Source organism: Apteryx mantelli, chromosome 14 (assembly GCF_036417845.1).
Source record: "Apteryx mantelli isolate bAptMan1 chromosome 14, bAptMan1.hap1, whole genome shotgun sequence".
NCBI lineage: Eukaryota > Metazoa > Chordata > Aves > Apterygiformes > Apterygidae > Apteryx > Apteryx mantelli.
Window position 1 is genome coordinate 3,684,207 of NC_089991.1, and position 226,123 is coordinate 3,910,329.

General features: G+C 46.6%; 5 protein-coding genes across 8 annotated transcripts; 2 read left to right on the forward strand and 3 right to left on the reverse strand.

Moving 5' to 3' along the window:
- Positions 1-5,699: 5,699 nt before the first annotated feature.
- On the reverse strand, positions 5,700-14,485 carry SKP1 (S-phase kinase associated protein 1). Its single transcript, XM_067304737.1, has 6 exons — positions 14,403-14,485; positions 11,529-11,625; positions 8,887-8,960; positions 7,692-7,835; positions 6,850-6,990; positions 5,700-5,974 (listed from the first exon to the last, which is right to left on the reverse strand). Exons 2-6 carry the CDS (start codon positions 11,623-11,625, stop codon positions 5,939-5,941), a joined length of 492 nt encoding a protein of 163 aa, XP_067160838.1. The 5' UTR covers positions 14,403-14,485; the 3' UTR covers positions 5,700-5,938.
- Positions 14,486-26,782: 12,297 nt separating this feature from the next.
- Positions 26,783-44,242, reverse strand: PPP2CA (protein phosphatase 2 catalytic subunit alpha). Its single transcript, XM_067305142.1, has 7 exons — positions 43,888-44,242; positions 31,056-31,265; positions 30,183-30,356; positions 29,926-30,015; positions 29,317-29,478; positions 28,347-28,465; positions 26,783-27,523 (listed from the first exon to the last, which is right to left on the reverse strand). The coding sequence occupies exons 1-7, from the start codon at positions 43,987-43,989 to the stop codon at positions 27,451-27,453; spliced, it is 930 nt and encodes a 309-aa protein (XP_067161243.1). The 5' UTR covers positions 43,990-44,242; the 3' UTR covers positions 26,783-27,450.
- A 26,249-nt stretch (positions 44,243-70,491) lies between these two features.
- CDKL3 (cyclin dependent kinase like 3) lies at positions 70,492-88,755 on the reverse strand. Its single transcript, XM_067304620.1, is given in 13 exon segments — positions 70,492-70,864; positions 70,964-71,061; positions 71,425-71,532; positions 71,535-71,583; positions 72,263-72,353; positions 73,079-73,407; positions 75,955-76,108; positions 79,038-79,126; positions 82,328-82,467; positions 83,911-84,023; positions 85,417-85,595; positions 86,350-86,544; positions 88,591-88,755. Coding segments are annotated over 13 exon segments (1,779 nt in total). The 3' UTR covers positions 70,492-70,795.
- A 4,697-nt stretch (positions 88,756-93,452) lies between these two features.
- UBE2B (ubiquitin conjugating enzyme E2 B) lies at positions 93,453-102,263 on the forward strand. Its single transcript, XM_067304687.1, has 6 exons — positions 93,453-93,598; positions 97,241-97,321; positions 98,037-98,062; positions 99,112-99,201; positions 100,699-100,787; positions 101,594-102,263. Exons 1-6 carry the CDS (start codon positions 93,555-93,557, stop codon positions 101,720-101,722), a joined length of 459 nt encoding a protein of 152 aa, XP_067160788.1. The 5' UTR covers positions 93,453-93,554; the 3' UTR covers positions 101,723-102,263.
- A 5,755-nt stretch (positions 102,264-108,018) lies between these two features.
- On the forward strand, positions 108,019-222,417 carry JADE2 (jade family PHD finger 2). Of its 4 annotated transcripts, XM_067304733.1 has the most exons (14): positions 108,021-108,097; positions 109,341-110,040; positions 111,737-111,801; positions 161,725-161,782; positions 164,445-164,530; positions 171,909-172,066; positions 189,167-189,336; positions 197,211-197,422; positions 201,141-201,308; positions 201,832-201,948; positions 207,223-207,684; positions 212,486-212,603; positions 217,169-217,297; positions 220,835-222,417. In XM_067304733.1, the coding sequence occupies exons 2-14, from the start codon at positions 110,034-110,036 to the stop codon at positions 221,707-221,709; spliced, it is 2,625 nt and encodes an 874-aa protein (XP_067160834.1). In that variant the 5' UTR covers positions 108,021-108,097; positions 109,341-110,033; the 3' UTR covers positions 221,710-222,417. The 4 variants fall into 4 exon arrangements, with proteins under 4 accessions (XP_067160837.1, XP_067160834.1, XP_067160836.1 ...); XM_067304736.1 differs by lacking the exon at positions 207,223-207,684 and having other exon boundaries at positions 108,019-108,097; XM_067304735.1 differs by lacking the exon at positions 217,169-217,297 and having other exon boundaries at positions 108,022-108,097.
- The last annotated feature ends 3,706 nt before the right edge of the window (positions 222,418-226,123 follow it).

Here is a 226,123-nt window from a genome sequence, read left to right on the forward strand (position 1 = left end):
GGCAGAGGAGAACGGAGAGCGCTAAGCAGCCGGCGGAAGCAGCCTGCACTGGCCGCCAGCAGGTCTAACTGCTCCTCGCTCCCCGCGTCGGTCAGGTGCGGGGTCCTCCCCTGCTCTTAGGAATTTTTCACTGCAGATTCGGGTAGCCAGAATCCTTCTAAAACAGCCTGTGCAAAGAAAGACTCAAAAACCAATTCGCTACTAAAGCCTCGGGCGGCCTCTCTGCGACAAGCCACGCGCCGGCACGCGCGAGGAGCACTTAGGGCAGGCGCGGAGCCCACCCAGCGCCCGGCGGGTTTCCTCAAGGCACTGCCACGCTCTGTCTCAAAAGAGCATTTTTACTGAGCGAATCCGGGGCGGAGGACAGGCCGTAGGATGAGCTTTACCGTGGTCCTCAGCTCTCCCCTTCCGTAGGGGTAGTTTGGAAGCAGAACAGCACACTACCCTGCTCTTTGCTTCAAGCATCAATCGCTACTTCTCCTGAGCAAGATCAAAACAGTTTTAATGATTGGTGTGTAACTTAAAAAGAAAAACAAAAACAATCTAGCTTTTTCTGAAAGATCCTCCTTCCACCCCGTGATGATGCCAAATGTTCATATATTCTCTCCAGCTTGAAAACATTTACCAGTTTCTGGTATTTTATTTATATTTTGAGCTTGATAAACAAAAATAACACTGTGGACAGATTCTGATCTCCATTATCTGATGTAAATCCTAAATTAATCCAAAACTATTGGATTTATCCCAGATTTACACACTTGTCACAGAGATCACGCTCTAGTCCTCTGCATATTTTTTCCTGCTTAAAAGAAATACATTCTAGATTGCTGAAGAGAAAAACAACACACGGAGGGAGAGAGGGGTCTATTTTTTTCTACTTTACAGAATAGGATTGAGTACTGAATACAAATAATGTAGTAATATTATTGTAGAACTGCAAAAAATTTAAGATGACCTTTATAATGTACAAAATATTTTTATATTTTTTTCTTAACGCAAAAAACACAAACCCTAATTTTTTACATTGGACTAAACATAACTTTTTAAACAAGTTTATGCATCAAAGACCAGAATTAAAAAAAAAAAAAAAAGATTACTCTGTAGAGCAGCTTTGGGTTTATTCCCTTTAGGTATTTTTGCTTATAGTAGCATAGATTTTTTAATTCTAGTTTTAGTTTAGAAGATCTAAACCTGTCGCTTTATTCCTCTCCTGTGTAAATGTAACTTCAGAAGCACTGAATGAAAGCTACGTGCGCAAATCCGAAAGAGTCCATTTAACCCTTAGAGCAGTAGCATTATCTGAACAGACTGCTAACTGTACACTTAACGTCATACACTTACTGCACTCAGAGGGTTAATTATGTAGCACTAGATCAATATGCAATCTGCTAGTATTTAAATTATTTTAGCAAGTTTAGACAACAGCATGGTCTAGTGCCAAACGGAGGAACTCAGCAGACTTCCCAGATCTGACAGACTCTATGACTTGATCAAGAAAAAAAATTTGCTTAAAAAAAAAGAAAAAAGTCTCAGCTCACCATTTTTCGCTTTGAGACCCTCTGAGGTAAGGTGCTGTGTAAGTGTCAACTACTGTAAAAACCACAGATAGCAAAGCAGCAATAATGTCCATTAGTGGTGCAGCGTAACTCAAAAACTGTTTAAAACAGGAATAACTTACACCTTCTTCTTGGTATTTTGTGGTTGCATGAAACAAATACAACTTAGCAGCAAAGCAAAGGTGGGTATAAAAGAAAAAGCAGATGCGTTTAAATAACATCACAGGAGGTTTGGGGGAAAGTCCTGCACAGCAGAAACTGCACCCCTCGACCAAGGGCCAAGCAGTACTAGCGTAACAGAACGGCCGGCATTCCCTTCATTCATTGGGACTTTCATCCATTTAGTTAAGAGCTATTCCCAGCCCCTCTGCGGCGGTCGGGATGCCTGCTCGGCTCGGGGCACACCGACCTGGAAAAGGCCCCGCTGTACTGCAGCCTCCTCTCATCGTTTTTATTCCATCCAACTGCTGCAAGATTTTGTTGGTAAAACCTCCTTCCCCCCACCCCGTTCCGGGGCAGTTCCAGCCACGCGGGGCCCGATGCTGCTCCTGGACGGGGCTCGTACCGGCACAGCAGCGTTGTTCTGACCTACGCTCTGCTCCGTACGGACGGGTTTATAGCCAGGCTTTATCCTGTGCTTTCAGCTACCACACTGTAAACTCGGAAGCCCACTTGGTGTCGTATAGCATGTTCCGTTTATACTGGTGTATCTTAGAGAATTTAATCTTTTTTTTCCAAAACACGCAAGAAAGAGACCTTTAAGCTGACCGTTTCCAAGAGAACATAGTGAGCAAGACATGCTTTTGGTTAATAACCCATGCCAAAACAGAGAAAGTTACTCTTATTAATACCAAAAAAGCATCTTTAGAAATGCTATATGAAGTGTTACTATTTTGTGTTAATACTTTTCTTTTTTTAATAGAAGGAAAACTTTGCCCTTAAGTTTTTATCACAACAAGATTTTTTTTTTTTTTTAGTTTTACAGCATTTTCAACTCTTTAGAATTACACATTTGAATTCCTGAAACCAGTTTGAATGTAGAAGTCATGGAAATACCACTTCATTAAACCAAGTAAAACCACTGTATGTATGTAGCAAGGATAAATGTTTTGCAGATGTACTTTCATTTGTCCAATGACTATCCATCATTTGTTGTAATTTTTTTTACTTCATCGAGTTTGTATTTTTTGGCTTTTATGTTCAAAATATGTTTATAGCTTTATAAATAAAGTAATTGCCAGACTGGCTATTCAAAATAGGCCACTGGAAGTTATAATCCTATAACATTGTCAAATAATTATTTCATAGAATTAAAGACTCCTGCATTTTTTCAGTTTTACATGTATAAATACTTTTTAGAATAATCACCTATAGCCGCCAATAGGCAAGACTGAAACAGTAAACCAAGACTAAGGAAAATATCTTCTATGCACAATCATCACTATTGACAGCCCTCCCCCGCCCCCCCCACCTAATCACTTGTGCCTTAATCATGCTGTGATTTGAAGAAAGTTAAGGCAGCAGCACACAAGTTAAATGGCGACATAAAACTTTCAACAAAATGGGAGACTGGGCAGTCACTCTCCCCCCTTGAAGAATTTCCAAGCACACAGCTAGCGTCGACTGCAGAAGCAGACAACCACCGAGTTTAGCTAGAAGCGAGGGAGAACGCACGCAGCAGCCGCGCTGCGCAGCCCAGCTCTCCCACCGCACCTTTGCGAAGAGGGTTGTTCTCTACAGCCTAGGGCTAATGCTGCTAGAACGGAGATGACGACTGAAGGTCCAGCTTATCCAGTATCTTCTGAGATAGAAGAGATAAGATTTGTTTTTCTTTTTAAAACCCACATACATTTCATGCAGCTACAGGATTTGAGGCTGGTATTCTGTCTCAGACAGTGTCTGCTGGGAATTTTCATTAGAGGAAATATGTTGTATGCAGTCATAATTACTAGGACAAATAAGAATATTAAAATTTGTCACAGCTATGTAATCCTTTGACTATTTTAAAATCCTCTCTTCAGTTTACTAAGTGCAAAGACCAGCCATTTCTTCTGCGTGCTACTACGCTATGCTACCACAGTTGCAGCAGTTTAGCTTGAAGTACTAACAGCACCAGGCACTTGGCATGATTCTGGAGCTTGAGCAGAAGCCGTAAGCTCCACCATTGAGGCAAGTGATTACAAGCGGCCATTTTTTAGGCAAGCTGTTCTAATAACAAGTCCTACCACAGTTGCAAGGTCATAGATGTGTTTGATTCGCATACAGGAAACAAAGCAGCAAGGTAATGCGAGAAGCATTCACATTTCTCTCTTTCTCCTCCTACAGCATAGCACTTATGTGAGGCAGCAGATGCTAACAGGAACATGGATACTAGTTCAATGATTAGCACTTAAAGGAATTATATGTGGGCTTCTACCACTGAGCACAATTACAATATATTCTTCTGCGTTAGAAAGAGAGCACAGCATATCCTGAAACATTAACTTTACATGCAGATAGATGAACAAATTTCTCACCTACCCATGAGTAAGAATTCAGGGTACATTAAGTACAACGAATATAACTACAGAAAGAGTTGTCATCATAAATTTTTCCTCTAGTGGTACTTCTAAAATAAGTATTTTTTTTATTTTATTTTTTTTTTACATAAGAGGCTTCATCGTATAGCCACATCTGTAGCACTGGAGTATTTTACGTCCACTGACGATACTAACAGCAGCACAAACGCAAGCCCAGCAACCTCATGAATAAGCAGATGTGACAGGCAGCTGCATCCAACACATGGTTCCGAGTGTTGCTTCAGAAGAGTTAGGAATGCTTTCACTAATGGTTACAATCAAAACAAGCTGATTACCTAAAAGCTGGAAAGCCAACAAAAAAGAATAATATCCATCTGGATTGCTTGTTACTTAGCTCCAGACTTAGTTTGAGAAGTTGCCCACTGTGGCCAAGTAGTGGCTTGCACAAGAGTTATTTAATAAAATCTTTACATCCATTTTATTTCAATTAACTGCTGCCTCAGTGCTATTATATGTACCATCAGTAACAAATGACAGTAAGGTTGTCTAGTTACAAATAACTAGAACCATTTGCAAACAAAAGTTTAAAAGCCCTTTATTAATTCCAAAGTGAAACACTGATATTTAAAGTGAGATAAGTATGTTTATTAAGGTTCATTCTACTCTAAGGTTTATACAGAGAATGGAATGCAATACAAGCTAAGAGCACACCTCAAAGATCTACCACACAACCATCCCCTACTCCCTATAAGGGAACTGTAAAAAAAAATAAAATAAAAATAATAATCAGAAAACCAGTTACTATTTAACTAGTTGCAAGTGGCTTTGTCCAAAGAAGTCAAGCTCAATATTGCATTAGCTTCGTATGCAATAATTAAGTCTCTACAAGCTGAAGTATCACATACAGAGGCAAAAGATTTCCTGTGGACACATGAAACCATGTTTTAAAGAGCTACATCACAAGGGTTGTTTAAAATTGCCTAAAAACAGCCACTAATGGCATGCACAGGTCAATAATATTAACTTTGGTAATGTCAGTCATATTTTTGGTCAAGCCTGGATTCCACTGTTAACATTAAAGAGTGTAAAGCACAAGCCTGTCCTGTGCACAAAGCAATGCACTTTTCATCTGCTACCAGCTAGAGGCAGGTCTTCAAGACATGGTTGAAATATTCCAATTTAACTGTCAGGAGCTTGCTCAGGTCTAGATCATATTTTTTTGCTAGTCTATCAGGCAAGACTAACAGGACAAGAAAGTGGTCAAAGATTTCCCTCCCCCCCTCCCTTTTTTTTTTTTTTTTTAATGCAGAAAAAGAACCATCATGAGAGCTATATAGCTTTAAGTAATACTATTTTTCTTATATAATGTTTTTGGAAGAAATCCAGCAACTTTTCTACTTTGACTAGTTCCCCGAGACACTTCCTAGTTTTGCTTTGCCTTTTTTTATTTTTTAAACTATCAATACCCTGTGAATAAAAATGTTTTGTTCTGTTTGAGGACAAAAATTGCAGGTGGTATTATTTACAATGGTAGGGTCTGAATGCTTAACATTGTAACTAGACTTGAACAGTTAAAAAGTGTAATGAAAATGACAACCTTAAGTGCTACTTTCCATACAGAATCCACACTTAATTGAGTTTTATTCATTGCAGAGTAAAGTAAAAAGACATCCAATTACACTAGTAAAAACTCAGAGGATTTAAATTTGTACTCAAAAAACACTACACATGCAAAGGGAACAAGATCCTGCTAACACAACTTCATTTGCTGCTGCATTTGTCTAATATTAACAATTATGAACAGAGCAGTGCAACTAGTATTTGGAACAATCCTTACAGTGTTCGAGTGTCAGGCACAATACTTCACTTCTCTTCACACCACTGGTTCTCTTTACGTACCTGAAACATATTACATTTTACCTGTTAATATGCTGCAGTAAAATTTAAAAGTTAGCTGTAAATTCCCATAAGCATTCAGGATTACTTATTGCAAGAAGGAACCTGCTCCTAAGTTAGTGCCATTTTTCATTCAGGGTTTGTAATTAAAAGTCAGAAATCAAAGCAGACTTCCAAACTGACTTGTTTTATCAATATAAATGGAAAAATTTATGCCTCATGCCTACAGTTGATAACTTAATTGTTAGTTTGAGTAAAGCAAATAGACCAGCTTAAAAATTGTTAATTTCATGACATATCGTTTGAGACAAACCAAAGCCTGCAATTCACCGCCTTTTCAACCAAGGCATCTTGTGCTGACCTTCCCCAACTTTGCCATTTTGTATTTGTTTCCTTGTTCAAGTTCTAGGATCAATGAGTTCAGGACTTAAAGAAGAGAATCTGAGCACCTCATCTTTGTAGCCACGTACCACAGTGCATCCTTAGCATTGTTACTAGGGCTCCAAAAACAGCAGCCTAAGGCTGCCAGGAACAATCCTTATTTCTTCTTGCAAGACACACATCTGAGCTAAGAAATCAACGTGCTTGTTTTGACTTCCCTCAGGTAATGTGCTGCAAGCACAGTAGACGCTGTAAGATCTTCCACTAGTTACAACTGAGCTATGAGAGTTAATACATTAGTCTACTTAAATTGCTAACAGCATGTTGGTTGCATCACACATTAAATTATTGTGAAGCACCAGACATTAATTCAGCATGAAAATTAAGACCCTAGTTCTATCTGGAAAGAATGAGAGATGTTTCACTATTGAATGCTGGAACTATTTCTTCACTATGTGAACCAGCTAAATTATAATTAAATACAGATGATCAAGTACCTGTGCTTCTTCCTCTTCAGTGAAGTCATTCTTAATATTGAACGTCTTGCGAATTTCTTCTGGAGTCTTCCCCTTGATCATGTTTGCAACTGTCTTGCATGTGACATCAAGCAAACCTTTGATGTCCAAGTAATTTGCAGCCTGGAGAAAGAAGAAGAAAAAAAAAAAAAAGACTTTCCAAATTTAAAGGCTTCATAGCAATGTTGGATATATTCCCCAAAGTTATGCTTACACTGAAACTGTAGAATGCTGTAAACTGTGAGCAGACTATCTCCACTTTGATAAATTTCTCACTATAACTTTGAAATAAAAGGTACCTAAAGCTTCTTGCCAAACAGAAAATGAGTTATTTGTATCGTGAAAGACCCCCTTTTAGAAAGGGATTTCAGAGTCCTGCAAACACCCAAGATCTTAAGTGCTGTCAACTAGCTAAGTAATATACAGTCACAGTACTACAGAATGTGGACATTTTAAAAATCAAAGCAAGACTTTTAAATTTATATTCAGATCTCCATTAAAGAACTCAGTTTCAAGTAAAAGTAGTGCCCAACTAAGACTTAAAAGCCAGAAGAGGAGGGGAGGGGAAAAAAACGACAGCTGCAGGGTCCCAGGTTCAGAAAAGTATGACAATTGGTAGGTAATGCTAAGCATTAATGTATACTTGTTTAAGTCAACAGACATTACAACATCTTCGACAATTTCACTCCGAACTGTCAAACGGAAGTTATCAAAACTACTTGCCCCCTACATCCTCCTGATAAGAAACCGTTCAAAGAGTATTAACGACTAAAGTGCACAAGCGGAGGGCAGATATAGTCTTTATGCCTCTTGAACATACTTACCAGGATAAGTTCAAAAAGCGTTCCTTGGTCTACTTTCAGAAATTCTTGATCCCACACAGGGATGTCATCTGTTCTTTTTTCTTTGTTCTCATCATCCTCAGGAGGAGGTGGATCATCTTTGTGATGGGTGCACCACTGAATCACCTAATTGTGATTTTGATATTTAAAGTTTCATCCAAGAGATTCTACCATTAACACCCAAATACAGCTTCATTTTTAGAAAAACTACACCTTTTTCTCTAGCTTAATATTACAGAAGTGATGTACTAGCATGCTCCATTATCTTTTTTTTTTTTTGGTCTTAGGAGAGTCAAGTCCCAATACTGGAATGCAACAGCCTTTAAGAATCCCATTTGAGACAGCAGCTAGTTAAATACTTCGGATCTTAAAGGTAGCTGCTGGTGTGAAGATCCTGTGCTAGCACACATAAGACCGTACAAATGAAGCTTAAACCTCATTCTGAAGTGTTGAAACTGTTTGCAGAACAAGAAACAAGTAATTCTTGTTAAGCAGAATATTACATGTGGGAAGAGCACAGAGTGGTACCAGTCATCAGCAAGACACGTTCACCCCAGCACAAAGGTCACCTGACAAAACTTTGTACATTTCCAAGTTACTTAAATTGTATTTATTTTTACATTGTCTCATCATCCTGATAATTAAAAGGAGAAAGGATCAGCTCCAAGTAAAATCCTGTTCCATTCTGCCTAACCAAGCCATGACTTCAGAAGTTGAGTTATTTATGCACATTTTCACTAGGAAATAATTCCTAACCCTGTACTTACCCCAATTCATTTCAGCATTTACCTTGGCTCAAAGCTTTCTCCTACAGAGCAAAAAGCATCTCAGAAGAGAACAATATACTTGTTCTTGCTTTTCTCATTTGACCAAACAACAATCATGGTCTATTATTAAATTTAACACAACCAAGCATGTGCTGTCTCTTAAGCACTGTAACTGCAGCACAAGCATGGCACCTGCACAGTATATTTAGTGCCAGTGACTTTCACCACTGTCTGTCCCTTGATCTTTTCTCCTAATATTCAGACCTCATGAACAGCCACCTCAATTCACAGAATCCAATTAAAATTGGTGCTTTAATACCATGAAATACTAATATGCCTTAACAGTAACTCTGACATTTGTATGGCAGTAATGGAAACGTGGAACTAAGCTACCACTTTCAGCATCTTACCTTTTTTAAAATAGCGGCATTAACATTTGGAAGAGGGACTGGGTCATCATCACCTTCATCATCCATTCCCAAATCTGAAAAATGGAAAGATGATTAAGGAACTGACAGGCTAAACCATTTACTTTCTCCAAGCTGGGCTGCTTCACTAATGCTGCACCACAGTGAGCGACTATACTGAGACCAAATGGATTATAGCAAAGGATCTCTTGACCGGTGAAGTCAGAATCTTTAAGAAAGCCTACATGAGTGTAGTGCCATGGCTGCATTACACATACTAGGCTATACCAAGTTTAGACTAAGTAGCTAATAAAGCTACTCAATTAAATAAGATGCTGATATACTTTGAGTATCAATCTGTTAAGAAGTCGGTTGCTTGTTAAAGTAGAACTTGCTAGTTTCATGTTCTGGGAATGGAATACGTTGAAGAACTAGAAGGCAAATATTTATATATTTTTACCACTTTCAAGAGTTCAAGCCACAAGTTAAAACCAAGTGTTCCAAATGAGACCTCCCATTCAATTTATTATTAAATAAGCACTTAGAGCCACTGTGTTAAAAACAATGTTTTGTCCTCTGCAGAAGCAGTAAGTACTGTAGCCATAAAGATGCCAATTATCTGGCCTCTAAAGCATCTGTACTGAGTATTACCAGCCACATGAGTTTGCATGCTAAGGCAGCAAAACAGTGAAAAAAAAGCACTTAGAAAGCAAAGCTTTGATAACTTCCGTTTTAAAAGCCCATCAGCATGCTCAAGACAAAAGTTGAATAAACTTTGTCAGTTTGCCCTCTTGACATGATTGAGAAGTCAAAGTCAAAACTTGAAAGGAGAAACAAACTTAAAAACTAAGATTTAGATTCAAAACACAGAATAAATAGCACAGCAGCTATCCTGGAGCAGGAACACACAAGTTTTTTCACATAAGTGCTAGTCATTGGATAACATCCTAACTGTCCTAGATTAGCAAGCTGTATCAGTTATGAAACTGAATAACTACACAACAGACCTGCACTCATTATACACAGATGAGCCAATCTTACATCACCAGGGAACGTAATTCTTAAAAACAACTGTCACATGATCACGACCGATCATATTTGTGCACAACAATTAAAAGGGCATTGACTTGCCTAAATACAGAAGTACACTACTGTTGTCATTAGGGGAATATTAATTAGTATTACTTTTTGTTTGGAATAACTAATTTCAAAGGCTCAAAGATTAAAATACTGACATTAAAGGGTACCGCATACATCACTGATTACTGGAAACTTCAAATGGATACTTTGAATGTAGTTGCAGACACCAGTGTAAGAAGTGGCGGTCTGGGGAAATAATTCAAGCAATGCCTCAGCTTTAGTCAACTATATGCTCAATTCTTCCCCACCCCCTCCAAAAGAGCAATTTCATCTTTTATCAGAAAACTGAGTTTATTGGTGATGTCATGATGCTTGATGCAAATCCACCTTTCAACTCTGCCCCTTTTGGCTGTTGCATCCAATATAAAAAACAATGTTTATTTGTTAACTGATGATGCATAACCAGCCGTACCCCAAAGTACGTTATCTGTACTAGTACATTGGCTCTTGCTCACACCAGTAGAAGGCCAGTCGAGACACAGGTCACACTGCTCTTTTGGTTCCTGGCTTACAACATCTTACCACGTGCAACCTCCCTTTCATGGACACCTGCGTGCCACTAAACACTACCAGGGCCACAGCTTCTCCAAGAGAAAACCAAAAGGAGCTATACCCTGTAATGTATTCCAACTGATTGCTCTGCTTCCTGTTCATATTACCTGTATTTTACTGGTTATGTTCAACAGCATCTTAATAATCAAGGTCTTAAGTGCTGGTACAGAATGAAAATATTAGATTGATGGAGTACTTCAACCTTATTTTTATTATTATTCTAATGTATCAGGTCTCCCAATCAGCCTCAAAGATTTACACTTTAGTACATCTACAGGAAGATTTTTTTGTAAGTTAATGCATGAATACACACAAAAACTGAACAAACAGTAAACAATGAGGATTTGCACTAGACAGATTAGACACAGTTTGCTCTGTATCCCAGCCATCTGGCGGATTTCCCCTCCCCCGCCACAAGTTCTTTTGTCTCAAATTTATGTCAGTGAGAGATCAGCACTAAGTATTTACCCCAAATTTAACTGCTTCCATAAATTCACAATACTGGTTTCACTTCAGTTCCTTATTGATTGCATTAGTTTATGACTCCCCATTCCACTTAAGATATTTAAACAATAGGACTGGTTTGTATTTTTAAATAAGTGTTAGTATATACTAGATGCTCAGTTTGCTTAACTTTCACAGAATTGAAGCAGGCTGTAAGCAAAACAATGGGGATTTACATTTTACTAGCCTCCCTATAATTGCACTTATCAAGGCAAATGAACTTTAAGCTTTTTATGAGAGAGCACATTCACTCAAAATATAGTCTAAGCTACAACAGCAATTGTTCCAACTGTTTTGATGTGAGATAGTAAGCTATTTCATAAGCCTCAGAATTCAATTCAGCGCAGTATTAGTTTGTCGTCTTTTGTCAGAATTCCTGCCCGAGAGGCCTCCCAAATACACTGCTACCTCAGCAGGAGCTAGTGATCCTCACGGCTTCACACTCTTACCTTCCAGCATAGTCTTTATAGTTACAGACTGCTTTGCAATTTCAACATCAACTTCAAAAATTTCTCCATCTGAACTCTGCAGTTTAATTGAAGGCATCTGCAAGAGAAGGACAGTTATTTTCACACAATGTTCTGCAGGCACATTACAATGCAAAGTTTATCTGCCTCAAAGTTGCAAGTTACCTTTATTATTTATATTGCTTCTTACTTACAGCAAATAGTCCACTGTCACCCACGCATGCTCAGACTATTCACTGTTTGGATCAACAGGGCTAAATTCACTAATCCTGATGTTTAAGAAATTAATAGAAAAAACACCCATTAAAAAAAAACTCTCAAATTTAAAAGCATAAGAGAGCCATAAAACTGATTAGCGTCAATAACGCTTATATTTTTGCGGTCCAACACTAGAGCTATCCTTCTCTTGAATTAAGATGACACAAATACTTCCAAAACACTGCTTGTTTTCAAATCCAAACAATTGGTACTCATCATAACTACTCAGCTGAAGTCAGATCCAAAAAGCAGTTTTCAAATTCTAGGTCCTGGAACCAAATCACAGAATACTTGATGTTGGAAGGGATCGCTAGAGATGGGCTAGACCCCCTATGCCCCCACTCAAAGCAGGATCAACTGACCAGTTATTCAGGATCGAACAATTCTCCTTCAGAAAAGTGTTTGACTTTCTGAAGAGATTAAAAACAAAAAAACACCAGAAAAACTCACACAATATACCACTATGAGGAAAGCTTTCAGCACTTTATACTACTCATACAAAGTAGGAAATTACATCAACACCTTGTTGGTATTAAGAAATATTAAGATGAGTAAGTATTTTAACAAAGTTTTTGGAACAAACTGTGATAAGAGCTACAACACAAAGAGCAGCAGACTTTAAAGATTATGCCATCAGTAAAACAGTAATTAAGTTTTACTGAAATGCATCTTCCCAGATATTCAACAACTCAAAAACAGAACTAATGGACTTGATACAGTAGTCACTAGGTTACAGCTTCTGCCTGAAGCTACACATAGAAGCCTAATTGGGTATCACCACACTTGAATCAACTGTGGATATAAAGGGTGTACGACGAACAAGAGTGGTTGCAAAAAATTTTATAAATCAGATTAGACAGACTACTAGGATACATGTTATAATGCATTCTGCTACCATTCAAAATACTTCTTAGCAGCAGAGCATTGCAGTAGTTTAGTTTTTTTGCAAGTTACTTGTTTAAAAAAAATCTCTAAAACATACATTTATAGATATAGCCTACAAGTCACTTTGCAGGGACAAAGAATTATCATTTTCACATGTTCTTCCCCTGCCAAGCTGAAGATCTATACATGCTAGTTCCTTAAAGTGGTAACCTGAACTACTGAAACTGAAGTAAGCTGCATCCCTTCCAGCTAACTCACATTATCCCCTTTTGAGTGCCTTCTGCAGCTCCTCAATACTGCTGAGCTGGACGGTACTGCAACAAACCAAGGCCAATGGAGGCCAGCCAACATACGTTATTAAGCAGCTCACACCAGCTTGAAGTCCTCATTGCTTTAATTTCCATTTGGCAGAGCCAGTAGCTAGCTAATGTTTATACAGCAATGTAACCTTATATGACAGTGCTACTTCTAATTAAGATGTGTGTTTTGAAGGAACACAGTCACGATTGTTCCAGATATATATATGTATGTATATATATACACACACACACATATATATAAATATATATGTATTATATATATGTACACACACAAATAAAATTAGGATTAAAACAGAGTCCTGAGTTTGCAGCTTGAAGAATGCTCTGAAAAAGAAATTTAAGTGCACATTTCAGATTTAACATATCTGTTCTTGCAGTGGCAGACTGAGAGCACTCAAGAACAAATCTAGCTTGATATACCAGCTTTCTTGTGCAGCATTATGTAATCCTAGACGCCACAAGCACAACTGAGCCAGTAAGACAGGGATGCTATCTTAGCAAGTTTAACCCCTACATGAATATTTGCATTAAGACCCTTGTTAGGAACCTGAATCAGGTAGAATGATGCTAATCTATTGCTTTTTTTACTGATAAAGGTAAGGCTGTATCTAAATTTTGTTATTTCTTCCCACAGAGCTCAGACTCCTGGAAGAAAACAGTCCTTTTTAGTGAACTGCAATACAACTCTGGAAACAGACAGGCCATGGATAGCAACACAATAAGGTGACTAAGCAGACCAGTCCCCAAAGCTGTATCTGACAACATCAAAGCACGTTGGGAGTTGGTCAAAAAGACAAACCCCAATTACAACGGTAATTTGCATGCACAAGCCTGAAACGCAGAGCTCGGCCGTCTACCACAGCGCTACTGGGCAACTTTATGCCTTGCAAAGCTATTCAGGATGCGTGCCCGGTCCTTCCCCCTCCACCCCTCCGTGCCACGGGGTGAAAGGCCGCATCTATCGACTAAAGCCACACGGGAGACGCTCCGCTCGCATTTTAGCTGCGAAAACGAGCCTCCTCTTGCCACGAGGCGGGCCCGGGGCGCCCGGAGGTGCCCGAGAGGCCGCAGGTGAGGAGGAAGGGGGCACCTGCGCGGCCGGGGAGGGGGCAGGCCCGGAGGCGCCGCTCCCCCGCACAACCCCCCTCTTCCTTGAAGGCTCCCGGGCCCCCCAGCCCCGGGGCGGGGGGAAGGGGAGGGCTCACGGCACGGCACGGCCCCGCGGCGGCCCCCGGGAGCACCGCGACCGCGGCCGCCTCCGCCCTCGCCAGGCCAGGCCGGGCCGGGCCCAGGCGGCTCCCCTCAGGGCGGGGAAACCCCCACCGCCGCCCCGAGCCGCCGCAGCCGCCCCGAGCCGCCGGGGCCGGCCGCCCCCCGCGCCCGCAGGCCTCACCGTGAGGCGGCGGCGTCCGGCTCCGCACTGAGCGAGACCTGGCGGCGGCAGCGGCAGCGCTCAGGGCCCGACTGCGGCGGCTGCTTTATATAGCGGGGGAGGGGTGCGGGAGGGAGGGGGCGAAGGACCCGCCTCCCGCTGCCTCGCAACTGCCGGGCTGCCCGCGCCGATCGCCTGAGCAAAAATCCCCCGCTCTTGCCCCCGTACCGCGGAGAGAGGGGTCACGAATAAAAACGGGCCCGAAACGCTTACTTCCGAGCGGGGAGGACCCAGTCGGAGCAGAAACAAGGCGGCGGGAAGCGAGTGCGGGCGTCTGGGTCTTTCAGGCGGGCGGCGGCGCGCCGGCAGCCTCACAATAGGCCGCGGGGGCCTCGCGCGGGCGCAAAGGCCGCGGCGCCCCTCCCCCCGGTGGGGCCGCCCCCGCGCCCCTGAGGGGCCGCCGCGCCCCGGCCCGGCCCCCGCTCGGCACCGGCGCGGCCCTGCCGGGACAGCGGGGCGAAGCGGCCTTTGGTCGGCGCAAAACCCGCCAGCGGGGGGGGGGTGGGGTGGTCTCGGAGCCGCAGCCCATCGCTAAAGCCTGCCCTCCCCCCCCCCCCCCCCCCGCGGCAAACACCCACCCAGGAGCCTTCGGGCACCATTTTCGTGTGCTGGACTTAAAAACAGTGACTCGGGGTGATCCTGAATCGTCCTAACCTCCCCCCCCTCTTGGGCTATTTTCCTTCTACTGGAGTTTCGTAATCAGAAGGTTGAAAAAACGCAGGGTATAAACACCTCAGCGGGGGTAATTTGAAGTCATGAATTATGTAAGGTTAGCTCTGGTATTCATGATAGCATTTCACCCGTAAAAGCCAAGAAATACGATCTTCGGTGGCTACTTAGTGAAGCAGCCCAAGGCCTTTTAGCTAAAAAAAAAAAAAAAAAAAAAAAAATGCACAGCAAGCCACGGAGCCCGTTAAAGGATCTGCAGCGACTGAAGCTGTGCAGAAAGAGGGCTAAGAGCTAGGAGCCACGTCAAAGCAGCACAGCCAGCGCTGCACTAGCACAACGCTCACCCTGAGCTGCGCACCCCTGCCCAGGTAAGACTTTTCTAAAGGGCAAGGGAGGAGTGTGTGCCAGACAGTCACAGACATCAGGTTTTGAGAAGAGAGATCTGAAGCTTTTCCACTCCGCAGGGAAGGCAGACGGGAGGACCTGGCTAAGGTAACTGTATTGGTTATACTGGGCACAGCACTGTGCTGTCTCACACCATATTAATGCTGCACCATGCCTCAGCTGTCCGTGGCAAAGTGGCTTTTAAGTAGTCAAGATACTTACGTGGTTAAACCTATGTTTGGGACAGTTTGCTTTACTCCAAATCTTTATTGACATTCTTAGAACATGAGTATGCTTTTGCAGCACTGCAGTGTATACATATCCAGTCTGCCTGTAAGCAGATTGGTATCTCCAGGGCAGTGTTGCACTGCGGAGCACAAATATACCCTAAGTCACAGCTTGCCAGGCTACATGCCACGCTTTAATTAAATAACAGCAATAGCCACCAGAAAACACCTAAACTAATAAACTAAAGAATTTTCCGGGAATTTAGAAACTCTCAGTTCGAGAGCTTGCTTTGCTCATTTTGGAGTGTGGACTTGAGTCCACCGCCCAGGGTAGCAGCCCAGCCACTAAGATACTGAGTCTTCTTTCCTTTCTTCGAGGTGTGCAGCTTTGTATAAATTAACAAGGGATTTAACCTTTAGTTTTCTACATTCACCAGTGACAAAACCAGCAAGAATGCAAATATTAGAAGTATTTAATGCAAAACCAGGAGCAGGTTCACTTTACACAGAGCACCCTGGTAGTGTTCCTTGAAGCCTGCTGGCTAGGGCTGCCTCTCCAGAGATGGGACTCAGGAGCAGGGATTCTCAACCAGGAAGAACCTCTTAGAGCTCAGATGACAATGGGGCTATTCTACATTGTGTCATATCATTTAAATAGGGTTTTTGATAAATTCCAAAGAACTATTAGAGAAGACTGCCTATTTTGAGAAACTTGTATTACAGGCTTCAGGATGCTGAGCAGCTCATTAGTTATGGGGCACTTGAAGATGACTCTGAGCAACCTGATCTAACTTTCAAGATGGATCTAAATTCAGAGTTAGCCCTGCTTTGAGCAAGGGCTTGGTCCAGAGAACCTCCAGTGGTCCCTTTTGACCTAAATTATTCTATGCTTCTGTGAAACACACTTCTTACCAGCTGACTGAGCATCTGAAAATGTCTGGTGATATTTATATAGGAGACTTTTGATACTAGCAAAGGCTCCTTGAGATCCTGGTGTTAGTGACTAGACAAACTGTTAACAATTCATTAGGACCTAATTATCCAAAACCAGGAAGCCTCCAATCTAAACCCCATGTGACCTTTTGATTATACCATCATATTTACCTCTTTCCTCTTCAGTCACTCCATCTTGTACAGCAATGCTGAGAACTACATTCACTTCATTAAAAATAACACTACCTTTATTTCCCTTGCATGTTCTTCTTTATTTAGATTAAAACTACTTGGCTAAGAGGATCAGATGACAGGAGGTGGTCTGTGGGCAACATATCTGCAAAAGCAATACTCCTAAATGCCTTTTCCTGATGCTGCCAAAGATCAAGGTTTCTGATTTGGCTTGTGATCAGTAACTACAAGCTCACTCTCAGACTGGGAATCGACTCAGCAGAGAATGGTTTTTGCTCTCTACTTAAGAGAAATCTAAGTAAATCTAGGAGCAGGCAGAAACCTAAATTCCATGCTTACTTACAGTCTATGAGTTACAAATTTAGAGTGACACGGGTGACGAGCTTTATATTTGATATGGTTGTTCTAATTCAACAGCAAAACTCAAAATCCACTGTGGACAGTATTTTCTCTGTTACATCTTTAGAAGTTAACAAAAACAACACTGTAAAAGTGGCATAAGATTGTCATAGATATATTATAATCACACTGACAGCTGCCTCCCACTGTGCCCTACATATCTCATGATGAATCTCCCAAGCTAGTCTAGATGCTTGTTATCTTTGCCATGAAAAAGAAGCTGCTGCAGAGCTGATAGCCAAAGTCAATATTAATAACACAAAAAGACCCATCCTTCACTAAAGCTGCAAGGCAAAGAACAAGATTTTTCAGAAGATGGGTTACCAATTTCAGTTGTTACATGCATAGGTAATCTTCCCAATGCAAATAATCCTGAACCTAATATTTGCCATTCTGAGCCATAGATAATCTTGCTCCATATCAGCCACAGATAGCTTAAAATTAAGGGCCTTTTACCACAGAGAATCCAGAGGAGGAAGGGTGATGAGGGAAGCTTAACTCTAATGCAAATACCTGAAAAGACTGGAGCAACCAAGATGAGCATAAGCTTGATTTAACACTTATCAGATCCAGAAGAGCACTGACCTACATACTTGCAGCATCACTGGGCTGCAGGCAGAAGCCAGCTGAATAGCTGCACAGCTGTAGGGGGAAGGGAATTTTCACCAACACATTGAACATGGCATTAGAGACTGAGTGCAGCCTCGTGGGGAGAGCACTGGATTTGCTCCCAAAAGCTGGATTCTATTCCTGGCTATTTCTCTTGCCTCTTAGGTAGAAGACTGTGCCCCCAACTCCATTTTTACAGGCAGAGAAACTGTGTTTTTGTTGGCAATCCACAGTCTATGGAGATCACACATTGTAAAAAGATTGAATATTTTTTAATATTGAAAGTATGCCACAGGATTGTCAAAGCCTGAGAACCAAGCTTGAAAGATCTCAGCCTTGTTCCATCGATAACAAGCTCATGAAATCCTGAACTGAAGATAAGGCAGGCCTGCAAGGACTGAACTCAAGGGTCCCGAGAGCACAGTTGTTCTAGCATAGATAGCTAGGTGTAATTTGCTAGAAAGCAAGGGAGAAGGTCTGACTGTTGAAGCTAAACATGAACCTAATCTACACACAGGGGAGATGGAACTTGCAGCAAAAATGCTCCCTTTTCAAGAATGAAAAAGGGGAATGTTTTTGAAAACAAGCAGGCATATCAACAAGGCAAGAAAAAAAGAGAACTGACTGGTTCACTGTAAAAACAGAAAACATCACCATTATTTATCTGAGATATATGGTAGAAAGAGATTGCTGAGGCCCAGAGACGCATACCACTGTTTAAAGCAACCTTGCAACAACATAGTAAAACAAAAAATTCGTGCCCCCACTACAATTCTAGAACACTCTAGAAGTGTTTCCACTGCATCAAAACCTGTATTACAGTACATCTTAAGAAGAATGCAATGCTTTTCATCCAAATTGTACCAGAGCAGTGCAAGACATTGGATATGGAGGGAGATGGAGTCCACTTTTTAGATGAGAGTCTGATCTGACAATGATAGACAAAATTCATAATAACTAAATCATGTCAAGCAGACATCAACTGTTTTCTTCTTTATCAGCTTCTGTTTCTCCACCACCACTTATATTCTCCCCCTTGTATACTACAGGGATTCAAGATGTAGAAGACTGTATATAAGTATAGAAAAATAAAGATAGAAGGCAATTGGTGAAATACAGAAACAAACCTATATTAAAGATACCTGCAGCATCTTGCTAACCTCATACTCACTGCACCTTCAGATACTTAAACATACTGATTTTGGTTCCATTTTTGCCCTAGCATCCATTGAAATAATTTGGACTGCACAGAATGAGTCAAACTCATATCCTGTAGTAGTTATGGCTGCAATAAGTACTGAGGAAGATGCTACTGTGTTAAAGTTATCTGCTCCAAGCGTCCATTTAGCAATAGGGTACCGGAATTACACGGAGTAGCATAGAAGTGTAGCAATTATATCTGTATCTAAGCCCTGCTGGCCCCAGAGCAGCTCCCCAATTCTTTTAAGTCACAGCATACTTTTGACAGAGGGGCAAATGCAGCATTTGTGACTTTCCCAGGCTCAACCTGTATTAACAGACCTTCCCACTACCTCTCCCCTAGCTTTTCTGCAGAGAGGAAACATTATGACCTTCCTCAATACCCCCAAGAAGGGCACAGGGAAGGAGCACCAAGGCAGAAGAGCAGCTGCCTGATATGAAGTTCAGCCACGAGATGGTGCCAGGCCTCATTCCCGACGGAGGAGGATTTGGCAAAGGTGCAGGAAGGAGCATTAGAAACCCCGGCAGCTCCAGCCACCCTGCTCTCCCCCTCGCCTGTACCACTGATGGAAGCGCCTTTGTCAGCACCTGGATTGCAGTCACCCCTCTGCAGTGCTCTGGCAGGTCTGGAGTGTCGCTTCAAAGAGGGCACACTGCATTTCAGAGGAACTCCCGCTACTAAAATCCATGCCTTGTTTCTGGGTTCTCATTTCTGATGCAGTGATTTTTTGAGTCATCTTTGAGATGGAATAGCACACGAACATAACGAACATAAGGGGCTGTCAGTAAGAAACTGCTGCAAACACAGGGAAGTCTTCCATGAAGAAATGCTAGAATATTGCCACTATTCATTCTATGAACTGAGTAAAAATACAGACAGACTTGCTTTATATGAACTTGAGAATTACTCTAATTGGCAATTTATAAAATTGTGAATATTCTTGATAACCTATTGTGATATTAATGAAATTAGGTTGGCTTTCTAGGGTTACATGGCACTGTTGTTCAGCCTGAGAACTGCTCAAAGTTTGAAAAGCAAGATTCTGGGCTGATATAGATGCCATGGACAATAAATAGCAGACACTTTGGTATTTCAAAGTCATCAGGAATAAACATGCTGTCAGGCTAATTCACAACATTTTTAAAAGGGGCTCCAGTGAAAGTGTCAGTCCAGAACCCAAAGCTGAAATTTTGAGGTGACTGAACTAAAGGTAGAAAAGTAAATACAGAAGCTTAGAAACAGGCAAAACACAGACTCCATCCTCAGCCTTTTTTTGAAATGGGGAAGTAACAAAGACAGAATCCAACACAAGTGAGGCGCCTTCTTTAAAGCTTTAAAAGCAGCAGGCTATATTCCCATTCCCTGGGGGCAAACACAGTGGGGGAAAGGGAGGAAGCTGATGGCAAACGAGCTCAAGCACAGACTGGCTACCACAGCAGCCCTTCATACAGCACTCTTCCAGCCCCCCACCAGTCACCACTGCTTGCAACCAGCAGCAGCTCCAGACTAGGCACCTTCGTGAAGTACCTTGTGAACCACAGTCTGGAAACCTTTTGTGTTTCTCATAGCAGAACACGTTATCAATTGAGTAACCAGGTTCCAAGTTTTTGAGAATTTATGCTATTCCCCAAGTCAGAGTATTATATATGGGAGCACAGAATAGTGGGAGCACTAGCTGTTCCAAGGAGAATCCTTGGAGCAAAACTACTTACCTTCCCAGACCAGAGACTTCACAAGTACTTTGAGGAAAGTATCTGAACATGAGGAAAAACTTTTTCACTGTGAGGGTGACAGAGCACTGGAACAGGTTGCCCCGAGAGGTTGTGGAGTCTCCATCCTTGGAGATATTTAAAAGCTGTCTGGACACGGTGCTGGGCAACATGCTCTAGGTGACCCTGCTTGAGCAGAGGGGTTGGACTAGATGATCTCCAGAGGTCCCTTCCAACCTCAGCGATTCTGTGATTCTGTGATTGAGCGCTTAGAAAATGCTGACAGCATTCAAATTACAGCAATGAGATTCCCTCTGCAAAAACCACACTTAATGTATACTTTAGGTATTATTTTTAAAGAGAAGGCAAATTCTAGTGTCTGGAGTTGTTTCTTCCACTATCAGACTTCCTTTAAAGTTAGCATAGAATTTTTTAAAAAGTAAATGAAATGGGATAAACGGAAAGCTACAAGACCTCCTAAAAAAATCCAAGGTCTCCAAAGAAATAAAAAGAAACTGAAGGACTTGAGCTTCCTTAGCAAAGATGCTGTTCTTTCCTTTAGACAGGGAATTCAAAAGGGCCCATGTACAATGTGCAAATAACTTCCAAGAAATTAATCATGAACAAACTCAGAGAACTTCAACTGTCAAATGAACAAAGGTACAAAGCATACTAAAAAAAAAAGTAAACAGAAGAGAACATGTCAGTGTCCATTCTTACATTGACAGCTCCAGTAAATAATTTTTTTTGATGGAAAACTTTAAGTTTTTTCTTCCCCCCCAACTGCCTGAAAAATAAAGGCAGTTGGGAGCCATGCCAATGCCTTTCAGCCCAATTGATCATGAGATTACCAGTTTAAACAGTACATTCCCATTTGACAGTTCAGCACTTTGTATTTAAATGCATAATCCAGAAGACACTTTATATAAAAACAGTTCAGTTTGAGGAAAGTCAGATGAGGAAGACATGTGCAAAAGTAAGTGACAGGACCAAATAGCAAAGGTTTAATTTGATTTATAAAACCTTATGCAATGACACAGATATCTGCAAAAATCTATACTTACCTCATCAAAAGCACTTGCCCGCAAGTTTTCATCAGGGATATTCACCTCTAATTGTGCTGCTGCTCCTTTCTGACAAGTTACAAAGCAGCATAAATTGGCATGATGCAATCACTGGCAAAATCAGCAAAAATGGACTGAAATTGATATGAAGTTACTGGGACTTTTTTTCCCCCCCCGTTTTGGTTTTGCAAAACAAAACCCCCCCAAAAAGTCTTGACAGCTTCACAGTTTGATTAGCAAGCTAATAGAATAAGACTGCATGTTAATTCAAGTGTACTATAACCCAGTAAGATGTTGTTTTATCACAGAAGTGTTGGAGGGAAGAGACCTCAGGAGGTCATTTAGCCCAATCTCTCACCTGAAATAGCACCAATACTGGCTCAGCTGTGGCTTTGTCTAGCCCAGTTTTGAAGACTTCAAGGACAGATGTTTCATGACCTCTCTATTTAACCTGTTGCAGTGCTACAGTACTCTCCTATTCTAAAAGCTAACTAACAGCCAATTTTATTTTATTTATTTTCCCCTATGTTGGCTAATTACGCATATATAAGATTTGGGTACTATGTGATAAGGCCATCAGTTTAATCTTCATCCAAAAGCAGTTCCATTTACCATACAATAATTACGAGATCAGGAGCTGTAGTTCAACCCATCTGAAATAATGATGCTTTTAAGCTATAGTACAGGTTTTTAAAGGCTGAAACATGAAGCACTGCTTAGTTTAAAACCAGAAGTGTTGTTTCAGCCTTTTCTTCCTGAATATATGCCAAAGAACTCTGCTCCCTTGCTCAAGAGAGCAACTTGCCTTCATTCTCATCCAAAAGGAGTACAGCCAAATGAATTAGAGCACCAAAATAACATTTTAAAAAACCACAGTAGGCCAAGTCATGAACTGCTTACTCTGCAGGGCTTTTTTTTTTTTTAAAAGCATATTCACATGTACTGAAAGATACTTCTACACAGTCCACTGTAATTTTTACTTAACACTTAATCTGCTTCCAAACAATTTTCTCCTGAAACTTGCAGAGAACCAATATTCTATGTAATGATCACTTTAGCAAACAGCCCACACATTCCACGAGACTTTATAATTCATTGCTTGCAAGCATTTTGTTCCAAAATCTAAGCTCATGTAAGCCAGGCATACGGTTGCAAAATACATGGAATGCTAAAAAGACATTTCTGTGATGTAGGTTTGCTTCAACCTATGCAGGCCTAACATATAAGTCTAATTACATAGCTGTACAGTCATATAAAAACAAGTATATCATTGCTAAGCAGTTACACAGACTGTAGGTCTGTGCAAGACACCTGCAATATTTTAGAGATGGTAATTTAAAAGCTGTATTTGTACAGACTGGAAAAAAGCAAACTAACATGTATCTTGAGATTCCATGAGTACTTAGCATATAGATAAAGCAATAAGCAATTAAAGAGTAAATGATAAGGAGTGTGACAGGTGTATAAGGAACTAGTTAGTGAGAGTGGAACCATACCTTCAATTAATTAATTTGGAGCAGCAGTTAATCTGAAATTTATCATTTTATCACACTTGCCTCTTTTTACAGATCATTTTTCCAGAATGAGCAAGTACATTTATCCTGCAGCCCTGTCCTGCTCCTTACATCCCTGTTTCCCCTCCACCACCATCTAGTCTTTTATTTCCTTACTATTAACACTCAAAACACGTTACTGTTACAGGAAGAGTTGTGGCCTATTTACTGAACTATGATGAAAATGCCAAAAATAAAAAACACCCGTGTATTAGTTTTATTTTTGTATTTTACATGACGAAACCCTTTGCTTTTATGATTGAGGCTGAATTTCTAATTGCCAGAGCAATTAGTCCCATGGTCTTACCACACAATTACTTTATGAAACTAGTTTTCAGCGTTTCAAAATTTACTATTTTTTAAAAGTACCAAGTTTTTTAAAAACTTGGAAGCATAGACTAGCAGATATCAGCAACTGTCAGAAGTCATATATACCTGCCTAACATTTTCAGATGGACTTTGACAGTAACCAGACTGAAATATAGTCAGATGAAATGCGAAAGCTTTCATCAGCAATATGTACACTCATCACCTTCTTCCCAAGGCAGAATTTATCCTGTTATCAGACAGACATGGAGTAACAAGTTAACTAGCTCTGTTCATTTTCACCTGCCTGCGCGTCAAGAATCCTTCCAGAAGTATTGTTAGACCTAGAATAGGTAATGCTGCCAAAACATTCACAGCAATGACAACTTGTGTGCAAATGTCAGCAGCTGGAAGCAATCTGATACTAGCATGAACTGACAAACATATGCATTGATTTACCTTGCAGAAAATGTATAGCTACATATGCAGCACTCCTTGTCGGTCACTGATGGAACATGTGCTGTTGCAACAGCCAACCCAGTTCTCACGAGCTCTGCAGAACAGGTTATACTAAGGCAGCTTACTTCAATTCGGTGGCAGCCAAGCAAGTCAGGGCTGCTGGCCAGAACACAATGAGAAGATAGGAGGCAGGTGAAGGAGGCAACAGCTCATAGTCTTACAACAGACAGAAGAAAAAGGTGTAGAAAAATGCAGAGGAGGGAAAAAAAAGGCAAATACATACATCTCAAATCCTTTCCAATTTTCTTTCCAAGAATGGAAATTATTGAATGTTTTTCTATAGAGGGGGTGTACGTACTAATATTTTGTTGTTTTTAACTTAAATGACCCCTTAATTCAGAAGGGCTGGCCTCCACAAGTAAAGGGCATTTACTTCAGTCTGACATGCAGATTTAGGTACGTGTCCAAATCACAGGACATCAAGTGTGATTTAAGTAAAATGCAATATGGAAGGCTCAAAAACCTCCCCTGCCTATCCAATAACAAAATTTATTGATTATATCCAAATTCTGAGAAACAAGGAAATTGGAAGTGTTTATAGTGGTTTGTAGAAAAGTACCCAGTTTCATGGAAAGCTGCTTTCTGATAAATCCAAATGTTAGCCCTCCTCATTCAAAACTGGAATTACCTCTAATTTTCGTTTTGTTAAAAAAAACAAAACACTATTGAACTGCCAAAATACTGGCTTTCTAGCTACTCCTATTCACCTTTAATAGAATTTACTATTCTTTGTAGTGAAGAAAACTAATCAAAACACCAACAAAGGATCTCTAGGAGAGAAGTACAAACTCTACACATGCTGGTTTCTCTGCAGTGGATCACATCAATTTAAAGGGGACGAAGCTTTGCTGATGGGTACTTCTAATTAATCTGGTACCAAGAAACAAGACAGTGATTATTTCTACTTGAAGGAATATACTACTACCCAAAGTCTCTTTTTACTCTTGAATAAGAAGAAACCTGTTCCTTCACCATTTTCTAAACATGTTTTTGGATGGTTAGGACTGCTGGTCACCAATCTCCATCTGAGTAAAAATTTGTTCAGTGTAGTATTCTCCATGAAATCTTCAAGCAGCCAATCAGACCATAATTACATGAAAAAGAAAAGTGCAAAAACTGGACTGACTTTCAATACAATTTCCACCAACTTCGCTAACAATTGCTTGCATTGAGCATAGAAATATAACAAATTAACTGTTTACATGTTTAGATGCTGACCCACTGGAAAAGATGAGTCAAACCTATTGAAGTAACAAGGAAAACAGAAGATAGGGCAAAGTCACTACTCTTGAAGGAGTGGTGTCAATTGAGGCACAAAGTTCTATCCACAAAAATATTTACGCATACAGAAACTGGCAAGCAAAAGCAAAGCAGAGTTAGAGACTGAACTATTCTCTACAGCAAAGGAAATTTTTTTTTGACAGTGATCAAAGCAAGGTTCCTGATCTACTAAAAAAAGGACATCTCAAATGCACCTATTTTTAGTATGCACTTCTTCCTGTAAGAGATCAAGCTTTAGAAGACCAAAGTGCTCTGCAGAAATAATTTGGAACCCAACCTACAGGGCAAGTCAGAATTTTGCTGAAGAGAAAAGTAACCACTCAAGACTTTCAGAAAAGGAATGAGGAAGTGACACTTAGAAAAATGAAGTGACTTCATTACAAATTAGAGAATGAAGCAGTTCCTTCAGCAGAAAAGCAAGAAAGCCCCCAGAACTGTGTCCGTGCCTGCAATTAGGCCTCCATGTTTTCAAACTATAGGTTAGACACATACAAAATAACTCTACCTTAGAATTAAGCACTGTAAGCAAAACAAAAAAAACATCCTCCAGTTTTGTTGCAAAGTCTACATTGTGCCCAACTAGTTAAAGTCTTGAAAGGAAAACAATATATCAAGAGCCTTCCATCAAAATGACAGGCAGTGAATCTTGAAGATATACCCAATAAAATAGAAGTTTAAAGTATAAACCTTAAAGAGGCATACTTTTTGAATTTCTACACCGTTTTAAATAAAATAATCAAATCTGGATTCAAATCATAAAACAAGTAGGTAGGCAGAAAGGAAATTTTAAACAGAAATTAACATAAAACACTAAAACACATCATTATTTTTCAAAATGGAAGCTTGGGCAATACATGTACTATTGAGTTTCAAGTTATTCCTTTAATAGTTAGAAAACTGGTTTTATTCTTAGTTTTTCAGAAAATGATTTTTAAGTATTAGCACCTACATTGGAAATAACTCAAACTTAGTTTTACACTTGCAAAAAAGCCTCGATAATCAATGAAGCTATCCTATATTCTTCTATTTTTGAATATTCCAGTAGAGCACCAAGAGGGAAAACAAAGCAACATTTCAGTAATAAACAAGCTCTGTCCTCACCTTACTGATACCAAATGACCAGATAGTTCCCTGGGACAGAATTCAGAAAGTCAGAGGTTTTTCAGCATACTTCAATCACCCCATTTTTAGTTATTTAAGGTGGAAATTGATGGGTTTATAAAACTCAAGTGAAGTGCTAGTTTATTAAACCAGAGCTGACCTAAGATGCAATTAGAATTTGACATGTTTCCATACTTAGTTCACAAGTTTATTATGAAAAACACTGCAGCTCTCTCCTGCAGTAACATTGTTTTACAGAAAAAAACAGTTCTGTTCAAAGTAATTCACTATGCTTGGACATTACAAAGGACAAATGGTAGGGCAAAGAGTGGGAAAGGGAACTGAGTGCAGACGAAAAAAAAATCAATACAATTAAATTAAACAGTATTCCCTGAAAATAAAACAAACAAACAGTTTCAGAACAAATATGAGGCCTTGGTACTTATTTTAAAAATGTTCTTTAAGCTTCAATGATTGTTTGCTGCTATCCTTATCTACAGTCATGCTGAATAAAGCTATAGCTAAATGGAAAGTTAAATGTATTCACGAGGTGTTAATGTCTACATCTTATTATTTGCAGTCTCTCAGAGAAAGCAAAAGTAACTACAAATAGCGCTATGCCAGAAACTGGTTTCTTGACCAACAATGTTGCTTCAGCATGCAATGAACTGGTTCATTCTAAAGTGGTCACAGTTGTTGACGACAAGAGGCTTTGTATTTGAATATGGCACGTCTTTTGGTCCATGTGAAAACAAGTTTGAATGTTAAATATTTTCTGACACTTTGGAGTTACTGTTGCTCTTCCCATTTTCTTTAGGTCAACATATGGTTCATGGCAATACTGTACAGGTCTAAAATCTCTTTACAGGAAGTAGTCTGGGGTGCGACGAGTAACATGCGGTTCACCTCTACGTGGTGCTGGATCAAACTGCAAACTGAAAAAAGTGCACACATTAATGAAACTGTAACAGTCCTGTTTACATTCAGATATATTTTATATGTGAATCATAGTAGCAGTGGTCTTAAAATGTGTAAGTCAAAGTTTTTTCAAAGAAAATTTTCTAGAACAAGCGTTCAACTTCTTCCACTTCTCCTGCTAGTAGGTATTTATGATCCCCATATTTTAAACTAGTTTTATGATTTCTACCAAAGAACTATGGACTGGAAAGAAATTAATCTTGGCTTTAAGACTCAGATGAAGTGGACAGATGTTACTATCCATTTAGAAAGTTAAAGTCTCCAGTAGTTGTCAAAGGGGGCAATTTACACAGTGCCCTTGTTTATTACCAAGTCTCTAAAACTCCTGTTGAAGTCATTAACTAGAAGCCCTACCTTCAAAAACAAACAAAAACACAAAAAAACTAAACAACAACCACCACCACACACACCCATATCCCAACATATGGGAAGAATTCCAAGAGTCTCTTGCCCTAGACTGGCATTATCTCAGATATGACGGGGTTCTCCTACTTACAAATTAATCTTCAGATGTCTACAGAATTTCACTAAGCTCCAGTTATATAGAACAAAATAAGGAGTCTCACTTGAATTCAACAGACAAGATTTCAACAACAGTTCCACATATTTGATGGTCTGTAACATTTTAGATGTGACTAACCTGACAATTCTATACTTATTTCACCTCCAGAAAGTATACAGGGAAAAAACACACCTCAACACAATAATTAAATAGTAGCTTGCTAAAACAGCTGTCTTAAAATCACGTGCAGCATGAATCTCATCTTTAAATATACTTACAAGGAGTATTTTAGAGTATCATCAAGTTCCATAATTGCAGCCTGATTGCCACAACGGTAACAATAGTTTGGAGCACTGAAAATTGTTACTACATTCCGATCATGGCACCAGTTGTACCCCTGGAGAGAGAGAGAGAGAGAGCGCGCGCATGCACACGCACAGAAAAATAAAATAAGAAAAGATATTTATGATAGCCAAACTGTTATACCACATGCAATGACCTGACTACTAAAACTGATTTTTTATGTGCAAAACCCTTACTGATATTTGTAGCCCCATTAAAAAAAAAAAAACCCACACACAACACCACCACCACACAAGTCTTCATTTATTGAAATGGAAAAGGGAAGGGGGGGGGGAGTTTTGGCCTGTGCATGTTTCTTCTTACTAGTAAGCATAAGCTAAGCACATTCAAAAAGACAAGGTTTTTTGTTGCACTGGTGTTAAAAAAAGCAATTCTGAAGTACACAACCCATTTTGAATCTTAAGCTGTGTCATCAAAACCAGAACCCAGATATACATTTAAAAATAGTAACTGCCAGAGGTAACTGGAGCCTAAGGACAAAAAGTACATATCTAAAGTAAAAAGGATAAACGTGTTTAAGGAACACATATTTGTGTGTATTTTCCTAACAAGAGACTCAACATAAATGTTTAAAAACCCTTTTATCTACACAAAAATGTAACACCAGATCTGCTAATAAACTCTGTTTTGTGATGTCACTGTAGCTTTGGGAAAGAAGGCAAAAAAACAAACCAAAAAAACACCAAACCACACTGCTCCAGTGCCAAATTGAGAAGCTCCTATAGTAGCACATCAATAGTTCCAAAAATAGAGTTTCTGGAAGATTCTCAGCTGTATCATCAGATGTTGTCACAGAAGCCTATATGCAGATCTCAGATATACCGAATATGGTATTAATGCACCAACTATACAACCAAGAGTTTGACAGATAGCTACACTACTTACCTCCATTACCAACTGATGAGCTCTTGAAACCAACGTAAGGCCATTAGCATGGTTAAAGGTTTCTGAAATATCTTGTCCAAATGTATAACCTGCACCTCGAGGAGAAATTCCCCAGCCACCACGATCATCTGGATCTGACCATAGCAAGTCACACATTGGACCCTGTAAGAATTTAAGTTATTTCAGAAATTGCAGGTGAAAATAATCAAAAACCACACATACACACATCCCTCCGAACAACTTACTGCAGTGTCTCTTTAAGACAAAAAAAAGAAAATGCCTATCAACTACAACAGCTATTGCAGATAACTCCTGAAATACTACTAAGAAGTTAATCTGAATAAAGAATCTGCATAGAAGCAGTTCTCACCTCCGAGATCCTTAAGTGATACTTGAGATTTTAGGCATATTAATGAGATGTTTCTTACTTTAGGCAAAAACATGCCCCTCAAATTTTCTCCAGAAAACTAATACAGGAAGAGAGGCACTTTCATACTGCTAAGCTGTTTTGAATTTCATTTTCAACCTGCGTGTGCATTAAGATATACATTAAGATGTATGCTGAGTCATGAGTCCTACCACAAGTTTAGATAATGTATTTTTCAGTACCTCATGGGGAACTTCCTGCAAGCGATCAAGTGCTCTGATGTGATCCAGTGTATCTATCGATGGAGAGAGACCACCATGTAGACAGAAAATCTGAAAGAGAGATATATGAAATTTATCCCATTTGTTTACCCTATTTATTTTAGCTCACAAACAATTAAGACTGCAAGAGGTTACTTTAAAGTTGAGAGCTGACAGAATACAGTATTAATAGCTCCCTTTACAACTAGTAACATTTAAACTTTCAAACTTCAACATACCTGGCCATCCACCAAGGCAGTTAGAGGAAGGTAATCAAAAAGGTCTGTAAAGTATTTCCAAACGTTTGCATTTCCATATTTCCTTAAACATTCATCATAGAAGCCATATACTTGTGTGATTTGCCTGCTTTCATGGTTCCCTCGAAGAATTGTGATACGTTCACGGTAACGGACCTAAACGTAACAATTTATTTTAGAGGCACCAAAATAGGCATGCCTTCCCCCCCCACCACAAAAAAAAACAATTTGCTTTTTCTCCCCTTTGCTAAAGCAGTGAAAAAAATGTTTTTAAAAATGAAGTTTCAACTACAGTGTTTGAGAAAAACAGGGTAATACATTTAAACCTTAAGTTGCCATATACTTTGAGATGAATTACAAGCTTTTTCCACATATATATACACACACATGTAGTGTGTATACAGTATAAAGCTAGTTTTCAGAAGTCTAAACAATTCCCTACCTTTATAATATTTCAGCTCTTTTAACCCACATGCCTTACGCTTGTCTTTCCAAGCATAACATCTCCACCCACTACAATCACTCAGTATTCTTTGTTCAATAATGCAAGATCCGTAAGTTTGTGTTTAAGAAATTATTTAGAGATAACAGCTTTTTCAAAGATTGCTACTTAGGCTAGAATAAGTAAAGAAATGTACAGGCACATACACACAGAGCATTTGTTTTAGAAAGTTATATACGCTTGCACCTGAAAGTTAGGTTTTTCAGAAAGATCTCGGAAAAGTAACATAGCTAGCATTTCATTTTTTTTATACCTATAAAACAAGCACAGTTCATTCTTAACAGAGATTAAGCATACTTAGTGTAGTAGTTTTAAACGTCATTTAGAATTGTACAGTTGAGAAAAAAAGTTACCTTAAGAGCTACAAGCAATGTGACTGTTTCAACTGAATAATAGCCTCTGTCAACATAGTCCCCCATAAACAAATAATTTGTGTCTGGTGATTTGCCTCCAATTCTGAAAAGTTCCATGAGGTCGTGAAATTGTCCATGGACATCTCCACAGACTGTGACCGGACATCGCACTTCTTGTACATTAGATTCTTTTGTCAAAATTTCTTTAGCCTAAAAAGCAAAAAAACAAGAACAGTTCTAAATGAAGCACAAGCTAGAACGTAACTAACATTCAGTGGTATCAGCAATTGTAGAACAGGTGGATTCTCTGCAAAAGCCTTTTGGAACAAGTTTTGAGTTTAAGTACGTGCGAGAAACTGGGTTGTGCCTTTATAAGCTAAAAGGACACCTGCTGGCAATACAGATTTTGTCTTTTTTTTTTTTGAAACTGCCTACATAAAAGTTGCAGACAAAGGCAATTTGATGAAGAAGCACAAGTTAAATATAGCATCAAAAAGGTAATTAAAATAATGCAAGAACCCGTTAATCATATCTATCACATTGCCAGTTGTTAGTTTGTTCTCAGAACAGACACAAATGCATACCAAAGTAAATTTCTAAATCAAGAGGATATCAGAAATATAAATAGAAACAAGTTCAGAAGTTACTCTCTACAAAGATTTCCAGGCCTTTTAATCACCAACTTCCCTACCCAAGAAGAATCTTTTCTTTTTTTAAACCTTATTACCAGAATGACAACAGAATACACAAAACTACAATCAGTTTTATAATCCAAGATGGCTACAAGGCTCCCAGAAACAGCACCAAATACCACCTATGCATAAGCCATGCTGAATCCAAAATATTCTAAAGTATACACCAGTATTATAGACTGACAGAAGAGCCATGTGAATAAGCCACATTCATTTTTAGGGTCAATTTTCTTGATACTTTCTCAAACCTAACCTGACAACTAAAGCAATATAGTACCTTGTGGTTTTATTTTGCTAAGCTAAGCACGAACTATTTTGAAAGCACTGCAGAACAAATTCATAATCATTTAAGGAGCATTAGATTTTAGAACTCAGGAAAGAAACATTTGAAGTTAAAAATCTAAACAGTATATTAAATACTGGGTATTGGAATGAACCATGCTAATAAACATGCTGCTGTGTCCAAGTTTCCATTCTATCCACAAAGCCATCAGCTGGACAGTGGCTGACCCCCCCCCCCAAGGTCTCACTGTTCCTAGGCCTTATCCAGGCTAACAACCACAGTAACCATTTCAAACAAGAAGAGTGCCAGCAACACATGCTTTAATGATGGAGATGCATGAAATTCAACAAGATTCATTCAATGCTGGGGGGAAGGAAAAAAAAAAATCATGGTAAGTACCCTGTACAGCACAGAGCTTTACATATTAAAGCATGAGTAACAGTTAAATCATTTTGCAGACATATTTACATCAAAAGTCAATCTCAGATGACAGTTTCCACTCATGCTGTGCCTAGTACTAAAGATAGGTCACTGCTGGCTTGTGGTAGACACTAAAAACGTAGATTTATTTTAAGATAGTCTGACTTAAGTTCATTTTAATGCAGTGACACTCACCGGATGTTTTGAAGGTGTTATAACATCCTCAGCATTATTAGCACTCCTCTAATACACATTCAGAAGTATTACCCATCTGAATCCACGAAAGCTTTTATAATGGTCCTTTTGACAGAGAAAGTTACAGATACCTATAGCACTTCAATATGAAAAAACTGTTTTCTTTAATTAGAATGCTTTCTACTCCCATATTTTCTTGCCACACTGGAAGCACTGCACAAAGAACACAGCATTTGTTTTTCTTTGAAGGTATGCAACTTTCATGTTGATAGAGATTAGAATGGCATAGTTTTCAGCATTAAAGTTGTCACTTCCTCAGCTTTTGAAATATTAAATCACTTGGATATCTTACGCATATGGTCATATGCTTAAGTCAGACAACTATTCGGATGGAAAAAGACTGTTCCAGGTCAACTTGCAAATATCAATCTATTTAAATCCTACAACATAAGAATGCTAGTGTAACAATTTAAATATTTTCATGTTCTGAAACAAGTTTCATGAAATACTGTCTTATGAACTGCTTAGCCCATTTACAGTCCTGCCACGTCCCACAGCATTAACAATGGCTTACACTGAATTGCTTAAGCAGTAAACTTGCCTCTTCAAAAGAGCGTTACAACATCTGAAAGCGGAAAAAAATAACACCCCTGAAAACAAGCCACCAAGCGGTTCATAAAGCATAGCCCAAGTTTCTGCACTAAATCAGTTCCTGTAAAAGGGTAAAGGAACAGCCTGTGTTAATACACTGCTTAGCTACTAGTAACTAGCAAAAAGTGGATAAGACAATAGTACAGGTAATACCATAATTCCCCAACTCTAAATCTACACAATACCAATATTAATACTAATGTTATTGAATTACCTGTGACACTGACCTTGTACAGGATCATACACCACCCTGTGCAACCTTACCTGGTTCTACTCCCTCTCTACCCATCCTTTCCCCGAGAGCCAGGATGATGCTGCTTGCATAGCCACTTCACCCAACTCCCTTCCTGTCAGTTCCCCTTCCAAAATGGACAGGACTCCCTGCCAGCAGCTCCCCTCCACTTCCCTACGGAAAGGAAGTATAGCATTTCAGCAGCCCTCAACAGAAGACAAAGTACTCCTTGATCAGATCATCCAAAGAGGGAGAATTAGGGAGAAGACATAGACACCTGATTCCTTGTACCTCAAACTCAGTGACCTATTGCCAAGAAGGATAACAGCGCAATACTTCACAAAATTTTGACATCAGCATGTTGAAACATTCAAGTTGCATCGTCTATCACTAGACAAACAATTATGCAATTCTGAAACTTGTTTTTTTTTGAACACTTACCACTGCTTTCATTTCTCAGTCATTTTTCACTTCTTAACATTTCTGAATGTTAAAATGGCACTGAATTTCTGTACTGGTTAATATCTTCTAATCTTGTAAGTGACCCACACCAAAGTTTAATTTATCATGGTATTCTACAAATTAGAAATGTTGAATGAAACTAAATAAGAACTTGACATCAACAGCATACACTTTACATTACAACTACAAAACTCTACCTCCAAAGCAGCACAACAATTTTTCAGGACTACCTAGTCTCCTATTTCAAAACCAAGCAACTAACCAAGCAATCTGTGAAAATAATCTCTTATTTCATATTATGAATTATACAGAAAAAACGTGCACCTAGAAGACGCTTACAATTTCACAAGAGAAAAGCATCAGAACCAAGTAAAATGTTGTCATAAATAATCATTGCCAAGGTGGAAAGCCATGCATTTTACTCAATGCAATCTGAAAGTTCAAGCATTAAGCATGTATCAAATACACTTCAGCTTAGCTGTAGTACCTGAAGTTCATTCACACTTAGTATCTGAGACATCTGCTTACTGAGCCATTTTTCTGAGAAAAAAGCAACTTCATACAATCCCAAACCAACCCAAGACATAAGAACAAAACCAATGGTTTAAACGGACAAGAAAACAGTAAGTCTTCACCTTACTAGAATCCAAGTATTATTGGATGAAAATAAAATCTAGGATTAAAACGTTCCTGGACTGCTGCATATTTTATAAATGGTAGGATGAACAGTAAAGCACTCTTGTTGATTTCATTTGCCAAGCACATTTTCTATGCAAAAAACCCTATTCTTAAAATACAAAGATTATCTTCATTATTTTAAGGCAATGCAGGATCCAAGACTAACTAAACTCTAACTTTTATAATAAACAGGTACGTAGAAGATTGTTTTTTTTAAAGTATTATGACCATTAAAACTGCTACCATACGATTCTCATCTCTGCACAGTTTTATTTAATAAAAGGCAAGAGTTGTATGCGTGCAGAGCTATCTCCTATTTCCCTTGTTCTCAGCCTCAATTTTTAGCTAGCATGCCACAGATTTTAAGGCTCACAGCCGAGTGCCTTAAGGGCTGTAATCCAGCCATGACACTGTCATTCTCAACTCACTGCATGTTGAGGTCAAGCAAGTTTGCCTCATAAGCAGAGTACATCAACCTTGCATCAAAGAATTTGTTTCTGGAAAAATCCCCTAAATTCACCTGTGCCTCAGTTCCTTTGTATTGCCAGAACATACCAGATACCGCCTGATTATTCCTACTCCTTCCTGTAGGCATTATTTTGGCTTTGTAGAGACGTAAAACAGTGCTTGAAGCTGCTGCATAACGCTAAATCAATGCTATAAAACACTTAATGTGGGGTTACCAGTAACTCAGGAAAGAAAATATAATCATTATTTTAGTTAGACAACATAGCTCCAAATTCAGAGTTACAATCTGTAATGTGCTGTTCTTAGAAGACCAGAATTCACACCTGCAAACTGCCATGCTATCTAATAAAGTATGTTCTGAGAGTCATCATACTGCAACTACGAAAAAAAATCAGGTATTTGTAGTTACCATATTTTGTCCGGATCGAAGACTTCAACCACACCCATAATTTCCTGTCGTTGAGGTGCACAGGATATGACTAAAGCCACAATGATCAGCTAATTGGGATGAAGACTGGTGTTAGCAGGTCAAAAATCATGGCCTGGAAGACATTCCAATTCCAAGGAAAAGGTCATCCCATTACACTCAGCAAGTCTTCTGTAAAGTGAATGCATTTATGTTTGCTTCAATTTAAAAGTTTTATTTTCTCACTTGAGAGGGAAGGAAAACAAGTTCAGACCAAAGACAGTCTCACTGCTTTTAAAGCAATAGGTATTTTCCTTGACCTTATGACCTTTTAAATCAAAGAAGTAGAGAAATCAGGCCTCTAATATCACCCTTCTGAGAAGATGTTAAGACAGAGGTCAGATCACGTATGGCATAAAAAAGGAAACTGACTTACATTGAACATCAGAATCTTCTAAGGAATTAGAGGTGAATGAGAATGTGTATGCAGGAATAAAATTAACATTCAAAAAGCTCCACATCAGCATTTAACTACTTACTATTCTAAAGGAAACAAAAACAGGATTTCCACCCAAACAGAAGGAGCAACAGCAGCAAAAAACTTTTACCAGGGCTGAACTAGAAGATATCCTGATCTGCTTTCTCCCTGCTTTTGTGAGTAATGCCTATGCCTCCATTTCTAAATGTTCACTACTATCAATACTGAAAATTTAGAACTCAGTGAAGCAAAACAAAGCACGTCTGATCAATGCGTCACAATATAGCTGCTGAGAATGCATGTGTCATAATGTGGTCACTATGTATTTGTAGCCCTTAATTTTCTTAAATAGTGTTGGTAAGGATATAAGAATTGATTGAAATATGGGGTGTAGATGATAAAGAGAAAACAGAAATCAAGACTGGAGTAAGACAGAATACCAAAGCAACAAAGTGAACTAACAAAAGAAGTCAACATTTTATTTCAATTCAAAATGTAAGTACAGTAGCCTATAGATACATCAATGACTATTTTTCAGCACAACTAGGACAACTCCCAAAAATGCATAATATCCAATCAGATTCCTATATCATAACACACAACTAAGTCCCTTCAGCAATGCTCCATAACTTAGCAACAGTATTAACTCTCTCACCTTTTTTTTTTTTTTAAAGCAATTTCTATTTTTGTAAGAGGAAAGACCAATTAAACACAAGATGTTGCCCAAACCAGAAGATCAATCCTAGTGCCAGTGCTGCACATAAGATTAGATGAGACAACTGCCTTTTTTTTCCTGTGAATTCTAGAAGCTCTACAAGAAAGTAAACGGGCAGTGAACTTTGCTTTCAAATACACAAGAATAGAGTTATTTGGAGTCAGACTTGGGAGAAGAAAAGGGAATTGCTATTTAAGTATCAATAGCTGATCAGACCAGACGGAAAAAGAGGGATAGAAGTGGGCTCCTCTGAAGGAACTCAATGCCATCGTTATTTTGAACCACACAAGAGATCCCAGTGCCTTCAACTTTGAATTAAAAGAAAAAAAAAAAAGTCTAGCAAATCTTTCTGAAATTTGTGGAGGTGCAAAATAGCTCAGGAAAGAGAGGTGCCTTTCTCTCTACATGGGAGTTCTAAGAATCATAGCAACAGTGACAACACATGAAGCCAACCCTTTATACAGAGATGGTCTTCAGTCCTCTCTGTAGCAGCAAGCTGTATTTGTTTAATGTCATTCAAGTTCTTTACTTAAAATAAATAAAACTAGGTAGTAGTGCAGCTAAAACTATTCCAAAACCAGCTGTGCCCTAGCTCTTTGTTACCTTTCCCTGTAGAAGGTTACCATCACAGGTTTAAGGCTAATGGATCAAAAAAATAATTTGTGGTAACTACTAAAGATGGTCAGCTACGTCCTATAGGGGCTTTATACTCGTCAAACACAGCATTAGCAGTAACAAGGGTTTTAGGGTTCAGCTTCATGAAGTTGTACTCATGGGACAGTAAGTTCAGAAGGTCGTCTTTTGCTCAAAGCTCAAATAACTCCAAACACAGCTAAGCACGTTTATGTTATATGCACAACCAGGATACTGACTGGAAGGCTGGAGGGTAGGCATGTGTGTCAAATACAGAAGTGTACAAGCATGTAATGCAATAAATTGGAATTTTATATATTGGTAAATATATTGGTATTTTATATATACACACAACTGAAATACTGGAGATCTGATTACTGAGCAGTTGAGCTCCAGTATTTATCTTTGGTCAGGAATACCCTACCTGTTTTTCCAGCTTAACATACTATCTAAAGAAAAGAAACACAGCAACAACTGTGTTATTGAATATAGGTGTAGTGGTCAAGAGTTCCTAAGTGAGGACAAAAATTCAATCATTGCTCCTTCAATTTTTAGCACAGCTGCTTTATGAGACCTCCTTAACTCTTGCCAGTCAAAGCCAGACAGGTTATGTTATTACACTGCTTAAGGTAACACAGATGACTAATCAAAAATGGCTAGGGAGCAATCACAGAAGCAGCTCTGCCACCAGATCCAAGTAGGCAATAGCTTCACCACAGGTAGATCTGGAAGAGGACATCAGTCTACAGTCTCATCCATGTTTTTAGACTTAAACTGTTAGAAGCCCAAACAAGTGGGAGTTTGCCCTGACTTAAGAATGCTTATTTGTGTTATCTTAAGCTACACCTGAAATGACTTTTAAAACAAGACCAAAAGATCTGCATCTTTCACTTCCATTTTATCATAATTGATGTGATGATGATAATAAAAAAATCCAACCTTACCAATACCAGCACAACTCAGTTTTATAGAATTTTACAGAACTGAAAACGAAGGAAAGGTGCTGAAGCTACAAGAGTTGGCATACACAAGAACAAATGCTCATGCCCAAATCCAAGCGTTAAAGGTATAACCAGGACTAGGTGAGAAGGCTTGGAAGGTTGACGCTTCCAATGCCTTTTGTATACAAAGGCTATTTCAGTTTTATGTTACCAATTGTCACAAGAAACGGAACACAGTGGGTGAAAGGATCTTTTTTTATGTAGAAGTGTTCCACAATGACTAAATATATACAGTTATTAAAATGACACAAAAAGCTATTCACAAGACACCAATAACTCCTTAGAGACGCAAGGTGTAATCACATGCATCACCAACAGCTTAATCCCCAAGGATATTCAATGAGGCAGTAGCAAAGGAGCCCTAAACCATTTTCTGATCTCCCATAACCCTTGGACCAACTAAAGAGAGCCCTCCTGCCATTGGCAGTAGTTCAATATTCCCTTTGTAGGTAACCCAGAAGCCAATCCGACAGCAAAGATGAGCTGTATGCATCCATATAACTATCTACAGAGTCCACTGCACAGGAACTCCTGCTAGCTAGCAGTTCCACTGGGGCAGATTTTCTAATATACAGCAAGTTCAGACAGGGATATCCATTTTTACAGTTATCTTGGACAGTCAGAAACAGTTATACGTAAAAATCAAAATGTGAATGTAAAGACTAACTAAAGGAAAAGCTCTTGCTAACTGAACTGGGGGCAGTTTAGCATGTTTACTTGTGGCCAAAATAAGTAGCTAAGAAAGGTAACTCCCCCAACAGCAGAGTAGACAGAAGGGAACATGTGCCTCCATGTGAAAAAGAGGTGGGGAAGGGATCCAGGGCAGTAATATATTAACACAGAGGAGTGAGCTTCACAAAACTTGTCAGTCCAATGCATCATGGGAACTGAATCTTTGATCGCAGATTCCTCTTTCGACCCAAAACAAAGTTTCTTCAGGAACATATTGTCCTCCTAGAACTAAAGCTCTTAATATAAGCTGAAAGAGTTCAAGCAATTCATAGAGCTGTAGTAGACACATGCATGTTTGGTTTGTTCTCATCTACAATTAGTTTCAGAAAATCTAACTTGAAAGATCTGGTGTTGAGAAACAAAGCTGAAGGCTCTGCAACGGGGAAAAAATATAATAAAATAAATTGGGAAAAATACACCATTAACAAGGCATGTACTAGAGATCAGTATAGCCCAGAAACACTTTTATATTATGAAAATTAGTATTGATGACAAAACCAACAGTCTATGTAACCAAGAACATTGTTACTGATCAAAAGCTGCAGGAGGCAAGGTTTGAATCAAGTCTTCTGGAAGTCTTTAACAGTATCAGCCCTTCACTCAGTTTAACCTTTTTAGAGAGCAATAGTGTCTATTCAGAAGTTTTTTTGCTAGTAATTCAAGTACACAGGAAAAAAAGAAAAAAAATACTTCTACACAGCATACACAGGCAGCTCGTCTTCTTTTTCCAAAAACTAAATGTTATATTCAGACCACTTAATTACAGACTAGTATTTCAAGGGGAGAGACTGATACCTCTCCCTCCACCTATACTAGGTAGCTTCCGAAATAACCAGTGGATATTCCATCCACAAATTCAACTCATTCCTTTGTGCATCTTTAGAGTGCCATCCCACCTTCCCGAACAATGCAACACACCCACCTCTTCTGTGATAAGGGGCATTTATAAATGTTAGAGAGGAGACAAGATCATTTCCCTCAACCCTCACAAAGTAAAAGAAAGAAGAGAACAGTACTCCAAAACAGCATTCTTTCCCCTTCTCTAAATGACCAATGGAAAAAAATCTCACCCGGCAATAAAGATTTCCTTTCTCTTCTGTACACAACAGCCGTTAAAGAATTCAGCAATAAGCATTAGCAGAACCAACACTACTGTCATGCTATTACTTATCAGCAGGCTATATGGTGCAAATCTGGAATACTTATTCATCAAAACTTACACTAACCAAGTAATTAAAGCACACACAATTTGTTACTGAGGTAACATAAAATATACAGCACATATTAAGCTTAGAATAACTTAATACAGACTTCTGTGTGGCAGTTAAATGTTTTATGAAAGTAGATAGTATTCATGGTTACAAATTATTGCTAGGTTTAGAAGACATTTCTGCCAAGTTAACATTGCCACTATTACCTAGGTAACCAAGCAAAACATGAAATACATTAGGAAAGTAACTGGGATGCATAAGTGGCCACACTTAGTTATTATGCTACATTATACAGCATTTGTAAATAGCTGTTAAGTTCTTTAGATATCAACACTGAAATACAACAGAGCCCTTAGGCTTATTCTTATTAGATAGGCACCAGTCCACATGCATAAAGTCCCAGCAGATCCTGAAATACCAGTCTCATGAAGATCATCCAATAAAGGAGGGTGGGTGGGTGGGGGGGAACACCTCACACAAGGATTTTTAACTAGTCCAAGCTACAGTTTAGTGCAATGAAAATGACAATTTATAGCTAGTAGGGTTTTTATCTGTCCCTTGGAATAGTAACAATACTTGACATTATCCTTAACACATCAAGCTATTTACAGAAAAACATAACCTTTGGGTGTGATTCATCCAACTACTTCAGACAATCAAAGCATGAACCGTAATTCAGCAGTTTCTGAGACTCAGGGCTGGAAGAGTGGGAACGTTTTAAAAAACCTGCTGTCTCCAAGCAGAAATGCAAAGAATTCTACTGCCTCACTTTCAAGAATACAGCTTCCCACTTTAAGTGGGTAGGGAAGACTTAATGGCAAGCATGTACTTCTGGAGCCTACTTTCTATTCCTTGCGTCTTCAGTCACTTAGGAACTCAGCTACTATTAGGTAGGAAGTCCCAGGAGAGCTACCTGTAGTTATCAAAAGCCTATCTTCTTTCCCTAACATAGAAAGTCATGTGGCTGTACTCTGCAAAGTACTAACTGCAAAGTAGTAGGAGATTGGGAATTTCAGCTCAAGCCCAATGTCATGGTACCCAAAGAAATAGTACTTTTGGTTTGGAGCTGGCTCAAATCCACCCACCTCGAGGTAAAGTGAGCTTGCTTCTACCTGAAAAATATAATTTAGATATACCTCATACACCCTTGTGATCTCTCATCTTAGAGGACGACAGCAGTTGGACAGGTAACTTTCTGTAACCTTTCCTTTTATCCACATATATAATTCCCACAAATCTAGTCACTTTAACAGTTGTTGCTTTTGTTCAGCCTAACCAAAGACACTGCTGATTCTTCATAGTCTAAGCATCTGTCTTGTGATCCCTTGAGTCCATCAGAAATACTTCAGATTAGACCCTTTTTCCTACCCCGCATCAAGAATTTATCTTCGTGATGAGCATTACTTATTTTCCAGAAATATGTTTCACTTCCATTCTTCATGGGGGGGGCGGGATCAGCCTGCTGCCTTTGATGAACAGGACTATAGTTTCTTTTGTTGGGAGTTTCAAACAGTATGTCTTTCCTCATCTTCCCAAAGCCCCCAGTAAACTGAAAGCTTTCTGCAGATGCCTCATGCTTCTGCAAGTTATCATACAACCTTACAAAAAATACCCACTAAATCAGTGTTCAGGAAGCTGTATCAGCATCTGTTTATAACTGATGGTAAATGGAATACTTACCTCTTGAAAAAAAAATATAAGGAAGAAACTGGACCACTACCATCAAGAGGAAAGTGAAAAATAAGTAGGCATCTAAATTGCTACTTACTTTCAACACAATTTAAAATACAAAAGCTGTTTCTAAGGGTTACAATTTTAAGCAGCTGGAATATTAGCCAGCTAAGATTTGGACTCAAGTAAGAACCTGCCTGCTCAAAAACACTAAGTTTCTTAATAAATTTACGGATTGTTTTCTGGAAATAATTTGCTTCTGAAACAGCATGCTACAATATTTGAAGATGCAATGCCAAATTTTAAATATTTTCATTACTTCTCATAGTTGGTTCACAGGCTTCTTTAGAACCGAGTACATCAATGACTTCCCATATTCCTTAAATTTCTAGTTCCCAAACAATCCACAAATATTACTTCCTTCTATCTAGAAATATATGAACATATAAAACCTCCAGTAACTGAAAACAGTCTTCAGCTATTAATTTTTAATTATATTCAGGATTAAAATTCAATTGGAAAATGCAGTTTGATGCTACTAGAACAAATTTTCCCTTTAATTTCCATTCCTAGAATGAAACCTATTTTTACTCAAAGCTGTATTAAGTGTTTCCACATATCTAGAAGACCTACTTATTCACACTGGTCCAAGAATGTGGCCTGGCAGTAATCAGAAAAGCAATGTTGGAAGAGATAGGTAATGTCTTTTATTAGAGCAGAGGGTATTACTGGAGAAACAAACAGACTTTCATACATGGGAATCCCTCCTTCAGGTCCACAGTCAAATTTATCAGGCACAACACACTATGAAAGCTATTTTAAAGAAACATCAAATATATGTTAATATCAGGTGCTGACAACTGTTTTCAGTAAGAGAAAAAGCAATTAAAAGGGCATCTACCATAACAGTTTAATCAATTTATAAAAGTTTACACAAGCAAGTACTTCATTTACCCACTTTGTCAAAAGATGATTTATCCTGGGCTGATCTAAAGACCTTTCTAAATTATAAACACACCAGTGAACACAGTACTCTAACATCCAAGTCTCAATGTTTTTATCAGTCACCACAAAAGTAAATAGCTACATGTGATCTGAACTGTCTATTCTGTTTTTCATGCAACCCAGAATTTTCTTCAGAGAAACCACGTCCCAAAGCTAATCTACCCTTCAACTACAGTTATAAATAAGCCTGTGCTTATTTATATTAAAAATCGAAGTCCTGTGTTAACGCTTCCCTGTAATTTTAAAGCGATGACCATGAGCTTTATTTTCATTGTAATAATCTACGCTTCTGGGACCGTTCGGAAATGCTGAAGCGTGTCACGGGAGCCGGCTGCGCCGATCCGCCCGCGAGCCCTCCCGCACCACGGAGCTGCGGAGGGGAAGCCGCGGCGGGGAAGCCGCGGCCCAGCGCTCGCAGCGCGGCCCGGCCGCGGCGCCGGTTCGCGCCGGTTTCCCGCGCGGGTGGCGGGATGGCGGCGGCGCTCGGGGGTCTCTCGCCCAGAATCCCGGCGGCGGCGGCGCCATTTTAGGAGGCGATGAAAAGGCGGGAGGCGGAGCCAGCCGCCGAGCGCAGCGAGAGGGGGCCCGGAGCCGCCCGCCGAGCGCCCCTGCCCGCTCTGTCTCCGCCGGAGGGTCGCGCCCGTCAGGTGCACGGAGCCGCCCGCAGGCCCCGGCCCGCCGCCCCGCTGCCCGAGCGCCCGCGGGTCCCCCCACCTACCCGGCGGAGGAGCGACACCCCCGCGCGGCAGCGCCCACCGCGGCCCCCCAGCCAGCCCTGCCCGCCCAGGCGCCCCCCGGCGCCGGGCCCCGCCTTGGCGCAGAGGTTCGCCCCCTTCCCTTCCCCCGCAGCCCCCGGCGGCAAGCGGCGTCGCCCCCTCCGGCGTCGCCACCGCGCTCACCTTCTCACAGAGGCTCTTCACCTGCCCCTCGGAGAGCTGCTTGCACTCGTTGAGCTGCTCCACCCACTGGTCGAGCTCCTTGGTGAAGACCTTCTCCTCCATCCCGCAAGCCCGCTCGCTCGCCCCCTCCTCCTCCTCCTCCTCCTCCTCGCCGCCTCCTGACGCACCGCCCCGGGGGTCCCCGCGACTCGCTCCAAACAGCGCCGGCGGCTACAACCCGGCAGGACGCGCAGAGGGTGCGGCAGCGGCCCGAAGCGCTGCGAGTCCCGCGGCCGGAGCGGGGCTCTCCGCAGCAGCAGCTCTGTCGCTCGCTCCCTCGCACCAGACCGTGTAATGGCCGCCGCTCCTGACGTCACCGCCTCGGCTTCCACTCCGGGGAGGGGGAGGGAGACGCCAGGGGAGACAAGAGCCCATGCGCAGCGGCCGGGCGGGACTGCGCATGCGCGCTGCCGGCGGCCGGCTAGGACCCGCCAGACCGGCAGAACGGCGACGGCGCCGAGGCGCATCTGCGCCTGCGCAGCTCCGCGCGGCACAAAACAACGGGGGGGGGGGGGGGGGGAGGTGCGGTCGCTCTGCGAGCAAAGGAGGGAGCGCGGGCGGGGGGCTGTCGGCGCATGCGCGGGAGCGGGCGGCGGGGAAGGGACTTTCCCGCCCGCCCTTTGTGTGAGGTGCGGCGGCGGCTCGCGCCTCCTGTGGCGGCTCTCGGCTCCGCTCGGAGCCGCCCGGGCCGGTGGCGGAGCGGGAGAGACCCGCGGTGCCTGCCCGTGCCCGCCTCGCCGCCTCCTCAGCGAGGCTCCCCCCAGGGGGGAGGGGAGGCCAGGCCGGTTGGCGGCTCGTCCCGGAGGAGAGGCGTTGCGTGTCTGTGACCGGTTTTTTGTTTGGTTTTTTTTTTTGCTCTTCACAGAGTTTCTCCGCGCTTCCCTGTGAAGCCCTGAGCACAAGTGCTGTGTCGCTCCGGGAGCGAAAAAGTGGAGAGCGCTTGCTGGTGTTAGGTACTTAAAGATGAATCTTTTCAGTTCAAAAATAAACGTTAAATAGTAGGTCAGATTGGCCACCCTTCAGTGCTTTGATAGGAAAGGCATAGCTGAAGCTGTGTTGCATTTCTTCCCTTTAGAACAGCTCATGCTTAAGAGTTCTGGGAAAATTAATGACCGTTTCTTAGAGAGACAAGTGAGGTAGAGTGTAAGATTTCAGCAAAATACAAGAAACTAGTGCTGGACCTTAAGGTTAGTTTTCTTAGTGTATGTGGGCACCTTTTATGTAAAGGAAAGACAGCAGTAAGATAAATCAGAGACAAGTAAAATGCTTTTAAAAAGGAATGAAAGAAACAAGTTCTGTGATCAGTGATAAATTATACATTGTGATGTCACATCTTTAATATCAGCAGTACCAATTATTACAAGGCTGCTCCAAAATAACTCCCATAAGGCATAAAAAGGTCGGTACACAAATTTGGTCTTCACCTGATTGAATGGGTCAAAGTTTGGACAAAATGTACCCTGTTGAAATTGTCAGGCTGACAAGGCCTGTTTCCAGTTAATAAGTGTTAAGTGTCTCAGTCAGAGATTGCCTAATACAGAGCCTGAACTGTTAAATTCTTAGCCTGCTATTGAAGCAAATTAACAATTAAATAGTGAGCAAAGGGGAAAGAATGTTTGTTTCCGTATGTCAGCCTCAGTTTCTTCTTGTCAGAATTTTCTCACAGACAGGGTTCGCAAACAAGTCAAAGACGAACTTGGGTGTTCTGTTTACTAATGCTGGCAAAAACATTTTACAAAATATTCTGGCATTTTTCCATAGGTTTGCATCTTCAAATGTTCTTAGTTTTGTACTTAGATTAAGTTGTAAAATGAAAAATGTTGTTCCTTGAAAAATGATATGTTGCAAGAATTTACTTTGTAGCACATCTTTTGTTAATATCCAAAAAATAATATTGAGCAAATAAATGCAAAAAAAAAAATCAATAATGCCATTTCCTGTGTAACTTGCCAAGTTAAAATTTATTTTCTCTAATAACTGTTGGCCTTCTGGAATGGTAAAATGTCTTAATGCTATATTTTGCATGTATATTTAGCTCTATATTTTCCACTGAGATCAGTGGAATTCTTGGTGAAACTTCAGTAGCATGTATCTCTGTATTCCTCTTGGTGACCATCTTGCAATAAGCTATGCTTCTGCCTACAAAGATCCTTTCCCTGCAGCTTTTTGTGCCAGCTATAGCTCTTGCACTGTCTGTGAGTGTGATTGATCAATGTGGTGGATAGTTGATCTAGCCTAAAAAGCAGGTGTACTCAGTACCAATTTTAGCACTCAGAAAAAAGGGGGGTGGGGGGAGAAAAGGTGGGAGGGGGTTAGGGCTGCATTGCCAGGAGCAGGCTTTGCTTCTGGAATAGGAAAGATGAGTGAGAGAGGAGAAATGAAACCTCAGCAGCAGGAAACTTAACCTGGCTTGTTTGCTTATGAAACTACAACCAAAGTCCTGTGAGGTTTTATCTGATAGGTGTGGGGAAAGCACAGGTAATGCGTAGATTAGGCAGGGCTCCTTACCGATTGCAGTAATGGTCGCTGCTGTCCTTTTAAAGGAAATGTGATGGTTCCCACCCCTACCTTCATTTCACAGTACTCCAGTATTAGAGTGCTCACCTAAGAAATGAACTTTTTTGGTTTGAAAAGATTCAAAAGTCATAGCTCTTAACTACTAGAATAAATGCTGCTTTAGAAGGAGTGGGGGACCATCATCACTCCCTGCTTGCAGCTGAAACCATGCCATTGAGCAGAAGAGAATTCAAGAGTCAACAGAGGAACAGTCAGGATTCAGTAACTTGGTTAAGTGGACACTCACACAGGAGGAGGAAATTTTGGTTCCCATCTCCATCCCAAACAATTACCTCTATTTTATCCTCATACTGTTTCAAATAAAATCTGTAAACTGTACTTGGATCAGAAGTCAGATCTCGTAACTTCCCCTACTTCAGAGCCATAATCAATAGTTAGAGAATCGTGGTTCCTTTCTTTCTCGGTTAGTTATCTGAACCTTCAAAGGAAGGTGAAATAGTAATGATAAAAGAATACTTGTTGTGTTGCATAAGTTGGGGATTTGTCAGTATGTCGGATATACAATAAAATTAAACCATAAGTTTTGAGATGACAATAATAACAAAAAGTATTTAGTATGTGAGTATATGCCAGGCTTTTGTGAGAGTGATACGTAACTAAGGAGATCTGGGTGTGGTTGCCATGATGAGTCAAGTATAGTCCTTCCTGCTGTACACAATCCTAACACTTGAGTCAGTGACAGGTGTTTCATATTTATGGCATTCTTTAAAAAGGTTAACTATTCAAGCTGATTACACTTACATTTCAAGTTAGGAATCAAGTTAGTAGGTTATTCAGCTTCTTTGCCGTACCAGCCTTAATGCTAACTAACTCTGTAGTGTTCTGAATGAATCTGAAACTCATTCACTGTGTATTAGCACTTGCAATAATTTTATCAGTTATGGCAGTAATGCTAACATTTCCCATGGAGTAAAAGAGATATCAGCATTTAAACTATGCAGGTTTATATTTTCAGGCATCATATGACTAAGTAAATGCAGTGTTGAATAACCTCTGTAGAGTAAGGAATGCTTAAATTGGTTTTCTTATACTTATGTCTGTAAATATCTTACTAGTTCTAAATTATCTATCAATGCATGTCTAAAGTGCCTGTTGCTATGGCATTTCAATGCTAAATACGGAATTAGAAAGCTATACTGAATCACTGTAATTCTGAGTCGCTTCCTTTTGATGTAGGACTACCATTTTTAATTACTACATTCTTCTGTAAGCAAAGAATATAAACATTCATGCTTTGGTGTAGAAATCAGCTACCTCTGTGGGAAAAGGGGCATTTCCTGATTGGGTTAAGCCAGAATTATCCATTATGTGATTTCTTGCATATTCTGGTACTGGCCACTGATGGAGACAAGATATTGTGCATTTTGTATCTCAGTCCCATTCAGATAGGGAAATCTTGTGGTCTTTAGCAGATCTTTAGCAAAACTATTGCAAAAGATGGGACCTAGATGAGAAGCTATTTACATCAGGTATTTGTCATCATGGGCAAATATTATTTCTGTATATTTGATTCTTTCTAGCAGAGTCCAGATAGTGCATGACAGAATTTGACTATCAGTAATATCAGCAGAGGCCTACTTAGTTTAAAAGTTGCATTAAACAGTGTCTGTAAAGGGGTGAATCCCATCATTAATTACCTCACATACCACAAAACATGTAATTTGAAATTTGCTGGCTCATAGTAAGATATACCTATTCACTACAGTTTTGTAGGGAAAGTAGAAAGTCAACAGTCTTATCAAAAGAAGATGTTGTAAAGTAACTGAAAATTACATTTTCAAACTGGCAGGTACAAATACTTTATGGTCAAGAATCTTAAAAGAGTAGGAAAAGAGTGCTTATTCATCAATATTAGGTTTTTATTATTTTGAAAAGCTGGAGAAATTCCAGAGGATTGGCAGACTGGCAGTGTATTTCCAATACTGAAAAAGATAAAAGCAATGGATAAAGGGATGCTACTTTCACATCAACAGCAAATAAAAAAACGAAGTTGGTAGTTATTTGGGAATCATTTTTTTTAAAACCTGGCTTGGTTTCTGTTTAAACTCAATTTCTGTTAACCTCAGTTACTCTAACTTACTATCATACAATTGCTTACCTATAGGCATTGTAGCAGAAATGAAGCAAATGAATTCACAGATAAATTCTGTGATGGTTTTGCATAGTTTGAGGACATCTGGTACGAAGCTCTCAAACCAGAAGGATAAGGCTAGGATCATGGTGAAGTAGAAAGGCAGTGTGAAATGGGAGTATGTAAGTGAAAAACAGTAGAGAATCCTCTTGAGAAATTAGTGTTTTATATCTGTGAGAATCATTTGGGTATACTGTTTATATAATTTGCATTAACACTGTTTTAGCATGTTTCCTTTTTGCTATATTTACACATGGATTAAATATCTAGTGGTTTCCTGGAAGATTGGTCTTATCAAACATACCTCCATATCTTAGTGCATATATGGTATATCTGGCTATTTTTAAGGCATTTCACCACATGACACTTTGACTCTTAAATCAATTGTATGGAATTATTAGAAGATGCATGCTGGATGAAAAATTGCTTCATTGACTTATTTCAGGATGCTTAATAAGGAAATATTAATGAGAATTTTCTCTACCAAGTTCTTTGAGAGATTACTTACTGGTTCAATGGTATTTAGTATTTTTAGTGACTTAAATAATGATTGAAAATCTTTACTAGTAAAGTCTATAGAAAACACAAAATTGGTGAGACTGTAAAAATTAAGGAGAAGCAGTCTGAGCGATCGGAAGTATCTGACTAAATTGCTTGGCTTTCAAACAAAACACACTTCAATATAGTTACATTCCAGATAATACCTCTGGGAATCAAAGTTCTTAGCTGATATTTACAGGATGATAGAAACTATTTTAGAAAACAGGGAATCAGAGGAGGAGGTAGAATTCATCACACAGAGGTTATGTTGAGATGATTATCTGTGCAGTGCTGTGGCAAAGACCTGATGTGTTTCTTGGCAGAGGAGTATCAAGTAGGAGTAAGGATCTGATCTTGTTGTTTCACACAGCGTGGGTAATACCTCCTGCCCAGTAATGGTATTCCCACTTTAAAAAGTATTTCAACATACTTTTTAAAAAGAAAAAAGGAAGCGGGGGGGAGGGGGGTCTGCAAAAATAACCCAAAGGCTGAAAGACAGATCGTAAAGTCTTAAATTTAACCCAGAATTCACCTTGCTTAGTTTATCAAAGAGAAGGTTTAGAAATGACTTGATGATCGCCTATGTGTACTTACATATGGACATGGTTCTCTGATAGGGCTTTCAGAGCCTGCCGTCAAAGGCATAGCAAGATCCAGCACCTGAAGTTGAAGTCAAAAGAAATTCAGCTGTCATTTCATATCTGTAAGGAAATTAAAACTGGAATTGGCTGTTTGAGGTAGTAGACTCTATGTTTGTGTACGTCTGTAACCCTGTGAATCTCCTCTTTTCCTCCCCCCCTCCATTTCTTGGGGTCTTTGTGGGGAAAGGATTGCTTTCATTATCCTAAATACGTTTATTGACAATGATTGAAATCAGGTCTTCTGTTTCAGAGTTTTGCTTACAGAATCAGGAAGAAAATTGTCCTTCATGCACAACTGACTGTATTCTGTTGTGGGTACTTCTTCAGTTCCTTTATGTTGGTCACAGATGAAAAAATACATCTTTGATGTCTGCTCTCAGGTGCTTTCTTAGGTACCTCACAAGAGTATTTTCATCGATTACTGTAATCACTATATTTGGAGGGCATCTAAACAGGCACTTTGGGGTTCATTTGGTGCTTTGTGCCTTCTACTCTAGTAGGGTCCTCTTCCTTTTCCTAAGTAGTAAGGGACTTGCTTTTTAAGGGACTTACTTCCAGAATACCTGAATTCCTTGCAATTTCAGGAGCATTCAGACACAGCTATCATATTTGTATTTCTTTTTCTCTTCCTTTGACGCAGTGCTTAGTCTCTTGAGAACTGAAATCAATTCTCAAAAGTCTTCAGTTAAGACTTTTGGCCTAGCATAGAAATACCTGCAGGCAATTTCCTGATCCATAATATGCAGGAGGTCAACTAGATGATCTAATGATCCTTTCTGGTTTTATATTTTGTGAAGCTACTGATAATCGTAATAAACAGAAATGTCATGGGGAGCCTCAGCTATAAATTCTATACTTTTTTTTTTCCCCTCTGGATTGACTCTGTGGACTGTGCTAGAAATTAATTTATTCCACAACTATGGACCTGATGGCTAAAAAGCAGTGAATTTGTTGTCAAAAATGTTCTAGCCATAGTAAAGAAAAACATGGGCCTGCTAAGATGATGAGAACTATCAAACTTTAGGAAAAAAAGACTGCATAATCAAGCAAGGAGTATTAAAGCAGGATTTTGCTTTACTTGGAAGCATCAGAGAGAGATGACTGAAGGAAGCAGACCAGTGTGCCATTACTTACACAAACGGTTTGGTAGGGAGCTGAACAAACCTTACAGAATGTGCTGCTGTGGAAATGTCGGGATTATTTTTCCAGCATATTGGTGATGTTGGACTAAAATTTAAGATGATCAGGCATTTAGGAGGTAGTTGTATTTATTTTTAACAATGTGGCCATTATTATCTCTCCATGAGAATGCAGATAAAATTCAAAGCTATGTAAAACCAAAGCTAAAAAGATGCAGTCCTATGAGAATGCCAAATGTAAAAATAACTGATTCTTCAAGTAAATATTAGGAGCAAAATCTTCAACATAAATGTTGTGTCCTCCTAGTGGAAGGAAGCCTCACTTTGAGACTTGCTGAGAACCCACATTTTCTTTCAAATCTTTTAAGTTTTTCAGCAGAAAATATTTTATATCACATACTTCTGTTGCTCTGTCTTACTCTTTGCCCCGTGTTTTCCTCATTGTACAGAAGTGGCATGTTACCTGCAACGCGTGCTCCTGGATTGTTTGTGCTGTGCTTCAGCCGCGTGTTACACAGTCAGATGCAGGCAGTTACATGCCAGCGTCTGCATTAGCCTGGCGCTTTGTGCTGCTGTAAGCCTGTGCATCCAGCTTGGTGCTGCCTCTTGTCGGCAGGAGCACAGGTGAAACAGGTATATCACTGCGCACCTGAGCCTGCGTGAGAAACCTTGAGGCTCGCTGACTGGTGGTGTCATGCTCAAATCAGCATGCATTACACATCACAAGTACTGTCGTTGGAAAAGGTTTCCTATTGTTCAGACTTTCATTTCCAGAAGTTACTTTTAAGCACTCAGGCACAAAATAAATCCTTAATAGATACAAGCAGTTGTCATGGAAATAATATGCTACAGGATTTTTTTTATTATAAGTAGCACACACTTGGCACATCCCACATGCCTTGTACAGACATTTCCAACATAACATTCCCTGCGTTAGGCTTGGGATCTATCTTTGCTTTTCCTGCCCATACTCTAGGGAGACACCACTGTTTCTGGCTTTCAAATGGTTGGCTTTAGGAATCCAAAAAATGCAATGCTTGTAAGAGGTGTTTTTTCAAGAAGTAACATCTTAGCAAGGGGCTGTGCTGCTCACTGCTGCTCAGTCTCAAACAAATGATGGGTGATGGGCAAGTTATGGCTAAAACCTCTCTACAGGATGTATTTTCTTTTCTCATCTTGGTGCATAGACTTATGGCAAAATGCAGTAACTGATCAAAAAGAAGGCAGCTGGCTAATATACCCAGGGAGGTTTTATGGCTGTAAGGAGGATTATTTTCTTTGGAACAAGACCACAATCCTATTAAATGCCTATAAATCCAGGAGGACCAAGTACTGCACCTGCAGACTTAAGGATATTATGCTTGAGCTCTCCAAGACATTGCCCATGTTTCTCATAGCATTTCTACTCTGTAACTGCACCCCTGGAAAGTACTGTGGATAATGGAAAAACACACAGTGCAGTTCAGCCAGTAAATAGGACTCATTTTATTCCATGTCTCTTTTTTTTCTTCTGTCCCTGGAGTTCCTGTTATGCTTAAGTCAGGCAACATCTAACTGGTGTAGCCAATTTGGCTACCTATTTATTTATGAGTGAATGAATTAGATTCTCTGATTATTATAGCCACTGCATTTTTTTTTTCCAGATTTTTACTCTTCAGTTAATACTGCATCACAGTCACTGTCATAACGACCTTCATCTGGGCAAAGCAGCTGGAGAGTCAAATTATAGTGAGACTGCACAAAAAGATCGGAGCAAGAAAATCCAAAGTATTCCTCCCTCGCTTTCTTGCCAGGTAAGTGTACATTTCTTTCAAAGCACTGCCAGTATCTTGCAGTGAAGGAAGCATGGACCCAGCTGGGGCGAACTGCACCCCTGACTTCTAGAAGCATGTTAATATCCATGTTGTTCTGGAGATGTTACGGTCGGGTTTTGCATGACAAAACAGATGCACACAAGCTCAGCTAAAAATGCTTTGGCTAAACTACTGCTTTGCCATCCGGCTCAGCATCAGTTCACAAGCTTGGTTCCACACAGTGCTGAAATGCTTTCTCTGAATAGAGAGACTGGGGAGGGAAAATTTCTGTCGAAAGCTATTTGTGTATGTGATAAAGGACAAAGGAGAACCTTGATATATTGACTGCACAGGAACACTTATTCTTAGATCATGATTTCATTTCACTGTGGTTAACAAATGTATTATTAGTAATAGCTAGTTACAAATAATAACCTGACCTTGTTTTTTACCCAATATTGAATCAGATTTCAATGTAATGGGCAGATTCATTGCTATGTTTAGTTCTTTGAATATTATCATTTTGAATTTCAGTGCCTTCCATCTTGGATGTTAAAAATAGGTGGTAAGTTGGATAATTATTATTGTTCCAAGTCTTGTTTGCATCCTTACATAACAGAATGTTCTCACCAAAAGCCTTATTTTAAGGGTGGAGTGGAAAAACTGCTGTAGCAACCTGAAATTATTTGCACTACCATATCTGGGTTGTGCAGGGCCTAGATAGAATTGTCTCTTCTTTTTTGAGGAAAATTTGAGAGACAGTTTAATGTTCATGAAAATAAATATGTAAAGACTGACTCAGGTTTGACGTTGTAAAATCATGTGTTGTCAGCACACCTCAGTCGTAGGCATAAGGATCCTTGGTAACGCTGTATTGCCCAAGCAGAAACTACTAGTCATGCCAACTCACTGCCAGTCAAAATATTTGTGAGTGTAATAATAATAAATATTCAAAATTAAATAACAATAGTAAATTACCAGGAAGGAGAGTGTCTCCAGGTGGATGGAGCTACACTTGATAAACCTGAGCTTCTTCATTAGTAACGTTGTGTTCACAGGCAAAGTACTGTCTCTGTTTCTCCTAGGTAACACTATATACCCTTTCAGCCCTGAGCTGGGTCACCTTCCCCCACTTTTCTTCATCATCTCCATCAAACTCACATGACATGGGAAGGATGAAAAATACCCAGAAAGGGGCACTGGTTGATGCTGGGAATTTAAGAAATCTCCCATAAGCTATAATGAACTCCCCAGCTCCCTAGGTGATCACAGTAACAACAAACCCTGATATCTTATATTTGAATTATAGATATTATTTTTTGATCTCCTATTTAGTTGCTTGCTGTGACTTCCCTCTTCAATCAAAGCCTATATATTCCATCAAAGCTAGCATCATTCTTCCTGATTGTCATTTTCCTCCTCTCTCCCTTTTCCAGTGTGTAACTCTTCCTTTCCTCCCATGTTCAACTTTCTTCTTGATGCATATAGCCTTGGTTGAGTGCATTCACTGGCAAAAGTAATTCCCTCCTCTTGTTAGCCCCAGACTACAACATATATGTGCCAATACACTGTATAGCATTTCTGATACAGATGCTACACACATTCAACTGTCGGAAGCCCAGGCCAACAAAGCCAAAGAGCTGGCTGCGGCTGCCCAAGCTCACACTGAACTTGAGCTATGTTGGCTTTCCAGAGTAGCTGAATTTCACTCACAGGCAGTAAGCGCAACCAAGAACTGTCAGTTTCTATGTATCCAAACAGAAGTTAATACTAACCTTGCTTGTTACCATGGTACGCAGAGAGGTACTCTTAGGAGTACCTACCTAGCACAAGCATTATGTTAATTTGTATACTTCACCAGTGTGGTTTCCCTCCTCTGCTTACAAACTGAAAAGATCAATGAAATTATAGGATTATTATTTTTGTTGGGTGAATAATCATTCCATAATTAAATAAGGCACTGTCAGAGAGAACTGGTTTCAGAAAACTGTCATTAGCTTGGGCAATTAGAATTCTCTGTCAAATTTGTCCATTCCATAATTATTGTATATTTATTAGAGGAATGAATGAGCGGAGAGGTGATGCAGGAACCATTTCAGCAGTATTTGAACTCTGTTGTCTGCTGTGCAGCATGAGAGAGAAGTTTGCCAACTTGACAGAGGTGTCTTTCCTTCACGGAAGCATTGGCCCAGTGTTTTGGGACGCTGCATAGAAAGTTTAACTTTGTGATTCTCATTTTACTACCAGAAATAGTCATATGAAAACCTGACAGAACTTCCTAAGAAGAATGCATTTGTTTCATTCAGAGACAGCATCTTCCAGGGCACCAGAGCTATAATACAAATTAAAGTCCTAACAGCATAATGGTGTTAAGTCTACTTGTCCTGTGTTGCAACTCTCTTCTAGATACCTCAGCATACCTTTCCCTATTTTGCCCTTTCTCTACTGAATATAGTTACACTTCCATTAAAAACTGGTATCTATTTTAGGGGAAAATCATTCATATTTATAGTAGTTCCAAAAAATATTTTTGGTATAGACACTAATGTTCTCATTTTTTGATGGTGTCCAATTGGAGAAAGAGCCAGGCAGATATAGCCAAATCTGTCAGGAACTACTCATGTGTAGATAATATACCCAGTGAAAGAATTTCAACAATAAAGGTGTGTACATTACAGTAGCCTTGAGATAGGGCTGACTTCTTCCAAAACAAGTTCTTCTGGTTTAATGTGACTATTTAATACAATCTGTGTTCAAGAAAATAACTCTTGCTCTTACTGTATACTGTGAAACCAGTATAGCAGGAGGCAGCATGGGATGGTGAACAGATCGGAGGACAGAAGATGTCTCTTGTACCTGCTTAATGATCTTCCGAGCCATTTCAACTTGCACTTCCCCTTTTGTGAAGTGTTACAGCTACTATTACAGATTTTGCTAGTTACATTCATGGATTTTTTGACTGAAATGCACTTGCTTCAAAGTAGCTATAATAGAAAACAAAGCCATCATCATAATTAGTTTGTTCACCTAATAGTTATTTTCTTATGTCTGTTTATGACATAAGTGAACAAGCTTCTGCGGCAGTGTCACTGGATGCAAATACTTGCCTTTTGTTCATCTGCTTTAAATGTAAATGCTTTCCACATATCATCCAGAAGAAAAAAAATACATATTCCTTTTAAAGAGGATAGCCTGTGATACAAAAAAGCACTAACAAAGTGCATCTATAATGTGGCTTTTCATCTACTACATTTCTGTAGCCTCTTTTGTCCAGAAGGATTCTGCAGTGTTCAGTGGCTTGCAGGCACAAAGATCATTTCACTTATCCTGAAAAGCAGCTACATCTAAGATGACAACGGAACCACTGTATTGGACAATAAAGTTTCTAGGTGAGGGAGTGACTAGCCATTTATCCACTTAAAACTACCAATGTATATTTCTGCAGTAGGAATGCTACCAGCAAAGTATAGCTCACTGTCAAGTGAAACCATATATGTAATAGATGCCAGCAGCCTGGGTATAATACCTACCTATGTATCCAAATCACTTCTGGTCTTCTTTTTATGATGAGTTTATGAATTGTACTTTTTTGGTTTTGTAATTAAAGGGTGGAACAGATGGTGAAGACTTAAAGAGCTTCATCCATTAAATTAACCTAGAGAATGTTTCCACATTATAATTTAATATAATAGGATTTTACTTCAGTGAAATAAAACTATAGAGTCTAGTGTTTGGGAATGTTTACTATACGAGAAGCTTCACTGTTAAAAGATTTCACTGAGTCATGCTCTGAGTCTCTGCCAAATACCAATCATATGACCAGCCCAGCTAAAAAGGGTGTTTCTTCATGCCAATATATTTCACATGCCACCCTAAAGTGAACCTTTCTTCAGCTATTACACCTGTGGATTTTATGTAACACCAAAGGAAGACAATGCCATCTAACTGCATATATTTAAAAAGTAAACAGAGAAGATATTAAAAAGTGCCAGCCAGCTGGTTTGGTATTAAGAAGAATGTAACAAAAGGAGTTGGGTTTAACATGATTTCAAAAGTAGAGTTAAAGGAGACAATCCAAACCAAACACTGATACTGATAAAAATCAACATTTTGCCAGTTTCAAGAATCAAGATGCTACTCTTTGGATGCTGAACAATTTCCAAAGTTCAGTGAACAAGCTTTCTATCTTGCAAATATTTCAACTGAGACAGGGTTTTCAATTGCTATGGTTAACACAGGGAAAGAAACTCTGAAAGTAGAAGCATAAATTTTGTAAGCAGCAATGGAACACTGCTAGGATTTTTCTGTATGTCAGAAAATATTTTATACTTAAATATAAATATTTGAGTGAAACTTCTCTGAGCCGCGTTTTGGGAATCCTGTATTTTCTGAAATGTTTTCATCCATGGGAAGTTACAGCAAACTTTTTGTACTACTGATTCTTTAACTCTAGCAAGCTCCAGCTGTAGATACATAATACTGGTCTCCCGTGCAGCTCCACCAGAGTTAGCAATCAGCCCATTGTCTTCTGCGTACAAAGGCTGTTCCTCCAGTAATCAGACACTGAGACAGGGATGAAATCATTATGGAAAATAGTACTAGAAAGAACACAAAGACTCACAAAGGGCCAAAGTGTCTCTGCTGCAACCCTTACTCCAATTAAAATACCCTACAGATTAACTTATCTCAATGACTACTGAAGAAGGAAATTAAAGGGACAAGCAGACATACCATAGAAAGTTTAAATTACACTTCCCTTCAATGCAATCTGAAATCACTGTTATGCTGTGTGGGAATAATTGAGAGGTCACAGAGGATTATGTGGACATTTATGTTTCATTCTGGCTTAAGTCTGTTTAGCTCCAGTGATATCAACAAAATTGTTTCCATCTTCAGTAATGCTTCATTTGCTTGTAGGACTCATGAAAGAATAATAAATTTATTAATTAGCTACACGTATTTATCATGTCCTGTTGAAATCTCAGTTTTTCAAAGTTTCCAGCTTTCAAACACTGCTACATTATTTCAGACATAATGAAGCTTCTCTACATGCTGTATGGAAATGAAAAATAGGATGGTTAATAGTTTCAGAATGTAACACATTCCACCTCTCTCAGAACAAAGTACAACATTGCTTTAACAGCTATGGGTTGTCAGGAGACATGATATTCTGTACCTAAGTCTACATCTACCACTACATGAAACTAGAAAAATCTCTCCCTTTCCCCCATTTTCCTTTGTCAGGAAAGGAAAACTTTATCTCTCCCTCACCTATAAACTCTCAATGGAGGCATGTCTCCTACACTTGTTGTTTCTCACTTCTCTACCTACTAGCCTACACTTCCTCCCCTTAAAAAGATAGGGGCTTCTTTTTTGGAGAAGATCCCCGCAGTTAAAATGAAGACTATGGTATTACTAAACAGAGTTTCTCCTTTGGCATCAGATGCTCTTCAAATTGCAAAAAAAGCATTCTATGAGATAATTAGCAGCTGTATACGAGTGACTCAAGGGAAGATTTCAGTTCTGAATTTTGAGAGGATGTTTCTGTATCTGATGTAATTTTGTCTCATCACAGTCTGCATAAGCTATCTATGCAACAGAACAAAGAAGAGAATTAACCAATGAGTCCAAAATACTTACACTAGGAAAATAGCTATTTTGTTTCAACAGCTATTCCAACTTACTCTTTCTCCTTTAAATTTAAAAGAATGCTGTTGAACGGAGGTTTAAGAAATACAACTTTTACTATCAGAAATTCACCCTCCCACAACCAACCTGAAACGAAACGTGTTTGCAACACTTCAGAATAACGCCTGAGGTAAGGTATACTTTGTCTGACACAAATAGTGTCTTATATATAAAATCAATTTTTTTATTTGAAAAATACATTTCTGTAGTTGAGCAACTCTATTTAAAAATATATATCTACATATTCATATATGCAATAAAACACTTAACAGTTCCTCAGCAGAAAGACCCATGAAGTAGATAGCAAAGAGCAAAAATGTTAGAGTTGCATGACTGGTCTGAATTTGCTAGATACTATTGTTAAGCCCCTGGCTGACGTGCTCTGCTCACAGTGCTGTGATCTGTAACATGCCCCTACAGCTGCAATAATAAGTGTAATAGATATTTCTGAATAGGGTAGTTATTTCCATATTACTCAGAGAGGCATTATTTTTTCCGTTGTCCTCCTGCAGGAGGTTCCTGCTTGTGCTGTGATTTCTAATTTCAGTGGTGTTATATTTGTTAGCTCTGCAGAGTGGAGGGAGGCATACAGCATACAGACAAAAAACTGCTAATTTCCTGGGGGCAAAATTTTTAACAGCAGAGATTAGTTGATTATTAGGTCTTCTCTGACTATCCTTTTAAAACCTTGTAAATGAACAAACAGCACATTTCTAAAAGAGTTCAAAGACAAACAATAAAAGACACACAAATAAAGAGTTCCCTTTACGAGAAAAAACGTCAAATCTTAATACCAACTCTGGCATAGTGCTTTCCATCAGTAGGTCTCAGTGGGCTTTGCAAAAGTCAATACCACTTCACAGACGAGAAATCTGAAGTGTTCAGCAATAAGATTATTTACCCAAATCACCTTGGCCAGCAGCACAGCAAGGAAGGAACACAGTCCAGATGTCTCCCAGGCTAGTGCCGCATCAAGCCACTTTAAATAGAAAATATTTTCCTATCTATTCTTGGAGCATTTGCTTTCTCCCTTTCACACCATTTTTCTTTCTGAGATCTTCAAGGTATGCACCTCTGTCTTCTGAGTTGGGATGCAGTGAATGAAATCTACTTCTCTTAGTTGTAACTCTAACCCTTAGCCCATGTAAGCTTTTTCTGAATTTGATGAAATTAAGCCCTCAGCTTCCTCCTTACTTCCAGCCCTCAAAATATGGAAAAGGCATTAGGAGAGGTAGAGATTTTAAAAATAGTCTAGCATCCGAATCTCAGTGTAATCTCTTATGATTGTCCTGCTCTTTAAGCATAGGATGTGGAGATGTACTAGTTTAGTGCTGGTAAGGAAGAGCCATGTGTAGAATACACTTTATAAATACTTAAACACATAAATTTATGGAGTATTCTGGTTGGCTGGTAACTGTTGGTAACTGTTGGTTACACCCAGGTGATGTCACTACAGGTTTATCTATTGTACGTCTGCTTTGTTCAGAGGGTCAGTGTTGCTTTTCCACACCTACATGTGTGCGCTATGAATAATGAAGTTTAGATAACCCATTAAAACATCTGTTACAGTTAGTATATGTCAGTCAATGCTTTATTAAACTTCCGACAGCACGAGCGTCACTCCTGCATAACACGTTGGCAGCAAATCACAGGCCAGACAGCAAAATTGAATGAACCCCAATATTTTTATGTTTAGGTTTAATAAATCATGCAAGATTAAATATGAAGAAGTCAAGTCATGTACAGATTATCCTATGACTTTTTATTGCTATGAAATGTGTTATCTAAAATTCTGTTTATATTTCAAGACTTTCAGTAGCCACCTTGCTATAAAGCCATAAAGAGAAATTTATGTGAACTTAGACACTAATATAGTCTTTTTCTTTTACTTTCTAGGCTTTTCATAGCTTTCCACCACCTCCTACAATTTAGTTTAGGTGGTTTGTAATTTTTCCTAACTGACAAGAATGAAGATGAGGGATTCATCAGTAGATGCAGAATAGTTTTTTCCTCTCCATACTGTGGAAGTGGATAAACTAAAAACATTTATCGTGATAAAACACTTGTTATAATACTTAGCAGATTTCAAGCTGTGAACTTACCAATTGGTATGGACAGGGTGGGAGGAAGCAAAGAAACTCCTCCTATATCTTGTCATCAATCTCTTGCAAAAAGAGATAAAACCATAAAGCGCATAAACAGGGGGAAAAAAAGAAACAGGAAAAATATAAACCCAAATTCATCTACAAAATGCTGTTTTAACAGCTTCCTAGCAATGCCAGTGACCACCTGGAAAATGCATTAGAAGGAAGCTAATGACAAATTTTAAATAGGCGACAGTAAATAGGAAAAGTTAGGGCAGTAAGAACAGGAACGTGTTTCCTAATTTCTATGATAAAGAAAGGCTTCTGACTTCACTGTTCATGACCTTTTCCCGTTAGCTTACTGTATTAGCTTTGCTGCTCAGCTCAATTCTTCAGTTTACAGACACCTAGCAATGCCATATGATGTAATGATTAGGCAGAAACTACTTCTCCAAAAAAAAAACCAAACAGTATTGTGATGGACAAGACAGCCCAAATAACACAGTTTCCATATAATCAAAACTCCTGTAGATTTCAGTTAAGCCTGTTGGAACAGCTCGCTTCTGCTAGGTATTGTAGCTTCTTGCCCCTCCTCTGCAGGTAACTTATCCTCATTGCACCCGCTGAATACCAATAATCAAGGATATTGTTTAACCTCTTGAATTACACTGAAGTTTCTCCAGCTGTTAACATGATGAGTAACTGTTTATTTTGCTGCCGGCCCATAATCAATCAATGCTAGTAACTGAAAACAGCAAGATAACTATAAAATACCTGTTAATTTTCTGAGGTTTTTTTGGTTTATGTTCTCCAAGTAGATTTTTCATTCTACAAATGCACATTTGCATGTCTTTCCTAATCTTACACTATTATGCAGATTTCTCATATATTATCAATATATACACCAATCCCTGTAGTATGTTGTTAATTCATAGTTTATTCTGTTAATTTAGTCACGGGTATTGTAGAAACATAGCTGAAATTACTACAGTATCATACTCATGGAATTTCCTTTTCTTTGCTTTAGATACTGAACAGACCAAAGTCATTGCACAGCGTTCGGTCTGTAAAGGCAAGGCTGCAGGTTTATGCACACACCTTTTGGCAGCAGTCCTGCAGTGAGCAGCCCCTATCTTCCCTCTGCCACTACAGCTCTTCCCTTCCCAGGGTGCTGTCTCAGTTGTGCCACCACCTCTTTGTGAGGCTGTTGTGCAGGGAAGTGATCCAAGTTTAAAATAAGCATTTTTGGTCAGGTTATTTTAGTCAAGATCGAGTCCTTGACTGGGCTCACTGTGCAACCCCACATGCAATTATGCCATCACAGCTAAGGGAAAGATGTGGGACTGGAAACAAACAACGTGACTCCGGGCTGCCTAAGCTACCACTATGCCAAAAGAAACAGTAATCAAGCTGTACCAAATATTTGTTTTGAAAAAAATTTGAAATAACGTTTCAGAACACTTATAGATGAAACATGTTTCGTAGTTAGGATAAAAGGCTATCACCAAAGCTAAAAATGGCTTCTAATTATACAGAATAAAGAGATATAAAATTAGACCCTCAGAAGTCTAAATGTAAGGTTGCACAGTGAATGTATAAATACTGAGTATTTAATATGAAATAAATAATACTAAATAAATATTTTGTAATCCTTCATGCCTGAGATCCCATTTGTCAAGCTATAGTCTACTGTCACGCTGTCATGCTATGAAGGTTCGATAGCAACGACTGAGACAGTAATATAATAATAATAAAAAAGATGTTTATTTCCTCACACAAGTTCTTGGATTAGTAACATCCATTAAAATAATGCGATTACTAATTTAGGAAGGATAACACAAAACCATCAGTTACTAATTTAGAAAGGATAACCTGAAACCGTCGATTACTGCGTTATTAATTGGAAGGACTGCTTATCCCTACTTGAAAGCTTTCTTGTTCACTCTCCTAGTGAGAGGGCTCTCAACCTCGAGGAGTTACCTTAACCCAGCGTCCCAGGAAAAGGGGAGGGGGGGAATACTCACGGTCCAGCCGGAGAGGATGATCAGGTCACGTTCCCGTCCCTGCTCAAACTCTCCTAGCTCCCAAGTCTCTTTTTATACGGCTGGGGCTCTGGGCAAACACTGCTTTTGCTGACTTTTGCGAGTTTCGCAGTCACAGGACTGTCTGTTTGTCTGCTTGGGAGGACACTGCTAGCGAGGCAAGACCACAACACCTCCGTATTGTTTCTTCCCTCCCCGGGGGTCCGTGCAGATTCCAGGTGGCAGACTTCACTTCTCCAGTCTTGTTAATCATTCCGCAGCCTTGCGCATATCAGTCCTTGCGCATATCGGTTGGTAGACTTCTTTAGTCCTGTTAAGTCCTCTGTTCAGCAGCTTTGTGCACGTCAGCTCTTGTGCTATCAGTTCTTCTGCATATCAATTGACAAACTTCAGTCCTGTTAACTCTTCACTCGCCCGTCAGTCCACCCCGTGACCAGAGTCACAGCCGTACACCCCCCCCTTTTTTGCCCCTCAAGGACAATCATGGGTTTGATCTTGTTGTTGCAAAGGCAAGTAGCCTGTTTTTAAAGCATTTACCTTAGCAAAGATTGTGCGTAATATTAAAGCTTTCAAGCAGACAAAAGCAATACATATAATGATTATCATGAGTACAATTATTATGACAGTTTGTAAGCCCGACGCGAGCCAAGCTGATACAGACAGTCCGAAATTTTGGAACAATTTTTGCAGCCAATTAAACCCGTTATCATTATGCTGTTTAATGTCCAAAGCTAGGTGTTTAAGGTTTGTGATCTCCCCTTCAATCAGGGTCGAATGGTCACTCAGATTGAAGCAGCACATGCCTTTGAATTCTTCACATCCATGGTTGTGTCGTAAAAGAAGATAGTCAACTGCCGCTCTGTTTTCTAATACACCGGCACGCAAGGCTTGCACATCTCTAAGCATTGCTGATAAGGCAGCAGAAGTGGTGTTGATAGTTTTAGCTAAAGAACATGCAATCTTTTTTTATAGCTTGATAGTTCATAGCAACTCCCACCCCAGGTGTAAGGAATGCTGCAGCTGAGATTTGTGATGCTGAGAATAAGATTACTTCTGAATTACATTCAGGGTTGAGGGATGAGGCCTCCCTCCTCTTTCGTGTTTGATTCCCAGCTATTTCCTCTATCTCTTGTTTGCTTGGCATATAGATGCTCAAGCGACCTATGGTACAGGGGCCACCAGTAGCATTGGCTGGAATGTAGGAGTAAGCTTTTACCCCGCATAGCCAAAACATTCCTGTAGGGAGCACAATATGTGCATAGTTAAAGGTTACATTGGTTGTTTGATGACATTTAAGAGGAGGCCCATCTTCCGTAAAATTGTGGCACGGTCGGGTTTTGCTGGTACAATTTACCATCATAGCACACTCAACCGCAGGAAACATTCCTTTCACCTTAATTTCTATCATTGCTTTGTTATACTGTGTTGTGGCGGAACCCCATCGAGACATCTGATTAAACGTATTAGTTACTTTGAAATTTGCTAGTATTGCCTTGTTTTGCACTGTCTCTAGGGGTATAGGGAACCCAATATTGCATGTGGTGTAAATTTGGGCCGCCGAAGTTCCTCCTTCTAGACAAAAGTGAGTGGTATTTAGTATTTCCCTAGCTAACTTTTCCCAAATATTGACATTGCTGCCCCATGGGTTTGAGATCAATGTTGTCACCAGGGCCGTCTGGAGTAGGAACACAAGTCTCCACATGGTATCCTGTAAGAGAACACATTTAGGTTTTCCTCGAGGCAGGGTGCCTCGGAATAAGTGGTTAATAATCAGGAATTATCCACCGAGAACTGATTCGATGGGTTTTTTCTGTGGCATCAAGTGCTTCCCATGCAAGGGGTCCTCGGGGTTTAGACAATGTTAACGGGACTACTCCAATTTGTGGTAGTTTTACCATCACAGGCTGTCCTGGTTTACCACGTGCAGGATCAATGTCAGGATTATCCTTAACGATGCCCGTATCGATAGGGCAAAAGGCCTGGGTTCTGGGACTACCAAATGTTCCCCATCGATTATTAAGTAGATGCACAGCATGGTTAATGCGTAGGTCCCAACTCGCTTTTTCTACTTGAGCATATCTTTTAAGTAAGCCATTGGCCCTTTCCACCATCCCGTTTGCTTGGGGATAGTAGGGGGTGTGGAATGTCCAACTAATCCCTTCTTGTGTCGCCCAGTCCTGTACTACGCGGGCTGTAAAGTGAGTCCCATTATCGCTTTGTATTTCCTTTGGTACCGGTAATACACTGAACCATTCTTGTAATACCTTAATGGTAGTTTCTCCATTCGCAGTTCTGACGGCTGTCGCTCGGAGGAGACGGGAGACCACCTCGACTCCCACTAATATATATTTTCTCCCACTTGATGGTTTAAGAGGCCCTATATAATCAATCTGCCAGGTTTGCCATAATTGTTTTTTTATTACTGATATGTAGTGGAGCTTGCTGTTCTGGATGATCCCTTTTTAATCTTAGTTGGCACTGAGGACAGGCTGTTATGATTCGTCGTGCAGTTGTTATATCTATGGGCCATCCTCGAGCTATACTTTCTTTTACTAAATCCTTTTCCCCTGAATGTCCTCGCTGTATATGTAGCCATTCTCCTATTCTGTCCCACTCTACTTCGCTTACTGTTACTCCTCTTACCCTCGACAACTTGTCAACTATCCCGTTCCATTTAGCTGCCAGACTTCCGTCTGAGCTGTGGGCTTTCACCCACCCTATTGCAATAGACCGTTTCCTTCCTTCTTCCAACAACTCTTCCCAGTCTGCTTGCTGCCATACTGGGCACCTATTTATTTGCCATTTATTACATTCCCAGAATCCTATCCAGTCTGTGGCCCCCTTGAATACTGCATATGAATCGGTATACACTGTTGTTGCTCCATTTCTTATGGCAAGTCGGACAGCCTTGAGTTCTCCTACTTGGGCGCTGCCATCGCCTTCTTCTATTATCGTATGGCCTGTGCTTATTTCTAAGGCAACTGCTTTGTATTGCCACCCCGTGGCTATCCTATGTGAAGAGGCATCGGTGAACCATACCCCATTTAGGTCAGACTTTTCAGTGAGTGGTTCAGCTACTGCAATGGGAGATCTTGGGTAGCTTGGTACTGTTTCTGGTACAAGGCTAGTTAGGGGTAATTGGTATTTGGTTATCTTTACTGGTCCCTCTTCTATTTCCAGGCTATCTTGGATTCCTGATAGATATGCATACCATTTACGAACTGTTTGTCTCTGGGCTATACCTTCAGGGGGTGGTGTTCCTCGTTTCACAGCATCTAAAATGTGGAAGGGCCCTCTTAAGATTACTTTCTGTTGGGTCGCTATTTTTTCGGTGGCCTTCACAGCCCTTACCATGGCTAAGATTCCTTTTTCCCATTCACTATATCTTTGTTCTGCCTCCTTGAAAGCAGTGGATTCAAATAAAATTGGCCGTTTAGGTTCACTTGTTGGTGATTGGAAGATGGCACAATAAGTTGCATGTGTGCTAAACCCCCACTCTACATCAAGAGGGTTCCTGGGATGCATGGGACCTAGTCTTTGATACTGATTCATTGCTTGCATTATTTGCATTAATGCTTGTTCATGGGTGTTGTCCCATTCCCATTTGCTATTCTTTCGCATAAGGTTATAAAGAGGTCTGGCGATTATCGAGAATCCTGGGACATGCTTTCTCCAATATCCCAACGTACCCATAATTTGTTGCAACTCCTTTTTACAAGTTGGGTTTTTGGATTTTTCTAAAGTCTCGAGCACCCTTTCAGGGATTGCTTCTGCTCCTGCTATCCATTTGGCGCCTAGGAAGGTCACTGTTTGGGCAGGTCCTTGACATTTCTCTTGTGGTATCTTTAGCCCTATCTCAGTCAGTTTTTCCCAAATTAAGTGGGCTTCTTGTCGCACTGCCTCCTTTTCAGGTCCCCCTATTAGTATATCATCTATATATTGATAGACTTTTACTCCAGGGGTTGTACCAAGCGAATCTAAGACTTTTGCTAATGCATTATGAGCGATGGTGGGGGAGTGTTTGTATCCCTGGGGCAGCCGAGTGAAGGTATATTGAATGCCTTCCCAGGTGAAAGCAAATTTGTCTTTATCTTCTTTTATTAGCGGGACCATGAAGAACATATCTTTTACGTCTAGTGTGGCCATTCAGGGGTGGGCTGCAGTCCTAAGCTGACTCACCAGTTCTGCTATATTGGGGACCGCAGCCGTGAGGGGAGCAGTATTAGCATTCAGTCGGCGATAATCTACTGTTAATCGCCATTCTCCATTTGGTTTTTTGACAGGCCACACCGGAGAGTTATAGGGGGAGTGGGTGCGTTCTATAATCCCTTGCTCTTCTAGGTCTCTAATGACTTTGCTTATCCCGGATCGTGCAGCAGATGCTAAAGGGTATTGTTTAACATTAGTTATCTTACTAGGCGGCAGCGCGGGGGAGGTTTGCAAAAGCTTGATGTTAGCTGTTCCAAAGCTCCACCGGGTACCGTTTGGGAGTATCCAGTTTCTTCCTCATAAAACATCAAACCGTAAAATGTTGTCATTTCCCTTTGGGTTTATTACTACCTCAAATTTGGTAAGACGTTTGTCTCCCGGGAGCCAGGCACAAAGTTTTGCCAAAGGACAAGATTCAGCAATTCCTGTAACTCCCTTTATAAAAATTGATCGTCTAGATGGTTTGATATTTAACCTATTGGCTGTCTGCTTGTCCAAAACACTTATCTGTGCACCAGTATCAATTAAAAAAGAAACTTTGTGTTTTCTAGGTCCTACCGGAATCACAATCCGGGGTTCTAAACTTTCAGGCCGCTGCGCTATTGATAGTACTCGGGTCGGTTGGCCTGATTTTCGACCAGCGCTACCTAGTTTTTTAGATCATGCAACTCTTCTCGTAACTCTGAGAAAGGGTTACTAGGTTTAGATTCTTGTTTACTATCTTGTGAGCCAGGTGGGGCGGATGGCAGAGTCACCCCTTTCGCTTGTTCCAGCTTGCTCACTATCTGTTCTATGTCCTCTGTTTTCTGGTTATGTAGCATGGATCGTGGAACACCTAATGCCAGGGCATGTCGCCACAATCTATTTCGTTTCTCCCTGTCTTCTTGTTTAGTTCCCATTTCCTTGTTGTGCCGCCTGGGGGGGGAATGTCCTCTCCTCGGGGCATATGAGGCAGTAGCCTGTCTAATGCGCTTTTCCCGTGGTTTGGTATCCATCCCCATCTCTTGCGCAGTTCGATGCACTTCTAACAAGGTATCCGCCCATGTCGGTATTGGCATGGGGGGGGCATTGAGGTTATTATGATTGTGTGCCTCTGCAGCTACAATGCGATCTCGTATTGCTTGTAGCTTCAGCTTTAACACTGTAGGCAATCCCCGTATTAAAGGCGTTAGGCTGTTTGGGCTTACCGGGGCTTGCATGGGGACGTCATAGGCTCCCCTTTCATATATCTGCTGTACGCAAGCCGCCTTTTGTATGGCTTCTGTAAGCTCACTGTGGGTATTTATACCTATTCTCAAAGGTTCTCCTCTGTTCCTCGGGTCTTGTCCTCCTGCCCAGTAGGCTACTCGGGAGGTGAGGGAGCAATTCCCAACTCTACCCGTCAGGAAAACTCCTGGTCCCCAATATCCTGATGCCTCCTCTTCACTTAGTATTATGCGATCACCTCCTGTTAAGGATACCCGCCACAAATACTCAGTTTCTGTTTCTGTAGGTTGCCTGCAGTATTTCTCTTGCAGTTTTCCCATCTCGTCTCCTGAGTAAGGGGTAGTTCTAACTGTGGTTCTAGCATTACCCCCATGGGGTCCTGTTGCGGTTTCGGTTTTTACAACTGGCCGCACATCCAGAGGTGAGGGTTCTGGAGGGTACAAATCACCATCGTCCTCTGAACTACTGCTGTTTCCCCATATATCTCCGTCCCAATCGTCCGGGTCCTCCACCAACATTTTTCTAATCTGAGCTGCTGTGGGGGGCTTCCTTGCTGTTGAAAGGACGAGTTCTAACTTGTTTTGTAATTTCTGATTTCGCTCTTTCTCTAATTTCAATTTTCTTTCAAGATCTACACACTCCTGCACCTTTTCTTGTAACTGTTCCTTAGTTTTTTGATGGGTCCGATTGGCTTGTTGGGCTGCCAGTAAACAGGCCCCTAAGATGGCACATATACCACCTTTTCCTTTCCCATCTCTTTGGTTACCTCTGACTTCCTCTATCCTACACACAACAGAGGCTTCATTTTCCCAATTATCATTTGCCCAGTCAATCCCAGGGCTTGAGGGTTCGCTTCCGTGCCTTCTCAATAACTCACGCAGCGACATAGTTCAAAAATATTTCTATCCGGTTACCCCAGCTTATGTATCCACTAAGTCTGTATCCTATCCTATCCTTATCCTATCCTGCCGACTACGCCAAAAACTGTCACGCTGTCATGCTATGAAGGTTCGATAGCAACGACTGAGACAGTAATATAATAATAATAAAAAAGATGTTTATTTCCTCACACAAGTTCTTGGATTAGTAACATCCATTAAAATAATGCGATTACTAATTTAGGAAGGATAACACAAAACCATCAGTTACTAATTTAGAAAGGATAACCTGAAACCGTCGATTACTGCGTTATTAATTGGAAGGACTGCTTATCCCTACTTGAAAGCTTTCTTGTTCACTCTCCTAGTGAGAGGGCTCTCAACCTCGAGGAGTTACCTTAACCCAGCGTCCCAGGAAAAGGGGAGGGGGGGAATACTCACGGTCCAGCCGGAGAGGATGATCAGGTCACGTTCCCGTCCCTGCTCAAACTCTCCTAGCTCCCAAGTCTCTTTTTATACGGCTGGGGCTCTGGGCAAACACTGCTTTTGCTGACTTTTGCGAGTTTCGCAGTCACAGGACTGTCTGTTTGTCTGCTTGGGAGGACACTGCTAGCGAGGCAAGACCACAACACCTCCGTATTGTTTCTTCCCTCCCCGGGGGTCCGTGCAGATTCCAGGTGGCAGACTTCACTTCTCCAGTCTTGTTAATCATTCCGCAGCCTTGCGCATATCAGTCCTTGCGCATATCGGTTGGTAGACTTCTTTAGTCCTGTTAAGTCCTCTGTTCAGCAGCTTTGTGCACGTCAGCTCTTGTGCTATCAGTTCTTCTGCATATCAATTGACAAACTTCAGTCCTGTTAACTCTTCACTCGCCCGTCATCTACAATTATTGTTTAGGAGTAAAGGAGTTTCCTGGATATTGGTGGACCACTACCTCCATCTTTTCCTCACATCACTGTAAAAGTACACTTTTGTCCCTTCTGACTTTTTCACATTAGCTTTATTTTTTATTAATGGGGCTGTAAAACTTAAGAAACAGAGGTAGTTGTGAAATTATGCCCTGTAAAAATCTGTTGCTTAAAGTCTCATATATAAGAAAATGTCTTTTGTTCAAATGGCATTTATGGATTATGTTCTCTACCTGGCAACTGGTTTCTCTTAAAATGATAAAATATTAAGACCTGAATGGAAAATAATCTTCTTGGCTGTTCCAGTTCAAGAAATCTCCATGAGCCAATTTTTTTTAAACTGAGTATTACTCCAAGTGTAGATCAGCTTAACAACTGCTGACTCCACAACCACAAATGGTTTCTGAACAATCTTCATTCACTTTATTTTCAGAAACTATGACAAAATGTTGGTTAGAACACTCAATCCAGTGTTACCTTAACATATTTATAACACAGGGGGCGATCATCTGCAAGAGAAATAAATAACAGAACCTTTGGAAAGGCTGAGCTAATTAATTGTTATTCACATCATTTGGGATGAGTTGAGCATGTAATACTGATAGTATGTTAATAGTATGCGTAACTGCAGGAAAAAGCCAGACAGCCGGATCTTGCTTTTTAATGTGAAAGTATAAATTTTGTCTGTATTCATACATACATTTAATGTAAATTTCTCCCTCCAGAGAATATACTTGTCTCAGGATTAAAAGAATGTTTAGATATTATTGTAAAAGGTGTAAGTGTGGCCAGCTCGAAGTGGCCACTAATGAGACAAGAAACACCTATAAAATCAGATGCTTAAGAGTTAGTATAAATATGCATTTTTAAGTAAATATCAGTTGTTTCATGATCAACACATTGAAACTATTCCTGTGGAGTGCATACATACCACAGCAAACTTATAAAATCCCCCACATCATTAAACAGCCATATTAACTTCTCAAAGATGAAGAAAAGAACAAAGATTTTACTCTACAAAGATTCTACAGTTTCACATGCTGGTACATTGCTTATTCCAGGAAAGATTGCTTGAATTTATTTTGTGTGTTTTTTCCACAGTCTGAAAATCAAATTGAGAAAAGAAAGTTAGCTGATTGACTGTTACATCTTCTAACAATTGTATAAACCATCATATATTTTCACTGATGTGCTCATTTACCTCTTGTTTTTCTTGACATTGATCAACATTGAGTAAAGAAGGTATTTTAGATACTTCAGAATTCTTTGCCTCCCTCTTCAGCATTTTTACCTGTTTAGCTTTCACAAAGAGATACATAATTATTTCTAGACTTTGTCTTTTTTCTACATTCTCCACTTACCTTCAAATTCTATGTCTAAATGGATTGATTCGGAAACTACTGAACTATTTTAGAGATTTTTCAGTTAAAAAATAATAATTCTTCGAATTTTATCCTAACTTTCATGTGTGTACAAGAAATATTCCTGAAGCCTAAAAATGCATGTGTGGTTTTTATCCTGTCTAATCATCTGATGCGTATTTTTTCCTAAGAATTTTCCACCAAAGCTACTTATTGGTTATTTAGGTCTTAGTTCAAATTAATACTTCTCTAGAACTAGCTTCTGATTTGTGCACCTGCAAAGCCAATTTGAATTTCTTACCTTCCATTCCTTTCAGCTCCTTTTGTTGTGATGTTATTAGCAGTTCCGGGAAGCGGATGTCTTTTTTCTCAGATTTTGAAATACCACATTTCTTTTGGTTCACACTGTTTGATCAGTCTGAGCAGTTTGTTCATATGCTGCGACCCTTTCTGACTGAATCTAAATGGAAAATCATAATGTCTGAAGGTGTGTGTGGTGTGCCTGTTACTTACTGCTCTCCCACTGTACTTTCTAAAGATTCCTGCCAGCTAACCGTAGTAAAATGTATTAAAAATTCAGATTTCAGTGGGGGCCCTAGACCCACTGTTCTGTAGTACTAGACAGAGAGCTCTCTTACACCGTAAATTAACACCATTGAGCGAACCTCCATAATGTTAAATACTTCACAAATCTTAAAAAGTTCTGTCATAACTCTGGTTCCCCAGTGTGCAGATAGCTATACAAGGATGGAGATACTACTTACCATGCATTGTTCATCATCTTAGTTTTAGCAGTGAAAACCAGTAAAAAGCAGAGCGGGGAGGTCTTCGGGGAAAGACCTGAGAGCATGCTCGTGCCAAAAAGTGAAGCTGCAGCTAAGATTGTACTATCACTCCAGGAAAACTCCAGTGAGGAAAGATTTATTCTATATCTAATTCCAGTAAAGGCCAGGGTGAAAATCCAACAGCTTTATTGGGCTACAGTTTCATTCTTCGTGGACCTAACATGGTACGATTGTCACCACCAGTAGAAAAGCTCCAAGGATCGTTATGCCTCTCCTTAAATAAGTCAGTCTGGTACATTTCAAAACTGCAAATATATGTCAATCAAAATAAGCAAACAAAGAAAATACACGTACCTGAGGCACAGACTCTTCCTCCTGTTTGGTGCTGGTTCCCATCTGTCCCACTGATTGCCAAGGACTTATTTTCTTTGTTTTTTCAGATGCCCTGTGATAAACAAATGCAACTATGATACGCATAGCTGGGCCATTCAAGAGCTGAGTAGTAGGGTTATATAAGCCCCCTCACAATAATAAATGTTGCTGGAGGCATATATTTGGAATTTGAACATAGATGCATGCTTCAAATAATGCTCTTTAATGGTAACAGTTTGCATTTAGAATGGTATGTATCATGTGAAACGTAGTGAATGAATGTTGTAGCTTTTTGAACAACATGCCGGTGAGCATTTTAGAAAAAAAGAACCATATTTACATGTGAGAAACAGAATTTAGAAGGACTAATAACATCAGGAAAGACAGTATCATAACGATCAGGGTTCATAATGCTGCTTTTGCCTACAAATCTGCCTGAGTTCAGAAAAGATAACTTTCTGCAAAAACAGTATTTTGGAAGCAAAGTGTAGCCTAACGTGGGTTTTGTTTCTACTCTTAGTTTATTAAACGAGTCTAAAATAACTCAATTATGCCAAGACCAGCCATCCCACTAGGGAGCATGTCTACATTAAAAAGGAGGCAGCATGGACTGCACCAGATTTTTTTTGCCAAAGCTAGCATACAGCCAACCCTAACAATGGATAAAATCCTAGCAAAATGAGAACAGTATTAATTTAGTGAAATAAAGTTGGTAAGTTCACATTTCTTTTAATATTTTTTTTAAGTTAAAACAACTACCAACTGTCTCATTTAGAGATAAGCCCAAAAGATGCTAACCTTGTATGAGAAATTGGAAAGTGTGAATTGAAGTTTGCAGCAGTAAGGTTCCCGCAGGTTGGGTTGATGGGTGGCATTACTGAGCAAATTGCCGTCGACAGAGGATCCTCCGTCCTGGTGAGGAGATCACTGCTAGCCATTACAGAGGCAGTCACATCGGGGAGGTTAGGGTTTGCCTCTTCAGGAAAACCAAGCCGTGAGAAAACAGCCTGCTGAACAACTGTGTCTTCCTGATTAGTTTTTTCCATCTCTGGGATCGCTTTTTTCCTACCTTTCACTTTGGCAACTTTTACTTTTAGATTCCTTGATTTTTTGTCCTTTCTGAGATCCTAGAACAAACACTATGTCAAAATAGATATACACTCTAAATTAGATATTGTTTTGTATTTTCATGCTTTCACTCATACAAGAGGCCAAGAATTCCTCCAAGAGAAACACTGAGATCAGTAGAAGTTCAGTGTTTAGTGTTTCAGAATTGGACATTACCATCATTTGTTATTATTAGACTTTCCTGCCATCACAGAACATTTCTTAGAAATGTAAGGATAAGTGAGCTTTTTTGACCTTTTTTTTTTTTTTAATTCCACCCTTGTGTAATAACATCAAATACACTGAGACAACAAAACTACTTTAACATGTCTTCATATTATTGTGCCAATACACAAAAATGAACTAGAAAATTTGGCTGCAACATGTTGAAAGAGAACTCCACTTGCATCTCAGAATTAAGAACAAAAATATACATGTGTGTCAAATGAGTGGTTTAATGCGAAACATTGATTTCCTTTTCCCAGACCTCTTCCCTTTGGGAGCTGGGGTTACTAGGCAATGGTGTACCAGTGCAGACTGGGTACTATCCTGGGACACTGCAAACAAGTGACACTCCCACATCTCTTAACCCAAGGTCTGGCATTCTGTTAGGACTTTATTTACATTAACATTCCCCTTGTCTTCAGTCTCGTTTTTTGCCATTCAGAGTATAGCAGTCGAAAGCTGGACTGAAGAATAGAGGTCAAATGAACCATATATACATAGGATAGGGGACTGCTGACAAGCCAGCTGCCCTTCCACATGGAAAAAGAACTTTTATTTCTTGTCACTCATGAAACACCGTATTTATTCCACTCATCAACAAATTTCATGTTCCCCAAACAAGCTTTCTCCAGGTGGAGAAACTGGTTAGGAAAGTATGCTACTCCTGCCATCACCAGAAAGGCCGAAGGAACAATTCAGGAGTAAAAGCCAGTTCCCAGCCCCAGTGGTTTTCAAAAGAGAGACTTTCACATGGCCAATTGATGGCTTCCACCCTACTGAGAGCTCCTCTAAATGTTTGCTTTTTTCCTTCCCCAGGCCCTAGGATTGTTATTTTCCTCTCTGTTAACCCTTGCTAGGCCCTAGAGAAGGGAAGGACAGGGAAAAAAAAACAAAAAACAAAAAAACACCACTCCCTTGCTGCAGTGTCCAAAAGAAAGTGGGACATTAACTTCTGGTCAAAATATAAAGAAAAGCAAGCTCAGAAAATGCCTGTGTACACCAAAAAGCATATGGGGACCTGGGAAAGATGAAATAACAACTCAGCATGCACTACTGGTTTGAACATTATCTTCTAACATTGCTCTTGGAGCCTGAAATTAAAGGATCTATCAGTATTCAGAAAGCACAGTTAAGGGAAAAATAGATCTGAGAACTCTTTAAAGGGGCATCTTATCAGCTTAAAAACTGCAGTGCTGTTTGAGTATGGTTTCCTGTGATAATTAAGATGTCTACAATCAAAAGCAACTAGAGAAAAATAATAACCTTAAGTGTGTAACAGCACTTGCTGTACAATCAACTCTTTAGTTGGTTGTTTTGCAAAATACATAAAGAAAGAACAGGAAAAAAATACAGATAGTTTGATTAAAAGAAAAAAAAATCAAAATGTGTTACAGCATTCACAGTTAATACCTAAAGGGACTTTATGTCTGGAAACTGAACAGATTTCTGGTAGGGGTTCAAGACAGCAATTTTTTTTTCCTGAAATTTTTAATATGATGCTCTATTACTTTTCCACAGTGGAGACTGGAATTATCCAGAATTATTGTGACTGGAATTATGAAATACATAACAAGAATGGCTCGGTGCAGACCATCTGCACCATCACAGCACTGAATGCTTTGTTCTCAAACTCTTTCAGAACATGGCCAGCTTCTCTGTATAACATCAGTGCTGCCACTTACGCATCTGTGATATTTTTGAGCACTACACATCATCAATTTCTGAGTTAACTGGTCCTCGAACTTTCCAAAAACAGGTGAAAATACAGAACCTGTATCACTGAGAAAGTGCCACAGTTCTCATGCTGTGACAACAGACTAAGTAATAATGTGCAAATCACCAAAAAATGTTCCATATCCTCTAGGAGGAAGATTCTTTTACTAATGAAAAAGTTTTTGGTGCTGGTGTTTAAAACCACCTATAAAATACAAGTGGCGTGAAATGGTGTACGTGGGCTAGCCATCAGGAAAAGTAGGAACGTAGCAATATAACAAACAAGTCTTTGAAGTTTGCTCCTTCATGTGTTTTTCCCCACCGTATTTATTCTAACTACAGATACATTGTCTCTTGTTCAGCAGAGTGTTTAAACATATAATCCATTGTCTTACTATAAAAATCTATAAGCATGTGCTTGAATCCAATGCACCTTTGTTAACTTCGTTCTGTTTGATTTTGGAAATACCCATCTCCCAAAACAGATCAAGCAACATGCAGTTTTACACTGCAGTGACACTGATTTGATTGAACTGCATGAAGACATATAGTTAATCTAATAACACTGTGTTGTAATTAAGATGAAAATTTTATGCAGCAATAAACATTTTAAGAAAACCAATTCTCACCTTCCTAAATACTGGGCCATTCAGACAGGCATTAAAACGAGCACTTCTCTTTTCATCTTTTAGTAGTCCTACATCTTTGTTATTCCCTCTGAGTTTTAAAAGAGAATTTAATTTTGCTTCTTGTAAGCATTTGGCTTTCAGTTCTGGTAAGAATCTAGTAAGAAAAAGGGAAATCATCTTTTAAGTTATATTAAATAATAATTTCTCTTAAAATAATCTGTCAGCATCTAAACTAAATCCATTATTTAACAACTCAGAGTGCCAAATAACTCATGCGTAGTTCCAAGTATAATGCCAAGCCTACATGTTAAAAATAGAGCTTGTCAATAAACAACATATCTAGCACACAACTGATGCTTGGCCATTAAAACAGATTTTAAAAAAATTGTTTTTAAACTTATAAGTACTCTGTTCCTTACAAAAAAAGAGATTTAATAATGCAAATTTTATTCAGAGGAGATGTTTCACTTTTGATGTTGACAAATTATGGGCTGTTTCATTCATCTCTAAAGAGCAAGGAAGGTTTCTGATATAAACAAAATGCCTTTGAAGTTTGATTGATTCACTGAATGACTAGCCATCCTCTAATGTTTTTATGCTTCAGTTCTCTTTTACTAAATATTTGACACTACAATGTCAAATTAAGCCTGAAAAAGGGAATTTCACAAAAAAAACTAGTCTCTGTACAGTGATTTTATATTGCATTTAATATAGCCATTGTCCTAATTAGTACTTTAATATTTCTAACTATAAAATATCATATTGTGCTAAGGATATATTTGATTTTTATAATTAGAATTTTGAGTGCTAGAAGACAGCTTTGGAAAGTGTGGTTATCAGAATTAAAAAAAATTGAAGAGCTACAAGCCACACTCTCCCTTACTGATCAAAAATTAGGAAAAAGGAACATGTAACCTGCAAAAGCTTGCATGTCCTTTGCAGTAAAAAACACCTACACTATGTCCATATAAAAGACACCTATACATACTAACAGACACTTGTGTTTGCAATTACAGCTTCTGAACATGACCTGGGATTTCTGAGGATGAAAGCAAGCATACAATATTATATCCTCGTTAGAAATGGTTGCTGTATAGACTGACGAAAGAAATCCCATGTATTTCAAAGGGCACAAGACCAGGCTCTATAGCCACACCTACTGGCTAGCCAGCTGAACACAAGACAGTGAGGTTCAGATGAAGCTAATAGTAATTTTTAGACAAATCACTCCAAAACCATGCTTAATGCTGTATCACACTATGGTGCCCTAAATATGTTAAAAAGAATAATGTTAAATAAATATTTTTAAAAGCATTTTACAAAGTGCTATATGGAGGGTTTATTTTTTAAACTTTTTTGGGGGGTAAAGTCAAGCATTCAACAAATTAAACACCAGAAATATTATTTCCTAAGCAACCATAATCTATTGTCCTCTATCTATGCATTATAAGATGATTGCATAATATATGCTATTTTGACTAAGGATTTTGTTTTATTCAGGGCATGGGACAGCCTCCATCTGGGTGGCAGCATGCAGTTTTATCTTCATTAGTCAGTGTGATCCTATGCCTTAATTTTCCCTCACTCTGCAAATTGTAACTCTGTGAACAGTTATTGCTAAGCGACACTTATCAATGGAGTGCACAAATTCTTCACAAGCATTAATGGATATATTATTAATGAACGTAGCAGTCTGTGAAGCAGCGAGTGCAATTATCATTTTTACAAAAAGAAACAGAAGCACACAGTATTGCTGTAAACAGGGTTCGTTAATGCCATGTGCCCACTTGACACACCTAGGACATGAGCTTTTCAAGTACTTAGCACTGCACAGGATTTGGTTTTTAATTGCGTATCTTATTGACTCCAGTTGTATTTCTGAGTTCTCAGCACTTGTGAAAGTCTGCTCAATAATCTCAATTCCAGAAACCAGAAAAATGAGACTGACCATGCAAGAAAATTTTCACTTAAGTAACCTGTTCAGTTTTTGCAGGAACTGTGGAGAAGGATTAGAATGCTGTTCTTCAGGATAACATACACAAATCAAAAGGTACTAGCAAATTTCAATCTGGGTAACATTGTATTTTTCTCTAGCCTTTTGCTTTGAAAGGCTGTTTTGACTGGATGGAATCCTTCAGGAAAAAATACAGTTTGAGAAAGATATTTTGAGTCTAAAGTTTCATACCAAGCATTTATAAAGTATGGCAGAAACTGGAAACAGGAGAATTATAAAAAGAAGTGTTGGGCAACCTTAATAAGAGGTGAGGCTGAAAGCTCTCTATAATTTTATGGTATCAGTGTTCTAGCTGAACGTATAGCTAAATATATACTTCTATATGAAACACGTTTCTAGATTTTCTGATTTTTTTAAAACAACAGCTGTGCTGTAATAGGAACAGTTGCATATAACAAAAATGTAACAATTATTATATTTAAGCTACTATTTTTACAAGTTTATATGTGATACTTTACCAGAAATATCTAAAACTGTTAGCAAAAAAAAAAAAAAAAATCCCCCCCAAACCCCCCCACATTTTCATTGTCTCTAAGACTCTTTGTCCAGAACCAGTGCTGTTCCTCTATGAAATTTGTGCCTCTTGAGGATCAGGCTCAACATGGCGAAGACTTGGCCAGTGTCTCTGAATCCACTCTTGTATGCATGGGAGAATATATAATGAACATTTTGTCAGTGATCTCAGAGGACTTTTTCTAAGACCTCTTTTGGGAACCTTTGGGGACATACAGGCTCCTATGAATACCTCTACTTTGCTGTTTTTTGTTGACAGAATAGCAGGAGTCAAATCCTGCATTATGCTACATTACATCTGAGGAACTTGAAACAGTAACTGCACAGCTACTTAATAAAACACAATTTTTTTCATGAACTGGAGTATCTTGGATTCTTTATGACAGCAAGGATCAAAAAGGAAATCATTTGTTTTAAAGATTCAAAAAATTCTTAAAAAAACCCCCCACACTTATATACCTGTGTATCACACATTTTTTTATTACAGCTCCTTCAAAAATGTCCAAATTCTGATATTATAGCTTCTTATATTCTAGTGACTAAATAAAATGCTTACTTTTCAATAAATCCATCCTTAGTAAAATAGTCATGCCTCAGCAAATCAGAGCAAGAGATCCTATCATCAGGGTTTATTTGTAAACAAGCCTGTAAAACATCAGGAAGATTACTTTAGAAGAAAGCATCTCATAATGACACATAGTATGCTACAATGTAAGCAACATCCTGTATTACCAAAGGCAGTAATAAACCAACATCAGTTCGCATTTTACAGGGGATACTAGTACATTAGTGCATAGTTACAAGTTCATATGTATTCATTTCAAAACTTCATATCATTACATTATAAGGAATCTTTCCACCTGGTGGTATTCACAATTTCTGTCCTCAAATTCTCTCTTAATTTTTTTGTCATTGCACTTATTTCAGTAGCAATAGAATAGGATCCAGACATCCTAGATGTTATGTAACCTAGTTCACTTTTTTTTTTTGGCTCATCTTACTGAATTTGAGGGTGGGTGGAAGGTGAATTATTATTTTAGCTCCCAATTCTAGGGTAGGTAAGGGCCCTAGAGTTTTCTCTAAATTATACTGGAGAGAATATTCCCTCTAGGAGCACTCTGCTGGCTGAGGACTGTCCCAAAATACTCTTCTAATTTGTTAGACAGGGGTTATGAATGGAATATCAGAGTAGCCACGGAAATTATACATCAACCCAGGATTCTTTGAACTCCCATGCTGCCCCTTTTTCTCTGTGGCCAATGATCTGTCCTTACATCTTTATTTCCAAATTGCATTTAACTTCCCTCATTTGGGTATTCTGTTCCTTTTCTGGGACTTGTGTGCTACCCTGTGCCATAAACTTCATATTATTCATATGCACAAATAGAGCCTGAAGTTCTTAGTCTTGCAATTTTTGAGCATGGAATAGGAAACATACATGAGAAAGCTACCCTAAAGGTATCACCTTAGAGCTTTTTGCTTTTTAGGAAAACATGGCATCTATGACTACAGACTCTCCTTCCAACACATGAAGGCTTCTCTGGGTGTATCAGAAGATACGACAGTTTTGCAACTAGTAGACAGGTCAGCTAACAGTTCACATGGACTTAGATACACTGCCACCAGTGTTTCTAAACCTTATGTTACTATATCCACTCTATATCACATTCATAAATTCATTTTTTCCATAACTGAGAGATACTGCCTAACTTTAAGGCTGCCTATCTTTAGCTTCTTAACTTAAAGGTCCAGGCGAAAAAGGTAGGATCCCTTACCAAAAGAAAGAGAGGTTCTTCCATAAGCAATTTAGAATATCTGCTTTAAGAGTTTAATTATTGCCTGATTAGGGCGATCTGAAGCATTTTCTGAGAGTCCCTAACTTCTCTCCATTGACTCTTCAGATGACGAACAGTCTTCTAACTTAAACAAATAAATCAATGTCTGAAATAGATGGTTAATACCCTGCTAAATGCATAGGAAGTGATCAACTTCCTTTATCAAAAAACACGTCCTAATTCTGAAAGAACATCCTCCATCCCTCAAATTTCCATTCTTTGCTTCCAGCTACCACAGCTGGATAATGATGATGGCCAGTTCTGAGGTGGGCCATTTTATAATGTGCCTTTATGCATTCTCTGTGTGATTTCTCTTAAGCACAGGAAATCTAAAAGAAATCCAAGCAAATCCAGTAAGACAAACTAGTTTATAAAATAAATTCTCCTGGAATCAAAGTAATATCATGGATAAACTATTTTTTCTTTCTTCTCTCATATGCTTCAGTTCAAAGCTACATTTCATCTTAAGTAATAAACCTAGTTGTTATAACTTAACACCTTTATCACAAATTCAACCTATCATCAGCAAAATCAATGTGAGAGGTGCATAGTTACTAGTTCATATGTATTCATTTCTTGTGAGAGGTTTAAACAGATTTATCACTACAACTGTGAGAGATTTGCAAAGACATAAGAAAGCTAGAGAGAAAAGGACGGAATAAAACTGTAACACTGTCCACTTCAACTTGTGCAGTCATCCCTTTTGTTAATGTTGCAATTCAGCCACTGAAGGAAATCTTGGCTGCTAGTCCTTCATTTTCCCAGTCCTCAATGAATGAAAGAGATCCTTCATTTCTCTGAAAGCAACAGTATTTTCTACTGCCAAAAAAAAAAAATTATTAGCTAGAAACCCTGCTAAGTGAAAGCTTCATTGGTCTTTATTAAACAAAGTACTGCACAGCTTTTGTTCAAATTTTCATGATGTTAATAGATTACTAGAAATGCCTGGTATCACCACTACCATTATAGATTTGTAAAGAAGCTTTCCACTTGTCATTTATTTTAAGGCTTAATGAACAAGCTCTCTATATGGAAGAGCACATTTTAGGTATGCTGTCAAAGAGAGACAGAATAAGCTAGTGAGAAAGAAAATACATCACAGTTAGATTATTCCTCCTCCATCTGCTCGCTCTCAAATCTTTATATGACAGGAAACTGACTGACTATTGGATTTTTGATTTTTCGTAATGGAAATGGTAAAACCTAAGTCCATTCCTGTTCTCACTGACTCCTGGAAACAATATTCAATGTCTGAACAGAATACAGACCTTTTTTTTAAACCACTGCTGCCTGCAACTGCATTTCAGTGAATATAGTAATTATAACATTGATGAATTTAAATTAGCTTAAATGCTTACGAAAAATGGGACTGACACTTGTTCTCCAGAATCTCCTTGGCACTTCTGAAAATCCTAACTTCTCTGATTAGCAATTTCTGATGGTCCACATTCTTGATGTGTGGACATTCCCAATTAAACTGGCTGAACTACTCATACGAGTTAAGGATAAAGATCGTAACTGAATGGAGATTCCAAGAGCAAATACCATATAGCAGATTAATTAGCATAATGCACAAAGAGGATTTCACATATTCAGCTGTACTGATAGGAAAAACACATATTTAACTTTGACAAGTTAAACTATTTTTTTCAAACTTAGTACAAGTACTGAAATATTAACTCATCTTAAATCAAGTGCTTTGGATATATGTATTTCTCGTATCCTAAACCTTGCTGTCCGTTGAAGCGCCAGCCTAACAGAATAATATTCACTCTACAAAACATAAGGGACTCCTGCAAATCCTAGGATAACTCTTCTCTGGAGTGATGTTCAGGGTCAGCAGCTGGGTAGAGAAGCAGATTTCTGTTCCAGATTTAGATAGGCTAACATGGATTGCAATGACTACATGTTAGATAGAGGGTTCTTCACCTTGTCAGTGAAGTTACCAATTATACATAATGGCAAGTAATAATAATTATCAAGTTTGATACTCAGGCCTTCTCTAACGTACATGAACCATATCTGCCAGCAAGGCAGTGAGCTGGAGATACTTTTTCCTTGCATTTTTAGGATGCTGGACTTCAGGAAGTACCATCCCTGAAAAAACTGGACTTCTTATAAAAATACTCTGAAGATGAGGTGTCAAACTGCCTGAAAAAAAAGTACATTGTGAACAGATAATAAATTAGCTGGTTAAAACAGATATAAAGATTATACACTGTAATCTTATTCTATTATTTGCATGGAGATGGCTAAAATACATTAAAAAAAATCTCTTATCAAAAAGCCTGCAGTTTTCAAGGCTGAAATATATTCAACCATGAAACATGGCTGTATTTCTCTCCGTAACTTCCTCTTTCAAAGAAAAAGGCTATATAAAAGCAGGTCCTTCTAGCTGACTCATACTGCACTATAAACTATATTTAAGGTTTGAGAAAAAGAAATAATTCCAGCTTATGAAAAAGATATTTACTTCTATGTTTGTAGTTCACATTACCAAAATAACTATTGTAATGTACTATTATTATTAATATCTAACAATATGATTGAGAACATACAGAATAGAATTATCACTTTCTTTACAATCCCAAACCGCCTCCGCAGAATTCCTTAATATTAGATGGACAAAACCAAAATTTTTGCTGCTGCAAGTTTAGATCTCTGTACAAGAGATAAAAAGAAATCCTACATGCTCTCTTTAAACCCTCAGCCAACATAGTTGTTATTATAAATGTCTTGTAGATTTTTTCATAAAAAAAGAAAAATGTTGTTCATACAGTACAATTTGTTATTAATTAATTAATTGGGATACTTAAAAGTAACATGTCATGGGCAATGCAAAGTAATTAGTCTTAAAAACAACTTCAGTCAGTCTCTACTAAACTACTTTCAATGACTGATTTTGTTATCAGATATCCTGTTGTCTAAGAAACATTTAAAATAGTTCTGTGGTAACATTAATTGTGCAAAGAACCTGCATTAGTAGTTTCAGTGTCACACTGAGACCCATCCATGCAATCACAGGCCAACAGTTAATAATTGCCTGTCTTTTCCAATTTAATTGTTATAAGCAGCTAGTATAAGTATTTTGATAAAGAAACTTGTCTGTATATCCGTACACCTTCAGTATTTCTTAAGGTAATTCACCATGTTATTTAGATAACAGCAATCGGTTTGGGAGATACCGAGGTGTTCAATAACCCACAGGTTAAGCTTACATACAGACAAATGAAACTAACTTTTAAATGGTGGCAACGAAATTGAAAAGATGGTTTGGTATGAACAGTAACATCTTGCTAACTCCACACTACTCTTTGTCCACATATTCTTATCACTCAAATATGGTGCACATGTGCTAGAAAGTCTGCATGGAAAATGACAGCTTTCCTAAGTGAAGAGTTTTTTCATAAAAGTGATTATCTGTCCTATCAGCAGGACTATATTAGAAAAAATATAATTGCTTACTTAATAATCCTGACCCTTCAATAAGCTACACAGGAATCTACTGTCACAGATTATGCAACAATCAAATTAATATTATGTATAAAAGCTTTTCCTTAAATACCATCTGATTTACACAATAGTAATACTCACCTACTTTAGTTACAATTTTATGAAGTAAATCTAGGTCAGAACTGCTACGTGAATAGGGCTTTCCAGTCGCCATCTCAATCATCATGCAACCTAGAGCCCAGATGTCAACAGGTCTATGATCAGAAAAGGAATAAGGTTCTCAGCAACACGGAGATTTAAAATGAAGAGAAGTGATATTTAAAAGAAATATTTAGAAAAAATTTCAGTATTTCTAAAACAATAAATATTATAAAATACAAAATAAAATACTTAGCGAGAATTATACACTTGGAAAAGAAACCTCTAACACTTCCAAGTTACCATATTGTCAACCATGTATGCTACCTCTCAGAAAGCGCAAACCTTTTATAAGTTTTACAGTACCTTATATTGTACGGTTCTTTATAGCTTTCAGATAACCTTTACTAGCTGAGAATCACATGGGTTCTGCAACAACAGCCACTTATTATATAGATACTATGTAAAATCATCTGCAGGGCAAGCAGGCACAGGTTAACTAGGAACAGTGTTCATCAGTCCTCGTTTTCTGTTTCCCAGGAATGAAGCTGCCCAGAGAGAGCAGACTGTCCCCACACAGACACAGCTTTACAGACTGTATGTCCTCTGATCAGGTCCCTGACAACCTGAAAAGGACTGCAGCTGGCAAAAAGGAGACAGGGCTAATCCAATGTATTCCTCGGAAAATCTGCATCCCTCTGCCCCACTGGTTGCTCTAGCTATTACCTGCATACAAACATATTCCAGTCTCTTTTTAATTTGATAGTTTATTTTTTTTTACAATCACAAGATAAACAAGTATGATACTTATGAACTTATATTGCTAGAATAAAGCGTACATCAGTGCAACCTTAGTAAAACAAACAAGACTGCTACGAAAACATGACTTTGATTCATATAACTGTAATGGAATGTATTATGAATTAAATGTTCCCTTAACTAAGATGCAATATTACATTTAAAAATATTCTTGTGTCTTAGTTCATATGGTTATCCTAAGTTGGGGGGGAAGAAAAAAAAGAAAAAGCCTGAGCTGATGAAAGCTGATGACAATTTTGGTAGAATAACACTTTAAAGCAGGGCTACTCAATTGACTTTTGCTGAAATCCATATGGCAGCCTTTGCCTAACAGGGTGCTGCCTCCAGTTCTGCCCCTACAAAATTTACTTGCAACTCAGTTCAGATTAGTTTGCTATTTGATTAGCTTTAAAAAATTATCATCTTCTAGAGATGTAGGAAAATTATGAATAATCTGTGCGATCTATAAAATACAGCATTGTATTTAAACTTCTCAATGATTTCACTATCTGGAGCCAGAGTGTAATGGTATCCATCTTAGACCTTATATGTAGACACATTGCAGACACCATCTTTTATTTAGATTTTATATGATTATTTTCCTTTTTTTAATGTTATATTATATGCAAAAGCCCAAGTGATAAGAATGCTTCTGCTATACCAAATGAATAACAGGCACTGAAAAGCAAAACAAAGCAAACCCCCACATACTTTCCATAAGTCCGATCTTTTAAAACCAGTTCAGGAGCCCTGTACCATCACGTAGCCACATAATCTGTATAAACATCACCAGGGGTAGCTAATGTTCGAGCAAAACCAAAATCACAGAGTTTGGTAATTCCACTTTGTGATACCAAAATATTTTCAGGTTTGATATCACGATGTATGACCTGAAGAAAAAAACAAAAACAAATCAATTTAATAAGAAACAGGTTCTGTTTCTTATTTTTCTGTACAAAAAAAAAGAAAGGCTGAAAAAAACCCCACCCTCCTGCTCCTTCAGAATTGATCCTGGAAGGCACAGAGTGCCCTAATTTTCCAAAGTCATCCATGTGCTGATACTACTGCAAATAGCAACTGCTTAATGTAGGTGATGAGAGAAGGTGAATAGGATTTCTGCACAATACCCTACCTCTCCACAGCAGGATAAAACAAAAGTGGTTAAGAGAAATGAGACAGGACAAAGAAAAAGGACAAGGTGGGAGTAGGGAAGGATAAGCAAGCTTCTGTGAAACACTGCAACACCAGGGAAGACAGTTGAAAAGGTAGCTGATTAACCAAGAATAACAAAATAGACTGTATCTAAAAATTAAAGTACTAAGCATATTTGGCTTTTCAGAATTTCAGAGATGGGTCCAAATACTACAGAGCCCAAATACTACACTGATCATCTAGTCAGTTGTCCCTTTACTATGTTGTTTCAATTCTGCAGATCATTTCAAGCCAACTAGAAGTACTTAAACTATTATAAACAAAACTATTATAACAAAATAATCAAAAAACTATTATAAAGAAACAAAACTTTTTTTTTCAACAAAGAATTAATACTGTCAATATCTGTATGACAAAGCACTGCAAAAATAAGAAGTGTGATCTGAAAGTTATAACATTGTTTTGTGTTCAATCTTTCAAGTAAGTACTTACATTATTGTTGTGGAGATACTCAACTGCTCGTAGTATCTGGAAGAGGCATTTTTTAAGCCTTTTGTTATCCAATCCACGGCAATAATGCTGGAGCTCATCTAAAATTGTATGATCAACAAATTCAAACACCAAGTGAATTCTTTTTTTCTGCCTAAATACGTCAATCAGGTTGACCATATTCTCATGATGAAATTGCTGTTGGTAAAAGAGGAAAAGCACTTTCTACCATGGCTTTTTATTTCAATTTGGACAGGCTTTCTCTTTAGAAATGCATAACAACAAACAAAGAACTATCCTTTACTTAAAGATTTACATTATTTTGAAAATATGCTACAAGTCTTTGTTCTTTTCCTTCAGCCTTCCTCCAATACTTCAACATACTTGCCAATTCATTTTTGACAATACATCTCCAGGCTCTGAACTAGTACCTTCTAGTGACTGAGGAAAATGTGTTGCTACGACTGGCTATATTTTAGGAAAAGAATCACATCACACAGAAATTAAGAAACACATAAACACTGTTTCTTTGATGGTACAATATCCAGAAAGCTTTTTCTTCACTTTTGTGCAAGACTATTAATGCTGAGCCAAAAACTGCTATCACCTGCAGGGATGTAAAACAGAAATACAGCACTGAAATGAGCAGCTGTTCTCATCAGCTTAAAAAATACCCTCTTGTGTGCACTTTATTTATATTACTAAATCGTAGACAAGAAGTAACATATTAGAAGAATCACACTGAAAACATGTACCATTTCAGATTCAGCTCTATCTACTACTTGTTTTTACATTACTATCTGCTGATATTTTGAAGCAGTTTTATTAACTCAGTACAAAGTATCTGTCTTTAATTACCATTATTTAAAAAAAAAAAAAGCCCATGTCATCAGCGGTATCAAGTCTCATTAATGCCACTGAGGTCTATGAAATTAGATCACATTTAGAGCTACAGCCTCTACTTACACTAACTTAAAGAGAAGTTGAAGCACCATTATGGCAAAATGTGCCATTATGCCTAATTAAAAATTGATAAGAACTAAATTTTTAAAAAGTGTCCCATTAGCACAAAGAGCAGAAGTGGGGCTGAATACATATTACAAAACTGAGAATCAAAATTTGTAACCCTGTAATTTGACTATAAATTATTGTTCCTGGTTCGATACTTTGCAGAAGCTCAATACGACCAGGACAGGCTAATGTTAGAGTTAGGTACCTCTGGCTAGGAGAAAGTCCAACATGATCTGTGTCTATACTAAAATTTTTGCAGAACTTCGTGAACATAGGTCTAGACTCCAATATTACCACTAAGTTTTGAAGGGAAATCTCCCCACTGCAGTACAGCAGTGCTGTAATATCTTTGTAAGGAAATATTTGTACATAATCCCTCTTCTGTTTATGGATAACACAGAACTGGTATAATAAATACACCACCCCTTTTGTGGCCAATGTGCATTGAGTATCCTGGGAAGAGAGCCAAAGCAAAGTGATGTAATCCACAGCTGAAAAAAAGGCCACCTGGGGAAGTTAGAGCAGTATGCAATTTAAACAGCAAAACTGACCTTTGAATTAAAGAAGCACAAATGGCAGCCCTTCAGCCTTTTCTGCTTGCTCTCTCAAGCGGCCTGATGTAGCTGAGGATCCATCTCACAGAGAACATGCACATCTTACTTAAGGTCACACCATAAGTCAGTGACCATCAAGTGCAATAAACAACTAGATATTAAACAAGTTACAAATTTTGTATTGAGCATGTAGATAATTTACAAATATAGACTAGTAGGAAAGATCAACATGTTTCATGCTTTGTTTAAATTCTGGTGTCTTCAATTAAGCTGCCATGGATTACCAGGGACAGAAGAGCACAGACAAGTTTTTTCCAGTATTCACATCAACGGCATTAAAAGGCTGATCTACCAAACTTTGCACTTTTCTGAAGAAATACACACTAATAACACCACACAAAGTCAAAACAGTTAAAAATCCCCTGCAACTCACATATATTCTTTCACTATTTAATTTAAACCCAGATTATTTTTCTTATCAACATCTCAGACCTTGTCTTCAAATTTACTTTAGATACTCATTTTAATTTGGCAGCAAAATATTTCAGAAACAAAAAAGTAAGAATTTTTCATGCTATTTTGTGCATGAAGCAGCCTACAAGCTACCACATACTCTGCTAATGATGCAGCTCTGATTTTCAAGCCATTTCCCATTTGTTTTACATATTTAGAGACAAACCTGTAGAAACTTCACTTCTCTCATTGCAGTTTTGTTAAAACATTTTCCTGATTTCTCATACAATATTTTAATGGCCACTGTCTGTCCCGTGTCCTTGTGCCTGCACTTCACTACTGTTCCGTAACTTCCCTCTCCCACTTTGTCAAGGATCTCGTACATCTCCATCTTCACTGGTTCTTATTTCTTCATAGAAAAACAAAAGTTTGAATTAATTAAAGGTACACACAATTCTTTAAGCGTATATGTATAGACAATGTTTCAAGGGGAGTAACTCCTGAAGACAGCAATAGTTTCCCAATTCCTGAACATTTCTGCAAGCCCGCAAGGTGAAATCTCCCAAGCCTTCAGCTCAGCTTTTTTTTTTTTTTTAATACATATGCATATGACGACAGTCAAGAGCTCACCCACGCACACTCCTAGAGATGTCTACAGACCCCGACTTTAAATAAAAGTGGGTTGAAGAAGAGGAATAAAAGCTAAACAAACAAACCCCTCATCCTCTAGAGCGCGCAGGCACGAGCAGCGCGACAGAGGAAGGGCTGGGTATTTGCGTTATCACACTGCCGCAACGCCCCGCGCAGGCACGGCAACGGGCAGAGGCTTGAAAACGCCCGCGGGCGCTGAGCGACGCGCGGGGAAGCCGACGGCGGCCCCCGGCCCGCTCCGCGCGCGCAACGCCCCGCGGCGGCGCCAGCGCCCAACGGCCCTAACGGCCCTAACGGCTCCCCGCGGGCCCGGCTAAACCGCTACAGAAATAAGCCAGCCGCCTGGCCGAGGCGGGAGCTCGGCGCCGGTGCCGCTCGCACCCCGCCGGTGCTGCGGGGGCCGCCTCGTAGGGGCGACGAGCGACCCGACGCGACGCGACGCGACCCGGACCAGGGTCGCGGGGGCCGAGCCGAGCCGAGCCGAGCCGAGCCCCGCACCCGCCCGCGGGCACCCGCCAACGGCCTCCCGCCCGCCACCTGCCGCCGCCGGGCCCCGCTGCCATGGCAACGGCCGCCCGCGCCGCCCCTGTGACGTCAGCGCGGGGCGGGGCGGGGCTGAGGGGCGGTTCGCGCCGGGGGGCCGGGGGCGGTTGGCGCTGAGGGGCGGGCGGCCGCGGCGTCTCTCCTCATAACCGGGTCTGACGGGCCGCGTGGGCTTCCCGGGCTGCCCAGGTGCCGTGAGGGGGCAACAGCCACCTTCTGCTCACCAGAAGCTGTTCGCTGATTACATATTAATCAGGCGGACGTGGTGGCTTTCGCGTTAGCGGGTAGTGACATCAGGGGATTGAGTGTGTTTGACAACGCCGTAGCGGTTAAAAGGAGTCATTGCTGCTCCCCCAAGTGGCAAAAAATACTACCCCTCTGCTTCAGTTTTTACAAAATAAGATTAAAAGTTGAGTAAACTGCTTCAGGTCTCCGGAAAAGCACTGGAGTGAGTGGTGACACTGAGCCCGTGGAGGCCAAGCAGGGGAAGCAACCTGGAGCGGAGTCACCAAGAGCAAGTATTAAATATAGGCTCCTTCGTCACGTAGTTGGTTTAGTGGATAGATGGAGGCAGGTGTGGGATCTCTTGATTTCTATATTTTGTCATACTTCTTGCTCTTCTAGGTGGTATGTTCTGAAGTAAATTATTAATTTTGTATTTAATATTAAAATAACTTTTTAAGAAGGGTACACACATAATTAAAATATGTTTGAAGAATAGTTATCAATAGTTTACCGTCAAAATAGGGGGATGCATTGAGTATGGCCACGCAAGAATTTATCCTGAATCTAGTATTTTTCCTGAAAACTTGAATAATGAAGTAGGATTAGAGTAACAGCAACAGGCAAACCGAGGTTGAAAAACCCTGAAAGGCAGGGTTGGTAATCAGGATAGGATGGAGTAACACCCATCAGTCAGTAGGTTACAGGAGTTCGGAGGCTGAGGGTTGTTTCTACCTCTGCTGCTTTGTGGATTAAATAAGTCACTTGACTTGTCTTTTTCTTTGATACTACTTACTCATTCCTGTATTGGGGCTAAGGGTGAGCAAGTCAGTGACTACTTTGCCACCGGCCTTGCTGGGTTATCTTTGTTAGTGAATGCTTTGAAAACAAGAATAGTCTCTCCTGAAGAGTGTGTTTGGCACCTCTGCAGGTAGCTCCTGAGCTACTAGTGTAACGAATAAGATCAAAAGCAGGTTCTAACAGACGGCTTGGCTTGTTCATTTCCCTAATTTTAGATTCTAGGGTTTGGCCAATGTTAATAATAAATCTTCCCAGAGGGATACTGCAGCATCAGAGAGAGAGTGACCTGAAAAAAAGAATAATTAAGTTACTAGAGAGATGGACCGTCTTAACAAATGTAAAGGCAAGTAGTCTTGTTTCACTGTTATTTTCCAAGCTTCTCAGCTTATAAAGGGATAAAGATATCTTAGAAATGCTTTAGTTTTACAAAATACTATACCAATGTAGTGTTTACTCAAGATTAAAATAGAATGACTGTGCTGCAAAATGCTACCTTTTTATTTAATGTAATTCCTAATCAAATATTATAGAATTTCAGGGAGGAAAAAAAGGAATAAAAAACGAACTAAAATCATCTTAGTGATCAGAAAGTTGTTTTTGTCTGTATCAGTAGTATTCAAGAAAAATTGTATTAGGTAATGTCAATACATGTGAGACCATCCTATTTTGTGTGATTTGTGTCCAACCCATCTGTTTTGACAGCGCAGAACTGGAAAGCTTATCAGTGCCCTCTGCTGTGTGAATTCAGCGCACTCGGATGCGCTTCAGACTGCACACTGCTGACCCAACCCAGACGGTGGCTGAACTTCCCTGTGCTGCTCTGCAAGGGCCTGGAGTTGGTCTGATGCATATGTCTTTTAAGAGGAGTGTGGGCTTGGCAAGGGCTGGGTGATAAAGGCTTGGCTGATTCCCACACTCAATAGAGGAGTGAAAGAGAAGAGCTTCAAGAAAGCTGTTGTGATCTTTTGTTCCTTGCCCTATTCAGCAAGGGTGTCAGAGGAGAAGAAATACTATTGCTGTTGAGGAGATGTTGGTGAAAAATTTCCTGATCCAGGTGAAAACATTTTAGGATTTCAGTATTAACATTTCTATCTGATACGGGTTTTCTGTGCAGTTAGCGTATGTTGCCCTGAAGTGGAAGTGTTGAGCGTGACTTGGGCTTCAAAGAGGAGAGAACTGCCCTTTGGGTAGGGGATGCTTTTACTGCCATGTCTGGGCAATTGTGGTGCAGAGCATGTTAACAGTGAAATAATGAATGCTGTTAAACCTGTGTTAATGATTTATACAGGTCCAAGCTTGTACTTGTTTTACAGTCTGCCATCTCCCTTATGCTAGTGCTAATTATAAACTGCTTGAAGATAGAGGACCAGCAGTGGAATGTGTGTGATGGGCAAGGGAGGAAAATCTAGAAAAGGAGACTGCTTGTCATGAACCGTTTCTCTCTAGTGCAGGGAATAATACTGTTTTAATGAGTGGGAAATGATGAACTAACCGGCCCAATAGGAGTTTCTTATTACTGGCCCTCTTTCAAACTTGCCTGCTTGCTCCCTTGTAATATCAGGCCTTTGTTTTGTGAATTCTTATACATGTACCTCACTTTTTAAGCATCTTAATGTTTTCACTGAGGTGGGACAATGGGTTAAAACATGTTCAAAACTTAAGTCTTTGCAGGATAAAACCTCGGCCTTAACCATATGAGGTACCAGTTCAGAACAGTGCTCTGGTCAGCCTGTAACCTGTGTCAGTGAGGTTGCTGAAGCACTGGTTTAGCATGTATTCAAGTAAAAAGCAGTTACTAGCTTTTGTGCAATATTAAACCTAAGGTCAATGCTCTTCAAGCACATGGATAGCCAAAGGCAAAACAAATGGGTAGAAGGATGAAGATGGTGTTTATTTCTGTCACTTCATTATGAGTCTCATGATGTTTATGATCTCCCTAAATACCTCTGAAAGAAAAACAAGGAGGCACATGTAATCCCACAAATCCAAGTTCTGAGGCTAACTTCCAAGACTCCAAATAAGAATAGGGTCATGGTTTCAAAGACATCTACTTGAGTCTGTTGGAGTAATGTGGTTTAAAAAAAAAAAGTGTGTGTGTGTGAGGGGGGGAGACAACGTGACTTCCCTAGTTCTCCACTACCCTGTTTCAGAAGGTAAGTAATATGAGTAGAAGTATCTTCCTAAAATGATTTCTGACTAACTTCATGCCCATTTGTTCTTATGCCCGTATTGTCATTTAGTTTAAATTAGCCCTTCCCTCCCTCAGCAGCTCTGATGTATTTATAGAAGGCATTTGTGCCTGTTCTTAGCCCTATTTTCCTAAGCTAAATAAGCGGACCCTAAGCTAGAAGCTGCCTAAGATAGGTTCTTCATTTCCTAGTCATCCTAACTTTTTGTGCCACTTCAAATTTCTTGAGCCTATTTGCATTATAGGAATCAAATTATAAAGCAGAACTTGCTGTTTCACTCCTGGTAATTTTTTTTGTTTTGCCCAAGCCCCAAACTATTTTTTGTTTGCTTAGAAAAAGCTTTCTGTGGATGAAAGAAGTCTTCCACGGGCGTGAGGCAGTTCTAGCAATGAATTTTTGCGGCCGCACGTCAGTTGTCTAATCGCGCAGATTTTCGCAGCCGGCTCTTCCAAAACGCGTCCCTTTAAACGCAGCGATTGCGCGCATCAGCGCGGAGCTCCGCGGCCGCGGAAGGCCCGGCTCCATGGGCAGGCTCCTCCCACCCCCCCGCGGCGGGCGCAGTGGTACGCGCCGGAGGCGGCTCTCTTGCCCCCCCCACCCCGGGCGCGGTGGAACGCCCCGCCTCCTCCCCCTCCCCCCCCCCTCCCCGCGCGGCGACGTCGGCGGCCCGGCGGCGCGGCCCGCCCCCCGCGGAGGGAGACGCCATTGCGGGGTTGTTTGTGCAGCGGCGGCGGAGGCGGCGCCGCGGCTCCGGGCTCGGCCGGCTCCTCTCCGCGCGGCGATCATGTCCACCCCGGCCCGCCGCAGGCTCATGCGCGACTTCAAGAGGTGAGCGGCAGCCTCGGCCGGGCCCGGCTCGGCTCGGCTCCCCGCGGGGGAAGGGGGCGGCGGGGGGGGGGGGCCGCGTCCCGCGCCGCAGCCCCCCCCCCCCGTCCCGCCCTGCGGCGCGGAGCCGTTGCGCCCGGCCGCGACGGCGGCGCCCCGTTGGGGGGGGGGGGGGGTGCGCGGGCCCGGCCCGGCCCGTCAGGGCCCCCCGCGGCGGCGGCGGCGGGAGGGAGGGAGGGAGCTGCGCCCCCCCCGCGGCCGCAGGGGGTTGCGATCGCGTCCCTCGCCGCGCAGAGCCGCTTTTGTTTTTGTTTGGCGCCGCTTCCGCCGCAGCCGCCCGCTGCTCGCCGGCGTCCGGGGGCGTCTGAGGATAAAAGTTGCGGCCGCAGCCTTCGCAACGGTGGCGGCGCTGCGCCGCGCTGCGCGGAGGGGCCCCGCGGCTGCGGCGATTTCGGACGAAACGCCCGGCATCGCGCCGCCGAAACCCGCCGGCCGCGGTGACGTGGAAGCTTAATTCGGAGCCCTGCCGAGCAGAAAGCCCGTGAGCCGTGAGCGCGGCGACGGCCTCGAATACCGGCTGCCCGAGGATGCGGGCGAGGGGGGCTGAACCAGGCCGTGGCGGGAGGCTGGACGCGAATGTCTTCTGGGCACGTCTTCCTAGCAGGGCCTGGAGGTGAAGCGCTTGCCGAGGCCGAGCGCTCCCGAGGTGCTGCCCCCGCGCCCCCTCTCTTCCCCTCGCACGAGGTTTTGCGTGCTTGAGATGTTTGGCCCGCTTTTCTGGAGAGAACGGCCAGGATTCAGGTGCTGCTGAGGCTTGTCGGGTTGTCAGTGTCTCTGACGATCTTTCAGTTCGGGGTGGACATCCAAAAATGAAGTATGGAAAGCTGCTAAACACTGCCTGTATATGATTAAAAACAAAAAAATTAATGTTTCTGTGTGTTCCTCAATAACAAGGAATCTGTAATATGTACAAACAGTACAACTAATGATTACTTCTTGAGCTCTTTTAAATGCTAATGGCTGAACCACAGACTCTAGAATAATTTATTTCCAGTCTGGCATGTAAATATGTTCATAATTGAGAGTGTGGAAAAAGATATTTTTTGTAAGCTTCCTGGTACATATGAGTGATTGCAGTCCAGAGAAATCAACATAAGTTGTTGGAGGTGAGTCAGCTTTGATACTGTCTCTTTTTTTAGCATAGCTATGTTATACCAGTGCCTGAAAATACATCAGTAAACAGTTGACACATGCATATTGTATGTAGATGTTTTATGTGATTGCATATAAAGCTACAATGTTAAAAGTGTGGGGTTTTGGGGGTTTTTTTTTGAATCTACCAAGTTACAAAGTCAGACATTTTTGAGAAGTGGACCCTACCTTACTGTTATGTTTTATTTGGGTGTTAGTGTTCTGTGAGCAGAAGGTCACTTGAATTCTGCTTAAACTAAAATAGGGTATTCGGACTTTTTTCCCCCCCCCTTGTCATTTGTATAACCTAATACAAAAGTAGTCATGTGTTCAGGGTGAAGGATGAAGTGATTTTTCAGGATTGCAATTGGACATGTTTTCTGTGGTTTTGTAATCAGTAGTAGAAAGGGATTATCTTAGGAGGAGTGATTTGATAACTTTGAAATTTGAGATGGAGATAAGACTTTAAATTGTCAGAAAAGTAAAACCAAATAAATACAGCAAAATATGGAACAAGTTCAAGTTCATTTATACATGTATAAGAACGTCCATGCCTCAAAATTTATGTAACATTTTCATATCATTTTTTTTTAATTTTCTCCCTCCTACCCTTAAGTTATATTTTTGTTTAGCCTTATGTTAATCTTACCTCATACTGAAAGAAGCAGACAATGTGTGCTGTGAACTCTGATTCAGTTTGTTAAATATAAACTCCTTTTTCATACTGCGATTGTCAACAGTGGTGAAGAAAGATCAGTTCAACAGATTTTTTTTTTTTCCTCTTCCTTTTAATTTTTTTGACTAAAGCAACAAAAATAAGCTGACTAGGTTTGTTTTTGCTTTTGGAAAAGGAGCTATAAATATTACATTATCCCTATTTCTTAAATATTTCCGGGCTCTGTTCAGACCGGTCTAGTTTCCCTTCCCTGCCACAAACTTTTCTGTACTCTTTGACAGCGGGATGCACAGGAGCTTTTTAAGTGATCTAGGAACCAAAGCCATCTTTCAGATGCGTTATTAGGCTTAGTGCCTAGGCATTATTATTGGCATGCAGTCTGGCGATCGCGTAGGGAGAAGTCACATTCCTGCTCTCACTGACCAAAATAGCAGGCAGTTTATGCTGTTGATATTAAGCTGTCTGAACTGTGTGTGCTCAGAGAACAAGGATGTAAACACAGAGTTTAGAGGGGATCTGAACTGCAAACAGACAGAACCCTGCTTCTACCCTGTCTTTGTAGGGTAACGTCATTGCTTGCTGCCCATGTACACATGCAATTTTAGCTCACTTTATATCATAGACTTAGGAAATGCCAGTACATGAAAACTTACAGGGCGTAACAGGACTGTAGACCAGTGTCAGCTCTGAATAAATGTGCACTTGCACACGCAAATCTAGTTAGAATTTTCTCTTGGTCTACAGACCTCTCAGTGAAGACTTGCCCATAATAGTATGCTGTTACGTGGTTAGACCTCATGTTAATACTTAAGAATTGCTTTTGAAGCAAGGGCAGTTGCTTCATTTTCTTTATTCTTTCATAATTATGAGGCTGAATATGTGAGATTGATAGGAGCAGTCGCTGAAGGGGTTTGATGTGGCAGAATTTTACCATGTGATTGGGGCTTGCTGTTTTTCACTGTTCTGGGGCTTTATGAAATCCTTAAGTAGAAACATTGGTAGACAAAAGGATGAGCGGAATGAGAGTATTTGGATCCTTTCCCTGGGTTATGGTGTATATTCCTGTTTGGCCCAAGCTTGTGACTTTCAGTAAGTAGTGCATTTTTCCCTGGTCCTAGGATTAAGGGACTAAAAAGAATTTAAAACGCTTCCATGATTACTTTAGAGATAAATATTTACATTTGTTGAACTGGTAACAGGGAGCAGTACAGAGGTTTTTCCCTTGCTCCCCCTTCCCTTTCAAAGCAATCAGCTTGGCAGCCAGAATGGGTTTATACCAAGTTTAGCCACATCTCACATGCTAAGCTGAAAATGCAGGGAAAGCTCCATTGACAGTCTTTTGCGCTTAGTTTCAATAAGCTGTCGTTTAAGTATCTCTGGCCCATTTTCGGATACTAATAGCTAATGCTTCAGTTTGTGATCTGTTTACTACTTCATTGCAGCAACCGGCAGGAATTGCTCTTTCTGCTCTTTCATAATTTACTACTGTCAGTCCCAGTGTATGTGGTGCTTTAAATTATTCTTACAGTTGATGCTTTGCTCCTTGCGCACTTATCTAACCTGTTTGGCCATCAGTGTAATACTTGGGGAAAAGCTTGATGTGCATCTTCTAGGTTTTTGTCTTTTGTAATGTTATTAATTTGCACATAATGCTAACATGTATTCTCTAATTTGGAATGAGAAGATTTACAAACTCTGTATATTACTATTAAATTTTACCTGTAGGAGTAGGTATTTCATTTATATAAGGCTTGTAATTCTATATTTGTAATTCTTAGATTGCAAGAAGACCCTCCTGTGGGTGTCAGTGGTGCACCGTCTGAGAATAATATAATGCAATGGAATGCAGTTATATTTGGGTAAGAGTTTTTGCTCACTATAAAGGCCTATATTGAAGGGCTAAATACAATAATATATGTGTGTATATACATATATTACAGTATTCCCTTTGTTTTGTGTACATAGAGTCAAGAAACTGGCAAAAATGACCAAGTGTGTTGTTATAGGAAAATCTTTTTCAGGGGTAATACAGAATATCTAGGAAAGGAGTTAAAATGTATGTCTCTTTTGTTCAAAATTTGTATATGGCTTAATAAACAGGATAGACTGTGTTGGATTATGAAAAAGCAGTGTTGCTCTTAAAAGGAGGTAAGAACTGCAAGTCCTTGGCTGTTAAATCCAGATGTATTAGCAGTGATGGGATTGATTCTCAACAGAACTAGGTGCAGGTTCTGTCTAGGAAGTATTGTATCCCATAGAACAGGAACTAGCTTAGTATTTTTTTTTTATAAAACTAGGCTTACTACTAGGCTTTCCTACTAATTCCAGTCAAGCTATGTGTGATCTAACGTATGCTTTATTTGGGATGATAATAAGGTAGATTTCCTGACTGAAAGCTTAGCTATGGGAAAGTGTATTAAAGATGACAAAGTTCCCAGAGATTACATCTGGATACATGTTTATGTGTTTGTCTCTATTTCTGTCCTGGGGGGGAGGAGTTATATATTTACTGTACATGTTTAGAAGTAGGTATTGATCATTTTTTTTAATTGGAGTTTTTTTGAAACCTTTCAGGCCAGAAGGGACCCCTTTCGAAGATGGTAAGCAGCTAACTGTTATTTCTTCTGTCAGTTTTGTAAATGTTGCCAGTATTAACACTGTTCTGCTTGGGGGGGGGGGGGGTGAAGTTGTTAAAAAATTGGAACAAGCAAAACAAGCAGAAGGAGTAAATGAGTATGGTCTTGTTGACTGTGAAAATGCAGTATTTTGACCTAAGCGTTCTCTTGTCAAGGTGGTTGATGGTTAGTTATAAAGCTATGAAGCAAGGATTATATTTAGATTGGTTTATACATGGAACGCTGGAGCTCTTAGTGGAGGAAATTGGTCTAATGCTGCCAGATGTTTTTGTATCTCCTACAGTTAATTTTAACAAAATAGTATGTTTTTTCTGTTTTCATCTTTGGAGCATGTTTTTCTTACTAAGAGCAGGTAAAAAATCGTGAATTGTTCTGAATGTAAAACTCAATGAGGAGGGGAGGAATACCAAATTGCTGGATAAACATGAAAGTTAATGTGTGTAATGATCCTCCCTTAGGCATATGAGGAATAATGACTTTAATAATTATAGCGGTATTGCAGTAAACTGCAGCAGATGCATTTGTCTCTGTTTTGGGATGGAGGAGTTACAGTAAATTATTCACTGATCCATAATGAAGGTTTTCAGTGATCAGTCATGAGCTGCAAAGACTGAGGTTGTTGATTATGAAAGTTCAATTTTTATTTACTGACACCACAGTGCCTTCTTAATGAAAAGCTTTAAAGTCACTGAAGTCTATTGAACTGACGTATTGGGCCCCTGAAGAAAGGGGGAAAGGCAGTGGGATAATTGATGTCGGATCTAGCTGCTTTTCTGTGTATTCACTGAGTCTCCAAACTTATACCTAGATGCTGCTGCTTTTATTACTTGCAGCAAGCAGTAGTTCCGTTATTACTTGAAATACATGAAAAGAAACCAGATGCAATGTTGTTTGTTTATATATTGGTGGGAAGATATTGATTGTGGAGCACATGAATTAAGTTACGTTGCATGTTCCTAGAGGCGTTTTTATCACTGTTAGTTATCTGATTGTGTTTGTGTTTGTTTGGACAGGTACTTTTAAACTAGTAATAGAATTTTCAGAAGAATATCCAAATAAACCTCCAACTGTTAGGTTTTTATCAAAAATGTTCCATCCAAATGGTGAGTATTTCATTTTTATTTAGCCATAATATCTACCAAATACTGTGATGTGGTCATGTATCCTGTGAAGCTGCAGAATTCGTAACAGCTCTTCACCTTTCTCCCTTGCCACCTCCTAAGTAGATGTCCAAGACATTAGCTGCTCGATCAAAAATTAAGAAATATTATGCTATTAAGAAGCAGCTATCCGTCTTTTTCTGGTCGATACATGTAGCCTCAGTAGCAAAGTCTGTGGTTCCATGAGCAATTCCAGCAGCAGCTGCACTCGGCTTAAAAGGGCAATTCTGCTTGCAGATGACTGCCCTCTTCCTTGTGCCAGCACTTGTATACGTGCAGACACATCATGCGCTGCAGTGGGAAACTGCTCAAGCTAAGTGTTATTTATTTTTGTCAGGTGAGTCTTCAACCAAAGCAATACTTTCATTTGGTTCACTGTCCCAACTAGTACGAGCACAAAGAAGAGGGTGAGAATGTGTGGTATTAGCTGGGGGGAGGCCCAGCGATGTTGGCTCTAACGTGGTGCAGGAGGCAGCCCTGTGAGGGGGAAAGCTGTGATTCCTACTCCACTGGATAAAACCTCTGAAGTGCTGATTCTTGATACAAAATTATAAACCATGCCTTTTGCTTTTCCAAGCCCCTCTGTTGCAAAGAGGTATAGATTCAATTTGAGGGTTGAAGCATAAACCCATTCCAGCATTTCCTGTAGCTTGGTGCCCAGGGATTTTCTTGCAAGGTACAGGTTTGAGCCCTCTTTAAACAGAGACTCACCTTGATTTCAATTCTATGGCTTTCTAGACATGCTATCAAACCATTCATCTGTCATATAAGATACAGGCCAATATGCCTCTGACTGTGTGTGGTGGGGAGGGGGGTATTATTATTGTCAGGAACAAGTTGGAAGACCAGGGTGTGGGAGTTTCAGTCGTGAATCCCAGTTCTGTATAGGCTTTTATGTGAAAGTAGGATTTCAGGTGCACTTTTCAGCATTTTCCACTGACTGCCTTAGTGACTCTCCTGTTCGTCTTGTTGGGTGTAGAGCATGTGAAAGCAGGATACTGAGCTCTCCCCGTTCAGTGTGTAGTGAATATGAGACCCTTAGCTGGTGCTGTGCGTTCTGTTCCTGCTGTAAATGTCTCGCTGCTCCCTGGGAGGCATTAAATCTGTTTGTGACTCTGAGCCAGTTGCACAAGAGGAGTAAGAAACTGAGTCTAGGTCAGCCAATTCCTGTGCTGGTGCCGTAATCTGTGGACTGTCTTCTTTTCCTCTAAAGTGTTTTGTTACTTCTAGTAATGTATCCCTTTCAAAATACAAGGTGTCAAACTACATAAGACTGTTGGAAATAACTAAATGTTTTCAGTGACTGCTATCCCTTTTCATAAAGCACTAATTTAAACACAGACTGAATTGGAATAGTAACTCTTCCTTGAGCAGTATTTAATGAACAAAATGTAAAATAAATCTGACAGTTTTTAAATGATACCTGTGCTGTATTCACAGTTTATGCGGATGGTAGCATATGTTTAGATATCCTTCAGAATCGCTGGAGCCCAACATATGATGTCTCATCTATTTTAACTTCAATTCAGGTAACTTTAAATTTATTTTAGCAAATGGAATATGTTGAGATTAGTCTCTGTCTTGGATTACACAGAGCTCAGTGGTGTGGCTAGCAGTTATCTATACGAGGGATCTTCAAATAATTGTGAACTAAGCAGTAGCTTTTTAGTTCATTTAAGAACTTTGGTGTTGAACTATGAAATTACTGTTTTTAAGATACAAAATTGCCGCTAGAGAATTTGCGTAGGAAGACAGTTTTTGATTTGGATTCCTTTTTAACTGTTTATAGTCAATATATGGCATCAGATTAAAAATTGCCTAATATAATGTTTGAAACATTATAACTTTTTCCTGAAGGCTTGACCAATGAAATCCTCAAGGAGACGGACAATATTGCTGAAATTTTTTTTACTTGAAATAAGTAAAAAAATTTGACATTTTTTTTTCCTCTTATGTCATGAGTTTTATTTTCCTATAATGAAGTTTTATAGGAGGCAATACTTGTGCATGACAATATTAGTGTAACCACCAAACAGTCAGTGAACATCATACTGCTAACTGGCACTGACCATGCATCTGTTAGGTTTGTGAAGGATGTAAGGAACCTGGAAATGTACTCAGTGCTAATGCTTAAGCAATGTGTATTTGAGGTTCAGTAGTTTAATTATGGGTGCCTAACCAAGAGTTTAACCTGCTTTCTCAAGTGGGCTCTTTTGAGTCATGTCTGCTTCCTGAAACGCACTCCATTTGAAAATTTTGTGTTTAATTATTTTTTCCCCCCTTTATCCAAAATGTATTGGTTTGTGTCTCACTTTTTGTTTTCCACTTTTTACAGTCTCTGCTTGATGAACCTAATCCAAACAGTCCAGCAAACAGTCAGGCAGCACAACTTTATCAGGAGAACAAACGTGAATATGAGAAAAGAGTTTCAGCTATTGTTGAACAAAGTTGGAATGATTCGTAACAGCTGCTTTGTTCCTCTTCATCCTCATAATCATTATGTACAATTTAACTCTCAATAGAAAGGCTACCAGAAATTTCAAGTGCCACAGTTCTAAGAATTTGCATAAAAATTCATTTGCAAACAAAATTAAGCCCTCCAGTTTAGAGAACTTAAAAGCTTGTGTATCTTGATTAACGTACTTTTTATTGCATGGTATGAACTAAGTTATTGCTACATAAATTTGTAATATATCCTGTTTGTATTTTTTTTCCAAGTGTATAATGTTGGTGTGGAGTTTTCATGACAGAATATACACATTTTGTAAATCTGTACTTTTTCAAATACTGAATGCCTTATTTTTGAATTCTTTAGATTTTTAAATTGGAGAAAAGCACTTAAAGTTTTTATATATAAATATTTCATGTAAAACTGTTAAATACATAACCTCAGTGCAAGACATTCTTCTCTCACTCTGTATCTCTTTCAAAGGACTCATTTTTAGTCTGTTCTTCCTTTTGATACATGCTAATTATACCATGCACTTTACAAACAGAAAAGTTAATCTTATGGTGTAACCGTCTTCACTGGATTTCTCTGCATCTGCACCAGAGCTTAACTTGATTATGCGTCCTCAGTTGTATGAGGAAGAGAAGCATTAGTGGCTGCCACCTTACAAATGGGGAAACAGATGTAAATGTTTTGCTAAAAATCCCATTATAAACCAGCGGCATAGTTGCAAATGGGATGCGGATCACCAGATTTGATGATAATGTATTCTTATAACTTTTATTTTTCAGGGAGATTGTATTTTACAAAGTTGTAAAATGTTGTCATCTAAACTTGTCCTGATATTGTAAAATGGTTTTGAATATTTTTCTAATAATTAAAGAGGTCTCCCTTCAGTCCCCCCTTGGGGTAGGGAACAAATTAATCATCAAGAGAAGAAAAAATGCTTGCCGATTAAAATGGAGTTCTTCTTTGGAATTTACCTGTGTGACACAGGTGGTCAGGTTTCACGTCTGTTTCACAGAGGTTCCAGCTATTCTCGAAGCTGCTAGTTTTAAAGAAGTTTGGTTTTGTTCTTGTAAATGTTGGCTTGGTAACTTCTTCCTGTATTCTGAAAGCCAGGGTGGATGATTACAGTAAATAAGTTAGGCCTTTTCTCTCCTAACAACAAAATTGTAATCCTTTGGTCTTCACTCCAACCAGCGTTACCCATGTAGTAACCCCCAAACAGCATGTATAGTTTTTAGGAGCAGCACTATTAGGCTTAAAAACTGTAATTGGAATGCTAATCAAACATTGCTGTGTTGGTAGTAGCTGGTGGAACAAAACTATTGTACTGTGGATGAGAATTTTTAGAAAACTAGTTTGCAAAGGCTTTACAATTAATACTAAACAAAAATCTCTTCACAAAATTGAAAAGTCAATTTTCTTAAGAGTCAGTGAATTTGTATTAAAAAGAAAAGGTTAAGTCTACTTGTGGTTATTATCAGAAACACTAAAGAATCTAATTTGCCTTTTGACTGTGGTGAAATTATAGTAAAACTGTAGTCCAGAGAAGTAGTGTTACCAAGCATAAATCAGTATAAACACAATGGGTTTTGTTTACAAATGCATTTCTGAAAAGCTTTCTGTTTTTAAGATTTAGTCTAAATTCTGAACGTTTTTTCACTTTACCACCTACATTAATATTTATTTTGTTCCATTTACATGTGTGTGAGATGAGATTTGCCATTCATTAGATAGAGTTCACATTGATTTGATTATTCTTGATCAATCCCTTTAGCCTAGTTATAGATTCATTAAGCACAGAAAACGTTTTTTGTGCATCTGGGTTGGAGGTAGTGCATGTCTGAGAAATTTAATTAGTGATCAGCACTGCAAACTCAAAACGTCTGCCCAGGTAGGCACCCACAGTATATAGGCACATACATGTGTGTCTGGGTGCGTAAGAGCATTCTGTTGTAGGCAGTATTTGGGGCCCAGAGCTAGTATTTAAAATCTTAATTAAAAATGTCATGCCTTCTTGTGGGCTAAGATAACTATTGCTGTGGACAAAGGTAACTATTATATTCACGGTGTATGATGGAGAAGAAAGTTCCCTTGTCTGACTAAATCTCATGCGGTGACTAATATGCTATATGGTGACTATCGAATCTAGGCGTTAATGGTGTCAGGATGGTGAGAATCCAGCTTTTGATGATCATCTAGGGGTAGATGCTGGGCTGTATATAAAAAACAGTGTTTCTTGAGGTGTGATTTCTTGAGTGCATAGGAAGCTGCACAGCATCCCCTATAAGAGCTGTGAGGCGGAATGAGAGCTTGGAGACTTCTGCAGCCCCTCCCAAAGTACACATCATAAATAAGCTCGGAGCGGATATATTAGAACAGCTAAAATTTGATAGAGAAACAATTTGATTAATCAGGAAAAATGAAGCCCTTTGATTATGGTATAAGGGAATGTAATTTACTGCTAAGTCTGACTAATGCAATGTGCCATCTCTTTGCTTACTGAGTACTCGTTCATTTGGCTGGTCGGGAAAGCCATCTCACTAACCTTATATTCAGATTCATCCTTAAGTTTTTAGTGTGATGCCTATTTAAAAACTCACCAGTTATTAACCAGCTGGTTTGTTTGTACTGTTGATTGTTCAGAGTAGTGTTATTTCATTGTTACTTTGCATTCCTTGGTCCATGGCATCCTTCTTTTCTCTGTTTTTATATTTAAAGTGTAAGCTCTTAGGCAATGGTATACTACCAAAAAAAAAAAAAATAATAAAGTGAGTAACCTTATTTTAACGTAGATAGGTGAGTGCATGCTATTGCCAAAATCAAAAATGGATCAGCAATTTACCCACATTAACCATTAATTGCACCGTTGTCTTTATTCATATAATGCTGGGCAGGACATAGTTCACGCAGGAGGAAAAAGCAGTGCTGAAGTGTGTCTTTGAAGGGCCACCCTGTGGCTTGTGGATCTCTGTAGTGTGGCTAGTCACGTGGGAGACGGTAGAGCTGTCGGATAACCGGAACGTACACCTGTAGGAAGGGGGAGCTGGAACGGCTGCAGCTAACAGCGTTCTCAGCCTGGGATTCAGCTGCAAACCGAATGCAACAGCCTCTCCGAATGTAGAAATGGGACTGCCTTGGGGGCCAGGCCTGTCCCGGCTGTGAGCTGCTCCCAGAGTTTCCTTCCCTGGTGTGTAGTGCAGGTTGCTGCCCTTAGTGCTACGGAAAGCTTGATTCTGGGGATCAGAAAGGTTAGCCACCTGAGGGGATCTAGATCTGCGCTGGTGTTAAGAGAGTTTCATGCTGAAAAAATAACACTCTATCAGCCATATAGTTTTATCATTATGTTAGATGTTGTACAGTGAGCACTTGTGGAAAGATGTGAATTGACTTTTTCTATTTAATTTTTGGGAAAAAAAAAGAAAAGATGTGATAATAATGCTATATAGGATTGTTTCCAGAGAATTTGGCAGAGGCGCGTGTTTTAGAAGCTATGCTTCTCAACAGTCTTGAAAGAGGTTTCCATTATATTACTCTCTTAAGAGATATTAGTAATTTATGAGAGAGGTTTTCCTCTGCAGATAAAAGTTTAGACTTGATCTAGCTAGCAGTAGCTGTAATCTGATACATGTATGTATGCTTTTAGTTAAAAGTACTGAGAAGCTTTGAAGAACACAGATGTTTTGTATTTGTCATAGCTAGTAGTTCTCAGTGCATCTACTGCTTAAATAGGTTGTTTACTGCCTTCATAATGCAGGTAGTTGATTTAAGAGATGGTATGTAAAAAAACCCAACCATATAGAAACTAGATGTTGTGATAGGCCATTGGAGTTTTCTGAAAACTGTTGCTTTATCTTCTCCAACTACTTAACAGTAATGATGGTTATGTTTAAGGTTTTATTGTTTCTATGAATAGTACTTCTGGCTGTGAGGGTGTGTCACTGTCACAACTATAATGGTGGCGGTACCAGAGCCTTGGCTCGCTGCCCTCGTTAGGAAGGTATCCTCAATCTTTAGGACACTGCAGTTTCCAGCTGGGTGTAATTTCTGCAGTAGGTGGTTCGAGCCTCTTGGAGGCGCTTGGCTAGAGGCAGCTTTTGGCCTATTTCTGATGGAAGGAAGTACTGCACAAAGTCTGGTGCTTGCACGGACTCCTGCTTTGCCTCCTTGTGGTCAGTAAGAGAAGGTGGCGTCAGCCACTGGTGAAGGCTTGATGTAGGATGTGAACGCGTCTCCGCAGCCTGTGTGGAGGTATGGAACAGCTCCTGAGAGCGGAGATGTATCTTTGACATTTGGGCCATTCTCATGTTTAAGCATGGATTCTAGGCCTGGACTTTAAAGAGTGATAAGTAATTGCATGCTCATCTTAAACCATCTGTGCTTCAGGAGATAAATGCTCAACAAAATATCTCAAGCTGTTACTCTTAGAAGTAATACTTTTGGACTGGGCTTGTCTGTGTTGAAATGTAGTTATTTTTAACCTTAAAAAAATTTAAAAAATGTTTCAGGCCTCTAAGTGTTTTACAAATAGTACTGCTAGAAGGAAAAGTTGACTTTTTTTTTAATACGCGAGGCTCATGATGCCCTGTATTCATGGTCTAAAGCCTATTTGTGTTTAGGTCATAATTCCAGTATGCTGCAGATATTCCTGTTACCAAACCTTTTAGCCATATTCAGACAGTCAATTGTCCCTGACTAACAGACAGCCATTCGTGCTGATGAAACTCTGTAGCTACTACTATACCTTGCGGAAGGAACAGTTTTTGTCAGGCTCCACGGCCGTTAAGTGATGTCATTTATGTACAGCCTCGGCAATTAAACTTACCCCCTTCCTTATATTTCCAGAGCAGGGATAACTGCTACATGCTGTTTAATCTGTGCTCCATGCTAACTCCGGAAGATGTTACAGCATACAAACAAGTTTGGACGTACAAAGATGCTCACTCTGACACAGGCTTGATGATTTATTTATTTTTTTTAATTTATTGTTTGGGGAAACCAGACCTGTTCCTGGAAACTACTGCCAGCCAAAACAGAGCTGAGGAGCTAAAAATTAGCTCTACCTGGCTGGTACAGAAGCTTCTGTAAGTGAACCAGTTTCGGGGTGGGGGGGAGAAGAGAGTCTACATTGTTTCACGGTACAGTTTTCCCTTCACTTTAAACATGTTTTACAGCTTACTATTTCATCCAAGAGCGGTTAACGGTTGGCCAGAGCTGCAATTCTCTGCCATATATTTTTCACAGATTTTCCTTTTATTGTTCCTTTTGTTGTTCCTGTGGTCTGCTTGCATGAGCAGACATTATTAGTTTAAATTATTCAAAATGTTTTTATAAGTCTAGTAAATCTTAATAAACCAAACTTATTATTTATTGCTGTACTCAGCTGAGCATGGCAGTATTTGACACAGACAAAGGAGATGCAGTGGCCTAGGAAGATTTACTGAAGAAATAATGAAAGAGCTGGTCTCACTTCCACTTGCTTTAAATACGGAAACATTTTCTTGTAACTAGAATGAGTTTTTTTTTCCTGTTCAGTTTTGTCTTTATCCTTTAACTTCAGCTAGCCACTTCCACATGCTGATAGCCTTAAAAGTAATTTTTAAGTTACTCACAGTCTCAACATCTTACCTTCCCTCTGTGCGGGAGGATTGCTACTTGCCAAAAGTTCGTAAAATTCAAGGCTTCCTAGCTTAATAACACTACAGTTGTTACGTGAGAGGGTGTTATATAGGGTAACATACGATACTCAGTTACTTTAGCGGTAAAACTCCCATAGGGGGTTGCACTGCCCGTCGCGCCAGGCCCAGCTCGTGCTCCAGCGCCGTCCAGGGCGACGCCGTATCCAGGCTTCCGCCGTGGGCTTCAAACTGCAGCTCAAAAAGCTCCGCGGAGGAAAACCCGCGCCGCCTTCCGCGTTGGGGACGTGACTCCCCGCCGCCGAAAGCAGCGCGGAAGTCGCCGGGAAGAGGAAAAAGGCGATTCCCGGGGGGAAGCTCCGGCTCCGGGAGACGAGGGGGCCCGGCCCGCCGGAACAGGGCCGCGCGCAGACAGGAAGTGCGCCGCCACTTCCTCCCTCCGCTCTGCCCCGCAGCCTCGTCTGCTCCGGAGGACCCAGGGGGCGCGCAGGCGCGCTGAGGCGGCCGGGCCCGGCGCCGCCACCGGCTCCCCGCGGCGCGGAGGGCGCCCGGCGCGGCCCGACGGGGCTGCGGGCGCTGACCGTGTCCCCCGCGGCCCGGGGAGCGCCCCTGGGCCGCTGCCGCCCGTCCCGCACGGGCGGGTTTGGGCGCCCTCGCGGCGGGCCGGGCCGGGCCGGGCCTGAGGCCGCGCCGCCCCTGGTGCGGAGGAGAGTGAAAATGCCCCAGACGAGCGCGGCCGCTGGGCGCGGTAAGAGCTCTCTGTGGAAAAAACAGCCAAAACAAACCAACGGATAGGGAATGCAAAGTCACGGCGCAAAGCGGGGGGCTCCTGTCGCCTCCCTTCACGCGCCGGGAGCCCAGCGAAGGGCAGAAACTTCCCTGCGCAGCGCTCAAACACGCAGCTCGGCGGCCAGTCACAGCAACCTGCGTTCGCTGGTGCAGTCAGTTCCTACAGGGGCGTACCGGGATGCTCGACTTCTTTTCTCAGTTAATTAATTAATTAGGAAATGTAATAGTCTCGGGTGGACGCTCGCTAGGACACGGGGATTAATTAAGAAAGCACCGGTGGGCGGTGGCGATAAGCAGCAGTTAGCAGGGATGCGTTTCCCTGCTGCCGGGTTCCGCATACGGACCTGAAATCTCTCTGGAGGCGTTTTTTGGTTGCCCGTCGGAGTGCTGCTGTGGTGCGCACGCGTGTCGGCCGCCTCCTTTCACGGGTGGACAAAACCGTCCCCAAGAGCTGCAGTGGTTTTGTGGAGGTCGAGGGGGAGCCTGTGGCAGATCCGTAGGCGTAAACCAACTCCCCAGCCTGAGCTTCAGCTATGGGAACACTTTTGCCTTCAAGTGCTAACTTTATAGTACTAACGTTAGTCATAAATATCAAATATTGAACTGCTAATACCGCTTTCTCCAGATCCTGGTTCCCTGAAGATCTCTCATCCAAATAAAAACCTGAACCGAACTACAAGGCTCAGCTCCTTACAGATGTGATTAACTTCACTAGCGTGGGGAGTCCCGCTGGGATTCCTCGTAGTGGTACAGATAAATGTGTGTAACTGCAGAATCGAGGCTGCCTTAGGCTGTGAGAAGTGCAGAAATCGCAGCTTGAGGTGGTATATCTGCAGCTTCCGTGTGGGAGGTTTTGTATTAATAGTCAATGAATTCAATGTGTCAAACAAACAAACCTTTAAATATTTAGAGATTAGGAGCTCCCTAATAAAAAATTTACAAGAAAAAAAAAAGATTGTGTGATTGTTACAGTGCCATTTAGATATTCTAGCAAAATAGATCGGATAATATAGACAGATAGTAAAATATTTTTGTGTTTAGCATGTCAAGATTCCGTGAGAATAGCCATTGATAAGTATCAAAACGTAGTGGAGAGGAAGAGTCTTACCATCTGGCCAGACTTCCTTACTTAGTGTTTTTATTTGAATATTTTACTGTTTGTGGAAACTGTCCTAGGCAAATACTCTGCTTTATTCATTTAGGGCTGTTTTTGGAAGAGGAAAGATGTAATCAACAAGCTGCTGTAATGCGTGAGCTGGCCAGGAAGCATTCGCCACCTCTCCTTTTGATGGTGCTCCACAGTGCAGAAAAAGACGAAAGGCTCCTTGGTCTCGAAATGGGAAACAGTGACCATGAGACTCCAGCGTAGCAGCTCAGGCATTCGTTAGTGAGGAGCCTCAGCTCTAGTCTCCGCTCCAGCACGCTGTTTTATTTTTTATTTAAGTCTCTGGATAAAACAATTATCTGGCCTTCCCTCTCTGATTTCATTAATCTTTATAATGGAAGAGCTTCAACAGAGTACACAGAATATTTATCTACCCTGTAGCATTAGCGTATTTTCCTGGGAAGTAAGAGCTATGGGTTTGAAATTCCTCAGGAAGAGGCAAGAAATAAACTCAGGCCCCAGACTGCTATACAAGAGTATGGAAATAGGATGGTACCTTCCCTTCCTGTATTTTAAATGCACTGACCTTGGTGCATGTGGACCAGAGGAGGATTTAAGGCCCTCTCCTGTACCCGGTGTTCCTTCTGAGCAGCTCTAGACAGCTGCCTACCAAGCCTTCCGGGGTGCTCACGGTCCGGCTCAAAGCCCCTAACATCTCTGCAGGGTGTAAACCAGGATGTCACACTACTCCGTGTTGTAAAACCCTGTTTGGATCTAGCCCTTGGGCCGTATGAAAGGCAAGTAACCAGAGTGGTGAGTGATTTAGGATGCATTCTTTTTATTTCATAAAAAGTTTGGGGATAAAAACAGTCAAAACCTAGGAGCCCAAAGAAGCAGCATATGTTATACGTGTGTGGACAGTTTATCTTTAGATGCTCTTTTTCTTTTCCTATCTTCCTTTGATCAAACAAGTTACCAAATACAAAAATCTATTTTCTTCATATTGAAAAAAGAATAGCATAAGAGGCAAAGGCAAAAAGAGCTAAATCTAAACAAAATAAATAGATAATAACCAAAGAAGAGACCCCATTACAAAACTTTATGCTTCTCAGATTGCTGTGAATTCAAAGGACAGAAAATGTCATTTCAAGTAGAATATACCTTAGATAACAGATATTTAGAACTTTTCTCCAGTATCCCATGGAGAGTATATCCAATGGGCAAAGAAAAGGCTCTGTGAGCTGATTATTATAGAATCATAAAAAGTTTAGGTAGCAATATTGAAAATAAATTTCAAATCGTGGGGTTGGGTGGGTTTTTTGCTTATCATTCTTATTGCGCCTTGAGTTTGTCTCATATCACAGCTGCCATGAGCAGAGAACAAAAAATACACAGAACTTTTTAGACTGATAATGACTGTAATTAACATCACAAGGCTATGGAAATTGCAGTATTCCCTAAGGATTTCTTGTCATTCTCCTGTGTTGCTGCACTGAAAATAAAGATTTTTGAACAGGATATCTTCAGTGTTTGGAACTGTCCTGCCAATGACAGTATTCCCGCTCTCCGTGGCTGTGTGAATCTATTCTTAACACTTGTGCTAGAATCGTGTTTCTGAGCTAATCTGGCTGAAAACTGCATCTTGTCATAAAGTAAACATTACTTTTAAACAGTATATGTTGTTCAGTATCCAAAGTGAAGCCTTTTTTCTTACAATGTGGTCAAAGCATGCAGCATGGGATTTTTTGAGCTAGTGAAAATATTAGTAAAAGAAAGTATATTTTAAAATCCCAGTATGAGAATGTTTTAACCAGGAATTCAGTGATGTCATAAAATAAATTATTTTTGCCCTGAAACATGTGCCAGGGCCAGATCAAACTGTGGTATAAAGGCGGTATTATGGTATTACGGCGCTGACTGATTTATTAGAGGCCTTGCAGTGGAGGAGGCCGTTAGCACTGAAGTGCGTAGCCTTAGCCTAACCGAGCCTCCACCTGCAGCACAGCGCAGCCAGGCCTCCACTAGTACGACTGTAAAGATCTCGTATTTCTTTGCTCATTTTTAAATTTTGGTCATTTACTGCCGTGTCTGATTAATTTCTAAGCTGAATAATTTTGACAGCTGCCAGTTTGGTTCACATACCATAGGCTGAACCGGGGAGCTGCCAAGCGAGAAAGGATGCTGCGGCCTGAGCTAAGGCCCTGTACCTGGCACAGACACATCCCGACCCTCCGTAGATGGGAACAAAGTAGAACCTAGCATACGTATTGATCAGGGAACTATTTGGCAAAGGAAGGTCTTCCAAGCATCTGAGGACCCACATTCGTTTTTATCCTGGATAAGCCCTTACTTACAAATCAGTGAACACGTCCACGTTATTTTCAAAGTTCAGATTTGAGCTTTGCAGTGTCCAGTTTCGCCATCAGAGTATTAATAGCATTATTTATTATCGTTATCGTTATTTATTTATTATGTATATTTCTGTTTATTTAGGTCTGACTGGACGTGAAGAGTTTCAGAGTTTTGTCCAGTATTCTGCCACACAAGTACAATGTCTGGTAAATGTAAATATTGTTATTTTTGTTAATGTTATTGCTGTTATGGTGGGAGTAGAAGTAAGGAGTTTAGCTCTGAATTACACAGACTGAGAGGCAGATTGTCTTCAGTGACTGACCAAAACTGGGAGTAAGACAGAAATACCATCTCTTTTGAATTAATTATGAACCACACAGTTCTCGCTATTATCTGTTTACACATTATTGGCCTTGCGAGGTACTGGTGAGAGATTGCCTTTCACTGTCTGGTCCAAATGTACTTTAAGTCCAATTTCACTAAAAAGACTGCTCGCTTTACTTGTTGAAAGGGTCATTGTGTTAGTTATTACAGTGTTTTCTTTGTGCTCGCTTTCCCCGAATTCCAGTAACTATTTTGTAGAAAAGTTTGAAAGTGAACTTTGATGCCTGTGAAAGCTACTTCATTGACTTTATTGACTCCAGAGGCTGAAGTTCTTTATCCACAGAGATCTTTAAAAGGACACTAAAAAGTTTCAGCCAGAGCTTATAGAATTTGGTACTTATGGTTAAGTATTATGGGCCCAACGCTGTTCCCATGGAGACCGAAAGGAATTTTTCCATTGAATTAAGTGGTAGCAAAGCATACCCTTTATTAAGTGGAAAAAGGAGTGGACTGGAGAACTCAAGTCGTTGTTACTGGGTTTGTTTGCTTGCCTGCTTTTCTGTGTAAAGAAATAAACCAGAGGAAATTATAGATATTTACATTGTGATTCATCTGCTTCATACCTGCTGTGTTTGTAGCTACAGTGGGATACCCCAAGAGGCAGCAGTAGAGACATTTTTGTTTCACTTATTGCTAGCGGCTTTCCGTGAAAATCTGGGTGTGTGGAGGGTGTTGTAGTTCCCCACATGTCTCCTGGCTGGGAGAGGTCAGCAGCGGTACGACTGCTTTCTGTTGGCAGATATTGTTAGTGCCTCTTTAACTGAAGGTTGTGTGCCAGGTATAAGGGCACAGTTTAATGTAAATTTGTTAAGACACTCCAACCTATTAACAGTAAGATTCTGATGATTTACTAAAATATAAAGAAATCACAAGTATACCCACATTTAGAAAAAGGTTTTCCATTCTGGATGTTTGTGATGCAGCTCAAATAAGTAGTTGTCAAAAGTCTATGGTGAGCAGACTGCTTCATCCAAAGTGACTTCACTGCTTGAGTGAGGTCTCTACCTGTATTCTGCAACAGATAAATGGCCAGACCGTGCAAGTCTTACATATGAAAATCCATACTAATTTACACAAAAAGAGAAAATCAAGGCCTAAAATTGTACAGTATGGTGCTGAAAATTGTTTTTCTGGTTGGAACTCTATCATGAAATCGTGGACTATTGAAGTCAACAGATTTATGATTGATTTAAATGGAGTGAGGATTTTGTCTATAATGAAGTCCTTTCATTTTGGATCACTCTGAGATTTCTCTTGTTCTTTCTTAGTTGCTTATGACACATTCACTCTGTCCTTGCCTCAGACAAAGGGAAATTATACTATCATAGTCTCCCTTTAAATATTTTCTATTTGAGGGCTCACTGAAGAGACTCCAGAGGCAAATTCTTGGTTTAGAAGTTGCTATTTATGTCTAGACACATCTGAATGTCGTTATGCTTTGAATGTTCTGGATTGCTTGCCACTTTCTTTGTAAAGATGTATGAGTCTAGAGAGAGAGTGCATTATTTTAAATTGACTTTAAATGTGCTTTAACCATGTCAGGGTTCTACTTGTTGCAACTGGTTCCCATGATAAAAATATATAACAGTATAAGCAAGACCACAAGTAAAATTATTTTTATTCATGTTTTAAAGCAGAGCAGAAACACGTTCTCAATATGTGGCATTGGATTCTTTTAACATATTACTATTATTATTTGAATTATCATATTGTCTCAGACTTCTGGTCATGGCCAGGAGCCTACATACTAGGCATTATACACAAACAAAACCGTTATGTTGTTTTTACCCTAAAGGGTTTCAGTCTAAGTGTGAGGCAGGTGATGACGGGGAATACAGTCAGGCAGTGAAGTACCAGAAAATAATGAAAAGATAATAACCGCCAAGAAAGATAGTGGTCTCGCTATTGCTAATCAACTATCAAAGCTCTTAATAAATAAACAGATATGTTTGGCAATTTATATATTTCATAGAAAAAACCCTGTAACTACAGAGTTGTGCACACCTGAAGTAAGGAGCCAAATGGTCTTCAATGCATGCCTTCAGTTCCAAGAACAGGTTACACAGCACAGTTTTCTTTTAAAAGGTCAAAGAATTAATGTTTCATTTCCTTTTGTCAAAGCTATGAATCAGTGAGTTGACTCTAAAACTTTGAACAAGAGACAGTACTAAATATGCCTCTTTCTAAGTAAATTGTACATTGTAACTGTAATATTATATGTAACAGATTTTTATTGAGCATTCTTGTATTGGCTTGAAATTGAACTTCCAAGTGTCTTCAGCTCAGCCAAAGTATATTTTTGCAAGTACTGGCCCTTGCGCTTCAAGATATGGACAAGTGGGTGAGAATCTAGAGTAAAGCAACAAAAATGATCCAAGGTCTAGGAATCGTTACTTTGCTCACTTGTCTGGACAAAGATTGAAAGAATGGAAATTATGTGATATGAAAGAGAGAAGATGAATTTAAAGCAGCCACTGGGAGTATCTGTTCATTGGAACTGATTGCTTAGGGAGACTGCAGCCGGTGTTGAAAGCGGCTGGAAAGCCACCGGAGAGGAGAGGTGTGCACGCGCTTGAGCCTGTCTTGAGGCAGGAGGTGAGGTGATCACTTGAACTCACTTCCACCTCAATTCTTCTGCAGTTCCATAATTCTAGAAGGATTCTTTAAAGTATTCTAAAGTACTAAATTAAATTGCTGCTTGTTTTTATTCATTTCTAAATATTGTGTTTGCTTATCAAGCAGGTAAAAATTATGGAGAGCCAACATGAAAAGCAACCATAACCCTTTCTAGCTCTAACAAGGCTTGCACATCCACTTAAAGAAGGATGGACTTAAAACTCTTATAATTATGTCTGCCTTGCTGTTGTATAGGTATTAATGTCACAGCGTTTCTGTATGAGCTAGATGAAGAAATACAGAATATTATTATACAGAATATACAGCATACAGAATATTATTAAATATCTGAATATCAGTTTATCTAACTGAATTGTGTTACTGCTGATTGCATGCTGTTTTACATTCTTTTTTGAAGTCTGGAGAAAATATTTCAGATGAACAATCAAAAGAACATTTTACTCTTTTCACATTCAGGGTGTGGATTCTATGAAACATTTATTCAGAAAATGAAATATTAGGGCCTGACAGATATCTCTAACGTCACTGAGTAAGCAGGTTATATGGAGATTTCTGGTACAACCAATCCAGTATTTTGATGAATACATGAGTAATATCATTATAAGAGCTGGAAAGCTGGATTAGATTGGTGATGAAGTTACTGTCATTTCAGTGATTATAATAAAGCCTGAAAATTAACAGCCTATTAAAATGAGTGCTGGTAGAGAAATTTACCTCTTTATCATTTTGTTTCCTTAAACAAAGAACAACAGAGCACTTTGCTTTACAGTGTTGATATCTTTGTTGCACAGGGCTAGGCATAGCAGAAACAGATTGCTGCAGATATGGTAGCTTAGATGGTAGTGAATTCTGCAAGAAGGTCAAGGAAATGTTGTATTCCCACATGGAGCTTTTTGGTCATGGCTTTATGTTTGTTGTTGTTTTTGTGTACGACATTTGTCTGGGATTCTGACACTTTATTTTCACTCAGTATTGTCATCAAAATGACAGCGACCCTCTCTGTTAACTGAAGTGGTTAGGAGCTCTCAGGCCTTAGATTGTAATTACATTGCTTCAAATGTCAAGTTCTTCAAAAGCGTATCACTTTTGGTGATATAAACCTAAGCAGCTTAGGTGATAGAAACCTAAGTAGCTTAATAGCTTCACGATGCCTTATAATGTATTGGGAATCTCCCTGCCCAGCGAATCTGATAGGGGAAATCTGAGTCATGGTGACAGCGTTAACAAACAGGAAGACAGTGAAGTAAAGTGAGTATGTGATGAGCTCAGAATAGGTGAGCTGATGATTTGCTATTTATAGATGCACTAAGAGGCTCAGAGGCGGGAACTCCAGACAGGCACAGTATTTGGTACTATATGAAAATTATTCCTCTTCAGAGTTGCAAGTGAAACAGAATTTGTAGCTGGCATAGTCTCAGAGTGCCCCGATTCTATAAACGCCTTTCTATAAAAATGCAGCTTTTGATGAGAGACTGAAAGATAGTACATTTAGCAATACAGACATTGCTGAATTTTACCTTTCTGTTCTTTAGCAAGAGTATTTTGTTTTAACAGAGGAAGAATGAAATGATGCTGTGTATCTTTTCAACTGTACCTGAGCTTTTACATTAACAGCACTCTCATCTCATTATTATAGGGTATAATTCAGGAATGAATTTGGTCCAGTTTATTTACTGGAAGATTCTCCCTGTTGTCAAGCAGTTCGGGAAAGTAGAGCTATAGGACTCAAATACAGTAACATGTTTTCTTCATGAGGGACATTAATTATTACAGAATCTGGTTGCATCTAACTAATCTCCATCAGCTCAAATTAAAAACAAAGAGATTGTGTTTGTTTCAGTTATTTGATAAAGGGTGTCATGTTACAGCTACCTTCTAAAAAAAGAGGGGACTCCAGAGCTCAGACTGCCAGTTAGAAACCTTATAATTCTTACTTGGAGACTGACATAAAATGAGTCCATGGACTGTATTCGAAAGAGGGCTGTACGATAAACCTGTCTACTGCAGCTGGCACAGAACTGGCACTCGAGGGGAGTCTTAACATAGGGATCAAAGATTAAATTAACAATTGCAAATGTATTACTTGTCTAAATCCTAGAAGTTGCCCCTCTAAGGGGCTGTAGTGCTAGGCAGTGCTGAGAAGCTGCTGGGAAGGCGGTAGTTCTTCCAGGGGGCTGATCCAGTGCTGCTCTGTGCTAGAATATGAAATAGGGCCGGGGACTGTTCGCGAGCCCTGGGATGCAGTCGTCTGTGCTTGCTGCTGTTAGAGTGGGCCCTAGCGTGGCTTTGGCTTCTGCCAGCACTTTCCCAGACAGTTCCTAGACGTGGCTTAAGAGTTAGCTTGGGCCATTTCCAATACACAGTTTGGACATGCCGCTCTGTTTTGAAGAGCAGAAGTCTTTAATAACAAAGATGACGGCCATCCTGTGCTAGTTGGCCCCAGTGCCGGAGAATGGTCCCAGCATGTTCAATTTAGTAGAAGACATGTACCCCTTTTTTCATGATAGTACCATAGAAGAAAAAAATCCCATTAAAAGAAACCATAAAACATCAGACATTATAATCCTACAACCAAGTTAAAAGTTTTATCGTGAAATACCTTGTTGTAAAATATTTTCTGTCTTTCTTTAAATCACAAGCAACACATTTGTATCTATAAAGTCAATGAATCTCTCGCTGCCCCTGGCTAGACCCCTGTCTTGCGTCCATCAGAATCAAGGATCAATGTCATGTTTGTTTCATGGATGCTGGATTGGGTACTTAGTGCCCAGCTCTGTAAGTCTGCATACCCTTAAATCCTGATGAGTTCAATGAGCACTGAAAGAGCTCATCGCCTCAGAGGATCAGGCAGATATTGAAGTCAGTGAAGCCTCACTGAAGTCCGTGTCACAAGCTTAAAAAGCTCAGTTATATATTTACAAAAGCCCATGAGAGCTGAATTGTGCCCTGATTGAGACTGTACTGGAAGTAATGCATATGATTGGGTTGATGTTTACGTTATTTCCTGGCAAGGGAAAATTCAGACTTGTTTCTGATGTTTTTACACAACACAAAGCTAGCAGGCTGATTTGTATTCAACTGCTGCATATTGAGACTGGTCATCGCTCTTGTAAATGGTAGATAGGAGGAACCGCTATAGCAGAGAAATATTTCTTCTGTTTTAGGATAGATTTTAACCATAGTCCTCCAGCTCCTAATAACCAAAGCAAGAGTTATGTGTCTAACATTCTGTGCCCCACACTTACAGTTATTTATTCCGTGATGTGCAGGAAGGAAGGAGACGTGTGCAATCTCCATTCTTGTTAACAGGAACTGTGCACCTAATTCTCTGTGCATTGTACTGAAAATGAACTAGTAAGATGTGTTCTGCATCAGCAAAAAGGCTCCCTTATTCAGCTGGAATGAGAACATGCACGCTATAACTTGGGAGTAAAGAAAATCACTGTAAACGATTTCTTTAAACAGGGTCTGTTGGGTTTTTCCCTAAATTTTTGCTGAGAGTGAAGATTCTGCAGTATTTTTTCTCCTTTCTCCTACCCAATTGCTAACCTTTCAGTTGCATGCATTTCTGCTGCTTCTAGCATTTTCAGTCTAATGACAGTTTTTCATCTCTTTGCTAGCTTATGGCTAAAACAGTCCTTGTAACAGTAATCTTAGTTACTTACTTTCCTGTATAATTATTTCCATTTGTTCCCAGTCTCTCTCTTCCTCAGGGAAAGGGCTTCCTGGTGTCTCACCTTGATAGATCTGTCTCAGAATTCCTCTGCTTACTGCAAATGGCTTTACTGCAGGTGTCAAAATCAGCTGACAGCACTTTTGTGAGACATATTTTCAGGTTGTGGTGATATGTATAACTGTGACTTATTCCGTCTGAAAACTTGCAAAATGCTTCACAGAAGTATCATGAAGTACTATTAATCACATTTCAGAGGCTCAAAACTAGTGCAAGGAACAGAGTAAGTTTGTCTGCCGCTGTTACTCAACAAGTCACTAAAATAAGCAGAAATGCAAATTCAAATTCAGATCTCCTCACTCGCCATTCTTTGTGTTAACCACTCCCCAGATCCTAGATCTTTTTTCTATAGCAAAAGATATAATATAAAATCATGACTCAGACTTTTTCATTGAAGCAAATTCATTTGTATGCCATCTGATTTCATAAAAGCATAGTTATCAGGCTTTTTACTGTACCTTGAGCTTTTTAAATGACTTTTATCTATGAATCTGAAGGATTCTCAATCTGATAAATGTTAATTAATTATAAATCACTGAAATTAGAGAGGGGGAAGAAGTAGCTACTTATCTGCTCCATTCATGTAACAGCTCAAAATTATCCTGGACATTCTTTTTCATACACTTTGTCCAAGAATCCCGTCTTCCTTTGCAACACAACCTACCAGTGCTATTTCCTATCAGAAGTCAAAGTGAGGTGTATAAGGTGAAGGCAAAATGATTGCTGTTTTGTAAAGACATATGTTAACATATGGCATCAGCACATTCACACTAATTGTGCAGCCATGTGCCCTCGAGAAGAGCAGCATTTCTGAGCACAACCCGAGGAGCTGCAGAAACTGCACTGGAGTAGCCTGCAACCACAGACAGCTCTGCGGTGCTGCTGCCCGAGCCCCCTGTGACCCACGTTTTGCCATGCTGTGATCTACCAACGCTTCTGAGAGCTCATCTGCAAGAGAAAGCTGTCTCTCTGCAACTAAAATTAAATTCAAATCAATACAAATAATATCAATTTTGCCTGTTTTGATTGGGAACACATTTAACTAAACCATAATAAGCTACTTTGTATGGAAATAAGTGTCCACGCAGTCTTCACTCCAGTCTGACTGTATTGGTTTGTAGATACATTTAAAGTTATGCAGCAATACAACTTTCTTCTGTAGCAAAGCCCTTAGAGAGTCCTCAGAATCCTATGGCATCAAGTCACAGAAATATAATATGAAGGTTTAGGACATTTGACTGTATGAAACTTATGAATTCTGTCTGAATTCATGAAACTGTTTTATTTAATGCCGTGCTGTATAATGACTCGGACGTTTTTAGAAAATTTATGTTGCCTACTTTAGGCCTGAGCTTAAAGAGTTGTGAGAGGAGCAACTGAGTGTCATTTATTGTAATAATCTTCCATCCTTCTGGAAGCAGTTGAGAACACTGACCTGCTTGAGAGGCAGGAGAAGTCTGTTCTGTAAGTGATTGACAGTAGCGGAAAATCTTCAGCAGAAGGTGAAGAGTGAAGACAAACGTGTATGTAAGTGCTATTAAAGGGGGACATATCTGGTGTTGTAAGGGGTCGTGACTGGCAGCTACAGACGAGTTTTAAGAGAAGCTCGTGAGACAATCTGTGACCAGGGAGGAGACTGGGCGCCCTGAAGGGCTGACAGACGCTGAGTGATGGTATGGATTCTGAAGGGCTTGGAATTGCCTGGAGATATTTAATACTCTTCCTAAATCTGTGTATATGCTTAGCATATCTGTGAGTGAGGGCTCTGCGATTCTTTTAGACATTCCTCCGAATGTCTAAGTGTTAATTAAACACCAAGTAACCTTTCTCTTCCTAGTGTAGGAGGCCAGGGAAGCAAAGTACAGCTCTGATTGTGATTTATTTTAGGCCCTTCAGACATCAATAAGGTATCGATACAGAGGTATCTATAAAAGCTGGATTTCAGGTTGTATTCAGTAAATGGATGATTTTTCTTTACCCTTTGGGGTTTATAGTGCAGATTTACATGCCTAGACTGAAGAATTATTGCTTGTGTAACCATAATCACCAATACATCTACATAGATGGACCAGTTTTCCTTCTTTATTTTTAGCCTTGTGGCTTTTTCATCTTTGGTCTGGCAACTCTATAATGCAAAGGAAGTATATTTGTTGAAGTATCTATATAGTTCCAGTCCTTTCATTATGTTTACTTTTCCTTGTACAGGATCCTCCACTGTGGTTGCCTGGATGATTCTACAGTTGCTATTCATTGCTAATTATTAAACAGCCAATATAAATAAAATACTTTCTTCTTTGTAACCCTGGGGATAAAGTCTAGAATATCGGATTTACTTTATTTGTTCCAACTAGAGTAGAGCTAAACTTTCTGTGTTGCCCCCAGGTTTTCATACTACAGACTCGGTCAGTCAAGCATGTAAAATCTGGTGAAATAAACCCTAGAGACCGGGTTTGAAGTGTGTCTGTTACTGTCCAGAATTCTGTTCCATTCAGAGTGGTTGCCCAAACTCAGCATGCAAGGCTTAATAATAATTAATTACTCTAAGCCAGCTAATGAAAAAAGTGGTATGGACAGACTTCATGTAAGCATACCATTTAACAGCATTAAATTTATGTTCTTGTGGTGCTAGCAGTCAGTAATCAAATTCCCATTACTTAGTGATGTGTGTGAACAGACAAGAAAAATACTGAATCAACAGACTATCAATTAGAGATCTGCAAGTATCCTGTTTTAAATATGGCAGAGAAGTAAGGAGATTTTTTTCCCAAGAGACTGGTCTTCTAGTGAGTAAGCATAACTCTAAGTCTTCTCCTCTTTTTTTTTTTCCTCCTGAGAAACACCCTCTGCTTCTGGGTGTGCCGTTAGATAAACCAAAGGAAAGGGATCCATACAGAGCCTGTAGCAAGAATTTGGCATGTACAAAAATAGTGAAACAAACCCTTAAGTGTCTTTTGAAGACAGGAGGTAAAGTGATTTGCATTATAAATTAGTCTAGTCAATCAAAATTGCTCTAGAAATCATGGAGAGGTTTAAAGTGTGATGGGACTGTCTACTGTTAGTGATTCTTCCTGCTAGATTTATGGTATATTACTGTTTCCTCTATTTTTTTCTATTTTGGAGGCACTGCTCAGTTGTATGTGGTTATTAGTGCCAGGTAACTGCGAGAAGCTATGAAACCTTCACCATTCCTTGTGAAAACGTGAGAACAGCAGACATCCTAGCTGCTGGGGAAGAAGCAGTTTTATGTTTGATCCAGAAGACTAGGAATCAAGAGGGTGCAAAACTTTTTTGGACTTCATTAGAATCTTTATGTCTTTTGCCATCATGTAACTTTTCTGGCTTTCGCCTCAGAACTGTATGCCTTAGCTATGTCACACATGTGTTGTGAGACTTTAATTAATATTAATAAAGCCCATTATAGAAAATTAGCCATAGATAGGAGATTCTGCAAAAGGTGAAATCATAATAATAATGATCAGAGTATCTGTGTTGCTTGGATACTGAGAGCTGTCCTGGTTTGCTCCTCAATATTTGCCTTTCATTACAATTATTTCCCTCCCAACTTGTGGAAAAGGAATTTTAAAAGAGCTAAATGATTCCATTGGCAATGATGACTGCAAAGAAAATTCTTTTTCTGAACTTTATTTTTTTGCAATTTGGTCCTTAGTCTGCCAGCTGAAGGCCTCACCAAGATCTGTTAGCAATAGCACACCACAAGAGTCACAAGTGACGGACAATAGTACATGCTAGTTTAGAGCACATTGTTTGTTTGTTTGTTGGTTTGTTTGCTTGGTTTGTTTGCAGAGTATCTTTCAAGCAATTCTTATTACTCATCTTTCCAGTCTGTCTTCAGGATTTTTGGGACTGGTTCCTAACCAGATGACTTATCTGCCAGTATATCCATTTCCCAGTGTAGACTTTGGCCGTTAATCTGCAAACACATGCTTCATCCAAAGGGATGTACAGAGAAACAGCTGTACATATTCCACTAGGTTTGTGGTACAATCTTGAAATAAAGCAACTACATACTCCACTGTTGAAAAATCTGCAACAAAAATACACAAGCTTAAAAATAAACACACAACTGGCATATTCAGCTAATCAAGGGTTCTGATTGTCTAGACATTTCTGTGAACAAATCAGTTGTATGTAGTAGAATAAAGTAGGTAGTCACCACTGGAGCCTGATTAAACTAACAAAAAGTGCTGCCTGATTAGATTCAACCTTATGCCATTAATAGCTGATCTTCGAGTAAGTGGGAGAAATCGGAGAGATGGGGTCCAGACACATAAGCTGATCCAGATTTTGAGAAAGAAGAACTCAAGGTTCAAAATCAGTTTGAGATCCGAGTTTTATACTGAGGCCCCTGTCTTCAGGATGTACAGAATCTAAATCTGGAAGTAAAGGCTCTGTCTTCTTCCCGTGTAGGAAACTTGTAATTGCTACCACACTTTATGTAGAAATAACTGACTTAATTCTTAAGGACTTTTGAAGGCACGCATCCTCGGTTTTGAGTTCACTTTAAACAAAGATAAAGTGCTAAAACACTGAGTGGTTTAGATATACACAGAAGTATGCATAAGAAGATACTTCATCAGTTCCTGTAGTTTGCAATCCAACATCTTTGAAGGTTAGCACATGTATTCTGTTTAAATCTTTTGATTAATTACATAGTACCAAAAACATACATATTTATAGCTTGCAGAATTAGATAAATTCTCCAGATGTGGCTTCCTTTTAGTTAAGTGGAGATGAATGGAGATCAAAGCCTTTGATCTTTAGCCTGACTAAAACTTGCTGCTGACATAAGCCTCTAGAAAATTATGCAGCAAGGGGAATTGGCCATTTTGAACTTTGATATAGAAGCATCTAAACAAAACCTATGGGAAAAAACTTGTGGAGGATATACACCATTGAGTCTCTACTAGTGAAAATAAAAGGCAGTTTTCAATAAACCCTTTACTCTTAAACAACATGTTTAAACAGCTTGATTTTATGTTCCAGCTCAAAGATGATTTAAGACTTTTCAGTGCATGCATATCCTCCATGATACACAGAACTGGCAGAAATTGTCATCATCAGCTAGTTTATAGCCTCTATTAAGGCTATTTCCATTGCTCCAGATGTGTAAAGGAGACTTATAGCTGAGTTCCTGGTATAGTGAAATCCCTGGTGTGTCCTAGGATCAGCATTGCCAAGTCAAAGATATCTTCTTCATGACCCTTGGAAGAAATGATGAATAGCCAGAGAGCTGCAAATTCAAACTGAATTCTGGCCATATGAAAACTTTAAGGAGTCTTAGCAAGTTAGACAAATAGCACAGTCTTGAAACTCTTATCTTGTACCATAGGCTATCCTACATCACAGGTGCAAAGCAGTGCAAAATGGTGTGTGGCCATTTCTGTGCATCTCTGTGGCTTCATGTGCTACACAGCACAGCCACAGAACCACATGGCTGTGTGGGTGACATTGCCAAGAGAGCTTTGCCTTCCATGGCCATAGACTGTTTCATGAACTATTTTGTATGAATGCAGCTGATAGTTTAGATTCGGACTTGCCAACACCAGAAGAAAAAATTTAATCATCAAGAGCAACACAGTACAGATGGCCCACAGCAATCTGGACAAGGGTCCAAAAACTAGGCAGAAAAGGGTTATTAGTAATGAAGTGAAGGAACAAGGAGAATGGGCTGCTAATCCATTGAATAACTTAAGACACCTGTATGCTGATGCACAAAAAGACAGAGAATAAACAAGAGATGTGGGGAGTCTTAGTGTATGATCAACACTGTGACTGATGGGATAACTCATGTGGTTAGAATAGTCATAACAAAAGAATATACCTTGCTCAGGAAGGATAGGTTAGGCAAGATTATCAAGAACGTAGGACTCTGAAGTCTGTAGTGAAGAAGAGAGTTAGACTTGCTGAAAGTCAGTGGGTAATACTGAAAGGAGAGAAGAATTTGAGTCACCATGGTGGAGTCTACTACAGACTTTGACCCAGGAAGATCAGATGGTTGACGGTTTTTGTCAGTGACTAGAGGAGTCATCCAAAGACAAAAGCAGACAGTAACAGGAGATTTAGGCTGTTAACAAGAATGCCACCAACTATTCTAAAGCCTTCTCTAGGACTTTTAGAAAAATTTGGGGTATGGAAGATGAATAAAAGAACTAGAGGAAAGGCTTTTATCCTCGTGAGAAGAAAGGAGCTGAAAATATGAGTGTGGAAACCAACTTGGTGACACTGTCAATGAAACAGTAGCATTCATGGTCCTTAGAAAGGGAAAGAGGAAGAACAACAAAACCAATGGCCTTCAAAATGGCTAACTTCAATAAACTCAGGGAACAGATAGAGTCTCATTGGAGAGAAAAGGCAAAAATGAACACTACCCAAATGCAGAGAAAGTATAGGCTGTTGATTTACTAAATCATAAATTCTTTGCTGACATCAGAAGAAAGAACTATATAAACTAGATAATGTATAAGATTATTGAGGATGATCAAAAAAGAATAGCTCAAATAAATAAGGGAAAAGTCAGAATGGAAAAGGTAGAAAACTAAATGCAGCTAGCAAGAGAGATCAAGGCAACAAGAATAATTCTTAAATCCATTAATAATAGGAGGAATAGCAACTGAAGGATTTGTCCAGTGCTTGCTAGAGGAAAAACTCCTGATTAATGAAAATAAGAAGACTTACTGCCTCTTCTTCACCAGTCTTCAGTAAAAAGCAATCTGTGAGTAAGTGCCTACCACAAATAATATTTTAAAAAGTAATATTTCAGCCTATATTGGGGAAGAAACAAGTTAAATATACTTAGGTAAATTAGAGGTTTCTAAATTGGCTGGGGCTGACTTAATCCTACAGTATTTGAAAAACTGGCTTTAGTAATCTCAGAACTATTAGTGGTATCTCTCTGAATTCATGGAAGGGCTAGTGTGATACCAGAAGACTGTAAAAGACAGATGTATTGCTTATCTTTAAAAGGTGGGAGGGGTGAGCGGAGAAGGAGCTGGAGAATGGTACAACAGCCAGCTCAATAGCCAGAAAAATGATGGAACAAATACTCACATACCTGGAAAATAATAATAAGATGAGCAACAGCCAATACAGATTTGTCAAGAACAAATCATGTCAAACTAATCTAATTTCATTCTGGAGAATAACAGACCATGTGGCTAGAGGTAAAACAGTAGATGTCAAATATATTGACTTCAGTAAGGCTTTTGACACTGATGATATTTCACTTTTTGTCCCCGTATAACATTTTCCTTTCTTTTACAATTTCCTTAAAAAATAGTCTAGAGAAAAATTAAAATTGAATATTACCCATCTGAAACATCCTTCTAAGCTTAATGATCCAATGTAACATATAAAACACAGGACAAACATTAGTATTTGTGAAGGGTGCCGCTCACAGCTGCAAGCTTTTTCATACTACTCTAGAACTAATACTGGGGGGCTTGGATCACCTCTTAGGTGACATTTGCATCTTTACTGTCAGTGAGTATGAGGAAAGGTGGAAGTAATAAGACATCTTCCCGTTACAAACTCACCAGGGAAGAGCTACGTTTGATCGTCAAGGCACTAGTTGAAATCCAAAGCAATATCCTCGAAATGACAAACTGTCTTCTTCCTTACCGGTAACCTGTGCTGTCTCCTCCTGTGAACTTCTGAGATCGATTTCTGCAACGCCACAGGCGCATAATCCCCAATGACAGAAGTTTTATTCCATTTTGCAATGCTGTTAAGGTTTTATTTGTCTTTCCAACTAAGCCTTGTAGATACACTGACCTGAGCACCTACAATCAAAGCATACTCTCCAAAGGTTTCGGCTGTTCCTGAACCTTTGCTTCGTAGTGGTCTTGTAGGCAGCTGTGTAGTGCTGAATCAGCACATTTCCTTGCAAGAACAGCCTTGCCCTGTAGCCTCTTTCCTGCCCAGTACTGCCAGCTGCATTACAGGGCCTTGTTGCGGGCGGCTGTTAATGCTGTGTCCTTTCCCCGATAGACTCGCTGCAGCTCCGTCCTCTTAGCAGGGTTGCGACAGCAGAATGAATCAGATGCTTTACATTTAATAAACTTTCCTGGAGAGCAAAGCACAATTGTTCCCACACTAGCATACTGAAAAAGTAGACCATCCTCAGAGATCACCATCTCTGTGTTTAACAATTCATTTAGCTGGAATAAAGGAGTTAACAGAAAGAAATGTAGATATTATGTTACATATATAATAATATCTCACAGTTGTATAGTAATTTTCATCCCGATGTGTTCAAAAAAGACAGCACCACTGAATTACAGTGACCTTTGCTGTGAAGGACAGCAGCCAGCAGATTTGCAACATACTACAAAGCAGATGGAGAAATCCTTTGCTTGAAGGAAAGACATCACAGGAGCCTTTTTTTAAGGTGTTCTCAAAAAATTCCCAGTTGGAGGTCATCTCACGTGGTGATCTGGGTTCCAGCATAGGCCTGTCCAGAGGACACTTCATTCCCTCTCAAAATAAGTGTCTCAGATAGGTGAGATGAATCACGCCATGGAATTGCCTGTCTCTCTCCAGTGACTCTTGAGGGATCCTAAACCACAAGCTGACTAACTTTTAGACAGATAATGTTAAATAAGATGAATCCCATTCTAAACGAATCTCAGGGAATTCCGTTTGTCTCTACTGGTGAGATCATCACTGAGGAGTTAAGATAGCTGACTTCGCTGAAAACAGCAGGTGTGTCAAAAGAGATGGTTCATCCAGTAATTCCTTCCTGGCTAGCTTAACTCAGTAAGGCTTGTAGAAATCGTGAAGATTAAAGTAAAGATTTCCACTATGCTCATTGGAAAAGCAGTGAAAAGTATTAATACAAAGTGCAAAATGCAGCAGACGACTGAAAAGTAGAGATCATTTTTATTTGCTTCTATTGCTCCTCCAGCAAACCAAAGGTATGATATTTTGACCAAAATATTCTATGTAATGTATTACCTTTATATTTGGATATGATATATGTGCAGTTTTACTGAGGAGAAGTAAGATGCTGGACTGTTGGATTACACACCTTTACAGACACAAGACTGTGAAAAGTTTAAGTCTGCCTTTTTATGCATGTCAGCAGTGTTGTAACACTCAATGGATATTTTTTTTTCTTATCAGAACAGCAAACTTCTGTTCATGTTCAATTACAGCTATCACTTTTTATTCTACTTAATGATCATTTGGTATCATAACATTTCTCCAAAGTTAGGCCACGTAGTTTCTGGTCAAAATATGAACATTTTTTTCCAGTGAAGAAAGATTCTTTCCCTAATTCTGGATACAATGAAAGCTGCAAAATTCTAGCTTCCTCTGCCTCTTTGAGAAGTTTCTTGGTGCTAACAGTTTCATTCTGCTGGGACTTCACAGTTTGGTTCTGTGTCAAGCCAACATTTCCCCTTTCAAACCTTCCTTTGCGCTTTCCCTCAAGTTCCTCAGTTAAGCTACCCAGGCTCCACTGAACACTGTCAGCTTAGATCAGATGAGGATATATGACCATTTTGGGGGGAAGTCTTTGGTTCTAGACTGCCCTATTACCAGCATACCCAAATGGGGACCCCCAAAAATAGCAGGTCTGAATGGAAAATGAATGGGGCTGTGGAAAATGAATAATCATCCTGTTTTTAACATAGGGTTGGTGTGAGAATATGGGGGAACAAAGATGGGCACTGTAGAAACATCAAAGAGAAACAGAGAGATATATGACTAATACACAGTGTACATGTCAAAAATGGCCCTATGGGGTGAGACGTCTAACCTGTCCAGGCTGCTCATCTGAATTAAAGCAAGAGCAGAAGCAGTCAATAATATTCTATACACTTCAGATATTACCCTCAGTTTTATATTCAGCTGACAGCATGCCCCTCAATAGGGCAAATTTTGCCCTTAGCCCCTTATATGACATCCCTGAAGCTACTGTTATGTCGGACACAGCAAGCCTTAACAATAGCTTTTTGCAACTTCATCAGCCTGTATTTTCTAATGCCATCACTCGCTGTGTGACTCCACCCATATAACTTCAAATCTCCTGGTTTGCAGCTCTTGAGCACACAGCTGAATCATCAGATGAGCCATTAGCTTTATCTGCAAAGGAAAAAGTTTACAGTTTCAAAAAGTCCTAAACCCATATGGTTTAGCATCTGATTTATTTCAAGTCATTTAAGTCACAAGTTGAAACACCCTCCCTTTCACATATGCTTAGGAGTTGGGGTGTGGATCTCTCTGCAAAAAGACTCTTCTGCTTGCCTTTGAAGAAAATGACCTTGCCTTTGATCTAGCCGTAAGCAAAAAAAGTGGCCTAGTCTCGTGACGGTGATAGAGCTCTGTTTTCTTCACAGATACCTTAACTGTTAGGCATTATTTACAGTCCATATGGAAAACTAAAAGCAGAGTCTTACAATACATTGCTAATCCTGACCAAGTAGGATTTGTTGTATTTTGAAGCATAGTATATGTACTGTCATATATACTTTATTCCTGATTAAGGAAAGTGATTTTTTTTTCACTGTAATAGATTCAAGTGTCAGGGCCCTGAGTGCACTAGCAGTCCTTAATGGCTCTGATGAGGGTCACCTGGAATGTCTCCCATACCCTGCCCATGGGCCCAGGAGCCCATTTAAGCTCAGCCTGGGGCCTTCAGTCCTTTCTCAAGCTGTGCTGGAGGAGGGCTGGTCTCCAGCTCAGCCATGGCTGTGCCTGGCCCTGGCCCCTGTTGATCTGGACCCTGACCTGTGGGCTGACTTCCCTGCTTGACCTCAGACCTGCCTCAGCACCGTGAGCTTGCCTGATGATCTGGGCTCCTGGTTGAACGTGGCTGCCATCTCTGGGGCTGCTCCAGTCGCCTTGTTCAGGAGCAATGGGATGGGGCCCTGGCTGTTGAGACCCCCTGCTCTGCCAGCCCTGGCTCCCCATCCCTTAGGGAATAGCTGGCTTGCACTGCTCCCTGGCAATAAGGACTTCTAAGCCTTAAGTCTGTTTGCTTTAAAAGAAGCTTGGGGAGATGGCTCATGGCAAGGATTCAAGAATTCATTAAATGGATAAAATTGTAAGTGATATGAATGGTTTAAAAACATAGTCTTCCACATTGATAACCTGGACGTACTATGCCTGTCTGATGCCTTGGCCCCAAATCAAGAATGCAACCTGGGGATACTGTTTGTTAGAAAATGAGACAAAGTTAGCAGTGTCTGTAAAGCAATCTTTTAATGTTGGAGACTTCCTTACTTTAAAGGAGGCCATGAGGGTAAGCAACTTTTGCAGGCATATCCAGAGTACAGGGGTTGTTAGATGCCTGTACAGCATACCCTGCTCCACAAAGAAATAAATACAATTCTGTCAGCATTAAGATGTGCTTTGCACGTACAGAGAGAGCTGAGCCATCTCTCACTGTGGGCCTTGTTGGTGAGAATGAGATCTCTTGATTAGAAACGTAAAGAGACTTCCTGGACGTGCAGGTGTTTACAGGATATGAATATCTTCCTGTGACAGCCGTCATTCATAGTTGTGCCTGCGAGAGGCAGTTAACACCCCAAAAGGACAGAAACAAGGAAGATTAGCAGAAAGTGTCAGTTTGGGTTGGAAAGGATATGGGTTTATTCTGCTATAATTGGATGAAGTGAGGAATCTAAACTGCACAGGGTTTATCGCAAGTTGAGGTTTAGATTCAGACTTCGGTAGCCATTGCAATTCACCTCCTGCTCTTACATTTCCAAACAGTTCTGCCTTCTTCACCCTATTAACGAGCAGAGGAATCCACTGTGAGCATCTGCAGAGCCTACGCCATTGCCTCGTGGTTACTCGCCAGCCTTTTAGATCAGGTACAAATCCAGCATTTTGTCTGGGGTTGATCACTAGCTGTAAGAAACAGTTTTCTGCATCATGACTTTGGCACTGAGCTTTGTTTGGGGGGGGGGGGGGGGTGGAAAGCCCTCCTGCTACCAAATTGTCTATTCTAGGTCGAAAACTGTGTTGCAGCTGAAATGCTGATAAAAGCACTAAAAGCAGAGCTGCTAATACAAAGCTATAGCAGCAATTTGGTTTGCTATCACACAGTAAATAAGAGCTACCTGCTATTCTTTGATCAGCCTTTTTTCTGTTATAAACTGAATGTGTTGACAAATTATGTCACCAGAAAGAAATTCAAGTCTTTGATGAAATAAAAGGAAACATGCACATGCTGGAAGTTTAAAAATGTGCTTAAATAGAGTGGAATGTGATTTTTGCATGGCTGCTGTCTTCCTCGAGGTGCCTGACAAAAGCTGGGTCAGGATCTAGGCACTTCCAGGCCAACGTCCTCCTGCTGCAGGCCAGGAGCAGCCGCTGTGCACTCAAAAGTGATCCCCCCATGGGCTTTCTGAGACAAGTGTTTTAGCCAGAACACGAGTTATAGCCAGATGTTACTGATTCTGCCATAGACCTTTTAAGAAGAGGTTGGCACAGATTCTATAAATAGGTAGAAATGAATGTTTGTTTAGAAGAAAGACACCTCTGACAAAGCTGCACCATGCAATATTGAATGGTGATAAGGAATTGGGAAGGCGTGAGACTTGGATCTGTGGCTTTCAGATGAGCTGTGTGAAACTTCAATAACAACATAACGGCAGTGCTTGAAGGGTTTGGCAGAGCTTAGTCCGAGTGAAATTCAAGGCTTCTGTGAACCATTTCCCAAAATGTTGTACAGATCAAATACTACAGAAGATCCACTGAACTAGAAACCAAAAGGTTTCCCTCTCTCTCCTTTTCATAGAACTTGAAGGTGGTGCCAAGTCCAGTGAGACAACATAGATGAGGGTGAGGTATAAAGTCGGAGTGCAGACTTGGATCTGAATTTTCCCAAAGCCTGGAGCCATTTAAATCCAAACTTTTAATTTGCTCTGTTACAGAATACGAGGCTGCCCCTTGCATTCTCCCTGCTCCAAGTTTTTCTGAAGTGCAGGGAAGAATGAAACGGGAGCTCTTATTGAAGCCATTTTTGGTTCTGATGTAAATAAATGTCTCTGCAGTCAAGCCCTCTAACAGCTGGTTCTTTCCTAACTATAGGCATGTTGTTGAAAGATCATTTTTTGTGAAGTAAACAGGAGTTTTCAAACAGTATCAAAACTGTGGTCCAGCTGGCTCCATTATCGTGTCTCCAACAGTGACCAGCTCTAGATACCGCAGAAGGGGATGTGAGAGATGTAGTGGCAGGCAGATGTGCAAGAGTCTATTCCCCTTGATTATTCCCCAAAGATGTCATTCTAATTTTCAGGGACTGGCTTAAATCTTTGCATCTCTTAGCATCTTTGCCCAGACTGCAGGGCTCTGGATATACTTATCCATATAGGACTCTGATCTGTCCTTGAATCTTGCTGATTTATTAGCATCAATGACATCTTCTAGCAGTGACTTCTTCAACCTAATGGCATATTTTATCAGTTTCAAATTTGCCACTTCACCTTAATGAGTATTAGTTGACCATAAATTTTTCAATATTACACTGAAATTGTGATCTTTTATATAGTAATATACTCAAATTAATAGGAATTAAACTCAGAGGAATGATATGACATAGAAGTCTTTAACATACCTTTCCAGTGCACAAAACCTTGGGTAAATGCAGTGTAGTTAAATCATCATGCAATGAAGTCCTGAATGAGAAAGTACGGCAGTGGGAGATACTGCGTTATGAAACTAGGCCTGTTCATTTTGAGGAAGATTTGAGAGGTCCTGCTGTGTATGTGAAAGCACTCTGGAACTCAGCTTTTGTAGTTTGTTTGGTTGTTAGAATTCGCATTGCGAGTGATACATTTAATGTCTGTGCTTGAACATTGTCCATGAGAGTGGCTGCACAACCAAAGCTACTTATGCACAAAATGGGTCTATATTGCCTAAACGTGTTCCTTTCGTGTCATTGCAATTTGGGGCGAAATCAGTGGAAAAAGGCGGAGTTTGTTCCCAGAAAGGCTGAGGACATGTCCAAATAAGGAAAGACTTGTTGTATGCACCAGAGTGGGAATTGCTGTAGTTCTAGACAAAATATCAGGTGCAAAATATTACAGTCAGGGAACTTGAGAGTTAGTGTCACTTGACTGCAGAGGCTGAGGCACTTATGAGAATCCTATTAGGACTTTAATGCATCTTTAATGTGTAAGTACCTTTAAAAGTCTGGTTCTAAATGGTTAATATAAATTGCATTTTTTTTGAGTCAGTATAAACTATGTAGTTGACTCTAGTATTTTATTCCTCTTGTCCATAAATAATAACTTAAACAAGGAAGACCACTCAAACTATTTTATAATTTAGCTTAATAAAATGGGGGGAGACCCTCAAAGTTAAATACCCCATTTTGTAACACATAAAAACATGTTTATGACAAGCCTGTGAGCTTCATTTACAAAGGCTACTGCTGAAGTGTGTAGTTTAAATAGATTCTAATGCATTAGATACATAAAAATGACCAGGAAAAAGTTCTGTAAGTCTGTTACTGAGGACTGTAATTAAATTCATTCTCTTTTTCATTGATGAAAAAGAAAAATTATCATTTAGAGGCTTTCCTGGTTTTCCAGGTGCACTTTGGCATATACTTTTTCCATTCCTTGAAGCATACGATTTTCACCAGTCTAAAAGCAGCTCTGTCCAGTGGTCTGACTTTTCAGTGCCTTTTTCTGTTGGGGGAAAAAAAAAGGCCTGTTTGAAATGGTAAATAGGAGCTGGACAGCTTCTCTGCCAGGATAGTGTTTCAAATCCACTTGGTCCAGACATGAAGTAAGTATTAGCATGTCTGGAGGGCTGGACCTTCCTGTTTTATTGAAGTGACACTGCTGACTTTTTTCATACATGTTCTGACTGCTCCCGCCCTGGTACTGGTGTCTGTGGAAGTCAGGCGAAGCAAGCAGCACAGGCTGTATTTTGCAAAAAAAACCCCTACGCTCTTGTCTAGGTTCTTTTGTCATCGAAAGTGATGAAATCTGGAATAATTCATCTGAAGTCAGTGAAGCTCTGCTGGACGATACTGACATAACCAGGAACAGACTCTGGTCCTTTTTTCCCAGCGCACTTTAACTTCCCGTGGGCCGGGAGCCCAATCTGAGCTATATTGGGTTCTCCAGCTCCGCTGATTGACGCATGTGGAGTGCCACACTGGGCAGGCAGGCAGGCGCTGCAATTAGCGGCACAGACTGGCAATTTGTCTTGATCCTTCTCTCGCGCGCGTATGGCTCAATAAATACATTTGATCATGACTTTGATAAAGCTGCTGCAGCTATAGGGGCTCAAGAAATCAGTGTTTAGTCAATTTTTAACCTGCGGAAGTACCCAGCGACAGGGTGTGGATCCATTTGTTCAGAAAACAGCTGAATCGGAGAAATGAAACCTCTCACCAGGAACAAATATTGCTTGACAAGGTCAGGGGTAGCAAAATACTTTTCATGGTATTTTTTGCCCGAGGCACCTCACTTCTGCTGCCAACATAATATACAGGACAGAGATGATAGTATTAGCAGTGAGATAGGATTATTGACGGCTTTTCTCACTTTATTCTTTGCCTCTCATCAGCGCAGCCACCAGCGCAGCATGGGGAAAGCACTACATGAAGTTCCTTCATTGTTCTTTTTGTTAAAATTAACCTGCGCAGGGATGGGTTTTGCCCTGGAGGAGAAAGGGGATTAGCCCTTCAAAATCCTTTTGATCCTTAGAGATCTGCAGGAGTCTTACAAATCCTCCAGAGAAATCTTTCATCTGTGATAAGTGGAGAGAGGTGTCATGGGCTCCTTCTAAAGGGTCTGGGGAAATAACTGCGGAAAGCAAGCCTCCTGCACCCCCTTAGGTGGAATGTTAGGGATCCACAGACCTGGAAAGGCTGAAGAACCACTACTTCAGACACAACCAGGTGGAGCTCTGTGCTTCTGTCTCCATGTCTCCTACTGCTTCCTATTGTTTTGCCGGCTTAGAGCCGTGCTGGCAGAGACTTGCCGGCTGCAGCTGCCCACGGAAACAAACTCTTTAACCTAAAGGGAAGTTCATTATTCCAGAAGGGCTTTGCACTCTGCCTGTGCAGGGATAGGCCTTTCTCCTGCCTTAAGATTTCTCTGTAAGATTCACACATCTGTTTTGCCTTACATCTGCATGCGCTGGATCTTGCAGGAAAGCCTCTGCAAATAGGAGGTGACAACTATGCTGGAGTTGGGCACCTTTTTGCTGTAGGTAGAGGGCTTGAGCCGATGACTGAGTGTTCCTAGCAGGGGAAGCCTGGTACAGATTTATTCCAAAGCCTCTTTGCACCACTCTGGCAAGACTTTAAACTGCCTGAGTTCAAGAGAAAGCCAAGATTCCAGGCCAAGAGGGTAAAATGACCTATCTGTGATCTCTCCAAACTGGCTTAATTTGAACTTGAAAGTGATCTCAAAAGCCCTGCTGCTTAGTTTTTAAAATATAACCTTCTCCCTGTGAATGTCAAGTTCAACCAGTAACCAGCTTGAAAGCTCTTAAGATCCCCATACTACCTTCCTACCTTATAAATGTGCCTCAGTCTTCAGGGGAACATCAGTGACTATGAAAGAAGGTCTGGGAGGATTTTTCAGCTTCCTGTAGTTATCTCAAGCCTTCATCTCTAAAACACAAAGGCTTATATAGCCTTTGTATTCTATTAGTGCAACTCTGAATGTCCTCATTCTTTAGGTATTTATAGTGACTTATATAGCTCCCATAATAACTCTGAGTGGCTGCACACCTCACAACAGTGTGTATTGTTATCCCCATTTCACAGATGTGGAAATAGGGCACGCGGAAATTAATGATTTGGACAGGACTTCCTATAACCAAGTGCAATGCTTTGGCTGTAATACCACCTTCATATAAATTTATAATTCATGTAGTATATTGTGGACATCTACTATTTGCTTTGCCTAAAACAATATATTATTAGGAAGAGACATTAAATATTGTTTCAAGACTAGTGCCCTAATTTTTCAGAAGTTCTGAGGATCCCCAGATGTCACTGGACTTGAAGCAGAGACCCAGGACCTCTGAAAACTGGGCTGCTTTTTAGGTGCTTAAAGAATGGCCTTTATATGTACCAGCAGAACAGGGGATTAACAGGAGGTGGAGAGCTTGGTTAATTCTTACAGCTACCCTTGATCTCGATCGATAACTGAGTCGCAGAAGGGCCAGGTCCCTGCAGACCCGCAGCGGTAGCGAGCAGGGGTGCAGAGCTCCCGGGGGAGCTCGTGCGGCGGTGCAGGGAGCAGGACGATGCTCCCCACCGGCCAAACGAGGCTGCTGAATCTCCCAGCTGCAAAATGCAGGGTCCCTGCTCTCTGCCACAGTTTCACCGTCTGCAGATGGTGAGTTGTGATAGCTAACTGCCACGCTAAAGTGGCATAAAGCTGAATTATTTTCCAATAAAATGAATGTGTGTACCCTGGACTCAAAGTGCACGTGAGTGTTACCATGCTGTTGCTGGTCACGAGGTTGATGCAAATTGCTAGGTGAAATTTCATGGTGGGAGTTATGCAAAAAGTGAGGCTGCTTGGTGAAAACAGTTCCTCCTGGGTGCAAATGGCTCTCTGCTTCACAGAGCTCAGTAGTAGCTTCACAATCAACAGGTTTTGTTTTTAAACTTAGAAATCCTTTTTATCCTGGCTTGCCATTAGGTTGGCCTTGTTCTAAGATGATGATCCTCCCACTGTCCTTCCCAGTGCTACCAGTTCAGGTTTGTTCAGAGCTTGGACTATGTGGCAGTAGGACTGTGATGTGTTATTTGCTGCAGGGGTCGAATTATTTGGGTGCTTGATCAGCACAGTATTGTTTGGAATATAATATTGTGGTGACATGCTAGGCTGCAATGTGCAAATTAAGTTCTTTATTATTATTCCCTAATGATAGAATGGCTTTGGGATCCACGGTGTGTGCAAACAGGAAAGGTTGATAATTGGGCTAAGGATCGATGTTGACATGGGAGCAGACAAAAGACTCCTTCCTTGAGCTGTCAAAGTTGACTGATTCTTGTACCTTCGCTGCGTGGTGTATTTATGCATCCAGAGGTATCGCCGTTCCTTCACTTTTGGACAGCAGGCCAACACAAAGCTCGGGTATCACTTAAGAACCTGTTTTTTCATATCATCAGGAAAAAATTCATTTGGCAGATGTAAACAGCTGAAATGTCAGTGCTCTGAGTTGGGCCAAGCAATATTAGCAGTGCCTTTGGCCTCATTTCTCACCTTGTCTTTCGTGTTGACAAGCATCCGGATGACTTGAACATCAGAGCTGTACCTTTAGGGGTTTGGGTTTTTTTTGTTTTAAATAAGGAGATCTTGCCTTGTCCTGAAATATGTGTAAACTTCTGAAAAACAGCCTCTCTGGGTAAAACCAAAGCAATGGCAGTGTGTAGCTGGTCTTTTGTAATGTTTTCATTCATCTTACTGTAGGACTGTCTGTACCGTTTTATACTGTCTGTGTGTATAACAAAGCCTGTTCCCACTCCAGAAGGCCTGCAGTCTAAAGCCATGCCTCCTTCGGAGAAATTCCCTTCAGCATGTGTACATCAAAGGTCTGCAAAGCCTTCAGTGCAGATGTGCTGCACAGATGTAGTCTTTGAAAATAGGTAGGTACAAACACAGGATGTCTTAAGACAGATTGCATTTAGCGCAGTTTAATAGTTCTTTACAGCCAGAGCCTTAGTGTGCTTTGGTTCACGATGGTAATTAGTTGGATTAAGTTGCACCGGTCTAAACAAAGTATTAATGAGACGGTTACAGTAGGTGGAATAAGCAGCAGTCGTCCCAAGCCAGTGGCAGAGGCAACAGTCGAGCGTTTCCCATGCGTTGTGCCCAGGTGCTGGGTGCTCCCGGTGCCTGGCGAGGGGGTCTGCAGCCCGACACCGACACCGCTGCCGCGCCGGCGCGGGGACCGGGCACCTGCGACTGGTTCTTGCTCTTCCGCTCAGTCTGCAGAGGGGCCACGAAATCCACGGCGGGGGCGAGACGGTGCCCTGGGCGGCTGGAGCCAGCGGGCGCAGGCGGTGCTGCATCGCGGCCACGGGGCTGCGGCGCGGGCAGAGCGCGTTTCCACCGTGCTAGGCTCAGCCCGGCCCGGGTCTCGGGCTGCTTTTGCCTCTGCACCTGGGTTTGCCCCCCAGAGCTCTGCAGTGGCCTTGACCGAACTGGCATGGGGACCGCTTGTACTGCCGAGGTCTTGGCAAGCAAACGGGTACCAAAACCCCATCACGAGTGCTCTTAACGTGCAAGAGACGAAGGATTTTTGGGAGAAGGTGAAGCAGCAAGGAGAGAAGTAGACACAAGATCAGATTACATCGTTGGTATGTTTTAATTACATTGTTTAATTCCAGTTTCTAATGCTCTAAGAGTAGACATCAAATAGAATGCTAAAATTATTTGAAACCAAGCTGCAAGTCTCAACATCAGAATGCCTCTTACACTTATCTGTGACCTTTTTAACACTAAAACCACTACATTATTATTATTTTACATCTTCAAATTATTATTAGGCTTCTGAACTGTGCTGCAGCTTGATTTATAGAAACTGCTTAGTCACTGGCGCTAGGGCTGGACGGCGAGCGAAGGAGATGCTCTTCGGGGTTCGAGCGGAGGCTGCTGCCAAGACCCAGCCGCTGCCCTTGGCGCGTCGTTGAAAGCGCCGAGCGTTTCCCCAGCCCGGGCTACCCTCCACTGCTACGTAGCTTCTGAAACTCTTGCAAATAAAATAAACCTTCCTCCCTCTAACAGCTATAGGTGAATAAATTTAAAGGTCCGATTAAAGAAATAAGAATCCCCTCCAATTAGTTGGGTGAGATTCATTTTGTTCTTTGAATGGAAAGCGATCTTCTCTTTTGCTGTTCACTTCACCCAGAGCAATGCCCTAGTTTTAGGGAGGCTGCACTTCCGTGAAGCTGAGATTTGACTCTTGGAAGAAGCAGTTTGCTTAACCGAGAGATGTAATAAATGACAGGGAAACGAGCACTTTCTGGAGTGCTGTTGAAACCGGTGGCGGGGGGGGGCCGGCGGCGAAGAGGCACCTCCTGCTTTAGGCTCGCGCCCAGGGCAGGCGCGGGAGCCCGCGCAGGGTGTCCTGCGGTGTCACCTGCGAAGGTGCAGCCCTGCGAGCGTTTCCCCTGCAATCCGTGCAACGCCGCTGCTGGGGGAACGGGGATTTTCAGAATTTAAAAAAAGGAAAAAATGGGGGGAGGGTGTCTGCTGCCGCACACTCACATGATGAATCGTGATGGTTTCAGTGACCCCACTCATGGGAGTAAATACTGTGAAGAGAAATTACAGAACAGGCCCTTACAAGAAGAGGGTGTTTTTTTCTGGATTTTACATACACTGGGGCACAGTAAACTTTAATAATTTACCACTGTCTGAACAAACCAATTACAAACCTGTTTCTTTTTATTATTTGCTGAGTAATGACTATACTAAGCTCTTTATAAGGCATATACAGTGTAGGGCTGAGGTTTGTGATTTTGTATATGCACTGAAGAGTTAGTGACATGTTGTCCACCGTTTTTTTTAAGTGAAACCTCACTGCCAGCGCTGCCACTGTGAAGCTCGTACAACAGGCAGTCCTGGGTTTCTGCGTAGCTGCAAGCTGGATCCCTTCTAAGCACGCAACAGGCAGAGGAAAAAATGAGATCAAACATTTTCATCCCAATTTCTTTTGCGTACAAGTTTAAGAATCAGCTAGTGAAGTGTGCCTGTTTGCAAACACCCTGGTATCTTGAGGGTTTAAATGGGATAGTTCAAAGAGCACACATCAATTAAGTAGCTTATTCTGTAATTTTATTCACACTGGAATAAAACATTGTCAAATATTTTCAGGGAGCTAACAGAAGAAAAGCAAGGATTATATTTGAGAGAGTCCAGTGGATGAGAAGTGTCAAAGGTACAAAGTCCTAAACTGCTGAAAAGAGTTGAAAAGAACAGATTAGTTCTTTTCTGACTCAGCTGCTTTATTCTTTTTGATGTTGTTTTTTATTGCCTTTGCTCCTATAGCGCCTTGTGGTCACCCACAGTGAAAGGTCTGTAAAAGTGAAAGGTTTCGTGGCTGTGAAGTCACCGGATAACCAGTATTCATTGCCCAGTCGGACACGGTTACAGTTGTTTAGAATACGGCCAGAAATGGACGGGAATCAGTCGGATTATGTAACAGAATTGGACTAGAATAAAATAGGAGATGGGAAGAACATTAAAAAGCCTGTACCAAGGAATTGCACACCCAGGAAACAATGTCTTTTTATGTATCTTGGATGTCATAAGTGGCATATGATAATCCAGTGATGTTCATAGCCATTTCATGGAGCATCTAGCACCACAACGGTGCGTTTCTACCCTTCTCTTCATCAAATAATTGCACTTGCTCCTGGTTACGATACTGGGTCACTGTTCTCAGGAACTTTGCGTCTTATTTCTGACACCGCCTCTCGGTCCTTGAAATAGCATGGCTCAATCTGAGCTTTCAGTCTTGTAAATCTCCGGTACTGTGGGATTGCTGGAGTCCGGGATCGGATGGGAGCCTGGCTCCGGAGGGGGCGAGAGGGCGGCCGCCTTTGGCCCCGGGCTCTGGTGCCAGGGACCCGCTACCTGGTGCTCATCAGGTGTCAGCGCAGGAGTGGCTGAAGGAGGAAGGTGCCACCTCCCTTAGCTTCTGTGTCCAGGTTTGCAAGTTTGCCGTCGTGTTCGGGTGCTCGGGGCTGCCCTGCGGGAGCAGTGAGCCTGATCCCGAAGGCTTTACTTGCTCTCCTCTTCGCAGGGGTATCTCTGAGGACCTTGTTCTAAGTAGAGACATTAAGGCTTGGCCTAACAATAATCTTGTTGACTTGGGGCATTGGGGGGCATAAATTCAATGCACTTGTGTTTCACTGAGCCTAGTGTTGGCTGTGACTCTTTTGCTAAAAGGAAATCTCTCCTGAAGCCAGCAGGGCCCTAAATGCAGCAAAAATTAGAATATATAGAAAATGAATCCTGGCCTGACAACATCCTGCAGTCCTTTCTCGGTTTGTATCCATTCCTCAAATATTGTCTGCCTGCAGTCCAATAGTAAAGTCATATTTATTTACTTGGCTCCACTGTGTTAATGAAAAAGCCACTTAACAAAACAAATAGAAGGAAGGACATTTGCAACCAATTATGGTATTGCTGATGAGTCAAATTTCAGTAGAAATTACATGTTGAAGTTCGTTCTAGGCAGCTGATCAATTACCTGGTAGCTTGGCATTGGTGTGCGGTATCAAATTAATAAATCAATTTAATTTCACTCGCTATGCCAGAATATATATGTATATTCAATACAACATCAATATTATATAATGATGGTTAAAATGAATTGGCCAAACTCTGTGCTCTCTTATCTACTGTGCAACCCCACTGAAGCCCAGCAGCGCTCCAGCAGAGGAGAAGTCAGTGTGGAATTTGGCTAGCTATTCTTTAAATATACCCTTGGGCATAATTTAAAATCATGTTTTTAAAGCCTTTCTTTTTTGCAACCACAAGGGAAGTTAGCGCTCCAGCATATAATTCAGGGTTCACCAAATTGCCAACGAGCTATCTGCTTATAGAGGAAGGCTTGCTACGTGCTCCGGCTCCTGGGGAGGACCGGAGAAAAGAGCCGCTTTCTCTTCAGTGGCATCTTTGCTGTTTTCTGCCCGGCTTCCTCTTCTTAATTAATTCTGACATTTTAGCTGTCATGATATGAACTTGTTTTAGAAGTGCAGCCCTGAAGCACCATTTTTTGCTGAAAATGAAGTTTGCTTTAAATATCGGAAAGCAGACATTTCCAAATGCCTGAAAATTTTGTAAGAGGCTGGAACGCTGAATTACAAGAGATTCGGGAAGTGCCAGTTGTCACTTGCTTCCACACAAAATATCACCGGTTTTAATGCTTCGTGCTCCTGTATTTTGTTCCCGTCCCATTGGATAATGTTGCTATGATCTGCTTCTTAGCCCTCGCTTTCTGTGCCAGTGACAATTACATTCCAGCAGTGGTTCCCAGCTCTGCCTTACTTATCCTTCAGGGAATACGCTATTATCGGTAAATGTTTATATTTTGGTAGCATGCACAGGCCCTCGCTGGGAACTGAGCCACGGCTGTGCGAGGCGCTTTGCAAACGCAGAAGAAAAGACTATCCCTGCCCCGAGGGCCTTGCGTTCTGCAGGTACGAACCACCTGGGGGACGGGGATGCGGCACGCCAAAAAGGAGCGCGGTAAGGCAGCGCCCCTGCTTTGGCAGCGGAGGTGTCGTTGCGTTTGGCTGGCGTTTAACTGAACGCGGAGGTGGGGAACGAGAAAAGGAGAGAATCACAGCGCACCGGCTGCCCGGCCATAGCCCCGACTGCATCTTGTAGGGTTTTTGGCAGAAGCGAGTCGTAAGGAGAGTTTTGAATGAGGAGAAAGGAGTGGCTGTTGAGATTTTATCGGGAAGGTTTTCCCAGGCTTGAAGGAAAGCTTGGGAGAAAGCAAGTCTGTGCTTAGGGAAGGAGCTGACAGACGGATTGCAGAGGCTGGCGGGCAAAGGTTATGGGTTGGTCGTCGGTAGGCAGCTTGTTGGCTCAGCGAGGTAAGGGGAGACGGGGAAGGGTTTTAGGAGCGAGGGCGAGAAGCTAAGGAGCCTGTGAACTCTGTGAACGAAGGACCGGTCGGTGCGACTGGGGGTGAGCAGATGTGGTCTCGAGGGCAGCCGTTTGCCGCGGTCAGGGTCTTAGACCTGCAGCTTGCGGTAACCGCTGTGTGAAACGAGGGAGGCTGGAAGGAGAGGCTGGTTATTTAAAAAAGGGGATTTTGGAGATGTTAAAGAGAAAAAGAGAAGAGCAAGTTTCAGAAAGGGTTTCCAGAGAGAAATCTAGTCTGAAGCGTGTGGGGTGGATGACGCTGGGGGCCTAAGTGGGTGGGAAGAAGGAGGTGTCACCCATGTGACAAGAAAAGGGGAAGACCAGGGAGGACTGCAGCAAGCCGTCAAACCCTTACTGCAAACGGTGCTGAACTCACGTTAGAGAGGACAAGTAGCGATGGGAGTAAAAGGGTTCCTGACTCATTTCTGTGTGCTCCTGCAGGCACAACGTGACCCGGAGGCTTAAGCGTGCGAGACTTTCCATCCCACCTTGGTGGGATAAACCCTGCCATCCCCTGACACAGCTGCCGCATGGAGCTCGGAAGGTCTCTCCTGCCCAGCGTGGGAATCCTCCAGGGTTTTCCTGGAGGTTATTTTAAGGGGAGAGCCTTGCTCCCTGCTTGAGACAGGCCATAGTCACCAAATCGCCTGTGACCCGCAGACGAGGGAGGTTCTGCCACGGCAGAGCCGTGGTCGCCTCCATCTGCGCTGTCTGTCCTGCTGCTCCTCGCCAAAGCTGGGACCTCAGAGCCTACTCCCGCTTCCCGGAATGGAAGTTTTTCCGAGGGTGTAAAAGGGCCACGCAGCCTCTGGCTTACATGGAGGGAGTGGAGAGCAGGGATTTGAACTGTTTCATACATATGTTGCGTTCTTTTTGAGATATTTATATGAGTATTTGTAGGATTTTTTTTTATGCCGTTACTGATGGTAACTTATCCTTGCGTCACAAAATGTAAATGAATGTGGGGAGTACCCTGGAGTTTTAGTCAGTGTGTTTCTCCATAATCTGACGCTAACTTCACAGTTTCTTTTGGTATTTCCAAAACTTCATAGCCGAAAAATACTATGAGAAAATCTTGTCTTGTGGTGTTTTATCCTTTCTAACTCTGGCCATCACTCAAATCAGAAATGGCAGTGGCCTGTGGAAAAACGAATAATAATTAAAAATGGATGCTTACTTACATTTTTTCAAACCACCAAGCTAATTTACCCATTCCTAAGAAAAGATGCAATCCAGTAACATTTTCCTAAATGCCAGAATGCAGAATAATGTGTAGATGAGGTTTTCAAAGAAGGTTTCTTTATATTTGTCCTGTGAAATGAAGAAGATAATCAGCTGTTTCTTTCTCCCATCCCACATATTTTCGTCTAGAAGGTTTCTATTAAGTGTATTTGTTTTCCTTCATTCATGTGCTTGGTTGGAAAATTATTTCTCTTTATTTAGACTTTTCTGTTTGTTCATGTTAGAGTTCAAGGACAGGGGGATTTATATTTTTATCTATATATGCAACCAGATAGGCTTAGAGAGCATCATATCCCAATACGGTACAATATAAAGAAGGCGTAAAATCCGTGATCTAGAGAAATCAGAAACTCCAGAACCCACCGAAACAGACGGCCTCTGGTGTTACGACGTGGCGGGTCAGCTCTGAGATCAGTGGGAACACTATCTCTGGAGAAACACGGCACCAGACAGGCCCTACGGCCCGTCTTTGCTTGGGGCGCGCAGATGACACACACAAGGATGGGCATCTCTGGCAGCCCTTGATCCACAGACTTTTCATCCTGCTGTGCCATCAATAACGCATTTGCATACGAAGGCAACTGGGTGAGTAATAGCTGCCTCTGCAGACATCAAATGCTAGAAGTGTTTTGCGGTAAACCTGTTGCTGCTCTGGGCAGGGAGGATACACTTAACTCAGAACGGCCGGGATGAAAGCCTTTGTGGCAACATCTGTTCTTTGAAAGTGGCTGAGCCCAAGCAACTGTTTCGCTATCAGAATAACTGATCTACCGAAGCACTTAGCACCACTGCGCAGAAGAAACGGTGCCAACACAAACTGTAGTCTTGAGCCCTCTTGCTAGTGTTCATACTTGAATCTCACTCCGTCAAAACATTGCTGTTAGTTGCAAGAAAATGCTGGACTTAAGGGAGTTTCCTATAGGCTGCTGATTCAAATCAGGCCGCGCTGGTGCATAGCGAAATCACAGCAGTCGCTCCTGGCCGGCTGGTCCGTGTCCGTGTGAACTGCCGTGGTGGTGTTTGCCCAGTTCCTAGCCCGCAGCGGTGCCGTGGTGCAGACCTGTGATTGCCACCGCGGTGTGAGTCCGGGAATAAGCTAGATCTGAACCTCAAGCATCTGCTTGTATTTAAGATGGTTACTTCCACGTCAGGTGGTGTTTTGTAGCTGATGGAAGGACCGAGGACCGGGGTGCCGGACTGCTCCTGACTTTGGCCTTGGCCAGTTATATCAGTGGAACAAAACTTTGCTCTGGGTGCTTCTGTTTTACGTGGAGATAATGATGCTGATCCCTTGATGAAAAGTGCTATTAAAGAACCACATTAGGATTATAATGATTATTATATTGGCTGAACAGTGTACAGGAGCTGCCAGTGCTTCTGCTGTGTGTGCCCTTGCAAAAGGAAAAAAGAAGGAAACTATGGTAGGGGTTTTTTTCCCAAATGTAAGCTGAGGAAACGCATGATCTGTGAAACAGCTAATACAGTTTATTTACTGCGCAAATCTGAATATCTCTCACAATTTCACGTCAAGATAAAATCCAGGCATTTGGTTAAAATGGTAACTTAATGCTCTAGAGGTTTAATTACCACCACTCTACAATCAGAATCAACATGAAGTGCAGTCTGTAGCTCCGAACTTCAGCAGCAAATGGAGCTCTCCACAGAACAGCCAGTGAAAGGGAGATATATAGCGTGCACTCAAATTTTGTGGTCCTTTCCACAGCTGAACATGCAAGTCTGCTATTGCTAACTATTTTCTGTCAAACCTCAGGTTCTCCCTTAGCTGTTATCAAGCTCCATAGTCTCTTGTTACTATGTTTTAGCTATCACTGTCTATAACTTCTATATAAACGTGCATGGTACTGAACGAACATCGCTCCCCCGGCCCTGCGGATGTCTCAGACAATGCTGAGATCACGCCACTGACCACATCTACAGACTTCTTTCCTAAAGGATTTAGGACTTGCAGATCAGACATAGGGCCAGCCTAGGTCTTACGTGGTACTCTCTTGCCTCTGCAAGCTAAGATGTCTTTTTCCCAGTGCATTTTCTGAAGGAGAAGGCCTGACTTCTTCACCCGTTACAGATTTCTGTGAAAATTGCATGCGCTCTGTATTTTACTCCTTACTGTGCAAGTCAGCTTTTTAGTGAATTTATCCACATTACAGCCATGCTCCTGCCTGAGGCTGAGGTAGATGTGTGCAGGCAAACGTGGCCAGCACAGGTATTGCTAGCAAGGTGGCTGCAGTGCCCTGCCTTTTGCCGGAGTTTTTCAGCCCCTGGATTTGCATCACTTGATGCTCCTGAACTGCTTAACAGGGCAGAGCTGTTTCCCCGGGAGCTGTAGCAGCAGCTGCAGAAGTTGCTCTCGGAGGAACTTTGCTACCGTTCCTGCTGTCCCTCTGCTAAAGGAAGAGTTAATTTTTTTCATAACCACCAGCCCCGTACAGCAAGCGGCACATTTTGTATCCTGCCCCTGCTGGCCTGTGGAAATAAGAGATACCCTGTTAACAATCCTTGTCCAAACAAACCGTCGGCCTGGTTAGTGCCAGCGCTTTCCATCCAGGAGCAGTATTTGTTTTTCCATGCTCTTAATCTTATAAATTGAATCGAGTCTGATAAAAGTGACTTCCAGACTATTGCACAACGTTCGGTGTCTGTCAGGATGGGAGACGCACAGACCTGACCTTGAACTCGGGACGTTTTCTCCCCACAGGTAGAAGCTTCCCAAAGTCGGCGCCGTCCCTCCCAGGGGGGGAAAGGTCTACGGGAGCGCCCGGAGCGAGGCTTCCCCGGCAGCCGCCCTCCCGCGGCAAACGGCTCGGGAAAGCCGAGCTCCGCATCCTCCCCGCGGTGCCGGAGACTCCCCGGAAAGAGCTGCAGCTCTAGCAGAGCATCGTGTTCTTTCTCCAAAAAGGCGGCGGAGGAGAAATCCCGTCCATATCTGGCACAGTTCAGCCCCCAGGGATTAATTAGAGGCTTTTCCAGCTTTTCTTTCAAACCCCACAGCGTTGGTCTCTGCCCCACTGAAGAGGGAAAGGGAGAGGCATGCTCTCTGGTGAATCACCAGGCTGTTTCAATTTTCAGTTTTTCATTGCAGGAATATTTTTTTCCCAGGGGAATACCACTGCAAGGCCAAACTTGGGCTTCTCCGCGTCAGACCACTGTCATTAGTACGAGCCGCAGACCTGGGCGAGGGGCAGGACAGATGATCCCCGGCCTTTGCGGTCCCCTCTCCTCCTGGAGGCTTCTCTCCTACCCGCTGCCTGCGCCCCTCGGGAGCCGGGGGCAGGCGCCGTCCGCGGAGCGGCAGCCCTTTCCCGCGGGAGCGGGGACGGCAGTTTGCAGCCACCAGTGCTGCTGCTGCTGCGGCCGCGAGGTCTCCTGGACCCTGCGAGGTCTCCTGGACCCTGCGAGGCGCCGGGGCCGTGCGGCCTGGAGGAGCTGCGCTGCCGGCGCGTGCGTCCCCCCCGGAAACCCCCGGGGCTCCTGCGACGCCGGCTGCGACGCGGGGCCGGGAGCGCGGCCGCCGAGCCCCCGCCGGCCCGTCGGGCGGCAGCAGGGCAAAGCGGTGCCGGAGCTTTTAGGTTTCCCATTGTCATCCCAAAGCTCTTCCTCCTCCTCCTCCTCCTTCTCCTCCTCCTCCCGCTGGGCAGCAGGATGGAGCCGCCTCCAGCTGGCCTAGGAGGCTTATCAGCGCTGTCTGGCTGGGTGTTAACGGGCCATTTGCATAAGTACCTGTCCCCATCATATGCCACGCAACTCGCTGGGTCTCGTTTTCTTCCGGCTGTCAAGAGAAAATTAAACCGACCCCCCCCCCCGCTTTCGCACCTCGGCAGCTGGCACCGTCTCGTGTGCGGGGAGCGCTGGGCTCCCCGGGGACGCGGCCCGGCGCTCGGCACTCGGGAGGGCCTGGGAGGGGGCTGCGCGATGGGCAACACGCTGTTTCCTCCTGACGAGTAAGGTCAGCCTTGCTGTTAGCTGCATCATAAGTTGAGATGCTTAAACTCAGGTGCAAAGGAAGACTCACCCTAGTGCGCCAGACTAACCCGTCGGGATTTGCTATATTAAAGCATCCGTAGGTCCAGCTCTCCTCCGAGTGTTGGTCATGACCGTGGAGTCACCTCTCCAGGTAGGAGCTAAGCGGGCTTCTTTCTGGTCGTTAGCTCTGAAAGGGTTTTTCATCCATAATAAGAAAGTCATTAACGTTAAACCTTCACTGCTAGGTACGATTGATTTGAAGATTATAACCACTATAAAGCGCGTATGTGTTGCATATACAATGTGTTAAAATCCTGGCATGGAGGAACTGTTGCTCCGGTGGTCGTCTGCCATCCGTGGAGCTCACCAGCGAAGCCGCTCGGACACACGGCCATGCTGCTGCAGCCTGGCGGGACCGATTGCCGCGGTCTGCTCAGATGTAAATCCATACCAATAGCTGGTACGTCCTCTGCGAAGGGGCTGCAGTCCCCTCCTGCGAGACGACGAACGTAATGATTTGACGAGTCTTCACCCTCTCTTACCGCTGTGATATGTTATAAAATCAGGTGCACAACCTCGAGGTCCTCTGGCTTGCGCTCACTGATTTCCAGCCGCCCTCGATGTGGGATCCTCTCTGCAAGGAGCTGGTAGCATCCAAGTATTTTCTTCAGAATATTGCCCAGAAATGCGTACTGCTGGTGTGTTGTACTTCACTTCAGTGGCTGGTGAGTCAGTTAATCAGCTGTCCCTCCATCCATCCATCCATCCAGCCGCTTCTCATATGTAAAGGTTATTTATTTTAGACACTACACCTGCAGAATAGCATATTTCCAATGTGGCTGACATTCATCACTATAAACTGCTTTTGATGAAATATCGGTTGAGTGGTGCATGGTGTGCATTGCTCCTCTGATAGGGAAGGAGGGAAGTTTGGTGAGAAAAATAAGTAATTCATATCACGTTTAGTCCAAGTTGCTAATGTGACAGCCAGTATGCAATGTCCTGGGGCAGACCGAAGCGCAGTTTTGTGCGGAAAGAGGTGAGTTGAGAGTGGAATCACAGAGAAGCAGCAATTCGATGTGAATGTGACTGTTGAACAGGACCGGTGGGTTAGGCTGCCCCAAGAGAGATGCAGGGTGAGCAGCAGAGGGAGAAAATAAAGGGGAAAATTAAGCAGGCGCTACACTAACAAAGCCATCAAAGAAGTGGCTAAATGGGGAGAAGGACCAGGAAAGGAGAGACTCATGAAGCCAGGAGGCAGGTGTCATAATCTCGGTCCTTCCTTTAGAAGAGCAGCACCCAAACTTTCAGCTCATGCAGATCCAATAGCCACTTCTGGAGGCCTTCAAGGGTTGTAAAGCCATGCTGGCTTCTGCAGTACAACCAGAAACGTATCTGATTTGTGACCAAAATTCAAATACCTGCATCTTTCCACCCTGGCACTGGCGACTGCATGTCCGGTCAGACGATGGGTGTCCTGCAGAGGACGTGGTGACGTGACTGGGCATGTACCCATCGCACGCACCTGCATCTGGCCACATGAAACAGGGCAGTGGGCACCAAGAGCAATTCGCTGTCCCGCTCCCCCTTTGCTCCCTGTCGTCGGAAGCCGGGCGGCGCGCCAAGTCCAGCTGCTGGGCTGGGCATGCTGGCCTCGGCGACAGCTAAGAACCCATCAGGTGTGGCTGCAGCTTTCTTTAATTTACAGGCAGATTTCGTTCCTAGCCGCCCAGGCTAAAAGTGATTTGAAAATTACAAATCCCATAAAATGTGGATTATGTGGATATGTTAAACCCAGAATAATTGAAACTAAATTAGCAGGATTACTCCGGATTCGTTTGGTATCATCCGTCTTCCTCCTTCATTCCTCCCCAGAAGAGTTATGCCCTTCTGAGCATCGCGCTCGGAGCAGATGCGTTTCAGCGGCAGCCGACAGGCAGCTCCGCATTACGGATCCCGGTTGCATTCGATGAGTGTTTTCCAGGCTCAGCAGTGATAACGAACGGAGCTGTGGGCCAGCGGTGCAAAGAGAAAATCAGACAGGACTCGGATGCCCACATGGTATGCAGCTTGCTCGGGAAAGCACTCGATTTGCAGGAATGGTGGCATGAGCCTAATTTTAGTCTCATTCTATCAGGGGACAAAAAGACTAGATTGGTGTCTCCAAATTTCAGAGGAGCAGAAGGTGCAGATCTCGGATCCAAAATCTTCTTTACCGTCCCTCTCTAACAGCCCTTTGTACCTTATACTAATAAATAATGCCACATGTGCACAACTTGATCCAAACCCTGAAGAAATCGGTAGGAACTGCTGGATCCTCCATACTTTGGAAATCCGATCGTGCTTTATGTGACTCAGTATGTCTTTAGGAGAGAAATTTCAGGCACCATTTTTAAAAGCTGGTATTCTAGCATATTGTATCGGGTTCTGACAATACTTAGAACTGATGAATTTTCTTGAAATAAATACCGTGGGAAGCTGCAAATCTCCAGAAATCCCTCACTTTCCATCTTTATGTCTCTTTTCCTCCAGTATGTTATCAGCTGATTGGCCTTGTGGCTACTCTTAGCTCTCTCCGAATCGTGCCGTCACCGGTCCTGCGCACCGTGTTTCTCCCGCTGGGTTTGCTGCAGTCGAGACGAGTTTACCGCTTGGGAATATTGCGGGGGCAATGAAGTAGCCGTGTCAACCCCCATATGGTTAAAACTAACCCCATAAGCAAACCTTTATCACTTTATTTATGACTTTTGGATGAGATAATGGGTTTCCACTTTGAAAATAAAGCTCTCTACTTCAACATTTATTTTCTATAAATGCCTTGGCATTTATATTGCAACAGGAGACTATTCAGTGACATTATCTGATAAATATCGTGTTATGCAGCTGCAATTTACAATGCATATATTTTTAACGGTGCTTCTAAACTAAATTAAATGCTTCTAAAATATGGTACTTATGGAAAACAAATGTCTGTTCTAGCAATTTTGTTTTTCAGGGTACACTATTTTTTTAAAACCAGATACCATCTTTATCCTGTCAGGCAGTAAATTATGCACTTGCACTTCCATAAATTCTCCCCTTGGGAACTTAGTCAATGAAATGGAAATGTCTTTTTCACACCCTCAAACTCCAGAGAAATAAGAGTGGAACAGCCAACTTAGTTATAAACTGGATGTCTACAGGGAATCCATATAAAAAGTGGATTAATGCCGTCTCGGTGCGCGTGTTGTTTAGCGTGCGTACCGTTCACTCAGCCGGTGCGTTGAGTTGTGACTCATATCTTTAATCTCTACCTTTTTCTTTTTTAATTGGGAGAGTAATCGCGTGCTCTGCGACGCGGAGGGACCTGCAGCCCGGAGGACGCCCGCCGCACTGGGGCGTTAAGCTCCGGCCGAAGCGCGGGCGCCCGCGGGAGCGCAAGCCGCTTCGGCACAGCCGGCCCCTCGCCGGGGCGCAGCGCGGGAAGGGGCCGGGCGAGGGCCGCCCGCGCGACACCCCTCGGCGCGCGGGGCAGCCGGGCCGTCACCCGCCCGGGGCCGCCTGCCCCCTTCGTGCCACTATTCCAGGCAGCCTTTTGAGGAAGAGTCGTGCGTTTTATAAATTTGGACCTTTAAAAGCATAATCGTTAGCAGGCTCTGCCGTAATACTCGCTTTGAAATGTCCCAGCTGCTCCTCGCGCAGCTCGCCGCACAGAATTTGCCCATAATAGTCAAGTTTCTTGACACCGAAGCTCAAGCCAGCTCGGGGAGCCACATTACCCCCCACTATATTTAATTTGGAAAGCCTGAAATGCCTATAGGAAGGGAACAGAGGAATAGAAATGGGAAAGTTCCTTAGGGTGGAATCTGCCTACGGATCCGTGCAGGGGGCGAGGAGCTAGACCCGGGCCACCGCCGGAGCAGTGCTCCGAGTCGTACGGCTCACCGCTGGTGGTTCGTGTTTCGCTGGATCTATTTTACTCCTGAGGGCCTTTGAAAGCCGCGGTTATTTCAGCCTGGGGATGCTGCTGTACTCGATGCACTTCGTAACAGAACTGAACGCGGAGAAAACGGAGGAGCAAACAAACAAAAGGAACCTTGAAATTCGGCAGAAGAGATTCAGCGCACGAGAACACGAGGCTGAGCATCGGCACACAAAGCCGCGGAGGGCGGCATCCTTCGGAGGTAATCCCTTCGGAGACTGCCATTTCCTAGGAAAATGTTAGAGCAGCTGCTGCATGGAGAGGATTCCTCAGCGACCTGCCCAGGGATGGCCGTTTGTAACGTTATAGCTATTTTTTGGTTTACAGTTTATTTTGATACGCAATTCCTAGCTACTGAAGGTAATTGAGATTTCAAACAAAATCTCACTCACTATCCACTGATCTGCCAAATCAGATTTTCTTCTCCTGTAAGTAGAGTATTTTCCCCGCATTTCGGAGAGGAAAAGAACTATGCAGAATGAGAAGGAAAAAGGACACTTTATATAATGATGTAGTAGTTCATTCTAGAAGATGGGAATGATTATTATTATAATTTAGAACAGAGCTTGTTCTTTTTTCCTGCTACTGCATCTGCTTACTATTCTCCAAGTTAACACCTATTTTAATAGAAGTCAAATTTCACGATTACAGCTGAATATCGGGCAACCCTACCTGGGATACGGCTGCAGAAAGATGCTCAGCATCTTTGCGCTGCCCTCCTGGAGCGGCCGAGAGCTGATCTGGTCCTTGGGATAAATTAAAGTAGCCATGAGATGTCTTTGACTTCTTCCATCTCGCAGAGGCCTCAGAGGAGGGTATCGAAGGCAGTAAATTAGCAGGAGTGAGTCTCCTGCACTGTTTTCAAGTTGCACGGTGCTTCCGAAATTCCCCATCGGAGGAATTTCCCCGCTTCGGGGCCGGGGCTCACGTTACTAAATAGATAGTTTTGAAAGCTCTTGGAAAGACATTGAATTTTCCTTGCATTTGGGGATTGCTCGCGCTCCCTTGGATCCGTCCCGTTCTTGTGCCTGGCACTAATCGATAGCACAGGAATCAAACCCGATGGCAACCCGGCAACTGGGTTTTCTTCTTTTCCTCTCCTGTGGGACCCGTCGGTGCTGAGATTTTTCGTCTTTGGTCAAGGCTTGTTGACAAGGTTTATTAACTCTTAAGTGCTGTGAGACGCGCTGTTCTGTAGACTCATCTTGGAGGCTGCGTTCACAACTTGGTGATCACTGATACCTGGCGGGCCAATTCCCCAGTAAAAATCAGTGGATTTACATGCAGTTATGCCAGCACGGCGTTTCTTCCAAAGCGCATTAACAGGCACGAAACACGAGCGATGAAAGCGGCAGTCTCACGGCACTTCGGGGGACTCGCTTCTAGTGACTGAATTTAACGCTAGAGCTCATGCAAAGCTAATAAAGGCTAAACCCTTCATTTAAAAACATCTGTTAATTCTAATTACGTGCTCATCATCCAAAGGTTACCTGGTTTATTCTTTTAGGTATGCAAAAATAAGCACTGGTGAATGAAGATGAAAGGCAAACGCTGCTGCTTTCTTCCCTGGAGATCATATTTCTTACTTGTTGCATAACTGCTTATTTTAGCATCGATCAGCTGAGCCTTTGTTGTGTAGACAATTCTGTCCTTTCAGAGGATTTGTGCAGTGCTATTTCTTCCAAAATGCTATTTTTGTTTTTATTATTAGATTTATTTCTTCTCTTAGCAAATGCCAACTGACAACACCCTGTCAGAGCTCTTCATAATTGTTATATAAATGTCTCGCTATGTAAACTGAATATCGTATATTTAATATACGTGACCTTTCTGTAGAAACATTCATCAAGTGTTATCTCTGTGTATATTAGATGTATGTGTTACATAGACCTGTTTGTAGACATATTTTGTATAAATGTGCATATATGGTAGCCAAAAATCTGTTAAGCGCATGATCAATGCTGCAGAGGGAAGCACTCAAAATTAAGAAATGTCAGAATTCAGTGCAACTTAATAAATGCCCTTTTGTTGGCGCAGAACAAGATTTTAATTGCATGATCGGATACTGTTTTTCTTCTGTACCTCTGTCTCGTGCGGCGGTGCATGAGACAGCCAGGGAGGTGCTCAGCAGTGCTGCATCGTTCCCGTTGTCCAGCGTCCGACGCCAGGCCTTAGCTCAGCACATCATCCACGGACCCGGCTGCTTGGCAAATCCACAGCCACAGAAGCACAGCTCCAACGCGCGGGGGGCAGTTTTCAAATCGCAGCTGGGTGCTCGTGTTCCGGCTAGCGGAAGTGCAATGTCCAGAAATCCCAAAAAAGCGGCAGAAGAGTTTTTCGGCTGTGGTGCGGTTTAGGACCAAAGCGGTGCAGCTGGCAGCTTCCTTGGAAGACAGAGTTAGTAATTTCCTTGGGAGTTTTCCCATAGTTCTTTCCACTACGCTGCATCCGTGCTTGGGCACCTTAAGTGATCGTCCCCGAACACCCGTCCTGGGTCAGGGCGACATGCAGACGGATCGAGGTCAGAAGTTTCGGCTGGTTTTGGGCGCTCTGTGCGAGAGGCACAACGTCTGCTTTTCCAGAGCATTTATCATGATGCAGCACTTTGCACATGCAAGCGCAGCACCCGCTGCTTCCAGCCGTAGCTGTAAGATGGATGTCAGCAAATCGGGCTAAAGCTCTCAAGCTGAACGCCCACAACATGGGAAATACAGTCAGCAGCGTCCAAAAAGTTGGGTTTAATGACTGTGTTAGGGAAGTCCGTGGCAAAGGCAAGGCGGGAATCAGGTTCTCCAGGCCGTTTTGCCCTGTCTTCGCTGTGAGACGCCGTTCACATCCCGTAGCCCATCGCTTCGCTCCACGGACAGTGTTTGGCGCTGCAGGGGCGACAGGGATCTGGCAGAAAAGTGTTTCCTTTCCCACTTAGCTACACGGCAGGTCCATCACATGCAGGGGTCACAGGAGAAAGAGACTGCGACTGTGTAACGATGAATTGCATTAGAATATATATGTATCGAAAGGCTCAATAAATTTAGACAGAAAGCCTCCACTCGGACATTTCCTAAGGTCTGGTGGCTTAACGCTGCGATGCGGAGGCAGGTGAAGTCGCGGCGGCGAGTGCTGCAGCGTGCCGGGCAGCGGGGCCGCCGCGGCGCCGCGCTGGCGGGGGACAGAAATAGCGTGTGGGCTCAGCGCTCAGGAGTCCCACCACCATTCCCGTGCTATCGGCAGAGCTTTTTTAGACTGACGGCTGAAGTGTCCTATTCTTCTCCGGGGCTGCTCTCCGGAGAAGAGCCTCCCCGGAGAAGATGGCAATGTCTTATTACTAAATGGGAAATGAACGGAGTGCTTTTGCAGCGCCGGGAGCCCGGGCCACCTCCTCTTCTGGCCCAAATTGCCTCCTTCCCGTGCTGCCCCTCTGCCGGGGCTGGCTTGTGCCCGCCGCCGCTCCTGCTGGAGGTCACCGCCAGGCCCCTCGGCTCCGCTGCCTCATCCGGCCGCGGTCGCCACCTCCTCGGCACGGCATGCGCCCGCCGTGCCGCCGCTTGCTCCCAGTCCTCCTCCCAAACCAACTCCCCCTTCCCAAACTTGCCCTCTTTCTTCAGAGCGTTGGCTCCTGCCGGGCCTGGCACCGCGGAGGGCTGCGCCCACACCAGGCCCTGAGCACCCCAGCTTTTGGTGGTGGCAGGCTGCTTCCGGGGGGAATGGACTTTTCAGGGAATTCAGCAGCTGGTTTTCACCATGTGTTCGGAGCTGCTGTTTTTCAAGGACTAGTAAGAGGGCTAATTTGGGGGGGGTTGTCTAAAGGACCATAAAAGGCTGCCCCATGGCTAGTTTCAAGACCCTATTTCCACATACACAGTCCAAAAAAAAAAAAAAGGAAAAAAAAAGCAAACCCCACAAGAATGAGCAATGTTTTTTTCTTCCCCTTCTGTCTCCGATCTTGGAAGAGCCAAAGGGTTTTGAGTAGTTTTCAGAAAATGTGCAGCACAGGCTCCCAAGACAGCAAGTTTCAGCCTAATTCATTAAAGTTTGGCAAATTATATGGGGAGCCGACACAGGGATGCGCAGCGGGGAAGATCGGGCTGCCTGAGTTGTTGGTGGTGGTTCTTGCCGTCTCTTTATTCCCAGTGTTTTTAACCACCAGCAACAGTTCCGGAGCGAACCAAATTGCGGAGACCGTAACAGCCCGTGACGGGAAAACCGTCTTTGAGCTGAATTTTAGCGTTCTGCGGCGGGGGGCCGAGCCCGCGCGGGGCAGCGCGGGGAAGGTGCGGCGCTGCGCGGCCGCGGGCCGCCCGCACCACCGCGCCCCGGTGCCGCCGAGCGCAGCGGTTCCGCTCGGGGCGGCCGCGCCGCCGCCGCCGTCGCCGCGCTGGGACTCGCCCGGGGCGGCCGCGCCGCCGGCTGCGCGGGGGCGGCGGCTCCGCGGACGCTCCGCCGAGTCCCCGGGGCGGGGGGGTGGGGGTGGGAAGGGGGCAGGCGGCCGGGCCGCGGCGGCCCCCGGCGGCGAGGTGCGCGCAGCGGCGCGGAGGCTCCGCGGGCGCCGGCGGCAGTTCCCACGGCGCCCGCCCGCCCCGCGCCCGCGCAAGTTCCCCGCCGAGGGGGGCAGCGCGCCCGCGCCGCCGCCCCCGGCCGCCCGCCGCGCCCGCGCCGCTCCGCGATGGGCAAGAAACGTCTTTTTGACGCAGGAGAAATGGCAAATTTTAAGTACGTCATTAATATGGCGCCAAAAGGTTTTTTTTTTTTTAAAGTATAAGCTTATTTTTTTTTTAAGGTTGCAGCGGCGGCGCCGTGTACGCCTGTGCACAGCGCGGAGGCGAGAGGGGGAGTGAAGCGGCGGGGGGAGCGGAGGTAAAGAGCGCGCGCGGGTGCGTGCGCAGGGCTCGCTGCGGGGCGCCCGCGGAGCGCGGCGCGGGGGGCGGCGGGGGGGGGGGGCGCGCAGCGGAGCGCGCCCGGCCGCGATGGGGCCCGCGCGCGCCGCACCTGGCCGGGCCGCTGCGCGGCCGCGGGGGGAGGCGGCGAGCCGCAAAGCGCGGCGCTGAAGGCAGATTTGGGAGGCGGCGGCGGCGGCGGCGGGGAGGGGGGGGGCGATACCACCATTATCCGTAACCGCTCCAAAAAGTCGCCTCGCCGCCTCCCTCCCTCCCTCCCCTCCCCTCCCGTCCCCTCCCCTCCCCTGCGCGGCGCGGCGCGGCGCGGTGGCAGAGCGCAGCCGAGGAAGTGCGCGGCGAAAAAGAAACAGAAACGCGCGCGGCGGGTCGCGCCCGCAGCGGCCATCGCCGCTGGAAGCGGCGCATCCATGGAGTTACTTTGCGGCCGCCCCTGAGGGCAGCGGCCCCCCCCGGCCGCGGGGCCCGGCAATGACACCGGATTGAGCCGGGCCCGGGGCGCCCAGCGCCGGGGCGGCCGCGGAGCATCGCCCGCCCCCTCCGCCGCCCTCCCCGCCGTCACCCCAGAGACGGGCGCAACTCTTGGAGGACGCTCCGCTGGCAAAGGTAAAGGATGAGCGGGGCCGCCGGGGGGGGGGGCGGGGGGGCGGGGAGGGGGGGTTGCTTGCTCTCGCAGCGGATCGCTGTTTTGCAGCTCCCCCTCTATGCCTGCCTGCCTGCCTGCCTGCTTGCTTATTTATTTATTTATTTTATTTTATTTTATTTATTTATTTATTTTTCGGCCGCCCTCCCTCGCCGGGCCGCCCGCGAGCGGGGGGATGTGCAGCGTTTGCCAGCGGCGGATTGCGCATGTTGGTCACTCTCGTTTTAAAGTGCAAGAGGGAGGCAGCGGGAATGTAAACAAGAACTTTTAAAGGGTCGCCGCCGCCGCGCAGGCTGCGCTCCTTCCCCCGGGGGTTGGTTTTTTTTTTTTATTTTTTATTTTATTTTTATTTTTTTATTTCCCAAATTAATGACTGCGGCAGAGGCGGCTGCCCCGCGCCGTGCCCGGCCCGGGGGCGGGGGGCGCACAACGCACGGGCCGTTTCGGCGCGGGGCTCCCGGGGGGGGGGGCGGCTCGTTTTGGGGCTGCGCAGCGCGCTCGGGAGCGGGGCGGGCGCGGGGCAGCGGCGGGGCGCTGCGCGGGCGCGGGGCCGCTGCGCGGGGCCGGGCGGCGGCGGCGGCGGGGGCGTGGCGGCCGCTGCGGCCTCCGCTGCGCGGCTTCTCCTCGCTGCGCGCCCGCGCCGCGGCGGGGCGGGGACCCCCTCCGCGCAGGGGCCGCGCAGCCCCGCGCAAGCCGCCTCCCCCCTCCTACCTCGGCCGGCCCTAAAAATACCGCGGCCCTCCCCCGGCGCGGCCCTGCCGGGGGCGCCCTGCCGAGCCGCTCTGCCCCCGCGCAGCGCCGCGCAGCGCCGCCCCGGCCGCGGCTCCACCTGCCCCGGCCGCGCTCCCTCCCCCTGCGCCGGGGGGGGCGGACCCGGCTCCCCCCCCCCCCCGTCCCCTCCGCCCGCGCGGGAGGCGGCAGCGCCGGGAGATGCTGCGAGGCCCCAAAGCGGCGATTCCCGGCTCAGGTGCCGCTCGGAAGGAGCCTCCCGGCTGCCGGGGGGGGGACCGGGACCCTCCTCGCAGCAGCCCCCCCTGCCTCCTTACCGCCCTGCTTGCTCGCAGCTGTGAACCCAGACCCTCGCCGTGGGGATTTTTTTTGGGGGGGGGGGTGAGGAAGGATTTTACTCGGGGAGGAAGGAGGGATCTCAGGCTTTGCGCCTGGGATGCGGAGCCACGCTCCCGGGAACGGCGGCTGACCTTTAAGCGCTTATTGGCTACGGAGGTTAAAATAAGCTTGAGATGGAAGCAGAAATAGCTTGTAGAAAGGTTAAATCAAAGGTTAGATTTGTTTTTCCTAGGAAAATTGAGGCTGATTTCTAAAAATCAAGGCTTGGGGCGAAGGAGAGGAAAGCACATGAGCCCTGAGGGGTCCTAGACAGGGAGATGAAGTTAAGGTACTGGTGGCTGCTGGCAGCGTTTGACACCGAGGCCTGAAAGCTGGGGGGCAGGTGATGCTCCAAGTTTATTCGGGACTTTGGGGATTCCCTAGGTGCATGCGGCCCATGGCTGCTGCTGGTGCTCTGGGGCTCAGCTGCGGCCGCTCGGGGCCTGCGGGCCGGCGCCTGCGCAGGGCTGTCCCGGAGGGCCCAGGGTCCCCGGTTATCCCTGCGAGCGGTCCAGACTTGCGGAAGAGAAAGTGGGTAATGGGAGGGTAAAAACTAAACAAGTCAGAAAGGGAAAGTAAAGTCACAAATGTGAGTAATAAAGCAAAAAAAATCCCCTTCTAGATTTGGAAAAATGCAAAGCACCGGAAGTAAACCAGGGCTTGTTTTGTTTTAAATTTAAATGAGATTAAATTTGGCCCCCGGGAACTGAGGCAGCGAGCCTGGCCACCGAGGAGGAGCGGGAGATGACCCTTCCCGAGGCGGCTTAGCTCTGGCTTCGTGCTTTGGAGCTGACGGCAGCCGCCACTGGGACCCGGGGGGTGGGCATGGCCCGCCTGGCCTCGCTTCTCGCCCCCCAGCCCCAAAACACCGGTGTGGGGAAGGGAAGCGCTCCTGGGCAGCGGGCTCCTCGCTCTCCGGATGTTGGCTCCCGTGGGATGGCAGAAGGGTGACAGCAGAGCGGCGCAGCTCTGTGGGGGCCACGCGCTGGTGCTTGCTGGTGCCCCTTGCAACAGTCGCTGTGCATCCTACAGCCGGAGAGTTTGTGGTGTTGTTGCGGGACTGGGTGTGCTCCGGAGCCGGGGGATGCTCTGACTCTCTGGGAAGCCTCCTGCAGGAGCAGCGGGCTCCCAAGCGGCTCGTGCGAAAGGCGGCGCAACCCAGACGGCCCTGCTGCGGCGCGAAGGCAGGGACCTTTCCGCGTGCCTCCCTGCTCCTCGCGCTTTCTAATAACTTGTTGCCTGCCTGTTGCTGGACAGAGCGAGCAAACGGTTAAGGCGGGAGGGAAGCGCTGGTGCGCGGCGAGGCCGTGGGGTGCCGTGGCGTGCCGTGGCCGTGGCGTGCCCGCGGGGCCGCCCGGCGTGCCGCTGGGGGCACTCTTCTCTGCTCGCCTTCCTGCTTGCGCGTTGGGAGAGCAAACAGGGAAGTGGTTTTCTGCAGTCTCATTGCAGCTCGCAAACAGAGCCCGTAATTCGGCGTGCGGCGCTCGACTGCCACAGCGGGAGAGGCCGTCGCGCCGGGGCGGCCGCGAGCACGAGGGGCGCCCCGAAAGGCGGGCGAGGGCTGGCAGCGGCCGAGGAGCGGATGCTTCTTGCCGCAGCCCGGGCAGATCGCTGCCGCTTTACCTGCGGGAAGCGGCGATCGCAGACACGTGGGAATTCGTCTGGCTCGCTCGGCGTGCCGCGGGACTGCTGCTCCTTGCGGAGCCGGGGTCCCCGGGTGCCGCTGCGCGCCGTGCCGTTGGGATGCTCCCGGGAGCTCCCGGCCCTTCTGCACGTGGCGTGTTGAAGAGTTTCCAGCAAGCTGGGAAACATAAGCGGGTTTCCTCGCACATGCGAATGATGGAGCGGCTGCTCGCGGGCCGGAGGCTGGAGGAAGCACTTTGGGCTGGAGCACGGGGACCTGTCGCTGCCCCAGGTGCACCCGGCTCCCCTTGCCCTGCTCCGGGACTGGGTGGCCTCAGGGCAGCAGCTTAACTTCACCACCAAGCCCATGGCTAATTTGTGCAAGGCGCAGTGATTTAAATGTATATAGGCTGATGGCAGGGCCATCCCGGTCATTTGTTTAGCGTTAATCTGCGCCTCTCAGCCCGAACAAAGGCGATGCTGAACGCGCGGCGCTTCGCAGCGGAGCCCCGTTTTGGGGCTTGCAGGCGTTAGCGCGGGCCGGGCGCGCTGGAGCTGCAGACACTTCAGGGGGATGCTCATTTGTTTATAAAAGAAACCCACATCTGTTTCTATTTGAATTTTTTAAGCAAGCATCCATAGAAACCTTTCTGTTGGTTTCTGGCTCCGTAAAAGCTAGATTTTAGGCCAAGTTTGACCTAAGAGCGACCTTTTCAAAGTATTACAAATTTTTTTGGTATTTGTTTATGACTTTAATAATGATGCCATGCGGGGAACGGGTCAGTCAAAGGTGAAATTAGCTTTCACTGTAAACAAAGGATTAATTCTGAAGCGCAGACTGCATTTCGCGGAGACTTTAAACTGCTTAGCCATAGGCGAACTAAACCGCTCCCGGGACGAGGCTGCCTCGTCCAGCAGCACGGTGGGCTGGGAGCTCGGGTCTCATCCTGCCCGCGGTGACCACGCGGCCGTCGCCCAGCGCAGCCCGGGGAAGGGGGGCGACGGGTCCCCCCCCCCGCGGTGGGTGCGGAGGGAGCTTGCGGGCTGCCCAGCCGCGATGCGACGTCGTCCCTCGGGAAGCAGCAGCTCCCTTGCCCGGCCTGCAAGTTACCCCTTTCCTGCAAAGCTCTGCTCGATCCCGGTGGTTTTGGCCCGAACTCTGCTTTCCTCGGGCAGCGGTGCCGCGTCGTCCCCTGCCCAAGCTGTGGCTGCGTTTTGGTGCTGCTGGGCTCATAGCTGCCCCCTTTGCTCAAGCCAGGATTTAATGAGAGCAATTGATAGAGAATTTTGTCCAGAGGATGCTCTCAGGGGTCCTGGCAAACCGGGGCAAAACGCTTTTGCTAAGTGGAGCCGCTGTTTCAGCTGCACTTTGAGCCATTTCTGATCGAGGGTGGTAGGTGCCTGCGAGCTCCCGTTGCTGTGAGCTGCTGCTCCGGTAAAGGGCTGCTGCTGGGTAGACGCAGGACGGGAGCCGGACGCAGGGACCAGGTGCAGCCAAGGCGATGACCAGCGCGTGCTTCAGCTCCGACTTTTTCCCCTCCTTGTGTTTGGTTTATTTAATCTCAGTGACGAGGAAGTCCACGAATCAATAAACCTGTAGCTCCATCGCTATAATCCAAAAGCCTCTTTGCCTCCTCAGACCAGTAGGAGCCAGTTTCCAATGCGCAGGTAGAATTCCCACTAAAAACGAGTGAACTGCATTTAAATCTGCCTTCGATATCATTTCCCCCAAGCAAAACCTAATGGCTGCTCAGAGCAAGGCTGTGGTTTAATAACATCTGTTTCCCCTCAAATCGCTGGAGGAAAGTATTGATATTGCCATATTCTCGAGGAACATTTTTAATCATGTTTTGACAGGGCAGTGCTTTCCCCAGCACTGATAGTTAAAATGTTTACGGTGCTTTGCAGCATTATCCCTTATAACGGTGTGATAAAACATAGCAGGTATGTTGTAAAACCCAGGTGGTTTTACCTCTCCCGCGGAGCGCGGGTCTTCGGAAGCTAAAACCGCGGGGTTTTAACCCGCGGGACGGGCAGGGGGCTGCGGGGGCCGAGGTGCCGGGGGGCTGGGGCGGCGCGCGGTGGCCCCCCGCGCGCGGCGGCGCCCGGACTTCCCCCGGAGGAGATCTCCCTGGGGTTGTTTTCTTCCCTTTTTAAAGCCCCCGGGGTGGTTCCCGTCGCGAGGGTGAGCGTTTGCTGGCGCGGCCGGGGCGGCGCGATGCGCGGGCGCTCGGAGTGACGGCGAGCTGCTGCCGAGACGAGCTGCTGCCCGAGCATCAAGGGTGACGTTCGATTTCTTTTGTTGCAGATGGAAGAAAAACGACGAAAGTACTCGATCAGCAGTGATAACTCCGACACCACTGACAGTAAGACCTTTAACTCAAGGCTTTGAACAAGATAACTAAGCGGTTCGCCTCCAGCAGGGAGAGCGTCGCAGTAACCGCTGGGCGGGAGCGGAGGGAGCTGCCTTTGCCGGGCAGGCTCGGCTCGGCTCGGCTCGGCTCGGCTCGGCACGGCGCGCGGGGACGCCTCGTGGGCAGCGCATTGCTGCTGCGCGCCAAGCCGGTGCCGATCTCAGCGTCTGGCCGCCGGCTCCTCCGACCCGCTGGAAGCGTCTCCCGCGTGCCAGGCGTTTGGGTGCGGGAGAGCGGCAACCGCTGCCGGTTGCAAATGGAGCAGAAGCCTCCGCAGACGCGTTGTCCTTCCGCTCGCGCTGCAGCCTGGCACCGGTTGGCTTTTGCCCCGGCTGTACTGGTGGGAAGGGAAGTTTAGCTGGAGTCAGGGCAGGATTGGACCCTTCGTGTTTCCTTCCCGGGAGCTCAGGAGTGATACGGAAAAGGGATAGTTGGGCCTCAAGTCGGAAAAGCTCGTGAGCCCACACTTGCTTTTAAACATGTACCTCGCTTCATCCTCACTCAGCGGAGCCCAGAAACATGTGCTTAACAGCAAACATGTGCAAACGTGCTGAATTCGGGCTATAAATAGAGCGCTTCCCTCTCCCACTTATTTCAGGGTTGCACCCACTGCAGCGATGCTTTAGCTCTTCGGTACCTCAGGGCTCCGAGATAATCCCGTGCCTGGGCTCCCTCGTCTCCCATCCCGTGCCCAGGCTCCCTCGTCTCCCATCCCGTGCCCAGGCTCCCTCGTCTCCCATCCTGTGCCCGGGCTCCCTTGTCTCCCATCCCGTGCCCGGGCTCCCTCGTCTCCCATCCCGTGCCCAGGCTCCCTCGTCTCCCATCCCGTTCCCGGGCTCCCTCGTCTCCCATCCCGTGCCCGGACTCCCTCGTCTCCCATCCCGTTCCCGGGCTCCCTCGTCTCCCATCCCGTGCCCAGGCTCCCTCATTTCCTACCAGTTGCTCTCGGTTTCTTGTGACTGTCACAGTGATTTGATCTGCGCCTTGCTGGGAATTTGTGGGATCCCCCCACTTCGGGGGATCTGCCTAACCAAACAGCCAGGAACGGAAGGAACTTGGCTAAAGACACGGAGCTGCTGGGCCTTTTCCTAATGGGATGATGGGGAGAGCCCAGGGGGTCGGGAAAGGCGGATCTTGCTGGGCTTGGCTGCGGTTCCCCCGGCTGTAGCCAAAAGAATTGTCAGTGGGAGCGGAGTTTGCACGGCTCCCGCGGACGCTAACCTGCTGCTTGGCTGCAGGGCTGGACCTCCCTCCTTCCCTCCTTCCCTCCTTCCCTCCTTCCCGCTGCCCCGGGGAGGCGTCGGGGCTGGCCCGGGCCTATGGAAAGCGTCGCGGGCTTGGAGCGGGCTCTGGCAGCAGCTCTAGCTTCCCGGGAAACGCAGCATCTCCGCTTCAGAGAGGGGCTGATTTCGGAAGCTGCGCTCCCAACTTCCCCTTCCCGAATCCCCAGCTCCTCCGCGGCGTGCCGAACCGAGCTGCGTTAGCCGCCTTCTCCGCCTCGTGGGGCTGAGGCGTTTTCAATCGTGGCGTTAAACGCCGCGGCCTTATCTCCCGTGGACGTTGATCTTCGTGCTGCGGGTGGTAGCTGAGCTGCTGGCGAATGCTCTCCCGCAGGATAGCTGCGGACAGACCGATGCCCTTCTTTTCTACGCCCGGCCAAGAGGAGGGGGTAGCGGCGCGTTGTCGTCGCCCCCCGTCGCAGTGCCACGCTGCGGCTTGAGGAGAGGGGCCGGCTGGGAATTACTGCCGCGGTCTCCCGGCGCGAGCTGCGGCTCTGCCCGCGGCCCTTCGAGCGGCTCCCTGAGTAAAGCGACTTTTCCCGCTCCGCTTATCCAGCTTTTTTTTTTTTTTTTTAGGGGTAGTAGTGATCATAACACATTCGAGTTAGAAATAAAGATTAATAACGTAACGCTTCCATCGCGCTTCAGGCTTCGACTGCCCTTGCCTTGGGGAGGGGGCAGCGGTGGCGATAGTGCCGCTCGCACGGGATAACCAGAGTCTGTTCCCGATGATCCCGGGGTAAAGTAATCCCAAATCCCGGCGCAAACACTCTCGCTGCTGAACGTGGCGGGAGCGCGGAGCGGATCCCGCGGGGTGGCTCCCCTCCGCTGCCGGGGGGGCCCGGGCCGCACGCACGCGCCCCGCTCACCCGTCCTGCCTCTGGCAGAGGGGCTTTATGCAGTTTTTGGCCAGCACTTTTTTACCGTGAAAGCTGAAGTCCATGGGGCAGTTCGGATGCTTATCTTTAAGCGTCCGCGTTAGAAAATTTTAGTCCTGCCTTCTTAATTTCTGACGCCAGCGGATGCCTGGTTTCGGGGTGTTGCGCCCTGGCTCGTGCCCTCCCCAGGCTGTTCTCGTTTAGGACTTTGCTTTTCTCCCTCCTGGTCTCTGCAGGTGACAAGTTTTTTAAGTTTTGGGGGTCTCTGCCCCATCACCTCCAAGAGTAGGAAGGGGATGTTCATCTGCGTGCGCGAAGTGCCCTGAGACGTGCCCAAAACAGGGGCCACGTCGGGTTTTATCCCCTCCGGGCGCTGACCCGCGGAGGCTGGAGACGGAGGCGGCGGCAAAACTCAGCCGCTCCCGCGGGTAATTTTCCTCTCTTGCCTCGCTGCAGGTCACACCACGTCCGCGTCGAGATGCTCCAAAATCCCGAATACCAAATCCAACTGGTCAAGGCAGAAGGAGAAGAAGCCCTCTGAGGTACGTGGCTCTCGAGGCTTTCTCCGAGCTCGAGTTTCCCCCCTCCGGAGCCGCGGCGGTAGCCAGCAGCCCCCCAGCCGGCTGCGGGCAGGGTGCTCCTCCGAGGAGGAGGAGCCGCACCGCTTCCCGCGGCACACGGGTATTTCCAGCCTCGGTGGCCGTCCAAGGTGGACCCGGGAGGTCCAGCCGCGTGGGGACCGTGGGGTGCTGAGCTCCCGCGCTGGGGTCCACCTGGATAGCCCAGGGACACCCCCTGGATGCCGGGGCACAGCGGCACCATGGAGCGGGGGCAGACGTGGGATGTGCGGGGAGGCGCGAAACGAGAGATCGGAGGAGGAGGCGATGCCGTGCCGGGCACCGGGCTGCCACTGTCACCGTTGGACCTGCGTCGCGTCCATGAATTGCCCCGGCGTTGGGCCTCTCCCGAGGAGGCGGCCCGGGGAGCGCGCGGACCCCTGCGCCGGCCGCCCTTGGCGTCGAGCCGAGCCGAGCCGAGGTTTGGCGGTTTTCCTGTGGCCAGCGCCTGAGCTGCGGCCGCGCGTGGTTCTTCCCCGCGCGGCAGGTACCTGCCTGCTTGCGTGGTGCCCGCGGGACCGGCGGGTTGTACGGGCACCGGTGCGGCTCACGCACCGCACCACACCGCACCGCACCGCTGCTCGGCCCGGGAAAACCCTCCGCCGGGAGAGCCTGGGTCACGAAGTCGCCTTCTGCATTACCGGCGCAGGCACCTTTTTGCCTTTAATTACACTTAACCAGCCGGCTAGGAGTTTACCTGGCTGCTAACGAAGTCGCTGGATTTAAGTCCGAGCCCAGACTCCGAGCGAAAACACTCCTGGGCTCCGTGGAGGAGGTTCAGCCCCAGCTCCCGGCGTTGCTGCTCTTCGCAGGCGGCAGGAGGATGCGAGCTCGGTGTGGTGCCGACCGGGAGACGGGCGGCCGGGGGCCCTCCGAGGCCGCGCTCGTCCCGCTCTTACGCACAGCGGATGGTTTGCGGTGAAACCCAGCTCCGGAGCAAATAAAGTGGAGCAGAAGCTGAACGGTGCACGGCTTGGCGGCTGCGCGCGGGCTGCCCGAGACCTGAAACAACGTGAGCAAGAGCAGCGTATCCGAATTGAAAGTACGGGGGAATTTTGGAGGCAGCGTGTAATTACTCACGCTGGCGTTGTGCCACGACGCTCAAGCTCACAAACCGTCTTTTGCAAAGTGCAGTGGGAACTCGACCAAGTGCCGGTGGTCCAGGTCTTGGCTTTACCGCCCTCGTCCTGTATCTTCTCCGTTCCCGCTGGGGCTCTGCGTCCAGCTGGATTCGGCTCCGAGTGAAGCCCCGAGACCAGCACAGGGCGTCCCTAGGTGTTGGCATGGCGTTGCCCGCTGCTGCACGGCAGGTCCGGCGCAGGTAGAGTGCAGAGCAGTGCTTTGGATTGATGGATTTCCTCTTGGACGGCATCTTCCAAACTTTTCCACAAGCAACCCAGTTTCTAATCTTACCTGTAAGCAGCCTTTGGCACTTCTGTCCCACCCTCTGGATCCGCTTCTGAGTCTGGGCTCGGGATCCTTCGTTTGGGAAACACTGCAGAGTTTGGGAAATCCTGGGGCGTTTCTTGCGGGAGCACTGACGGATTTCAGGCACAGACCAGGTGTAGCAAGGACTTCGAAGTTTAAAACATAAAACGTGCCACCGTCAAACTTCCTTCACGTGAAACACCGAGATGCTTCACGTGAAACCATTTCGTGGGAAATGCTGAACACCTTTTTCTTCGTTATCACTGGCAGCGTGGGGGAGTCTTTTGGCGAATGGAAGCTATGGGAAGGTAGCGCAGAAGGCGCAAGAACCCCATTGCTAGGCGCTGAACCCCCCCGGGCAGCGCGCCCCCGACGCTCTGAGGAAGCAGGACAGCCTTTTCGAGTAGTCGCTCACGCTCGGTGTTTGCAGATGCTCATATCTTTCCGAAGAGCTGGCCCGGCCCTTCCCGTGCTCCGCCAGCGCCGAGCTGCAGCCCGGCCGTGGGCAGTGCCGGCGCGCTGCGACGCTGCAGGGGGGCCGCTGCTGCGGGGTGGGCTGGGGGGGAGCAGCGATTTGCAGTGATTTGCGTGGGCAGGCCGGGGGGGGAGCAGCGATTTGCAGTGATTTGCGTGGGCAGGCCGGGGGGAAGCGGCGATTTGCAGTGATTTGCGTGGGCAGGCTGGGGGGGAGCAGCGATTTGCAGTGATTTGCGTGGGCAGGCCGGGGGGGAGCAGCGATTTGCAGTGATTTGCGTGGGCAGGCCGGGGGGGAGCAGCGATTTGCAGTGATTTGCGTGGGCAGGCCGGGGGGGAGCAGCGATTTGCAGTGATTTGCGTGGGCAGGCCGGGGGGGAGCAGCGATTTGCAGTGATTTGCATGGGCAGGCCGGGGGGGAGCAGCGATTTGCAGTGATTTGCGTGGGCAGGCCGGGGGGGAGCAGCGATTTGCAGTGATTTGCGTGGGCAGGCTGGGGGGGAGCAGCGATTTGCAGTGATTTGTGTGGGCAGGCTGCGGGGAAGCAGTGATTTGCACCCAGGGATAATCTCGGAGCGCCCGGCCCCTCTCGGAGCCGTGTCCCCGTGGCTCGGCGAGCGGGCTGGAGCCTGCGCCACCCTCCCGGTGCCCCGGGACAACCTGAGCGGGAGATAAAAAAATCAAAGGCCTTGGTGTTACGTAGTTATTAGCTAGGTCAGGGGGTGACGTTTATTATGAAAGGCTCCGCGAGAAGGGATTAACTCTCCCCGTTAAAAACCACCCAGCACAAGGCATCTGGAAAAACAAGCTTCTTAGCATGGAAAAGTACTGAGCTGTTTGTAAACACCCGCGCTGGAGGCCGCTGCCAGGGAGCGCGATTATATTTATCGGTGCCTGTCACAGGGCTCTGCCCAGGCTCCTCTCGGACGCGGCCCCGGCGCGCGGCCTCCGCGCCGCGCTCCGCAGCGCCCTTGCGCGGGGACGTCCTTCGCGAAGGTGGCCGTCACCCCCCCTGCGCTGCCCGCAGTGCCGTCCTGCCCCGGGCCCTAGGGCAGCATCCCTTTTACATCCCTTTACAACGATTTGGCTCTTCTAGCTGCTCCTTTTGGTTTCCTTTTAACAACCATCCGCATTTTTTTATCATTTCCATTTTAAAAATATAATTATTGTTACATGAGATTTTTCTGGTTTTTTTCAGTACTGCAGGTACGTAACGGTGCGATGCAATGTGCATTTAGCCACGGGGCTCTCCGCGCTTTAAGAAAGGCTTTACGAGAGGCCGTGTGGCCAGAGGAGACCTTTCTCGGGCAGCATTAGGAAAAGCAGACGCCTCTGCCGGGAGGTCGGGCTGCAGGGCCCTGCTCCCTTTCGCGCCGCGGGCGCCCGCGCAAGGGGAAGGACTGCATCCTCCGTGCCGCGGAGCAGCGGCCCGCGCTTCGTCCCGCGGTGCCACCGCGGCGGCGGCAGGGCGCCGGTGAGAGCGTCCCCGTCGCTGGGCTCGCCGGAGGGAGGAGGCGCGGGCGCAGTGGTGTTCGGCTCGCGCCTCTCCCGCGCCGTCTGGCCGGCGAGCGTGTTTTGCTTGTGGGCACGCGCCTGCTTTTGAGCGATGGGCTGGGTTTCTCTCGGGCGGGGGAGCAGCGCTTTGCGGCGTGGAGCGCTTCGCAGAGGCTTATTTTTGCTGAAGCTTCGGCGGGGAGAAACGTTTCGGCACGTAAACGGAAACCGCGTGACGGCTGCTACTGCTCCCTGCCCGCTCCGCAGTCAAGAGCCGGCGCGGAGGTTGTCTGGCCGCCCCGGTGATCCCCTCCGAAAGCGGCAGGCTCTGCTGGGTGCCGGAGCCGGGAAGAACCCGGGAGCCGGGGCTGGGAACAGGAGAAGCGGTGGGAGCTGGCAGAGGCGAGCCGTCGCCGTGCCGTGCCGTGCCGTGCCGTGGGAAGCGCTCGGCGAGGCCGGCCACAGCGGTGCGAGGGGGCTCCCGAGGGCGGCGGGATGGCAGCTTTCCACGGGGAACGCCGGTGGCCAGCGCCACGTGCCGAGCCGGGAGCGCCGGGGCAGCACTAACGAGCTGCTGGGACATCCTTTCCCGTGCAAAGGGATCCACGTTATCCAGTCGCTTCGTCGGCTTCCTCGGCAGGCCGCGGAAGGGGGCTGGACCGGCGGTCGGAGCCGCAGGACGGCTGTACGGGGCGCATCCGTGCCGAGGAACGCGATCTTCGGGAGCGCGTTCACCCCTCGCGTGTTCCGGGCGGCCGGGGCGGCGGCAGGGGGAGTTTGCGGGCGCCGGCGGAGCAGCGGGGAGGCGGGAGCGGGTGGCGGAGCAGCCCGGCCGCAGGGACGATTCATCAAAGCCCGCACCAGGGAGGAGAGAGTAAACACCGCTTTTGAGGGGAAATTGCTTGTTTTCTGGTGCGCAACTTTCCCGCCGCCGCCGGGTCCTTGGTTCATCAGCGCCCAATTTATCCTTTATTTAGCTTTCATAAATAATTCAGAAGAGTTGGAGGAGAATAATTGAGTCTTTTCCCAACCCTAATCCCAGACAATTCAAAACAAAACGACGTTTAGGTTACAATTTGGGCATATTAGCTGTTGGTGGGTTTCCAGGCAGCGGATCTGCTTTCCTTTACGATCCCCGCGGCATGCTGTCGTTCCGGCGGGGCTGCGGTTCGTAACGCGAGCGTTTCCAGCGGCCGGCACGGGGGCGGAGGCGACCTCGCCGCCAGGGCTTTGGGGCCGTTTCCGGAGGGGTTTCGCCCGGCAGCGCGAGCCGCCGCGGAGCTGGTCCCGCCGGGGCCGAACGGACGGTCCGAGCTCACGGCTACGAGCGAAGGCAAAGGTGCTCGTGGCTGCGCCTGCGCGGGAGCCCAGGGCTCCGCACTGAGGCTGGGAGCGCTGGAAGGGTTATGACATCTCACGCGTTCCCTCTCATGCTTAATTAGCATTTATCTTAACCTTTTCCTTTTTTTTTTCCCCCCCCACTGGCAGCGTAGTAAAATGTTACGGTGGCGTTCATAACAACGAATTTATAGCGCACAGAGACTTAAAGGAACTTGATCTTTCTCCAGCTGAGCCTAATTTTGGCTGCAATATGTAGGCTGGTTTTTATGCGTATTGAAAGATGCACGGAGGCCGTGTCCGGGCAGCGCAAAGGACCTTTACGGAGGTGCGCTCAAAAACACCCCCCAAAGCTGCGCCAGGAAGGAGGTACCGGTGCACTTCAAAGAGGTCCCAGCACAGGAAAGGTTGTTTATGTGTTTGTATTTGACTCTAATTGCGTTATCAGCTGAGACTCTCAGGATTAAATGAGCTGACCTAAATAGTGGTCTCAGTGGTCTTAGTTAAATGTCTGGTTTCCTGCACGTTAGCCAATTTGGTTTCCAAAATGCTCTCCACAGCGCTTTATTTTTGTGTTGAAAGTGTAAAACCAGAGCGTCTCGCTTGCTGTAGTTCTTTCAAAGCAACACTCATTTTGAGAATAGACACCGCGGACGGATTAAAGAGCCTCTGAAGCAAACACCTGATCCGCCGCGGCCCTGCAGAAGGTGCCGCAGAAGTAGCTGAGGCAGAGTGGTTCGAGCTAGCTGGTGTCCACGTGCTGCTGCTGGCACTGCCTGGTGTTGCTGCAGCTAATAGCAGATGGTGGAGAGGAGAAGTCATCCATTTTCATTTACAATTTATTTTTATTCCGCGAGAGACAGGATTGCTCGAGTCGTTGCTGTCAGGCAATCCTCTGGAAGGAAAACCTTATTTACCGTGATGGGGTTTTTTTGGAGTGATTTTTTTCATCGTGGTGTATTCAGGGAAGGGCCAGAAGTGAAACGAGAAGGAGCAAATTCACTGTCCGAGGGGCTGGCGGGTTTTCACAGAGCAGGGGCTCAGTGGGTCCGTGAGAACCTCCGTGTGTCCGGCTGCGGACGCGTGAGCAGGCATGTGCGTCACCATCCTGACACCTTCCCATTCCCTGAACAAGCTGTTTTTTTCCAAGGCTCTGAACTCTATCTTTCCCCTTAGGAACAAGACAGAAAAATAAAATGCAAAACCGCTTTATAATTTAGCAATTCCTTTGCATCTCCGCTGGCCCAGCAGATGGCTGGAGAGCTCACGGAAACGTCCCGGGCTTTGCGCTAAACCCCTCCGTCGCCCAGTAAGCGGCCGCAAACGTCGCCGATATTCGCTACAAGCTATTCCTGATCATCTCTATTGGGGCAAAATTGGGGTATATTCTGCTTTCGGCTATTCCTGCATAAATCCAGAAGCCGGTACCTCGGGAACGGGGTTTGTCCGACGGGTGCTGGGTGCCGCTGGGCTCGAGGGGGCAAGTCCGCGGCAGCGCCCTGCTTGCGCCGGCGCCGGAACAGCCTCGCCGCCAGGGACAGGGGCCGCTCTTAAGTGCCGCGAATTTGCAAAAGCTTCTCTTGGCTGCATTTTAACAAGGGCGATTTTTCGGGGAAATTTAAAGAACCCCCGGGGCGATGCATTTCGCGTGAGAATTAACGGGCAGAAGGGGAGAGCTGCTGAAGGCAGGGGGAGCGGGGCTGGTCTCCCCGCGTCTCTACCAGGTGGCGATGTGCCTATGTTAAGGCCATTGAGCCCCTAAGAGAAAACAGCATGTAATTTATTGCATTTAATGCTAATTTCCAGCTCATGTCTCAGCCTAGTGCCCACGTGCTGCTCCCTGCCCAGCTCCTGCTGTCCGGGACCGCGGAGCGCTTGCTCCCTCGCCCCATGGGCGCCGCAGGGGCTCCGGGGCCTTACGGGGTTGTGGCAGCGGGTGCAACAGGGACCCAGGGTCTCCCTGCTGCCTCCATCCCCACCGGCACCCCGTGGTCGGTTTGTCTCCACAGCTGCACCCAGGTCTTCCACCTTCCTCCAGGTGAAACCGCTCTGCCTTCTCAGGGTGGAGGCTTTGCACTTGGAGCCGCAGATCACGGGAACGCCCTGCAGGGCTGACCAGGAGGGGTTGCAAGGATGCAGCAAGGGGTGAAGCAGCAGCTTGCACCCGGCCGTGCCCTTTGAGACCCGTCGTTGCTTGGAGCACCCCTTCCCCGCAGCGTCTGCCCCGGGTGCTCGGGCACCGCGCCGGGGAGCAGCGCCTCGGGAAGGCGTCCTCCTCTTGGGACACCTAGGGCCCTTCGCAGACCCGGGATAGCTGCATCGGATTGGAGAGGGGGTAGTTTTAAAATATATCCGTCTGGTGGGAAAAACTGATTGTGCGTGCCAGGAACTGACCTATTTTCACCCCCCCCCCCCATTGCTCCATATGGGTCCTTCATCATGCCTGGGATGGCTAGTTCCTCGGGAGCAAGCTGGAAACGGGAGTGCTGCCTTGCCTGGGAAACGCTTGTGCTGTCTGGCACCTCTGCCAAGCCTTTTAAGACTGCCCTTGGTGTCTCTCTTGGTGTAGGTCTTCCGTACCGACCTGATCACGGCCATGAAGATCCCCGACTCGTTCCAGCTGAGCCCGGATGAGTACTACATCCTTGCGGATCCCTGGAGGCAAGAGTGGGAGAAAGGCGTGCAGGTGCCCGCGAGCGCCGAGGCAATCCCCGAGCCCGTGGTCAGGTAAGCGAGGCGGCTCCGGCTCCGGCTCCTTCCCCCTCCTTGGACAGGCTTCTGGGCGTCGCTTTGCCCCTCCGTTGCTTTGAGAAGCTTCCCAGATAACTGGGGTTTACGCGGCCGTCTAAACCGTAGCGTAGAGTAAAGGCAGCAGGCGGAGCGGGAGCTTGAGCGAGGCTCCCCGTTGGCTCCCGGCTGGGCGGTTTTGAGAAGGCCTGCTAAAACCAGAGGGGGGTTTAAGCAAACCGGCATGGACACACGTGGTGCCTCAGCCCCCTGCGTAGCCGGCGGATGCAGATCCATCTGGAAGGGCTGCGCTGGAGCTGGTGTTTTACGGTGGGGTGCAGGAGTCGGCCCCTTCGTTAAAAACTTCGGTCTCTTCGCTCAAAGCTGTTCTTAGATATGGAAAACGTGATGGGAATGCAGAGGTCTGGGGGCTTGAGGAGCAGCAGCCCAGCAAACGTCCACCAAAGCGGCGAACACCCCCCCCAGACCCGGCAGAGGAAAAGTCTATTGGTGCAGCTCGGTGTCGCACCAGCTATTTTAAAATAGGGAACCGTGGTTTAAAATAGCCGGCGAAGCAGCTGCTCGGGCAGCAGAGAAACGTGGGTGAGCCGCTCCGCGCTCGAGATGCCGCCTGGGCTCGGCGCCGGAGCTGCCGCCGGTCCCTGCCGCCGGTCCCTGCCGCCGATCCCTGCTCTATCGAAGCAACTATTTCCCATCGTGTGACTGCCTCTTCTTGCATGTCCCTTTTTTTTCCCCCCCTTTTCTTCCCCCGAATCGTTCCCATTTTGGGGTTCTCGGCCCCCCAAGGCGCTGCGGGTCCCCACAGGTGCCCCGCGTGTCGGGTGGCTCTGCGAGCCGGGTACGGGAGCGATGCCGCCCCGGTGCTTGGGACGGGGCCGCGCCAGGAGGGGCGGCTTTGCCCCCCGAATCGGAGGGGTTTGGTGAAGTCGGTGCGTCCGGCCGGTCCCGCGGCAGCAGCTGCTCCTGCAGCTGCCGGCCCGGAGTTCGGAAGTCAACTTGTGCGTGCAGCTCGCCCCCCTTCCCCGAGGGGAAACGGAGACGGAAGTGAAACTCTAAAGAGTCCGAACACATCAAAAGGGAGGTTGTAAGGGGGCTCTTGAGTTGATTTAATTCTTGAAGAAGAAGAGGAGGGGGGGGAAAAAAAGCCTGAACAATCCTATTTGTTTTAAGCTTTCGCCAAAGGTCGTGCTTTCTAGGGTTGCCAGTGTGCAGCGGTGCCGCGGGCTCCCAGGTGCCAAGTCCCGTGTTCCAGGCTGGCCGGCACCAATCACTCACATCGAGTTTGGGATCTGCTCGATCCACCGGATCCTGTCCCGAAACAGCTCCTGGCTCTCCATGTGGTTTTTGCTCATTCGGTTATCCTTGAGCGCGGTGCTGCTCGCTCATCCCCGAGGAGTCGCCTCTTGCAGCGTTTCGGGCCGTTTCTTATGTTCCTCAATGTGGTTTGGGATTGTCCCAAGCCACCGCGAGGAGATGGGGATCTCGGTGGTGCGAGGTGTCTCTCCTGTCTGGCAGCTCTGGCTTGTAGCGGCCTCTCTGCCGTCAAGCACAAGCTATATATGTATATATAGATATTTGTGTGTGTGTGTATATATATATATATATAAAAATAATGTGCCTTACCACAAAGGTATAAAGTTGTGGCGCAACGGAGCGTGTGGCCTGTGGGTTTCGGGCAGCAGGGGATGGATGCCCCATGTTAATTAACTCGGTCGTGCTAATGTCATCCCTCCTGATGGATAGTTGTGTGCAAGATTCCTAGAGGGAGGCAAGGAGGGAGAAACCGTTTGGTGATCTGGAAGCTGGCAAGCAAGGCAAGCAGTTCCTGGAAAATCCAGCCCATCCTGCGGGAACGCAGGTCCCTGGCTGGGGAACTGGGGGCGCTTAAGCAGCGAGCGGCTCTTGCAGTGGGAGGGTGTCGGAGTCCCTTCCCGCTCCAGGAATAAATCTCTCCCTCCGAAAGGTATGTCGTACTCGGCGGCTGCTGCTGCTGCTCTTTTCATGCTCCGACTGGGCTCTTGGAAACGAGCTCTTCCTACTTGCGTGTTGCCTCTGGGTTTTGTGGATCCAAAGCTGAAAATTAGATTTTGAAATGTTTTATTTTCTGGAGCTCTAAAATGTCAAAGCTGTGGGTGAGGCAGAAGGAAAGAGCTTTATTTTAAGGAATGCTTTCCCCAGAAAGCAGCCGCCTGGAAACGACTTAACGGAGAGCCACCTTAAAAGCGCGGGTCCTTTGCAGGCTAGCGCAAACGGCAGTGCCATTGCGTAGGCAGCGCTGGGGGCAGAGGAACATCTCTTGGCTCGGCGTCGCCTGGCTGGGCTCTCGCAGTCCTCGCCTCCCTTGTCCCGGCTGGGTGCTGTCGGGGCCACCCGGGCTGTCGGGCAGTGCAGGGGACCAGCTCTTCCCTCTCTGGCTCCCAGTACCGCGCAGCAGCACGCGTGGGAACTTCTGCGGTGCGAAGGGCTCCAGCGTGGGTGTAGGAGCCCCTGGAGGTTGAATGAGAACGGGGGAAATGAGCAGCTAAAGCGAGTTTCCCCTCTGGTGGCAGCTGGCATGGCAGGTTGTCCCGCTTTGCTGAGACACCTCAACATCTCCTGCTCCGTGAGATCCAGGGAGTGATGACAGTGCGACACGTTTCTGTTGGAGCCCATCGCTGGAGGGTCTCCCCAGGCTTCGCAGAAGCACAAGTCAGCCTTGCAGCCCCCTTGTGAGCCGCTCGCCAATGCGGCCATCTCCCCAGTGGCTAAACTGAGGCGCAGAGCTTTCGGCCGAGAGCCCGGTGAGGACAAGCCGGCCTCGCTCCCGGGCCGGTGCTGCCAGCTGGTGCTCCTCGGAGGGGCTGGAGATGGGTTTGTCGCATCCCAGCTCCCCCAACCCCAGCCAGTGCCACCAGCCGATGCTCCTTGGAGGGGCTGGAGATGGGTTTGTCGCACCCCAGCTCCCCTGACCCCCGCCAGTGCCACCAGCCGATGCTCCTCGGAGGGGTTGGAGACGGGTTTGTCGCATCCCGGACCCCGGCCAGCGCCTGGGGCAGGCAGCGGTACACAGGCAGGCACTGGGTGCGATCTTGGAGCATCTCAGCGTGGTCTGAGTGCAAGGATTAAACGAGCAGAGTAACGGAGCTGCCACGGACAGTTGGGAGGTCTCGGAGCATCCGGGCCGGGTGCGGGTACCGCTCCCCTCCTGTTGCAAGCAGGGGAAGCAGCTTTAGGCAAACGCTGGCCGCTCTCCCGCGGTCGCGCAGCGGCAGCGACGAGCTCTGGAGGACGGCGGGCGATACCAGCTTGCCGCGAGCTGTCTGGAGTCGCGGAGCGGCGTTGTGTCTGCGCAGGGGGTGCGGAAACCCGGCCGGCGCTTCTGGCCCTTACTGCGGCGGGTGGTGGCGGCGAAGCGGCCGTGACGCCGAATGCCTCCTCCATCGGCTGCGTCCGGCGCGCGCCGTGGCCTGGGCTCGCTCGGCAGCGAGCGTAGCTCCGTAAAGCGATGGCGCCTGCGTGTGACTGAGCCCCTGCGCGGGCTTTAGCCCTTGCTCTGTGGGGCGATTTAGCGTTGCCGGCGTGCGCCTGCATCTAGCGGTGCCTCTCGCGCGAAGGCGCACGAGCATGTGCTGCGTGCTCGGTTCCCTGTGAATTTGCACACAGCAGGAGGACGCGGAGGAAGAATGCTGCTCGCTGGCAGCCTTCCCGGATATTCTTGGCTTTGCAGATCTATACTTGTATCATCGCTGTGGCCCTGTTTTAACAGAAAACAGAAAGTGCTGTGGCAACAGGGAGGCACAGCCTCCGAGCGGGAACGCGGCGATGGCGGCGGCACTGGCGGAAGCGCTGTCGCGAGGGCAGCGCCGCGTGGGCAGCGTGGGCGCGGGACCGTCCTGTTCGCTGCCCTCTGCTCCCTGCTGACCCCTCTGCTCCGAGAGCTGCGACTGCAGCTACCAACCTGCTTGCAGAGCCGCCGCTCGCCGCGAGCGCTTGGCGTCTTGCACCCCGCTTGCAACGTGGAGCTGCCGGGGCTTTGCTTCCTTCGAGCTGCGTCGCTCCCCGGCGCGCCCCGCTCCCGGGAGAAGTCCTCCCAGCAGCTCGCGGAGGTCCGGTGGCCGTTCTCGTAGGTGCCGTTTTGCCGGCGGTGATGTTCGTGTCCTGGTTTCCCAAAGCCAACAGGGCTAGTGCTGCACCGTTGCAAAACGGAGCGGAAGGCGGCACGTGGGAGAGCGGCGAGCGGAGCTGGGGAAGCAGCAGCCTGGCTACGAGCTCGCGCCGGAGCGTTTGCGCTGCCGAGGCGCGATGTGCTGGGGGCGGGGGGGAATTAAGTGTAGCACCATTGCTGGACGTATTACTGGGCGGCATCGCCCCCGTCCCTCCCCGCGCAGGAGCTGCGGCCACGTTGGCCCCGCCGCGGGCTGGCTGTTGGCTCGTCGGCAGCGTCCCGCGGGGCTGCCGCAGCTCAGGTCCCTCTTGGAGCAGGGCTTTCCTTAGTGTGACCCACCTCCGCTTTCTTTTTTTCCCCCCCCTCCTTCCTTCCCTTTAGCTCATAGAGCAGCGTGCACGTTTGGGGCTGCCGATGGCCCGGTACAACCCTGGCGTTTCTACGGAGGGATATTTCTTGGCTCAGTTATCCCTATCCCGTGGCCTTGAGCCTGCCTCCGTTCTAGTCCGCTTCCGTAATACGCATGCGGTTCCCTCTCGGGATCGGAGCGTTCGGCCTGATCAAAGGAAATGAAAATCCCAGCCGAGGGGTCCAGGCCCCGAACCCTGGGGACCGCGGCTGCGGGAGGAGGAAAGCGGCTGCTTCGCCCATCTACCCGGTCCCTGGCCCCCGCGGTGGTGGCCGTGCCGGCTCGGCAGCTGGCCGGTGTCTCTTGCTGGATGAAGGGCAGCAAACCCGTGTCCCCGGGACCGTGATGCTGATTCACCTCCCACAGCTCTGCCGCTGCCGTCATGAGGTTTCTGGGCCAATGTTGCAGCCCACATAAGCAGGGGCCGGTTGGTCCAGGGGGTGATGGATCCTGTCCGTCCTTTAGACCTCGGTCGTAGGGTGGGACGCGTCGCCGTCGAGGCAGGAGAAGGGTGAGCAGAGGCCTCGGGAGGTCTGGACGCGGCTGTGCAAGCAAAGGATGGCATCAGCGATGCAGGGAGCTGTCGCGGCATCTCTCGTTAGGGCAGCGCGTCGGCTTCGTTAGCAAAGGCGTGATGGCCTGGCAGGATGTCTTGCTCCATCGGGTCCAAACTGTGAGCGGCTTTAAGTCCGCGTCCTTGGATCCGTGCCATGTGAGACGGGCTGAGGGCACCTCCAGGTTCACAGTCCCTGGCAGGTGCGACGAGCACAGAAACAAGGTGCGGGATGGGACAAAACGCTGGTTCCAGACCCAGCGCCGCTGAATGCCTTGGCGAGGAGTAAGCGTGACTTACTCTGCCCCGTTGCTTTTAATCATTTCTGTTTTACAACCTGCCTGACACGTTCTCGTGCACGCTTTCAGCAGGTCCTCGCCTTTATTAGTTTGCTACGGGAAACATGTTAATCCAGCACGTTCTTACCTAGGACTGAACTGCTTGGATTTTTATTTTAAATGTTTGCTAATTCTCCCTGTGGATGTCTGTGGTTTTTACTGGATCAAGCACACGGAAGGAAAAGCGTATTGCAGCGGCGAATGTATGGAGCGAGCGGGCTCGATTTCCGCAGCTCTTCAGGGCTCCGTGGCTCGTGGTGGACTCGGGCAGTGGCTGCAGCCAGCTCCGCATCCCGCCCCGCCGCCTCCCTTCCCCATCCAGGATCGTCCGTTCGATGTACCGCCGGCCAAGCCGTTAGGGGCCCCAGTGCCGGCCGCTCGCCATCGGCAGCAGGAATTAGGTCGCCGCGTGGGTTTAGTGCACCTTGCGTCCCCGTTGAATAACGCAAGGAAGCGTTACTTCTCGGGTGCTCTGGAGAGTGGTGGGACGACCGGGAGAGTTTGGCAGCTGTCGGAGCGGGACTGTTCATCCAGCTCGTGGTGCTGCCGTTAACAGTCTGGTTGAACGTCGGCATTTCTGTGAGCTGACACTGTAGAGGCACCACGTTACTGGGCGCCGTGGGGAGCGGGATGAGAGCTGCTAGGTGCGTTGTTGTTGTACTTGAAGATCTGGAAGATGCACCAAAGCAAGTTGTTCTTTGGTAGAAGCATGTGGCTGGTGCAAAAGGCAGGTGGGCTCCCTTGTGTCTTTATGGGATGGACTATGTGCTTCTTAAGTGACTCGGGGTCAAAACCGTCCCCTTGTATATCAGGGTTCAACGGTATTACAGTGATTCAAAGCAGATAAAAAACGCGGATGCTACCATTTCGGATTCCTCGCAGCTTTGGTTTCGTTCGGTTGCTTTTATGTAAGAGGAGACCTCTGCGATTTGCACGGTGCCAATAGGCAGAGTGCTGGTCTTTGTGCCCCCACCTTTGCCTGGGGCTTCCTGGCGCTCTGCGGCTTGGCCGACGCAGGCCGGGGCCGACTCGTGCCCCGCCGTGGCGGCCGCTCGCCGCAGCGGCAGGTGCATAGCTGTTGCCTGTCTCTTGCAAAATCTTCCTCTGTTCTCCATTAGTAGGTGGATACAAATAAAAGTTGGGCTGTTTGCATTATTGAAATAATTGTGGAAACATTATCTGGCTCAGATAATTAATTCCAGATGCGTTAACGTTAGTAGCTTGGCTTCAGTTGCATGAAGAAGCAACGTTTTTTTTTGTCTCTCTATTTCGAGCGAACACGCGCTCAGATGTCCCTGGCTTTCCTGGGAGCCCTTCCCAAGTACATGTTACTTAATTACATGGGAATGAGCAAAATTCTAGCAACTGGCATTCTCTGTTTGAAGAAGCTTGGCTCCTAAGCTGATCTCCGGAGGGCTCCCAGGTGGTTCGTGGTACTTTGGGAGCAGTCGGAGAGGGATTGCGGAGTGGCGAGCCCCAGCGCCAGCTCGCCAAGGGGGGGGGTCTCCTCCGGGCCTTCATGGGCCCCCTGGCTCCTGCTCCATGCGGGAAAGCTTTAGTCTGCAAGATGGAAAAGAAAAGCTTTAAGATGCCTTTGCACTTGAAGCATCTCCCTGGCTTCTCCACCCATCACTTGGACCCGCTGGGCGCTCGCCTTTCCTGCTGGCCTCCCGCAAGCCCGCGCACGCGTTAGTCTGTGCAGACCGCTTACACGGACGCCCCTGCGCACTAAAAACGGTGCGTGTATGTTTTGCTCTCGGCCCAGACGCTGCTTTTGTCTAGTCAACCAGAAAAACATCTGTGTTTTGTTGTTGGAACCAGCCCACCATCAAACCGCGGCGTGGTCATCCTCGTCTATCCGGGCAGCCGTGGTTTCTCCTCTGAGCAGAAGCTCTGCAGATGGAGTCGTGCCGCCTCCGCACCAGCAGCCTTGAAGGTTTGCTTTCCCCGGCACCTTCTGGGTACGGCACCCAAGGGCTCATTGACCAGGGCTCTCCTCCGGTCTGCATCGAAATTGTTTTCTGGGCACCGAGTCAGAGTTGAGACTTAAATAATTCATTTGTCATCTGCAAGGCGAGAGAAAAACGTGGCAGTCGTAGGTTGTGTCGGTGGAAATCTGGATGACTTCTCAAAGCCGTGCCCCCAACCTCCTTCTTCGGCCGGGCGCTCGGCGGGGCGGGAGATGCCAGAGCGCCCGGTCCGTGGCTCATGTTAGTAAATGATGATAATAAATAGCCTGATTAAACTGCGCTACCCTGTTTAAAATCAGGCCAGTTAATTTAAAATCTTCCTGATTAAATATCTTCTTGGCTTTCTCTCTCTTCTTTGAACTGAGCCTTAGGGTATAGTTTTTGGCTCGTGGTTTCAGACTTTAATAGAAGCCTTAAAAATGGAATAAGTAGGCCTAACGCTGGTCAGAAATTTGGGCCTGGGTATGCGAAGGGTTAGAAAGTCTGGTTTGGGGGTACTGCAACTATCATTAGTGTTGCCGTTTCGCCAGAGTCTGCAATTTCTGCCGTTTTCCCCTGTGTCGTCAGCTGTGTTTCCCCTGTGTTTTCCTAACATCTTAAATCCTGCTCGCTATAGAGTAGCAATAATGTCTATAAAACCTATTAGCTTAAATTCATAAGAAGACTGGGCATCTGGTCTGAATGGCCTGCTAGATACTAGTTTAATAAACAGAAAATGGAAATCGTCCCTTTAAATTGCAGAATGCCTTTTTAAAGTCCGAGTATGCTGCAAAGAATTCCCTCGTGCATAGAGCTGGCAGTAATAACAGGATCAGCGTCCACCGAAGGTTGCTGGCAGAATTATCTTTCCACTGACTTTCCTAAGCTGATTTATTTATGGACGCTGGACAAGGCTAATTTAGACTGGAATGTAGGTAAAGAAAATATGATTGACTAAAGCCTTCATTGTAATAAAATTAAGTATTTGCAGAAGAGAAACACTATACGGGATTATTTACTTCTAGCTAGTACATTAAAAGGGAGCATATAAGGAAAAATGCTTTCTCCCTTTAGCCAAGTGAAGCATTCAGTTTACGGAGATGATTAACCATGGGAATTTGCTGAGTATTTTTTATTAACGTGTAATCTTCTCTGGGGATACATGCGATCCTCAAGAGTCTTGGGGTCTACTTACTCCTTTTCTTGAAGTGCCCTTGAGACCCACTTTTACACTAATGGCCTCAGGTTTGTTGTGCTTTTTAGACTGATCGCAATTTTCAGCCCCTCCTTTAAATAAGCTCTTGATTGATGCGGGCTTTCTTTAAATGCCGTGTCCCTATCTAGTTGGGTAAATAAAGGAATAAATGCAGCTCCAGGGTAATCGGGGTCCTTCAGGCCACTGTTGTAAGGAAGGCTCAGCTGGGAAGGAAGGTGGTTCAGATGGGAGCAGAGGAAACCACCTGGCTGTCCTGGTCTCCCCCCTTGGTGTCCTTGCCTGGGGGGCCTGGACAGCTGCTCCACCATCGTTTCTCCGCTTGTTTCGGCAGAGCGGCTGCTTCTAAGCTGGAGGGCGTTGGTGGTGACACCCGAACAGCAAAGGCCCTCACCAACAGCTGTGATGGGAAAGAGCTTGGATCCCACCACGAGGTCCCAGCTGGAAGAGCGCTGGGGGAAGCATCGCGGTGTTGCGTTGCGCAGTAAGACCTGAGGTAGCAGCCACGCTTTCGCCCCTCTTCTCCGGAGGGGAGCAGTCCTTGGCGGTCAGGGTTATCGGGAGCGGCAGCAGGGTGCTAAGGGAGATCTTGCACGCGTGAGCCCTTGCCTGTGCCCGTCGCGGTGGTTACGAGCCAGCAGCAGCAGCGTGCATTGCAGTGTTTGCAGGGTTTTGGGTGCTGCCGAGCCGTCGGGAGGCCGAGTTCGACCCGTCTCCCCGCACCGGGAGCTCTGCCAGCTGCTCGGAGCTGCCGGATGGTCAACATGGCCGCGGGCGAGGGGGAAAGTTCAGCGGTTGCAGCTTCCCCGCTGGGCTGCCGCCTTACCCTTCCTCCCTCGCCTCCCTGACCCTTCCCGATGAGTATTCCTGCCCTACCAGCGCCAGTTTGGCTCTCCCGCAATGAGTCAGCCCTGTCCGTTGCCCAGCGGCTCGTTCCCACCTCTGGCACGAACTCGGTGCTGTTTATGTGGAAAAGAACCGTGTCATCCTGTCCAGGCTGCGTGTAGGCGCGCGGCCGGCCACGCTTGGCCACCCCTCCCAGGGTTGCTTTAGGTCGGAGAGAAATGGCTCATCCCGGGGTTATGGGTCTCCTGCATGCGGGTGCTCAGCGAAGGTGCTCAGATACAGCAGATGCTGCTGAGATCCCTGCCCTGTCCTCCCTCGAGGACATCACAGCCAGGAGAGGTCCTCTCTTTCCAACATCTCCTCTTACCTGCAGGGCTGGACTTGGTGGGGCTCTGCTGGGGACTTGGAGGAGGTGATAGCAAGTGGTGGCCATGGGTGGTTTAGACGTGGAGGAGCGCTCACAGACCTTTGGGGCATCACCTGAGGAGCTCTTCCCCAGGACTGCACTTTTCTGTGGCAAGAATGGCGCCATTTGGGAGGTCAAAGTGCTGGTCGTGTCGGTCGGCAGCCAGGTGTTTCTTCAGCTTGCTCCTCCACCTGGCTCTGGAGGCTTTCAGGAGCATCAGGCTTGCTGGTCATCGGCATCGCAGGCAGCCTCTGGTGTCCCGCTGTGGGCTCCGGCTAGCAGGGCCATGCTAGGAGGGTTTTGTGGGGTGGGTGCAAGGTCCCGTGGGTCACGAGGTCGTTATCGGAAGTCGCCCGTTGGTTGTGGATGACCGCTGATCCTCGGGGGGAGGCAGCAGACCCTTTCCCAAGGGGTGGTGGAGCGCTGCTCTGTTCAGATCCTTCTGCTGCGTTACTTTAATAAAAGCACACAGGCTTTCTACCCGAGTAAAACTTTACGATCCCGCCAAGAGATTTCTACTTGACTTTTTTTTTTTTTTGAGGATTTTTTTGACATGAAGAAAACCTTCATGTTGCTTTAATAGGGTAATGATTTTCTTTAATGCACCTATAGTTTACTTGGTCACTTTTAGGCCATAGCATTTGTTTCTGCAATGTTTTCATTTCCCACTTCGGCGTTATTTATCCTCTGCCCACCTTCCCGTTTTCGTTCATTTTTAAATATTGGTCTCTCCTACTATGAGTCACCCAGGCCTGTGACATTCCCCAGTCCCACTGAAGCAGCACGCTCGGTACTTTCTCTTCTCCCGACACCCTGAGCACTTCATGGAGCCTTTAAAGCTCTGAATCTTGCCTTGTCCACGTGCTTCACAACGCACTTATTGCTGCGTACAGTTGTTTTTCGTTGCCGCCGTTCTCTAGTTTAAGAGTGGTTCTTTGGAGCTTTTTGGGGCATGTTCTTGTGTTTGCAGAGCTGCTCCCCAGGGGTTGGGGGTCAGTTCACCGCCTGTGCCCAAAACAGCAAAACTCTGGGGTTGGGGAAAGCTCTGGTGGGTGCACGAAACTCCTGTTCTGCTGCGGAAACGTTCCCCGGCTGGACTTGGCCCCGACGCTGGTACCGGGCGGTGCGGAAAAGCCAGCTGGTAGCCGTCGGCCTCGCGAGCGCCGCGGTGATGAACTCGTGCGTGATGAACACGTGCATTAGCGTGCGTCCCGGAGGAACGGGTTGCTTTTTGGGAATACTGTTCCACCCTCCAAAGCAAATCCAGGTGTCCGTGGGAGGCTGCACGCCTCTGGCTGTCGTATCGCGCTTGATTTTCCCCGGAACGTTACGTGGCGTGCGGGAGCCCGCCTGCCACCGCGTACGGGCAACTCCTGCTCCCGAGCTGGAGGCACCGTCACGGGCGCAGAAACCGGCTGAACGGTTCAAGCGGAGTTTACTGGGGCATTTGCGAGCCAAAAACCTCGTGGTTAAACAAGCGCTGCAGGTGAGTCAGGGATTTGCTCTAGACCCGGCTGCTAAGCAGGTCCACGGGGCTTTGCCAGTGCAGACCAAGGGGCTTCGCTGCCCACGCTGCGTTTAGCAAGTGCTCTGCTTAAACGCTAGCTATTAACGCCTCCTCGCCCGGGAAGACGAGGCCTTGGTGAAATGAGTTTTCAGACCTCAGCTTGCTTGTGCCTAAGGAATGTAGTTTTCCAGAAACCACCCCGTTAGTATTATGGGCCGTGACAATTTTGGGAGGATCCCAGGACTCTGCCGATGGGCAAGCACAGGCGCCTGTTGCCCCCAGCAAAGGGTGCCGGTTGCATACGCAGACCGCGGTGGCTGGTGCGACACAGTGCATGTCTGCGTTATCCTAGGGCATGTAGGGCATTTTCATTTCCATCTTCGTCAGCTGTATCGGGGCCACTCTGAGATAAGCTGCCGGGGCCCAGCAGGCAGGGAAACGGGTGGATGCAGCGGGGAGCATGGTGCAATGTTTCCATCTGAGGAGTCAACGCCTTCGGGGAAGTGAGGAGGCGACTAAAAGACTCCCAGGGTCTAATTCTTCCTTGGGTGCCTGTGTTGGCATCAGGACACCGTAGGTGGGAAACACCGATTTTGCCATATTTTGGGGTCGCTTTTGTACGGTATCAAGCACCATTCAAGTAGCCGCTCTGAACCATCTGCAAGAGCAGAACATCCCCGTTAGAGGCAGCCCTGCTCCTAAGGAGATCCAGACCTGCCTCTGGAGTCTCGTCTGGGCAAACCAGGTGGAACTACGCTAAAGTCGGAAGATTTATGTCAGCATAAAACTAGCGTAACTGGAACCAGATCCAAAGCCGCGGTTCCTGCTTTCCATTTAGGTATCTTAAATCACGTTTCAACCCCCTGCTGTAGTGGAAAGTCTGTCAAAGATGAGTCTGGCTGTCAGGTAGTGGCTCCAGGTAATCTCCAGCTAAGATTTTTGATAGCAGAGTTTGTTGTCCTGAGACTAGTAGGAACAGCTTCCCCCCCCCGTTACATGGACATGGCCAAACTCTGCACATCTCATGTGGCTCCAGCAAAAATGAGCGTGAGATGGGCTTTCCCGCTGCACGGCTGCGCCGGCCTCCGCCTGGATCGGGCCGGAGTTTAATGGTGCGGCTCTTCTTACAAGAGACATTTCGTATTAATACTTATTCCTTGTTAGACTAATAATTAGTAGTGGCCGGTGAACTGCATTTAAATAGAGCTGTGCAAATAGCGTGATGCTGTAGTAAAAAACAAGTCTTGCAGCACTTTAACTTCCCCAGTACACGTTGGGTTTGTTTTTTTCCAGACTTAGGCACATGCCGGCGTTGTTATCGGCATGTCTCAAACGCTTTAACTGAGCAGCAGCGAGCGTGTGGCGTGCGCTGTTATGTCTTCACGTCTTAATTAACTTGATCTGAATAATCAGTGACAGAGTGAGCGGCAAAGAGTCACTGTAAATTCCAATTCGTGTTAAAGTGAAGAAAACCCATTTTAACAGTGAAGCGCTAGAAAAAGCGCTTTCTCGCCAGTGCTGTTAGCATCAGCAGCCCCTGGAAGCGCTTGGTGGTCTCTGCATCTCCGGTGTCTTTCCCAAGCCACGTGCTGGGAGTCTAAACGCGTTTCCAGGTTTTGGTGGCTTCACAACCCCAGGCAGATGGCTACGTGACCTCCGCTGCTGGTGGCCACGGCGCGTGTACCGAATTACAGGCCATGCCAAAAGGTGTCCCGGGGCACCATCAGCCCGCGCTTGCGCCTTTATCAAACCAAACCGAGCGCGCCTCGGGGCCGTCAGCGGAGCCGCCGGCCCGTGCGGGCCGCCCCTTTGATAGGCGCGTGCAACGCTAATCTTGGCGCTCTTATGCCAGGCTAAAAATAGAGGCTGCGCTCCCCCGCGGTTCAAAGCCCGGCGCTCCGAGCCTCCGCGCTTGGCTGCGTTTCAGAGCATCACCTGTTGCAGCTGGCTGTTCGGCAGGCGAGTTACGTAACGAGGATTAATGAAGGCTTATGGCCGAGCAGGCGGCGTGGTTCCCGCTCTCCGCTCAGACTCCTCTTTCCAGCAACCGTAAAGAAGCGTTCGTTGCGGCAGGAGGACTCTTCCTCAACGACTTTGAGCTTTCTCCTGCGAGACCGCTGTGCTGAGCTTGCCTAGTGACTTGCCGAGGACTTGGCGCTTTGCACGGCTCCCCGGGAGCTGGGTTCGAGGCAAAGAGGGTTTCAGCTCTTCTTGCACCGAGGCGCATTGCACCAGCGACTCCTGTAGGTTTTAGGGGGCTGGGAGCTCTGTAGATTGAAGTCCTGAAGCTCGGTAGGAGCATGCTTAGTGTCCGCGTTACTACTGCTGTCTGCATTAAATACGGATTCTGCCGAATCCCCCAGCCACGTCCTAGATTGCAGCGAGCTCGTTTTAAAATCTGGAGACTCTCTGGCAGCTGCTATTTTCATAGGGTTTTCTTCAGACCCCGGACTGAAATTTGTAGGAGATCTCCGCAGGGTAGTAGGGCATGTCTGTCTTCCCAATTTATTGATGGGGAGACTAAAGATGAAGGAGGTTGAAGGAGGTTTGCTGAAGATCACACAGCAAGTCACTGGAAAAGCCACAAAAAGCCTTTCTCGATGTTTTCCTCTCCGAGCAATCGAATTATTGCCGCTCCAGCTGGTGGCTCTGAAAGTCACTCTGCAGGGAGGGCGGCAAATACGCCGCGTGTCCGGGTCGGGGGAAGCTCCAGGGCTCGTCCTGCCGCTCTGCCTCTGGAGGTGGTGTTTCGGGGAGGAAACACGAGCTCCAGCCCCCAGCCTTGCGGCGACGTGTCGGCTGGCGCCGCGGCCCGCTCCTCCTTCCTCGCTCCCCCCCCGCTCGCGTGTCGCTGCGCGTGGCGCCGCTGGCGTGCGCGTGGCAAGTGTCGCACGCGCGCGCTGCCGTCGAGCCGCCGAGAGGCGCGGAAGGGCCGACAGCCAGCGCCTGTTCGTCCGCTGCGCGGGAAGCTTGCAGCGGACGAGGCGGCTCTTGTCGTCCCTTCGCCGTGCTTCGCGCTGCAGAGCCTTCGAAACGAGTCGCTCGGCCCCACGTGTGATGCGCTTCGGTGCCGGCACGCGAAGGCGGCACGAGCGCGCTGCCTGCCGTGGGGACGCCGGGGCAGCCTGCCCGCGGCACGTGCCTCCGTAGCTTGTGGCTCGGCTGGGGACCGCTTGGAATCGGGGTCGCTCCTCCAAGGAACGGTGCTGCGGGAACGCGACGTTTGTTTGACTCGGGAGTCTGAACGCGTGGGAGGTCGCTGCCAGCAGCCCGTAGTAACGCTCGCGGGGCGGGAAGGGCGGAAGGAACCACGCGGAGCGTAGGAACGGCTTGATTTCGCACGGTGCGAAGGGAAACCATGCAACTCGCCAAAAGCCGGGAACAGCCGCAGGGAGCCAGGCGCAAAGCCTCCCGCTCGGCGCTTCCCAAGGGCTCTTTGGAAACGTGGGGTTCTGCTGAGCGCGGGCTGGGTCCGTTTGTACTGAAAAACACCCGTGTGCTTTTTTAGAGGGAATGAGACGCAGCGTTAAAACCTGCGCGTGGAGAAAGGCAGGGGAGGGACGCGGAGGGTGGTGGGAACTGCAGGACCCCTGGGCTCCCCGTCTCCCGTTGAGGAGAAGGGCTGCTGCAAGACCTCCAGTGGCTTGAGCCCGTCTCGTCCTGCGCGCCTTGGGGCTTGCACAGAAAACCGCGTGAGAGAGGAGAGCGCTGGCGGGATGCTGCCGGCATGTCCCGCCGCTCGCGGAGCGTTGCGTCCGGGCACTTTTCCACCAGCGCGCGGGGACGTCGTGCACTTGTTGTACGGTGCCCGGGGCGATGTGGAGAACTCCTCGCTCATCCCGGCCTCCCGCTGCACCTCCCGAACCTCTCCAGAGCCGCCGGCCGGAGCGCTGCAGGCCGTTTCCCACCCACGCGGCGCGGGCTGTACGTGGAGCCCTGCTCCGTGCTGCGTGCACGGGTATCCGTGCGTTTCCAATCCGGGCCCTGAGCCCAGAAACCTTCCGTTCAGCTCTGCCCTAAGGTCCTTCAGCCTTCACGTGGGCTTAAAAGCTCGTTTATGTTGTGCTCTTCCAGCATCAGGCTTAATTCCCCCCTCCTGGGCTCTGCGCGGAGACGTCCCGGAGACGTTCACCGCAAGGCTGGCCGTCCTCTCCCTGACCGATTCCGGCCCCGCAAGACCTTTCCGGGGCAGGCGGGTGCCGCTGTGCGGCCGAGGAAGCGAAACCCCGCGAGAGCTGGAGCTGCGCCGAGCCGGGGCTGCGGCTCCAGCCACAGGAGCGAGCACCGTGCTCCGGCCCCGGGGCCACGCTCCGCTCTCACCGCTGGGACGTTTTTCCAGGACGTCCCGAAAAGGACAAACTGTCAGCCCGTGAAAAGCAGGCATTCATCAAAGTCAAATGTGGATGTTTTTCTGTTTTTACGTGTTTCTTTTTCTTTAAAAACATCAACACTGTTCCCCAAAAAATAAGCCCGAGCCGTTTGTTTTGGTGCCGTGTGCTGTTTGCCCTGGCGCACGACAAACTTTCCTTCTTTTTCGCGTTGGATGGCAGTCGTGCAGCCCGGGTTACAAGCAGGGAGCAACAGTTTTCCCCCAGTGGAAGGAGCCTCTGGCTTCTCAAACCCCTCTTCTGGCCGCGGGCCGAGAGCGATCGCGCTGTTATCCCGGAGGTTCTTCGCTCCTTTTTAAGGAGCCGGGTACGGATGTACCGCAAGTACTCGCTGCCGGTTTCGTGCTGCTTTGGGGGCTGCCTCGTCTGCCCCCTGCTTCTCCCCTCGGATGTGCCAGGGTGCGGGAGGAGGATCCGGCGGGTGCCCCGGGTGCTCCTGCACCGCTTGGGACGGCACGGGCGCACCTCCGTGCGTGCCGATCGCTGCGCGGGTGAGCAGCCGCCTGCAGCGGCAAGGATCCCCGCGGGAGGCTGGATAACTGGATAACCCATCCTGCTGTAGGAAGCCAGCGTCACCAGTCTCCTGCAATGTCATACGTGCCTCTTAATGGCCTGTAGCGGGTGTTTCTGGAGCTGCGATGACTCAGTAGGAGCCGAGGCCAGGCAGGACTAGCTTTTGCTATGAAGGAACACGATGTCCCCGGCGTAGCTGCAAGGTTAGTCATTTGGACGTTGAGATTTTCCACTAGATTAAGGGCAAGGCGAGCGGGAGACCGGCCTGCGCTGGTTGGTTCCCTAGCACGGATGCACTGATGTGACACCACTTCCATCAGGGGCGTTTCCTCCCTTCGTGTACAGGTCTGAGCAATGGTGCATCAGTCGGCACTGTTGTAATAGTGTCTTGCATCGGTGCTGAGCTGAGGTGGTCAGAGCTGTACAGCATTTCAGTGAAGGCAAAAAATTAGTCTTTTTTAGTGTTTCATGTGTGTAAGGAAGATTTATGAGGTTTTACTCAGTTAGTTGTGATAATGAGGGCGTCCAGCTCTTCACAGATGGTTTGAGGTACCGGAAGAGGGCACTGACAGCCAGGGCTATACTCAGCATTTTCTGGAAATCAGGCTGTTTTAATGCATCCTGAATCAAACCACCAAATAAGGTATCCCGAACCAGCAGCCTCTGTGAAAACGTTTGTCCAGGTGTCCAAGTTCTGATTCTCCGAGCGTCTGTGGCACAACAGACCATGTTGAGCACATGAAACCCCTCGGCCAGCTGGCTGTGTTTTTGCAAACTGTACCTCTTTCTCAACCTTTCCTTCTTTTCTTCCAGGATCATACCCCAGCTGGAGAACTCGCCTTCACAGGTTTCGCCGAGTAGCCCGCCTGTCTGTGAGATTTCGGAAGCGACTAGGACATACTTGCAAGGCATGAGCCGCTATGACTTGGATGAGCTTGATGCTTGCTGGTTGGAACTTGTTAATATGGAGCTCAAGGAGATGGGTAAGTCTTGCCGAGATTTCTCTGCTTGCTTGGGGTGCGTATTGAGTGGGCATTAAGTAATGATGTTAGAACCAAAGTCGAAAGGTCTTGAAGAAGGAACTTCGTTCTGGCTTTCCAAAAGAGATTACGTGGATTGCCACAGCGCAGGATCTGAGTGCATCTCAGTGCCTCTCACTCGCTTAGGGGTTTTGGGACCCAGTGCAAGAAGAACAGCGCAAACCAGATGATTGCAGCAATAGTGCGGTTTCCCCCATGGAGCAGGAATCTGGTTTGCAGAAGAACTGATGGACTCCAGAGCACTCATCACCATGCTCTGACGGCAGGACTAGCCTTGTCTCCGGTTCTGCTCCCTGAAGCATCTGTGCTGCAGGAGGAGATGTCTGGTCAGGATGGGCACGTCGACCCTGGCTCCTGTTCCCTTGACTGGCCGGGTCTGAGAACATAGCTCACAGATGTAGCCAACCGGACAGATGGAGTCAGAGGAAGGAGGATCTCCTAGTCAAAATGTATAATTCTCAGGAATGCCAATCCTGGGCTGTCTCTCCTTTCTCAGTTGTCTTTAAATATCACAGCGTAATGTTGCCTGCATTACTGCTCTGTTATATCAGCACACGCTTTTAAAATCCATTAGTGCATTTCTGTTAAGTGCAAGTAACTGCACTGGGAATTCGACTATTGGTGCTATGGCTTAGCATGGTCTGTTGGGCAGATTTGCTGGCACAGAAGCTGGGGTGTATAGTCCTGCCAGGCTCTGGAGGGATTTTCCAGTCCTTGTTGGGTACGGGTTGCTGTGGTGTGACTACTACTACTCAGGTAAGAATAGCAAAACAAAAAAAATTCATCTTTTAGATCCGTGGAGGCTGAAATGCGCCTAAACAAAGCGTTCCTCCCCGTTGCAGAAGCCTTCACGGGTGGGACGAAGCACGTTATTGAGTACTTCAGCAGGCAGGATCATGCGCTGCTGAGCAGGAAAATTGTGTCGGGTCTCCGAGGCGGCTAGCTAAGCTCTGCAGCGAGGCTCTGTTCCCGCAGTCGGGCTGCACGGAGAGCGAACCAGCGCAGGACCTGGCCACGGCGTTGCCTCGTCTCGTTCGCAGAAGGTCTTCATTCCTTTGACCAGCTTGTGCTTCACTTGCCAAACTTTTGTTATCGTAGTCTTTGGGAATGTAAGAAAATTAACCAAACACTGAAAGCAGCCTCTGTAACTATCTCTTAAATGTATCCTGAATCCCGGATTTCCCATAATCTCCGTGTTGTGGAGCCTGTAGGCTCACTAGCAAGTAGCAGGTGGCCCTGCCCTCATAGACTGGTCCTGGATCAGCAGCCTCAGCGCTGTCACGAACGCCCTCAGCTTTTGAAATTTTGGCGATTAAAGCCAAGCCCTTGCCGAGAGCGAACGGCACTGCCGGGCAGGAGCCGTGTGGCGCGGTGCCGCTTGGGACCCGTGGCGGCTGCTCCTCGGCGGAGCCGCGCTTCCTCGTGCTGCTGTTCCCGAGAAACCAGCTGGCATCGCCCTGTGCGTCCTTCCAGCCCCGCAGCGCTTTCGCCGCCGCTCCCTGTGCTGCAACCCTTGCCTTCTCCGCGGCAGAGAGGTGTCCCTGGGCCCCGGAGAAGAGCTCCGTCCCTGCCGCCGCCTGCCCTCCGTTCGCACCTCATCCGTCCCACCAGAAAGGTGGTGGGCAAGGACTCAACTTCTCCAGCTCGGCTGGCTTAAATTTGGCTCGCTTTAGTATTTCTTTAAAGCGTTCGGTTACAAACGCAACGCCCGCAGCGGCTTCCGGATGTGGGGCTTCCCTCCCGCTCGATAACGCACGCGGCGGCCGGGAGGAGAGCGCCGGCCCCGCGCGGAGGTGCCGGCGCTAGGAGCCGGATGTGCACCAGCCACCGCCACCGACGGCGGGCGCCCCTTAGCTTCGGCATCGCGCTGCGGACGCCGGGGAGCCGGACCGCTGTGCCGGGCGGTCGTGAGCAAGTTGCGTTTTCTTTCCCTCCAGCTGCTTGTGGCTTATCCGGCCGGGAAGCTTTCGCCAGGGCGGCTCTTAGCAGGGATTTGCACAGTGCCCGGCTGGGGGGAACCAGGACCTTTGATGAAGCCCCCAATGCTCCTGCAGTAACAACCATGAGTAATGCCAGGGGTCCGTCAGCTGTCCATCAGCTGAGACGTCAGTCTGTCTCCGTTGCTGCAAGAGCACCGTAGCTCCTGCGGGAGCCTTGAGCGTGCTGGAGAGGGAGAGCAGCTTTGGGAAGCGGCGTTTAGCATGTGAAATCCAGTAAACGGCGCTTTCTCCTGGAAGTCCTGGATGCCAGGGGTGTACCGTGTTTTCCAGACAAGCCTCGTTGGTCTCTGCGATTGCTAACGAGGCTCGATTGGAGCAGGGTGGCCCCTCCAGCCCGGGCAGGCGTTACCCACCCCCCCCCCCCCCAGCCTGCAGCCGTAGGCAGGAGTTCAAACCCCTCCGGGGCATCGGCCAAACCCTTGTCACCGGCCCCATGGCGGGCACCGTGTGTCACTCGCTAAATATTTAATGACAAAGAGCGAGCGCCGTCTCGCCCGGCTCCTGGAGCCGCGGGAGGAGGCCTGGAAAACACCTCTGAGATCATCGCTCCCGCTGGCTTCCCGCTCCGCGCCGGCTCCCTGCGCGGCGCCTGCCGTTTCCAGTCCTTTTTAGGGCACCCTGGAGATGGAAGTTTATCGCTGAGATCAGACCGACCTTCCGGAGAGTCGCCGCTCTCTGCAGTTTGCCGGGGAGTCTCTGAGCTCGGCACACGGCCTTGCTGAAAAGCAAAAGTTTCTCGCCTAAAACGGCTTTAAATAGGTTTAACCCCTGCCCGCGCCCGGTCACGTGTTTCAGTAGCTGTTACTATTCCGAGCAGAAACGTACTGTTTAAAGAACTTCTGGGTGACAGAGGTGACGTCAGTGTTTAAGCATGCCGAAAGCTTTTATTTGCTGCTGCTGCAGTTTGTGATAGTAAAAAAAAAAAAAAAAAAAGTGCATTGCAAGCAAGAGGTGCATTTAATGCACAATAGAGGTACCGATCTGCAGCGCGGAAGTGTCCTGGGGACAGATTTGGGGCTGGAAGCTGCTCCCGGTTATGTCCGCGGTGATTTGGATCAGCACCGTGCTGCGGCCGCTGCTGCGTCTCTCCGTATCCCCGTTTAGGCTGAGGCTGCTGGGTGACACAGGGTCGCTCTCTCCCAGAGCTCGCCTTGTCCCGGCGAGTCGGCAAGCCTGGGCACGTAGTGACAGCCCTGGAGAAATGATGCAAATCGGCGCAAAAATGGTTAAAATAATAATCCAAGCTCGTTTGGTGTGAAAATAGCCTTGGCCTTTAAGCTTATCGCCCCAAAGCCTGCAAGGAAATCCAGAAGTGTTTCCAGGTAGCAGTTCCATAAGCCGTTGGCAGAGGTGAAACCCCCGTGAGCCTCGGGAAAGGAAAGCTGGGTTTCTTTAACTCCTCACGGAAACAGATCTCGCAGGAAAGCCCCTCTATTTTTACCTTAATGTGCAGATTAGCAGGATGGGGGATCAGCAGCAGCCAGGCAAGTCTGGGACGTTTATGCCTTCACGTTTTTCAGCACGAGCAGGTTTTATGTCAAGTTGTTGTTTTGCCATTTGCATAAATTCCTTGCAGTAATTGCCGTGCTTTGCAGCGCTGTTCCGGGTTTTGCTGCGGGCTGCAGGAAGAGCTTTAATCAGCAGTGCTCCAGGACAGCTCTGTCAGTGCGGAGCATTAGCGGAGAGAGACAGCAGATTATAAAGTGGCTTCTAAAACATTTTGTCATCATCTTAAATTTGAGCAATAATTGATGTCGGTGGGTGGCAGAAAGGGTGATAATTGGTTCCTGTAAATCCTTTAAGTGCATTAGCAGGCTATGTTTGTAGCAAAATATCTCAAAGTTTCACTGCGTATGTTGGGCTCATGGGCAGATCGCATGTTGCTGTTTGTTTTGTTGGTCGTGCTTTACGTTATGGGTCCATTTATAAGTAACGTTAATGAAAGATGAATGTGCAACTGCTGCATCTCGCAGGCGTGCTGCAGGCACAGGGCGTTTGGGTTGCAGACGCTCAGAGTAGCGGAAGCTTTTCTGTATTCCTGCAGGTAACTAGTTATCAGTAGCTGTTGAGCTGGTGGCGTCCAGAATGACCTATAGCAATCGATTAGCGTTTATCCGTCACTGCCCGGCCTCTGCAAAGGCTACGGAAAGACGTGAAATGGGACTTTGCAGGCCAAGAGGGGAGGAAGAGACGGGAGGAACCAAAGCAAACGGCTCCGAAGCGGCTTGCCCAAGGCGATCCCGAGAGACGGGGTTTGAGCTGGAATCGGACCTCATGAGCCGGTGGCTCCCTGCGCCCCCAGCCCGACAGGGACCTTACAGCCTTGCGCTCTGCAATCCTCAGAGACGATAATAGACACGTCTGCGTCATCTCCCAAGTGCTTTTTATTTCAAAAAAGGAAGGAGCGGTAATTTTGTTTGTTTGTATGTATTTTTACTGGAAAATAGATTCAGAGGTTTATAGTTTGTGCACCGGCTAATGGCACAGCCTGCAGTCCCCATGATTGCTTGTTCATGAGCTGTTTTATCTCCAGATACACTCCACGGGGTAAAAGGATTTATTGTTTCGGTAAATTGATTTTAGTGGAGCGCAGTTTAGTCAGAAATAGGTCTCTCTTTTGTGGAAGGTGGCTCTCTAGCTATTTTTTTTCTCTCCCGGCACAGTGAGGAGGCTCAAACCAGAGTAAGGAATAGCTGAGAATTCATTTAGCAGAGGAATATTGCTCCTTCATGCTGCATAAGTTACGGTATTACAAAAATAATTATAAGGGAGAATGGCATCGTATAAAGAAACGTGTCTGATCGCTGTTACAAAGCGGACGTTCTGGGTTCAGAGCCAGTCTAGTGACACCAGCTTCTTCTGGGTAAGCTGCTTAACTTTGGTGCTTCCGTATAGGCACAGCTGGGCTAATCGAGCTCGTCTTCTCTATCCGCTTACCGACTCGGGGCAAGAGCCGGAGTGCTTGCGGTGTTTCCGGACTCTCAGGAACGTTGCTTTCCAGGGAAGAGCAGAAGCGGGGCATCATCTCCGCAGCTCTGGAAGGAGAGATAGGGTGGCAGCACCTGCCCGTTTCTGTGCCTCCTGCCCTCAGCCCGCGAGCCCCAAATCCCTGAAGCGCCTTCGAGGAGGCTCCTCTGCCGCTGTGCCCCGGGGCGCTGCCTTCTGCCAGGTCTGTCTCCACGGGACGACTTGTCCCTTTATCGCTTCTACTGCGGCACCTAATGCCTAGGGGTGGGTGAAGCCTGGAAGACCTGCAGGTCCATGGAGGTGCCAAGCCGTGTCCAAACGTTTTGGTTGCTCGCGTGAGATGTGCTGAACCTAATCGGTCTGCGATGGGCCCAGGTGGGCATTCGGCAGGGATCCACGCCAAAACCAGCCATCACTAACATACTGTTGAACTACCTGGGAAGAGGAGACGGGCGGCTTTCTGGGTGGGGTAGTGGGACATAGAGCCTTTTCCTCCTTCGTTAGTGTTTTGAACATGAAGTTCATCCCCAGTGATTGTATTGGCGTGAAGATTAACTTCTCACTGTTGGCTGTGTCCCTCCAGACAGAACTGCAGAGAAGTTTGCCGTGGTACCAGCTCTGCTGCCTTTCTTCTGTGGACACGCAGAAAAGCTTCGTTTTTCCAACCCATTCTATGCAAGACCTTGACATACCTTAACCCAGTAAAAGGGTCTTTTTCGTGGTCCGCATTTAGACTCCATATGTCTGGGGGTGTTCTCCGGCACGTGGTTGTGAGCCGGGACTTAGTCCCTGGACTGATTCAGCTGGATTTATTCAGTGTAGCCAAGATCAGCATCTGAGTCTTTGCACTTCGCTCCACAGGGAAAATAGTGGTGTTACTATTGCATTACAGCACAGGGAATGTTTTGGTTGAGTATTTTTTTGTTTTTGCTGTTTGGCTGGCCACGATCAATACGGATAGCGTTTTCTCAGCCAAAAAGATGACAATTTTATGAATGGAGTTTAATAGCAGTAACTTTATATGATGCAGAAGGAGATAAATGGAGCACAAATGGAAAAAGAACTTCACCCTCAGGCCCCATTGTTTAGTGCTTCATAAGCGATTAATCGCTTCATCCCCATCAAGTACAATTGCCGATTCAATAAGCTCCGAGGTATCTGAGCGGAGCTTGGCAAACGGCTTCCCGCTGTAATTACCTCTAAACGGAGTGTGAGCGTGTGCGTGAGCGAGACGGGCAGGGAGGGATCTGCGTTTTCCAGTGTAACGGCATAGCGAGTACGTTGCATGGGGACTCATCAGAAAACCCTGCTCCGTCACCGGTGTCGCTGACGGTTTCACCGGGGGTTCGAGGGCCAAGTGCTGCTCTTGCCCCCGGGCCCGGGGCTCCTGCGGGATGGAGACTCGCTCTCCAGCCCGGACGGGCAGCGCTGGGTCGGAGCACGAGCGCTTCGGCGTCGCCGCTGACTTTCCCCCAAGGGTTAAGCTGGCAGCGGTGGGGTGGATATCGCTGGCAATGAAAAATTTACAGCCTGGCGCGGCAGCCGCGGAGCGCGCGGGAGCGCAGGCGGGGAGGAAGATCGGTTGCCGCTCCGAGAGGTTTCTTTCCACTCGCAGTGAAATGGGAACTGTGCAGGTGCCGGCGTGGTCCTGACCCTGGCGGCAGGTCAGGCTTGAGTTTCCTGCGGAAACCCGCCCTCCCTTTCCTTCCTCCCTTCTCCTGCCGCGGGCAGGGCAGCGGCTCGGGCTGAGCGCCGCCGGCACGGTGGGGAAGGAGACACTGCTGGTCGCTTTGCTTTCCAGCAGGGTGGGAGCCAGAGCCTAAATATGGGGGGAAACGGAGTAATTCCAGGTTGGCGCTGCTGCGCCAGGGCTCGTAACGACGTTTGCCAATTCCGAACACTGACCCAGAAAAATATCTTCTGAGCGGGCTCGTATAACGCTTGCGTGAAGCCGTGCTTGGAGGAAAGCCAAGGCTCGCGTCTCCGTAGAGCACGTGCGGCGCAGGCGGCACCGTCAAGGCAAACGCGATGGTCCGGCTCCATCCGTCACCCGCTGCCTCGATAGCAGCGGCACGGCGGCCGCATCCCCCCACAAGCCACCAATGGCCCGGGAAGCATCTCACGGACCCAGCGCTTAGCCCGGGATAGGGACTCCAGCCATCGTTAGAGATGAAATGGCGCATGCAAACGAAGCGCAAAGATGATGTGGTTTTAATTGCGTTGGGTTGGTGTCGCCTTCCCCACCTCCGTGCTTTCCCCGTAACGGTGTTGCTGGCTGAGGGATACACCGCGCTGCTCTCCTGGGGTTGGCTTAATATTCCCAGTCCTCCCTTGGGATAAACCTCTGGTAAAGCATCTCCACCGCGTGTTTTCGCTAAGGACCCCAGTGCAGGCAGAGAAAAAAGCAACCCGGCAGACACGAGCCCACCCTGGGCCTGACCTTTGGCTCCTGTGGGCCCAACCAGGGAAAAGACACATTTGTCCTCGATTTCAGCCTTTGGCTTCGGTTTTACAGTTCCATTTAATTGGCCTTAAAAGGGTCGATTTTCGCAGTCTTCACAATTAAAGCAGTGACTTTGCGTTGCCAAAGCTCGTGTGAGCCCTCGCTGCGGAAAGCGTCTTTGCAGAACTTGTCTCCTCAATCGTTTAAACTGTCAGACCTAATTATCCGCGTTGGTTCAGCTCAATGGGTTTCTCTCCTCCCAGCCGGCAGCAATGTTTTGTTGCTGTCTATGAAACGCAAACTGTATCCCAAGCTGGAAACAGCCATTTTCTGAATCGCGGGTCTTATCGGCGCCGCGGATTTGCCCCTTAAGTGGAAATCTAAAACGTGTCTCTCGTGCCTTGCAGAGAAGCCGGAGCTGGACGAGATGACCCTGGAGAGAGTGCTGGAGGAGCTGGAGACCATGTGCTACGAGAACATGAACATCGCCATCGAGACGGAGGAGGGCCTCGGCATCGAGTACGACGAGGACGTGGTGTGCGACGTGTGCCGCTCCCCGGAGGGCGAGGACGGCAACGAGATGGTCTTCTGCGACAAGTGCAACGTCTGCGTGCACCAGGTGAGCGGCGCTGGGGCTGCTCGGCCCACGGGGCGCGGGCGCGCGGTCCCTGGGGAGCAGGGGGGGAGACCCTCGCCTTTGGGTGTCCTCCTGCGCTTACGCCTCCTCCTCTGGGGCTGTTCCGTTCCTGCTTCCCCCCACCGTCCCTGAATTACTGTAGACCAGCGTTTGAGCTTTTTTTGACCGATTCCTAGCACTTCTTCAGTGGTCCTTGGGTAGCAAACGATGTCTTGTTCAGACCTGATGTCATTTCAGACTTGCTTTTCTTGTTTTCTTTCCCGCAGCACAGAGCAGTAGGCCAGCAGAGGTTGAACGCTACTCTAGGGCTTCCCGCGTTCTTGCTTTGCCCTCTCCTTACTCTCTTATCTCTGTGATTTTTTTTCCCTGCCTCCTCTTCCATTAATGTGCGTGTTCTTCTCCCATCCTTCTTCTTCCCTGCCACTTTTCTTTGTATTAAACTGCTGCCAAGGGATCTGTAGGATGCAGGAGAGACCGGGCTGTGTGCAGAGCTAGGTCCTGTGCGGGACCCTTGGCGGTGGGCTGGGAAGGGTGTTAGTCTGCAATCCTGCGCTGGCTAGCGGGACGGACGGGCGAGTCTTTCCTCCAGCCTCGTCCATGACAGTAACCTTGTAGGGTTGCATTGGGGGCGTAAGGACCTTCCATCTCCGCTGCCGCTGCCTCACGTGGCAGGGCTTCCGTCCTTGCTGCAGGAGTGTGGAGCTTCGTTTGATTTTACTGCCTGAAGAAAAATGTGTTATTTTTAGAATTGAATGTAAATGCCTCCAGCTCTTGCTTGGGAGCGGGAAGGACTGCGGTGGTGTCTGCGGGCTCCGGGGCCTGTCCGTGTGCTCGCTGCTCGGAGAAGGGAGGTGTCCACTAGGAAAACGCCGGCGTACAGATGATGGGAAGCACCTCTGTCGCGTGGGCTTTCCTTGTGCCTGCGACGGGGCTCCCGCCGGGACCTGGGGGACCTTCCTCGTTGTCCTTCGAGGGCAGCGCGTGGGCTGGGGCCCCGCGGCAGGGCAGCGTGCCGCGATCCGCACCGGCTGCCCGGGCTGGGGAGGGCCGGAGCCGAGAGCCAGCCGCTCTCCGCTTCCCTTTTCTTCTTTTTCTCCCAAGAGATCCATTTGCTGATCTTTCGGGCAGCTTTTCCATCAGCGCTTCCTGGAGGTGGGAGCGTTTGAGATATGTATAGTTGCGGCAGGTGGGTGTTTTGAATGGTTTCCATCGGTGAATCAGATCCCACAAAATACCAGGACGATTCGGGAGGGCTTTTTTTTTTTTTTTTTTTAAAGCAGTCCCTGCGGAAATCTCGGGCAGGGAGCTCGCCCGTCCCCCGTGAGGAGCAGGCTCCGGCGGGAAGCGGGTCGGCGTGTGCGATGCAGGGTCCAGAGGGAGCAGGGAGCAGGGTGGGCTCCGTCGCCGGGACATACGGACCCGGGACGCAGCCGCTGCAGGGCCACGAGCGCCCTAATGACGGGCCGATGGCTGGATTTAAAGGCCGTTAAAAGAAACGGGAGCTTTTCCAGCGCTTGCAGGGAGCGCAGAATCGGGCCTCGCGTCTGCTGTCAACCCTTCAGCTGACTGCGGTCTAATCGCTGCCCTGATTTGCGCTCTAAGCCGCAAAGTCCGGAGCCGCAGATCAGGGTATTGCTCGGCGTCGTGTTTCCTGTCTAACCTCCTCTGCGCCTTTGCCAGTGCCGCGTTTGAATGCTCAGAGGCGGCGGTTTTCCGCGGGCGCGCTCCCGGGCGGCGCGGGAATCGCCCCCGGCCGTCGCGCCGGGACGCCCGGCTGCGGCACGAGGATGTTCCTCCTTCCTCGGGCGTTCGCTCTTCTGCCCTGTTACGTGTTTCCCGCATGCTCCCAGGATGAACGGGCACGGAGCCGGGAGACGGGGTGCTGGATTTTCTCAGGAGGCTCTAGCGTGCTCGGGGCGATTCGCACGCTGAGCGAGGAGCGAGCCCTCGGCCCGGAAGGGGATGCGGGATGCGGGATGCAGGACGCGGGGCGAGTTCTGCTGCTGCTCGGCCCCGGCTCCGTCATGCTGTTCAGCAGATGCAGCTCGCTGAGCAGCGGAGGGACGGGAGGAAGGGTTATGCCGAGACATACGTTCCTGGATTATAGCGCCGGAAGGGATCGTTGTAATCATCTAATCTGCATAACGCAAGCCATGAGACTTGCTATTAATTAATTCCTACGAAGCATATCTTTTAGAAAACGCCTGCAATCTTAATTTTGAAATTTTCAGTGAGGAAGAATCTGCCCCCCCCCCCCCCCCCCCCGTTAAGTTGTTCTGGTTCATTATTCTCACGGCGAAAATGCTGCGTTTCTGTTTAGCGTGAAAATTGCCCATCTCCAACTTTCAGCCCCTGGGGCTTGGTCCCAGGGCCACCAAATTTCCATTCCCTGTGGCGAGGCGGTGGCTGGGCCGGACGTGCCGGGCGCTGCGGCGGCTCCAGCCCGGCTCCCGCCCGGCGTGTCGGCGTGTCCACCGAGCGCCCAAGCGCGGCGAGAGAAATCACCGCTCGGCTCCCGCTCGGCGCCGCTCCGGCTGCGTGTGCAGGGAGCACCGTGGCCCGGCGTTTGCCGGGGAGCTCCGTTTTGCTCGTGATCGGTCTTGTTTTCAGGGTCACTGGTTACCAGGCCCTGTAGTATTTGTTCCTAGAGCATCACTTCACCTTCAGCAGCTCCAAAATCCGCATGAATAAATGACAGAGAGCCGAGATTGCCGAACGGCTCCGCTGGAGCTACGCGCTCGCCTGTAGGGGTTCCCTGCTTACCTCGGATTTTGAGGTCGGTCTGCCCGTTTATTCTCCTGATTTTGTCTGGGACCGAATCAGATGTTGTACAAAAATCTGCTACAGAAACGGCTTATCAGTCAAATTTGGATTCTCCGTGAAACGCAGCCGGGTTTGACAAGACCTGTGCTCCACGAACCCCTATAGACCAGCAGCAACAGTATTACCTTCTTTAATCCTTTATTAGCGTAACGATCTGATCATAAACGGACTTTTTTCCTTGAGAAACTAGAGGCAGCTCGCATGCTGGGGCAAACTAAAGCGTGGGATTTTGGGACCTGCTGGTTAAAACCGTCTGGTCCTCGTGGTAGCCCTTTAATACGCTCGTAAGTGCTGAAGTGGAAAGTATTTTATCATTATTACGTGATACGGCTTATCATTTGGCTCTTCCCCAAGTACGGAAGAGAAATATTTATTAAGCACGTCTGCTTTGCGGCGCCCTGCCGAAACCCTTCCCAGCTCCCTGGCCATGGATTTGTCCTCGTGTCCTTGGATTTCTTCGCCGGTTCTTTAGGGTTCCTAGCTGCTTCTGATCTACGTTCGCTCGTTTCTACCTTTATATAGCTGTTTTCACTTCCCCTTTAATCTCGGTTGGTTTTTTAACCAACGCGGCCGCCTTTCTCAATCGTGGGATTGCGGCTTTGCGGCCCTGATTTACCTAAGCGGTTTTCTCAGCGCGGCATTTCGTCCTTTCCGTGCCACGTGGGACGAGTCCACCAAAAAAAGGGCTCGAGCTAGCTGCCCTTGGGGGACTGCTTTAGCTCTGCTTGTTGCCGCTCCGATGCCCGGGTGCGGGGCAAGGAGCCAGCCGCACGCAAAACCATGCGCGCCCAGGACTCGGTGCAGGGCCGCGGCGGGAGGGCGCTTTTCCGGGGAAGCGTGTCCCGGGATTAACGCGGCGCCGCTCGTGTCCGCGCAGGCCTGCTACGGCATCCTGAAGGTGCCCATCGGGAGCTGGCTGTGCCGGACCTGCGCCCTGGGCGTCCAGCCGAAGTGTCTGCTGTGCCCCAAGAGAGGGGGAGCCCTCAAGCCCACCCGCAGCGGGACGAAGTGGGTCCACGTTAGCTGTGCCTTATGGATACCTGAAGTAAGACGCTACGCGGCCCGCGGGAGGGCACGGCGCGCGGAGTTCGGCTCCCCCAGGCCCCCCCAGAGCCCTCCGGACCCCAGACTAGGAGACGGGTGGATGCGTGGGGGAGACGGCAGCGCTTGTTCCGCTCGCCGGCGTCCTCGGAGCTGTGCGGAGAGAAGGGCGGCTGGGGCCGGGGCGAGCGCAGGGTCCTTAGCTCCTGCCCAGGGATGAGGGACACCTACCTGCGTCGGATAAGGCTAATTTTTTGGGCCCGGTTGAGCTGTTCAGCAGTGTCCGAATGACAAATTAATCCAGAGGAGGCAGCACTATTGCCCTCTAACATAAATTTTTCCTTCCATTTCATCCATATTTGTTTCTGGGTTTGGGTGGAGGGTTATTTTTTTTTTCAAATTACAAGTAACCCTGAGAAATAACATACAAAAACTCCATCGCTCGTTCTGGCTGCCGCAGACCTTCCCCTAGAGGAGGTTTGTGCTGTTAACCCGTATTGACGACGCGTCCTCTGCTTTGTGACCAGGTTAGCATTGGATGTCCTGAAAAAATGGAGCCCATAACGAAGATCTCCCATATCCCGGCGAGCAGGTGGGCTCTGTCCTGCAGTCTCTGCAAGGAGTGCACCGGGACGTGTATCCAGGTAGGTACCCCAGCGCCGAAGGCGCTCGCCCCTCCTCGGTTGCGCCTGTAATAGCTGCCGGAGCGTCTCGAGTCGTCGGTGGACTCGATCTGGCCAAGGTTTCCTCCTATTCTACGTCTGTGACACAGAATAAACCTGACAGCGGGGAGCACGAGCGCCGATCAGACATCATCAAATGTTGTTGTCTGTAATTATTTAATGTATTGGATGCTAAGAATCTAGATTAACTTTCTTTGCATAACACAGTGATGTTGCTGTAGTGACATCGTAATTACCGGGACTGCAAACGACCTTGGTTTGAAATCGGGAACCTCCGACAGTAAGGCTTGGAGTAGCTGCCAGAAAAATAAGATACCCATGGGACTCAGAGCCCAAGTATTTCACAGACTGGTAGGGTTAGATGTGGAACCTTTCTGTTTTGGGGGAATCGAGAAGCTCCAGGACTCGCTAGCCCTCACTAGTCTCAAAGGCCTGCGAGCTTGCAAGCAGGGCATCTACCGCTCGTTGCGTTCCCGTATTTTCTCCTGTTTTGCCTACACAAACCACTGCAGACGTCCGATTTCCTGCTCTTCCCGCGGCAGCAGCGTGCTGAAGACGGGACTAGATTTTGCATTTTGCGTTACAGAAGCGAGGCAGACCTTTCGGGGACGGCCCTCCTCTCTGGGGCAGAGAGCAGAAGCTGCAGCCCACACCGCGCTGCCCTTGGTGGGAGAGCGTGGGGGGAGCTTTGCCACGGTGTCCGCATCGGATTACTGCGTCTGCTTCACCCTGCTCTGGCCGCGTAACGTCCCAGGAGAGTCTGGGGAAGGGCTGCTGCCACGCGGGACCGCTACTTGTTGCTTTCTTTGGCAGACCAGATGTCGAAGCTGCAGCCGTCTTGCACATGCAGAAGGACATGGAATAGCCATTAAGCTTTGAAAACTGGGAGACGGTTTTGGATGTGCTCCAAGCCCAACTAATCACCTCCTGTGCAGAAACGGGAGCTGCATCTCAGAGATCAGTGTCTGTAGCGATGTACGTTGGTGAAAAGGAGCTGGCTGGCTGAGCAGGGTGAGAGGAGTAGGGGATCTGCAGGCTCCGCTGTGTTTATGCGACTGCCTTGGTTTTAATACTTTGAAGGGAGCTATTTAAAAGCAATCCCTTGAGCCTGAAATGAAATCTCACAATATTTCTTTAAATCTCTAGCGTTGACTCACTCCTTTTTGATGGTTCTGGGTGGATCTGCTTATTCACCCTGCCAGATGGAGATACTGTGTCATAACGGCAACTGCTTTCAAAGAACGGAAGGGCAGGGAAACGAGTCAAAGAGACTTGGCAGCATCAAAAAGACTTCAGCTTCTCAGACACTTCATCCTCTTAGCACTGGCATCACGCGTTAGCTGCGAGAACCTTTCCACTGGGTGGATTTGCGTTAAAGGTCACCTGAAGCAGGACGGGGAGCTTTACTGTCTCGGCTGCTGACAGCTCGCGGTTTATAAGTCTTCGTGAGACTGTCGCCGAGAGGGCTTGTCGATGCCACCCCAGCTCTTGCGGGACAGGAAAAGGGAAGGGCAGCCAGTGCCATTATTTAAGGAGTTATGGGGTAAACCAGCAGCAAGCTCGCCCACAGACAAATAAACGTGCTTCGTACTGCTCCGAGGTCCAGAGCTCTGTTTTGAGAGCCGATGTTTACGGAGCATATTTTTGATTCGTGCCTGTTTATGCAGGTGTAATCTAACTACCTTTGTCAGCGTTTTAGGTTTAGGATGCAGCTCTGGAAAGAGAAGGTTGTTTTCTGTTAAAGCACTTCGCTTTCGATCTTGGCAGCAGGAATTAGGTGCTCCAGGTGCCGGCAGGTCGGTGGAAGGTAGGTCACCGCTTCCAGGACTAGTTTTTCCAAGTGGCCGGTTGGAACCAGGCTTTGCTGGAAGGCGAACGGGAGGAGCGAGGGCCGTAATCCTGGACGGGCAGGGAGGATCGCTGATAGGCAGAACCGCAGCTTGAGAAAACATCCGCCTCTACCCCGTTTGCAGCTACGAATGGGAGACGTTTTTGCATGGGCACCAAGGCTCTGTGCATCTAGGTGGTTTCCCCATCCAAATTTGACCACCAAAATGGAAACAGAGATAGGGGAACTTCAAGAGAGGCTCCCCGCTCCTCCCCATGCCTCTGATGTTGCTGCATGCACACAGCTGCTTCCCTTGCTTTTCTGCAAGAAGCTGTGAAGCCGGTGCAGATCGGCATGGTGGCACACAGGCCGGCGAGGGACACGGCCCCGTAGGCACGCTTCTCCGGCCTCCGGGGAAGGGGAACCATGACTTCATGGTGGTTCTTGGGCTCGGACATGAGGAGGTGCCAAGGAGAGCTCCGGATCCGTTAGAGGTTTTCTTATGTGGGCTGCCGAAGGGGCAAGGAGAGTGCCAGGAAGCACGCTGCCGGCCCCGCGCCAAGCTCCCGGAGAGGCTGAGGGCACCCTGCACTTCCCGCTGCCCGGAGGGACCAAGCTCCCGCCCGAGCTGTGACCCCCCGGCTCTTCGCAGCAGACCGCCACGGCCCGGCACGAGAGCAAGAGCGCCAGGTCTCTGCTAGCTGATAGCAACGAGGTCTTTCCAAACGGCACGATCTTCTGCTGCCATCGTCTTCTGAGTTTCTTTTTTGGAGAAAATGGGTTTGGAGGAGAAGCCCTAGGTAGGCGTCGCCTCCCGCTCAGGCAGACGTTCGTTAGCGCTCCTCTGCCGCTTGCTGTGAGCTTCGTGGGCCCCCAGCGCCGACCCCGTCCCGGCGAAGCCCTGCAGCCCGGCCGGCCGCGTCGGAAGCAACATCCTCCCTCTGGCAAGGGTGACTTCGGGACTAAGGACCAGGCCGCCGCGTTCATCCCTTGGTGCATCTCCCTCGCCTGGCTTGGAGCTGTGCTCGGGGTGGCGCTGGGTTGTGTCCGGCTGCCAAAGCAAACTGCTCCGAGTCCCTGGATCGAGAGGAGCCGCAAGACAGCGTCGCCGTCGCCCTCCGCCAAGGCGCGATCAGATTTGGGGGCTGCACCGGTCTCTTGTGCCCCGGGTTATTTGGCGTGTCGGAGCCCGACGGCGAGCAGGTTCGATCCAGGGGCCGGCTGCGCTCGCGGGAGCTTGGGGTGCCCGGTACGCTTGTGCGAGGTCCTTGGGCAGCTGCTGCTGAGCGGGTACCTGTCTTTGCGGCCCGTCAGCCGCGCTGCCTAACGATTTTCTATTTGCATTTTGGGCACAGCTTCTGACGGCTGCTGCTTGCCATCTGTCGGAGGAGAAATCCAGGACGGGTGTCATTTTATTTGCTTTATCCCTGCGGCAGCGCGGCTCGGCTTCCCTGCTCGCAGGCGCGCTGGGCGCTGGGGTCTGGCGAGACCAGGGGCACATTGCCGCTGCCAGCGACGGGCATGGGCAGGGAGCGAGGCGACGTGGCTGCCTGCTTTCCTGCCTGCTTTCCTGCCTGCTCTCCGTTAGGCCGCTGAAGGCAGCGGGTTCGTGGTGTCCACTTCCCTGTCGCCGCGGTGGATATTTATGCACATAACAGCACAAAAGGATCTTCCCGGCGATTTAGTTTAAAGCACCCCCAGCTGCTGTGCCGAAACAGAAACAGTCGCCTCCATCGGGAGCCTATAGCTCCGTGCTGCAGAATTACCTTTTTGGCTACCAGACGAGAAAGCTCCATCAAGGGAACGAACTTACTTAGCTGGCGAAGGCCTCCAGCCTCCAAGTGCCGTTAAAGCGCGGAAAAGCGACTCCATCCAATGCCGCTGCATCTCCTTGCCGTGTTCATCCTCGCTCGGCGACTTCAGGAGCGAGCGTGCGCGGTTCGGCAGCCGGCGCACGATGCCCCGGCTCCAGCGAAGAGATGCGGGAGCCGAACGCCGCGCTGCGCTCCCCCCCTCCCTCTTTCGTTACCAAAACCACGCGCGCTCAGCGCTCAGGCCGTCGCCGGCTCGCCCGCGGCGGGGAGGCGGGCTGCAGCGCCGCGCTGCTTTGCGCCAGCTTGCTCGCGCTTTTCTTGGCCCTGGCGGCGTTATTAGCCTCCCGCTTCCGCGAGCGCCAGCAGATCCATAAACAAAAAGTCAAGGGAAAAATATCCAAAAACGGCGCTTAGCAGCAGCGCAGGAATCCAGGGCGGACGGGGCAGAGATAAAAAGCAATAAAACGTTTGTCCTGCCAATACTCCGTCGCGTTTCTTCCCGTTTGAAAATTAAAACATAGCAAAACCCCGCTAAAACCGTACCCTGAACTGTTTGTCCTCAGCCTTCGGGAACCAGCGCGGCCTTTGCACGCTCCCCGCGAGAGCCGGCGCTGTGCGAGCGCCCGAACGCGGCGCCTGCAGTAACGGGGCTCGTTATTGCCCTTTAACTGGTCGTTAGCAGCTGGAACAGACTGGTTTCTTCTGGGTTGTGGTTTACGTAGTTACCCGGCGCTCTGAGCCTTAAAACGCAGTTACAGGCTGGAGGGGGCGCGTGCCGCGGGCGGCGCTGGCCGGGAGCGGCGCTTCCTGCCGCGGGAAGCAGGTTCCCGGCTTTGCAGCCTGGGCAATCCACAGCACCGCGAGCGTGAGGTCATCCAGCAGAATTGCTGGAAGTCTAAACAGTCGGGCCGCCATGCCTGCTCTAGAAAGGTCGTTTTCAAGATGTTTTGTCCCATGTGCATAGAGATATTTTATTTTTTCGATGAGGCTCATGAGAGGCTGTGAAATTCCAAGAGGAGAAACTCTTGGCCGTAGAGGCCACGTGTGCGGGGAACCCCGACGGCTCCCGAGGTCCCGGCTTCGCTCGCAGACCTTGACGCCGTTGGTACGTTTTCAGTAAAACTTGCAAATCAGTTTCTAGAGGTGGGAACAGGAACGAGTGGAGTAATTTAAGGAGGTAGGTGAAGTGGAGATGAAAACTTCTCAAGCAGGAGAAGTCCGCTCGCAGCCTCTGAGCATCGCAGGGGACGGTACCGTCGTCTCCGACTGTTCACACGCGCAGTTGGAGGAACTGTCAGAAACTTGCGTTTGTGGCAGGTGAAAGAGGGGCAAGGCCCCTCGCGGAGAGGAGGGACGGCAGGTGAGGTGGAGAGGGGCCCGCCGAAACCTGGCGCACCGCGGTTTCTGCTGGGGTTGGCGGAGCCTGGCTCCACGCGCAGGCCAGGCGACGGTGTGTTGCAGAGCAGCCGATTCCGATCGGCCCGGCTCCCGCGGCCGCGATGCCGGCACAGGTCCCGCGTCCTTCTCCGCGGAGGCGCTCGCGGGCCGGGCGGGGAGGGAGACGCCGCGTAACCCTCGCTCTCCTCTCCGCAGTGCTCCATGCCCGCCTGCGTCACGGCGTTCCACGTCACCTGCGCCTTCGACCACAACCTCGACATGCGGACTATTTTAGCGGACAATGACGAAGTGAAGTTCAAGTCCTTCTGCCTCGAGCACAGCACCGGCGCCACCAAACTCCCGGAGGAGGCACGGACAGAGCCCGACCAAGCCCAGCTGGACTTGGAGAAGGTCACACTGCGGAAGCAGAAGCTCCAGCAGCTGGAGGAGGACTTCTATGAACTCGTGAAGCCTTCAGAGGTGGCGGAGAACCTTGACTTAAGCGAATCGCTGGTGGATTTTGTCTATCAGTACTGGAAGCTGAAGAGGAAAGCAAACTCCAACAAGCCGCTGCTGACACCAAAAACAGACGAAGTGGACAACTTGGCCCAGCAAGAACAGGACGTTCTCTACCGGCGCTTGAAGCTCTTCATGCACCTCAGGCAAGACCTGGAGAGGGTGAGTACAGTTTTTGCTTTAATGCCGTGCCCGCGTTTCTGCCAAAGCTGCTTTGGTGTGTGCTGGGGCCGATAGGCGCAGTCGGCCCTGTTGTCCCTTGACTCAGCCGGACTCCGCTAGCACTTGCTCCCCTTCGGCGTTGCTCCAGAGCGGAGGAGAGCACGTACGTCCCCCCGCGTCTCCTCGTCCCCAGGCTGGCCTTTCGAAACGCGATGAGGCGGCACAGTCGCGTGGACCATCTGGTCCAGGTCTCGGTGTGCGCATGTCATCGCTGCAGCAATGCTGGCATGGATGAAATGAGTTTCTGGCGGTCTCAGCTGTAAGTTCAGAAGAGCAAATGTGGGTGGGGGGGGGTCTGGCGTCTCTCCTCCTGCCTTCGCGGGGAGAGGGGTGCTGGCCGGGCGGTGTGAACGGCGCCGCGCTGTGCCCCCATGGGCGCCTGGCGTCCCTCGGGGCTCCGGCGCTGCCCGCGCCTGGACGGGAGCTGGGGGCAGGAGCGGGAGCAGCGGCCTCCGCGCGGCCGAGGGAGAGCAGCCGCCGGTGAGATGGCAGCGCTGGGCCGTCGCGCCGCGTGCTGCCTGCTGCCGCATCTGCTGCCGGCGCCTCGGTCACGCGGCCGGCGGCAGGAGCTTGCCGGAGCCCCGCGCGTGCCGGAGCGCCAGGCTGCATGCAGGTTTGCTCCGATGGCCACGTGCCCGGGAGGAGCGGGCAAGGTGAGAGCTGCGGCAGCGGGGAAGGTGGGATAGGGGAGCCTCCTTGCAGTACGTATCGGACCTAGCTCCATCCTTGAGAAGGAGATCCCGGAGCAAACCCCTACCTGCCCGTTTTCGACGGTCCTGAGAGCAACCGGACCTCCAGCCGGTGGGTGGGCTTGGTCCCTTTCCTGTGGCGGAGTCGGCCTTTGGTACCGAACACCTCACCGCTGCCTTTACCTCACTGCTGCCCGTCCGACGCGTTTGGTCAAGGAGTTTCTGAAGATGCAGAGCTCCTCAAGAGGGGCCCGAGGAGACGCGGCGCTTGCAACGGTTTTGTGCAAACCTGCCGTACAAGCGCTGCGCCGACCTGCGGGGCCGGCGCTCCCCGGCGCAGGCTTGGCTTCAGCTCGCGCGCAGCACCCAGTGCCGCTCCGGGTCGTTAATATTTGGTAGCAAACCGCGCGTTCGGGTTAGCTTTGCAGCCTGGCGCAGGCCTCGGCAGCGTGCTGAAGACGCCGCTCTGCGCTCGCACGGGAGCCGGGGCCCGGCGGTCGGTGAGGGCTGCAGAGGTCCGCGTGATCCTGGTCGCTAACCGGCTGTAGGCAATGTCCTGCAGCTGCGGGATCTCAGGACCACAAGTTCAGCTCTTTTTTTGCTCATATGCTTTACTGCAAACCTAAACAAGACTAATTCACTTCCCTTTGCTTTCGCTTGCTCTCAGCTTGGCTTTCCTGGCTCTGTTAAATTATTGTGCATCTCTGGATAAAGCACTTTGCCTTTGCAAGGAGCTGCCTAGCTCAGAGATGCGGCGTGGCAGCTTCTCCTTCATTTCTTTGTGTCAAAACTCTGAGTTTTACCATGTTGCTCGCTCTCCAAAGTCACATCCCGGCTTCACGGGGTCCTTCCCCATCCACGTTCAGTCCCCGCTTCGCGACTCCCTGACACGTCTCGCTATCAGCCCGGGGAGGATCCGTGTATTTGCTCTTCCTCCAAGCGAGGGAACAGCAAACCCTGGCCAGAACAAAGTCCAGCACTCAGGCGAGCAGTACGGGTCTCCTTCCCGCTCCGGCCGGCGCACGGCAGGTCTCCGCTCCGGCCGCGCGTGGTGCCGGCACACTGCACCACTGCCCTGGTTGCAAACAGTGAAAAAAAAACCCTCTTTTCTTTTTTTCTTTTTTTTTAAAGCTTGTTCCAAGAACTGGTTGTTTAAATTAGCTTTAACAAAAAGCTCTGCAGCTCCCAGGCTTTGGTAGCTTCCAGCACCTGGAGCTGGGCTGGGGGGAGCAGCGCTGCCGGCGTTCAGCTGTGTAAGCGTGTGTAAATACCCGCAGTCTCCAAGCTGAGCACGGCTAATGTTTTCTTCCCGGAATACAAAATCATAGAGAAGAGATACCACCGAGCGCTTTGATATACAGGTTGCTAGAGGCAGTCGTTCTCCTGGTAAAGAAATTTTAGTCCGGTGTTTCCTTCAATCCAGAACAAAAAGGAGAGAACGTAGTAAAGTATACAGTGTATAACTCGCTTGTTCATATTTACAGCTAGGGGATTACGGGGGAAAAAACGAAAAGAGCAGCTTTTCTCTCCTATATACGTGAGTGTTTCCAAATTGTCCTTAGGCGACACCGAGGTCCCTGGATGTTTGGGTGATAGCGTAGGAGTTTATAGCTCACGACGGCAGGGTCTGGCAGGGCAGCTGGCTCTGCCCCGTGCCGGCACGAAGGCGGCCTTGGGGGAAGCGTCGCAGGACTGAGGAATGGGCCGATTGGGGAGCTAAACGCGCCCAGCGCCGAAAACAGCAAGCAGTTCTGGGTCAAAAAGGGTGAAAACGTGGCAGCGAAGTCTCTTAGGTGCTCCAAATAACTCGAAGTAACTTGGTTGGGTTTTAAAAGGCAAAACGGAAGCTGCAGCCCAGGAAAGCCTCCTGGCAGGAGAGCGCTTGGGCTGTGGAGGCATCTCTGGGAGAAGATGAAGGACATCGCAGCGGTGGGGCAGGTGTCTCTGGGAGGAGATGAAGGAGGTCCCGGTGGTGGGGCAGGCTGTGGAGGTGTCTCTGGGAGGAGATGAAGGATGCCACCGCCGCGGGGTGGCCCAGGAGAGAGTGCTCAGCTGGGGCTGGCGAATGGAGTCAGTAATTAGAAAAGTCTTCTCCGTTCCGTGGCTCCGAGGCCTGGGATTGCCCCGCTGTGTGGGCTTCATCGGCAGAACGGATTTTGAGAAAGAGGTGGGGGGGAAAGAGCGGAAGGAGGCACCGACACCACGTGCGAGCGTTGACGCGCCCGTACAAACTGCTGAACGCACCCGTATGCCCGGTTCCTCGTCTGAGCTCCCGCAGACCGAGTTTCCCTCCTGGCTCTGTCGCCTGCAGTTTTGCTCTTTGGGCGTCTCGGGCAGCGGAGGAAACGCGCAGTCAAATCGCCTTCGATACCGTTAGCATCTTCTGTTTCACAGCCGAAACCGTACATTTCCTCCAAAAATATTGACGCCCGCCGCCGCCGTGGTGACAGAGTCGCGTTCTCCCTCCGACCGCAGCCACGCGAGGAGGAAGCCGGCCAGGCTGCGGCGGCGGAGCTGCCCCGCTGCGCGGTGCTGCCGACCCGGCCCTGCCGCGGTGGGGTGTTTCCCTGTGTTTCGTACCCTCTGCCCTGGCATCTGCTGTAGAGAAACAGCCGGTTTCGTAAGGCCCTGGCTTCCAGGAGCTCATCACCCCCTACCTGCCCATCCTTCCCACCCATGCCTGCTCCACTTGGGCTGGAAGAGGGTCCCTTTCCCTCGCTGCCCGGATCCGTGTGAAATGCAGAGAAAGCAATGTGTGAGTGAGAACTGAGCATGGACCCACGGGAGCAGCGCACCACCCGGCACTGGGCGGTTTTGAGCCAGTTTCTAGACGGAGCATGAGCAGGGAACGTGCGTGGCTCGGGTGCTGAGCTACCCTACGCGAGCGCTGCTGCCTTCCCCGAGCTCAAGGCTCGGTCCCGTGGCTGGACGTCTGGGTCTCCTTGCATCTGCCAGGCCTGTGCACATCCGTACATTATCACCCTAATTCTATAGCGTCCTTTCTCCTGAGCTTTTCAAGCTCCTTTAGGGACATTAACTCCTTCGTTAGGTCTGCGAACAGTTACCAGGAGGTTAAAAAAGCCGGTGCGTCATCAGCATCGCCATACCTGGGTAAGATCATAAAGTAATTCGCCCCTGTTTCTCCTGGCTCTGTTCCCGTTTTGCAGATATTGGTCACTAATGCTTATCGACAGCACAATTTAAAGGCTATACCGCAATAAATACTGAAAGTTAATCTTGATTAATCACACCAGATTACCGGAGCCCTTGGCCCTGTTTGACGCCGTGTGTGCCGTGCTGCTCGGGCTGCGCTGAAGCCCTGGGAAGCAGCGACGCTGCAGTGCAGATCCGTGTGAATTCAGGCCATGGGCCTTTGGATGGAGCAGGTTAAAGATTAACTTGCTTATTGTTTCTGTTCAGAAGAAGGTAGGATAAAGGACCAGAACCAACCCCAAACCCTCCGCAGCCCACGAAGTTGTGCACTGAGAGTGCCCAGACTGATGGGTGAAGTGTCCCATGCTAGAGCAGGGGTTGTGCTGACCATCTCGGGCCACCTCGTCGCTGCCCTGCCGGTCTCGCGCTCGCCCGCTCGCGTCCTCGGCAGCCGGAGGGAGGGATCGCGGGTCGTTGCGGGCTGCGGAGGAGGGTGCCGGCCCCCTTCCTCCCCCTGCACCGGCAGGGCTTTGTGGGGGACTGGTGGCTAGGCTGGTGGTCGGGTTGTGGGTTTGCCATCGGTGGGCAAGACCGTGTCTCCGGAGGTATCCATGCATCGCGCACATGCTCTGAAGACAAGCCAGCCCTCTCGCCTCCTGTAGGGTCCTGGTTTTCGGAGCCAGGATAGAGCCATTCAGGCCGTGAACCGTTCACTGCGTGTTTTTTTCATATATGTTAATGCAGTTGAGATCAAGAGCCCTCTTCTGTAGTGCTGGCATACGCCGACAGCCCCAGGCGGAGGTTTTGGTGCACCAGGACGGCGGGATTGCCCAGGTCCCCTCGGGGGACCTGCTTTGGAGCCCGGCTTAAAGTGGAAACTCTTTCTTGTGTCTCTGTAGGTTAGAAACCTCTGTTACATGGTGACGAGACGGGAGAAAATGAAGCACACCATTTGTAAACTTCAGGAGCAGATCTTCCATCTCCAGATGAAGCTTATTGAGAAAGATCTTTACCCAGGTCAGTACCTCTTCCAAGAGCTTGTTCTCGCAGATACTGTCAATGCCATCCTCTGAAGCAAGCCTCCGGTGCCCCACCTAAAGGCAGTGAGAGCCGTCCCCTCCCTCGCTGTGTCATCTGTTGACTCTCCTAACATTTACAGTTTTGTTCAGAAACACATAATAAAGTCGTACCCTGGGTGACCGGAGTGTCAGAGATCCTTGTTTTCACAAAACCCTCTCGATCCTCCTCTCCGCAGGGCTCAGGCAGCACAACTAACCATTCGGTTAGATATTCCTATGAAAGCAGCATTTCAGGGACTGGCATGGAGCTGCTGCTGCTGCTGCTGGAGCACTTTGTGCCGTCACCTCCCCTTTGGAAGGAGACTGCAGATCCTGGGCCCAGGGCTCCTGACGCTGGGGCTTTAACTGCGGCAGCTGGCTCCCTGGCATGCTTTAGCAGCAGTTGCTTTGGATCCGCTGCAGTTGCCTCTGGCTCTGTCAGGAATCGAAGGTTAAGCTGCCGACGGGCTGGCTTTTACTCCTAGATGCCGTCTCCTTTTAGCTCTGGTAGTTTGTAATCCCCCCTGCTCCACATCTCTGTTAGCGGAGAACATCACGCATGCTTCATGCGAAGCCTCCGGCGCCTTTTTGTTAAGGAGCTGAAATAAAGTTGGTTTCTTTCTGTGCCTTTTTTTTATTATTTTTTTTCCCTTTTTTTAACGAGCAGTGCCTGAGCCCGCAGCTCCTGGTGCCTCCTCCCTTTCTCTCGGTGGCAGCGCAGGACCCGGACGCCGTGGCTGCCTAACAGTTTTTCCAGCAGCAGCATCTGGCGCTTTGGCAGGCTCTTCCGACGGTTGTTGTGTTTGTGGCTTTGGCGTTGCGTTCGAAGCCATCACGTGTTTGGGGTTTCTTCGGGAACTGTCTGGGCCGAGCTCTGCCTTACAGACGTTTCCTTTGGCTGGCGGGCTGGAGGCCGAGCGCTGCGCCCGCCGAGAGGTCCGTGCCTCGGATGCCGCGCGGATTCCTCCCGCCTCCCGGGCCGCATCCAGCGCGGGCTCAAGGATGCTTTAGATCTCGGTTCCTGCTGCCACAAACCACCGGCGGCCGTGCGCGTCGCTCTGCGCGCCCTGCTCCCCGCTCGCCCGGTCTTGCAGCTAACCGGGCTGGGCAAGCACGAGACGCGTCCCAGCAGAGCGCCGCGAGCTGGAGCCCCGTGTTACGTGTCCTGCGAGCGATTCCCAGCCCCCAGGGACAGCCGTGCCGGGCGGTTTCCCCCATATTCCCGGGGAAACGCCTGGCCTTTCCCGCGCGGGGCAGGAGGCTCCAGCCGCAAGCGTAGCTCTTGGTGGCCCATGCTGTGCAAGGAGCAGCCTCGCTGTTAGGGCAGGTTAGGAGCTTACCGCCCCCGAAACGGGGGAATTGGACATCTGGAAATCTGCCCCGGTACCTGCCTTCCTCTGAACGGCTTTAGAGGTCGGACCGTCCCACGCACGACTGCCGCTGTCCCTAACGGAGTCGTGAAGTTGGAGTCGGCAGCTCCTCGGCGAGGAGAGCTGGGCACCCCGGCCCCAGCGGCAGTCCCCATGGGCGCGAGGGCACGGGTGATGGGCACGTGGGTACGGGTGATGGGCCCGAGGCCCGGGTGAGAGGCTGACGGGCGAGAAAGAGCTGCGTCCGGGGGGTGAGGGCTCCTCCGCATGCCCCGCGGAGCCGTGCGAGCCCCGGAGCCCGGTGCCGCGGAGTTACCGTCCTTGCAAACGGCACGCGTGTACTCGGGGAAAAACAAGCCTCCGATTAATGCAATGTTTGTTCTGCCTAAAGGTGAGTTACCGGAGACGAAGCTGTAGTTACAGGGTGATTCATGCGGCAGATCGGTATGCGGGCTTTGTAATTACTTATTGCATTTTGATGCAAATGTTATTTCCTCCTTCTCCGAATGGTTCGCCTTTGCCAATCATCGGTTTTACGATCTGAGCCGGCTGGAGCTGAGCTGCCTGTCTCAGGGGATGGGTTTTTCGGTTAGGGCTGCGGATGGATTGGCAGCCTCCGGAGCCGCGGCACTGCTGTCGCCAGCGAAGCAGCCCCGCTGCGGAAATGCAGGAATCCGCTCCCGGGCGCCCCGAGCCACGCGGGCGATCAGGCGCCGGAGTCCTCGCTCCCTGGGGAAGCTGCGCTCTTCCCTGCAGCGGAGGTCGCCTCCGGCCATAAACCGCAATCCCAGACGCGGGGAGGAAATTACGGGCCCTAATCCTGCTCTCTAGATACCCACGCGAATCGGGAGCGAGCCCGGAGGCGAGCGGCAGGTTTTGGGGTTTATTTTCTGTTTGCACCGGGTTGAAGCAGACTGTAATCGCTAGGCTGAGCAGCTCGTGTTCGTGCGCCGGCTCGGTGGCGGCACCGGTCTCGGGAGCTGTTGTGCCCAGTGGTGCCCGAGCGAGCAGTTTCCTCCGTCCTGGGCACCGGGTTTCCTCCGTGGCTTCTCCCTCGTATCCCTCTCGGTTTGCCCCCGCGTTGGCTCCCAGCTGCGAGCTGGCATCACCCCTCGGTCTGCATCATCCCTCGTCGGGTTTCTGCTTAACCCCACCGTGGAGGCAATGGGACGCCTCCGCGTTTAAGCGGGTCACTTGAGGGCTGTACAGGGCAGTAACTCTTCCCGCTGTCATCCCAGACGCTCCCCGTTTTAGCCCCTAATCCTACAAAACGCTCTCAGCGTGCACGCGTTTGCTAAGCCTCCCCGGTTCCGGCTGACAGCGCTTGGAGCCCTTCAGCACCTTGCAGGACGAGCCGTGCTCCTCGCTGCGCCTTGCACCGCTGCGGAGCAGCAAGGGGGGCGAGAGCCGGGGCGGTCGCTCCTGCAGCCGTCCCTCCGCGCGGCTCCTGGTCGGGCCGGTCCGCGTAGCTGGGATTTCGGCAAAAGGAAGCCATTTGCATTACTTTGCTCGGATGAGTCTGGTTTTGAACTGCTGCCACAGTAGTTACCGACCCAGATCTGCTGGGGTTGCTCCAGAGATGTTCTTGGCACAGGTGTTTTTGGAATGGCTCCCACATTAAAACTCAGAAGTAGAGGGGTTTGTTTTCCCCAACGATAAGTGATCATTTAAGCAGGAGATCTTTAATAAAACTAGTGAGAATTGCCCATGTAAAATGCACCCCCCTCTGTCTCCTGTTTGGGTTTTTTTGTTGGTTTGGGTTTTTTTTTTTTTTGCATGAAGTGGAAAGTAAACACTGTCTGGCTTTGAAACCCGGCTACTATTCTGACGGGTTCCGTTTCGGAAAGTAACGTTCCTGTTTCTCTTTAGAACCCTTGCGCTGTCCAAACAAAGTTATATTTTTATTTTGCAAGTGAAGTGAAAAATGTGTCTGCGTTTCTGCAGCTATTTGGCAGGAATGCAGCAAATACCAGTCCTGCTTTTGTTTTTCTTCCTTTCGGCAAGTCCTTTGCTCGTGCGGGGCTCCTGGCTGGGCAACCCCAGGACTGCAAATGCTCCGTTAATCCCACCTCGGGCAAGTGCAATGCGGAGTCGCTCCCCGGCTCCCCAGGGCGTTTCCGAGGAGGGCGGAGGAGAAGTGGTTCCCTCCGAGCCGGTCGCTCCCAGCCCCTCTGCTGAGGCCATTCCTGGTCCCGCTGGTGGCCGGTGCAAGCTGACGCCTTTCCGTCGGGAACCGCATCGAATCCTTAGTTACTGCTTTGAGAACTGGGCGGCTTTGCAGAGTTGACCCAACAGCCAAGCTGTGAAAAGCTTCATGTCTCGCCTCCGGTCCCCGCAGCCATCCAGACTCCCAAGTTTGGGTTAAGGGCAATAGTCTTCCCCCTCCAAAAATTAATAGAAGCGTTAGCCTGGACTTCTTTGGGAGAGTGACCTAACGGAGTAAGTAAAAACCTTCAGTGTATTTGGCTTGGCAATGCAAGCTCTGCTTTCATAGACTACTTATTTGTCCTGTTTACCCAAGAGGAATAAATCCGGCCAGTTAGGAAATACGGATTTTTTTAGCTGAACATCTGCATAGCTAAGAGTTATATTCCTGGCTTTCCATAGGCAACGTTGAGCATCTTTCCTCCTCCAGTTAATGTTCAGTACGCTGCTTCAGTTTTGCAGCTTCGGGGTTTTTTTTTTTCATCACTGCGCAGTATGAACCCGAGCAGTTATCGCAGCCAAAAGGTCAGACCAAATCAAGGTCCGCGTTAAAATGCTGCCAGTCCCGTTTCTGCCAGGCTTGCTTGGCATGGCAGCGGTGGTGGCGGGGGCCTCGGCACGGCACCGCGGGATCGGCAAGCCCCCGGGCTCCCGGCCGGTGCCGCGCCAGTCCACTGCCTTCAGCGGCACTTTGCCTGTGCCGGTGGCAAATTCACCAGCCGAGGCTGAAACGTCTCTTTTGTGCAACCTGCCGGACTCGGATTTCTTAAGCGATAGAGACTTTAGCGTACGCGCGGCCCAAAAAGAGCCGCTGCTCCGCAGGGAGCCGGTGCGCGGCGGCGCGCGGGAGCTCGGCAGGTCTCGCAGGCGCCCAGGGTAACTTGCTCACCGCAGCCTCCCTCTTACGTGCTCTCACATGGAGTTTTCCTTTCTTTCTAAAAAATGCCAGAACAAACTGGGAAGAAGACAAAGGGTAAGAAAAGTGACCCGCGAAGGAAAGGAAGAGATGGTAGAAAAAATAGTCCCGAGAAGACAGAGAAAAGGAAATCGGTCAACGAAACTGTGTTGGGACAACTGGGTAAGTCTGATTTTTAGGGCCGCGGCGTTGGCCTGTGGCGCTGGCGGCCCCCGGCTCGGGGAGCAGCGGGACGGAGCGCCGCGCGCGGTGCGGGCGGTCCCGGCTCGGCTGGCAAGACCGCTCCGGTGCGGGGGGTGCCAAGCACCCGCCCCGAGCCCCGGGGGCTGAGCCCGGCTGGGGGCATGCGCTGCAAAAATAGCACTTACCGCTGAACGGTGACTTTATTTTATTTTTTTTTATTTAATTTTTTTTGCTTTCCGGGGATAAAATCAGACTTACCCGCTCCGGAGCAGTGCTCGTGCTCCGTGCGCTCGGCGCTGTCGTTGCGGCGCTGCCGGTGAAGGAAGCGCGTAGGCTGCGCGTTTTAATCGCATGGACCCTCCGTGCACCCGGGTGGGGGAGCCTGGCAGGCAGCGAGCGCGCTCGTGCTCAGCCTCCCGCGGGGGGACGGAGGGGGCCGGCCGCCGGCCCGGGGAGGCGCTCGGAGACTCGGGGGGGTTGGGAGGGGGGAGACGCCGCTCGGGAGGGGGCGGCCGGGCCGTCTCGCCGGGCTCTGCTTTGCGCATTGCCCCCCTGGTTGGTGCTGCTGCTTCCTCTTCATTTCGGAGCTGTTATTTTTTTTTTTAGGTGGGGGGGGGGAGCTACCTCTTTCCCTTTAGAAATGCAGTTTTTGTGCTCATTTTGTCCGTGCCATTCCCAACCGTGGGGACGCCTGGTTTTCTGGGGCGCTTTCTGCCGAATGCGATGGGAGTCTTGGAGAGAGAGAGAGAGCGAACTTCAGCGAGCCCTGCAAAACCGGGCAGCGGGGCGGGAGAGGGAGCGCTTGGAAAGCTGCGCCAAGGCTTTGCAACCTCACGGATGTTGCAATGAGCTTGGGGCAGCGCTTGGGGCTTCGCTTGGGGCATCGCTTGGGATCAGGGAGGGCCCAAGCTCCCTTGGGAGCTTCCGAGGAAGGAGAGCTGCATCGCCCCCTCAGCAGGCAGGTAGCGGCAGGGACTGGGTGTTTTTTTTTTCCCTAAAGGGCTCATGGAGAAAAGCCAAGCGGCGCAGGAGGTGGCGAAGGGGCAGGGGTAGGACCCGGCACGACCTCCGCACTCGCCTGCCCTTGAACCGCCCCGGCGCGGCGCACGCGGTTTTGCTCGGGGCAAACGCAGCCAGTCGCACGGATAATTAAGTTCTGATGTTTTCCGTAAAAACAGGCGGGTAGAAAGCCGAGAAACCGCACTTCGGGCATTCCGAAATTTGCCCCGCTGACTGTTCTTGGTGGATGTCCAGTCCGGTGCAATAGCCTGCCCGTGGCCGCGAGGACGCCCCGCCGGAGGCCTGGGGAGAAGCGGGAATCCCGGCCTCGACCAGGCGTCTCGTTGCAGCGTGCGACCGCAGGGTCCCAAGCGCCTCGCAGCGCCCGAGAAGCCCTCGGCCGAGCGCCAGCGCTGTTGGCAGTGGGTGCTCAGGGTTTCCTGGGGGGACGTCCCGGGGCCTGAGCTGGTTCACCCCCCGGCGATGGCTCATCTAAATTTTCCTCGATCCGTAAAACCAGCTGTAGCCTTGAACTGGTGGGTTTCCATTATGGGAATCAAAACCGGTTGTGCTTGTGCAGGTGTGTCTCTCGCTAGGTTTTAGAGTTGCTTCTCTCTCTGCTGCTTTGCCGCATCCCAGCCCGTAACGTTCCTTCTTGCCCTCTCCTCAGACACAATTATAGGAAGTTTTTCGGCTTTTTCCATCATAGCCTGTCATCGCTGCTCCTCTTCTTGAGTTTTCACACCTTTGAGGATCTGGAGATGGTTCTCAAACTCCCGTGCCTCCCACGTTGCCTTTGCACACGTATTTAGCTGGTTTTAAACAGTCTTTGGAAATCAGTCCCCTTCACCCGCTTGCCGTCGGTTCTGTCGATCGTTCGGGCACCACGTGACTGCGAAGGACGCCGGCTCGGCAGGAACCCCGTCCCCCGCCGGGGCGCGCCTGGGCTGGCGGTCAGGGACACGTGGTCAGGGCAGGTCTTCGCAGCAGCCGCTTTCACGCGTTTTCCACTCCTTAACTCTTCACGGGATAATTCAGCAACTGTGTCGAGGCCTGAGCCCTGCTCTGTTAGGATCGGCTGAATTTTTAGGGTCATGTTAGAGAGTTAGGTGAGCGCAGTGTGTTGCAGTCACATAAAGGTGGGACAGTTCAAGACTATTGCCGAGCTGGACCAGAAGAGCTTTCCATTGCTCAGTGCCCGTCTCTCCCGCGCACCATACAGGTGTGTTAATGGCTCCTGCCCCTTAGGAATTTGGCTGTATCTGGAGTAGTTCATCTTCATAGCAACAGGTCGAATCCCGAGGACCTGCCTTCATCCCCGGACTTGGTGGAGGAGCAGAGACCTTAGTGTCAAGCTCAGCCTCAAAGGGGTCTTCAACAAGGGTTGAAATGCTTGAACTGAATGCGCCAAGGTCATTCCTGTTGCGGCTCTACAACGTGTTGAAGGTGCCGCTCACTTACATTAGATGTATTTAAAACAAAATGGGTGTAGTCTCGCGTATCAGTCTGCGTTTAAAGAGGGCTCGGTCTCCTTTTAGGACGCTAAGGGACATTTGCAGTCGCACGAGCCAAGGGAAAGCCTAAGCAAAGGCAGGATTGCTCTTGGTGTATAACGAGGTGTGCCCCGTCGGTTGAGCAAGCTCGGAGGCCTCTGCTGACTCCGCAGCAGGGGAGGTCACCTGGGCCAGCAGAACCTCGCGGTTGCATGTGAACATGTTCTGCAGCTGTGCTGTGAGGGGCTGGGGCATGCTCACGCCTTGCAAAATTAGTCTTACCGATTGCATTTATTCCTGATGCGATTTAAAGCAACCCTCACACCAGTGCAGTGCAAACCGGCTCTCAGAGCCAACGCAGCAGGCAGGAGCCCCAGAAACTTGTTGCTCAAGAGGCCAGATGTTGAAATGGGGGGATTTGTTTGTGCTTCCCATGGGGAGAGGGTGGTAAAGTCCCTCCGCTGTGACGTTTCTGCCCGGATCGGTGCGAGGGTTGCGCCCTTCGAGCCTTCCTCATCCGGGAGCGGCGGCTCCTCGGCGAGAAGCTCGGCTTGCTGCAGCAGCCGCCTTCGGGCTTTCGAGCCGTCCCGCCAGCCTTCGCCGCGCTCGGCCGTGGAGGCCCACGAGGTCCGAGCAGGCTCGTCCTGAGCCCGGCATGCGCTGGACTAGGGGCAAGGCCCTTCGAAGAGTGTCCTCGTGCCGTTTCTGGGCTTTGCCCGTCTGCTCTAGAAACGTTCTCCTTTCCGATGCAGAGCGCACAGCAAGGAGCTTTGCAGGGCATCGTTGCACGTGGTGCATTGCTTGGGTCACTGTCATGCAAACCCGTATACCTTGAATTAACCGTTGGTACTTGAGTAGGCTGCCTCGTCTTTTCCCACGTGGCGCATTGTACTAGACCTTTCGAACATTTCAGTAGCACCAAAGGGCTTTGCTGAAGTCCGCATGCCTCGGTTATTGTGTTATCAAAGGGAAAGCCGGACGTTTCTGACTTCTGAGGCAATTCTCTCTGTTTTTATTTTTTCAGGCTTGGCGACTTCCTTCCCCATAGACGGGACCTTCTTCAATAGCTGGCTAGCCCAGTCGGTGCAGATCACGGCCGAGAACGTGACCATGAGCGAGTGGTCGCTCAACAACGCCCACCACGAGGACAACACGCCGGGCCTCTCCGAGGAGCTCCTGCAGGACGAGGAGACCTTGCTGAGTTTCATGATGGATCATTCTCTGAGGTCTCCCTTCAAGCAGAGCGAGGCCACGAAGAAGGTGAAAAGCAAAACGAGAACGAACACTAAGAAAAAACTGTCCAAAAACAGCCTGAACGCAATCTTCAAGAGTCACCAGGAGGCTTCAGAGCAGTGGACTAACAACGCGAGCGACTTGTCGGACGACGCGGCGAAGCCCCTCGCTCGCGATTCGCGACCCAGCAAGTCGGAGAAGGCGCCGGCCAAGCTTCCCGCGGAGCGCAGAGGGACTAGCGATGCGAGGAAGGCGGCCAAGAAGGGAGCTGCCGCCAAAGCCGGCGACTCGCCCGCCTCTTCGGGCGCGCGGAGCTCGGCGAGCCACGAGGAGGAGACGGCGACTTGCCCCCAGCCGGAGCCCAGCCCCGCGGTCCAAGTGCCTGACTCAGTAGGTAGCCCGAAAACCGTAGTGAGGTTCAAATTACCAAAGGAGAGCCGAGGGACTCGCCGCTCCCAGCCCGCCAAGCCGGAGGCCCCGAGCGGGCCCGCCGCCGGCGAGCGGCCCCAGGCCATCTTGCGCCATTTGGACGCGGAGACGGACGGCTACTTCTCGGACGCCGAGATGAGCGACTCGGACGGGGAGGCGCGCGGCGGCCGCGGGCCGCGCGGGCAGCTGGAGGCGGGCGGCGAGGATATCGTCCGCATGAGCATTTTGGCGTCCTAACGCGGCCGCGTTGCCCGACTGTGACGGCTCGATGAGGCCTCAACCCAGTGACAACTGCCATGTCCAATTTCTGCCTGGTATCACAAACGAGGGGGATTTTTAACGTGTGTATATATAGTTTCAGATTCAGCACTGTTGTCTTTCTCTTCTCTATATGCCTGAGGTAGAGCTTCAGCTTCACCGACGTAGGTTACTGTGACCCTAGTTGTCCCCTCTTCGTCCCCCGCACGTCCCCGGCAGAGGCGCGGGAGCGGGAGCCGGCGTTGCGTCCTCCCGCGTTCCTGCGGGGACGGCGCTCCCACGGGCATTACGCGCAGCCGGGCGGACGCGGGCGCCGGCACGCGCCGAGCGGGGCGACGTCTCCGCACGCGCGCAAGGAGGAAGGAAAATCGGCGATGCTAAAACAAGGAATAAAGCACAAAAAAGCCTGTCGGAGGAAAGCGCTCGGGGTGGAAGAGCGCAGCGTTAGCTTTGCCTCCTTAGATTTGTTTTTTTTTTTTTTTCCCCCCCCTCACCTTTCCGGTAGGATCAGGATGCGTCACCGGCGCTGCGGGCAGGTTGCTCCCGAGCCGCGCACCCTCCTCATCCTCCTCCCGAGCAGCCGGCGGAGTCGGCGCCGCGCCGCAGACTGCCGGACCCCCACAAAGGTCCCTCGAAAAAACAGAATTGGCTCACTCAGGTTAATCCATCAGCTTTTAGCAAGGCCAAAATGGGGACGGGGGGGGGGGGGGGGGGGAAGGACGGGGGAGAAGAGATTCCTTGAAAACACCCCGGGGGCGGAGGAGGGGGGGGGGTCCCGATTGCTTCAGCCCCGCGAGGTTGAGGTGACGTCGAGGTTGAGGTGACGTCGAGGTTGAGGTGACGTCGAGGTTGAGTAGACATCGTTGCGTCGGCGCTCGTCTCCGACGGCCGGGCTGCGCGCGAGCTCCCTCGTGCACCGCGCTGTCTGCGCCCCGAGGCCAAGCCTGCCCTCGCGGAGGGGAAACGAAGGCGGTCGCCTTTGCCGTTTTGTTTTCCTCCCAAACGCTACGATGGCAGTGATGAATTCATTCCTCCCTATCCTCTTTCCTTTTTTTTTTTTTTTTAATTATTTTTATTCCTTAAATCCTGGTTACAAGCTGTTGACTCGTTGTGGGAGGGTGATTCACAGAAGCTGACATTATAAATATTACAATAATTTAATGCATAAAATGTCCCCAATAAGCCTTAAATGTTGTTTAAAAGCCCATGTTACCTATGAGTCAGGCGAATTTCCATGTTTGCACTTAATTGCACCATTACTTCGGTTTTGGCTTCAAAGGTCACAGTTAAGTTGTGCTACGTGTTTTATCGGAGTGACCCCAGTGTGAGCTCAGGGAACAAAAAAAAAAAAAAAAGGAATTCACTGAAACTTTTGTTGTTGTTGTTTTTTAAAAATAAAAAATGTTTAAAAAAAATAAAAAAAAAGAAACCTGGGACACTTCTGCAACTGGTTAAACCCATCACTTTAAACAGAAAAACCTTGCAATTATCAAACAAATCAGTCAAACAAAACAGTTTTGTGGATGCCAAAGAATATTTTGACAGTAAAGCAGCACAGCCAGAAACCGGAAACTTGTCATTACGCGAAAGTGGAAGTTATCTAGCAACCAAGGACTAAAGACACATCCATAACCCGCTGCCGCGGCTTTCGGTTCCAAGCTTGCTCGGAGGGACGCGGCCGCCGCCGGGACTGCGTCCTGCCCTTTTGATTTCCGATGCTTTTTGCTCATTCCACTGTGAGCTTTCTTTTGAAACTCTGAGACTCCTTAAATCGACTGTCTTGGTGTTTTAGAGTAGGTCATCTTTATCAGCCTTCAAAAGTCCTTATTATCGAGAAAAAAAATTGCAGCAAAGCAAACCGATTGCAGCCTCGCTGCTCCCAGGCAGGGCCGTGCCCGGGGCCGGGATCCCTGCGACTCTGAACATGCCTGCGAACCGTCCTCACGTGGGAAAAACGATACGCGTTATTAGCAGCAACAACAACAACAAAAAAAAAAAAACACAGAAAATCAGCCAAACGGGAACCACCTCTGTTACAAATTAGCCTAATCCATTGAGGTTGGAAGTGAAAAATCTCCCTGATTGAGGCTCGGTATGTTCAGACGATGTTAAATACAGTAAATAGGACTTAGTTTATCTTATCAGGCTTGCTAGCTTTAGCTACAGTATCCTAGTATAAGAGTCATACCAATAATCAATATGCTGCCTTTTAACGAATCTCGCTTGCGTGTGCGTCACTCGGTTATGGTAAGCAGCGCTCCACCGCTCGCCCCGCGCCTCCGTCCCGCCGCGTCCCGCCGCCGTCCGCTCCGCACGGGAAGCAAGGAGCGGCGCCCCAAAGAGCAACCGGCCTCCGCAGCCCCCCGCCCCCCCCCGCCGCGGGCCCCCAAAAACGATCGGAAAGAGAGGTTTTTTTTGCCTGAAACGGGCCCAAAACGGCGGGCAGGGCGTTCCGATGCAGCAGGGGGGAAAACGCACAAGGGAGGGGGGGCTATTTTTGCTGTATCGTATCTATTTTGAAATGATTAGAGAGAGAGAGAGAGAGAGAGAGAGAGAGAGAGAGAGAGAGAGAGAGAGAGAGGGATTTATTTTATTAGGGAAAAGGCGTCTCGGGAGGCGCGCGATCGGCGGGACCCCCCGTTCGCCCGGCGTCGCCCCCGCCGCTCCTCCGGCCGGGCCCCGGGGCGGCGGGAGAGTTTCGGTTGCTCTTTGCGGCCCCCCCCCGCTGCGGTTTGCTCCATTCCACACACCAACCGGACCTGCTTCACATCAGTTTTACAGGAAACGATATGAATGTCGCAGGAGGAGGAAACCCTTCTGTTTTCTTTGTTTCAAAGAACGTGATGTGCCATTTGTTAATATAAAAGAGAAATATTGAAAATATATTGAAAAGAGCAATTTTAAATTATTTTTGGCTTATGTTGCAATATTTATTTTCTTGTATTAGAAATTCCTTTGTAGAGAAAAAAAAATGTATTTTTCATTAATGCAAAAACCTATTTCTCCTTTTTGTACATTTTCCATGTTAGTTAATCCTTAAAGCAATATAACGTTCTCAAACTTGTTCTGTGTGAGACTGTATTATGCATGCTACTTGTGTTGCCTTGGACTAGCTCTGTCTGCCATTATTTTCATCATGTTTAGATACAGTGTATGCTTTAATACACATTGGGACCATGGCCCATCGCTTACGGAAAAACCTTTGCATTCCTCAATGTGTTGGCAAATGCAGTCAATAAAGCAGTGTTTTATGTGGGCGCTTGCAGCGGCGTTTTTATGTGGTGAACGAGTGCGACCGGAGCGGCCGTGCCGCGGTGCCGGAGCGGATCCGCGCGCCAGGCGGTGGCGCGGCATCCGGGGAAAACGTGCCATTGCGTTCAGTGCTTCAGGAGCAAAAGCTAAGCTGGGAAACCGAAAATACTGTAACGCCCCCGGTGCAGTTTTCCTGCTCGTTCTGGCAATGAGAAGTCCCAACAAGAGGAAAAATCCCCGGTCGCACACTTGGGGTTTGTGTTGAGGTGACGGGAAAGACTCTCTACATCGAACCAAGATCTTCTTAAAATGCTTTTGCAAATATTAGACTATACCTGGCAAAATAACGCTGTATTTTCCTATTTCTCAAAACTGCATTTATTGCAGGGTGCACTTAGCCGTGAAGACACTTAGAGCAACACGTGGTTTGGAGTGAGAAAAGAGGGGTCAAAACCTTGGAATAATTAAGCAAATGGAGCTCGATCGCGTGGGATGGAGGGTGGAAGAGCCGGCGCCCAGCTCGGGGGCAGGCGGCCGCCCTGGCGAGCTCTTCTCCTCCCTTGGGGAAATCCCGGCACGTTTTTCCCATAAAATTGATGAGGTGGCCAAGCTGCTGAAGGAAAACGGGACCTATTTAATAGACATACCTTGTTCCACTTATAACCAGCGTGATCCGTCAAAGAAACCACTGCGCAACGGGGAAAGGGCTCTAGACGCTGAAGCTGCGGTGGGTCTGGTGCGGTGGGGAGGGGGAAAAGGAAATCCGACCTCCACCTGCCGCGTCCTTGCAGTTTGTTCTTAAACGAAAAGGCAAAAAGATGAGTTTAGTGCAAACCCAGGGTTGGGGTTTTTTTTATTGCTTCCCTGTTTATTGCCCCAGGCACCCCGCGGCCGGGGCTGCAGCCGGTCTCCGAAAGCGCCGCCGCAGGCAGTTTTGGGGGATCCTGCCGGAGCCGGGTTGCCGGTGTCGAGGCCGGGTCGGTCACGGCCGCGGCAGCTCTGGAGCGTCGGCGGGTCGTGGCGCAGCCGGCCGGGGCGTGCGTCCCCGAGCCGTGGCGGTGGGGTTTGTGTGCTTGCGCGTCACAGCATCTTTCCGGGGAGGCTCCCAGGTGCCCAGCGCTCCCAAGCGGAGCTTCTATGG

Coding starts and splice junctions, on each gene's coding strand:
- SKP1 (XM_067304737.1), bottom strand. CDS start 11,625: ATGCCTTCAATTAAACTGCAGAGTTCAGATGGAGAAATTTTTGAAGTT. Junction 7,836..8,886: donor ATGCCGCTATTTTAAAAAAG/GTAAGATGCTGA, acceptor AATCACAATTAG/GTGATTCAGTGGTGCACCCA. Junction 5,975..6,849: donor CTGAAGAGGAAGAAGCACAG/GTACTTGATCAT, acceptor AATATGTTTCAG/GTACGTAAAGAGAACCAGTG.
- PPP2CA (XM_067305142.1), bottom strand. CDS start 43,989: ATGGAGGAGAAGGTCTTCACCAAGGAGCTCGACCAGTGGGTGGAGCAG. Junction 31,266..43,887: donor TGAAGAGCCTCTGTGAGAAG/GTGAGCGCGGTG, acceptor TTTGCTTTTTAG/GCTAAAGAAATTTTGACAAA. Junction 30,357..31,055: donor CATTGCTTGTAGCTCTTAAG/GTAACTTTTTTT, acceptor TGTTACGTTTAG/GTCCGTTACCGTGAACGTAT.
- UBE2B (XM_067304687.1), top strand. CDS start 93,555: ATGTCCACCCCGGCCCGCCGCAGGCTCATGCGCGACTTCAAGAG. Junction 97,322..98,036: donor TGGAATGCAGTTATATTTGG/GTAAGAGTTTTT, acceptor GAAACCTTTCAG/GCCAGAAGGGACCCCTTTCG. Junction 99,202..100,698: donor AAAAATGTTCCATCCAAATG/GTGAGTATTTCA, acceptor CTGTATTCACAG/TTTATGCGGATGGTAGCATA.
- JADE2 (XM_067304733.1), top strand. Junction 111,802..161,724: donor CCACACAAGTACAATGTCTG/GTAAATGTAAAT, acceptor CTTTTGTTGCAG/ATGGAAGAAAAACGACGAAA. Junction 161,783..164,444: donor TAACTCCGACACCACTGACA/GTAAGACCTTTA, acceptor GCCTCGCTGCAG/GTCACACCACGTCCGCGTCG.